Below are 250999 nucleotides of genomic sequence, written 5' to 3' on the forward strand. Positions count from 1 at the left end.
AATATATATTAAAAAATAACCTGACACAATTAGTCTATTCCACCAAGACTGTCTTTGAAAGAAGATACCTTGTTTGTTTAGATATTGGACTTAATTTTTAGAAGAAAAAAATACATATGTCAATGTCAAATGAATCGGGAAGAAAGTCAGTTACATGTGGAATCACAGTGAGAAACGCAAGTAGGTAGCTCAGAACATTATCCTCCAATACTGTTTTTGAGACCTCATAGGTAAATATTTATTTTTTAAATTGCAGTATTATATACCTAAAGTGGGCTTCCCAGATGGTTCAGTGGATAAAGAATCCCTCTGCAATGCAAGAGACACAGGAGATGAGGGTTTGATCCCTGGGTCAGATCCCTTCCTGGAGGAGGGAATGGCAACCCTCTCCAGTCTTCTTGCCTAGAAAATCCCATTGACAGAGGAGCCTGACATGCCACAGTCCATGGGGTCCGGCGTCACAAAGAGATGGACGTGACTGAAGCAGCTGAGTACACACACCTAGAGTACTGTGGAAACTTTTGATTTTTTTGAATGATGTTGATGATGATGATAAAGACTAGGCTTACTGTATGCCAAACATGACATTCTGAGTTGTGTAGATAACTCACTTAATCCTCATAACATCTCTGTAAAGTAGGTATATTCTCATTATTCCCATTTAGCTGAGCAAAAGGAGGCACAAGAAACTTAAGAAGATGTCCTTACCCACCTAGCAACCTACAGAACCAGGATTTAAACCCATACTGCCTGGCTCCTGAGAACACAGCATCCGCCATCTCACTGTACTTCTTCTTAGTGAATAGCAGTCAATTTTTGCAGTCACTGAATCCTTCTAGCTTGCAGACTAAGTAATTCTAGGGATGGAAGCCAAGGATGGTGCTTAGCCATTCAAGGTGCACCCTCCATCCTCTGAAAGAGCTCCAGTTTGATAAGTTGCTGCCTGCTGGAAGCACATTGTACTATATTTCCTTCTCAAATTCTCATTCTCTGATGACTTGTTACTTTCAGGTTGTTCTCTGCCATAGCTCTATTTCATACTTTGGATGGTGACATTTATTCTACTTAGCTCTTAAATCTTCCTAACATAAAAAATATATATATATAATATCTTTGCTTTGCACTTCTTACACAGTTTCTCTCTCAGAATAGGTTTGTTTGGGCTTTGCTGTTCTGTCTTCTGCAGCTGGGATAGAACAGTCTGGAGGACTAGAGGACTAGAATCCATTTGAATTCTGACAACTCGATATACAAGTGTGCCATATGCTTGAATGTGTAATGTCTTGAAGATACACTTTCACCATGGGCCCTGACCAAGACTGCTTATCTTTAGGAACATAACAAGTGAAGACTTTATAGTGGTTTCTCAAAATTATTGAATATATTCCTAGGCCTACCTCAAATCTCCTGGTAAAATTGTAATTATTCACCATGTGTTTATAGCACACAAGTCAGCAAATGTTACCCTTTGGCTATTTACTGCAGGCTGGAGATTTATCCAGGTGCCTCCATGAAAGTGAAAGTGAAGTCGCTCAGTCGTGTCCGACTCTTTGCAACCCCATGGACTGTAGCCTACCAGGCTCCTCCCTCCATGGGATTCTCCAGGCAAGAATACTGGAGTGGGTTGCCATTTCCTTCTCCAGGGGATCTTCCCAACTCAGGGATCGAGCCTGGGTCTCCTGTACTGCAGGCAGATGCTTTAACCTCTGAGACACCAGGGAAGCCCAGGTGCCTCCATACATCGCCCTAAACCAGACATTGGGCTGTTGGAGGAGACTAAGTGGCTTTTTTTATGTCCCAGCTGACCTATCACGAGCAGCAGGACCGTGAGTTACTAAGGGGAGCAGGGGTGTCACAATCATTGGTCTCTATCCAGAATCAGCCAAAAACTTAAAAGAGAATGATGATTTTTCTTTAGGAATTAATCCAACAAATACTTGTTGAGTATAAATTATGCACAAAGTAGTGTGGTAGGCTATCAGTTCAGTTCAGTTGCTCAGCTGTGTCCAACTCTTTGCAACCCCATGGACTGCAGCACACGAGGCTTCCCTGTCCATCACCAACTCCTGGATCTTGGTAGGTTATGGGGCTAAACAGTTATAATAGTAGTATTAGTAGTTGAAGTAGTAATGGTTAATATTTTTAACTTCTTTCTGTGTTAAGCTCTGGGCTAAGCACTAAAAATTTCTTTTCTCAGTTGGTCCTCACATTATGCAGATCTTTTTATCTCATTTTAAAATGGGAAAACTAAGGCACAGTAAAGTAACTTGTTAAAGTTACAGATTCAGTATATGAAGGGGCTAGATTCTAGTTCTGACTTCAGTCTGAATCCAGAAATCTCACTTTGACCACCCCATGCACACACACATTTGTAGGATAGAAATCAAACAGATGTACTGTCTATGCTTATTCTTGCTCCAAGAATTATAAACATCTCTCTGTCTCAGTCCCTCTTCAACTGTATCAGTGTGGGTGAGAGTTTTTTACTATATGATGTCAAGAGTTCAGCCACATTAGTGTGGTAGTTGCACACTAAGCAATATTTCAGACATTCTTCCTAGGTTGTTATAAAGTAGCAGAACTCACAGAAACATCTTGTCCACAACCATGGTACTTTGAATTTTTTATTATAACTCCTGATGGTTAGAGCCACAAAGTAAAAGGAAAAATGGCTGCTGATTTCTTGTTGAACAAGCTGTTACAATGCTTTTTTTCCCATTGCAACTGCTGTAGTCTAGAGTCACATATCACAATATTTCGTCTCCCATGTGTGTTTTATCATGAGAGGTTCACAATAGAATATCATCTTGATTTTTAAATTGCCAACATACTTTGGATCATAGAAAAAGCAAGAGAATTCCAGCAAAACATCTACTCTGCTTCACTGACTATACTAAAACCTTTGAGGTGAGTAGCACAGGAAACTGTGGAAAATTCTCAAGGAGATGGGAATACCAGACAAACTTACCTGTCTTCTGAGAAACCTATATGCAGAACAAAAAGCAGCAGAACTGGACATGGAGCAATGGACTGGTTCAAAATTGGGAAAGAGTTACATCAAGACTGTATATTGTCATCCTACTTATTTAACTTATATGCAGAGTACATCATGTGAAATGCTCGACTGGATGAGTCACAAGCTGGAATCAAGATTGCCAGGAATATCAATAACCTCAGATATGCAGATAACACACCCTAAAGACAGAAAATGAAGAGGAACCAAAGAGCCTCTTGATGAAGGTGAAAGAGGAGAGTGAAAAAACTGGTTTAAAACTCAACATTAAAAAAGCTAAGATCCCAGCATCTGGTCCTATCACTTCATAGTAAATAGATGGAGGAAAAATGGAAACAGTGACAGACTTTATTTTCTTGGGCTCCAAAATCACCATAGATGGTGACTGCAGCCATGAAATTAAAAGATGCTTACTCTTGGAAGAAAAGCTATGAAAAACCTAGACAGTGTATTAAAAAGCAGAGACATCGCTTTGCCAGCAAAATCCATACAGTCAAAGTTATGACTTTTTCAATAGTCATGTATATGGATGTGAGAGATGGACTATGAGGAAGACTGAGTGCCAAAGAATTGATGCTTTCAAACTGTGGTGCTGGAGAAGACTCTTGAGAGTCCCTGGGACAGCAGTGAGATCAAGTCAGTCAATCTTAAGGAAACCGACCCTGCATACTCTTTGGAAGGACTGATGCTGTAGGTGAAGCTCTAATACTTTGGTCACCTAATGTGAAGAGCCAACTCATTGGAAAAGACCCTGATGCTGAGAAAGATTGAGGGAAGGAGGAGAAGGGGGAGACAGAGGATGAGATGGTTGGATGGCATCACCGACTCAATGGGCATGAGTTTGAGCAAGCTCCAAGAGGTGGTGAAGGACAGGAAAGCCTGGCATGCTGCAGTAAACAGGGTCACGAAGAGTTGAACATGACTGAATGACTGAATAGCAACAACTAAGATGCAGGTGTCTAAGAACTACTGGGCAATCAGGTCCTTCACTGGTAATGTTTTATTCCTTTTCAGACATTAGAGCTGTTGGCTAGAAGGTTAAAGCCTGGAATCATGATAAGACAGTAAGCAGACTTGTGTGACATGCTGCAAAAGTTAGACTTTAATTTTATATTATTCTGTCCCAAATGCTCCAACTCCCAATGATTTCTTCCCAAAGTCTAGGCACATTCTTATGCTAATATTTGATAAAGACTTTCTCCTTGACCGAACTTCAGTCAGGCTCCTCTGAGAGGCTCCTCCTCTATGACCTTGTGCTCTGCTTCTGTTGTGCTTTGCCCAGCTTTAGCAAAAATCCTGCTGAGTCAGATTAACAAAAATCCCTTCCTTGATATTTTATCAATCTGGCCTAACTTCAGCAAAAATCTTGTCAAGTCAGGTCAGCCAGAATCACCTTAGCTTTGATATTTACTCAGTTATTTTCTATCCCCCGCCCCACCTTGTTCCCTGGCTGTAAATCTTCACTTGTTCTTAAACTGAATTAAGCACCATCCCTCCTTCCTACTGGAAAACTCTCTCTGCAGTTGTCCCTCTTGAAAGTTCTCCTTACCATCTTTAACACATGTCATGAAAAGCCTTTCATTAACATTTTTAAAATACTCTTGCCCGTCACTAGGGATGATTTTCATGTCTCTTCTCACTTTCTGAAAATACATGTTGGTAGGTTTTTACCATATGGACCAAACCCAGAAAATGGAGACCAGTTGAATCATTCAAATTCCATCTCCCTGACTTAATCTGGTCATTCAGATCATTCCTGTAAGGGTCCTAAATCACACTAACATTCTCCCTGAGGATTATTTCTAACTGGTAATGAAATAAACAAGATGTGTTAGTTATAATTATAAAAGGCTTGCATAACTCAATTAGGGTTTCTGGCAGTTAGTTGATCAAACAATTTTTAGATTATAGCATTTTCCCCCATCTTTCCTTTTGTCCTCTTCTTCCTATTCCTTCTCTTCCCATACTTGTTTTTCTTTTTCTTAAAGAATTTCAAAATCAGGAGCAGATTCATTCTAAATAAACTCTTTCCAAAGTGTACATTTATGCTGGCATAAATTGGACAGGACCCCCAATACAAGGATATTTTCTGGGGGAATCCCAATTTTCACTGTAGAAAGCTGCCTTAATCTGATCATTCAGATTGCTCCTATAAGAATCCTAAACTACACTAAATTCTCCTGCAGGGAGACTTTCCATCAGTAGATTTTCTCCAGGTAAAGAAAGGATAAAATGAAAAATTTCAAAAATTTTGGCATGCAAGTTTTGAAACTATGATTTGATTTTCTATAATTATGAAAAATATCAAGGATCAGATGCAAAAACTAATAAATAATCACCCATTCACTCATAACTCAAATTCATCAAATTTTGGCATTTTCACCATAATTTTTTAAAGTTACTGTTTTAATAGTGTTTCAGATTGTTGAAGCTCACAATGTATGTTTTCTTCAGTTCACTTTCTTTCCTTCCCAAATGTAACGACTATCTTAAATTTGTGACTTACTACATCCATAAATGTACTATCATCACAAATGATATATTCATTGAAACATTCTATCTTTTGTGCATTTTGAAAAAGTTTATTCCATGTATATATATAATTCTTGTACATTAAAAAATACTGTATATATAATTTGGGTTTGTATGTTCTTTAATATTCCGTATTTATATGTCCATTTTCTCCTGCTGATGGACATTTAGGTTGTTCTCAATTTTTTCCTACTATAAATACTTAGAAATTGGTGCTCTCAAGTTAAACAATGACAATTTTATAGAACATCAACAACAAACAAGGCCATTCTGTGACTGTGATAGGACAAAAACCTGGTGTACTATGTAATTATACTGAATATAGACAGAAACATGAACCTGGCTCAAAAAATAAAAATGACCAAGCATCCCTCTTTCCTGGCTAATAAAAATAACTGTTTCTCCTTTTCCAATTACAGTTTCAGATTCATTCTAAACTTCCCTCTTTCTATATAAATTCAGTTCAGTTCACTCCCTCAGTTGTGTCTAACTCTTTGTGACCCCATGGACTGCAACATACCAGGCTTCCCTGTCCATTACTCCCAGAGCTTGCTCAAACTCATGTCCATCGAGTCAGTGATGCCATCCAATCATCGCATCCTCTGTCATCCCCTTCTCCTTCTGCCTTCAATCTTTCCCAGCATCAGGGCCTTTTCAAATGAGTCAGCTCTTTGCATCAGGTGGCCAAAGTATTGGAGTTTCAGCTTCAACATCAGTCCTTCCAATGAATATTCAGGACTGATTTTCAAGATGGACTTGCATTCCAAGGGACTCTCAAGAGTCTTCTCCAATACCACAGTTTAAAAGCATCAATTCTTTGGTGCTCAGCTTTCTTTACAGTCCAACTCTCACATCCATACATGACCACTGGAAAGACCATGGCCTTGATCAGTTGGACCTTTGTTGGCAAAGTAATGCCTCTGCTTTTCAATATGCTGTCTAGGCTGGTCATAACTTTCCTCCCAAGGAGCAAGCGTCTTTTAATTTCATGGCTGCAGTCACCATCTGCAGTGATTTTGGAGCCCAAAAAAATAGTCTGCCCCTGTTTCCACTGTTTCCCCATCTATTTGCCATGAAGTGATGGGACCAGATGCCATGATCTTAGTTTACTGAATGTTGAGCTTTAAGCCAACTTTTTCACTCTCCTCTTTCACTTTCATCAAGAGGCTCTTTAATTCTTCCTCACTTTCTGCCATGAGCATGGTGTCATCTGCTATCTGAAGTTATTGATATTTCCCCCAGCAATCTTGATTCCAGCTTGTGCTTCATCCAGCCCAGCATTTCTCATGATGTATTCTGCATATAAGTTAAATAAGCAGGGTAACAATATACAGCCTTGACATACTCCTTTTCCTATTTGGAACCAGTCTGTTGTTCCATTGGAGAAGGAAATGGCAACCTACTCCAGTATTCTTGCCTGGAGAATCCCAGGGACAGAGGAACCTGGTGGGCTGTTGTCTGTGGGGTCGCACAGAGTTGGATACGACTGAAGCAACTTAGCAGCAGCAGCAACAGCAATTGGTACATCCATACATCCAGTAGTCATGTATGGATGTGAGAGTTGAACCATAAAGATGGCTGAACACTGAAGAACTGATGCTTTCAAACTGTGATGTTGGAGAAGACTCTTGAGATTCCTTTGGACCTCCAGGAGATCAAATTAGTCAACCCTAAACAAAATCAACACTGAAGATCCATTGGAAGGACTGATGCTGAAACTGAAGCTGCAATGATTTGGCCACCTGATGTGAAGAGCCAACTCATTAGAAAAGACCATGACTCTGGGAAAGATTGAAGGCAGGAGGAGAAGGGGACAACAGAGGATGAGATTGTTGGATGGCATCACCGCCTCAATGAACATGAGTTTGAGCAAACTGTGGGAGATGGTGAATGACAGGGTAACCTGGTGTGCTGCAGTCCACAGGGTCGCAAAGAATCGGATATGACTGATCAACAATAAAGACTTTAACAGTACTTGAACCAAGAACTTCCAAATGTACAAGCTAGATTTACAAAAGGGACAGGAACCAGAGATCAAACTGCCAAAATCCATTGGATTATAGAAAAACCAAAGGAATTTTTTTTTAAAAATCTACTTCTGCTTGACAATACCAAACCCTTTGACTGTGTGGATCACACCAAACTGTAGAAATTTCTTAAAGAGGTGGTAATACCAGACCACCTTACCTGTCTCCTGAGAACCTATATGTGGGTCAAAAAACAACAGTTAAAACTGGACATGGAACAATGGACTGGTTCAAAATTTGAAAGGAATACATCAAAGCTGTATATTGTCACCCCTGCTTATTTTACTTCTTTGCAGAGTACATCATGGGAATTGCCCAGCTGGATAAATCACAAGCTGAAAACAAGATTGCTAACAAAAATGTCAACAACCTCAGATATGCAGATGATACCGCTCTAATGGCAGAAGGTAAAGAGGAACTAAAGAGCCCCTTGATAGGGGTAAAAGAGGAGAGTGAGAAAGCTGATTTAAAACTCAACATTCAAAAAGCAAAGACCATGGCATCTGGCCCCCTCAATTCATGACAAAGAGATGGGAAAAAATTGGAAACAGTGACAGATTTTATTTTCTTGGGCTCCAAAATTTCTGTGAACAGTGACTGCAGCCACAAAATTAAAAGATGCTTGCTCCTTGGAAGAAAAGCTATGACAAAACTTTGTTGTTGTTGTTCAGTCACTAAGTTGTGACTGACTCTTTGCAACCCCATGGACTACAGCATGCCAGGCTTCCCTGTCCTTCACCATCTCCCAGAGCTTGCTCAAACTCATGTCCATTGAATCATAGATGCCATCCAACCATTGGATCCTCTGTAGTCCCCTCTCCTCCTGTTTTCAATCTTTCCAAGCATCAGGGTCTTTTCTAATGAGTAAGTATTGGAGCTTCAGTTTCAGCATCAGTCCTTCCAGTGAATATTTAGGATTGATTTCCTTTAGGGTTGACTGATTTGATATCCTTGCAGTCCAACAGACTCTCAAGGGTCTTTTCCAACACCACAGTTCGAAAGCATCAATTCATCAGTATTCAGCCTTCTTTATGGTCCAACTGTCACATCCACACATGACTACTGGACAAACCATGAGTGTGAAGTCACTCAGTCCAGTCTGACTCTTTGTGACCCCATGGACTGTAGCCCACCAGACTCCTCTGACCATGGAATTTTTTAGGCAAGAGTACTGAAGTGGGTTGCCATTTCCTTCTTCAGGGGATCTTCCCAACCCAGGGATTGAACCTGGGTCTCCCGCATTGCAGGCAGACGCTTTACCATCTGAGCCACCATGGAAGCCACCAAAAAACCATAGCTTTGACTAAATGGACCTTTGTAGGCAAAGTAATGTCTCTGATTTTTAATACGCCATCTCATAGTCTATTACCCTCTTATGCCCTCAATCTTTCCCAAGATCAGGGTCTTTTTCAATGAGTCAGCCCTTTGCATCAGATGGCCAAAGTATTGAAACTTCAGCAACCATCCATCCAATGAATACTCAGGGTTGATTTACTTTAGCTTTGATTGGTTTGATCTCCTTTCTGTCCAAGGGACAAACCTAGACAGTGTATTAAAAAGCAGAGACATCTCTTTGCCAACAAACAAACAACTCTTCTTCCTTTTTTCACAATCCATTCCATTCAGTAGCTCAGTCGTGTCTGAGTCTTTGTGACCTCATGGACTGCAGCATGCCAGGCTTCCCTGTCCATCACCAACCCCTGGGGTTTGCTCAAACTCATGTCCATTGAGTTGGTCATGCCATCCACTAGCAATGTCAGTAATAAACACTTACCTAGTAATATGTCCTAGGGTCCAACTGACAAGTATCTTATATTAGCTCATCTAATCCTCACAAATATCCCATGTTGTGTGTGCACTTTATTACAGCTGTTCAAAGATGAGGAAATCGGACAGAGAGTTTAAGCAACTTCCCTAAGGCCATTCAGCTCGTATATGGTTAAAACAGAATTTGAACTCAGGTAATCTTGCTTTCGGAGAAGGCAGTGGCAACCCACTCCAGTACTCTTGCCTGGAAAATCCCATGGACGGAGGAGCCTGGTAGGCTGCAGTCGATGTGGTCTCGAAGAGTCGGACATGACTGCGCAACTTCACTTTCACTTTTCACTTTCATGCATTGGAGAAGGAAATGGCAACCCACTCCAGTGTTCTTGCCTGGAGAATCCCAGGGATGGGGGAGCCTGGTGGGCTGCCGTCTATGGGGTCGCACAGAGTCAGTCACGACTGAAATGACTTAGCAGCAGCAGCAGCAGTCTTGCTTTACGGTTCATGCTTTTGGAGAAGGAGAGAATTTAAATGTTTGTGTTCATAGCTTACTTTATGCAGACATTGTCCAGTCTCTATTTTGAAATATTTTTCTAATCAAACTATTTTTTAGAAAGATAATTTGTTAATTACATAAAGGCAATATTCAGGGATAAGTCTGGTTTCGTTGGCAAAAGCTATGGAGCTGGCCTCTTCAAGTCTGCTTAGTCATGGCTTGAAATCCTAAAGGAAGATTCTCCCTCTTTCAGGATCCACATATTAGAAATGATCATATGCATAGATACACTTTACCTTTTCTTCTCAACTATCTCTGTTTTCTCCAGAGTAGGATGTTTTCCAGTGTTCAGGTGGCAAGCTTCCTTCTGCATAATACACACCTAGAGCTGAGAAGCGGAAGGAATTGAATCAGCAACCACCCCCAGCCCCACTGCCTTCCCCTCACATAGCTTTTAATCTCTTTAAAAAGAATTTTGTTTAGCTTGAACTTACAGTCTTTGTACGCATGAAAGTTGGGGTTGGAATTAGATTGGGTTTGTCTTTAATCACTCCCTGTTTTTTAAGTAGGCAAATCTTTAACAAAATTATAGCTTTCTCATTTTTCCCATGACTGTCTCTCACAGAGCTATTAGAGATTCTATTAGGAAGAGAGTCCCCACTGGTTTTTTCCTCCAGAAAAATTTCACCTTCACACCTGTCTTTCAGTTTGGATTCTCATAGTCTCTGGACTACTGATGGCCCTGTGCTGTTATGGACTTGTTTTATTTAGTATACAATTTCTATAATTTAATGGGGTTGAAGAGGAAGAATCCTCTCTGTCATCTTGAACTGGCAATCAGAATAGAAACAGATTGTGAATTCTTGAAAAAGATTTCAAATTTCCCTAGATACATTGCTTGACTTTTACAGGCACAGAAAAATTAATGATTGAATGACTATTTCAAACAAAACATAGCCATCTTCTATCACACAACTGGAAGTATGCCAATGATCACAAAGCTTGTAGAATTTTGCAGAAGCTTTTCTTGGCTTCTCCGTTGGTGGCAAATATATTTTGCCACTTGCTTTCATTTTCATTTTATTTTAGAATTAATTCTCCAGAGTGCTGTGCTATGCTTAGTCACTCAGTTGTGTTCGACTCTTTTCGACCCCATGGTCTGTAGCCCGCCAGGCTCCTCTATCCATGGGGATTCTCCAAGCAAGAATACTGAAGTGGGCTGCCATGCCCTCCTCCAGGGGATGTTCCTGACCCAGGGATCAAACCCAAGTCTCCCGCCTTGCAGGCAGACTCTTTACCAGCTGAGCCACCAGGGAAGCCTAATTCTCCAGGGTAGGGTGTCTTTTTTTCCAGATAACGTAAAACAAGGAATAAAACTTTTTAAAAAAAATATATAATATAATAATATATATTTTTTAAAAATCTCTCCATAATCTTTATATTTTGACTTATCAACCTCAAGGTTAAATGGGAAATTATTATAATAACTTGTAAAACTAAAATTATAAAAGTCGCTCATGTTCATTATAAAAAATTGGGGAAGACATACAAACATAATAATGAAATAAAACATATCTCCTAATCTTATCATCAAAATGAGGAACTTCTTGAATCTCTACTTGGCCTGTGAGTTCTCAAAGTGTTTAATAATGAGAACCAAGAAATTTATCAAGGACTTCACTCATCTGGTCTTTCTAATGATCAGTCAGTAAGTTGCTTTCCCACGGTCATACAGCAAGCAGCTCTAATGAAGACTTTAGAATTAGTTTTTCTTGACCAAGGCATAACCTAAGCTCTCAAAGATTTGACAAATTGCAATTTTTTTTATACATGTTCTCTTTATTTTTTTATTTTTTGGTCAAAATATAGATTCTTTAGTCATTCTGTACTGACTCTAAAAGTCAGCAATCCCAAACCTGGCTTGCCAGTATTTTTCCTCTTTCTGTTTGTGCAAGTAAGATTTGGAAAATGCATGTGGGTTTTGAAACTCCTGCTGCACCAGCCACGATTTCCCATAAAACTGGGAACATTTATTTGTATATATGAAGACCTGGACAGCAGTACTTGGTCAGACGTGAGACAGATGTATGTGTGCACAGCTGTTTGTGTTTAAGGACAGAATACAGACATAAATAAGGTTAGATATTCTTGGTTTGATGCTAGAATATTTTCATACACCGTATTCAAAGGAATATTTGTCAGAACTGAAAACAAGGGGAAATTTATCAGAAACAGAGCACAGACCCCTTCCCTAGAGCCAGGAAAAACAAAACCAATATGCGCCTATGAAGCTACAGTCTTTTAAAATAAACTTCACTGTACAAAAGAAAACCACCTTATTTATTCATAAGAATATTGTCAGTTAGTACTGTCATTTATGAAATTAAAGACCAGAGGCAGATTTTTCTGGCTTTTCTGTTGCTATCAAAATTGCTATTATGTAGAAAGCTAATAACACTTGAATAGAAAGCTCCATGAAAGAACACTATTGCTGTCTTTGTCATTAAGTTTCCTTCTTTGGCTAAGACATACTAACATCCTTTTTCTTTCTTATTAAAAAGCTTGTAATGAAACAAAAACGAACACTTCTGTAGTATATATCAATGGCCAAATGATTTCCAAAGATGTTTTCTTGTGCTTGATACAAAAAGCATAGAACAAAAAATGACAACTCTGAGACTCAGGGTCACAGAATTTTCTAAAGAATCCTGGAATTTGTTTTATGAGATGATGACCCTGAAGTCTGGGAAGTGTGCCTCAGGAAAAAGACTAACGGAGTTTTTAAAATTCCTTTGTTTTTATTCTCTTTAGCTTAATCCAGTTAAGAAACATTATTTACATTATGTTCTATATTGATAAAGTAAATTAATTTTAAAACAAAATTCACTCAAATAACCTTTTCTAATTAATGGTATAGATAATACTTATTTTCACACTATATCTGCCAAGATTTTCACATTTCAAATGCTCCTTTCCCTCTCCCCAGGTCTTCCCTTCAAGAGCAACTCTTCAAAGTAACTACACATTTTGTTTAGAAAGCACTCTTGTTTTGATGAAAATCCTAAAACAACTCCTTTAAAGGGTTTGTTTAAAAGAATCCAAGATGCAGAGATATCCGTAAGACTGAAATGTTACACTTTATTTACACAAGTTCAGACTTTGAAGAAGTGTTTTGTTTTGTTTTCTTGTCAACTCAATAAATCATATTGAGAATCATGGGTGACTTACAATGTTCAAGACCCAAAGAAGACAACTTAAAGTAGTCTGTCCTTTTAACCTCTACTATGATAACTTGGTCATTATTAGCTTAAGACATGATGAAAACAGAAGACTAAAAGAATTTGCTGTCAGAATTTTTGCCTATGTAATTGAAGTATTTTATACTATGTCTCAAATCAGAAACACTTGCTAAGATTTTACATGTCTTCAAAAATTGTAAAATTTCTCTATATAGCCCTTGTTTATCGCAATTTTGAGAATTATGTATTTTAGGTCATTAAATATAAAGAGAAATATAACCGGAAAACAATGGAAAGAAAGTAAAATTATGAAGCAATGAAAAGTCCTTTTCATTCATCTCATATACTTGAAATTAATACATGAAGCAGTGTTAGAAAGAAGTTCATACTGTAAAATGAAGTATGTTTTGATTTCCATGGATATACAGTAGCATCATAATTTGGAGGGGAAAAAGTAACCTGAAGAGTTATACATTCCCAAGAGGAAGTTTTTAAATTAAATTATTTTTTGTGTAAACTTCTTGAGAGAGTTCAAATTTTGTGACGACTATTTTATTCTCAGTCTATTTTTCGCTTTGAGTACAGCAGTTCCTCTACATGCAAACCTTCAAGCTGTGAACTTTCAAAGATGCAAAAGTGTGTTCCATCAGCTTCAGGCATGAGTGAAAACTGCAGCTTGCCTTCCATCTCCTATTGCTGATGATCCTTCAGCTCTACCGTCTCCCACCACCTCTCCCTCCTCCAGTCAATAACTCTTCTTGCCTGTTCACTTGATGCCAGTCCCTGTGTGCCATCTGTTGTACTGTACTACTGTACTTTTCAAGGCACTGTACTTGGAGATTAATTTTTTATTTTTGGCTTGCTTTTTATGTCTTATTTGTGTGAAAAGTATTATAATAGGTTTATAATTACAGGACAGTACTATATAGTCAATTGTGTTAGTTGGATACATAGGCTAACTTTGTTAGACTTAATGAACAAATTGGACTTTCGAACGCACTCTCAGAACAGAATGTGTTTTTTTGTATATAGGGCACTTTTTACATAGTGTTACGAATAAAGACTGAAGGCTACTAGCAGAGAAATAAAATTTGCAAATTTACAAAGTAAAGTACTGTTGTGAGTCACAAGAAAAATTATGCACTATATGGTGATGCAAAGATTTCCCCCAATACCTGTTTTCCCCAATGCCTGTCAACGTAATACCTACAGCACTGGAGGGCAATGGCTTGTTTTCTTCTTGGTCTTTAACCTTGGACTTCACCAGGAAAAACAGGACCATATTTTAAGTCATTTTTTTATACTACCTACTTGGACAATGTTAGTTTTGTAGAAGAAAGAGCCAGTTTCCCCACATGAAAAATAAGAATAATACATCATAGTCCATCTGATAGTATCACCATTCCCAAGAGCGTTCCGTGTGGAACTTTTAGGCCCAGGCAGTTTTAACTTCTTGGTATCAGAGGAGCATCATCACTTCATCCTGTTCCCATAAACATGTATCCCAAATTCTCTCCTTTGGTTCATTTTCTATGACACCAGCCTAACATACACACACACCATTCAGTTTACTATTTCTGAGCCCGAGCAGAATCACTCTATCAGGTATAGACTTCTCACTGGGCCTGAACAGCCTCTGTGAAGCCCAGGCATTGTGTGTTTGTGTTTGTTTCTAGATCCCATCAGGGGGCTACTCCCCATCATAACTCCTCAGTGGCTCAGCTATAGAGTTCCTGGCCAATGAGATGTGAGTGTAATGGGAAAGAGCTAGAGTTCTGCCCATCTCATTATAAATGAAATGTTCCAAGTGTACAAAAAATTGTACACAATGAATCTCTGTGTATAATCTCTATATATAATAGCCTTACTAAATCTCAGTATTTTGCCATATCTGCTTTAGATCTCTCTTGTTTGAAACAAAGTATCAGTAGAACAGATATGGTTCAGTTCATCATGCCACGCACTTTGAACCCAGTCCCCCCTGCCCATGACATATATGAAGATCAACAGTATTCCATATTTGATGGATATCATTTCCTTGAGTGGCTTTGTACCTTTACTGTATCCTAAATATATCTATAATCCTTGTGTATTATTGACCTGTTTAGTTTACACACAGATATTAGTATCATTTTTGTATTTCATTCTACAACTCTTCTTTCTTTCAACATTATATGGTTGAGATTTTTATCGATTTTGAGTTATTGCTATGTGCATACTCAGAAATATATAATAATTTAGAACCTAAGATATGCTCTTTATAATGTTTATGCATTCTATAAAAAGTACACTCATTGTAAATAACTAAATCCAAAAAATATTTCAAAAGCACTTCAAAAGTATGTTGTTGCAAAACTGCCAAATTAAACTCTATGTTTATGCATTTTGCCAGTAGACAAGCAATTACTCTGTAGGAAATGTCCTCAAAAATGAACAAATTAGTTGACATACGAGACTGCATGGCATGTTCATTCCTTACTTTTAAGATATCAAGAATCTCTCAGGCAACCAACTGAGAGTTGGCAGGAGTCTCTGACCACCAGAAAGGAAAATGTAGATCCACACAAAACTCAGTAGGCTGAAAGAAGGAAGAGAAAAAGAGGAGACTGAGCTGGGACCGGATCTGCACCCAGGGACTGGGGGACCTGAAGCAGGGATGATGTCCCCACATCGGCAATCAGTCGGGACAGAGTAGGCATGTTTGAGGCTGTCAGAGAGTGAAGCAGCTGATCTGTGACTGAATGGAGTGAGGACTACACAGACGTTTTGTGCTGCGGGCCTACATACCCCAGACAGGGACACAAGCCCCCTGGAACGAGCAGCAGCTGGGAGCTGGAGTCTAGAGCCTGGAGAGCAATCCCAGCGCAAGGACTGCTGTTGGCTTCAGGAAGATGGCTGGAGAAGACAGGAGGGAGGAGGTTGCAGCACAGAATGCCTTTGGAGAAAAGCCGAGCAGCCGGGGAGGCAGAGTGCTACTGCTGATTCGTGCACAGAGGGTGAAGCCATCACTGTAACCACTCTCTCCCAACAGGCTGGTGTCAGTAGCTGCCCAATAGAGAAAGACTTCAAGGGTAGACCTTTGAGCTCCTGACACATTGCACAATAGAGAAGGTCCAGCCAAGAAGACCTTTTTGAGCGCCAGCTGATAGAGGCTAGAAAAGGATTCTTATAGTTTATATCTTCTGTGCTCATGGCCGCTGGCTTCACTGCACGCATGCCGCCGCTGAGGTCTCCACAATTCAAGAAGCCCTGGTACCTCCACACTCGGTCCTCACTGCGGAAGAGCTGCCAGAGGCTAGCAAAAGACTTTAGTGGCAGCATATCTCCTGCACTTGTGACTGCCAGCTTCCCTGCATACCTGGCACCACCAGGGTCCCTGTGATCCAAGCAGCCACACCACTGCCACACTCAGTCCTCCCTGGGGAAGCGCTGCCAGAGTCCTAAAAAGGCCACATTTCCTGTGTCTAAGGCCTCCAGCTTCCCTGTCCATCTCTCATCGATGGGGTCAATGCAATCCAAGCAACTGTGCCACCTCCGCACCTGGTCCTCACTGGGGCAGATCCCAGTCCACCAGGGCAGCCTTGGGAGCAGACGCCTGTGGATGACTCACACGCAGAGGTGAGGATAAAACCACAGTTGAGCTCCAGGTGTGGAACGGCTAAGGAAGAAGATTGAAAACCTTTTCACCAGCTGTACAAGCTGCAGATTAAATCCATATGATCAACGAGGTAGATTCTGTCTATGGAATATAGAAAAGGACAATCATTGTTCCCACAAAAGAAAACGCCCTAGCTCTGGCAGCTGTGGACATTGGAGGTAAGAACAAACAGGAGTAGGACCAGATTAGCATCTGAGTTGTCCCCACAGTAGGTCCAGAGACCAGATCCAGAAACCAGTCCTGCTCAGATTTGGAGGGCCTCCTAGGAGGTAAAGGTGGGCTCTGGCTCACAGTGAGGGAAAGGAGGCTGACAGCTGAAACTCAAGAAAAACATTTATTATTCTTATATTCTGATTCATTCCATAGTTGGTTTTAGGGATTCCCAGGTGGTGCTAATGGTAAAGAACCTGACTGCCAGTGGAGGAGACATAAGAGACTTAGGTTCGATCTCTGGGTCGAGAAGATCCCCTGGAGAAGGAAATGGCAACCCACTCCAGTTTCCTTGCCTGGGAAATCCCATGGACAGAGGATCCTGGAGGGCTATAGTCCACAGGGTCTCAAAGAGTCAGACACGACTGAAGCGACTTAGCACATGTAGGTGGCTTGGAATCTTTCTCTTCTTTTTTCTTCTCTGCTGCTGAGGTTGTTGTTTTTTATTGTTGTGATTATCTCCATTTAGGCTGTTGAAAACTTTTCTCTTTTCAATCACAGTTTATTTCCTTTATATACTTCTACTTCTATGTTGGCTTACTGTAGTTCTGTGTTTTTTTCTTTTTTTTTTTCCACCATGTTTCTTAGTCTGTTTATTTTCTTTGTTTTATACTTAAGTTGGCACTCTGCTATGGGCTTGTTTTCTGTTATATTTAATTTTGTTTTGAATTGGTTGGTATCATTTTGATTTTCCTTTGCTCATCGAGTCAGTCTCTTATTCTTTGTTTTCTATGGACTCTTTTGGTTTTGTTTCTCTGTGTATGTTCCTTTGTTTTTGTTTCTTTGTCTGATTTTGCCTTTACCATTTGTCTGAGGTTCTCTTATGTTGCTTTCTTGTCTGTTTGTCATTTGTTTTAATCCGATTTATTGCAATAACAAACAGTTTGTGGGATCTTGGTTCCCTGACTAGAGATCAGGCCTGACCTCTGGAGTGGGAGTGCTGAATAGAGGACACTAGACTGCCAGAGAACTCCTGAACCCAGGGTCTATTAATCAGTGAGAACTCCATGAAGGCCTCCACCTGTATCCAAGATTATCACCACCCAGCTGCCAGCAACACCCAACGCAGGATGCCTCACCCAAATAGCAAGCAAGACAAGAACACAAAGCCAATCATCAGCAGGCAGGATTCCCACAAACACAACAAAACCTGCTTGTCACACAGACTTGCCCATCAGAGGCAAGAAAATCTCCTCCCACCAGAATGCAGTTACAAGTTCTTCCCAAGACAGAGCCTACATAATCCCCTGGACCAGCCTCAGCCACTGAGGGTGGAGAACAAAAGCAAAAGCAACTACAACACTATATCCAGAGGAAAGGAGACCTCAAACAAAGTAAATTAGATAAAATGAAAAGACAGAGAAATATTGTGGAATGAAGGAACAACGTAAAAACCCACAAGATCAAACAAACAAAGAAGAAATAGGCAAACTACCTGAAAAAAAATTCAGAGTAATGATAGCAAAGATGATCCAAAAACCTCAAAAACAGAATGGAGAAAATGCAAGAATCACTCAACACATTTAACAAGGGCTTAGAAAAAATAGAGAATTAACAAAGAATTATGAATAACACAATTACATAAATTAAAAATACTCTGAAGGGAATCAAAACCAGAATAATTGAGACAGAAGAATAGATAGGTGAGTTGGAAGATAGAGTGGTGGAAACATCTGCTAAATAGCAGAATAAAGAAAAAAGAATGAAAAGAATTGAGGATAATGTGAGAGACCTCTGGGACAATATTAAATGTACCAACATTTGAATTGTAGGGGTCCCAGAAGAACAGAAAAATAAAGGGTCTGAGAAAATTTTTGAAGAGATTACAGTCTATAACTTTCCTAACATGGGAAAGGAAATAATCAAGTTCAACAAGTGCAGAGAGTTCCATACAGGATAAACCCAAGGAGAAATATGTCAAGACACATATTAATCAAACTAACAAAAATTAAACACAAATAAAAAATATTAAAAGCAGAAAGGGAAAAGCAACAAGTAACATACAAAGTAAACTCCATAAGGTTTGCAGCTGATATTTCAGCAGGAATTCTGCACACCAGAAGGGAACGGCAGGATATATTTAATGTAATGCAAGGGGAAAATCTATAACCAAGGTTACTCTACCCAGCAAGGATCTCATTCAAAATTTATGGAGAAATAAAAAATTAACATACAAACAAAAGTTAAGAGAATTTGGTCCCATCAAAGCAGCTTTACAACAAATGCACCAAACCCACCACATTTCTTTTTTCATGGGATTCTCCAGGCAAGAACACTTGAGTGGTTTGCCATTTCCTTCTCTGGGATCTTCCCAACCAAGGGATTGAACCCGGGTGTTCTGAATTGCAGGTTTATCCTTTACCATCTGATCCACCAGTTTTGCTAAAAATACTTCTATATAGGCAGGAAAAACCAGAGAAGGAAAAGACCTACAAAAACACAGAACAATTAAGAAAATGCCAGTAGGAGCATTTATATTAATAATTACTTTATTTTATCTTTTATATTAATAATTACTTTAAATGTAAATGGATTAAGTGTTCCAACCAAAAGACACAGACTAGCTGGATGGATACAATAAGAAGACCATACACATGCTGTCTACAAGACCCACTTCAGACCTAGAGACACATATAATGAAAGTGAGAGGATGGAAACAGACATTTCATGCAAATGGAAATAAAAAGAAATCTGGAGTAGCAATTCTCATATTACATAAAATAGACCTTAACACGAAGAATATCATAAGAGGGCACTAGAAGGGCACTAGAAAATGATCAAGGGGTCAATCCAAGAAGAGACATAACAATTGTAAATATTTATATGCCCAACATAGTAGCACCTCAACACATAAGGCAAACACTAACAGACATAAAAGGGAAATTGACAGTAACACAATAATAGTAGCATGCTTTAACACCCCACTTACACCAATGGACAGATTAGCAGAAACCAAAAAATTAATAAGGAACTACAAGTTTTAAATGACACATTAGAACAGATAGACCTAATTGATATCTTTAGACATTCTATCCAAATGCAGAAGAATACACTTTCTTCTCAAGTGCACGTGGAGTTCTCTTCAAGATAGATAACATCTTGGGTCACAAATCAAGCCTTGGTAAATTTAAGAAATTGAAACTATATCAGAAATCTTTTCTGACCACAACACTATGGGACTAGATAAAATTTACAGGAAAAAAAAACTATAAAAACACAAACACATGGAGATGAAACAGTATGCTTCTAAACAACCAACAGGTTACTGAAAAAAATCAAAAAGGAAATAAAAAAATCTGGAAAAAATGACAGTGAAAAACATAATGACTCAAAACCTATGGGATGCAGCAAAAGCAGTTCTGAGAGGGACATTTATAGTAATATATCCTATCTCAAGAAACAAGAGAAAAAATGACTAGACAACCTAAACTTATATCTAAAGCAACTGGAAAAGGGGGAGAAAACCCTGAAATTAGTAGAATGAAAGAAATTATAAAGATCAGAGTAGAAATAAATGAAAAATAAATGAAGAAAATGATAGCAAAGATTGATAAAACTAAAAGCTGGTTCTTTGAGAAAATAAACAAAATTGACAAATCACCAGACTCATCAAGGAAAAAGGGGAGAAGACTCAAATCAACAAAATTAGAAATGAAAAAGGAGAGGTTACAACAAACAATGCAGAAATACAAAGCATCATAAGACTATTAGGAGCAACTATATACCAATAAAATGAACAACCTGGAAAAAAATGGATAGATTCTTAGAAAAGTTCAACTTTCCAAGGCTGATCTAGGAAGAAATAGAAATTATGAACAAGCCCATCGGAAGCATTGAAATCAAAACTGTGATAAAAAAATCTTCCGAGATACAAAAGCCCAAGACCAGATGGCTTCACAGGTGAAATCTATCAAATGGTTAGAGAAGAGCTAACATCTATCCTTCTCAAACTCTCCCAAACAATTGCAGAGGAAGGAACATTTTCAAATTCATTCTGTGAGGCCACTATTACCCTGATACCAAAACCATACAAGGAAAACCCAGAAAAGGAGAATTATAGGCCAATATCACTAATGAACATAGATGCAAAAATCCTCAACAAAATTCTACCAATAGAATCCAACCACACATTAAAAGGATCATACCCCATAATCATCAGGTTTATTCAAAGTATGAAAGAATTTTTCAACATATGCAAATCAATCCATGTGATACACCATATTAACAAGAAAAGATAAAAGCCGTATGATAATCTCAAGAGAGGCAGAAAAAGCTTTTGACAAAATACAGCACCCATTTATGATTAAAAAAGAAAACTCTTCATAAAATTGACATAGAAGGAATCTACCTCATCATAATAAAGGCCATATATGATAAACCCACAGCAAAAATTATTCTCAATGGTGAAAAATTGAAAGCATTTCTTCTAAAACCAGGAACAAAACAAGGGTGCCCACTCTGGCCACTATTATTCAACAAAGCTTTGGAAGTCCTAGTCTCAGCAATCAAAGGAGAAAAAGAAATAAGAGAAATTCAAATTGGAAAAGAAGATGTAAAACTCTCACTGTTTGCAGATGACATGATGCTATACATACAAAACCTTAAAGATACTATCAGAAATTACTAGAGCTAATCAGGGAATTTAGTAAAGTCACAGGATATAAAATCAGTACACAGAAATTCCTTGCATTCCAACACACTAACAATGAAAAATCAGAAAGAAAAATTAGGGAATCAATCCCATTTACCATTTCAGCAGAAAGAATAAAATACCTAGGGAAAAACCTATGTAAGGAGACAAAAGAGCTGTATACAGAAAATTATAATACACCAATGAAAGAAACCAAAAATAACATAAACAGATGCAGAGATACACCATGTCCTTGGATTGGAATAATCTATATTGTGAAAATGACTATACTACCCAAAGCAATTTACAGATTCAATGCAATCCTTATCAAATTACTAATGGTAATTTTCACAGAACAAGAACAAAGTATTTCACAATTTGTATGAAAACACAAAAGATGCTGAATAGCCACAGAAATCTTGAGAAAGCAAAAGGGAGCTGGAGGAATGGGCCTTCCTGACTTCAGACTATACTACAAAGCTACAGTCATCAAGATAGTATGGTATTGGCACAAAAACAGAACTATAGATCAATGGAACAATATAGAAAGTTCAGAGATAAACCCATATAACTATGGAAACTTTATTTTTGACAACAGAAGCAAGAATATACAATGGGAAAAAGACAGTCTTTTCACTAAATGGTGCTGGAAAAACTGGATAGCTATGTGTAAAATAATAAAATTAGAATACTTCTTAATGCCATTCACAATGATAAACTCAAAACAGATTAAAGGCCTAAATGTAAGACCAGAAACTATAAAACTCTTAAAGGAAAATATAGGCAGAACACAATATGACATAAATCATAGTTATATCCTCTATTACCCACCTCCTAGAGTAACGGAAATAAAACCAAAAATAAACAAATGTGACCTAATTAAACTTAAAAGCTCTTGCACAGCAAAGGAAGCCATAAATAAGATGAAAAGACAACCCTCAGAATGGGAGAAAATAATAGCAAATTTTAAAATTGACAAAGGATTAATCTCCAAAATATATAATCAGCTCATGTAGCTCTAACCACAAAAACAAACAATTCAATCAAAAACTGGGCAGAAGACCTAAAAGGACATTTCTTCAAAGAAGACATACAGATGGCCAACAGATACATGAAAATATGTTCAACATTGTTCATTATTAGAGAAATGCAAATTAAAATGAGATCCTCACAAAAGTCAGAAAGGCCATCATCAAAAAATTTACAAACAATAAATGCTGGAGAGGATGTGGAGAAACAGTTGGTGTCAATGTAAATTGATATAGCCACTAGGGAAAACAGTATGGAGAGATCTTTAAAAAACTAGGAATAAAACTACCATATGACCTAGCAATTCCTCTGCTGAGTATGTACTCTGAGGAAACCACAATTCTAACAGACTCATATACCCCAATGTTCGTTGCAGTATTATGTACAATAGCTAGGACATGGAAGCAATCTAGATGTCCATCAACAGATGAATGGATAAAGAAGTTGTGGTACATATACATACAATCAAATATTACTCAGCCATGAAAAGCAACAAATTTGAGTCAGTTCCAGTGAGGTGGATGGACCTAGAGTCTGTTATACAGAGTGAGGAGAGTCAGAAAGATAAAAGCAAATATTAACACACCTATATGGAATCTACCAAAAGTGGTACTGATGAACAGGGCAGCAACAGAGACAAAGACATAGAGAACAGACCTGTGGGCCACAGTGGGGGAAGGAGATAGCTAGATTGAGAGAGTAGCATTGAAAGATATATACTATCATATGTGAAAAATAGCCAGTGGGAATTTGCTATATAATGCAGGGAACGCGCCTCATTCTGTGACAACCTAGAGGGGTGGGATGGGGTAGGAGGTGGGAGGGAGGTTTAAGAGGGAGGGCATATATGTATACCTATGGCTGATTCATGCTGATATATGGCAGGAACCAATACAATATTGTAAAGCAATTATGCTCCAATTAAAAATAAGTATTTTTTAAAAGATTAAATTGTTTTTAAATAAAATAAACAAAATTTTAAAAATAATTTTTAAATTAAAAATAAATTTAAAAATAAATAAAATTTTTAAAATGATACCAAGATTCTATACAACTTTTAATATTCATCTGAATAATTTATAAAAAAGTTATTTCAACAAAAATGATTCTTGAAGTGAACATATGCATACAGATTTATTCTATTAACAGTTGGAATGAAATACAATGACTATTCATTTTAATTATTGAAATGTTGTCTGATACAGAAAAATATAATGAGCTCATCTCAATTTGTGTGAAAAATTACATCAAATATATACATATATTTTTTGAAAAAGGAACAAGCTGCTTAGATTTACTGAATCAATTGTAAAAGTTACAACCACAAGAAGGAGCCTTTGTGAAAAATACAAGTCACATATTTTGTTCCTAAATTACTGATACAATGATGGCAAAGAGCCAAACAAAGAAGGAGGTAGTGAACAGAAAGTGAAATATTAAATCTACTGATTTATGTTTCATTAAGGTGTTATCTAAAAACATATTGTCAATTGTTAACTGACAATATTTGTTAAATAGGCTTAGACCTTCCCTTTTATTTGTATATTATTAAATTATATCAATATATTATTAGCAATGGCAATAACAATAAAAACTACATATTATCAAGCTTAATATTTGTATGAAGTGTCAATAGTGTATAGATGATATACTATACGTAAAATACATACATTATATAACATAGTTTTCTTGACAATCCTTTAAGGTAGGTTTTCAAGGGGGGTTTTTGTTTGGTGTTTTTTTATTTTGTTGTAGTTCTGTTTCATCTTATAATTTAGGAAATCGAAATTTAGAAGGGTTAAGAACATTTTCCAAAGTTACCCAACTAATAATAAATGGCAGATTCAAACCCAGACCTATGATATTCTAAAGTAAGATTGCCAAATTTAACTGATACATGTGTGACAGCCAGTTATTTTGAATTTCAGATAAACAACTAATAATATTTACATACAAGTAAATCCAATATAGAATTTGGGACCTACATGTGCTAATTATTTGTTGCTTATCCAAACCTTACATTTACCTGGGAATCCTGTTTTCATGGGCAACACTACTCTAAAACTAATTCAGAGTCTTAATCTGTTATTTTGATCTCAAAAATTAGGAAGTCTGTCATGGATGAACAGCCATTGTTTTGCTTGTCTAGACAAGTGAAGGTCAGTGATCTGGGTCTAGTTGCCCTTTCACCATCATAGAGTAGTTCATGGTTTCCCAAATTTTAGTGGATGTAAGTACCATCTAATGTGCTTATTGTAAGTACACATTCTCCAACAGCCTTTGGCCTGTATACTCCTAGAAGTAATATTTTAACAAGACCCCAGATGTTTCTGATGTAGGCAGTCCTTGGCCTGTTGCTTGAGAAACAGTGAAATAGCTGGTTTACTCGAGAAAAATATAATGACATTGGTAAATGTGTTAGAAAAAGTAAAAATCATTTTCAAGGACAAGGTGAGACACCCTATGAAGTCTGACTAAAATTATTAGAAATGCAGTTTGAAAACGTATAAGCTGAGAAAAAAATCTAATTGAATGTCACGCTGTCATGACACCCAGAGGTCAATAATATTTCTTAATGGACTAACCAATTAAACTCAATGTTCCTTTGATAGGCTACTAACTCCAGTACTCTTGCCTGGAAAATCCCATGGACAGAGGAGCCTGGTAGTCTGTGGTCCATGGGGTCACTAAGAGTCGGACACGACTGAGCGACTTCACTTTCAATTTTCACTTTCCACTTTCATGCATTGGAGAAGGAAATGGCAACCCACTCCAGTGTTCTTGCCTGGAGAATCCCAGGGACGGGGGAGCCTGGTGGGCTACTATCTATGCGGTCGCACAGAGTCAGACACGACTGACATGACTTAGCAGCAGCAGCAGCAGCAACATTCTTCTGGATCCTGGCCATGGGAATTAAGGTTGATATTCTTGAATGCGCAATATACATCAAAATTTAATGTTTCCTTTTCTTCACTGCAAAATTACTCATTCCCATGACAAAGTCTACTTTAACTATTTAGGTTGGCCATTCAGGGCAGAGATGATTCAATCAATCTGACCTTCTTCCAGATTATTAATTACTTTGTGATCCTGAGAATCTTCATGTAGATTAAGAAATTAAAATCAGAACTAATTTAAATAAATGAGTGAAACTAATTGTTTTTCTGCTAAATGGTATAAAGGAGCCCAAATCCCAAGAAATCTTAGAAAGATATCATTAAATTACCTTGAAGTTTTATCTCTCCATATTCTTTCGAATGCTGCCTGCAGGCATTCTAGCATCTGTGTTTTTAACCCTTTTTGCTCTTTCAGTAAGGTAATGAAAATGAGGGTAAGAACCAGGGGAGATATACTAAACACGGGGATGAAGAGTAAATACTAAAGACATTTTAATGTTAGAATGAATAGGACTTGGAAATTTATTCAGTATGTAGAATGAGAATAATATCAATTTTTCTCTACTGTCATCATAATGATCATTTTATTAGCAATTCTAAGTCATATGATGTCAATTTTGGTGTCTATTGGACTGTGAACAATTCAGTTTCTTTTTTCCTTAATTAGAGGATGGCCTGATGATGGCTATTCTTTTAAAATGTCCACTTTCAGCAACAGTCTCACTTCCCCTGTTTTGCTCTTTTCTCCCTCCTAAGAAGAATTGAAAGCCACCAGTAGGTGACAGTTGATCAAGACATTTACATTAATAATCTTAATTTTCTACATTATCCAAAGAGTTTTCACAAGTTGGGCATACTTAAAGATAATGATGGATAGGTTTTGACTTGCAGTTAATCTCAGAGCCGTGGCTCAGTTAACTAGGTACCATGAGCTTCAGAGAGGTGATGACATGTGAATTATTTCCAGCCATAATAGACACTGAAACCCTTTTTTCTGAGGTTCCTGTCATGGACATGATGTTCCATCAAATACACTTGCACAGACATACTCACTTAAAACTGTATATTTTATTTATGTTAACAAATTTTGGACTTACAGCAGGAGACTTGCATAGGCATTTTATTCCTCCATGAAGATATTTTGTTGTATGTCACTACTCTTTCTGGATAGTTGAGTTGCTGGGTAAATGAGATCGTACCATTCTGTCCTTGCTAGGAATTATATATTCTCATCAGTAGATAACATGTGTAACCCCACAAATCTAAAGAATTCTGGGTTCTCTGCCTTTCCACATGAATTTTTTAGTTGGCTTATCAATTTAAAAAAAAAAACAGTTACTCAGATTTTGAGTAGGATTGCATCAAATCTATAGATTGATTTAGGAAAGATGGCCAGCTTATCAAATTGAATCTTCCAATTCATGAACATGGTCTTGCAATTCATGAAAATATTCCTCTACTTGTTTAAGTCATCTTTATTTCATAAAGTTTATTTTTAAGTTCTAGAGTTTCCATTTGGTTCTTTTTTTTTCTTTTCAGCTGAATTTTCATTTCTCTATTGAGACTTTTATCCACTGAAAACATGTCTTTTCATGTCTTTTGGGTTTTTTTTTTTCTTTCTGTTCGGGGTTTCGTTTTACTTTATTGAGAAGAGTTATAATATTACTTTAAAATCCTTGTTTGATAGTTTCAATATGTAGTTCATCTTAGGTTCAGACTGGATGATTTTTTTTTTCTCTTGAGAATGTTTCTTTTTCTTGGTTTTTCCTATGTTGGGTAATCTTCAGTTGTATCTTGAGCTTGATGAATATTAAGTTGTGAGGATTCCAAATTCTGTTCTTTTGCTGTGATAAGCATTTGCTTTTAGCAAGCAATTTTCTCCACTGAGCTTGAACTACAAACTGCTGAATTTCTTGAATGACTTCTTTCATCTTGGTTCAGGTCTTTTGCCTTTACCTGGGTTGCTTGACTCTGCTTCATGTGTTCAGGTGTCAGTCCAAGTGTAGGCAGATAGAAGTTAAGGATTCATATTTTGGCTCTTACCCTTGTGAGGTTTATCTGCTCTCCTCAGTGGATCACATTTTGGGGATACATGTTTCTAATTTCACTGGCCAGAATGTCTGGATCTTTCCACAGAAGCCCCTACTCTTTCTCTGTTTATTCCCTGGAGTGCACGTAGCCCAGGATAAGAGCTGCTGAGAGGGGAATGTATTTAAAGAGAATGTCCCCTGTTTGCTCCTTCAAGCGAGCATAGACTCCCCATCAGTCGGTCTTCTCCTCACTGTCTAGTACCTTCAGGTAACTGTTTTATGTGTTACTTCCAAGTTTTAAATTATTTTCTGCCGATTTTTCTTCCTAGTAGTGTCTTAATCCATTGATCTAAGAAATGAAACCCTCTACATAAAAATCTGTTCTTCCAAACTACAGAAACACCATTGAATCCATGAATTCATCTTGAAGTTGTTTGAAATACCATCTCTACCCCACTAAAAACAACTCCCTAAAATTCTGTTGAGTCCAACATGACTATATTCTCTCAATTATTTAGTGATGGTCATTCTTTAAAATCTAGTTTCCAGTAATAATTCATGTTACCATGATATTACATTCTTTCTTTCATCAGTATGGTCATCAAATGGCAAAAATTTCATAGCAATAAACTCCTGGTCATTGTTTTCAGAAGACTTTAAAAAAAATAGGAGAGATACTGTATAGTTTTGACTTCTGTGAGATTTAGAAGTTCCATAGGAACTTCACGCTGTCCTTCATGCTTAACTCTGTTTTAGGTGTACTATCGTGTTCTGCCAAGTTTCTTCTTGACACCAGTTTTAATATCTCTTTTTATGCATTGGATTCACCAATTTACTCATTGCATATTTATTTTCTAAACTTTAGCTTACTTCTCCTAATTGCATTTTTTTCTCTACTACTTATCTGTTTCCCCTGTTTTCTTCTCTTTTAATGGGCCACCCACAAAGCCAGTAGCCTACCTTTACTATAATTTTTAACTGAGCAGTTTTTGTATCATTCTTTCATTCTCAAATCTATGCCCATTATGACAGAGACTGGTTACAAAATTCTGCGTTTCTTTCCTTCCTTGACATCGTCCATTTTCCCCCAACAACTGACTTAGAGTTGTTCTTGGAATAGTGTAAATATTTGCTTAGGATTTTATCCTAATATCCCACTCTGTGAGACATCCATGCTGCTAATACAGCAGAGATATGTCACAGAGAATTTTTGACATTCTACAACTTAAACTTAAGGGGATCATTCTTTAATTAAAATTTTTTATCTTATTTCTGCTCATAAACAGCACTGAATTTCTCAGGTCCCTTATTTGCATTTTTCATTTCCTTTAGTTATCATGTCTTGAGGTCTTGACTAGACATCATCAGAAAAGTCATTTTCACTTGAGTATGATTAACAAATGGAATATCTCTCTTAGGCATACTCTAGGTTTCTCAACAGTTTCAGAACAGAGCAGATCACTGTCAGGGCCATTATCTTTGAGTATCCAAAATCACACAGGTCTGGACATGTAATCAGAGAGGTCAGACAAGATATAAATCAGCTATCAATAATTATTTTAAAAGTATCTTTTACCTGTAGGTTAAAAAAAAAAGATAACGTATAGTTCTATATGGATAGAAAATAGTTCTGCAGTACTTACAAAGGAAAACCTAATAGTAAGTTGTAATTAAAAACATTAGCTGTTTTCCGTTGCTATCCTTTGTTCATTTTCCTAATAGGTTGTCTTTGTACTTTATATAAATTAAAGAAATTAACCTTTTGCTTGTTAAAAAAAAAACCACATTAGCTGTTTTAGTAAAGTCTGGGAATTAGTGATGTAGGGCTGGTGAGATGGCAGAATTAAAATATTCTTACAGTTTTGCTCTGTCAACAAACAAGTGTGGGCAAGTAACAATGTGCAAGGTCTTATCTTGGTGAAGAGACATGAAGCTGGGAACAAAAATGACTTCATGTGGTGGGCAGTGGGTGAGTGTCTTATTTCTACAGAAGAGTGGAGAAATATGTATTTGATTACAAGCATCAAAAAAGGAAGGGTGTTTCTGGGAAATTGACCTCCGCTGCAGGCATGTAGCCAGAATCTGCAGAACAGGCTGGTCAGGGAGGGTGGTGGGCGTTCGGGGCTCAACCCTTTACAAATCATCTGGGAGCAGCAAAAAGGAATTTCTCACACCTGGTCGGAGCCTTGCTCTCTGTGGGTGGTATGGTCCACAGCTGTACATAATCTAAATATGCTAGCATCTTTTATGAGCTGCCTGTGGTAGAACACAAGAACATAAAAATATTGTGACCTAAAGAAATTGCCCTGCTTTGAACTCTGGGAAAAGTTGTAAACATTGCCGACATTTCTTGATGTCAATTGGATTGTAGTTTCTAGCATTCTTTCTTAATTGATTTTGACTTGACTGAGACATACTGATAACTACAGTGTCCTTAAGAGTTATATCTACAATTGTTCAAGAGTCTTTAAGAAACTAGAGCACAGTACTAAAATTGCTTGAGATAAAAGTTTAAAAATGACTTTAATAATCATGAACATAAAGAGCCAGAAGAAGAGACTTTTAGGCAAAATCTGAAGATTTTTATTTGTCTCTAATGTCCATTGCCTATTGAACTGGATGCTGTCTGAGCCATCATGCATTCTGTGCTTGCTTGCTGTTTGGAATGCCCTTGGAGAGGGTTGGGGTTTCCTTTCTACTTTTCATACAAAATTAGCACACTTAATAGAGACAGCATGCCTATATTCAACTCCAAGGTCATTGAAAAGGGAAATGAATAGTTCAAAACAAGGAAAAACACTAATTTTAACACATTGTTTGATATGTCTGTTTTAGTATATTATACTAAATCTAGTGAAAAGAAGGGGGGAATGTATTAATAAGCTATTACATTCGAGCAAAGTAAAAAAGACACTTATTTGAATTAGAAGTAGCAGCATGACATGACCTTCTGGGGAAAGGGAGGTAATTGGAATAGGTTGAGCTTGGGACAGGCTATATGTCTATGAGGATGCTTGACAAAGACAAAAAATATAAAGCATGCTAGAGAAAAGTTGTACCTACTGACAGGAGTCAAAGGATCAATGTCCAATGTCTGCTAAAAATTGAGAAGATTTAGAGAACAAGCCATTCTATTAATAACAAGGATCAAATATTTTGATATGTTTAACTGATACATCCTCTTTCCTATAACTCTGATTGGGAAATGGAAAATATTAAGGAAACAAAGAACCAAAGAAATAAAGAAAGAAACATGAAAAGAAAGAAAGAGAAGGAAAGAGCAGTCCTGCTGAGTTGACACAGATGGCAGTTGGGATCCTGGAATGGGGAAATAAGAGCAGTCTTCAGACAAACTGAAGCCTCAGTTCACTGAGGAGTACTCTGGGCTTTAGGAAATTGATATTTGTTTTGCCCAGTATCTCAGTAAACATTCTGGAATGTACTGGAATTATTTATATGAGCCACTTGCTTCTGATGAGTGGGCCAGTCCTCAAAACAGCCAGATGTGAAGGAGATCAAGGAAGAAAGCCCTGTGAGAGTTACAAACAGCTTCTTCTGGCCTGGTAGAATCCTCACTCCTGCAAGTGAGTGATATCACTCACATCCCATAGCTTTTGTCATTGAAAACATTTTGCATCCTAGTCTGCTGGCGTCTGTCAGTAACACCATTACCTCATTGTAACAAAGGATAAATTCTAACTACTAGCAGAGGAGATAGCAGAATTCCCTTCTAAGTTAGCAAGTGGAAATTTTTTTAGGCAGCAAAGTCACATATACAGGAATATAAAGAGAGCAGAAATAAAATCAAATGTATTAATGTATTAATATAACTAAAAGATGCATAAATATTATTTACAAAATTAAAAGTGATCAATATTAATTCCCTTCTTAAATGATTTTTGAGATTAGGTTAAAAAAATTAGAAAATATATTTTAGGTAAAATGTACTAAAAACTAGGTAATAATAAATAGATGAACACAATGGAATGGGCAAAAAGTGAAAAGCAGAATGATAATATTAATAACAGAGAAGGTATAATTTAAGAAAATTACAAAATAGGGTAATGACAATATATACTAACTAAAAGTCATAACTCATATACATCAAATAAAAAGAAGATAAATATACAAACAAAAATAAATACATATAGAACTTGATTAAAAACTTAACCTACAATGTCAGATTTAGTACAACTCCTTCAGAATCAGACATACTTGGTAGAATACATAAAAGAAAGAAATATTTTTTAAAAACCAATCTACTCCATTATTTCTCCACAAACAAGCCTAGATGAAATAAAAAATAGTAGAGCTTTTACATGCTACATTTTTTTCATCATAAATCAAATAAAGTATAAAAAGATAATAGGAAGTCTTATATGGAACTATCTGAAAATTAGGAATTATCTTTCTAAAGAAACTCTAAATAACAAGCTAAAACCAAAAATTATCAAACTATATACAGAAAAAAAAGAAAGCATTATACCAAAATCTCAGATACAGCTAGAACTGGAATGCCTTCAAATATAAGGAAGAAATACAGTGTAAAACCTAAGACCGGCAGAATTAACCAAAAAGATACATGGACAAAAATCAAATACAAAATTTCACAGCTGATTTTTCTCTAGTCTTAAGAACAGGTAATCTCAGGATATGTTGGATCTTTACCTGACTATAGTAAAAGGATATAAATATTCTTAGTTTATTTTATCAAACCAGACTCCTCAATACCAAAACCTGATATGTATGCTCTGTGCTTAGTCATTCAGTCATGTCCAACTTTTTGTGACCCTATGGACTGTAGCCCACCAGGCTTCTCTGTCCTTGGGAATTCTCCAGGCAAGAATACTGAAGTGGGTTGCCATGCCTTCTTCCAAGGGATCTTCCCAACCCAGGGATCAAACTCAAGTCTCCTGCATTGCAGGCAGATTCTTTACCATCTGAGCCACCAGGGAAACCCTGACAGAGTACCAATAAAAGAGGAAGAGAGAGACAGAAACAGTGAAAGAGATATCAATAGAGACATAGAGAAAAAAGCGAGAGAAAAGAGAAAACTATTGGCCAATCTCTAAATACAATATTAGTTTAAAACTCTGATTAGTAACTCAAAAACTGACCATTCTATGACAAGGAACAGTTTATCAAGGAATACAATGTTAGTTCAATACTTTCTTCTGCTTCTGGCATACCCATTCGATGTTTATTAGACTGGTAACATCCTACAGCATTTGAATGTTCTGTTCTATTCTTTCCACTCTTTTTTCTCTTTGTGTTTCAGTTTGGGTAATATTTTTTGACCTCTCTTCATGTTCACTTGTGCTTTCCTTAGCTTGTTGCATCTACCCGTGGGCCCATCAAAGGCATTCTTCTTTTCTGTTAACACACTTTAGATTGTTAGCATTTCCACTTGATTTTGTTTGAATCATGCATCTCTGAAAAAAATGAGATTATGTTCTTGTTGGGGGTTGTGTTCTATGTATGTTAATTACTCCTTCTGCATTTTCCATATTCAGTTGAGAAAGGTGTATTACAGTCTTCACTAAGATAGCAAATTTGTCTCTTCCTTTCTTTTTAAACTGTTATCGGATGCATACAGATTTATGATTGAGATATCTTTCTACTGGAAGAGATCATTATGTAATGTTCTTCCTAATCTTCAATAATGCTCTGCGTTTTAAAGTCTGTATTGTCTTTTGTAAGAATAGTCACATCAGCTTTACTTTGGGGAGTGTTTGCATGCTATAGTTCTTTTTTTCTTCCATTTTCTCTTTTTTAATTTATTTTTTAATTGGAGGAAAATTGCTTTACAATGTTGTGCTGGTTTCTGCCATAAAACAATGTGAACCAGTCATAACTTTATATATGTGTATATATATGTGTGTGTATATATATATAAAATATATATAGCCTCCTTCTTGAGCTTCCCTCCCCTCCTCACAACTCACCTCTCTAGGTCATCACAGAGCACCAAGCTGGGCTCCTTGTGTTACACAGCAGCTTCCCACTAGCGATCTAATTTACACATAATATTGTATATACATCAATGCTACTTTCTCAGTCTGTCCCACCTTCTCTTTCCCCACTGTGTCCACAAGTCAGTTCTCTACATCTGCATCTCCATTACTTTCCTGCAAATATGTTCGTCTGCACATTTTTCTAGATTCCGTATATATGCATTAATATACTATATTTGTTTTTCTCTTTTTGACTAACTTCAGTCTAGATTCATCCACATCACTACAAATGACTCAAATTAGTCTCTTTCTATAGCCAGGTAATATTCCATTGTATACATGTACCACATCTTCTTTATCCATTTATCTGTCAATGGACATCAAGGTTGCTTTGATGTGCTGGCTATTGTAAACAGTGCTGCAATGAACACTGGGGTACATGTGTCTTTTAAAATTATGGTTTTCACAGGGTATATGTCCAATAGTGGGATTACTAGGTCATATGATCACTTCATTCCTAGTTTTTCTTTTTTTTTTTTAATGAACACATATCAAAGATTTTATTCAATTCCCTTAATTGAGGGAACCAGCTATATGCTAAAGCTGGTTCAAATAGCATTTTAAGGACTCTCCATATAATTCTCCACAGTGACTGTATTTCTTTTCAAACTTTCTGTGTACTTATATTTAAGAGGTCTCTAGTAAGCTGCCTGTAATAATCTTTTGACCCTTCATCCATCTGACAATCTTATTCTTATTTCTTTAACTATTTAGTCAATTTACTGATAGACAGGTAGATGTTTTTCCCACATCTTTAAGAAAGAGGCCTGTCACCCTGAGACAGGAAGCATTACCAGAAGAATGACTTTCAGCAACAGCTCCCTCAGGGCCTGCCTCCGTCGCAGGGGAACGTTCACCTCCACATTTCCCTGCTCTGTCTAGGGCTGCAGCATTTAGAGATTGAGCTGGTTGTAAATGCCTGGCCATTTCAACACAACCTAGGACAACTCTGAGGGCAATACCTGCCTCAAGAGCTCCCTGCCAAGTTGGCAAAGAATGTGTTGCACCTGAATTTCATTTTCACCTATTGCTCTGCCCAATTCTCCTCCCTTCGCCATTGTTAAGCACGATTCTCATGATTCTAGTTCTCAGCTAGAAGTTTTCCTTGGCTTTTTGCTGTAATTGAATGTCAAATTTTTATCCCAAGATATTTCTTGTTTTATAATTCCTATTGCTTACGCTTCACTCAAATCAGACTCTTTAGCGCTCCATTAATGTATCCCCTGGAGAAGGAAATGGCAACCCACTCCAGTATTCTTGCCTGGAGAATCCCATGGAGGGAGGAGCCTGGTGGGCTACAGTCCATGGGGTCGCAGAGAGTCAGACACGACTGAGCAACTTCATTTTACTTTACTTTACTTTAATGTATCCCCAAAATCACCACTACTTGCCATTTTCCATGTTATATTCAGTCATTTTCTCTCTAAACATTTGCTTTAGAAATCCTACCTGTTATCAAAGTCACTGTTTAAGTACTACTTCTGTTATGAAAATTTCATTTATGCTCCAGCAAGATCTCATGAGTTTGCTTGCCTCTACATCTTCCTGTTGTGTGTGTGTGTGTATTAGTCGGTCAGTCTTTGAGACACCATGCAGTGGCCTCTGTCTATGGAATTTTCCAGGCAAGAGTACTAGAGTGGGTAGTCATTCCCTTTTCCAGGTGATCTTCCTGACCCAGGGATCAAAACCAGGTCTTCTGCATTGCAGGAAGATTTTTTTTACCAGCTGAGCCACCAGGAAAACCCCATCTTCCTGTTATATAGTTTTAACTTGTCCTTTGGTGCTTACTAAATTCTGTCTAACATTATACTGACATGTATATCTCTACTACCAAAATGTAAAATTTAGAAGTCAGGTAATATCTGGTAAAATATATACATTCATTAATCACATTTTGCTCAACAAAGAATAATAAACATTGGTAAATGAATAAAAGAGTGAGTCACATAAGTATTCAAAAATAAACTGATGTCAAATTGTATAGAGATTTTCTAGTGTGGGAGCCTATTCTCTCCCCCTTAAACTTTGCTTTTCACTATATTTCTGCAATCTTGGGGGTGGGGCTATTCAGACTACCTGTAGCAGTTGCTTGGACCAAGGTCAACCTCTTCCTTGCCTCTTCTGTTTTAGCCTGACCACCTTCAAACCCATCGCACAGACAGAGATGATTTGGAGCAAGTACAAAATATTTCGCAAAGCAAGATAATATGTTTGTTTTAATTTACAGTCAACCTTAAAGTTTAAAAATTCAGTATTTATCCACACAGTGCTTTCAGCACCTCAGAAGGATAACATAATTCAAATCCAAAGTGCCATTATGTTGTTATCTTCAGTTTCTCGGGTTATGAGGTCATGCTTATTACTCATGTAGTTGGATACTTTACATTTAACAAATACTTCCCAGAAACAGTCCCACCCTAAATAAAATTGTTCAAAGTAAAGACTCTTGGTTTTAAAGTATAAATAAATAAATTATGAAACTTGGTAAAATGATCTTTTAAACCGTATTTGGAACAAAAGAAGGTCAATAAAAAGCTTTATAAATGATGCAGAGAAACATTTATTTCTGCATCAGCTAAATTCCTTTCTCTTTCACCTGTGAAGGATCAATTGTCATGTTCTACAAAACTATATGAGTCATGAGTTTCCAACAAGTACTTGTCATTACCCATCATCAGCTTATATGGACTTGGAGTTGAAGAAAACAAGCACAAGAGTCTCAAATTTGAAACATTAATAATACAGTTGAAAGAGATTACAGCAGGAGATCTCTCTCCCATCACTGGATTATCTGATAAAAGCTATTTGGGTTGTATTTACATAAGAAAAATAAAACTATTTAATTCAGCAAATCTGGTTTTTGAAATGGATAAATTAATAGCTAATTGATGATGTGCAGCCTGTATTTAATACATATAAATCATGTAAATAAAACAACATATATGTTGTGATAGGTATAATTTTAAGCACTCCTGTCTCTACATTCCACCAGTAAATTGAAAATTAGCTGAGGATGAACATCAAGGTCAAGAGTGAGAACTCTGAAACCAGACTGCCTAGATTCAAAAGCCAGCTCCCAAATTAACTATGTAGTCTTAGGCAAATTAATTAAAATCAAGGTTCCTATGTATTGCTTACCTTGATTGGAGAGTTGGTTACTGGATGTAAAAATTTATCAAATTCCATTTAACTGAACATTTAAAATGTGTGGATTTTATTTTGTATAAATTATATCTCAATTAAGAAGAACAAAATTGGTTAAAAATCAGCATTCCTGTAAGAAGTGGGGGGGAAAAAATCACAGTAGTTATCACATAGGTTTGTTTCATGGATTAAATAAGATAATGCATTCAAAAATTCCCATCAAATCATAACTGTTATTATTTGAATAAGCCATCAAAATTTTGCAAGGTAAAATTTGTTTTGAACTAATGAGGAAACAGTCTCAGAAATGTGTACTAACTTGCCAGAGATTTGAAACAGAGCATTAAATCGTGGTCTGCTGAAGGCCAGAGTTTTCTGCACTCTAAGAGAAAATTACAGTGTGGATGTTTTAAAGGAAACTTAAAGTTGGATTCAATGAGCAGTTAAGTGGAGATTCTGGTTTTTCTTGCAGTTTCACCATGAGAAAAGAACTCAAAGATTCAAATGTTTTAGTTTAAAATATTCTGCTTGCAATAAATTTTAGTTTAAAAGTTTACGATTGAAAATCTTATAGTAGTAGTAGTGTTAATTGCTCAGTCGTCTCCGACTCTGCGATTCCAGAGACTGTCGCCCGACAGGCTCCTCTGTTCTTGGGATTTTTCAGGCAAGAATACTGGAGTGGGTTGCCGTTCCTTTTTCCAGGGAATCTTCCTAACTCAAGGATCAAATCTAGGTTTCCTGCATTGCAGGCAGATTCTTTACCATCTGAGCCACCAGGGAACGAGATATAATAGAAAGGAATAGTAATATTAGGGAAGATAGGAACTTCATTCTTGCTTTCTGCTAGCTACTAAAGGACTATTTCTTTGTCTCAACTATGTTTAGAACTGGTAATTTTCATACTGGCAGCCTAATGGATGATACTACAGAACAAATAAAGAGACTCTATTTCCTCATCAGGCATATGGAGAGATGTACATAAACATATGAAATTGGCTGCAAACACATTGGTTATATGGTCTGAAAAAAGAAAACCACTATGAAATATATGGTTTGTCTACATAAGCATATTTCCAAATGACACTTTGTAGGTTATGAAATATCTAAAATTACTTATCATTCTTATATTTTAAAAGTTTCCAAATTTTTGCTAAATTACAGATGAAGTTAGCTCCACTGTTTAGCTCATCACCTTTTGCCATGTGATGAGTATGATCTTGGGAATTAAGCAACACTTTAAATACTAAGTTATAAGCTTTGATTCTATGGAAGTATTATGAACTCATTTATATATTATTATTCATTCTAAGCTTTGTAATTCTAACAGTTTTTAAGTTTTTTTATACAGACCATTTTTTAAAGTCTTTATTGAATTTGTTACAATATTGCTTCTGTTTTATATTTTGGTTATTTGGCCAAGAGGCATGTGGGATCTTAGCTCTCGGAAAAGAAATCAGTCTCACCCCCTGCATTGGAAGGTGCAGTGTTAACCAATGGACCACCAGGGAGGTCCCTGAAATTCCAACATTATAAATAACTTATTTAAAAAATTTGACTATTTTTTAGAAACCTTATTTAAAATGCTTTTTATATCGCTTTGTTCAGTTGCTGTCATATTCAACTCTTTTCAACCTCCTGGACTGTAGCACACCAGGCTCCTCTGTCCTCCACTATCTCTTGCAATTTATTCAAATTCATGTCCATCTGAGTCAGTGATGCTATCTAACCATCTCATCCTCTGTCGCCCCCTTCTCCTTTTGCCTTCAGTCTTTCCCAGGGTCTTTCCAATGAGTCAGCTCTTCGCATCAGGTGGCCAAAGTTTTATAGCTTCAGCTTCAGCAACAGTTTTTCCAAAGAATATTCAAGGTTGATTTCCCTTAGGATTGACTGGTTTGATCTTCTTGAGATCCAAGGGATTCAAGAGTCTTCTCCAGCACCACAATTCGAAAGCATTGATTCATTGGCACTTAGCCTTCTTTATGGTCCAACTCTCACATCTGTACAAGACTACTGGAAAAACCATAGCTTTGAGTAGATGGACCTTTCTCAGCAAAGTGATGTCTCTGCTTTTTAATACTCTGTATAGGCTTGTCATAGCTTTACTTCTGATAAGAAAGCATCTTTTAATTTTGTGGCTGCAGTCACCATCCACAGTGATTTTGGAGCCTGAGAAAATAAGTCTGTCACTGCTTCATTCTTTCTCCTTCTATTTTGCCATGAAGAGATGGGACTGATGCCATGATCTTATTTTTCTGAATGTTGAATTTCAAGTCAGCTTTTTCAATTTCCTCTTTGACCCTTGTCAAGAGATTCTTCAGTTCCTCTTCACTTTCTGCCATTAGATTGGCATCATCTGCTTATCTTAGGCTGCTGATATTGCTCCTGGCAATCTTGATTCCAGCTTATGATTCATCCAGCCCAGCATCTTGCATGATATATTCTGCATATAAGTTAAATAAGCAGGGTGACATAATACAGCCTTGTTGTACTCCTTTTTCAATTTATATAGCAGCATCTTAATATAAAAAAATCACTATGTTTCCTTTATTCATCCATTAAATAGCACTAGTAATCACATTCAGAAAGAAAATACCTGTACTGAGTTTGGTATACAAAGGCATCTTCAATGAACTTTCAGTTTAGCGAGGGGAAATCAAATTTATGCTGAAGGGACTATGATGAAAATCAATGACACCATTTAACCCAGGACCCGTGGGAACAAAGCAAGAAGATATTTAGGAAAAGGCAATTTATTCTGAATAGAGGAAGTTTGTATGTGAAAATCTTATCTTTGATACAATAAGAATACAGTAAAGAGTATAACTGAGGATGATCTGAAAAGAGGAATCAAAATAAGCAGGTGACACAAGAACAAAGATTCAAGAGGAGAAAAATAAATAAGAAGATTAATAGCAATTGGTATAACTAAACATTTCGGGTAGTAGAGAAGTGAGAGATAAGTATTTGAAAGGATGGTTGGAATCAGAATTTGAAGGTCTGAGAATGCTAATATAAAGAATTTGCACTTTTATTTTTACTCTCCAGCCTCTGAAATCCTGGCTTTATCTTTAGCCAAAGCAGTGGTTCTTTTTTTTTTCTCCATTTATTTTTATTAAAAGCAGCGGTTCTCAAAGTTTTGTCTAGGAAACATCAGAGCCTCCATGAGGTTTTCAGAATCCATGATACTATCTTCATAATAATAATAAGATATTCATAGCCATTGTCGCTCTCATTGTCCCACAGGTTTACTGTGGAGTTTCCCATGATGTGGGACATCACAAAAGATTAAAGGCACAAGCTGATGTAAGAATCCATGTGTCTTCTCTTAAGACAGACATTAAAGACATTTATAAAGCAAAAACACATGCCATTTTTCTTGATAAGTGTGTTTTGTTTTGGAGAATATAGCTAATTTTTATAAAAATGTATAATTTACATCAACATGTATTGGCTTATTCAAGTTAATTTATAATAAACTAATAAATATTTTTGAAGTTCTGTTTTATTTCATATATATATACATATATATATGAATACTATACATATACCTATATCAATGTAGATGCAATGTAGATGTAACTCAGCTGAACCAAAGCTCTTTGGAGTCTTCACCAGTTTTTAAGAGCTTAAAGAGGTCCTGAAACAGACGGTTAGAGAACTGTTGCTGTAACAGTAACTTGGCCTTGGTACAATTCTATCATGGCTTCTAGAGGACACATCCAGCCATTTTGTAAACATGGGGAAAATTGATTCAGTCACCAAAATAAAAGAACATAATTAAACAATTTTAATAAACTCATATATCTAAAAGTATAATTTTGACATGTAATCAATGTAAAATGAGGTATAATGAATTCAAAAGAACATCATTTAAAATCCCACTTATCAATTCTTCTTGAGACTTCAGTGAAAAAGCTTTTCTACCAGAGGTGCCAAATCCATGTTCAGCTCATTTGGCTCAGACCCAGGTCTCTCGAGGTCTCCCTGCTTCAAATCACCTGAGCAGCTGTCTTCAAAGGAAGATTCCTAGGTCTTACCAGAACTTCCAATCATCTCTTATGGAAAATCCCATATACATTCAATCAAGAGTTGCACATTGAATACTGCCATTTAAAATTCTTGTTTTAGGATATTTGTGGTGTACTTAAAGATTTGACACGTGAAAAAAGCATCACAAAATGGTGGTTAAAACATGCATGGTGTCAGACATTTCACTTAACTGGAATTTCAGTTACCACAGATACAGGTGTTTTTCAACTAGAAGGTATCTCGTTGTCAGGCAACAGTTGAGAACCCTGACCTTTACAGAACTTGTCCAGAGAAAAATAGTTACTCATGGGTCCCTGAAAGTGAAAGTGTTAGTCACTCAGTTCTGTTCAACTCTTTGCAACCCCATGGACTGTAGCCCATCAGGTTCCTCCATCCATAGAATTCTCCAGTAAGAATACTGGAGTGAGTTGCTATTCTCTCCTGCAGGGGATCTTCCTGACCCAGGGATTGAACCCAGTTTTTGCATTGCCAGATTCTTTACCATCTGAGCCACCAGGAAAGCCTATGGGACCCTAGTGAGACATAAATTCATCAGACATCACTCTGCCCTCACGGAAGAAGAAAGTGTGGATAAAACCTGAACTTTGGAGACTTTAAGGTATACAAGAGAATCACCAAAGATTACAAAGCCAATATGTACTATATGATCATTTACAGAAAAAAATTGCTATCTCCTGCTCTAAATGAATACTTCTTAAACATTAACAAATTAATCTTTCAGAACTCTTGTTAAAATGCAGGTTCAGTGGATCTGGAATCAAGATTCTTATTTCTAATCAGCTCCCAGGAGATGCTGCTGGCCCACTGGCCACCTCAGAGCAGGTGTGAAAGGCAAGACTTCAGGTCAACTTCAGTCCTACTGAACTGGAAGCTGTTCTTCACCGGGATCCATGGATAAACCTCATGCCCACTAACAACTAAACCAGAACTGACGTAGATTACAAAAAAGGGTGTGACCCTTGACTTCAGACAAAGCAGAACCAGAATTTCTCCTTATTAGTCAGGGGGTACATGTGTGCATGCAAAGTCACTTTAGTCATGTCCAACTCTGCAACCCTATGAACTTTAACCCACCAGGCTATTCTGTCCATAGGATTCTCCAGGCAAGAATACTGGAGTGGGTTGCTGTGCCCTCCTCCAGGGGCTCTTCCTGACCCAAGGATCTAACCTGCATCTCATGTCTACCTGCATTGGCAAGTGGGTTCTTTACCACTAGCGACACCTGGGGAGCCCAGTCATGGGGGTGTCTGCATGCAGCTCAAATTCTCTAAGCCCCCATTTTTTCCACTTCTAAAGTAAGGACAAGAATATTTTGTTCACCCACCTCATAACTATTGTGAAAATCAAATATGACAATGGAAACAATTTATAAATAACACTAACACATATTGAAGCTTTACTATATCCAAGCTACTATGGAAATTAATTTACAAATAAAGAGATTGAGTATCAGCGAGGCAAAACAACGTGTCAGGATTCACATTGCAAACCAGAGAAGAGTTAAACTGGTATTTAGTCCCAACCAGTGGTTACCTGCTCCCACACTTTTTACGACCATATGATTGTGCAACTTTGAAGTTCTTTCAGCCCTATTCCAGTGTCTGTGTTGATGACTTCTATTTTTTTTTGCAATCGTACTCCAAAATATATCTCCATGAATAAATGAAAGAAATCTACAGTCTGGGGAATAGGGAAAATGCTGCAAACCATATTGCACACATTTGACCTTGCCAAGAAGTCAAAAAACAATGAAATAAATCATAATTGTCTGAACCCATATATTACATCAGAGCAACTTTATTAATTAAGATCAAGCTTCCAGAAATCCAGGAATGGTCAACTGTTAGGCTGACTAAATCGTATATTGAAGGAAATAGCGGTATACACATGCCTCAATTATACAGTCTCCTGATCTTTGAAATCACCTTTGAGCATTACTCTCAGGACAGTTTTTGGCAGCAAAGCCTCCATCTGCTTATAATTTCCCTTGCATTTTCATGGCCTTTTTCAGTCCTTGCTGCTTTACCCAGCAGGAAGTCAAATTGAGTGAATCATTTTCACCAGGCAATCCCCAACTCTGCAACTCACTTTCATTTTCCCTTCATACCCTTAGTAGAGGGTCACAGCCCTGGAAAACTGTCTTTGAAAGAGGAGCAACAGCATCCTCTACTGACTGTGGGTTACAACGTCAAAGGGGCACCAGTTCACTTCAGCATTTCAGTGTGATTTGCATCATTCTTCTCTAGTGCCCTTATCAGTGTTTTTTATGTCTTTATTTTAGGCTGTTTAAGAGTGAAAATAAAACCTTGGTATTTAACTTTTAAAGCCACTTTATTGAGGTATATAGCTGACATGGAAAAAACTGTACATATTTAATATATACAACTTGATGAGCCTGGAGATAAGACTAAACTCATCACCACAATCTATACCATAAACATACAAATCAGATCACAAAGTTGCCTTCTACTCTCTATTATGATTATTATTATTTGTGATAAGAATGTTTAACATAAGATCTGTTCTCCTGAACACTATTGGTGGGAACATAAATTGGTAGAGCCACTGTTGAGAACAGTATGGAGGTTTCTCAAAAAACTAAGAACAGAACTACCATACGGACCAGTAATTCCACTCCTGGAGATATATATATGTGTGTGTGTGTGTGTGTGTGTGTGTGTGTGTGTGTGTGTGTGTGTGTGTGTGTGTGTGTGTGTGTGTGTGTGTGTATAAGCCAAAAACATTAATTCAAAAAGATACCTGCACCCCAATATTCTTAGCAGCATTATTTACAATTACCAAGACATGGAAGCAACCTAAGTGTCAATCAACAGATGAACGGATAAAGAAGATATGGTTTATTTATATGTAATGAACTATTCAGCATAAAAAAGAAAGAAATTTTGCCATTCGTAGTACTATAGAGAGTCTCAGAAGGCATTAGGAGAAGGAAATGGCAACCCACTCCAGTATTCTTGCCTGGAGAATCCTATGGACAGAAGAGCCTGGTGGGCTGCCATCTATGGGGTCTCCAGAGTCGGGCACGACCAAAGAGACTTAGCAGCAGCAGTAGCAGAAGGCATTATGGTAACTGAAATAAGTCAGACAGAAAAAGACAAAAACTATATATCACATGTGGAATCTAAAATATACAACAAAGAAGAAGCAGACTCACAGATATAGAGAACAAAGTAGTGGTTACCAATAGGCAGGTGAGAGGAGCAATATAGAGGTGGGCGAATGGGAAGCACAAGCTATTGGGTGTAAGATGGCTCAAGGATGGATTGTACAACATGGGGAATACAGCTAACATTTTGTAATAACTATAAATGGAAAGTAACTTTTAAAAGTGAGTCCCTGGTAGCTTAGCTGGTAAAGAATCTGCCTGCAGTGCAGGAGACCCTGGTTTGATTCCTGGTTCAGGAAGATCTGCTGGAGAAGGGATAGGTTACCCACTCCAGTATTCTTGGGCTTCCCTGGTGGCTCAGCTGGTAAAGAATCCGCCTGCAATTCGGGAGACCTGGGTTTAATCCCTGGGTTGGGAAGATCCCCTGGAGAAAGGAGCAGCTACCCACTCCAGTATTCTGGCCTGGAGAATTCCATGGACTGTATAGTCCATGGGGTTGCAAAGAGTCAGATATGACTGAATGACTTTCACTTCACTTCACTTCAACTTTTAAAAATTGAATTAATTTTTTTTTCTTTTTCTTAGATTTTAAAGTACACAGTCTCTCAACTATCCCTGAGACTCTAGGTTTCCAAAGAGGTACACACGCAATCTCTCTATACATATAACAGGTTTGTATACTGTGAAACTAGTCCATAAAAGCATTATCCATGGTCCCACAGGTCATGATAAAAGTAGCAATGACAGCTAACACTTAAAAAATTTATTGGAGAGAGAAATCTAGGAAAATGGTGTAGTAAGAATCATCAAGAATCTGTTTTCCCACCTAGAAAACAATTGTACCAGCAGAACCTGTCTGATATAACCATTTTAGATCTCCGGCGCCTACTGAAGCTTTGCAACTTCCAGGGGATGGCGTGGACAGTAAATTGTGATCAATTTTAGTCAATTTGGGGCCTTCCCTGGTGGTTCAGATGGTAAAGAGTCTGCCTAAAATGCAGGAGATCTGAGTTTGATCCATGGATTGGGAAGATCTCCTGGAGAAGAGAATGGTAACCCACTCCAGTATTCTTACCTGGAGAATTTCATGGACAAAGGAGCCTGGTGGGCTATAGTCCATGTGGTCATATAGAGTTGGACACGACTGAGTGACTATCACACGTACTCAATCAATTTCAGATTTAACTCAACAGCATACCCATACACCCTCCCTGTTCCCAAGGAAGACAGTCATGATATGTTCCTGGAGCAGCCTGCACATAGCTTGAGGAATCCAGGGTGAGCAATAAGGACCTGTCCTGAAAATGTGGAGGACACATGTTTTGTTCACTGTGAGCTGCTTCTGATCATGACAATACACATATGAAGACAGGCAGTTGCTATGAAACACATCCCCACATCCACACCCACTGTTGCAATCCCCTCACCCTCAGCCTAAGGAAACTTCCAGGAGATTTAAAGGGTGAGATCTTTTTCCCTCCTTTGCTTTTCTCTTTTGCCCCTATTGGGAGCCAGACATTAATGACCAAGACATTCAAAAGCAATTGTATTTGAATTTAGAAAGTCACTGTGCATAGTTTGGAAAAGAGGCAGACTCAAAAAAGATCTGAGAAGACTTTACACTTACATCCAAGTTGACTGTTGGCTCAGAGACAGCCTATAACAGTCCAAACCAAGAGAGAAACAACAAAAAGCAAATCTTTTTTGAAAAAGAGACTCTGATTGCCAGAATTTCTACATAATTAAATTTAAATGTTCTATTTTCAACAAGATGTCACAAGCGAAGCTGCTCAGTCATGTCTGACTCTTTACGACCCCATGGACTATAACCTATGAGGCTCCTCTGTCCATGGAATTTTCCAGGCAAGAATACTGGAGTGGGTAGACATATCAAAAAAACATGAAAGTACAGACCATTCGTCGGGAAAAAATAAACCAACAAAACAAAAACGCCCCTGAAAAAAGACTAGATGGCAGACCTACTAGATAAAGATTTTAAGAAGATGCTCAAAGAACTGAAGGAAGACTTAGAGAAAGTTAAGAAAATGGAAATAAACAGAAATAGCAGTAAAGGCATAGAAATTTTGTAAAGAAATTTTTAAAAACTATAATTGAAAAGTAAAATACACTAGGGAAATTCAAAGGAAGGTTTGAGTGGCAAGATAACCCGTTAACTTGAAGACAGGATAATTTAAATTATCAAGTCTGAGAAACAGGAAGAAAAACAATTGTAAAAACAAATGTGAATAGAGCCTAAGGGACCTGTGCCACATCCTTAAACAGACCATCATATGAATTGTGGGAATCCCAGGAGAAGAGAGAAAGGGACAGAGAAGTTATTTGAAGAAATAATGACCAGGAACTTTCCAAATCTGATGAAAGACATGAACGAAAGTGTACAGTAAGCTCAGTGAACTCCAAGTAAGATGAACTAAAAGAAACCCAAATTGACACACATTAAAATCAAACTGTCCAAATTCAAAAAGAAGGAGAGTATTGGAAGCAGCAAGAGAGAATCAACCCATCACATTCAAGTGATCCTTAATAAGATTTAGGACAGATTTGTCACTAGAAACTTTGGAGTTCAAAAGGCAGTGAGCTAATACATTCAAAGTGTTAAGAGGAAAAAAAAAAATCAACCAAGAATCCTATATCTGGCAAAACCAGACATAGGTTAAGACATTTCCAGATAAACAAAAGATGAGGGAGCTTATTACTACTAGTCCTGCCCTGCAAAAAATGCTACAAGTAGTCCTGAAATTTGAAATGAAAAACACTAGCTAGTAACTTAGTTATAAGAAGAAATAAAGATGCCAATAAAGGTAAATAAATGACTCATTATAAAAGCTAATATTATTGTAAAATTGGTTTGCAACTCTAATTTTTTTTCTAGATGATTTAAGAGAATAATGCATTATGAAAATCAATTACTGATTTATGTTTTAGATCACATAATGTATAAAGCTATACTTTTGTGACACCAATAACTGAAAAACATGGGAAGGAGCTGTAAAAAAATGCTTGTGTGTTTTTGAGGTTAAGCTGGTATAAATTCAAATTAGAATATTGTAACTTTAGAATATTAAATGTAATCCCCATGGTAACCACAAAGAAAATAGTTATAGAATACCACTAAAGGCAATAAAAGTGGAATTAAAATACTTTACTAAAAGTTATTGACTAAATACAAAAGAAGACAATAATTCAGGAAATGAGGCACAAAAATGAGGTACAAAAAAAAAATTCTGTACACCATAAGGCATACAGAATATAAATAGCAAATAACAGAAGTAAGCCCTTATCAGTATTTACTCTAAATGTAAGAGAATTAAACTCTCTAATTAAAAGATAGAGATTGGAATAATAGATAAAAATATGATATGCTGTTATGTTAATTACATGCTGTTTATAAGAGACTCACTTTAGTTCAAAGACAAAAATAGGTTGGAAGAATGGAAAATAATATTTCATGCAAATACTAAACAAGAGACAGCAGGAGAAGCTATACTAATAGACAAAATGACTTTAAATCAAAAAAAGGTATGAGACAAAGAAAGACATCATATATAAGTAAGAGTTTCAACACAGCAGGAAGATAAAATAATTAGAAGCATTTACACACCTAATAACAGATGACAAACATACATGAAATATAAATGGACAAAATTGAAGAAAGAAATAGACATTTCTGCAATAATAACTGGCGACACCAATGCTCTACTCTCAATAGTGGATAGAGCAATCAGACAGAAGTAAGGAAATAGAGAACTCGTAACACAATAAACCAATTAAATCTAACAGACATATACAGAACACTGTAACAACAACAGAACACACATTCTTCTCAACTGAACAGTGGACATTTTCCAGCAAGGACTATATGTTAGGCCACAAATTAAGTCCTAATAGATTTAATAAGACAGATATCATACAGAGTATTTTTTATTTATATAAATATTATATTTCATTTAACAATGAAGTTAGAAAACAAAATAGAACTAAAACTGGAAAATGCACAAATTTGTAGAAATTAGACAACACACTCTTAAACAACAAATGCATCAATGAAGAAATCACAAGGGAAATTAGAAAATACTTAAGAGATGAATACATTGAAAATTATGTGAGTGCTGTCTCATCCGACTCTTTGAGACCCTATGGACTATAGCCTGCCAGTTTCTCCTGTCCATGGGATTCTCTAAGCAAGAATACTGGAGTAGGTTGCCATGTTCTCCTCCAGGGGATCCCACCCCAGGACTTAACCTGTATTTCTTGCATTGGTAGGTGGGTTATTTACCACTAGCACCATCTGGGAACATAACAAAAACAATGCTAACCAGGCAATTTACTGTTACAAGCACATTAAAAAAGAAGAGCTATCACAAATCAACAAACTAACTTTGTAACTTAAAGAACTAGAAAAGAACCAACTAAAAATAAAACCAGCAGAAGGAAGAAAATAATAAGGATTAGAGTAGAGATAAATGAAACAACAGAAAAATAATAGAGAAAAATCAATAAAACCAAAAGTTGATTCTTCGAAAATATGAACAAAACTGAAAACCTTTATTTGGCCTAAGAAAAGAGACAGTAGAACTGAATAACTAAAATAAAAAATAGAAGTGGAGACATTACAATCAATAATAAATATAGACAACAAAAAGGATTATAAAGAGTAAGATGAGGAATCGGGTGGAGAGGGAGGTGGGAGGGGGGATCGGGATGGGGAATACATGTAACTCTATGGGCTGATTCATGTCAATGTATGACAAAACCCACTGCAATGTTGTGAAGTAACTAGCCTCCAACTAATAAAAATAAATGAAAAAAATAAATAAATAAAATAAAAATATCTGTATAGCAGGTAAATTAAAAAAAAAAAGAGTAAGATGAATAACTTTGTGCCATCACATTGGATAATTTAGATGAAATGGACAAATCTGAGAAACACAAAACCAATCAAGATTGAGTCACAGAGATACAGAAAACATGATTAAACTGATAACTAGTTAGGAGGTTGAATCAGAAATCAAAAGCATTCCAACAAAATTCCTGAACTTAATGGCTTCACTTGTGAATTCCACTGAACATTTAAAGAAAAACTAACACCAATTTTTCTCAAACTTTAAAAAAATAATTTGAAGGTGAGAGAACACTTTCTAACTTCAAATTTCTCATTCTCTGAGGTCAGCATTCCTCTAACACTGAAGCCAAAGACACTAGAAGGAAAGGAAACCACTGACCAACACCCTTATGAACATTGGTGCAAACTATGCAACAGAAAATATATACTTGCATATAAAGGACTAATATCCATAATAAAACCCAACAATAACAGCAAAAATAAACAACCTAATTTAAAAATGGGCAAATAACTTGAATAGACATTTTTCCAAAGAAGATATATGAATGACCAATGAGCACATAAAAATGCTAAATTTATTAATCATTAGGAAAATGTAAATCAAAACCACAATGAGATATTACCTTATATCCATGAGTGTGGCTACTATCGAAAACATGAAAAATAACCACAATCAATGAAGATATGGAGAAATTGGATCTGTCCATGGGATTATAAAATGGAGCAACCATTTTGGAAAACAGCATGAAGCAGTATGGTGGGTCCTCAAAAAAATAAACACAGAACAACCATATTATCAATAATCCCACTTCTGGGTATACACCCAAAAGAAAAGAGATCAGAGTCTCAAAGAAATTCTTGTACGTCCATCTTGACAGAGCATTATTCACAATAGCTAAAACACGAAAGTAACCCAAATGTTCACTGACAGTTGAATGGAAAAGCAATAGATGGTGTGTACAATGGAATATTATTATCCTTAAAAATAGAAGAAAATTCTGACACATGCTACAACATGGATCAACATCAAATAGGGAATTATTGTTTAATGGCACAGTGTTTCAGATTTCCAAAATGAAAAGAGTTCTGAAGATGGATGGTGGCAATGGCTGAACAAATTATGAATGTACTGAATATCCCTAAACTGAATTTTTTTTAATGGGTAAGGTGGTAAATATCATGTAATGCATATCTTACCACAATAAAAATGTTTAAGCAAAAATGATTTTTAACCTAACTTATGAACCTGACCTAGTGCCAAATTTTTATAGATTAATATTCCAGCCACAAAGTGAGAAAGATATTCCTAACAGCTCACATGTATAGTTACAACCATAATGTTCATAAAAAGTTTGTGATTTTCCCAAGGTCATAGAGCTTACATAAGCAGCAGAACTGGAGTGTAGACCTTCAGAACCTGCTGTTTGGTCACCATAGGCCTTTGGGGATTATTTTCTATGTTTAACATTAAAGAATATAGCTAATTTAGCACTTTCTACCATTCAAGGCATATTCACAAACAATAGCCCATTTAATCTCATAATTTATATATTAGGCAGGCAAGCAGTGAAATTTTTCTTCCCACCATTTTACAATTTACAACATTGAGGTTAAAGCTGTGTGTTTATTATGAGACCCAAAAGATAGAAAATGCAAAGCACATCAAAAACTCAGGCAGACTTAACTATGAAACACTGTGAATGAAATCTTTTTGCTTTGTTTGGTAAACTGAACAGGTTTTGTGCATTAAAAGTGCTGATCTACTCCATTCCAGGACTGGAATTAAATACACAATTAAATACTAAATAGTTTTGTTTCTTCTGGTTCAAAATGGCAGAGTAGAAGGACAGGCACTCATCTCCTGCTAGAGGACCAAAATCACAACTAACTGTTGAACAACCATCAACAGGAGGATGCTGGAACCTACTAAAAGAAGATACCCCATGTCCAAAGACAAAGAATAAGCCTCAGCAAGATGGTAGGAGGGGGTAATCATGATAAAATCAAATCCCATACCTGCTGGATGGGTGACCCACAAACTGGAGAACAATAATACTAAAGAAGTTCTCCCACTGTTGTGAAGGTTTGGAACCACATGTCAGGCTTCCTAGCCTGGGGAAGGGACTGACAAAGGGACTGGGAAACCCCAGGGAAGCTGACCTTGAAGGGCAAAGGGATTTGATTACAAAACTTCCACAGGACTGGGGGAAGCAAGGACTCAAGTCTTGGAGGGCACAAACAAAACCTTGTGCACACCAAGACTCAGAGGAACGGAGCAATGACTCCAAAAGAGACTGAACCAAAACTACCAGCTAGTGTTGGAGGGTCTCCTGTGGAAGCCTGGGTCAGCAGGGACCCACCACAGGAACGGAAGGACTGGCAGCAGCTTTCTGAAAGGTCCCCTTTGGCATAAACCCTGTTGGAGGTCACCATTAACCCAACCATACCATTAACCCAACCATTAGATCCAAGAGCTGGGTTGCCTCAGACCAAAAAACTACTAGGGAGGGAGCTCAACTCCACTCATCAGCAGATAACTGGATTAAGTTTTACTTGATTAAGTTTTCATTGTAAGTTTTACTATACAAGGCCCTCTCAACAGTTCAGTTCAGTCTCTCAGTCCTGTGAGACTCTTTGTGACTCCATGGACTGCAGCACTCCCGGAGCTTAATCTAACTCATGTCCATCGAGTCAGTGATGTCATCAAACCATCTCATCCTCTGTCGTCCCCTTCTTCTCCTGCCTTCAATATTTTCCAGCATCGGGGTCTTTTCCATTGAGTCAGTTCTTCCCATCAGGTGGCCAAAGTATTGGAGTTTCAGCTTCAGCATCAGTTCTTCCAATGAATATTCAAGACTGATTTCGTTTAGGATTGATTGGTTTGATCTGCTTACAGTCCAAGGGACTCTCAAGAGTCTTCTCCAACACCACAGTTCAAAAGCATCAGTTCTTCGGCACTCAGCTTTCTTTATGGTCCAATTCTCACATCCATACATGACTACTGGAAAACCTTAGCTTTGACTAGATGAAACTTTGTCAACAAAGTACTGTCTCTGCTTTTCAATGTGCTGTCTGGGTTGGTCATAGCTTTTCTTCCAAGGAGCAAGTGTCTTTTAATTCCATGACTGCAGTCACTATCTGCAGTGATTTTGGAGCCCAAGTAAGTAAAGTCTGTAACTGTTTCCATTGTATACCTGTCTATGTGCCATGAAATGATGGGACCAGATGCCATGATCTGTTTTTTGAATGTTGAATTTTAACACAGCTTTTTCATGCTCCTCTTTCACTTTCATCAAGAGGCTCTTTAGTTCCTCTTCAATTATTGCCATAAAGGCAGTGTCATCTGCATGTCTAATGTTATTGATATTTCTCCCAGCAATCTTGATTTCAGCTTGTGCTTCATCCAGCCCAGCGTTTCTCATGATGTACTCTGCATATAAGTTAAATAAGCAGGGTGACAATATACAGCCTTGACATACTCATTTCCTGATTTGGAACCAGTCTGTTGTTCCTTGTCCGGTTCTAACTGTTGCTTCTTGACTTACATACAGATTTCTCAGGAGGCAGGTAAGGTGGTCTGGTATCCCCATCTCTTGAAGAATTTTCCACAGTTTGTTGTGATCCACATAGTCAAAGGCTTTATTGTAGCCAGTGAAGCAGAAATACATGTTTTTTGAAACTCTCCTGCTTTTTCAATGATCCGATGGATGTTGGCAATTTGATCTCTGGTTCCTCTGCCTTTTCTAAAACCAACTTGAACATCTGGAAGTTCACGGTTCACATGGCGTTGAAGCCTGGCTTGGGGAATTTTGAGCATTACTTTCCTAGTGTGTGAGATGAGTGCAGTTGTGTTAGATAAATATAAATTCAAACGGTTGAATACTGCTTTCTACCCCCATCAGATCAAAAAAAAAAAAAGTTGACATGTCACTGAGTATGTAGATATTCTATTTTTACACAGAGGCAGTGGTAATTTACATTTATTCCACCCCTTTAGAAAGCAGTACTCTGGCAATTTCTGGTAAAGTTGAAGACAGGTGGACATAAAATCTTACTGTTCCCAAGGATCTTCTCCCTCCCTTGGGAGAAGATTGGGAGTCCTCACTCATTCCCATACATCTGGCCATCCGGCCCTGTAGGGGAAGTATATTTCCCTGTCCCATTGCCTAGGATTTGGTCATGTGATTTAATTTGGCCAATTGAATATGAGTATACATGGTACCCCTTCTATAAACAGAAGCTTTTAAAGTCATTGCAAATTTCTGTCAGCCCCATGCCCATATTTCCATAAGGGTGTACAGTAGGCAGGAGCTATTTCCATCGAAAGTGCAACAATTAGAGTAAAATGTTTCAGAATTTCTGAAGTGATTTTTGAGTTATAGACTTTTTTTGGTGAAGAATTCTTTTTTTCTTTTTTTTACATGTAAGGAAAATAAAAGCAAAGTCCCAATGTATCACACAAATATCTTTATTATTCAGATGCTTATAAATTATATGATTTTACTTATGAATAAAAACATTTCTAAAACATGTTATACATTTCATAATAATGTTTGTAACTGGTTTCAGGCACATAGTGCAAAATACTTCTTTTCTGATACAGAGATCCCTAAATGTTTATTTAACCACATTGGTACAAAATTGCTTTAGTACCTTATATGGTACATTACATCCCTAATAGTTTGAAAAAGAAAAACTTTGTGGGTAAAACTACTACACTACTATTTACTGGCAAAAAATTTATTATTAGATTCAGTTTTATTGGTTTATAAAGTAGGTTGTCATAGAAAAATATTATCTATGATTCTTTTAAAATCAAATGGTTGTATAATACACAATTAAATTATTCACCTAAAAAATCTCTTAATACCTGAGCATTTACTCATGAATAGTTAATTTTTATACTATCTTTCATGTTCTGGATTTGAGAGACCTCAGATATAAAATAACTTGAACTCTCTAGTAGAAATTTTGCATATGTAAATATCATTTTATATTTACCAAAATAGGTTCTTCCAAATGTCAATAATTCTTAATTTTCTACTTGATTAATAAAATACAGTACAAAACTTTGAAAAAATAATTTTTTTAAGAGTAGACATATAGGCATATAAGTTATAAAGACATGATACAATATAAACATTTTAAAAACAATGTATTGCTCTTATAAGTACAATCAAATTAGAGGTAGGTGTTTTTAAGTGAAATTCTACTATATCATATCTTATTCTGTATTATACCCACAAAATTTCATGTTTAGTATTTAACCCAACTACATACTTTAATTACAAAACTATACTATATTTTAGGATGATTTTTTGAAGCACCATAATGCAAAATTAAAAATTAAAGGAAACATAAAACAAGGTATCTAAGCTGTATCAGTAGAAAGTATAATGGCTATGTACTTTTTTGTTGTGACTATTGATTTGCTATTCTCCTGACAGATTCAATAATGTTTATGATTTAAGTTCATTTTCCTAATTTTTACTTGCTCCATTTTAACAAGTAGAATAAACATTTCATTGTACAGTAGGATGTGAGCAGAGATTTACATGTGTGCTTACAGGCAGAACATAATTCTGGTCCAGTGTAATCTGTTACCAGCAGTATTATCTTAGCACAATTCAAACATCCCTGTACGCCCAACCATAAATTATTTCATCCTTTTAAGGATCCTGACTAGAACCATGTATCGTTCAGTTTATTTCAAACGCCTTGAAAAACTAAGCAGTGACTGACTCCTCATGAGCATCCTAGAAAAAAGGCACAAATATTTTAGACATAAATCTCAGGAAGGACTAAAGAAACAAGCACCAGCTATTTGCAGGTTCCAGAGAATGTCTCCTCTTTGGGACACACTTTCCTTCTGAATGTTCACACTACTTGAATTGGGAGACCAGTAGTCATGTGAGGAATACACTTTCCACAGAACCCTCCACATCTGCCATAGACTTTGGTTCCATCCTGAAAATAGAACAGGCAGAGATACAGGAGAATCTGTTACATGCTGGCATCTGTGTGTACAAGGCAGAAAAGCAAACACTTTGAACCATGTGGCTGAAATAATCAGCCAAGGTTTCCTATAACAATCACACTTGAGGTCAAAGATCATGACATTTCAGGATTATTTGAAATCTGTGGTCACAGGAATTAGAGAACCCGAGATTCATATTAGCCACTTGATGATTATAAACCACACTCTACGTTAGACAATTCATCTCAATCCACGTATTTTTCATCAAGGTATCTATTCGCTTCAGTGAGTTTATTAAAACCTCTCCCAACTTGTTGTCCAGTGTTTCTCATCGACTGAATGAAAGAAAGGTACTATGGTTTTATATAAGATTCTCATAGACTAAATAAAAGAAGGATTTTATGCAAACTTGACCTTAACTTCAAACATCTCCTGGAAGCATTAGAAACACAGCTTGCAGAAAATACAAAAGGTGATAGAATGGAGGGAAGAAACTGGATTGAAAGTAATAATTATAATTAGACACAGAGGCAGACACAACTTAACGACTAAACAACAACAAAAAGGAGATTCTTCTTTTATTTTTGAAAAGCAGAGCTGCTAACTGAGGAATGGGTGGGCGGAGGCTGGTGAAGGAAGTGATGAGAACAGGACAGATTTTCTCTCCAGACTGTCTTCCACCTTTAGGTCCAAAAGTCAAAAGGCCTTTTGATCGGATGAAACAAAAATAGTTTGAACTCCTATGGTTTCTGAAGAAGATAAGTTTTGCTTTATTTATGTTTTTGTTTTTTTAATCTAAGTAGGGAGGATAGAAAAGGAAACTGGGTTCCTGAAACTTTTGAGGGTAAAGAATGTTTTGAGATCAGGGGCTTTTGAAGTTGCCTCTTCTTTCAGAGGCTTTCTATACTCTAGAGAATCTGAGTAAACAAAGAGGATGGCAGTAAAAATTCCAATTTATATACATTCCTGTTCTCAAATGGATTAAGTAAACCCCTAATCTTGTTTAAATTTACTAGGAAATGAAAATATGTGTTCATTTCCATAAGTACATTTGGGTTTCATAAGTCAGAGTTTCACACCATGTGTCAGATCTTAGGAAATACCTTCATGCGCAAAATCTTTGATTGAAGGAGAAATTCTCAATTAAGTAAACAAATAGTCTTTACAATAAAACTTAAATAGACATGAAAGGAATGGTTGTACTAAATATTCATTTTTACTGCTGCCCTTGGCCAGCTGTCATTTAACCAGAAGATACCTAACAACTAGATAAAGTCAGAATATCTCATTGCACTAAATTTTATACCTGCTCAGAACACATTTTAACTAAGTAATTGATTTATTTCCATTCTTCTACCCAAAAGGATAAGACCTAAATTTGCCAAATAAATCTTTAGAAATAAATAGCCATTTTAAAAGCCTACTGTTTACCCATATGATAGAAATAATAAAAATCGAAATTCTTTAATTATTAAACACAATTTCATAATAGTCAGAAATAAACTATTTTAAGGTCTGCAAATATCAGAAAATTGAATTTCATTTACAAGTAGTATTCATATATAGGAATGAAGTCACTTTTAGCAAAAGAAAGAAAAACTATAAAACCTTGGAGTAGGCAGGGACTGTTGATGGTACTGATTTAAATGGTGCAATATAGATGAGAACACAAATTATAACACAGATCCTGATTTAATGTAGATAGAGTCATGCTATCTAAGGTGTGGTGATTCTAAGTACCAGCAGCCATCTCATAAATTTTATGTGCTAGCACACTACACCAGCACCAAAATTAGGAGGATAATACATTAGATAATACTTTAGATAATACATGTACTATAGGTAAAAATAAAATCCCAGTGCACTGGCCCTGAGCGCCCTGAATCATGCATTGAACGTGGACTGGCGAACTATTTCACACATGGTATTATACATGTTTCAATGCTATTCTCTCAAATCATGACAATGTTTTCTAAATAATGATAGATAAGGAAAATATTCATACAACCATAAAAATATTCCTAATTCTTGAAGAAACTATAAAGGATGTTCATTAAATGACAAATGACTCCATCACTAAATCACTAAATCAAAGCAGTGAGGTAAATAAACCAAAAATTTACCTCTCACTTTGAAGTATTAAAACATAAAAGTCTTCAATAATTAGAGTATAGCTAAAAAGACTACCTCTTTGTGAAGCTCCGTGTTTCAAGCCATTAGCCCCAAACTTGAACTACTTAAATCTATATGCTCTGGCACTTGATTTCATGTACAGATACCTATAGCCTAAACATGAATGTGAATATATATAAAACTTCCATAAGCGCATGAATAAAAATGAACCCCATTCCAAAATTTCATAAGTTAGTTATACCTCGTCATAATGTAACATACCCCATTATATGAAAGAACTCATTAGTCATTAACTTCATATAATTCTGAATTTAAGGTAGAGGAATTTAACAGTACTTCACAGCACAGAAGTATTTCAGACAGGCTTTTTGGTCCAGCAGGACTTACCTGTGATCTGTGAATGATCACAGAGGCATAACTGCCCTGAGCCAGCCACTTTGCTGTACTGGATATCTTCATCCCAGTTCCTGCCAAATTAATGCTGAACTGTCCCTGGATTATAGATAAAAAATAAAAAAAATAAGACCAGATGGAATTAGCATAAAATATTTAAGCATGTACTTGGTTGGAAACACATGAATTGGCATGATGTAAAAAACTTGCTTTCCTAGATTCTTTAGAAAATGAAGGAACATTGATACAAACCATACACTTTCTTACACTAAAGAAATGAACAAGCTAAAGAGTTTTTAAACTGATTACAAATAAATCTTCTCAATTACCAGGGACAACGGAAATAAAGCCAGATAGTGTTATTTGTTGAAAAGTGATTCTGTCCAGTCCTAGGACTCTAGTGATTGACAGTTAGAGCTTATACTCCTGTTGCATCAGCAACAGCACGTCTAGACAGAAGGGGCGTCATAGGGACTGGTACCAGACTAGCACTTATCCAGTTTCAATTTTTGACTCCTCACTGCTAACTTCATGGATAAGTTACACCTATTTCATGTATTTCCTTCTGTTACTGTGCCCTTACATCTATCACACAAAAACTATTGAATATGGTATTGTGGTCCCAGCTATCACATCCTTTTAAGTACCCAAAAGTGTTATGCAGATGTGTGATGCCACATGAATTACAGACATAGAATGTGAGCCCCCTAGTGGCATTATGCGCTAATTATTTTCAAGACACAAGAACCATTTTATGTCAAAATATTCTACACTATCACTGCTAAAAACTACACTTTAAATATCTGTTAAGTAAGAAAGTGCATGACTAAAATGGGTAAAATTTGTGGCATTTATGTATATGATCTCACAGTACAGAATCACACAAGGAAAAGCTGAAGTATTTAATGAATGCTAATTAAGCCCACACCAATGTTCAATATACATATAGATTTAGAGCAATATTAGGACAATCTTAGATCATATCACAATATTCCATGGCCTAGGGCACAGGAATCTTGAGCAAAACTGTGATAAAACATTAAGGGTTATGTTACATGACTGGAAATATTATCTTTCATGAAAGCAAAAGTAAAATGGATTTCACATATATTTGTAATATAAATTACTATAATTGCTAAAAATTATGCATCAATTCAGTTTACTAAGTTAGATTTCTTATCAATCACATACTTATTTAAAATCAAAATAGATTCAAATGCATTTATAATACAATGATAATATATGCAGAATTTTCCCCAAAACAGAAATAATTTGTTCTAGATAAATTCTAAAGAAAGTTTATTATTATATACATCATTTGGTTATGGAATTTAAAATACCTATAAGTTTGCTTCTTTGATGTAATCCTAGAGTCCAAAAGAAGGCCTAGGAACCCAGTGTGTGTGCATTTGGTCATTCAGTCATGTCCAGCTCTTTGCAACCCCATGGACTGTAGCCCTCCAGGCTCCTCTGTCCATGGGGATTCTCCAGGCAAGAATACTGGAATGAGCTGCCATGCCCTCCTCCAGGGTATCTTCCCAACCCAGGGATAGAACCCAGGTGTCCTGCATTGCACGCAGATTCTTTACTGTCTGAGCCAACAGGAAGGCCCATGTAGGTACTCAGTAAGTGTTTTTAAATGGATGAATTAAGTGCAACATTATAAATATTAACTTTGAGAATCATAAATGTTAATATATTAATACATATCTAAACCCTTTATACTTGTGATAATGAATGACATTAACACTAGACACATCAGAAGTTTATATTAGTAAATATTTAAATTAAAACTAATTCTAAGGATATATTCTACTATTTGATACTTACTCATCTGATACAAATTTTGAACTAAATACTTAATCCCACATTAACTCATGTCAGCTTCTTACCAAATAAAAGAAAGGGAAATATATTCTGTGAAGTAGCTTTCCTGTAACTAATCATTTATGGCACTCTTGTTGTGTTATGCAGTATTTTCACATCTTAATATTTATCATTTACCTCCCTGCTCAGTGTTGCTAGGAAGCATTCAAATGTATATGCACTGGAAGTGAAAGGAAAAAAATCCAACTGAGTAAAGAGAGATTCAAGTGGTCATTAACACAATCAGTTGGGTCTAGAAATATCTATTGCTTCATTTTTCCAAATTAATTTTCAAGAGCTTTGTTTATGTCTTTAGTCCTTCTTCAAAAGCTACATAATGATACCAAGAAGTAGAAAAACGGCTCATCTGAAACTGGGGATGATATCAATTGAGGTAAAAATACATTTCACTCATTTGTTCAAACCTGAGTGGCAGACTTGGTGTCAAGTAGTCACAGGAGTGGAAAGGTCATTCCTTATCCCCATTCCCAGGAAGGGCAGTACTAAAGAATGTTCAAACCACCAAACAATTGCACTCATCTCCCATGCTAGTAAGGTTATGCTTAAAATCCTGCATGCTAGGCTTCAGCATTATGAGCACCAAGAACTTCCAGATGTTCAAGCTGGGTTTAGGAAAGGCAGAGGAACCAGAGACCAAATTGCCAACATTTGCTGGATCACAGAGAAAGCAAGGGAATTCTAGAAAAACATCTACCTCTGTTTCACTGACTACACTAAAGCCTTCAACTGTGTGGATAATAGCAAATTGGAAAACTCTTAAAGAGACAGGAATACCAGATCATCTTACCTGTCTCCTGAGAAACCTGTATGCTGGTCAAGAAGCAACAGTTAGAATCTTGTACAGAACAACTGACTGGTTCAAGATTGAGAAAGGAGTGTGGCAAGGCCTGTTTACCGTCACCCTGTTTATTTAACTTATAAGCTGAGCACATGTGAGAAGTGCTGGGCTGGATGAGTTACAAGCTGGAATCAAGATTGCCAGGAGAAATATCAACAACCTCAGATATGCGGATGGCACCACTCTAACGGTAGAAAGTGAAGAGGAACTAAACAATCTCTTGATGAGGGTGAAGGAGAAGAGTGAAAAGGTCGGCTTAAAATGAAATATATAAAAAACTAAGATCATAGCAACCGGCCCATCACTTCATGGCAAACAGAAGGGGAAAAGGTGGAAGCAGTGACTGATTTCCTCTTCTTAGGCTCTAAAATCACTGCAGACGGTGACTACAGCCATGAAATCAGAAGACAGCTGCTTCTTGGCAGGAAAGCTATGATAAACCTAGCCAGTGTATTAAAAAGCATAGACATCACTTTGTCAACAAAGGTTCATACAGTCAAGGCTATGATCTTTCTAGTAGTCATATATGGTTGTGAGAGCTGGACCATAAGGAAGGCAGAGTTTCGAAGAATTGATGTTTTTGAACTGTGGTGCTGGAGAAGACTCGAGAGTATCTTGGACAGCAAGGAGAACAAACCAGTCAATATTAAAGGAAATCAACCCTGAATACTCATCGGAAAAGACCCTGATGCTTGGAAAGATTTAAGGCAGAAGGAGAAGAGGGCGACAGGATGAGATGGTTGGATGGATCACCAATGTGATGGACATGAACTTGGGAAAACTCTGGGAGATGCTGAGGGACAAGAAAGCCTGATGTGCTGCAGTCCATGGGGTCACAAAGAGTCAGACACAACTTGGTGACTGAACAACAACAACTATGGGAGTACAGAGAAAGGTCTTAGTCTTGATCTGAGAAGGGAAGCATAGATTGGTGGTTGCCAGAGGTAGAAGTCAAGGGGAAGGGAAGTGTGTGAGGGTGGACAAAAAAGAAAACCTTCCAGTGACAAGATAAATCACAAGTGGAAGGTAAGGTGATTCAAAAGAACTAAGAATTCAACAAATAGGAATGTCTTCCTTGAATAATTAGCATCATTAAAGGAAAATATACTTATGGATACGAGGGAAAGCATAGAAATAGATGCAAGCTTTAAAGTTCCATTTGGACTGACTGCTTGGTTCATATGTTCCCACTATGTCATTAGGTTTTATAGTTTTAAAGTTTGTTCCACCTATTTTACTATGAAAGGGGTCTATAAATCTAACACAATTTCAAAAAGAGAACTGATTCTAAAATTTATGTAAATTTATATTTCTTTTATAAAGAAATTAAAACAAGTTTGAAAGAAAAGAATAAAGTTAAAGGACCCACACTACTTTGTTTTAACACTTAGTATAAAGCTATCACTGGAGAAGGGCACGCAACCCACTTCAGTATTCTTGCGTGGAGAACCCCATGGACAGAGGGGCCTGGTGGGCTTCAGTCCATACGGATGCAAAGAGCCAGACACAATTGAGCCAGACACAACTTAGCACACATGTGAGCATAAAGCTGTCACAGGTGGTGCTAGTGTTAAAGAACCTGCCTGCCAATGCAGGAGATAGAAGAGATGTGGGTTTAACCCCTGGGCCAGGAAGATCTCCTGGAGTAAGAAACAGCAACACGCTCCAGTATTCTTGCCTGGAAAATTCTATGGACAGAGGAGCCTGGCAGGCTATGGTCCATGGGGTCAAAGAGTCGGATGCAACTGAGCGCACACACACACATCCACACACAAACATAAAGCTGTCATCACCAAGACAGTGCTGTGATGGTGGAGAGACATATGTCGATCAATGGATCAGAACAGACAGAAATAGACTCACACAAATACGTCCAATTGACTTCTTTTGGCCACACCACATGGCAAGTGGAATCTTAATTCCCTGACTAAGATTGAACCTGTATCCACTGCATTGGAAGCATGGATTCTTAACCACTGAACCACCAAGGAAGTCCCCTCCAATTGATTTTTGACAAAGGTGGAAAGGAGAGAAACAACTGCCTTCTCAACAAATGATGTTAGGACAATCAGATGTCTACAGGCAAAACTCTTCCAACTTTATTCAAAACTAGTTCAAAATCAATCATAGGTCTAGATGTAAAACATACAACTATAAACTTTTTTAAGAAAACACAGCAGAAAATCTTTGTAACTTGGACTAAGTCAAAGAGTTCTTAAATAGGACATTAAATGTCATAAAGGGAAAAAAAATGGTAAATTTGAATTCATTAAACTTTAAAACCTCCACTTAGTGTAAGACACATAAGAAAAAGAAGAGATAAGGTCCAGACCATGAGCAAACATTATATACAACAAAAGATTTGTATCCAGACTATACACAGAACTCTCAGGACTTCACTGGTAGTACAGTGGATAAGAATCTGCCTGCCAAAGCAGGGGACACAGATGTAGAAAGATTCTATCCTTGGTGTAGGAAGATTCCACACGTGATGGGGCAACTAAGCCCATGCACTTAGAGCCCATATTCCACAACAAGAGAAACCACTGCAATGAGAGGAACACACACCACAACTAGAGAGGAGCCCCTGTCACCACAGCTAGAGAAAGCTGGTGAGCAGCAACAAAGACCCAGGGAAGCCAAAAATTAATTAACTAATTTTAAATAAGGAACTGTCAAAACCATAAACATTAATGAACAATTAGGAAACAAAAAACTCAATTTTTCAGATGAGAAAAGACTTGAATATACACTTTACCAAAGAGGATACTCAGATGACAAATAAGCACATGAAAGATGCTGAACATTATTAGTGAAATATAAATTAAAACTACAAAAAAGATATCACTGAAGATAGGGAAACAAAAAACTTGAGAATACTAAGTGCTTACAAAGAAGAAAAACAACTAGAAATTTAATCTTTGCTGATGGGAATTAAAAAATGGTACAGTCACTATATCAAACAGTTTGGATGGGGGCAGGTAGAGGGGAGGTCCAAGAGAGCAGGGATATATGTATACTCATGACTGATTCACATGGCTGTACAGGGGAAAACAATACAATATTGTAAAGCAGTTATTCTCCAATTAAAAATAAATTAAAACAACAACAAAAATAGTTTGGCAGTTTCCGATAAAGTTAAACATCCATACAGCATATGACTCTACAATCTCACTCATAGGCATTTCTCCCAGAGAAATAAAAATACATGCTCACACAAAAGCCTGTACACACATGTGCATATCCGCTCTGTCCATAATTTCCAAAATCTATAAACAACCCATTTTCTTCCAACAAATAAACACTGTAGGATAACTGTATGCCATCTGAGTGATGGAATCATGCTTAGCAATGAAAAAGAACAAAGTACTGACACATGCAGCATGCAAAAAGACAGATGGACCTCAAAAGCATTATGGTGACCAATGTAATGAGAAGGAGGCCAATCTCAAGAGGTTACACACCGTGTGACTTCATTTCTATGACAGTTCTATGTCATCCCAGAAAATGCAAAACTAAAGCAATGGAGAAAAGATCAGTGTTTACCAGGAGGTAGGTGTGAGGGAGTTGTTCTATATTCAGATTATGGTGATAACAACATGAATTTGCATACATGTTTAAAACTGTATACTAATAAAGGCAATTTTACTATTATCTTTTTTCAACTTAAAATGTGAATGTGACCCAGCAATCCCACTTCTGGGCATACACACTGAGGAAACCAGATCTGAAAGAGACACGTGCACCCCAATGTTCATCGCAGCACTGTTTATAATAGCCAGGACATGGAAGCAACCTAGATGCCCATCAGCAGATGAATGGATAAGGAAGCTGTGGTACATATACACCATGGAATATTACTCAGCTGTTAGAAAGAATTCATTTGAACCAGTCCTAATGAGATGGATGAAACTGGAGCCCCTTATACAGAGTGAAGTAAGCCAGAAAGATAAAGAACATTACAGCATACTAACACATATATATGGAATTTAGAAAGATGGTAACGATAACCCTATATGCAAAACAGAAAAAGAGACACAGAAATACAGAACAGACTTTTGAACTCTGTGGGAGAATGTGAGGGTGGGATATTTCAAAAGAACAGCATGTATACTATCTATGGTGAAACAGATCACCAGCCCAGGTGGGATGCATGAGACAAGTGCTCGGGCCTGGTGCACTGGGAAGACCCAGAGGAATCGGGTGGAGAGGGAGGTGGGAGGGGGGATCGGGATGGGGAATATGTGTAAATCTATGGCTGATTCATATCAATGTATGACAAAACCCACTGAAATGTTGTGAAGTAATTAGCCTCCAACTAATAAAAAAAAAAAATTAAAAAATAAAAATAAAAAAAAATGTGAATGGGTATAACATCTAAAGAAAAAAAAAATTCCAGTTGACTTGAAAACAAAACCCAACTACATTCTATAGGTAAGAAACACATTTCAAACAAAGTGACTCAGAAAAGCCAAAATTAAAAGTATGTGCGGCAGTGAAGAGATAATTACTGTGTTGACTTACGGTGATCGTCTTTAAAAAAATTAAGACAAATTAATTAATTTTTAAAAAAAGTATGTGCAAGACTATAAGGACTTCCCAGGTGGTGCCAGTGCTAAAGAACCTGCCTGCCAATGCAGGAGACATAAGAGACATGGGTTCAATCCCTGGGTTGAGAAGATACCCTGGAAAAGGGCATGGCAACCCACTCCAGTAGTCTTGCGTGGAAAATCCCATGGACAGAGGAGCCTGTTGGGGTTCCAGTCCATAGGGTTGCAAAGAGTTGCACACGCCTGAGGTGACTTTGCACACACACATGCACGCAAGAGTATACCTGGAAAATGGGCATAAAAAGAGAGCAAGTGTAGCAAATCCTGATAATGTAAAATAGAATTCAAGTCTGAAATCAGGAAAACATGACAAACAAGTGCTAAAAACCATGATCCACAATGAGGATGTAACACACGAATATTATACGTCAAGGAACACAGCTACTTTTATGAAACAAAACTACAGGAGATGAAAGGAGACACAGGCAGAAACACCCTAATAATAGGAAATTGTAATATACCACTTTGAGCAATAAGATAGATCAAGAGGACAAGAATAAGGAGAAAGAGGACCTAAGCAATATAATCAAAAGGGTAAGCAAATATATCTAGCTCGACACATTATAATAAAGAATACACATTCAAAATATTTAAAAACTGGCTCCAAATACTCAAAACGTATGCTGGCCATGATCCTTTGGCACTGGGTATTTCTCCTGCTCTTGTGTAATCAATATTAATTACAAAATAGATAAAGAGATACACATTGGGGATTTCTCTTTTTTGTGGCTCTGTGAAAAGTACTAAACATTTTACTTCACTTCACTTTTGATATGTGTATTCTATAGTCATATCACACTCCTTAACTTCATCTTATATTACAAGATGGCAAAGTTTATTTTCCCTAAAGATTGCCATGTGTGTCCATTCTCTTTTTAACATTTATGTCCTGGGGTGCCCCTATCATATGCAAACACAGAGGATGTGGTTTTGATGAATGCTAAACAACAGAATAAGTTCTTTCTGTGACATGAAACATCTGGAGAGTATTCATGAAAATGTTGTATAAATTAACACAGAATCTGGTTTATATATTTGACAGAATATCTTCAAGAATACTGGGCAGTTTGTATTCTTAGTAACAGTAACTTCAGGCAATTGCACACAGACTGGAAAAAAAAACAATGGGCATATCTTTCTTTGACAGCACATACCTATGCCCAATAACATCTAATTTTGGAAATAAAGATTTGTGTTCCAGAAATGCCTAGAGAACTCTGTGGGGAAGACATCTCACCTTGATGAACAGGAGGAGCATTTTATCACTATAATGATTCTGCCTTTGACTTTCTCTAGGATCTTAGACAGGTTGTTGACACAGAGTGTTTCTTTCTCCAACTGTAAACTGGGGTTACCTAGTTTATAACTACAAAACTTTCTCAAGATATTGTATGGGAAAATGACCATTATGTTACTTATTTGTGTATCAGTCTCCTGTGAATTTTATTGATGTCTCATTGACCAGGGGCTTCCGAGGTGGTGCAGGGGTAAAGAATCTGCAAGAGATGCTAGAGACAAGGGTTCAGTATCTGAGTTGAGAAGATCCCTGGAGAAGGAAATGGCAACTCACTCCAACATTCTTTCCTGGAAAATCCCATGGACAGAGGAGCCTGGCAGGGTATAGTCCATGGGATCACAAAGAGTCGGACACAACTGAGCGACTGAGCACAGCTATAAACGTTGGTCTACAAGTCTCTGTGTGAACATATGTATACATCTTCTCATTTTCCAGACCTTATTCAATTCAACATGTTATAAAAAGGACCAGATTTCCAGAACTTCATGATCTTCCCAAAATGATGGTACCTTGTAGCAGACTCTTAACACCTCCAGGAGGCATCTTCAATTTCCTTCTCTCTGATTATATCAAGTACATGACCGGAAGGAAGAGATTAGAAGGAAAATGGATTATTGGACAAAGCTGAGCAGTCTTGACATGACTTGGTCATTGGAGAATGAATAATCTCCATTTAAAACAGTCAAAATGGAAATGTTATTTAAAAATACATATGTGAGGGAAAAGATTGTTTAGAGTGGTAAAAGTTTTAGACTGCACATCCTTGACCTTAGAACAGTTGTTCAAAGAGATGCAATATAAAACTTCAGAAGGGGGAGTTCATCAGGGGAAACACAGTCCTGGGAAGAGAACTAGATAAAAGGTGTAGGTCAGAGAGTCATCGTCTTGGAGGGAGACCAATTGTTTGGTAGACCAACATGAGTGAAGGAGAGAAAGAGAAGAATGGACATGAATCAAGCTAACCAGGCTCAAAGATTGAGTGAGAACTTGAGATTCCTCTGAAAAGTTATCTACCTTAAAAAATAGACTCAAGAGAGGGAGCACTTTTGGAAAGGCAATTTGAAGAGACCTGTGGACTAAAGAGTGAAACATAGGGAACAATAGGAATAGAGGGGAATTTCCTCAACTCAACTTGATAAAGAGCACATACCAAAAATCTGTAGCCAATAATACAGTTAATGATGGAAGTCTGAATGCTTTCCCCCTAAGATCAGAAGCAATTAAAGCATATTCACTATCGCCACTCTTCAAAACGCTAGAAGTTACAGACATACGTACTAATATAATTCTACCTATATAATAGACCAAAAAAAGACAAAAACTATGGAAAGGAAGACTAGATTAGTGGTTGCTAGGGGATAAGGTGAAGCTGGCGGTGCAAGGGGAGTAGTTGTCATTATAAAAAAGTCCTTGTGATGATGAAAAAGTTCTGTATCTTGATGTGGTGATGTCAATATCCTAGTTGCAATATTATACTATAATCCTATAAGATGTTACCATTTGGCGATACTGGGTACATGGGATCCCTGTATTATTTCTTAGAGCTACATGTCAACAGTTATCTCAAAACAAAATGTTTCATTTCAAGCATTAAAAAATTATAAAATACAACAACCATTTAAATTGTCTTGAAATTGTCCTAAGGTTATGCAACAATTGGAGAAACATTTATTCAAGAAAATCTATGAAATCTAGGTTAGAAGAGTAAGCATCTGTGACATTTGAACCATGACCTGTCTATGACCTGTCCTCTCTTTCCCCCATCTCAGCAAGATGATAGCTCCACTCTTCACGGGTACAGCTAAGAACAGAGGACTTTATTCCCCCCAGCTAGCTGTTAGGGATAAGCTTTCTCCCAGGGCAGCAGGGGGCAGCCGAGACACCAGCACTCCTCACACAGCTCTGCTACAGAAGCTGAATCAGAGGTAAGAACTGCAGAGATCTGAAGCTCCTTTCTGCCACTCAGTCCTTACTCATAGATCAGGAGATCTGCCCCAGGCACGGTCGGCCAAGAACTCAAGGCCGGAATCATTCCCACTTAAAATCACCGGTAGGGCACAGGTTTCATGCTGAGCAGTACAAGCCGAGAAGACCAGGGAATAATGTCAAGATCCAACATTCTGCTTATAGACTAGGGATGTTATTCTGCAAAGTGGGATGTGCCCACTCAACCCACGGAATGGGTGCAAAGGCTCTCCCTCGGGGAAAAATCAAGTTGCAAGAACATAAGGTTTCACAGATTTTCCTAAGTAGCCTGAGTATTTGGGACAGAAAATGGGGACGTTCAAGCCTAAAGGGGCTATCGAAAAAAAAAAAAAAAGGATTTTAGTGGCTTGTAGTTAAGAGCAGCATGGTGGTAACTGGGGAAGAGAGCAACAAGCAAAATAGCAGGCCAGACCTCAGTGTAACAGAGAAAACCAGGGAAAGAGATAGCTAAGAATATTTCTTTTTGAGGTTTTTCTGACCTGACCTCAAAGACTGACCTATAAGCCTATGCTGGCCCTGGGGCTTGAGTTTAACTGGCTCAGACCATAGAGTAATTTATGCCTCCAGGATGTTATTGAAAGAACAGAGCCATCACCTACCAATTAGTAGTGGGTAAGAGTTGAGTGTGATATCAGTAGAGGCAGACCAGCTAGAAACTTCATCAAAGAGAGCCCGGCTAAAAACACTGTTATCCCAGAAGGACTGGGTGACTGTGTGCGTGTCTAGGGCTGAGTCCTCTGACACTGAAGGCTACGTATCACAAGGGAAATAGATGTCACTCAAATAGCCCAGTCAGGAGCTAAACAGATAAACATCTAAGCAAGCAACAAACCCTAAAGGGGAAGGAAAACTTAGCATCCACTGTTGCTAAAATATACTATCTAAAATGATCCGCTTTCAACAAAAAATTGTGACACATGCAAAGAAACTGGAAAGGATGACTCATATAACAGGGGAAAGGCAGCAGAAACTGCCTTTGAGAGGTTTCAGATGTCAGACTGTGCAGATAAAGATTCAAAGCAGCTATTAAAAATGTCCAAAGAACTAAAGAAAACCCATGCTTAAAAAAGTAAGAAAAGTATGATAATAATGTCTCATCAAAAGAGACTATCAATAAAGAGATAAAAATTATATTTATAAAAAGATCTAAAGGATAATTCCGGAGCTGAAAAGTACAATAACCAAAATAAAAATTCACTAGAGGGGATCAATCAGCAGATTGGAGCTGGCAGAAGAAACAGCAAACTTGAAAAGAAACCAATAGTGATGATACAATCTGAAAAAATAGCAAAAAAAAAAAAAAAGAGGAAAAATGAATAGAGCCTCAGAGAAATGAAGGGACACCATTAGTACACCAAACCATGCAGGATGGAAATACCAAAAGGACCAGATAATACATTTGAAGAAATCCTGGCTGAAAATTTTCTAAGTTTGGTGAAACTACATTAATCTACACATCTAAGAAGTCAAAGATTTCAAGTGAGTAGACACAAAGAGATCCACATCCAAATATATCACAAGAAAGATGCTGAAAGTCAAAAACAAAGGAAAAAATATGAGAGCATCTAGAGGAAAATAAGCACATATATGGGAATCTCAGTAAGATAAATCACTGAGTTCTGTTGTTCATCTAGAAGCCAGAGGAGAGGGTGATGGCATATTTAGACTCACAGACTTAGGGAATGAACTTACAGCTGCCATAGAAGTAAAGCATACAAGTAAAGATAATTTTATTAATAGCAACTATAAAAAACATTATAATTGTATGTTTCTTTTTATTTATTCTCAACTTATTTAAAAGTAACTGTATAAACCAGCATGTATGTAATCATACAATTGACAAGCAATATACAGAAATGTGGGCTTCCCAGGTGGTGCTAGTGGTAAAGAACCTACCTGCCAAAGCAGGAGATGTAAGAGACACTGATTTGATCTCTGGGTGGGGAAGATCCCCTGGAGAGAGGCATGGCAACCTACTCCAGTATACTTGCCTAGAGAATGCCACAGACAGACGAGTCTGCTGGCTATGGTCCACAGCCTGCAAAGAGTCAGAGATGACTGAAGCGACTTAGCACACATGCATACAGAAATGCGATATACTTGAGAAGATTGCCACAAATGAAGCAGGTGGAACCAAAGATGTTTGGGAATAATTAAATGAAAGCAGCTGATAACTGCAATCCACAGGAAGAAATGAAGAGAATCAAAAAGTTTCATACCAAAAAAAAACTATGAAATTTAAGTTCTCTCATTTCTTACCTTGAAAAGATATAAAATTATATAGTGAAAGTCACTCAGTCGTGTCTGACTCTCGGCCACCCCATGGACTATACAGTCCATGGAATTCTCTAGGCAAGAATATTGGAGTGGGTAGCCTTTCCCTTCTCCAGGGGATCTTCCCAACCCAGGGATTGAACCCAGGTCTCCTGCATGACAGGTAGATTCTTTACTAGCTGAGCCACAAGGGAAATCAAAAACCCAAAAATTATATAAAGTAATATTATAAAAATGTATTGTGGGTTTGTTATACAGATAGACGGTATATGCATTACAAATACAACAAAAAAGGGAAGGGGAAAAAGTATATGTAGGAGTAACACTTCTATGTCACTGTAATTAGATAATATAAATCTGAGTAAATTCTATTAAGATGTACATTGTAAGCCCTAGAGCAACTATTAAGAAAGCAATTAAAAATATAGTGAGAAAATTATTAAAGATATTAAAATGTTACACTTGAAAACATTCACTGAATTTTTAAAAAACAGTAAAAATGGGACAGAAAACCAGAAATGATATGACATATAAAAAACAAAATGGCAAATGGCAAAGATAAATTCAGATATATCAAACATAACATTAAACAGTCTAGTCAAATGGCAGAGATTCAACAAAATGCTCTCTGTAGGAGACACTCTTAAGAGTCAAAAATATATGAGTCAAAAGTAAATGGGAAAAAAAAGTAAACGGGAGGAAATACATACACCATGTACTATAAAAAAGCTGAGTTGCCACTATAATATCAGATAAATTAGACTTTAAAACAAAAAATGATACTACAGATAAAAGGGAACATTTGATAATGACAAAAGTGTCAATATATCAGGAAATTATGACAATTATAGGCATACAATCATGTGCAATAAAAATCTCAAAGTAAATATATTACATACAAAGTAAATGAAACGAAAAGATTGATGTGAGAAGTAGATAATTCAGCAATAATAGCTGCAGTTTCAATAGATAAAATAACTAGGCAGAAGATCAACAAGGAAATGGAAGAGTTGAACAATACTTTAAACCAACTAGCCCTGACAGACATCCAGAGAACACTTCACCCAACAACAACAGAACACACATTCTTTCCAAGCACACACTGCACATTTTCCAGGATAGCCATATGCTATGCTATAAAACAAACCTCAATAAATTTCAAAAGATTGAATAATACAAAGTGTATTTTCCAACCACAATGGAATGAAAGTAGAAATCAAAAACAGAAGGAAATGTGGGAAATTCACAACAGAGGATGAGAAGGTTAGATAGCATCACTGAGTCAATGGACATGAATTTGAGCAAACTCCAGGAGATAGCGAAGGACAGATAAGCCTGGTATGCTGCAGTCCATGGGGTCGCAAAGAGTCAGACAAGACTCAGCGATGCCAGAACAAAAACACTACACTCTTAGATAACCAGTGAGTCAAATAAGACATCACAAATGATAATAGAAAACACTCAAGATGAATGAAAATGAACGCACAACACCAAAACTTCAGGAATGCTGCAAAAGAAGTGTTTAAAGGGAAATTTATAGTTTTAAATGCCCATACTAAAAGATAAAAAGGCTCTCATACCAATGACCTAAACTTCTACCTTAAGCACTGAAAAAAAGGAGACCATATTAAATCTAAAGCAGGAGAAGGAAAGAAATGATAATGGAGTGGAAACTGAAGAAACAAATGAGAAAAATTACAGAGAAAATCAGCAAAATCAAAAGTTGGTCTTTTGAAAAGAACAAAATTAACAAAATCAAGAAAAGATGGGAAATTCAAATCACTGAAATCAGGAACAACTGTGAATCTTACAGGAATATAAAGGATTATAAGGCAATACTATGAACAATTGTAAGCCAACAATTTAGATAACTTTGATGAAGTGGACAAATTCCTAAGGAAAAAAAACTACCAAAACAGACTTAAGAGCTAGAAAATATGAAAAAATCCGAAAAAATCCACAATAAGTAAAGAGATTGAATTAGTAAATAAAACAACATTCACAAAGAAAAGCCCAAGCTCAGATGGCTTTGCTGGTGAATCCCACCAAACATTACTTTTCCACAAACTTTTCCAAAAAACTAGAAGGGGAGGGGGGTACTTACCAATTTATTCCATGAAGCTAGTACTTCCCTGATATCAAAACCAGACAAGGACATCACAGAAAAAGAAAATGATAGGCCAATATCTTTTCTGTAAACAGACAAAAAATTCTCAACAAAGCATACCCAATCTAGTGACATACAAAATGGATTAGATATCATCAAGGATTTCCCCCAGGAATGCAAAATTGTTTCAACACACAAAAATCAGTGTGATACACCATTTCACTATCACTACAGTAATGAACAGTAACCACAGGATTATCTCAACAGATGTAGAGGAAGCATTTGATAAAATCCAACATTCACGATGAGCCTCACTGGTGGCTCAGTGGTAAAGAATCTGCCTGTCAATGCAGGAGAAGCAAGAGACACAGGAGATGGATTTGATCAGGTCAGGAAGATACCCTGGAGGAGGAAATGGCAAACAACTCCAGTGTTCTTGCCAGGAAAATCCCCAAAACAAAAAAGCCTGGTGGGCTACAGTCGATAGGGGGTCACAAAAGAGTCAGACACGATTGAACATACACACACAACATTTATGATAAAACCACTTAAATTAGGAATAGAAGGGCACTTCCTCAAATTGATCAAAGGCATCTACAAAACACAACTAACACAATAAATGATAAAGGACTTAATGCTTTTCCTCTGCAATCAAGAATAAGACAAGGATGTCCACTGTAGCCACTTCGATTCAACAGTATACTGAAAGTTTTAGACAGTGCAAAGAGGCAAGATAAAGAAATTAAAAAAATATCCAGACTGCAAAGGAAGAAGTAAAACTCTTTGTAGATAACATCCCTCTGTACACAGAAAATGCTAAGAAATCCAACAAAAATTATTACAACTAATAAATGAATTTAGCAGGCTTGCAGAATACAAGATCAATTTACAAAAATATGGACAAAAATTAGTGATTTACTGAGGCCTCAGATTTTGCAGAGTGTCTCCTTACTGGAAAACTCTGATAAAAGTCTTCTTTACCTTAAACTGGAGTCTTCTGTCTCATTAATATCTCCTTGAGTAACACATACTGATGCCACTGCTCTCTCATGGCACTCTCTACATGTTTAATGATAGTTATCACAACCTCTCTCTCTCTTCCTGGCTACCTTCTTCATTTTCTTTACATAACATGACTTAAACCTTCCCCCTTTTCCCCCTGATTCTACTGCTAGATAAATTAAAATTTTATCTTTCTCAGACAGAAAATTTTAAATGAGTATAATATTCCAGTGTCAAGTACAAATAAATCTTCTGGTCTCGACATTGTGTTTTGGTACCTTACAATTATACTGGGCAGTTTAGACATTACTACATGGTCTATATGAGTCATATTGAACTCAGCGTGGTTGAATAAAAAAACCTAAGTCACTTTCATATCACTTTGCTGTGTGCTGTGCTTAGTTGCTCAGTCGTGTCCGACTCTTTGCGACCCCATGGACTGTAGCCAGCCAGGCCTCTCTGACCATGGGATTCTTCAGGCAAGAATACTGGAGTGGGTTGCCATGGCATCCTCCAGGGGATCTTCCCAACCCAGGGATCGAACCCAGGTCTCCCCCACTGCAGGCGGATTCTTTACCTACTGAGCCACCAGGAAAGCCTAAGAATACTGGAGTGTGTAACCTATCCCTTCTTCAGGGGAACTTTTCGACCCAGGAATTAAACCTGGGTCTCCAGCATTGCAGGTGGATTCCTAACCAGCTGAGCTACCAGTTCAGTTCAGTTCAGTCATTCAGTCATGTCCAAGTCTTTGTGACCCCATGGATTGCAGCACATCAGGCTTCTCTGTCAGGCACAAACTCCTGGAGCCTGCTCAAACTCATGTTTCCATCGAGTTGGTGATGCCATCCAACCATCTCATCCTCTGTCATCCCCTTTTCCTCCTGCCTTCAATCTTTCCCACAATCAAGGTCTTTTCCAATGAATCAGCTCTTCACATCAGATGGCCAAAGTATTGGCGCTTCAGCTTCAGCATTAGTCCTTCCAATGAATATTCAGGACTGATTTCCTTTAGGAACCCCCAGGGAATCTGACTTTAGAGGCCAGTGGGATTTGATTACAGAACTTCCACAGGAATGGGGAAACAGACTCTTGGAGGGCACAAACCAAACTTTGTGTGCACCAGGACCCAGGAGAAAGGAGCAATGACCCTACAAGAGCCTGAGCCAGACTTGCCTGTGAGTGTCCTGGAGTAGCCAGTGAAGGTGTGGGTCGACAGTGGCCTGCCATGGGGTCAGGGCACTGAATAAAACAGCCCTGGCAAAGTCCTTTAGAAGGACGTCACCATTATCGCCATTTGGTTTAGTTGCTAAGTTGTGTCTGACTCTTGCAACCCCATGGACTGTAGCCTGACTGGTTCCTGTTAGGACTTTTTACTGACCAAGCTAAGGGAAGCCCATTACGCCATCATAGTTTGGCCTCAGGCCAAACTACAGGCAGGGGACACAGCCCCACCCATCAACCGAAAACTGGATTAAAGATTTACTGAGCATGGCCCCACCTACCAGATCCCCCCACAGTCATTCCCTCCAATCAGGAAGCTTCCACAAGCCTCTTATCCTTATCCATCAGAGGGCAGACAACTAACCAAACTGATCACTTGGATCACAGTGCTGTATAACTCAACGAAACTATGAGCCATGTCACGCAGGGCCACCCAAGACAGATGGGTCATGGTAGACAGTACTGAGGAAACGTGGTCCACTGGAGAAGGGAATGGCAAACCACTTCAGTATTCTTGCCTTGAGAACCCCATGAACAGTGTGAAAAGGCAAAAAGATACGACACTGAAAGATGAACTCCCCAGGCAAGTAGGTATGCAATATGCTACTGGAGAAGAGCAGAGAAATAGCTCCAGAAAGAATGAAGAGGCTGAGCCAAAGTGAAAACAATGCCCAGTTGTGGAGTGACTGGTGATGGAAATAAAGTCCTCTACTATAAAGAACAATATTGCATAGGAACCTGGAATGGAAGGCCCATGAATCAAGGTAAATAGGAAATGGTCAAACAGGAGATGGCAAGAGTAAACATCGATTTTTTAGGAATCAGTGAACTAAAATGGATTCCAGACGAGCTACTTCAAATCCTAAAAGATGATGCTATTAAAGTGCAGCACTCAATATGCCAGCAAATTTGGAAAACTCAGCAGTGGCCACAGGACTGGAAAAGGTCAGTTTTCATTCCAATCCTAAAGAAAGGCAATGCCAAAGAACATTCAACCTACCACACAACTGCACTCATCTCACCTGCAAGCAAAGTAATTCTCAAAATTCTCTAAGCTAGGCTACAATAGTATTTGAACTGAGAACTTCCAGATGTTCAAGCTGGATTTAGAAAAAGCAGAGCAACCAGAGATCAAATTGTCAACATCTGTTGGATCCTAGAAAAAATAAGAGAATTCCAGGAAAACATCTCAGTTCAGTCACTCAATCGTGTCCAACACTTTGTGACCCCATGGACTATAGCATGCCAGGCCTCCCTGTCTATAATCAACTCCCAGAGTTTTCTCAAAACTTGTGATCTGAGCATTTCCTTTGCCTAGATTTGTGCTTGTACAGGACTGAATGCATTTTTATGGGGAAAGAAAATGAACATAGGCCACATCTTCATTAAATACAGTGGAGGATGGATAATTAGTATTACAAAAGATGCTCTTTTCAATCACTTACTCAGTAAAGGAATTTTCCTGCTTGGTATCTGGCATTTGTGTTTCTCTACAAACCATAAAGTTGAAACCTTTATTTGTAATTTTCTTTGTACAGTATGCCAAATTAATATCAGTTCAGTTCAATCGCTTGGTCATTGACTCCTTGTGAACCCATTGACTGCAGCAAGCCAGGCTTCCCTGTCCATCGCGAACTTCTGGAGCTTACTCAAACTCATGTCCATCAAGTCAGTGATGTCATCCAACCATCTCATCCTCTGTCCTCCCCTTCTCCTGCCTTCAATCTTTCCCAGCATCAGGGTCTTTTCTAGTGAGTCAATTCTTTGCATCAGGTGGTCAAAGTATTGGAGTTTCAGCTTCAGCATCAGTCCTTCCAATGAATATTCAGGACTGATTTTCTTTAGGGTAGACTGATTGGATCTCCTTGCAGTCCAAGGGAATCTCAAGAGTCTTCTCCAACACTACAGTTCAAAAGCATCAATTCTTCGGCACTCAGCTTTCTTTATAGCTCAACTCTCACATCCATACATGACTACTGAAAAAACCATAGCTTTGACTAGACAGACCTTTGTTGGCAAAGCAATGTCTCTGCTTTTTAACACGCTGTCTAGGTTGGTGATAATTTTTCTTCCAATGACCAAGAATCTTTTGATTTCATGGCTGCGGTCACCATCTGCAGTGATTTTGGAGCCCCCAAAAATAAAGTCTGTCATGTTTCCACTGTTTCCCCATCTATGTACCATGAAGTGATGGGACCAGATGGCATGAACTTAGTTTTCTGAATGTTGAGTTTCAAGCCAACTTTTTCCCTCTCCTCTTTTCACTTTCATCAAGAGGCTCTTTAGTTCTTCACTTTCTGCCATAAGGGTGGTGTCATCTGTATATCTGAGGTTATTGATATTTCTCCCGGCAATCTTGATTCCAGCTTGTGCTTCATCCAGTTCATCATTTTTCATGATGTACTCTGCACATAAGTTAAATAAGCAGGGTGACTATACAGCCTTGAAATACTCCTTTCCCGATTTGGAACCAGTCTGTTGTTCCAGAAAGGAGTAAAACATGGTTGTATATTGTCACCCTGCTTCATTAATTTATATGCAGAGTACATCGTGGAAAATGCCAAATTGGATGGAACACAAGTTGAAATCAAGATTGCTTGGGGAAATATCAATAACCTCAGATATGCAGATGACACCACCCTTATGGCAGAAAGTGAAGAAGAACTAAGGAGCCTCTTGATGAAAGTGAAAGAGGAGAGTGAAAAAGCTGGCTTAAGGCTCAACCTTCAAAAAACTAAGACCATGGCTTCCAGTCCCATCACTTCATGGCAAATAGATGAAAAAACAATGGAAACAGTGTCAGACTATTTCCTTAGGCTCCAAAATCACTGCAGATGGTGACTGCAGCCATGAAATTAAAAGACACTTGCTCCTTGGAAGAAAATCTATGACCAACCTAGGCAGCATATTAAAAGGCAGAGACATTACTTTGTCGACAAAGGTCTGTTTAATCAAAGCTATGGTTTTTCCAGTAGTCATGTATGGATGTGAGAGTTGGACTATAAAGAAAGCTGAGTGCCAAAGAATTGATGGTTTTGAACTGTAGTGTTGGAGAAGACTCTTGAGAGTCCCTTGGACTGCAAGGAGATCAAACCAGTCTATCCTAAAGGAAATCAGTCTTGAATATTCATTGGAAGGATCGATGCTGAAGATAAAGCTCCAATACTTTGGCCACCTGATTCAAAGAGCTGACTCTTTGGAAAAAGCCTTGATGCTGGGAAAGACCAAAGGCAGGAGGAGAAGGAGATGACAGAGGATGAGATGGTTAGATGGCATCACCAACTTGATGGACTTTAATCTGAGCAAGCTCAGGAAGTTGATGATGGACAGTAGAGCCTGGCACGCTTCATTCCATGGGTCACAAAGAGTCAGACACGACTGAATGACTGAATTGAACTGACTAAAATGTACTGAAATGAGCTACCAGGGTAGCCCTCATATGCCTTTACCAGGTTCTATTTGTATTTCTGAATCTAAAATTTATATATTTATCTCAGTTAACTTTTTTCATATTCATTTGAGCCTATAATTCTAGTGACCTCCTTTAAGTGCACTTCTCTAATACAGAAAAAAATGCTCTTTTTTTTTTTTTAACATTAAGCATATCTTCCATGCCATTTGATGGAAATTGTGAATATGAAATTCCTAGAAGAGACAATACTAGCAAACTATTGACTATTTCTCTTCAAAATGACATCAATATTATAATTAGTCTTCCTGTGCATGATTTTTTAATTTTCTATAAATCTACCCAATGATGCTATATTCATCTAGATTTTATCTCTCCAACTTATTATAAAAATATTGCTCACTCATAACAACTTTATGAAATCCTTTATTAAAAATGAGATAGTAAATTTCTTCCAGGAAACACACTTTGTACTAAAAATCTCAAAGGTGACATAAAAAAATATATGAAGAGAACCCTGGAAAAGAAAGAATAAAACCAAGAAGACATGGAAATGTATTACTTCACAAATAATAGAAAATCATTCTGAGAATGTTACAGGCCCAGGCAGCTAAAATAACTGATGTTAGTAGCAGTGTAATGAAAATCACATGCTTGTGATGCATTTCTTTACCTTGTAATGTATGTCTATTCATTTCTAGGAACTAAGTGGAAAGATTAAAACTAATAAAGCATTGTGGAAGGAGAAACAGGATCTAAACTATTTTAAATTCTAATATTATACCTTTCAAACAAATGCAATATTAGCAAAGATGCTTTTCTTCTAAAGTTTATCTATAAACTTTGCAATAAATTTCATCTAAGAAGTTAGCATTTTCTATTTACTTGTTTTTTGCAGCACTGTGGTCAAGAAAATAAATGAGAAATATTATTAATTTTTTTCAGTGAGAAAATAATAAACAAATATGAAATACCTGTGGGCATCTGGCAGCACTATAACAATCTCCAGCTGTGGCAAATGGAACTGCATTTCCAAATATTGTCTGGGCAAAAAGAAGGTCTGTAGCTAGAAAATAATAAATGAAACTCTTTAGCACTGAGACACTGTATTCAAATCTTCATTGACTACAAAGCACATGGTCTTCACATTATATTCTTAAATACATTCATATAATTAATCCAAAAATTTAAGCAAAAATGTTGCACAATTGTCGTACATAACATAGATCAGGCTCTCAAATTTTTATTTAACATAAAAATGTTCATCTCAAAAACTGCCCTAGAAATGGCAGGGACATCTATAACTAATCCAGATATTTTAAAAGCTAAATATATGCTCTATTGTATTTTATATCACAGTGAACATCTAAAATAGAAAAAGTGGGGTCAAGGAAAAAAATTAGAAGAAGCATTATTTAAAGATAAATAGATGTGGAGACATGGGTTGGCAAGGGCTTACTACAGGGATGGTGGCAGTGGAAGGTCCCCTGGTGTAACCTCCCTTGGAGTTCACCATTAACCCTACCATAGAGTCTGTAGATCCCAGGTTGGGTCACCTCAGGCCAAACAACTACCAGGGAGGGAGCGCAAACCCACCCATCAGCAGATAATTGAATTAAAGCCTTACTGAGCAAGGCCCTGACCACCAGAGCAAGACCCAGTTTTTACCATCACCATTCCCTCCCATCAAGAAGCTTACATAAACCTCTTAGCCTCATCCATCAGAGGGCAAACAGGAAGAAGCAAGAAGAATAATAGTCTCAAAGCAGCTAAAACAAAAACCACATTACATAAAATTAATCATGATGAAAAAGCATAAAATTATGTCCCAGACAAAGGGACAAGATAAAACCCTAGAAAAACAAGTAAATGAAGTGGAGATAGGCAATATTCCAAAAAAAGAATTCAGAATAATGGTAGTGAAGATGATCCAGGATCTTGGGAAAAGAATGGAGGCAAAGGCAGAAGGTGAAAGAAATGCTTAGCAAAGACCTAGAACTAAAGAACAAACAAACAGAGATAAATAGTACACTAGAATCAACAGCAGAATAACTGAGGCAGAAGAACAAATAAACGATCTGGAGGACAGAACGGTAGAAATCTCTGCCACAGAACAGAATACAGAAAAAAAGAATGAACAGAAATGAAGACAGACTAAGAGACCTCGGGACAACATTAAATGCACCAATATTTGCATTATAGGAGTCCCAGAAGGAGAAGAGAGAGCGAAGGACCTGAGAAAATATTTGAAGAGATAATAGCTGAAAACTTCCTGAACATGGGAAAGGAAATAGTCAACCAAGTCCAGGAAGCAAAGAGAGTTCCAGGAAGGATAAACCAAGGGGGAACACACCAAGACACACACTAAAGAGAAATAGGAAATTCCAGTGGTTAGAAGCTTTCACTGCCCAATGGCCCAGGTTCAATCCCTGGTCCAGGAACTAAGATTCCACAAACTGTGTGGTGTGACCAAAAAAACAAAAAAATTTTAAAAAAGATAAATTATGACAAAGCAATACACAAGTGCTTATAGAGAGTACACATATCAATTCATTTAGGGAATTCAAAAATACCCAGCTAAAAAGTGTGCTATTTCTTTGATTTCTTATATTATTGCATTATATCATTATTTCATTCCTTTCTATTTTATTTTTGCTAATGGTTAACAAAATTTCTTGATTGGCAAAAATGCTGGGGATTCTACATAAAGTATCAAAAAAGTAGAGATTTTGGCTCAAAAATAGAAACCCTGAAGATAAGCTGGCCCAATCACTTTTTCATTTTTAAATCACTAAATAATATTCCAACCAATGTTCATTCAGTCAGTGGCTCTCACCTCTGCTAATGTTGTTTGAAATACTTTTCAAGAAGACTGCAAGACCATTGCATGCCCTAGTGATGACGCCAGTCCCCTAGAGGCTATCCCCAAAGGTAGCATTTCTGGAAATATTTATCATATCTCTAAGGGCAGTTTCCAAACCCAGGAGGCCTTCCATGGTATGCCAGGTCAGCTTGTACCCAATCATGAGAACAAGTTGGGTGTGCCTTTTCCTACCTGCATGCAAAATGAGCTCATGTTAGTAGCTTAAAATTGGTCATGGTGGGAATATATATATATGTCAAGAAACTGACAAATACTACAAATCAAACTTTTTTCCTGGTTTTTAAGAGTTGGTTGTTGAACATTTACCCATTGCTTATGCATGGCGCTAGGGTTAGGCTGAGGCAAACAGACACAATTTTCAAATCATCCTTTGCTATGGTCTTCTACACCATTACCTGGATAACCCAAAAATAGCTTTCACTTAAAGGGTCCAAAGAAAGCTGAAAGCTGAAGAATTGATGCTTTTGAACTGTGGTGTTGGAGAAGACTCTTGAGAGTCCCTTGGACTGCAAGGAGATCCAACCAGACCATCCTAAAAGAAATAAATCCTGAACATTCATTGGAGGGACTGATGCTAAGGTTGAATTTCCAATACTTTGGCCACCTGATGCGAAGAACCGGCTCACTGAAAGAGATGCTGATGCTGGGAAACACTGAAGGTAGGAGGAGAAGGGGACAACAGAGGACAAGATGGTTGGATGGTATCAACAACTCAATGAACATGAGCTTGAGCAAATTCCAGGAGAAGGTGAAGGACAGGAAAGTCTGGCATGCTACAGTCCATGGGGTTGCTAAGAGTTGGACACAACTGAGTGACTGAACAATAACAGGTCACAAGCTAAATGCAATTATCCTTTCATGCCACGATTAACATTTCATGCCATAAATCCCCATATTCTGTCTGTTAGAAAATCACAGAGTGTGCCTCTTTAATATTCCTCTCAGGTTCTCAGGCTCTCTGTCTTAAACCTCATCCTTAATAACTTAGACCCTCATCACTTTCTATCTGAACTATTATATTATTAATAATATTAGCTTTCTAATCATCTTCGTGGATAAAATTTGCTTTCCCTCCAACTAAATCTGTTTCCTCCTCTGTTTATACTTTTACCCCAAAAGTCCTCATAACTTATAAGATAAATTCAATTTATAGTTTAGTATACATTGTTCTTCATGATCTTCTTTCTGGGAAATCCTTTAACAAGCTGCTACCAATGTCCATTCAATTTATGCTTAGGCAAAATTGGATGACAATCTATGATGGAACCAAGATGCTTCACCATCCCATACTGTGTTCAAGATGTCTCTGACTCCTGAAACTCAATTTTCTCTCTTTGGTTAATACAAATTTGGCTTCAAGATTTCCTCAAGATAGCTTCTTGAGGAAAGTTGACTCATTCAGCAAATATTTCTTTAGAACATATTATGTATTGGGCATTATTATAAGTACTGAAAGTGAATGAAATAGGGCCTGATGGACCCTGAGAGCTACCAGAGAGAGAGATAAGTAACAGAGTAGACACTATCATATGTTATAGGTGATTATTGCTCTAGGAAAAACAAATAACCAGGAAAAGGACAGGAGGAAAGGAAGTTTAGGCATGAAGAGGGTCTGGGATGCATTCATTGGGAAAGTACATTTAAGCAGAGACCCAAAAAATGTTAAGTGGTAAATCCAACATATAACTGTGGGTCAGTCATTCTAGGCAGATAGAACAGAAAGTGCAAAGGCTTTAAGGAGGGATGGGGTAGATGCTTGATGTATTCAAGGAACAGCAAAGGGACAAGTGTGTCTGAAGCAGTTCATGCACGGGAGGAATGTAGACGGAAAGAGCAGAAAGGTAATGGGTTGGGAAGGCCATGTTGAGTTTTACTGGCCACTGGAAAGGTTTTTATTTTATGAGTTAGATGAGAGATGTTTGGAGAGTTTTGAGCAAAGGTTGGAGGTGTTAATAAGATGAAATGAGATCATGTGTGAGGCATGACATGGCTTATGTTTTATGGATCACTCTGATTCTCTGCTGAGAAGAGAATCTAGGTCAGGAGTAGGAGGAAAGGTGAAAAGGAACTTTAGTGCTACCAGAGTAAACAGGGATGCCACTCCATAGGCATAACAATTCAGGTGGAAGAAATAATATAGACTTCCATCAAGGTGGCAGCTAATGAGGTAATGTCAATGCAGGACTTGGTGTGTGTCTTAGCTCAAGCTGCCTTAACAAATTCATAGATTGGGTGTCTTAACAGAAACTTATTTCTCCCAGTTCTAGAACCTAATGTCAGGTGCCAACATCATCAGGGTCTGATGAAAGGCCCCTACCTGGCTTGTAGAACTTGGTAATGGATGGCATGCAGGTGTGAGAGAAAGGGGGGAGTTAAAGATGCTGCTGTGTTTCAACAAGAGTAACTGGAAGATTATAGTTGCTATTTATTGAAATGATAAAAATTAGGGGTAGAAGGAGTGGTTGTGAAGAAACACTGAAAGTTGAGTCATGGATACATTGTCAGATGCCTATTAGATGTAGGTATGCTGAGAAGGGAGTTGAATCTTGAAATTCAGGGCAGCAGTCCAAATTGGAGCTATAAATTTGGGACTGTCATTTAATAGATGGTGTTTGAAATCTGTAAGTTGAAAGAGACCTCTAAGGAAATGATGGAGTCCTGAATTTCTTCAATACTCATTGTTGTAGAAGATAAAGAACCAAGTTTAGAAACAGTGAGAAAAATGGAAGAAAGAGTGACCAAGACAGGCACCAAATGATGAGTGTGTGGACTCCTGGAAGCCAAATGCTGCTGATGGATCAAGTGAAATGAAAACCAAGAATTTGTCATTAGATTTAGAGAAATGGAGGGAAACCTGGTGAAGTAAGAGAGAAAGGAAAGCTTGCTGAAATAATGTTCTGGAGTTGGTTCAAAGCAAGAAACCCAGAGCACAAGTAGAGAGGGCTGCCTCAGATGGGAGCGGGAACAGTCCATCCACAGTAACCGGGAGAGAAGGCAAAATCTATAGGTCAAGGTTTAGGTGGGTTAGTAGTTGTGATGTTACCAAAAGTGGGATCCAACTGCTTGCCACTCTAAAGCTAATAAAAGAGTCAAGGGTGGTGAAAAGGAAAGGTTGCTTATTTCAGAGGCCACCAACCAGAGGATTGGGCAGGCTCCTATCCACAAACCAATTCCCCCACCACTGACAGTCAGTGGGCAAAAGCTTTTATAGACAGAGGGAGGGGGCGACAGGCAGAAACAGCACAGTCAGCTCTCAGAGTGGAATTAGTTATGCAATAGTCTGATCAGAGTCATCCTGATTGTTTTAAGCACAGTTAGTCTTTAGTTCCAGGCTTTCCAGGTGGTGCTAGTGGTAAAGAACCTGCCTGCCAAGGCAGGAGACATAAGAAACTCAGGATGGATCCCTGGGTCAAGAGGATCCTATGAAGGAGGAAATGGTAACCCACTCCAGTATTCTTGCATGGAAAATTCCATACACAGAGGAGCCTGGAGGTCTAAAGTCCATGGGGTCCAAAGAGTTGCACAGGTCATGCGTGCACACACACACACACACAGTCTTTAGTTCCAGGATCAGCTTCTTCCCATTTCTTTGAGGCCAGTCCTCAAAAATTGTGGCAGCTTATGTGACAGCTACAGTCTGATGATCATCATGTAGTTATCTTCTTCAACCTGGTGGGAGTTTCAGTATCTATAAGACACCTCAAAGGATATGGCTCAGAATATTATCTGTAGCCCTTGGGAAGGAACTGAAGATCCTTGACTTTGCTTAATGACTACTGGTCTCCTTTGACTGTTTTCCTTTGTTTCTGCATTTTCTCACTTCTCTGATTAAACTTACTCTTTGGCTAAAGTTTCTCTACAGACAGAAGGCAGGCTGAGGACATGAAGGGCAAGGACTAGACAGGGTCCTGCTCCATTTCAGTGGTAGTTTGCAGAAATTCCATTCTCGTTGTTCTTAGTTTCTCAGTGAGAGAGGAAAGAAGATCATCAGCAATGACGGACTAGAGTGGAGGTATCAGAAATTTCAGAAGCTTGAAGCTGGAGAAGAGGCTGTGAGTTAAACATTGAGAGGAGTGGGGAAGGAATGGAGTAGAGTCCATGCAAGCTCAGGAGTCAGCATTTAAAGTATATCAGTCAGGAGGCCTGTGTATTATTTGCCATACACAGATTTCATGGTGCAGATGCAGAGCAGGTAAAAGGTTTAATTTAATCAAGCCTGGGGTTCTGGCACACCAGTTTGAGGAAGGACAAAAGAAAGCAAGTGGAAAGTGATTACATTTAATATTGTATCTTCACAGCCCAGCCCAATGCCTGGCAAAATGGCAGGTTTGTTAGATAAATGAATGAAAAATAAAAAGTTAATGAACAGCAAATAAGTTCCTACAGGGAATTTACTAGGTATGTTCCAAGTATTGTCTCTTAATTCTATCCAAAAACAAAAGATAAATAAATAAAAGAAGGAAAGAAAACATAAAAATAAAGAAAAAGCTTGATAGGCATCTTACTTTAGAAAAGAGGGGATTTAGGCTTAGCCAGAGATGCCCAAGGTCACAGACTAGGAAGCGGATGAAGAGAGCTTACACTCAGGAGTCTAACTTCAGTTTATGATCATATCCAAAGCAGCATAATGCTTCCCCACTACAGTAACGGTGGGTGTTTAGTAAATGGTAGCCACTATTACTAACAGGAATAGTTCACCATCATATGACTGCAAGTTAGAGATTACATATTCATGCATTCACTGTCTCAACAAACTTTCTTTGTTTCTTTTTATGATTTAAGCACTATGCTAGGCTTTGATGATTTAATTTTGATTCAGAGTTTCTGCTTCTGAAATGAACTTCTTTGCCTTTTCATGTCACTATGTAATATCCAGGAGGGTAGACTGTCTGCCAGTCAGTGTATGTCAGGGTTCATAAATATACTTAAACTTTACTGTCCTATCAATTGCTTCCTAGAAAGGCAGCAGGTCCATAATCTGGGGTGGGTGGGAGGGACTTTATCTCTGCAATGCCAGTTACTAACTCCAAGAAGTGGGGCAAGTCACTTAATTCTGCAAGTGCACCTTAATTTTATCAGTTGCAACAACATGATGAAATACTGCCTTATCTAGTAAAAGGTTGTTAAAAAAAATCAAAGGAGACAAAGCTTAAGAAAATATTAGACAAATTGTCACCTGAAACTAATGCTAATTATTACTTTAAACCTTTGCAGAAAGCTTATTGGACTACATCTAAAATATTGATTTCCTTATTTTTAATGTAATTTGGAATTTTAGGGTAGAGGGTTATATCTTGGAAGGGTGATATCTTTACTACAACAGTATCTTTATTAATAACAGTGTCACTACCACATTTTTATTAAGAATCCCCAAGGTACATGTTATTGCATTGAAGTATGTAGCTAATAACATTTTTTTTTATTTTAAGTAATTATTGTACAATGCTAGAGCCCAGTTACCACATACACCATATAGTATATTGTTAAACTTGCATTAGCAAATAAATGTTTCTCATTTTACAACTAGAGATTCAGTACTTACTTTTAATTTGCATGGAAGTAAGATCAACTCTTATTTTGCTAAAAACAGTGTGTCCAGCAGCCAGATAGTCATTTTTACATTCACAGTCTTGCCTCCTGCTTCCATTAAAAGGACATTCATATGGATTTTGTAGTCTATAACAACATTAGAATATTTTACTGTTAGGTACAGTTATTAGACCATAATGTAAATAGTAACTTTGGAAGTGGGAGGGAAAAAAGAAACCCTCTTCAATATCTTTTGTGTCAACAAGTTAAATGTGAAAGAAGTAAAAATCACTCAAGGTTAACATACAAAATGATCAATGGGAAAGTCAAGACCAGTTTGTAGAAAAATAATTCAGCTGAGTTCTCCTAGCTTTTGTTACCGGAATCAACTTGATTTCTATGAAAACATACAGAGGTCTTAAATTCTACCCTCCTCTGTCATCCCATTGCTCACCCACAGCATCCTTCTTATTCAGTCTTTCTGTGAGTACATGTGAATATCCAAAGTTTAATTACTGAACAGGCATGGACAACATCTGGCTTACGTTCTAATATGTCCACCTGCTCTTAAATTACTTGTCCCGCTGCGAGCTATTCAACTACCACTCCGAACTCTGGAACTTCTAATTCTCTTGATGGACCATAAAAATGCACAGAGAAGGCAAAATACAGCTCATACCTAAAACCATACACTTCAGAAAAGTTGTCTTCTTCACCTTTGACCAATGATATATATTCCTTAGGGTTCTGCAAGTGCATGCCAGCACAATAGATCTAAAGGGAAAATACAAAGATCTGGAAAAGCTTGTTTCAAAGTCAATGGTCAGTGTTAAAATCAAATAGGAACTGTTTACATAATACCTTTGTTATTCTTCCTTTAATGTTAAGGTAATAGTCACCATCCTTGGTAATGTTGTTTTTCACTTGTATTTCTTTACAGCTGGTAAATGTTTTACCTTCAAGGACAAATACAGCTTATCAACAATGAACATATTACAGACACAACCTGAATTTAACTTAATTACACCAATATTGTTATATTCTGAAAAAAGAAACCTTCATTTTGTGGAGTGTATGACTACTCTAAATATTTTTTTTAATTTGCATTAAAACTTCTTTAGAACACTTAGTTTCTAAATAGATTTTTGAAGTCTTTACTTACAGTCACTGACATAACATTTCTTTTGAGCATCTGGTTTTAAATGCTTTAAACATAAATCACTGGACAGACCATTATCGGTCATGCATTCCACTCTTCTCTCCATCATCCCAACTCCACAAGTCACAGAGCACTGTGAATAGAATAAAATTGGAAGGTAAACTATAAGACGGATAATAAGGCCAGTAAATACACATCTCCTCCTCCCTGACTAGGTCCTTTTGGAACAAACTGATGATCAGTAATGGCCAGGAGGCTGGAGAGTCACAGGGAGTCTAATCCTTAAGAGACTGAATCTATTCTTTCTCAGTTACTGACTTCTTTCCCTTCATTTTGTATAGTTACCTCAGCAGTATGTTGTAAATACTTGATAAATATTATTTAATGATGGTTATTCAAACTCCTGAGTTTTCACTCAGTGATACATGTTAAGTTTGCATAGCAATATTTACCTGCTTTCTATCAATTAAATTGGAAATGGAACAAGGTGCAAATAACCTGTATTACTCATATGCTAAATTTATTTACTTTTTCACTGAACTAAAAAATACTGCTTAAGTATCTGCTCAAAATGCAAGCTACTGTGCCAGGCTCTCTGAGGAACAGACACAAGGATTAGTTATAAAGCAAGTTATAGGAAACATAGAGACTAAATATTTGTACAAATAACTGACATAGTGATTGTTAGAAAACAGGTGGATGAGACAACTCTGATATCTACATAGATGTGCAGATAACCATACACCCCACAACTAGAAAGTCTCATTCATAAGATTTTAAATTCATAATTACATACTGACCTTGCTCCATTTTCCAACTTTCCAAGTGGCCATATGCAAACAGGTCCTAAAATTGCATTTGTAAACCTGAGGGGAAGGCAGCACAGGACACACTCGATAGTCTACAGGCCACAGCTCATGAAGCTTATGTTTCTCAGTAGATTGGACCCCAATGCAATACGTAATCCTTTGTCGATAACTAAATCCACAGTTACCTGCACACTGAAAAATACAGTGTTACAAGGGGTGAAGAAGATGCCTTTAAACTTAACCAGGGTTCACTACTTAGGGTCTCCCCACACAATCCTATTTATTAGCTTCATTTACAGATGGGTAAACAAAGGTTCAGAGACATTAGGCAACTTTCCCAGTAAATGGAAAGGATCCAGATTCAGGACTGACTGTCTATTTGTAGTGCCTATGTTTTTTCCTTGTTTTTTTTTTTTTTCTTTGCTTATTCTTCTTGTTGATATTTAAGAATCGCTTAACTGAATGAAAATTTATCTCCTGATAAGCACAGATTTGGAAAAACAAAACATCAATGGTTCTTAACTGAAATAAAGGACATTTATTAGTCTTAATATACTTGTAACTCTATATAAGCATATATATATATGCTTATATATATATATAGCATACATATATATATAGCATACATATACACATAGCATATATATAGCATACATCTATCTTCATAGACACAATGTGATGTATATTGCCATTGACTAGAATAGGTAAGTGATTTAGATATAAATGAAAGATCCAGAGCAAAAATGGGCAAATAGATTTCTGACTCCAGAAAAAAAGGAATAACAAGGAATAGAGTTACCATCTAACCTAAAACAACAGAAACACCTGGACAAAATATATAAAACAATAGCTCTTAAGACACTGGATATTAGGTAGTAAAGGACAGTGATTGCTGGGAGGTGGAAACAAAGTGACCCTGTAATTCCTCCAGCTTCCTGCCTTGAGAGAGCACCCAGGTTTTGGAACAAGGAAAGGGACGCCAATGGGACAGCAGAGTTCAGACTAGTGTAAACATGTAAGGACACCAACTGAGGCCAAGGGTGGACTGATTAAAAACTCATGAATCACTGTATCTGGCTCTCACACAGGACCAGATATAGTGTCAGTTCCCTTCATTCAGACTGTAAAACCTTATATACATGCAGCAATAGGTACCGTATTCAAAAGGGTCTTGTGGCACAGTAGAGGGGAATAGCTAACCCTAGACTAAGCAATGCACTGTGCAAGCATGCTAAGTCACTTCAGTCATGTCTGACTCTTTGTGACCCCATGGACTTAACCCTCCAGGTTCCTCTGTCCATGGGATTCTCCAGGCAAGAATACTGGAATGGTTTGCCATGCCCTCCTCCAGGGGATCTTCCTGACCCAGGGATCAAACCTTAGGTCTCCTGCATTACAGGCAGATTCTTTACCATCTGAGCCACCAGGGAAGCCCTAAACAATGCCTTGGCTTTGGGATTTTTTTTACGTAAGACCAGTGTCACAAAGTACCTGTCTCACATAAAAAAACTGTAAGAGCTAGACAAGAGCAAACTGCTTACAAACAAAATAACTACATTCTGGAACAAAGTTCAAAATATACATACAGATACAGGAATAAAAACTATCCAGTAGCCAACACAATAAAAATAAAAATTCACAATAAAAAATAACTGGCATGGAAAGAGACAGGAAAATATAAACTATGATGAGAAAAATCCATCTATCAAAGCAGAGCCCGAGGGGTGAGTGACATCAGTGAAAATAGCAGAGCAAGGATGTCTGAAAATATTCTCTTCTATAAAGGCAGTGAGAAAACTGGCAAAACTTGTGAAAATCAACTTTTTCTGAGCTCTGTAAACTAACCAAAGGCTTGTAGCAATCCTGGAAGCATTTATTAAAGAAATAAAGCTAAATCTTGGTAAGAAGAGTTTTGTATGTTTTAGTTTGCCCTATTCCCATTCCCCCTCTTCAGCCCTATCGTGTCCTTGAAAATCAATATCTCAGCAAACATAGCGTGGAACAAAAGCCTGGAAGCCACCAGAGGAACTGAACTGTCTAAGCCTCATTTCCAGAAAACTATCATTATTTGAACTGTTTGGTGGTTTTCTGAAAGACCTCCCTTGCAAGTCTTTCTTTATTTGACTTTACTCAGCACTTGCCCAGTGCTAAAAGCCTTCTCCTTGGGGGTATTCTTGGACACAATTAAAGGCTATGTTTAACTTCGCAACTTCCACAGGAGGTGGGTAAGCAGGCAATCAATGGGCAACCCAAAAAAGCTTAAAGGCAAAAGCTTGGAAAAGAAATGTCCACAGGGCTTTAAAGGCTCCAGCAGAATCATAAACAACTAGGAGGCCACGGACATCCACAAGTTTATCCAGGGCTGTCGCAAACTTAGGAAATAACTGAGAAGTGTCTACACTCGGCCTCCTGACTGATGTCAAGGTTCTGCATAAGCAGGAAGTAAAGTTAAGGAACAGTTGTCTGTTGAAGGTGCTCACACATGTACACAGAGCCCCTTGGCAAAGACTGGAGATTATTGGCTCCAAATAACTCAGAAAATAATTACCCAGTCATATGTTTAAAACTAATCACACAGAGACTTTAGTGACCACATGTGACAAAGAAAACAGACATTACAGCTAGTTCAGAAAAGTCACAAACAACAACAAATAGTAGTAAACAAACTATCGGGAGATGGGAGAACATGTAAAGAAAGCCATGTAGACCCATAAACAAGTAAATAGGTTTAATTAATATCAAAAAATTTCATGCAACCAAAAATCTAGGACTAGAGGCTTCATTGGTGAATTGCCCCAAATGTAGAGAGAAGAATTAACACCAACTCTTCCAAAACACAGAATAGAAAAGAACACTTCCTAATGAGACCAGTATTTCCCTCACGCCAAAACTAGATGAAGATATACCAAGGAAGAAATACTATAGACCAATATCTCTTATGAATATAGATGCAAAAATGCTCAAGAATACACTAACAATCCCAGAAGCAAATAAAAAGGATTGTACATCAAGACAAAGTGAGATTTATCCCAGGAATGTAATATTGTTTCAATATATGAAAATCAATCAATAGACTACATCATAGGAATAGACTCCTATACAAAGATCACAGAAGTATCGCAATAGATGCAGAAAAAGCATTTAACAAAATCTAACACATTTTTATGATATAAACACTAAGAAAACTAGATATATAAGGACATGATAATAGAATCTACAAAAAAATTCATAGCTAACATATTTAATTATGAAAATTGAAACGAAATTTCCCTCATAGAGGAAGGTGTCTGTTTTTACCACGTCTGCTCAACAGATTTGGAGTTTCTAGTCAGGGAAACTAGGCAAGAAAAAGAAGTAAAAAGCATCCATATATAAAGGAAGAAGTAAAACTACCTGAATTTGCAAATGACATACTTCTGCATATAGAAAAGTAATCTACACACAAAAAAACTGGCCTCCATAAATGTGTTTTAACATACAAAAATTAATTATATTTCTGCACATTATACATGGATAAGCAGAAAAGGAAAAGAGTACAATTCCATTTTCAGAAGCATAAAAAATTAATAAAATTCTTAGGAACAAAGTTAATCACAGACATGTAAGGTCTGCACAATGAAAATTATAAACTTTAAAGCATCCTTGAGAGAAACTAATAAGACCTAAATAAATGGAGAGACAGGTCATGTTCATGGATTAGAAGACATAATTAAGATAGCAATATTCCTCAACTTGATCATGATTCAGTGATGCTGAAGTTTACACACAATATGACAAGCTGATCCTAAAATTTACATAGGAATGTAAGGGACACGGCATAAGCAAATAATCTTGAAAAAGAAAAGCAAAATTTGTTCCCTCCAGTTCCTGATTTCAAAACTTACTATAAAACTACCTTACTATAAAACCATGATTATGTGGAACCAATATAGGGATAGACACATAGGTCAGGTAACTGAACTGAGAGTTCAGAAACAACTCTTCAAAGACAGATAATTCAATGCAGAAAGAATAATTTTTCCAAAAATTGTGTTGAAACATCTGGATAGCCACATGCAAAAGGATAAAGTTGGATCCTACTTCACATCATATACAAAAAAAAAATACAAAGTGGATCGCAGACCTAAATATAACAACTAAAGTTATAAAATTCTTAGAAGAAAATATAAGCTTTGTAACCTTATTTTCTTAGATATGATACCTAAATTATAAGTGAAGAAAAATAAATCTGACTTCATCAAATTAAATACATTTGTACGTGAAAAGACACTAAGAAAATGAAAACACAGGATGAAAATTTACAACTGACATCACAGAAATACAAGTATCATAAATGATTACTGCAGACAATCATATACCAACTAATTAAGCAACCTAGAAGACATGGATGGATAAATCGATAAATTTCTAGAAATGTACAGTCTCCCAAAACTGAACCAGGAAAAAAACAAAATATATGAACAGACTGATTACCAGTAATGCAATTTTATCAGTAGTAAAGCTACTCTTAAAAAACAATCCAGGACCAGACTGCTTCACAGGTAAATCCTACCAAACATTTAGAGAAGAGTTAACATCTATCAATTCAAAATATCTATCTATTCAAAATAGCCAAAAAAATTGATAAAGGAACACTTTCCAATTCATTCTACAAGGCCAGCATTACCTTGATACCAAAACTTACAAGAACTAGACAAATATCTCACACACACACACACACACATACATACACACAAATACAGGTCAATATCACTGATGAACATAGATGCAAAAATCCTCAACAAAATATTAGCAAACCAAATTCAAGTGAAGTTCAGTCCAGGGATGCAAGACTGTTTCAATATCCACTAATCAACATGCATGATACACCATATTAAGAAAATGAAGGATAAAAATCATATGACTATCTCAATAGTACAGGCAACATACCTAAATATATTAATAACAAAAATTATATATGATAAACCCATAATTAACATCACACTTAATGATGAAAAGTTGAAAACTTTTCCTCTCAGAACAGGAGCAAGTCAAGAATTCCCACTCATCACTTTTATTCAATATAGTTTTAGAAGTTATAGCCATAGTGGTCAGATAAAAAAAGAGACAAAAGGCATTCAAATTGGAAAGGAAGAAGCAAAATTTTCACTATTTGCAGAGGACAAGATATTATATACAGAAAACTCTAAAGACTCCACCAAAAAACTATTAGAACTAATAAATGAATTCAGTAAAGTTGTGGAATAAAAAATAAATGTACAGAAATCTATTGCATTTCTATATATTAATAATGAACTGTCATAAAGAGAAAAAAATTTTAATTCCATTTATAGCCTCCTTTAAAAGAAAAAATATCTAGGAATATATTTAACCAGTAAAGTGAAAGACTTGTACTTTGCAAACTATAGGACATTGGTGAAACAAACAAAATAAGACACGTAAAAACAGAAAGATATAGCATGCGCATTTGGACTGGAAGAACTAATATGTTAAAATGTCCATACTACACAAAGCCATCTACAGATGTAATGCAATCCCTATCAAAATATCAGTGGAATTTTTCACAGAAGTAGAACAAAGAATCCTAAAATTTGAGTTGAATCATTAAATGCCTGGAATAGCCACAGCAATCGTGAGGGGGAAAAAAAAAGTTGGAGGTACCAAACTCTTTGCTTTCAAACTATACTATAAAGCTACAGTAATCAAAACTCTATGACACTGGCACAAAAACAGACACATACATGAATGGTCCAGAACAGAAAGCCCCCAGATAAATTTACGCTTATGTGGTCAATCAAACAACAAAAAAGCTAAGAATATACAATGGAGAATAGACAGTCTTATCAACAAATGGCATTGGGGAAACTGGACAGCTACATGCAAAAGAATGAAACTGGACAACTTTCTTACAACTTATACAAAAATAAACTTAAAATGACTAGAGATTTAAATATAGTGCCTGAAACCATCAAACTCCCAGAAGAAAACATAGGTAACATATTCTTTCACACCAGGCTTAGCAGTGTTTTTTCTTTTTTTGTATATATCTCTTTAGGCAAGGGTAACAAAAGCAAAAGCAAATAAATGGCTCCTCAGCACGTTAAAAATCTTTTACATAGCTAAGGAAACTATGAACAAAATGAAAAGACAGTCTACTGAATGGGACAATATATTTGCAAATAATGCATCTGATAAGAAAATACCAAAAATAAATAAATCTACACAACTCAGTATCAAAAAACAAACAAACAAACAAACAAACAATCCAGCTACAAAATGCGCAGAGACTCTGAATAGATACGTTCCCAAGGAAGACATACAGATGGCCAACAGACACATGAAAAAATGTTCAGCATTATTAATCATCAAGGAAATTCAAATCAAAACCATGATATCACCTCATACTTGTCAGAATGGCTATAATCAAAAAGATAATAAAAAAAAATACAAGAGTTGGCAAGGATGTGGAAAAAAGGTAACCCCCATGCACTTCTGGTGGAGATATAAATTGATACAGTCACTGTGGAAAATATTATAGAGTTTCCTCAAAAAATTGTAAGTAGAATTACCATATGATTCAGGAGTTTAATTTCTGGATATTTTTCTGAAGCAAATGAAAACACTAACTCAAAAAGATATATGCACCCCAATATTCATAGCACTATTAATTCCAACATCCAAGATATGACAGCAATCTAATTTTCCATAAATAAATAAATAAAGTATATACTTTATATATACACCTTAAACTTGTACAGTGCTGTGGGTCAATTATACCTCAATAAAACTGGAAGAAAAAAAATTTTTAAGCAGCCAACTAGGCAGGGCCAGCTGCCAAACAATTCCGGGTAGTTGATTTCACAGTTATCACCGCTTGACACTTCAGAAATGCACCAGAGTTTAACATGAATGTGACTATTCTGTATTTGCACCATCTAATCTCCCAGCGCTTTTAATCCTTAGGTTAATAAACACACTATTACCTGCTCCCATGTTCAAATTCAGACCCAGTTTCAACTGTATCAAAGTTGAGACTCAATTTTACTTTCCAAGAGTGAAAATCCTCAATTTCCTTTCTTTGCCTTACCTGGGATGAGTCTCCTGTTACCACGATATACTTGCAGGGAGAGTTTCTGCACTTTTTCATCGTGAGAGGTCTGGCTGCAAGGTCACAGAAACTCTCTCTCACTTGAACGTTTTGTGCATCCATGCACTTGACTTGCCGATATGTCTCTCTCTTCTTACACGATATTGAGCACTAGAAATACAATGATGAAGTGAAGAACACTCTCTCACGGAACGGCTGGGTGAACGTTTACTGACAATACTCACATCCAACCACTCTCCGGCCACCCAGCGGTACTGCATGCAGTCCCGATGCCAACACTCTCTCTGAAAATGAGGCCGTGTGGATGGATCACACTTTTCTTCCGTCACTCGACCAACTCCTCTCTGTCTGCAGTACACATCCCTTTGCTGAACTCCGGAGCCGCAGGTCACAGAGCACTGTGAAGAAGCCCAAACGATTTAAATAATCAGCTAACAAATATCAAATTATGTAAAAAAAAAAATCACAAAATAGAGTCATGACCTATTTTCTTGTTTCTTTTAACATAGCCTGACATTATATCACGAATAAGAAAATACATGCAGGAAGTATTTTTAACATTGTCTGGTCTGGAGCAGCTATTCGAATACACAAATAGATGTTCTTTATTTTGCAATACTTATTCAAGTTGTATAGAAAGTTTGACCTGATACTCCATCCGAATTGGTAATTCTCTTCTGACCTAAACATGCTTAACATCTACAAAATTTGCCACAACAATCAAACTATTCTACTATTACATTGCTTTTGAAAATTATTTAAATCCTTACACTGTAGCATAATTTCCCTCAAAGCAACAATAATTTCCAAGTTTGGGTTCTATTCATCTTTATACCTACAGTAGGTACCATAGCTTGGGAGTCCAAATATTTGTTGACTCATGATTATATTTCAGTAGAGAGGTATTTGAGGAAACTGCCTCAGCTTACAGTTTACCTAGGCAACCTTCCCTTAACCTCTCCAGGTCTCATTTGCCTTATCTGCACAAAAAAGATTTTGCGTTGTTTGTAAAATTTCATAGAACTCGTCCCACACATTTATTCCTGACAGTAGATCTCCAAAGAAGTACCAAGACTGAAGTCCTGAGACTCAGAGATGTTAAGTCATTTGCCTGAGCTGCTTCCTGGAGTCACTGGTGAAGCAGATTTAAGCTCACTTCTTTCCAAACTCCAGACTTTGAGCTCTGCTTGTGCTGCCTCCAGGGAATGGAGGACTTGGCAGCATCTCAGGGCTTTTTCAGCTCCACAAGTCCAAGCCATAAAACAACAGAGCTTGACCACAACCAAGAGCTGTGATGCCAACAGTAATAAAGTATGGACAATGCCTAAGGGTATTTATTTAATTTGTGAGCTTGGTTTTTATACTCTTTGTTATTCCAGAAGGGATTGGAGGTCATATTGAATGTTATGTGGGCCCTTATCATTGTTCCCATCTGTGATAGTATAAGGGTAAAAATTCAGGTTTTTCATTAAGGTCTTTATTTCTACAAGATTCCCAGAGTCATTGATCTCTCTTTCCTAACAGTAAATATTTATCTGCAGAATATGGTTTCATCATGAATTTTAAAAAAGATTTAAAGCCCCAAATGCTAAAAAATTTAGTTTACTTGATAGATTCAAATTTCTCTTATAGACTCTTATAGCAGTTTTACTCTAGAGGCCCCTTTAAATTTAGTTTTTTGTTGTGTCTGTAAATAGCAACCACTGACTCAAAAGAGAATTTTTATATTATTTTTTAACTTACGAAGAATATTCTGCATATCTTATACATGCATGCTAAGTTGCTTTAGTTGTGTCTGAATCTTCATGATCCCATGGACAATAGCCTACCAGACTCATCTGTCCGTGAGATTATCCAGGCCCTCCTCCAGGGGATCTTCCTGACCCAGGGATCAAACTCCTGTTTCTTATGTCTTCTGCATTGGCAGGCTGGTTCTTTACCACTAGCACCACCTGGGAAGCCCGTAGGTTACTTATACTAACCCTCAATTAATGCTTTTGCAGTTGAATTTTGCCAACTTATTGAATGTTTTATAAAAAAAAAAAAAAAGACATGACTCCTTTGTATGCAGATAATAATCACATATTACTTCGTGTATTTTGTCCAGTGCACAATTTTAAGCCCACGAAGATGTTGGGATGTGGTTTTGCTTATTTGAACCTCTGGTGAAAATGTTTAGCCTATAAAATAAGACTCCTGTGAACATTTTCCAGCAATAATTACAGATATATAAACTATATTTAGAAAACTTTCTACCTCTAAACCTGAAAAAAAAAATATTCCTGAAAAAGAAATTCACAAAGGGCAGCTTAGTAAAAAGTTTTGTCAGACAAATATAATATTGTGTTATTCAATAATCCAAGTTTCTGATTGATCCTGACTGACCATGGCACAGGTTTAGAAGGCCTCTACTGAGGCCATGAGTAACTACTATTGTGGAGCTCATCCTCAAGGGAAACAAACCAACAAACAAAAAATTGAAAAAACTGGACTATTGGACTACTGCTTGCTTTTCATTTCATTTTTTTTTTAAGAGAGAAGAATATAAAAGAGTAAACTGATGTATTTCAGATTTGAACAGAGAAGAGAATCCATTGCTTAAATGAAATATTTCTTAGCATAGTGTCATCAATAGCCCTAACTGCCAAGTCCAGCAAAAACTTCTCATGTCTTTTCTTAGTTAATCTCACTGACACATTCCGCACCACTAACCATGTTCTGTTGAGCCATTCTGGCTTCAATCCTATCTGGTCCCAGGTACTCTCCTCTTGGAGTCCTTAATTGACTCTATTTTCTTTGTTTAGCCTTTAAATGTTAGTGTTTCCCAGGGTCTATAACTTGCTTCTCTTTATACGTTCTGAGATGTCTCTGAGCAATTTCTTCTATATAGCAATAATTTCTAAGTCCGTTCTCTCCAGCTGGAATGGCAACCCACTCCATAATTCTTGCCTGGAGAATTCAATTGACAGAGGAGCCTGGAGGGCTACAGTCCATGGGAATGCAAAGAGTTGGACACAGCTGAACAACTAACACTACTTTTTACACTTTTTTATGTATTGACAAGATTTTCATGTGTATTCTACATAGATTTGTCAAAGGCACCTCAAATCCAACATTTCCAAAGGAGAAATTATGGCCTTTGCCCATCAGCTCCTCTTCCAGTTGTAAATGCTGTGAAGATATGATAACTCACTCTTAAGTCCAGCAATGTATTGCTATTAGAATGACCTCCCAAAGTATACCCCTAACTCCAAAATAGGCACCTTTATTCAGCAGGTTTATAGAGCCACATATTTATAAGCATGCTAAATTTTGTCTTTCTTTAAAAATCCAAGTAACTCATATGAAGGCAATTTGAGGCTATTATTACAAGTATGACACAAATAACTGATTTAAGGCACTAACTCGCCACCACTGTATAATTTAATTCAGATAGGAAAAGTCTGCCAAATTTCCTACCTATGCATAAACGTGCTACAACACTACAACTGTCCAACACAAGCCGGGACAGTGGAAGTGTAGAAGATAGATTTTAGCCAGTCCACAGGTACAATAGCCACGTTAGCTACTACAGAACAGAGATGAAGAAATGTTAGAACATGCTTTGCCAAAATGGGTTCATTAATGCTAATTCACTCTGTCATTTAATAAACAATCATTTAAAATATAATAGTAAACTCCTTCCTTGATGCATTATTTATAATTTCTTGTTAATGGAATAAGATTTTGATTTTATTATAGTCAGTTATTGGAATTATTATAGTCAGTTATTGAATCAGTATTGGAGCAGTAGTAGAGGATTTTGAATTTAAAAAGACTGTAGAAATATCTAATTCCAATTTCTCTTCAATACTGAAATCTATTTTACAGCAATGGTGAATGAATGAACATCAAATCCATCCAGACTTCCATAGCTTCAATATAGGAACATTCACTATATCCTGAAAGCATTCTGATTTTGGTTTGGCTGACTCTGAAGTTAGCAAATTCTCTCCTATATTGAGCTGAAATATTCTTCCTTAAACTTTTACCCACTGTGTAGAATCTGTCCTCCCTACCAACATAGAACAAATACATACTGACTTCCATGTGAGAAAGTATAAAGATGTGAGGCCTGGAACTGTGGCAGCTATTTTATGACCATTAGCAGTTGATCAACAGAACTACAGAAATCTCAATCCAGCACCTTTGCCATTGTAGAACTCCTGAATCTAACTTAAATCTAGTGACTTTCTGATTTTATTATGTAAAGAATAAAAGTCTTTGAGTTCAAGCCACTAATAATCAGGGCTTTTCCTGCTTGCAACAGAATACAATGGAACTTATACAGAATAGTTACAATTCAATTGTGCTTCTCTGGGGATTTGGTAATTTGCCAAGACTCTTCTTTTAGTGTAGGTCTCAGAATAGGTACTACTCCAAAAATCTGAGCAGAATTTATTAGTGCAAAGATATGAACACTTCATCTATTAATGTAATCTAATATGTTGCTAGTGATTTAACACATGATCAATAGAACCTTCAGTTATTTACCTATGATGTGTGACATCCGTGTATACCCTAAATTGATGCAACAGACTTTATTATATATAAATAAGCCTGTAATGAACTCAACACAAAATAGAAATTACATTTCTCTTGAATGCATTATTATGTGTAGCCCAGTGACATTCTGCAATTGTTGACTTTAGGTTCTTTGTAAGAGGAGCAATAGGTTGCTAAGGGAGTAAAAGACGTTGATAAGAAAATATAAAGACAAGCTAAGGTAACATAAAAATAAAATAATTATGGCAGCAATTACAGTAGGGAAAACTCAGACCAGTATTCAAATGCTTGCCCCCTCCCCATCGCTTCCTGCCAGTGACCTGCACAAGCTACTTAAACCGTTTAAGCCTTGTTTTCTCATATACATAATGAATAATACCTACAATTGTGAGGAATACAGAAGTCTCTCACATAGTGTTAGGAGGTCACTGACCCTTGCTGCTTCCTTCCTATTCCCATTTTTTCACTTTACTTACAGAGATACAATTACCCCTGCCTTGAAATTTTCTCCACACATGCCTCAAACCAAAGAGTATTAGTCATCTCAGCTCACGCAAAGACAGACTGTCTTAAGTATCAAGAAAGATGATAAAGGAAGAGATTTCACAGGCAGCAGACAAATGCAAAAACAGAATTGCTGGCACTATTGAGAAGCATATTCACCCAGTCCCAGAGCAAAGAGACATCCTCCTTCACCATGGGCTCCAAGCTGTCTTCCTGGAAGAAACACTCAACCTGGGTATAAAGATGAGGGGGCCCGTGGGAGCTTAAGGCTTACTATCTTTTTGGATTATAAAAAGACATATATGTATACAGTGGAACTTTTTCAAGTATGACTACATACATAGGTGCATGTGTGTATTTTGGAAATATAGAAAATATGGAATTGCAGAAATACCAAATCACTTAAACATGCCATCATTTAGCAGAGAGTTTCCAAAAAAGTTTTTTCCAGATCAGGGGGTTTGGGAAAGGGGACACTAACCAATAGATCTGTGAGATTTTGGGAACTCATATCACCTTTGGATCCAGCTCTGATCTTAAAATACTAGAAGGAAAATGATGGGTCTCTAAGAAGGGGAACCAAGTAAGTGAATGTAGTCACAAGGCTTTTGATTCAATAGCAAGTCCTGAGATTAGGTCCTTTCTAAGCTGTCCAACAGGTTTCCCTTGTTCAAGGGGAGGGGAGAATTGTGAACAACTTTTTTCTGAGCATGTTAACTATGTTTGTATGGCACTGAACTAAGCATGAGACATGAGGAATCTAACACCAGCCTAGCCTTAAAAACTTGAATTTATAAGTAAACCTGGTACTCTCAAATGGATAAAATTAGGTGAAAACATAAAAAAATGTCTGGTTCCAAAAAGAAGAGGATGAGCCTTTTTTTTTTTTTTCTTTTTAAATGATTCTAGTATTTCTGTTGCATCTAATGGCATACATCTGGACCTAGGAGATAAAGAACTCTATGCAGTAATGTTTTTCCCTGTTTGGTTGCAGTCATTAAAATGCATTACTAATACCTTTCATTAAAAAAAATGATATCAAATACCAAATCAGAGTGTTAACTTCAAAACTCATTGAGCACCTCTGTGGTCACAATTTGCCAAACGAATCTTTCCATTAGAGGTATAATGTAAAATAGTAATAAAATGAAATTATTTTCTAGTGAGTGCTATTAAAGCAATGTTACAATTTATGCAGTCAGAACAAAGTAGCAACCAGTAATTACCTCTTAACTACCTCTGAAATTACGCTTCTGTTAAATATATTATTATATGTAGCACAGTGACAGCCTGTGATTGTTAACTCCATGTGAGTACTTTTTATAGAATAAATCAAAAACCAACGACTTCACAAGTGGTCATTTGTTTCTAGCAGAGTTTTGGGTTCTGTGTGGGTGTATGAAGCTAATTTCTATGACAGGAAAACCAATTCAAAGAGAAGAAGGTCGACTCTGTACAAAAGCATCTGTATTTTTTATAGTCTTTACATATTCATATCTGTATCTTAGAAACCCCTGGAATATGTTCCTTTAGTGAATCTTATATAACTTCAGACTTGGTGGCAAGCCAAGGCCAAGTTGTTAGCACCAGTGATTGATTCGCTATTGCAGGACTGGAGGTCAAGGGTCAGGAAGAGTCCCTCAAGAATAGCAACCACAGCAGCTGCAAGGCGGCGAAAGAGTCCTGGGGATCACCAGGGATACTGGTGGCCAAAAGGGGCGTCTCTCCCACTCCCATCCCCCAGCATCTCCCACCTGACATCAGAATTGAAAGGTTTCTGCCACGTGCTGGGTGCAGTGCCTTTGGAATGTTTATCTCTCCAGTGGAAAGCTGCTTTGTCATTACCCTGCCACATCTTGGTCCAGATACAATAAAGCCTACCCCTGCCTTAAGCAAAACCACAACATGACAAATGTATAGATTAAGAGATGGCAGGTCCTTATTTTTTGCAACTGAAATATAGAATTCAAACTAAGAAGTAGGTAGCTCCATACTAAGCTGGGCACTTAGTGAACAAGATATCCATTGTATCTAAGATTTCGAGGCCTGTGATAAAGAAATAGGCATGGTTAGATAAGTGGTAAAGAATCTGCCTGCCAATGCAGGAGACACAGGAGACACAGGTTCAATCTCTGGATTGGGAAGATCCCCAGGAGGAGGAAATGGCAGCCCAGGTCAGTATTTTTGCCTGAAAACACCCAAGGACAGACGAGCCTGGAGGGCTACAGTCCCTGGGGTTGCAAAGAGTCAGACACAACTGAGCATGCACTCACGAAGACTTTAAACTAAGTCATAGAAGGATTAAGACTTCTTCCAGAGCTCATACTATATGTAAGTAAATAATGGCAAAAATATATGTTAAGAGGTCACCTGGAAACAGATGATGATGAACTAGACTGGGGTGGTTGTCATGGAGACTCAAGAGTGACTCTGATGGAAGAATTGAGAGGAGCTGGGGAGTAACTAACTCTGGGGTCAAGGGAAACAGGATAGACCCAGTGTTTCTTGAACAACTTAGCGGGTAGTAGTGGCATTCACTAAATAGAACAGATTAATATGAAATCTTTTAAATCATGGTCTCTGCTAAACCACGAAAAATAATTTCACTTACTGAATGTGCATGCTCAGTCACTTCAGTCATGTCCAATTCTTTGCGACCCCATGGACTGTAGCCCACCAGACCCCTCTACCCATGGATTTCCAGGCAAGAATACTGAAGTGGGTTGCCATGCCCTCCTCCAGGGCAATCTTCCCAACTCAGGAATCGAACCCATGTCTTTTGAGTCTCCTGCATTGACAGGTGGATTCTTGTCCAGTAGCACCACCTGGGAAGCTCCAATCTCAAGGAGTGAAGGATAAAATTTAGGGGCCCAGGGGAACCCCACTTCCAGCTCCTATCTGAGCCCCTATCTTCCTAATGTAGCTCCTACATCAGACAGAGACAAGGAAGTTCCGTCAACAGAAGATGGGTTTCTTTTTCCCATGGCAGGACTAACTCTTTAAAGAGATGGATACATACCCTGAGATACAGCAGCAAGGAGCCAGGTAGCTTTGCTGAAAGCATAGCCCCACTGAAATCAAGCCTCAGGAAATTATTCTGGTTAACATTTCTGGCCTCATTTATGTTTTTCTCCTCTTTACTATTACCCATGCTGATCTTCGCTGAACAACCACATTCAAATATATGCCTTTCCAAGTTTAGATTTGGAGTTTACCTCTCTGAGTGTGCCAAAGCAGTTATCCATCAGCCTTCTTCTATAACCTGACATTCTTAGCCCTGTTCTCATCTCAGTATAAGCTTTGATTTTGCTGAGTCTTCCCAAGTGTGTCCACTCTGGCCTTAGACCAGCCAGGCTCCCTGGTTCCGTCATGTCCCTAACTCTCAAACCATCTCCAATTACGATCCATCTGGAACTTACCAGTCCCTTTTCCAAGTTGCTACCTCAGCTCAAATCCAAGACTTTAGTGTGGTAACAAGGCAGTTACTAAATACCTCAACATATATATTTTACTGTTAGACCACCTGGAATAATGTTATCATCATTGGTAGCCTCCCTAGTATTTAGTAACAGAATTTCTTGTAAAGTTTATAGCCCCCAAAATAATCAAGACTAATTTTTTTTATTAAACTATGAACTTAGCAAACGTGTTAACACTGTATAGTATCAATTCAGAGCATAGTGTGAAAAAAAATGTGTATTAGAGTAAAACACATTTAGTGGCATAAAAGTTTCAAGGTTATTGAAAGCATGCAGAATGAATTAAGATTTTCTTTTTAAACGCAAAAATACATATATAACCATAAAACACCTTACATACCTCCTTCCATCTGTTGGCTTTCCATGAAGGGCATCGGACAGATCTACAAGCTTTATGTGTTGGAGGTTTCCGTAGATGACTGCAATATTTTTCTTCTAATTTCCCATGGAATTGGTCAATGCAAAGTACCTCACGGTATTTTAAACCTTTACCACAGGAAGCTGAGCACTGGAAGATAAATATGAATGCACTTGATTCATTTTACCTTGACTGATTTATCTATAAGAAGCAGGAAATGAACCAATCAAAACATCATTGCTTTGATATTTTCATCAAATTATACTTTGATATTTCCAAGGAGAGAATTTAAAATTTGCCAGTCTGCCCTAGACCATAAATCGATGTTGGTATCATAAGGTAATCATTTATTTTATAAAAAGTATTGATTATCTACCATACACCAAGCACTCTTCTGGCACATAAATGCTTTAGATCTTTTAATGTTAAAGACTATCTGCAACTACCTACTATTACCACACACATTCCAATAAAAAACTTGCTTTCAATTTTTGTACAGTCATGTCCTACTCTATTTTTAACCCTATATGTCTTGCCACAATGCAAACTATGTTTTGAATGTTAAAAAAAAAAAAACTCTCAATGTAGGAAAATAATGAGAAAGCAGAAATTTTTTTTTCAATGCATTAATTTATTTGGCAGCATTGGGTCTCAATTGTGGCATGTGGGACCTTCCATTGCAGTGCACGGACTCTAGTTACAACACACGACTCTCCAGTTATGGCAAGAGGGGTTAGTTGTATCATAACATGTGGGTCTTAGTTCCATGACCAGGGATTGAACCTGCATCTGCTGCATTGGAAGGCAGATTCTTAACCACTAGACCACTAGGAAAATCCTCCAAATTTATTTTTTTTAAGCATGATTCAGTTGATTTTTTTTCTTTTAATCAATCTGGCAATGGTATCATTCCAACACAAACCCTCCAACTCTCAGGATGTTGATAATTTTCAGCATGACATATGCGCCAGGGAAGAGTTAAGCTAAGAAGACATGGATTCCAGATAACTCCTGTCATTCTTCTGGGATAGCTGGTCACATATGGTTTCATTTAGAAACATATACTGAGTTCTGAGAACATTGGATAATATATTATGCATTTTATGTGTGAGTTCAAAAACTGAATATCTAATATAGACTATAAGTTGCCTAAATATTTTAAATTAAAAAATGAACAGTTTGAGGATAATTTACCTTTGTTAAATTTGCAATGCTATTTCCCATTTGAATAGGCAATTAATTGAACTTGTTGCCTTGATTATTGAGGCTTATTACCATGTCTGAGATGTTCTCTTTCCATTAACACCTACACCCTTATGTGTGACTTAAAACATTCTTAATTCTGTGTGAATTGCTAATGGACCTTCATAAATTGTATTGTGTTCATTCTTTCTTGCTCTTGATCTTCTCTTTCATATCTACCTTTCTTTATGATGTGCTTCTCCTGGCTGTTTATCTTAGCCACTTCCCTGCCTGCTTCTTGACTTCAGTGTTTATTTTTTCAAAGAATATAACATATTTTATACTTTAGTATAAAGTATGCTAAACTTTTAGTATAAAGTATACTAAACTTTTAAAAGTCACATATTGTTGAATACCAGGCATATATTATCAGGGAGTATACATACATGTTCACACATAGAAGATTGCTTTTACCAGCAAGGACCTACCGTATAGTACAGAGAACTATACTCAAAATTCTGTATTAACCTATAAGGGAAAAGAATCTGAAAAATAATAGATATACATGTATGTATAACTGAATCACTGTGCTTTACACCTGAAACAAATACAGCATTGTAAATCAACTATACTTCAATTAAAAATATATTAAGCTGTGTTGTAACACACACACACACACACAAAGAAAGTTTTTCTTCTCAGGTTCATATTATGTTTTCTAACTTTTCAATTGTGACCTTTTGAACAAAAGAGCATTCATGACTCTCCCTGAATGTCCCTTTTAAAAAGAAATCATTTGTGAATAGTCATGATATGAATGCAGCAATACTTATGGAAGATGGGAAAACATTTATTATTTTATTCTTTCTATGAATATTATTGAGTTTCTATCATATACCAAAAGTAGCATATAAATATAGACTCATTAAACAACTCTTGCCTTTGAGTTATCCTCAAAGCACTTATAATCCAGATGACACATATCACCTATTAAATGAATAATGCCAGAGTACATCTTAAATAATATTACTCAGTAAAGATCAGAATAAAAATACAAGACAGTAAAAAACCATTAAAATAATACAATAAAATTTATGATTAAATTAAGACAATCATGAAAAATAGCCATTTCTTTATGGGGTATTTGGTAAGCACTCAGGAAGATGTGACATTTAAACTCAGTCTTGAAGATGTAGGTTTGTTGATGGGCAAAGGAGGATGGTCTTATATATTTGTTTGATGTGTCTTATCTAGACATTGCCCTTGTGTCTCTGTTTTTCAGCCTTCTCATAGTTCTTTTATCAGTGCCAAGAATCCAAGAATCTCACAGTAAACATGCAGTAAATTGTTGATATTTCTTATAAGAATGACCAATTCACTTATGAAACTATGTAACACAAGAGGAGACATTCAGCCAAAGATACTACTTTAGAATGCATTTCCTCTATAAGCAACACCTTTGTATGGAACGTAAACTGTGACACTCTAATTCACTACTAAAGTGAAGACTGGCTTCTCCTCCTCTAACTCAAACTCTCCTTTGATTCTTTCTCTTCTTTGTTATTCTAATCTGTGGCCAAGACTATTGTTAAACATAATTTTAAGCATACTGCTTTTTTTCTTTGCTCAAGAACTGACAATGCATCTTTATTGTCTTTAATAGTAAACCAAACTTACACTCTTTGCCTTCTTGATCCACCAAATTTCAGTCAACATCCAACCTCGTATTCTGTTTATTTTCAACATACAACCTTTGCTCTAAGTGGGCATAATATGATTACCTTCCCTTTAAGGTGACATCACTCACAACAATGCCTGATTGATATTATTTCCTTTTACCTGGACTACTCACTTGCCCTGGTGTTTCTAAATAGTATTTATCTTTAAAGCTTAAAGTCAACTCCATGGACGCATATCATTCACTTCCTTGAACTCTTCTGTCTCACTCTGCTTTGAGCACTTCATCATTTTCTATTGTTGTCACATCCTTTATCTACCCAAAGTTCTACAGGTCAAGGACCTTTTAGATCACCCAGGTGACCCACAACTGGTAGGTACAATAAATATCAGCTGATTAATTGATGTTGATCCTGGGTGCAAGCAGTTCTAATTTGTTTTTATTAAACTCTAAAATGATTTATTAAAACAGCTTATATTTCCATGAAATATATTCATTGGTATTAAACTCAAGGTCTTCTAGGAAAGATAGGCAAAAAATATAAAATCAAAGAATTGCTAACTAAATTATGCTTCAATAACACTTTTAAAGAACTCTTTCCCCAGGATCTGAAAAGTAATACATATATTATTTTGTCATGTCTGATGAATTTCATGTGGGGATTTAAGTAAAGAGAATATGTTATGCAAAGAGTCATGTTTTAGTTGGAATGAGGCAGTCACACTGTAAATAAGTAGTGAAATATTACTTTCCTTCTCTCAAACTGCAATACATTCTGAGTTGTAAAGATTCTAAAAAGATAGCTTATTTGATGGAAAGACTCAACTTGGCCGTTCTTTTCTCTGGGATCCAGTAATTCTTTTCATTGCTTTTCTCTATTTTATGTCCCTGATACAATTTTATCTCCTTGAAGATATATTAACACTGTATAACTCATTTCCAGCATGCTTCTCAGAATTTTTTCTGTAAAAATCACCTCTACACCTTTGACAGACAATCTCCTTCTGAGATTTTTCTGTAAATACTGTACAGGAGTAGTTACAGGAAGTGGTGACATTAAATACAAGTAACCTGAATTGACTATTCTTATAAGTTAGGTGAAGACACGTGCCTATTTAATGAAAACAGAACATTTGAAGCAAATGTAGAATTTGCAAGCCCTAAAAATGCAATGGAATATCCAGAATTGTGCAGGCTGGATGGCACATTCAATCCCAAAATGGACAGTTGGAATTAATGAGTCCATTCTCACAAGATTAACTTTGGAACAAGTCTAGTTTTTCAAGTGAAGTTGTATATAATTACAGAGTAAGATTCCTTCCGATATTATAAATGTGGACTATTGCTCTGTTTGTTTACATATAAGGATACTATAGAAGAATAAATAGACAATTTGTGAGAAAACTTGTTGATTAATTCTACAAACTTAAAGTGAAAGACAAAATAAAATAAGGAAATGAAGTTCATCTAGCTCCAGTTCTAGGAAATGGAAAACCATGGGGTCTGTGTGTGTGTGAGTGTGCACACACATTAGACTTTCATAAATTTTAATGGTGATCTAGGTCTCTATCATCTCTGAAAGTAGTGGGAAACAGACTGATACTGGGTTAATTAGTTTGTATCCTAATTAGAAAAAAAAATAGCCCTGAAAAGTAACTATTACACTGTACATTAGCCATGTGTAAATTGCCTTTTATTGACCACAAACTGGATGACTTTAGGTAATTTTTAAAATCTCATTCAACCTCTATTTTTCATATGTAATATTAGTAAAAGAATAACTATTTCATATAAAAGTCTGGGTAAAGGTAAGGAATGGAGGAGGAAATGGCAACCCACTCCATTATTCTTGCCTGCAAACTTCCACAGACAGAGGAGCCTGGCAGGCTACATACAGCCCATGGGGTCACAGAGAGTCGAACACAACTGAACACATGTCATGACATGACACAAAGGTGAGGAGAAAGGGATTTTTTACACAAGAGAAATGGCCAAACTCAGAAAACTCTAAAGAATTTATAAAGCTACAGCAAAATGCAAAAGTAAATTAAAATTAATAAAGAATCCTGCAAAATATAATGTTGATTACATGAAGGACAACCTTGAAAATGTCTCTCATAATGTAAAAGAGAATGGGAAGATGACATAAAGAATATCATTTCCTGGAAAATGCTTTGCTCATCCCCAGATCAGGACCTTTGTACATGTCATTTCCTCCAATCCTAACACCTTTCTTCCACAGCCTCCCTATAAATTTTTCAGTGCTAAATTTTAAATCACATTCCTTCTCTCCTTTCCTGATATCAGAGCCCAGACTAGATTAGGTGTGGCTGTTACACAGCTTTTATACCTCAATACTCAATTACCTGTTCCATATCTCATTTACCTGCTAGACTATAAATTCTCCTAGGAACAGACCTACTGTAGGAAATCATGAAAACTAGAAAGAACCCAGAATCACTTGTTTTTAACTAAATGTGTTATGAACTATTCTTCTCAAAGGAAGAAGTTAATTCCTGTGTACCATGAACCATAGGTCTTCTAAAATAATAGCTATTTCACTGGTGGTACATGAGCTGATTTAGATGATATGTTTTAAATTTAATGCTTATTTTACATAGCAATGGTCACCTTCAACTTTAACTAAGTAGATTAAAAGATAAGAACGTAAAGTTTGGCCTACTGAATAACAAGCAAAGTCAAAGTTAAGTGTAAGAATTAATTATTAATTATTTTAATTAAGTTTGACTAGAAAGAGCCTGGCGGACTACAGGCCATGGGGTTGCAAAGAGTTGGACAAGGTGGAGTGACTAACATACAATTTATAAATACATTTAGAAAAGTATCTAGACTAGAAATTTGCCTAGAAATGCTTATTTCAATTAGAAATAATTGAAATAAGTACATAGTATTCTCTATGAACGAAGGAATATATTTTGTTTCTATGTATCCTACATAGTATTCTCTATGAACGAAGGAATATATTTTTGTTTCTATGTTCCTTATGTAAACTTTAGCTAAATAACTCTAAGGATAAGTATTAAAACTAACATTTGATTCTTCATATTCAAAAATTATTATTATAAATACCTAATATTAGAAAAGAGCTCTAACATCAACTGCAAGTTCTACATTACATATTTTTAATGACTATCAAGATAAGCAACCAATCAGTGAAAGTACAGATTTTAGAGAAAAACAGCAATTCATATAGATTCTTGGTTTTCAATTTAAAATTTCTAAATTAATTTGATATATAGCCTAAATAATTTCCAGTTTTCTAAATGGACTTCAGCCAGTAAATTTGGTGATGACCCCATTTTTAAAGTGAGCAGAGTTAGTCATTCATGGTCAATTCATCATAACTAGAAGTATCTTGTAACAATAAAAGTACAGCTTCCTTAACACTCTTCTTCAATTGCTGATAAGGAAAATATTGAACTATTATCAAAATTTGACAGTACTATTGTAAACATTTTATTCAATATTGCACTTTTTCACAAACCATTTCAGGGATGGTTTAAGTTATGGCATTTGGTTTTTCAGCTGTCAGAAATACCTTGACTTTAGTTTTGTAATGATGTTATACAAAAAATGATTAACAAGAAAATGTAAAACTGGATATAAATAAGTTGAAAGTGAAAGTGTTAGTCACTTAGTCGTGTCTGACTCTTTGTGACCACATGGACCGTAGCTCGCCAGGCTCCTCTATGACATTCTCCAGGCAAGAATACTAGAGTAGGTAGCCTTTCCCTTCTCTGGGGAATCTCCCCAATCCAGGAATCGAATGTAGGTCTCCCACATTGCAGGCAAATTCTTTACCATCTGAGTCGCAAGGGAAGCCCTATTAATCAATTTATCTTTGCTTTTCAAAATTTTTGGACTTTTCTGATTGTTTTTTGAAACTAATTCTTAAGTCATTAGGCAATCTGATGAAGAAACAATTTTTTACTTTATTTATAGATATTGCATCATCTCTTTGTGTCATATACAGCAAGGTTCACAGTTGTTAGTTGACAAAGTAAAAGCTCACAGCCAGATGACTGGATGTCATGTCTACCTGATTGCTTATGGTGTGGCAGATATTAGCTAATTTCTTCAGACAACCGAGAAAAATCTGCTACCAAGTGACAAAGGGGTTCACACAGAGTCTGTTTTAGGAGAGCTAAACTCACAGATATGCAATCATTCAATACACCTTCTTACTACAAACCCAAAATACTTTCCATCAAGACAAGTGCAACTGAATGAAAAGCATCAATTTACAAGGAATAAAATGGAGTGATGTAGATTTAAACACAAACATATCGTAGTAGCTAAAAACATAATCAGGTATTTGAAGTGTCTTTCTGGAAACAATTTGAGAGGATTAGTTGTGTTTTTCTTAGTCCTTGTGGCAACTCCAAAAATATCAATGGATATCTCACTGTAAGAATATGTATTATTTATCTTTGTTTTGTACTTTTCAAAACTAAATTGTCATATACTTCTGTAGCAAAACTAAATTTAAAAATTTTTTCATGGGATATTTTTGATCATTATTTTTCTAGAGGACTTTTTAGAATGACATTTTGGTGATCATGTTAAATGCCTTTGTAACATTTATGAAACAAAAGATTTGTCTATGAAATGACATATTACAAAGGGAAATAATAGAGCTTCAGGTCAAACAGACCAGAAATTAGATATCCAGCTGAATAAAACACTATATATGTTTCATTTTTTCTTTCTGATTTTTAAGAATAAAGAAGCTAAACAAACAAACAACAACAACAAAAACAGGCCAAACCTAAACTCAGGAGCAGCGTGGTTTTTGAAATTTCAGGAAGCCAATGATAACTATCTACCTAAGAGAAAAGCCCCCCAACAGAAAAATTGAGGGGTTCCCAGGTGGCACTAGTCAAAAAAAAAAAAAAAACAACTCTGCTGCCAATGCAGGAGACACAAGAGACATGGATTTGATCCCTGTGGCAGGAAGATCCCCTGGAGGAAGGCATGGCAGTGCACTCCACCATTCCTCCCTGGAGAATCCCGTGGACAGAGGAGCCTGGGGGGGCCACAGTCCATAGTGTTACACAGAGTGGGACATAACTGAAGCAACTTAGCACTCATGCATGCACAGAAAAATGTTAGATGTGAATCTTGTACAACTACTTTGTAATTAAGAGCATTCCCTACAATGGTAGAATACTATTTAAAATTGAGCACCTAAATTATTAGAGAAGTAAAACATTAACATAGCAAGAAACAGCCAAAGTATAGTAGAGCATCTCTGTGTTTAAACAGAAGCACACACACAAAAAAGTCAAAATATGCATATTAAATGTAGTGTCAACTCTATAAAATAGTACTGCTACTGTTCCTTTAATTCAATGCATATGTGCAGTAAGGAGTAAGATACTAAATCTATCAACAGGGACCCCATTCACAGTATTTCCTGAAAGATTATACTTAGAGTTTTAAAGTTTAATGGAGTCTGAAAATTTCCTTTTAACCTGTTACAGACACCCTTTGACTATGTAGCTTTAACAACCTAAGACAGCATTTGGTTTCCAAAACATGTACTACTGAAATATTTCATTCAGTTGTACTGCATCTGATTATATTTGAAATTTGCAAATTCAGACATCTAAAATATTTCAGGTCAGGTTTATTTGCAAAGATGTTTGAGTTTCAACTTAAAGGACAAAGAAACATATGCTTAATAAGAAACATATCCAATAAATTTTCACTACATTTATATCATCATAAAATTAGAACACTTACATTTCTATTTCATGTTCTAAAATTTTATTTTTGAGTCTATATGTATATATTTATGTACACACACAAAATACATTTACAGTTCAAAGCTAATCAATGCAACATGATTATCTCATGCATAATTCATTTGGCTAATTCAATCGTAAGTAATGTTTAAAGATAATTTACTATATATAGAAAAGTTTTGTGATTATTTGCATTTTTAAATGTAAAACCCAAGGCAAAATTGCGTTAACTCAAGCAAGTACTTTATACAGAAATTTTCACTTATCATACATTATTTTCCACACACAAATATTAGAAAATCAGAATGAAAAATCATCCCAGTAAATGATAACTAAAATATTCAAAATTGGATTCATTTTCTTCAACAGTAAGACTTGACAAACAATCATTACAAACCCAGAAACATAAGTTACTGAACTCAGGTTTATTGCACTAGAAGCAACAGTAAATGTAATTCTAATTCAAAACATAAGCACTAGCAAAAAATTATCAAGAAAAACTGCTATTAATCTAAAGTTTATAGTTTATTGTTTTAACTTTCTAATAGTATGGTTTGTGTGTATTACAAAGGAGTAATGCACACTTCAGACTCCTCTATAAAATCTGCTTAGCAAGTGGAACTCATCTAAAGAGTTCCTGTTCAGAGATCTTATTGACTCTGAGTAACACAAATCCTTACAATTATATGGCCACAGGACTGAAAAATGTCAGTTTTCATTCCAATCCCTAAGAAAGGCAACGCCAAAGAATGCTCAAACTACAGCACAACTGCACTCATCTCACGCTAGTAAAGTAATGCTCAAAATTCTCCAAGCCAGGCTTCAATAGTACGTGAACTGTGAACTTCCACATGTTCAAGCTGTATTTAGAAAAGGCAGAGATCGAATTGCTAAAATCTGTTGGATCATTGAAAAAGTAAGAGAGTTCCAGAAAGACATCTGTTTCTGCTTTATTGACTATGTCAAAGCCTTTGACTGTGTGGATCACAACAAACTGTGGAAAATTCTTCAAGAGATGGGAATACCAGACCACTGGACTTGCCTCATGAGAAATCTGTATGCAGATCAGAAAGCAGCAGTTAGAACTGGACATGGAGCAACAGACTTATTCCAAATCAGAAAAGGAGTGTGTCAAGGCTGTATATTGCCACCATGCTTATTTAACTTACATGCAGAATACAAGAGAAACACTGGGCTGGATGGAGCACAAGCTGGAATCAAGATTGCCGGGAGAAATACCAATAACCTCAGATATGCAGATGACACCACCCTTATGGCAGAAAGCAAAGAACTAAAGAACCTCTTGATGAAAGTGAAAGAGGAGAGTGAAAAAGTTGGCTTAAAACTCAACATTCAGAAAACTAAGATCATGGCATCTGGTCCAATTACGTCATGGCAAATAGATGGGGAACAGTGGAAACAGTGGCAGAGACTTTATTTTTTTGGACTCCAAAATCACTGCAGATGGTGATTGCAGCCATGAAATTAAAAGACACTTACTCTTTGAAAGAAAAGTTATGACCAATCTAGACAGTATATTAAAAAGCAGAGACATTACTTTGCCAACAGAGGTTCATCTGGTTTTTCCAAGAGTCATGTATGGATGTGAGAATTGGACTATAAAGAAAGCTGAGCACCGAAGAATTGATGTTTTTGAACTGTGCTGTTGGAGAAGATTCTTGAGAGTCCATTGGACTGCAAGGAGTTCCAACCTGTCAATCCTGAAGGAAATCAGTCCTGAATATTCATTGGAAGGACTGATGCTGAAACTGAAACTCCAATACTTTGGCCACCTGGTGTGAAGAACTGACTCACTGGAAAAGACCCTGATGCTGGGAAAGATTGAAGGCAGGAAGAGAAGGGGGCGACAGAGGATAAGATGGTTGTATGGCATCACTGAGTCAATGGACATGAGTTTGAGTAAACTCTGGGAGTTGGTGATGGACAGGGAGGCCTGGCATGGTGCAGTCCTTGGGGTCGCAAATAGTCAGACACTACTGAGTGACTACACTGACTGAATTGAGGGAAGAAAAAAAAATGTTATTGTCAATATGAGAATAATATAAATCTTGTCTATTTTTAACAATTTGTTACGGGCCATTATTGTGCATTTACTTTTTCTCGATGTTTTTATACAAATGACAACAATTGGGACATTACTTTTGTTAGATGGTATGGCACATTCCATGATGCAAACCCACTCCTATTTTATCTCCTGTGAGCTTACTTTCAGAACCATGAGCATCTGCTTTCCTGAATGGAACAAAGCAGAAAACTATTCAGTGTGGGTGGACCATAAAAAGTTAAGGAGATCAGAAAAATATCAGAAAAACACTAACTGATACCTTTAAAAATATATTGACTTTCAAGGCATTACTTACTATGGTAACATTTACAAAATTCTTAAAATCAAGTGCTAACAAAATAGCAGGATTTACCATTTCAAGTTTCTTCAAATGTTTTGCACTAGCTGTGGGAATTAACAGAAGTCTGCTTTCCAGTAGGGGTATAAGGGTCTGAAAAGGAATATGTACCAAGAATTCTCCCATGAGAAATAAAAAATGAGCTCTGGGAAGGCTTTGATAAGGGAAACGTCAAAGCTGAAATTAAAGGAAGAATACCCATAGCACCTATTTATGTCTATTTGTGATATGCAATAAAACTTGTGAGAGAGTGTTATAAGGATTAATTCTGAGTGATGTTAAGCTAATTTTAAAATTATCTTAATCAGATAAATGTAAATTATTTATGTTAAAATTTAAAGTTGTGTTTTATAGTTTTTACTATTGTGTGGAAAATGGAATAATAAAAAAGACATGAGGTTAGAATCACAGACCTACACTTGAACCTCAACTCTCAGCTGTTGAACAGCCTTGGGCTAGATGCTTAACCTTGCTGGTCCTCAGTTTTCTCATCATAAAGTGGCAATAACAGCACCTACACCTCAGGGAGGTTGTGAGGTTAAAGGTGATAATGGATGAATGAATCTAAAACAGTGCTTGACACAATACTCTAAAGTCATATTAAATCTCTTTTCCCCTGTCTTTTTTCTTCCTTTCCCAGATCCTCAGGAAATATAAACTAGGTCATGAAAATACAATCTATGGTGTAGGTTTCTTTATTAAACCCTTGAATGGAACAGCTGCATTGTTCAATGCTCTTATATTTTACAACTCATTCATAGGTGAGAGAAGCAGGGTACCACTTCAAGTGAATTTCAGTAAGACCCTATCTTATTTTTCCTGCAAAATAATTCTGTTTACCAAGATACTAAAAAACACATCAGACATACCTCAAGTTATTTCAGAGTGGAGAGAAAGAAGAGAAAGGACAATAGAAAGAGAATAGACATATGGTCAAAAAACCATAATCAATTTCAGTTAAAAATGGTGGAGCGACCATATGTATTCATTTCCCCTCCCTGATCGATTTTCTTTTTCAACCCACAATATCAAAGTAAATAAACTAGATTTGGAAAAGATGCAAGAAGAGAAAAGAAGACCAATGTGAAGCGAGACAACCTAGTACCAGCAGGACCAGTGAGTGGCTCAGTACCTGGATGTAACAAGGAAAGCTACAACTCCTCCACTCCTCTTTAGGCAGGGAGTGAAAATCGCTCTATCCTGTCTGACTCTGCAACCCCATGGACTATACAGTCCATGGTATTCTCCAGGCCAAAATACTGGAGTGGGTAACCTTTCCCTTCTCCAGGAGATCTTCCCAACTCAGGGATTGAACCAGGTCTCCCACACTGCAGGTGGATTCTTTACCAGCTAAGCCACAAGGGAAGCCCAAGAGTACTGGAGTGGGTAGCCTATCCCTTCACCAGCGGATCTTCTGACCCATGATTCAAACCAGGGTCTCCTACACTGCAGGTGGGTTCTTTACCAACTGAGCTATGAGGGTAGATTAGGGGTTTATTCTACAGAGAAGTTAAACATGGGAGCCCCAGGACTGAGGATGCTGGAGGACGAATAAGGGAATTCTGCGCATTGAATTCTAGACCCCTGGTCTCTCGGCGCGTAGTACTCTTGCTCACAGGCAAGGCAGTCCAGGGTCCTTCTTTGAGAAACGGGAGTCTCCAAGAGAAATGATCTAAAATAGTGACTTAAAGAGGGAAAATCACCAGCCACTAAACTCTATCCAAATGCAGTTTTATATCAATTCTCTATTGCCTAACTCTTAAGTAAGAATGAGCTGCAGGGGATTGCCAACTTTAGGGGAAAAAAAAAAACAACTTCCTTAGGAAAACCAGAAAACCACCCCCACTCTTACCCTAAAAAAAAGGGTCCAAAGGATAAAGAGACAATTAAGAAAGACTCTCCCTTCAAAAAACAGTTATTAACGAGAGGTAGACTAGATGTTATATGGACAAAAGAATAGACTAGTATGACCCCAAACAATGAGAAGGCGAGAAAAGATTTTGAATAATTAAACATATCATAACATTAATAATTCAAGAGATGGCTTAGACATTGACAAAGTTTCCGATTAAGTAAACCCCAATGATAGAGATAGAAAATAAGATAATAAAAACTAAAGAACTAGAGGATCAATTCAAAAACTCTAATGTTCAATGAGAAAGAGTTGAAGAAAAGAAAAACAAAATAGTTGCATAGATATTCCCAAAGAAATAATAAAATTGATTTTCTCAGCACAGATCTCCTTAATGAAAAGGACTATAGAATGCCCATGGATTTCCCTGGTGGCTCAGATGATAAAGAATCCACCTGCAATGCGGGAGACCTGGGTTCAATCCCTGGGTGGGGAAGATCCCCAGAGAAAGGATTGGCAACCCACTCCAGTATTCTTGCCTGGAGAAATTCCATGGACAGAGGAGCCTGGTGAGATACAGTCCATGGGGTCGCAGAGAGTCGGACACGACTGCGTGATTAAGCTCAGCACATAGCATAGCACAGAATGCCGAACAAACTGAATTTCATTTATTTATTTTTTGCTCTTACTAGAGAACGATATTTATTTTTTTTTTCATTTATTTATTTTTTCAGTGGGTTTTGTCATACATTGATATGAATTTTAAACACACACACCCTGAGCCACCTCACGCAATATCAGAATAACAAGGACAAGGATACCAAAAGTTTCAGTGGCACAGGCACGGAGTCAAAGGCACTTACAACAAGGATTCAGAATCACCAAATTTCTCAAAAGGCTAAAGAATCAGGTAATGCCTTAAAATTCTGAGGGAAATTATTTTTCTGCTAGAATTCTATAACTGGCCAAGTTATCAAGGAACTATGAGGACTGACTAAAAACATTTTCAGATTTGCACAAAAGGAAACATGCATCTCCCATTTGTCATCTTTCAAGAAGATACAGGGAAAAGTGTTTTCATATAAAAGAGTAAATAAAAGAAAATATGTGAGATGCAAGAAAAAGTCATCAAATAGAAATTGAGTGAAAAGACCTCACAGGATGAGAGAATGATCAACAAGTTTAGTTCATCCTAACCAGATCAGAGGGAGAAGATCAGGGTTTGGGGGTGGGTGGCTCTGGGAGGAGTTTAGGAAAGAGAAACTATCTGAGCATTTAGGAAAAAAAAAATTCATAGAACTTTTATATAACGGTTCAAGCTTGAAAGAAAAAATAATAATTGGAACGTTAAAAAAAAAAACTAAGCAAATTTTTAAAGGAGGCAATTATTAACTCTAGGAAAATCGAAGAGTTATTCAAGAAAGGAGCAGTGCTTCAAAGCACACTACTTGACTTCACAGTGACATGAGAAAAACTAACTATTGACTGAATCAAAACTCATTTGGGGTACTTCCCTGGTGGTCCAGTGGTTAAGAATCTGCTTTACAATGCAGGGGACATGGGTTTGATCCCTGGTCAGGGAACTAAGATCCATGTGCCATGGAGCAACTAAACCCTCATGCCATAACTACTGAGTCTGCATGGAGAACACTATTCATTACTTTATGAAAACATGAAAAGCATGCTTCCCAATTTACTTTTGACATAAAATTAGAAGGATTTATTTAACTGACAAAGGATTATTCTCCAAAATATACAAGCAGTTCATGCAACTCAATATCAAAAAAACAAACAACCCAAGCAAAAAATAGGTGGAAGACCTAAATAGACATTTCTCCAAAGAAGACATACAGATGGCCAACATGAAAAGATGTTCAACATCACTCATTATTAGAAAAATGCAAATCAAAATTACAAAGAGGTATCACCTCACCCAGTCAGAATGGCCATCATCAAAAAATCTACAAACCATAAATGCTGGAGAGGGTATGGAGTAGAGAACTCTCCTACACTATTGGTGGGAATGTAAATTGGCACAGCCACCATGAAGAATAGTATAGATGTTCCTTAAAAAAATACAAATAGTACTACTATATGACCCACTAATTGCACTACTGGGTTCATAAGCTGAGAAAACCATAATTGAAAGAGACACATGTACCCCAATGTTCATTGCAGCACTATTTACAAAAGCCAGGATGTGGAAGCAACCTAAATGCTCATCAATAGATGAATGGATAAAGAAGTTGTGGTACGTATATACAATGGAATATTACTCAGCCATAGAAAGAAATGAATTGGGATCATTGGTAGTGATGTGGATGGACCTAGAGTCCGTCACACAGAATGAAGTATGTCAGAAAGAGAAAAACAAGTATCAGATATTAATGCATACATGTGGAGTCGAGAAAAGAAGTACAGATGAGCGTATTTGCAGGACAGGAATAGAGACGCAGATGTGGAGGAAGGACATGTGGATACAAAGGGAGGGAGAAGGAGAGGGATACACTGGGATAGTAACACTGACAGATACACACTGCCATGTGTAACACAGACAGGTAATGCAAAGTTTCGTATAACACAAGGAGCTCAGACAGCTCTGCGATGATCTAGAGGAACGGCGTGAGGCGGAGGAGGCTCAAGAGGGAGGAGATGCATGTATACTTATAGCTGATTCACAATGCTGTACAGAAAAACTTACACAACATTGCAAAGCAATCATACTCCAATAATAAAATTTTAAAAATAAATAAAATGAATCCTGTCACTGGAAAAAAATCAAAAAATAAAATTCAGATATAAGAATTTAAAAAGATATGTGAATCCAAGATATTACAGAAAAATAGACGTTCTATACTTGTGCTTAAAAATATCTACTGCTATGGATAAATAAAATGATTCATAACCCTATCATATACTATACATATTAGGCTTATACTGATGTAAGACTAGTATAAAAAAGGACTAGGTGACTGCTAGGAACTGAATTTTGATGCAGTATTGATTATATTGGGCACAGTGTTCATTATCAAAGGCAGCAATATTCTTTCTAGCTATATTCTTAACAGTTAGACCATTTTTGCCAATGAATGAAATTCTAGATGTCAGATTTTGCAATTGTGATGATTGAAGAGCTGAACAAAATAGATATATTTAATGAGGAAAACAGAAAAATAGCTGCCTTCAAATATTTGCCCTGTGGAGGAGGAATTTGATGTATTCTTACTTCAGGGTGCAGAATGAGAGTTACAGATGGATATTTCATATATATAAATTTCAGCTCAAAATACAGAACAGAAATCACATAATTTTCCTAGAAAGAAGTGGGTTATGTTGTGTTATGTATAGTCTCCAACCTTTAGAAATGTTCGTCAATCTAGAAACTGTGTATAATTCAGATGAGGAACTTAGTAATGTATGCTTTGTGTAGTAGGGTAGGAAAGAGGAAATTGCAAGTCTTTTCCAATTTTAAAGATATAATACCCCAAAATGTAAGAAAACAGTATTTTTAAAATATTTCAATTATCGCAATGTATCTAACTCTTTAGATATATATACTTAGGGGTTTATTTTAAAAATTGTATTATTTACCAAAATGAGAAAATGCAAATTCGGTACATGTAAATTATAGGACATCCTTTGGTTGGAGAACATGCCATCCTTTAATTCTTAAGAATTTCAAATCAACTTTATAGTTTTATATTGCCTCATTTACTATGACATAGGTATCAAATGAAATCCTGAAGTTATTCCCAGACTTTTAAATTTTAATTTCTGATAAAATAGTTTTTAAAAAATAATCTGCTTTTTATTACAACAGACGTAAAATAAACACATTCCAACTAATTTCTCCTTTAATATATTTTCTAGAAATTTCCTAAGCACTCTATATAGAAACATTTTCCCTATAGATAAGGAAGTGAGTTTTATTTACAAGGTTTCTACATATTTTGACTTTAAAAGTAACTATAAAGAAATCCTCATAGTTTGATAGTGACCCAGTCAAAAAAAACTTGAAAGTGAAAGTCATTCAGTCGTATCTGACTCTTGCGGCCCCATGGACTATCCAGTCCATGGAATTCTCCAGACCAGAATACTGGAGTGGATAGCCTTTCCCTTCTCCAGGGGAATCTTCCCAACCCAGGGATCGAACCCAGGTCTCCCTCATTGCAGGCGGATTCTTAACTTGAAGAAAATATTTAATTTCATAAAATACAAAAAAAAAAAATATCTCCAGAGCTCTTCTCAATATAACCATAATCTTAAATGGCCTATTTAATATATCTAAATAAATACCATATCCTTCTTGGCACATTAGAAATTTAAATATTAGGATGATTTTCATGTTTAAATTATGCAACAACAAAATTAACTAGACTTTCTATCAAAGTATGCATACACATTAAAGGTGCTGAAATAAAGAATAAATGAGAATTCTAAACAATAAGGTCAGAAACCATATCTATAAATGTTTACTGAATAAATGCTATATAGAAAAAATGTATGAGCAAATACACACAAAGATTATTTAAATATGAAGTTTATGCTATCTGAATGAGGTAGAGTTGGATGAACTTTAGTTCTATAAAAATTATACAGAAAGGAAAGCTTCATCTAATTTAGATCTCTTTCCTCAAGATTTTTGATGTTGTCCTGATTCTATGGGGTACCCTGTGGGTCAGCAGAGATGAGAAGAATGCAATCTTCTGGTTGCGTCTAAAATTAAGATCTTGCAGCAAAATGCTGACTTGGAAATACGAGCCCATATGAACTCCTATTGTTCTTTGGAGCTTGGACACTGATGTGGGAGAAGCCAAGCCTGGTTATCTTCCCTATTCCAAGATGTGAAAATGCTCCAAAGGCCTAAGAATAAAGAGTAAAAAAGTTTCCCTTAGATAGAAGGGTGCAAACTTTGGCGGTAGAATATGGAAATATTTTTTATTAGTGTGGCAGTAAAAGTTTCCTTTTATTCTTTCATTCTCCTATAAAGACTATATTCTCATAGAGCACACATCACCATTTATACAGTATAATTTGCACATTTTAATTCTCATACTATATTTAATGATATCCCAAACATAGTGAATAATCTTTAATCACAGAAAACGATTTTTGGTTCTACCTGTCGAATATTATTATATTTCAGTTTGTTTATGATGGGTAAAATCTACAATAAGAAAGAAACTTTTGTGAATACTTGTATTGTTGTTGTTTAGTTGCTAAGTTGCGTTTAACTCTTCTGAGACCCTTTGGACTGTAGCCCACCTGGCTCCTCTGTCCATGGGATTTTCTAGGCAAGAATACCAGAGTGGATTGCCATTTCCTTCTCCACGGGAATCTTCTCAACCCAGGGATCAAATCTGTGTCTCCTAGATTGCAGGTGGATGGTTTACCACTGAGCCACAAAGGAAGCCTGAATATGTCTATACCCTGAAAAGAATTACACCCTATAAACAAAAATAGTTCTACTGTGGATGAGCCTTTTTCCGGCAATCTTAATAACTGGACCAAATTCCCCAGAAATCTGATTACTTGTCACAGTATTTCCAATTATGTTTTTATTTAGATTTTGGAACTAGGTTGAAAACTGGCCTGGAAAAGATCAGTTTTCATTCCAATCCCAAAGAAAGGCAATGCCAAAGAATGCTCAAACTACTGAACAATTGCACTCATCTCACACGCTAGCAAAGTAATGCTCAAAATTCTCCAAGCCAGGCTTCAACAGTACGTGAACCGTGAACTTCCAGATGTTTAAGCTGGTTTCAGAAAAGGCAGAGGAACCAGAGATCAAATTGCCAACATCTGTTGGATTATCAAAAAAGCAAGAGAGTTCCAGAAAAACATCTATTTCTGCTTTACTGACTATGCCAAAGCCTTTGACTATGTGGATCACAACAAACTATGGAAAATTCTTCGAGATGGGAATACCAGACCACCTTACCTGCCTCTTGAGAAATCTGTATGCAGGTCAGGAAGCAGTTAGAACTCGACATGGAACAACAGACTGGTTCCAAATAGAGAAAAGAGTATATCAAGGCTGTATATTGTCACCCTGCTTATTTAACTTATATGCAGAGTACATCATGAGAAACACTGGGCTGGATGAAGCAGAAGCTGGAATCAAGATTGCCAGGAGAAATATCAATAACCTCAGATATGCAGATGACCACCACCCTTATGGCAGAAAGTGAAGAGGAACTAAAGAGCCTCTTGATGAAAGTGAAAGAGGAGAGTGAAAAAGTTGGCTTAAAACTCAACATTCAGAAAACTAAGATCATGCCATCTGCTCCCATCACTTCATGGCAATAGATGGGGAAACAGTGGAAACAGTGTCAGACTTTATTTTTGGGGGCTCCAAAATCACTGCAGATGGTGACTGCAGCCATGAAATTAAGACACTTACTCCTTGGAAGAAAAGTTATGACCAACCTAGACAGCATATTAAAAAGCAGAGACATTACTCTGCCAACAAAGATCCATCTAGTCAAGGTTAGGGCTTTTCCAGTGGTCATGTATGGATGTGAGAGTTGGACCATAAAGAAAGCTGAGCACCGAAGAACTGATGCTTTTGAACTGTGGTGCTGGACAAGACACTTGAGAGTCCATTGGCCTTCAAGGAGATCCAACCAGTCCATCCTAGGGGAAATCAGTCCTGAATATTCATTGGAAGGACTGATGCTGAAGCTGGAACTCCAATACTTTGGCCACCTGATGGGAAGAACTGACTCACTGGAAAAGACCCTTTGGCTGGGAAAGACTGAAGGCAGGAGGAGAAGGGGACAACAGAGGATGAGATGGTTGGATGGCATCAGCAACTCAACGGACATGAGTTTGAGTTAACTCTGGGAGTTTGTGATGGACAGGGAGGCCTGGTGTGCTGCAGTCCATGGGGTTGCACAGAGTCTGACACGACTGAGTGACTGAACTGAACTGAACTGGAACTAGGTTAGAGTTATATTTCTTGCTGTTGATAAATTACACATTAAAAGAAACATTTGTCTCAAAATTATGATAGGCATAATTATATGTATAATTTGTGTTGTTCTAGTCTTTTCTTAACCAGCTGTAATATGTACTATCTTCTATCTCTTGATACTTTTGTATTTTTACCCTCCACATATAGTGCTGCATCACTAACACATTCTAACTGCTACGTAAATATCCAGTACTTCTTAGTAGATCAGTGATAATACAAATCAAAATATATGAAATCTTTAAGTAATGAGCCCTATGTCAACCACTTAACCTATTGTTCCTTTTAATACTAAAAAATGACCTCTTTAGATAGGCACTATTTTATACTTTAAGAAACAAAATCTTAAAAATGTTAAGAAACTTTTCAAAAGTTACTCTGCTAAACATTAGCAATTTCAACCCAAACCTTGGCGGTGCTACCATAACTCTTAATCTCAAGATGTAGGAGAGACTTAATATTTAAAGATTCAGTAGGTTTAAGAATAATAGTATTGCTTGAAAGCTTTTTTGGTAAATGAAAAATTATATTTCTCTTGGTGAAGTCAAGATTATATTCTCTTACATGAAACTAATACCAAGCTATACAGCATCAAATGGGCTCTTCAATCTGCAGTTTGTAATCCTAATACTCAAGTCCTTGACTCATTGCCCCAAATGTTTACTCTCTCCAAACCCAAACTTAATTGATCTGATAATTACCAACCATGACTTTTCTCAGCTTTATTATCTTGACAATAAAGTACTTGACAAGGTTTTCTCTTATACATCTTTTCCTCCCATTTGTGAAGTCCAGTAGTTCCATGAATCTCTCCTCTACCGGCTTCATCTACTCCACTTACAGTTTGAGTGCTCTGAGTCATCTGTAAATATGTGATAATAACTGAATGGTCCCTAAATCATCACCCTAAATTTTTAGAAGAGTCCTGTCCTGGATTGCTCTAGTCTCTCATGTTCTGAACGTTTTCATGATGAGAAATGACTATTATAAATCTTCCTAAAACACCATTGTGATCCTACTCCAAAAAATTCAATGGCATATAAAAAAACTTACAGAATTTTCGACTTTTAAAACTCTCAAGTATAATACTCATTGGTCCTCCTTGTTGCAGCCCAACTCATATTTCTAACTTTATTCCTGCCCCTTTTCTCTCACAAACCAACTGACACCAATCAAATGAAACTACTTTTTTGGCCTCTGGCTTTGCTCAGAGCGGTCTCCAATCTGGTACCTCTTTTCCCATTTAAATCCTCTTTCTCTATCAGGGCTCACGCCTTCTTCAGAAAGTCCTACGTTTCTCCAACTGGATACATAATATTTTCTGACTTTCCATGACATTTACTTCTGCCTTGTTGCAGTTATTTGTGTATTTATTTCTCCCTGAACTGTGAGTCCCTTGAATACAGTATGTCATTCTTATTCATCTCTAGCTTTTTTAGCCCAGTGCCTATTAAGGATGGACTCTTCTTGAATGGATTGATGGGAGATTTTTTTGGCAGCTCAGAAGCCACCATTCCCTTCAATAGTTACTTCCAAAGTCTCAGTTTTCCTGGGTCACAACTGCAAAATGTCAAAAGTTCAAGAAGATTGAAAATAGCTCAGAGTGGTCTTAAAGGGTCACCTTAGAGCACAGTTACAACTAGTATAGAAGAATTTGTTATGTGATCTACCAAAAACTTTGTAGTCCTTCATTGAACTATCACAAATATATGAATATAATATGATATATATAATTATATCACATGATACCAGTTTTAGTACAAAGGTCATATCACAATAGGACATCATAGAGTAACTTCCTACTGGATTTAGTTACATTGGTGTGTTTAAGTACAATCTTAGGGGTGGGGGAGTACAACCAGGAAGCAGATGATAGCGTCTATGAAAACAAATTACGTAATTCCAGTCTTTACTCTGTAGTGTATGAGATTTTAGAGATGTTACTGAACCATTAAGTTTTAAGTGTATCTCAGAGACAATGTGATTCAATGGAGTGTCCAAAACATTTTTAATGATTTCTGTTCACATTTGTTTTTACCTAAAATAAGAAAATAAGCTTTACTATATGGAGTTATATGTCAGCCTGATATGTCAAGCATATAATACATCAGGTATCCTGGAAGGGAGATCATCACTTGCAACTCACCTTCAGGGTACTCACCAGATGTCACACACACCCATTTAGAAAGATGAATGATTATAGTTACACATTTATACATCTGTAACACTCTAATGAGATGAGTGTCATGACACTGCTGCTGCTTTTTTTCTGTTTTAGGCCCAGTGTGCTAAATCACTTCACTCATGTCCAACTCTGTGTGACTCTATGGACTCTAGCCTGTCAGGCTTCTCTGTCCATGGGATTCTCCAGGCAAGAATACTGGAGTGGGTTGCCATGCCCTTCTCCAGAGTTTTACACATTGTATTCAGAGTACCAAATGTGCTCATGAAGATGAATTAATTACTAACTCTATTGCAAAAAGAGGCTTGCCCAAAATTTGCCGAATTTTTTCTATGATAATGATAAAAATGTGATACCTGTCAAACAAATAGACTCATAATCTCTCTTTTAAGTTAAAGGAGACATTTAACACTGGATGAGAAAACAGTGCTTCTGGGGGACTTCCCTGGTGGTCTGGTGGTTAAGAGTGAAATCCCAATGCAGAGGATCTGGGTTCAATCCCTGGTCAGGGAACTAGAGCCCTCATGCCTCAATTAAGAGTTTTCATGAAACAGCTAAGACCTGGTGCAGCAAAAATAATAATAATAACTGCTTCTTTAAAATCCTTCTCCTACGGAGAGAACATTTTGAAATGCTTGGAAGTATTTCTAGTGTTATGGGATTTGTTACCATAAATATACCAACCATAAAAAGTCTCCATTGTATATTTTTAAAACTTTGGAACAAAATTTTCTAATATGTTTAAATTGTTTCCAAATCATTCAAAGTTTCACTGAGTTTTAACACTATTTGTTAAAATACAAAGATATAACTACTTTTAGTATAATACTTTTCAAGAAGTGAATGACAGAATGGAAAATGGAAATTTGTAAAATTTCAATAATTTTTTTTCATTAACTAGAATATTGGATTTAAATTGAATTACTACCTTACAACAGGAACATTCAGTGGTAAAGCTACATGGAGATACGCACTTTTGCAAAAGTAATTTTTTCAGCTATGGAAGCTACTGAAATCACATATTGGAATAAACCAGACTTTTGAACCACTACCTGTGCTGAACAAAGATTTTAAACTAATGAAAATAATGAAACATTCTACCACTTTTTAAAAATGAGATGACTATAACAAAAGCTCACTATTGAAAAAAGAGAAAAATATTATCCATAAAATAAAAAATATATTAAATATTCTTCTTATCCTCTTAAATTATTTGTATCTATTCTATAAATTACATTTATATATTAGTTTATGCTTGTACTGTATAGATATATAATAATATATAAGGGTATATGATCAAACTATTTTACTGAGAAATATACATATAATTAAAAAATTAGAAATTGTCTAGGAATGTCAAATAGACTTTTAAAAATATTAATGTTTGACTTTGTTGTTAATTATATAGGTATTAAATCTTATTCTCAAGCTACTAAAAGTTGATACAAAATTATAACAAAAAATCAGAGTATCTAATAGATATGCTAATAATGCCTATATACCATATATATAGTCTTATATAGCACATAGATATTGTAGAATACTGAGACTATGTTCTTCTGAAACATCTAAAAATCTATTTCCAGAGATTCTTAAATATTCTGAAGCACTATGCCTGGAAAAATAGAATTACAACAGAAACATGATTGTCTATTTTTTAATATTAAGAAAAAGACATATATCATAATTTAATGATATAGTTAACTTTAGTAACTACAAACTATAGTTAACTATAAACTATATAAAATTTTAGTTAACTATAAACTATAATGATAAAGTTAACTTTTTAGTTATTTCAAATTACATTCTAACTTCACTCAACCAAACACACACACAAATGTCTTATTTACATTCTCATCATTAGATTGTCTCCTTCAATTTTGCCTAGATTGCACATGTCAAACCTGCAAGGCCCATTTGTGCCTCCAAAACTGTTTTCAAAGCATCACAGCTAGGGCAAACTATAAATCAGTCCACATCCTCCCTTTTGGTGATTCATGAAATCTATGCATACACAAAAAAGAGAAAAAGATGTTGCAATTACACAAAAACTAAAGTATTCTAGCATAGAGACTTCAACACCACTCATCTCTTGCCAGGTTGTAATGGAATATATCATACTAGTTTAGGCTTTCTAGAAGGATTTGTTGGAAGAATAAGTATGTTGTCAAGTACAATACTTATTATAAATTCTTAAATAATTATAGTCTATTAAGCCCCTAATATTATGAGTCTTCAATATCATAAATCACAAGGTTGTTACTGAAAAGAGATAGGAATCCCATTCTGCTTCTGACCATCTGTTTATTTAGTACATTCACCACTAAACTGCAAATTCCTTGTACACAGAGACTGTGCCCGACCTACTTCTAGTGACTAACACAATGCCTATAAAATGTAGTGAATGCTCAGAATTTAGGGGAGTTACTGAATGTACCATAGAATGGTACGGCAATATAACAAATAGAAACATTATTTCAGTAGATTTCCATGATAAATTGGTAATGAAGTAGATTTCCAGCCCTTTGCTATACTTATATGTGTCTTCTCCAAATTTGAGAAAATAACCAATTACTATGGTTTTACTGAACACTGCCCTTTACAAAGAATTGACAGCTTCTTGAAACCATTTCCCCACACATTACCTTGTTCCCCTGGCTGCTGCTGGACTTAGGAGCAATGGAGGCAGTAACAAGTTCCTTTTTGAGTGCGTTCCACCTTGAGCAGGAGCCCACCCCCTCCACTCAGACCCTCAATGTTCTTTTGTAACACAAAACTATTAAATTGACAAACTGCAAATTTACTAGGTGTGTGCTGCTACCCCATGCTCATTTCTGAAAGTGTTTTTATTTGTCACATTCCATTGTATCTTAATGGAAATTTAGTCATACACACACACACACATGTATACATATATATGTTTTAACACAATACTACAGGAGGGTACTATTTTAAAAAGAAATGCTTTTGGAAAAGCACTAGGATCAAGAGGGTTCAAGTACCAAGGTTTCATCTTTGTAAAAAATATTTTTTCTTAATTTTAGAAGAAAAAACAATCTTAAATGAAAAAATTATTCTCTTTACTTCTGTTGGATCATCATTAACTCCAGAAAACAATGGAATGCACATTATTTTCTTACCAAATATGAACTGATTTTATGTACAGAATGAAAACATTATAGGAAAATGAACCACTTAAATGAGGCCTACAGGGAAATATAGAAAAATTAATATAAATTTATTTAAAGAGCATTTGCTAAAATAGTTTATGTTACATGTAGTGCCCCTCATTTTATAAAAGAAAAATAAAAATTTTACTTACCTTTTAAAGACTATCCTGAGCATGAGTACATCTATTAATTTACTGTTTGCTTACACCATAAATTTTTATTTATTTATAATATATGAATATTAAAATTCCTAGTATTTAAAAATTGATAGCTCAACAATAAATCTTATTTTTAAAAACCAATGTTAGTTTCTAATAGGATTAAATAAAAATAGCAGTAGCTTATATACATACTCAGTAAAATTATATGAAAACATATACTATTCAACAATTAAATGTTTAATAAGAAAAATTAACAATTTGTTATTTAAAAAAACCATCAAAAGAAAAGAGGTATTCTTTACAATACAGAATCGGTTCAGTGACTTAAAACATTTTAGGTATTGGTTCAAGGAATAAAAATACAACATACACGTGAATTAAGAAAAGCACAAGGCCAACAACACATCATTAATAAGCAAGGGTTAAAATACAATCATTTCACATTGACTAGTCACAAAAATGCAGTCATTAACAGATAAGCTTTCTTTCTTTCTTTAATCATGCTTATAAATTGTTACAACACAAAGTTTCCAATATGGAGAAAATTTAAATATATATTTACAACTTTATTCCTAGCTACATTTTAATTATTTAGCAATTGGTATTTTAATTTTCCTTCAAAATGAAAACTGTTTCAAATTTCATGTCATTCATATATGTATACTTATATACATATACACATTTTTCTTAGTTTTCTAACCTAGTAAATAGGATCTTCTGAAATTAAAGTTATGCATTAAAGAATATTAACCTGATATGTTAATAAGAGGTATTCTGAAATCTGGCTAATATGTAGCAACACTGAAAGAGGTAAATTAAAACGTTATAACTGGTTTTAACAATAAAACTTCAGATCCCTAATCCCTTTTAATATAAAAGGCTAATTTAAGGATTAAAATTCTTCATATAATAAGAAATCCAGGAACTTTAATGATATATATTTACTTTATTAAAAGTTAATAAATAAAATTATTGTAATTTTTAAAATTATCTTCAATTTATCAAAAAATTTACAGTTCTTTACTAGTGCAAAGACTGAATTAATCAATGAACTCCTTTGTGGAACAGACATGTAATAAACAATGAAGAATTATATACTTCTATTTTACTATTTTGTAATTTGAAATTATTGTTTTCTTGGTCACTTGTTTTTGTGAGGTTGACAAAGTTATCTCTGCAAAGGGTCTTTAGTGAACATTCGGGTTTTTCACTTATGACATACCAAAAAACATCATGATACAAATTATTGGAGTATAGCATTTGATGCATTCCAACACAATCAAAATTGTGTGAGGTTGTACACCTTAAACTTATACAATATGACTACATATCTCAATAAAGCTGGGGAAAAATTATGTAAATACTATAGTGAATATGTAGAAAAAATTGATAAACCTTAAACTATTTGAAAATATTAAACAAAGGATGAAAAAAATCTAAAACTGACCCCAAATGAATATTTGCAATTCCAACATGCTATAAATTTAGATATGTCAAATTTTTAAAGTTTCATGATGTTTATTAAATAGAACAGGAATCAACAAACTTTCCCCAGAGGGAAAGTCTCTATTGTAGAGGGCCAGTCTCTATTGTAAAAGCCTCTTTTGAGTCTAAGAAAGTCTCAAAAGCAGCCATAGATAATACATAAAAAACGTGCATGACTGTGTTCCAATAAAAGTTATTTATAAAAATAGACAATGGGCCAGGTTTGATAATTTGCTGATCCCTGATATAGAAGATCTGATTCAAACCACTTAATTTTAGGAACTTCAATATATAACACAAAGCAGAAGCATGAGTAAATGTTTAATGCTTTGTGAATGAATGAATTCATGAATGAATAGGGAAAATAAAACCTTTATGTCTGTTGTCCTAATTGAGGCAAATTCCAAGAAGGCAATCTATGGATTAAGTCTTATTAATGACAAGGCTTATAATTAAACCAATAAAACAAAAGAAAATGTAACAGATACAGTACAGAGAAAGTGAATTTCCAACCAAAAACGACTAACAAAAAAAAAATCTATCGTGACTTCTTACAGGACTTCAAATCTATCCAATTAGATTGTAAACTACATAGGGTAACAAATATGTCTTTATATTATCACGACAGTATAGTCCCTAGGATACAGCAGATGGTCAGTGAACATTTTAAGTACGTATGTGAATGCTTTCCATAGCAAAATGCTTTTGTTAGTTCCCAAAAAGTTATGTCTCTCTAATTCTAATGCAGCAATTTAAGATCTTCCCATAAAGTTAAAACGCTCTGCTGTTTTGTATCAGTCATAGTGACTAAAAAGATGAATTTAGTCTGAACTAGAACTTGACCTATTCTTCAAATAGCATGAATTGAAACAGGTTTACATTTCACTGTAAAACTTTGACCTGGGTGAAGCAAAACAAGTGTATACATCAGGTTCGGATATAAAATCAGAGTTAATTATTTTCCAAATAAAGAACTGCTTAACTTTATAATCTTAATTATAAATTAATTTAATTTAATAAATTTATTATAAATTATAGACTCCAATCATTTTATCTCCTGAAAGAAGTATACTTGGTTGTATGTGATTTGAAATATCAAAACTGACCAAAATGCTAGTTTCAATATATCTATATGTTAATTATTCTTCAAAGCCTGGGTAGTTGAAAAATACTAGAAGAAATTAATAATTCATGAATATTTATGCATTTTTGTCTATGGCTTCAAAAAATAAAAAATTAAAACAGCCCAAAACACAGTAACTCCACACAGTGGAAGATATGAACATTCATATAAATTACAATATAAATCATACTTTTTCATGATGTATGTAACAAATTGTAAACAATTAATTTACTTTGTGTAAGTAAATTTCTTTTTTAATACAATATTTTCACATTTCCAAATAAAATATTAAAGTTTAACAATGATAAAAAATGTTATTTGCTTTTAGATCAGTTACTGGACATTGACAGACAAAAGCCACAAACAGTTATACACTCAAACAAGACACAGCCTTAACTTGCCATTGTTACAAGCACAATGTTAACATTATGTACAAATGCAAATAGTAAAACATTTTCAATTAATTTGTGGCAAGCCAAAAGTGTACTGGAGAAACACACTTCCATTAGATTAGTGCTATGGTTCAAAATTCACTTATAAAAAATAAATATCTATAAAACTATTATATATATATATGTATACATTACAGTACTTGAATGAATTCTCTTTCAAACTATCAAATTTAATGACACAAGCCAAGATGTCCAATGGTCTGCTTTTAAAAAAAATTGGAAGATAAAATGTGTGCATCACAATTTATAAAGAGAGAAAATTAAAGTAAAAGGGACAGAATAAAACAAAACAGAAAGATAAAAATAAGAGTACTATCGTACCGATTTCCATGGTCCCCGATGCCATGATACATCATCAGGGCAAGCATGTACCTGACACTGTACCACACTAGGTGGCTTGTTCAACATTTCACAGTTTTGCTCTTGTGACAGTTGGCCATTGGGAAACTGACATATCACAAATCTTGATTTTATTCCTCCTCCACATGTTTGTGTACACTAAAAATAAAAAGGAAGATAAAGACTATGTGGCTTCAAAGAGAATATTATGTTGGTTTATTCAGTGATGAGTACATAATCAGAATGGCTAAAGCTTAAAGTTTATCCTTTCTTCATAACTCTCAACATTTCTTCAAAAATAAATCAAAGTTGCAGTTCCATCCTTTTTTTTAAAAAGACAAAATTTTGAAAATTAATACTGTAATAGGTAATAACTACATAATGTATGGTATCCTATCAAAAGATGACTATGTATCCATGAAGGGAAATCTAAATTTATAAAGATAGAAAGATGTACAGTATATCTATTACATGAGAACAGCAGGTGGCAAAGCAACATTATAATTAATGAACTGATTTCTGAAACCTACACAGAACTAAAGTCTGGCAGGAAATGTATCAAATATTAAAAGTTCATATCTTTTCACAATGTTTCAAATTATTTGAATTTTCACAAGAATTAACTCAGAACTGAAAAAGTTACTTTCATTTTGGAAAATAGTAAAAGTATATTTTAAAGACATACTTTTATATTTATTAACACCTGATCAGAAGTGTATCTTTAAACAATGATTTCCAAATTCCCTATGGAGAGAAAACAGGTACTGAAAATCATTAAACAGGGGACTTCCCTGGTGGTGCAGTGGATAGGAAACCTCCTGTCAACACAGGGGACAAGGGTTTGATCCCTGGTCCGGGAAGATTCCACATACTGCAGGGCAACTAAGTCTGTGCGTCACAATTACTGAGCCTGAACTCTACAGCCTATGAGCTGCAACTACTGAGCTTGCGTATTCCCAACTACTGAAGCCCATGCACCTGGAGCCTGTTCTCTGCAACAAGAGAAGCCACTGCAATGAGAAGTCTGAGCATCGCAATAAAAAGGAACCCCAGTTTGCTGCAACTAAGGAAAGCCCGGGCGCAGCAACAGAGACCCAATGCAATCAAAAATAAACGAGTTAATTTTTAAAAAATCATTAAACACAAATATTTGACTAATTAAATTAGGTGGCTTGTTTTATTTATCCAAAGCCAATGTAAGTCTTTCTTCTTTCTCATGCATAATATAGGTGGAATTAGTATTCATTGCAACCATTTAAAAAATTATCCTCATAATCCCAGTGCCTAAAAGGTCAGGATGTGAAGAAAGTGCTCAATAATTGATAGCTATTTCATTTTAGATTCATCAAATGAATGGTTCCATAATTAGGATATTATCATGGCCTACATATCGCTGTTTTTCTGTCTTTGTATCAGTCTAATTTTCTAAGAAATTAAAACAATAATACATTAGTTTTAGAGAGGTATTAGGAAGTCACCTACTGGCTAGCACATAGGATTCTGAAAAAAATCTGGAGTATGTATTTCCTATCATAAATGAGTGATTTATACCACGACACAATGTTTAGTAAAAGATTATAGTTTTACTGACTCAATTTTTTAAAAATCTGTCTAGTATAGTGAAGTAAGATTATTCAACAGTAAGGGTATGAAGTGCTTAAGTTTCGGTCTTAGGGATGTCATAATTTCCGCAAGTTTAGGAGAGAGTAGGACTTACTTCTCCCCAGCTTCCATAGTTCCACTGTGGACAAGGTCCTGAATCACAGTGCGTTGACTCTGGGGGTTTGGACGCTGCATCGCAGTAGCTGGCACTTTGTCCATTTTCGTCCTGGCAGACCACAACTCTGCGCTGAACACCTCCAGCACAGCTGCTAGAGCACTGGGAAGGATGGAACACGGGAACACACAAACTGAAGATTCCACATCACAAAATTACATCATAAAACACTAAAGCAAAAGAAAAACGCTTCTTTGACTCAACTTCAAGCTCTCTAAATTTTCTCTCTCCCCCCCTTTGGAATTTTCTAATTTTCTCTCTCCCCTCCTTTGGAATCATAATTTGAAAAAAGAATATCTGTCAAAAAAAAACCTGGGTATTACTAGGGGTTTCATTAAAATTTATTGATAGGAAGGTAAAGCTTTAAAGTTTGCCGTAAAAAATTCACCCTTGTCCTAGGCGTTAACTAAAAAAGAATTCAAGTTTTCAGGTCTCACTAGAAAGGAAAAAAAACAAAACAAAAGATAATGTTAAGTTTCTCAACTATCACATTGTTTTTCTTTACTTGGTATCATTAATCTCATACAAGATACGAACCACAATTGTACTTTTTGTACAAAGTAATCATGGTTTTACACCAGCTTACTGCACTGTTACCATGGTAATTTCTGGGTTTGATTTTTTTTCTTCATAGACATTGGTAAGCTTAAGACTTAAAAGATTTCATTTTTACTATAATGTACTCTTAAGATTTTTTTCAAATGGATTCCTCTGTAATCATAATATCACATTAGTGTATAATTCAATTAGAACTCTACAGATTTGCAATCTGCATCAAAAATTGCTTAATCTTTTTAAGATTTAAACTACTGATCTTCAGAAATAATTAGCATTAAAAGCCTCTGATGTCATTATGTACATATCTGTTAAAAAGGCCATATAACATAACAAAATTACAGAATTAGTATAACTCAATAAAGAGGGCTTACTGATCCCCATGGTCCTGTTCTCCACTGGTTTCCTCTGATTGATGGATGGACTCCCTGATTTTGATTATCCTCTGGTTTGTGAGTTAATGGAAAATTCCTGCCTGGAAAATGGCTTGGCTGCTCAGAGGAACTCGGAAAGTGGCTGTACGTGGGAGGGCAGGCTGCCAGATTACATTCTTGTTCTATCACAGGGCGGACTTCAGGGTCACAGTAATTCTCATTAACTGGCTGATGATAGTTGATGCATAAAACTTGTCGAGTCATTTTTCCACGGCCACAGGAAGCTGAACACTGATCACAAATTTAGCCAATAAACTGCATTACCTCCAAGTTCAAATATTATATTTAAATTTCTCATTTCACTTTTTTTTGCATAAAAGTACTTACAGGTGACCAATTCCCTGTTTGCCACTCTCCACAAGGGCTAAAACAGACAGCTATTTCAGCTGGTCGGGGTAAGTGGGCACAAAATGATTCATCTGCTATTCCATCGTGAGCATCACGACAACTTACATAGCGGGCTTGAGCTCCTCTTCCACAAGACACGGAGCACTGAAAAATTGAATCATACCAAAGCATTATATAGGACACTCCCGGATCCCTTACACTTGGTTGTTGTTCAAATTTCTGAACCTCAAGATTCTTGAAAAAACTTAATTTATAAATATTATCATTTCTGAGTCAAAGACAGGGCAGTGAGTATTCCAATGAGTTTAAAAAATAAACTTCACAAATCAGATGTTTGTGATAATAAAACAAAACACTCAACATTTCAGAACAGTGATTAGCTATTTGTCAAAATTAAAGAAACAGAAAAGATTATAGATAAGAGAATCTTAAGATAACATTTAAGACAACTCTGAAAGACCTAGGTAATAGAGAAGATAGGATCTCATAATTAAAATATTCAGAGAATATATGAAACTTAAAAATATTTCTTTCATGTACGACTGAAGCAAGTGTATATTCCAAATCGAATAAAAGTCTAATATCACATCTGCTTCTCATAACAGCCTGTGACATAAATATTATCATCCTCATTTGGTAGGATTAGAAAACAGACCTAGAAAACTTAAATTCTTGCCCATGGAAACAGAGCTCTTGAAAGACAGAACAGGATTTAGTCATTAAATTACCTAATTCTAAACCCTATGCTCTTTCAATACCATCTCCATCAAAATACCTAAGAATGAATGCATATATTAATTTGGCAAATCTGGAGCAACTATTTTGTGGATGCCTGAAAGCCTCCATAGTAGAAATACTGTCTCTTAAAGAAATTCACTTACTGGGGTCCAAGAACCATATCGCCATTGTGCTATCTTTCTCATGGGAACAGCTGGCAAGGAAGTGGCCCCAATTTTAGGGATAACTGGGCAAGGTGTAACAATACAATCCTGTTCAAAAGAAAAATGGACCTCATAAAACATTAGTGAATTAACCACTCTGATTGATACTAAATCCTATACTTCTTTCAATTATGTAACTCAAGAACAGCTACATAGTAAACTACAAATAAGTGATATAAAGGTTTTTATTTTCCAAAAGTACAAAGTACTATCAAGGGCTACAAGTGGATAGTATGACTCTGAAGGCTAAGTTTGGATCATTCTGCCTGATGATTTAAAAAGAAAAGAGTAATAGTCTTTCAAAAATAGCACTAAGCTGAAACCTTCTGAATGAACACAGATCACTACCTTAAGCAACACCACACACTTGAGAAGTTCATTATACTCCTAATAATGCATCATCCTTCTGTAGTTCAAAGGATGGAAACATAAATTATATGAGTTATCCAATATCAGATAAAGAGTAAAAACAAATCCCTCAATAAAGCTGGCAAAACCAAGAACAATAAACTCTCTGATGCCCACATACATTTTTAAGGCATATACGGTGAAGTGGAAAAATACATATGGAAATAATTTTAACACACCAATAATCTTCCTGTATCAAACATTGTTGTTTGTAATCCATGGAGAGGTGTCGTTTACCTGCCTGTCACTTGGTCGACTAGCTCCATGGCACAGTCTGTCATCTAGCATTGCACTATGTAGCTCGTTGACACATTTCACAGCACGCATCTGGTACCCCTGTCCACACGTGGCTGTGCACTGAAGAATATAAGCAGATACCAAACACCATTGCTCAGACATTAAATAAACTTAATTTTCTTAACATGTACACAGTTAAGAATGTATTTTCAGTAGATGTTTTTATTAGTCCTTTATTCCAGATTCTAGATTTAAACTGAGCAAATTTAATCAATATACATCTTTATTCAAATTTATATAGATACTAATAAAATAGGCAATACCAAAGAATGCTCACTACCGCGCAATTGCACTCATCTCACACGCTAGTAAAGTAATGCTCAAAATTCTCCAAGCCAGGCCTCAGCAATACATGAACTGTGAACTTCCAGATGTTCAAGCTGGTTTTAGAAAAGGCAGAGGAACCAGAGATCAAATTGCCAACATCTGTTGGATCATCGAAAAAGCAAGAGAATTCTAGGAAAACATCTATTTCTGCTTTATTGACTATGCCAAAGCCTTTGACTGTGTGGATCACAATAAACTGTGGAAAATTCTGAAAGAGATGGGAATACCAGACCACCTGATCTGCCTCTTGAGAAATCTGTAGGCAGATCAGGAGGCAACAGTTAGAACTGGACATGGACCAACAGACTGGTTCCAAATAGGAAAAAGAGTACGTCAAGGCTGTATATTGTCACCCTGCTTATTCAACTTATATGCAGAGTACATCATGAGAAACGCTGGGCTGGTTGAAGCACAAACTGGAATCAAGATTGCCAGGAGAAACATCAATAACCCCAGATATGCAGATGACACCTCCCTTATGGCAGAAAGCAAAGAAGAACTAAAGAGACTCTTGATGAAAGTGAAAGAGGAGAGTGAAAAAGTTGGCTTAAAACTCAACATTCAGGAAACTAAGATCATGGCATCTGGTCCCATCACTTCATGGCAAATAGATGGGGAAACAGTGGAAACAGTGGCAGACTTTATTTTTGGGGGCTCCAAAATCACTGCAGATGGTGATTGCAGCCATGAAATTAAAGGATGCTTACTCCTTGGAAGGAAAGATATGACCAACCTAGACAGCATATTAAAAAGCGGAGACATTACTTTGCCAACAAAGGTCCATCTAGTCAAAGCTATGGCTTTTCCAGTGGTCATGTATGGATGTGAGAGTTGGACTATAAAGAAACTTGAGTGCAGAAGAATTGATGCTTTTGAACTGTGGTGATGAGAAGACTCTTGAGAGTCCCTTGGACTGCAAGGAGATCCAACCAGTCCATCTTAAAGGAGATCAGTCCTGAGTGTTCATTGGAAGGACTGACGTTGAAGCTGAAACTCCAATACTTTGGCCGCCTGATGAGAAGAGCTGACTCATTTGAAAAGACCCTGATGTTGAGAAAGATTGAGGGCAGGAGGAAAAGGGGACAAGAGAGGATGAGATGGCTGGATGGCATCGTCGACTCAATGGACATGAGTTTGGGTAAACTCCAGGAGTTGGTGATGTGAGGGAGACCTGGTGGGCTGTGGTCCATGGGGTCGCAAAGAGTCAGACATGACTGAGCGACTGAACTAAACTGAAAATAGTGAAATTGAAATGGCAATTATTATTGTATCTTTAAAAAGTTATCATGTAAAATTCTCAATAGAAGCTTCATATTTTGGTGGCAGAGTCAATGCAGTTTAGGAAAACTAACTAGTTTTCAACATTGACCTGGTGTGTGCATGTCACTTAATATACTAAATAAATTTTGAAGAGATAAAGAAAGAAAAGAACAGGACAGTGTTAAAGGGTAGATGAGAGCAGGTTTCCTGGCAAGTATGGCAATCTGCACAGAATACTAAACTGCCCACAACTCATCCATCAGATTATCTCCTAGTCACCTTTTGGCAAAACTTCCCAACAACACCTACTCTAAGTACAGTAGACAGAATAATTTAGGATGTGAAAATGCTTATATTTTACATAAAGTTGATGGAAGCATAAGTTGTTTATTGAAGTATGGTTGATTAACAGTGTTATGTTAATTTCTGGTGTATAGCAAAGTGATTTAGTTATTCATATATATATTCTTTTTTGTATTCTTTTTTATTATGGTTTATGGCAGGATGCTGAATACAGAAATTTTTGGTATCGTGGTTAACAAAAGTGAGTTAAAAGTCAAAGCTAGAATATTTACCACAGCAAAATTAGCAGGACTGAAAAAATTGTATAGGTACGGATTTACATTTCAGGAATCTTTCTCCAAAAGCCACCCGAAAATTAGATGGAGCCACTAAAAGACTGAATATACTATAATTCTGTGCTATTCTGTAATGACGGATCAGAGTGGAAATCCATATACTGTCATATACTCACAGAACCCCAAGGTCCTACTTGCCAGGAAGTACATGCATGAAGCTCACAGGGTCTCTGCGACTCAGGCTTGGTGCTTGGGTCACAGAAGCCGTCACTGAAGCGGTCCTCCTTCAGCTGACACCACACCTGCCGCCGCTTCGCTCCTTTCCCACAGGTAACCGGACACTGGGAAAGACAGCTGACCGTTACTGTCAGCATCAGTCAGCACAAACACCCCCAAAACCGTAACGGTCAATTTGCATATTCAAATACAGTTAAAGATCATTCCTAAGGACATTTTCCCTCCACGCCTCAGAAAAACCAGAGATACTCATGAGGTAAAACCAGCCACCCCAAACTTCTGCTGCCCAAATCCCAGCACAACATCTACTTGTTCCAGAAATAAAGGTACAAAACTGACCTTGGAACAAGTATGTATGTCAGCCTACTGTGCACACCATGAAAAAGTACTTAGTCACTCAGTCATGTCTGACTTTTTGTGACCCCATGGACTGTAGCCTGCCAGGCTCCTCTGTCCATGGGGATTCTCCAGACAAGAATACTGGAGTGGGTTACCATGCCCTTCTCCAGGGAATCTTCCCAACCCAGGGATCGATCCCAGGTCTCCCACATTGCAGGTGGATTCTTTACCATCTGAGCCACTAGGAAAGCCCACTATGAAAATGGTTACAGATTAAATACCAGTTATGTCATTGTTGGTCAGACACTGTAAATAGCTTAAGGACAAAACATTTTGAAATTTTACTACCTTGATAATACAATTATTTACCAAATGATAAAGCAAATTGAAATATTTTTTGAATTACATAGCCTTCCATTACAAAGATCTCCTGTACAACGTGATAATAGTTCTAAGCCTCAAGTGTTTAATGTTACCTCACTCCACTCACTAGTGGCCCAACTGGGACAGGAAAATTCATTGCAATTCTCTATTGTCACTCGGGGAAGTTCCTGGCATTCTCTGTCAGCAAGACGGTGGCCAAAGTTATTTATACAGTAAGATTCTCGAGACCTCTCCCCTCCTCCACAACTTCTGGAACACTGATTAAAAAAAGAAAAGTGGTGAGAAATGGACACAAAATAAAAATTTTAATAAAACGCTACTCTGAAGTGACAAATATTTAATTAGAAGTAAAATGAAGGAGCAGCTTTTCTTAAGCTATACTTTTTTCTTTGTACCTGAGACCATTCTAAATAATGCCACCTTGTTAAGACACAATCACCATGGCAGGGTTCTCGGGTTGGAGGTTTAAGTTGGTCACCACAGTAGTGGTCATCTACTGGAACAGTCTGTCCTTTATGAATGGAATACTTCATACAGTGGACGTCCAATGACTTGTATCCTTGACCGCAAAGGGTTGAACATTCACTTTTGCCAATGATGTGCCACCTATAAAAAATGATGTTATTATGCTTAGGAGGTAGGCTGATGAACACAATTTAAAACATGGATTAAGAAAAATTCACACATATAATTCAATTTTTAAAATTATGTTAGAATTTATGGACAAGCCACAATAAAAAAATATTTGATATATCATTAATTTAGTGATGAAAACTTCTTAGAGATCTTAGAGTCCAAACTTTCATTATATAGATGAGAAAATGAAGCCCAGTGATCCTGTGCATTCAAATGGTATAAATGCTTGGCTTCTGTCAGAAATTTTACTTTTCTCTAAATAAAATTTAACATTTACTCCAAACCCATAAAAATGGAGCTGTCTGATTAAAGCTGGAGGTAGAGAACCAGCACTACACCCAGGCATTTGGAGGAACCCCAAGCCTCACCCTAGAGGAACCCCAAGGAAATATGGGTTCTCTTCCTAGGAATCCCAAGCCTCTCCCTAGACTTTTGAAAACAACTGGCTGAGATTAAGATTGAGATTAAGGTTACTTAGTAGCAGATCTAAAACTATAACCAAATATATCTGACCTATAATCAGGTGGTGTCTCCCTATGCAACATCTTTATTTGACTGAGGATCAGAGAACATCTGGGAACATGACTACATCAAAAGCCTTTAAAAGTTGGTAAACTTGTCTTTATAAAGCATATCACATTTTCTCATTAACTCATATAATCTACTTTTAGACATGTTTTCAGAGAGAACATTTATTTCCCACAAGTAAAATCTGCCAGCGTTAGCCAAATTATCCCAATTACAGTCTAGCAATCTCTCAGACAATATGAGTGCAGCAATACTGCAAAGAAGAGAATTCATGGAGCTTCTTTCCATCTGAAAAGCATCTCAAGGATTTCGTTGCACTTCACTCTACTGCAAGGCAGTGGATGCAACTTGTACATGCCGTCCTGCCACTAGCCTTCTACCATATGTCTCCAAACACCACCACAAATACATAAAAATTCTCACCCTTGCTGAGTAAAGGAGATTCGGGCCATCCCTGAATATTGACTGTCACCTGCTAGATGGGGTTATTGCTCTTAGCTTCACTGTAAGACCCACCACAAGAAAACAAATGACAAGGATTTTAGAAGGAAAAACTTGCCTGCCATGATCTAGGATCTCGTTACTTACAGTTTAATGGACGAAATGCTGATAAGGTAGACAAGTCAATCTATTGATTCTCTAATCCTCAAACTTTAAAAGTTTATTGGTACCTGAGTTCAGTGGGAATTAGAGGATCAAGCTATTAAATGTATTGTTTCAGAGCTTTAAACCATAGGTTTTCAGATTAGAGTTTTTCTGTATTTATTTTACAGACAAATTTGTTTCCATTTCTTACAAAAATATCGAGGTCTCTATACTGAAATTAAGTAAATACTATGAAAAAAAATCTCAAACCCAATTGTTGAGTTTCACAATAAATTAGCAGGTCTAAAGTTTTTTAAGGGAATGGGAAAGGACGGATATTAATTACATGTCCATCTTATACCAGGCAGTAGATTCTTTATATCTTATCTCAGTTATTGATTTTTATCTGGTTACATTATACATTATTTCTCTTTTACTTACCTTAGTTCACAGTCTGTATTGCACCTTTCAGTCACCAGCAATGGAAGTGGTAAGTGGTCACAGCTTTGATCAGACATGACCATATGATCACTCTTACGTATACAAGTAATTTTTCTTCTATGAAGACCTTGGCCAAAGTCAAATGAAAATTAAAAATTAAATGAAAACTCACATAAGGAGATGTTCCATAATAATTTACTTCTGCTAACAGCTTGAAGGATGCAGCTAAGAAAGCAAAAACAATTCCAACATAGGATATAAATAGGCTAGCATATTGAACTAGTCAGGAATGACTTTCTACAATAAGCAAGCTGAATCCTGAAACATTGAGGAGTTTGCTGAGTAAGGAGATGTAAGGAAGGTGGGACAAGTGTGTGAAGTAGGAAGAAATTTATTACAGCTGGATGGAAGGGTTGCTCGTGGAGAACTGAGTGATCAGGGTCCATGCTGATATGATACAGTATGCTACTGCTCCCCATTATTTGCTTGCCTTTTCGCTGTAACAAAATCACACATCTCTACTTGCTACAACATTTCTATAACTTCCTGGAGGAAGAGCAGACTTCCCTGCCCATTGACAGCAGGTTTGTGCCAACCACCTGGAAGGGAATGTGACTATTCCAGTTCCAAGCAGAAGTTCTAAAAGTCTTTTCTTGCTTCTGCAAACTCTTTTCTCTGTTTCCAAAACACCTTCTCCTGATGGGGCTGATCTTTCAGCCTGGAATCATGAATGAAAAGGTAGCATGGTCAGAATTCAGTTGATAATAATGGACCAATTGGAATAAATGTGCCACATGAATGCAAGATGGTAATAATAGGAGAACTGGGGAGGGGTTGTGGAAGAAGAGAGAATATGAGAACTTTTTATAGTTTTTGCTCAACTTTTCTATAAACCTAGTGTGAAAGTGAAAGTCGCTTAGTGGTGTCTGACTATTTGTGACTGACTACAGCCTGCCAGGCTCCTCTGTCCATGGAATTCTCCAGGCAAGGATATTGGTGTGGGTAGCTGTTCCCTTCTCCAGGGGACTTTCCCAACCCAGGGATTGAACCCAAACCTAAAACCTCTCTAAAAAAAATAGTCTATTAATTTGTTTAAAAATGACATGGATGCAGATAACAAGCTGAAGAAGAGTCAGAACCAATTAGCAGCCACCACACAGTATGAGCAAGAAATAAACATTTGTTGCTTTAAGTCATTGAGGTTTAGCAGTTGTTTATACGGTACATAACCACAGTCAAGGAAACTTAGAGAAGTCAGAGAGGCCAGAGTAGACTGAACTTTGCACTTTTTCCAATGAAGAGACAGGAAAAAGTTCAAGCTGTCAGTGGCATGATCAAATTTCTGTTTTCTCCAAGTTCAACTGTATACTTTCAGTTGGCGAAACATGAACATGCATGTTTATCTCTGCATGCATACCATCTGAAATAACTATAAAGAATTTTGAAAAGGCAAAAACCTGAAAGAACAAAAAGAATAAAAGAGGAAACAGTAGGCAGGAAAAGGGAATTTTAAATATGAAAAGAAGATGGAAATTACTATTTTAACAGAGCCAAGGAAGCTGAAACCTGAGCCTGTGGAGGAAGAAAGTAAGAAACAAACTATTCATGCCACAGAATCCAAGCAAAGCCCAGGAATCAAAAACACCTTCAGGTTCCTCTGAAGAGGTGAATGTGTGAGGCAGAGGCCTGAAAAAATGGAGAAGTGATCGAAAAGTAGTCATGAAGAACAGCCAGACTTCCACCTAAGAGTCAACAGTAGCGCCATCTAATAAAAACAATGTGAACCACATGTAATTTTCCATTGTCTTGTAGTGACATGAAAAAGTAAAAAGATACAAATAGCCAAATAGGATCATTTCCACACAGGGTCAACAGAAACACTATCGATGATATATTTCCCATTCTTTTTTCATACTAAGTCATACATACTTCAATGGGTTAGCCACATGTGGCTAGTAACTACCATTCTGGATAGCATAGCTCCAGAGCAGGTGAATTTGGGGGCACAGACACAGCAGCTGAGGGAAGCTGGGGAAACACTGTACTGAAAAGAGAGGGACTCAATAAAAGTCTCCATACTGAAATGATGAGATTCAGGCCCACTGGGCTCACCCTCCATTTCCCTCTGGCTCCAAACCAATTTTTACAGTTTCTCCAGTCCCCTCACTGGCCAGCAGAAGATGGGAGAATTCCTTTCTTAGAAAACTCTTTAGCTCAAGAAAAAAAGATTAAATGACAGCGACATTTGAGCCGTTCCCCCAATGACATAGTAAAGAACTATAAGAAGACTTATTTAACCCACACAGGACTTTCAATTAGCATTTTAGTCTTAAATATGAACAAACATCAAAGGATCAGTAGGCAATTTAGGAAAGACAGTCACACAGAAGAGACCAAAATAAGCAGAAACGGAATTAAGAGGAAACCCATATGTCAGGGAGCAGAAGAAAGTTCCAAAACTACAATTAATACTCTCACAGACACAGGTATTGCATCCATGAAACAAAAGCAAGCTGTTGATGAGAAACACTAAGAAAAAAATGTACATTTGGAGAGAAAATTATGAGATAAGAGATCAGACCAGGAGGCTGTATATCCAGATAATATAAATTTTACAAGATAGAAGAGAAATTTTAATGTAAAGACATTATCAAAGATATCATACATAAAACTTCTCAGATCAAAGAATCTGTGTTTCCAGTTTGGAAGGCGTCCTAATTACCAGGAAAATAGATGAAAGGAAAAGCCAAGCCAACACACATTGTCCTGTCATTTCTCACTCCCAGAATTTAGGAGGGGAGACACAAAATTTCCATACCAGGAAGTATCATATCCAAGCACTGGAAACTGGAAAACAAGATTTTCAGCATTCTCAAGGAAAATAATCTATCTTAGAATTTTATACGAGCCAAGCTATCAATCAAGGGTGAGGACAGAAAAAAATGCCATTTTCAGACAGGAAAGGTCTCAAAAACCTGCCTTGCTTTCTCAGGAGATTTCCGACAGATACGTTATCCTCCGTGGAGGAAATAAAGAGTGGAATTCACAGAATTTGGGCCCAGGGAATCCAACACAGAAGAAAGTTAAAGAGACCTCCCAGGATGATGAAGAAGGGAAAGCGTGTGATAACAGCCGTGTCACAAGCCTGAAAAGCAACATGGCCAGGTTAGAGCGGAGAGAAGAGGGCCAAGGGAGCAACAGACAAGAAAAAGGAAAGGAAAGCTGAAACCAATGCACTGAATACAGAGCTCCAAAACATTAACACAGAATTTACAGCGTTCACAAAACGTTTGGAGCCTGATCATTTTCAGTGACAGGGAAACAAGGAAACAAAACTAAAGAAACTTCACTTTAGAGAAACCCAAAGTGACAGGCATACAAAAGGAACTATGATCATAGTATATACTTTGTGGCAACTGAATTACTAGCTCCTTTCCTTCTATGGGAAAGAGATCTTTCCTGGTCCAGACTCTCAAACTATCTCAAAATGCCTTCTCCAGCCTTTCATTTTGGATCTTGTTGTGTGTTTATTTGGTGTGTCCCCCAAATTTTAGAATGTTCCTTCATTCAACTATGTATTTAGATTTCTTCTAGCTCCCCATATCTACTGCCACAGACCAGTTTACCCAGTTACGCTGGAATGCTAGTCCCAGATGCCCAAACCACTTCTATATGCTCTTCTATAAAGCACATTCAGATTCTTTTTGTCAAAATGAATGCCTCCGTCGTCTGTGTTACCAAAGCTTTGTTCCTACTTGCAGTGTTTGCTCCAGTCAGCCTGGCATCATCTACTTCAGTCTCCCTTCCCGGAGACCCTGTTCAAACAGGAATGCCTGTTTCCACACCAGCATCCGGGCACTGCTGTCCCAGAACCACAGGACCAAGTCTGTGCCTTTTGCTGGGATGGGATACCTCCACTCCTTTGGTACCTTGAGGTCAGTTTGTTAACATGCCCTTCAAGCTCCCATCTGTAATTACTGCCTCTGGCCACCTGCCTTCTCTCAGCTCATTTCTGAACTGTTCTGAGCTGCTTCTCCGCTGACTCACTGCTCCCCTAATTCCCAGACCTTGTCTCTCGTGCCCCTGGGAACTACTTTTCCACTCCACACCAATTTCTATCTTCCCATTTCACCTCCTCAAACTGCTCACTCCATCTTTCCTGGGGTCTCCTCGATGCATACTTGTGGCACGGCTTTTATCATTTAAAATTAAGAAACTTTACTCATTCTTCTGTTTCATCCACTAGACTTTAAAAACTTTAATGCAAAATCAGGGTCCTAATAATCCAAAACAAAATAGTCTGTCAATAAACATTTACTGATTCAAACAAACGTAGCCAAACACAACCAGGTATTCATAATTACAGATTGCCCAAAGACACCCGTCTCTTCATTTGCTTTTCTACTATAACTGCACAGCTTTTTCATCCCCGCTGTACTCCTTTTAGTTATTCATCCATCAGTACAAACACATTTCCCTGTGGTCAGAGAAGGGAAATAAGAGAATGAGAGAATGTTGACCCCACAAGACTAAAAGAAGGAGATGGGTGTCTGGGAAAGTGGACGGAAGGAAAAGGATAAGAAGGTGAGCATTTCACTAGAAAACAGTGTCACGGTAAGGGACCCTTTCTGTAACTGCAAGAAAGAGATTAACGATGTGGTAGGAAAGGAGCTGTGATGGAAAATGTTGAAAAGGGTTGAGATAAGGGAGGCTATTAAGCATAAGAAGCCCAGAATGAGTGGAGAGAAAAGCAGACAGAGAACAAAGACGGGAAATCTTTGTAAGTCTGTGTGGTATAAGTATGTCGGTTCCACAAACAGCCAGACTCAAGAGCACCCCAAATTATACCAGCATGCCACAGCTGAACTTATGTCCTTTTATTTAATTCTAGTGTACCTTGACACATTTTTGTACAGTCTTGCCATGGTCCATATGGGTCCCATGTGAATAGATCACTCTTCTCTTCCACGGGGATATTGAAGGAATAGCGTACGTCAGGGTTGTATAGATTACCCACACACAAAACCTCAATAAAAATACAAAGGGGCACACAATCAATTCATAAAAGATATATTCTTAAAAGACATCACTTTGTGTTTAATAATAAATACAAAGCACTTACTTAAGCATCATATTTTACTAATATGATTAAAACTGTCCTAGTAACAACTACTAAGAATTTACCTGCAAAACAAGTTCTTCTTCCAGTCGATCAGTACTATTAATCCTTTCAATTGAGTTGTTTGAACCACTGTATTCAAAAATAGCTCCTTGTACGTTGATTTCCCTTTTGGACATACTTACAACAAAATTCCCATTCAAAAGAAAATTCCCTTGAGTGTCCGATAATGCTGTAAAAGGATAGTGCTCATGAAACAGCAAAACCAGTCAACGGTCCAGAAACAGTTTTAACTTTTACAATTCACATTCTTTTCTTCTGCAGTTAGAGAATATAAATATAAATTAATATGGAGGAAATAAACTTTATTTTACTATAAAGTGGTATCTAACCCATAAGCAGCAAAACTTCAGCATATTAGTCAAACCCATGAAAATACATTCACTCTATAATTTTTCTTTCTGAGAAGGTCATCGTCCACAAAGCATGCAGCACCAGGAGAGACATACAGGAAGTGGAAAAACAGAGAGAAGTCATGCAGACAGATCAGCTAAATCAATCCTGGTCATCCACGGGGAGGAAAGAAAGGGCAGCCAGGCTGCTGTAGTGTTCTGTTTACCTTGGAAAACATGTACAAAGCTTCGACATCCTAGGGTCAATATTTCAAAAGCCCATCCCACTCCTCCCTCCGTAAACATCTGGACCTTTTTCATGGGAGGCACTCATCACTGCTCACGCCTGTGTGAGTGGCTACTTTTTCAGAACCCTCCCACTGCATCCTCTGTTCTTGCCCCTGGTGATTCTTGCTCTTTCCCATGGATAGGTATTAACATCAGCCTGTCAATTAAGTATATGTATGTCTCTCTATATACTAATATTTACATGTGTATGTGAGTACGGAACAGAGTATGTATTCATAATTTGTTACTTTTGTAAATACAAAATTGCATGCTCTCCACAGTGCTGTGGTAGTAAAAAGACCACAGGACTCAGTACAGTTGATTTAAATTCAAATTGTTCCAATTAATTACTATGTGATCTTGGATAAACTACTTGCTTTTTAATTGCATAATAGGAATAATAAAAATTCCCACCTCACAGGGTTTTAATTTGAATCAAATTTGGAAAATGTTTTTAAAGTGTATAAATTGTAAAGCACTGTGCTGTCAGTTTAAATTTTCGAGAGGGTGTCTAACATTTTAAATTTTACACTTATAAAACCCCCATGTTAATTAAATACATCTTTGCTGATTTACTATACTTCTCAATGGAATAATCTTTTTGGAAAACACTTACTTGGTCTTCCAAGAAATCCTACCCAAAGCACACAAGTTACCATGACTAAGCTTAACAAATACTACACACCTTGAACCAATGCTAAAGGAAATACTACCAAATATGTCTGGTGATTCTGTGTCTGTGTAGACTATTGTGATTGTCTTTATACACTACAGTGAATTCAGTGAAGAACCAACAAAATGAAAATCACTCTGTAAATTTGCACATTATCAGAAGTGGACAGGCCTGTTTAAAGGACTGCCTGTTACACTAAAACTAAGGGAAATAAAACTTTACTGAGAAAAACTACATGTCATCATTTTTAGTTACCAAAGCAAATTACAAGTCCTTTCTAAACACCCCACACATATATTTTGCTCCACTGTTTAGATTTTGATATTTCCATTAGTATTTCTTTTACAAAGTATACTGATATTTTAGTAGTAAACATTTCTAATCTTTAAACTTAAGCAGAACCAAATATCTACATTTGGATCCTAAGAGAGACATAATAAATTATCTATAATACATATGGCATATGTCTATACCATATGATATATATGGCATATATCTATGTATATGCAAAAGAAAAAGAAGTGCAACTAAATGTAAACAGTTAAAACATTTATATTTGATTTTCTTTGGGAATTTTTTTTTGCTTTTTTTTTATAGAGGTAAAATTAACAAAACCAGAATTAACCATTTTAAATTGAACAACTTGATGGCATATAGTGCATTCACAATGCTGTGCAATCTCTACGAGTTTTCTAAATTTTTTCATCACCCTGGAAGGAAAATCTGCATCCATTCAGCAGTTGTTCTTTCTACAATTGACTTTATAAGGCCAAACATAATTTCTGAAATGGGCTGTTCACTATAGATTCAGATTCCCAGTCAATTCAAAGCATTGATTACTTGAGCCAATATTTCACATTTCATTAAAGTGAGGCAAGTGTTTTTTCAGTATCAGCTTTATATCACCAGCTTAGTGAATTACATGTAAGTCAATATTAAGGTAAAGTAATGTAAGTCAATATGTAAGTCAATAATCAGACAGAAACAAAGATTTGTAAAGCATTCTTTTCATCTCTGGACCTAAGTGAAATGCTTTAAACTATAAGTCAATTTCCAAAAAGTAAATAACAACTGAAATGTATACTCTAGAAATAGCTAAAAGACAATATATTAGGACTATGTTCATTAACATCTAAAAATATGAAACTATAGCTCTCTTTCTGTAATATAAGAGCAATAAAAATACAATCACAATAAAAATTGTATTTAAAGACTTGTGCTACATGGTAAAGACATTTAAGAAAACAAATTAAAAACACTTCCCTTCCCTGGTGGCTCAGATGGTAAAGCATCTGCCTACAATGTGGGAGACCCAGGTTCAATCCCTAGGTTAGGAAGATCCTCTGCAGAAGGCAATGGCAACCCACTCCAGTATTCTTGCCTGGAAAATCCCATGGACAGAGGAGTGTGGTAGGCTACAGTCCATGGGTCGCAAAGAGTTGGACACGACTGAGCGACTTCTTTCTTAAAAACATTTAACCCCAATGAGGTTTACAACTAGAGAACTGTATTCTAAATACACACACAACTTTAACTGAATATAACCTCTGGTTATCTAAAACACCCTCATGGGGAAAAAAGCTTAATTTGTCTTCCAGAATTTAATTCAGTATCTTTAAAATGGGATATGGTATGTAATTCAAAAAGAGAACACATATATATGTTCTCAGATGACTTGGCTTAGTCTGAGCCGAAATTGCATGTTTATTCAAGGGACTCTTCTTGCCTTCTAAGAATTTACAACCACAGACCTCCATGAAACTGCACATACTGGCTGCCATTTAACTAAAAATGTTTACCCAGGTAATTGTCATCTTCTGGTTTTCCAGAATAGCTGTGCTGAAGAATATCAATGTTTGTTGCTCCTGGGGGAATCTTTACAACGACATTATAACCTGCAATATAATTTTATACATGTTAACTTTCACAAAAAGCAGATGGCCCAGAGGCTAGTACTGCTGAGTGAAAAATCTGAACAGTATAGTCAGACTTAATTTCATTTTATCTCTGAAAGATGATATGTGCTTATTCTTTTTGAATCACTGTCTTATACAAATTACTAAGGATTAAGAAAAAGTGGTTGTTGTCTAGAAATATACAGTTTGGGATTCTTAAGGTGTACCTCCTAATTTCTCTTACTTTTAAATTCTGAATATAGAATAAAAATGAATCTAGTAATTTAGCTCCTAAACTACTTAACACACACATTAATTTTTAAATGTGACCAATACTTTTACATTTTATACTTCCTAATGGGGAAAAATACAGGATTCCAAATGCTATTCACAAATCCGGGAGATATAAAAATAGTTGACCATTGCTAGATATTTACACAGGCTCAGTGAGCAGCAAAATAGTGAACGTTAAAGAGAAATATTTTTCTTAAGCTTTTATGTTCCAGTGTAAGTAGAAATCTCCATAGCCATTCCCCAAATTTTACATTATTTTTTAAAGTCTACTAACAAATTGTCAAGAGAAAAGTAAAAAGTTTACTCTAGAGAAATGTTTTATGAGGCCAAATTCAATAACACTGGCACTTCTCAAAATATGAGGAAACACTATATCAAATATACATTACATTACATATACAAATATACATTAAACAAGAAACATTTTTCCTGCACTAAAACCACTCATGTCACATCGTTTTCCAAATACTCTCAGGTTTTAAGTCAACAATTAATTCTGCTCTGGCGATATTATTCTAACGTTTTCCTTTCTTTTATTAGGATTTTCCTCTTTCATTTAATATAAAAACAAAAAGAGTTGAAATTTTTCATATACATTAACTTTTATAAATATGAAATTAACTTTAGAAGAGGAAGTTTTAAAAGAGGTTAAGTCTCATATGAGATTATCTTGTGTTTTCAGAGCAGCCTTATTTATTTATATCTCTTTAAGATATCATATTTAAATATAAGGTGATAAATGGTATGATTATTCTGTATACATTAAACGCATACTGGTTGTAAATTATAAGCCGACAAAAATAATTTGACTCATGATTCTTTTTCACTATAAAATGTTCCTACCAGCTCCACTATTTGTCTTTGCTATGCTTTTCAAGCAAGTATTCCAAGGCATTGCCAATGTGACAAGATGAAAGCTATCACTAGGGGGCAGTAATGTGACAAACGCTGTTCAGAACCTGCACCTGAATTTACTCTTTTTCCGTTTGCAAGCTGATTAATTCATAGCACAATTTTAGCAAGGTCAAATTCTCATTTGGTGCAATTGGCCTTATATAGCAAAAATACGTTTCAGTGAATACAGACCAGACTTTGATAAATGTGTGCCACTGGTGATAAAAAGGGACCAAATATATATGGGTCCCAAGAAATAAAGAATCATAACAACTAGAAAAATAATGTCAAATCACAACAACTAGAAAAATAATGTCAAATAATCTACAACCAGTATGCGTTTAATGTATAAGAATAGTCATACCATTTATCACCTTATATTTAAATGTGATATCTTAAAGAGATATAAATAAATAAGGCTGCTCTGAAAACACAAGATAATCTCATATGAGACTTAACCTCTTTTAAAATCAAATAATGTCAAATAATGCCAAGTAACTTAGATGCATAAGCATGACCAGAGTAGTAAATGTTCTATACTTTTCATATAAATATAGTGTTCTAAATGACACTGCTTTAATTGAAGCAATTCTTACTAACTTAAACAACTCTGTTCAAAAACATGTGAATACAATTTGAAGCCTAACAATAAAACTGTAAAACATACATCATTTATTTTGCAAAGAAAGTTTTAAAGGGTTGTTTTTATTACCATAAAAATAAAAAACGTTTCTCAGAAAATTTAGTGGAAAATATCTGATATATTCTCATAAAAATTTTCAAGAAAAATGAAGCCATGGCCAAATAGCAATTATATCTGTAATCCAAACTTCCTGAAAAATCAAATGTAATGATAATTTCAAATTAACATTTAAGTTAATGGCTTCATCCTTCACCTTCAATCAGTTTCAATATATCATCAATAAAAAACAACAGATAGGCCAGGTCACACAAAAAACAGGTGGTTCAGATGATTAAAAATAATTGAAAGCAAATTTCCTGGAAAGATTATAAACATATACAATATAGATTACAGAAGCAGCAGTAAAAACACTTCATTAACTGGTACGACAGGGGGACTATTTACACATCATTGTCAAATTGTACTGGATTTATTCTAATAAATGCACCTAATTTTTTTTTAAGAATTAAACTTGTCTTAAGCAGGTAAATTCATTAATTCAACCATACAACTTGTACAAGATTTAATTAATCATTTTGAACTAAAATACAGAATAAACAATAACAAACCAACACTATTATTCCTTAATGATATAGTCCCATTATTATACCCAAAGAGAAAATTGGGAAAAAAATGCAAAGCTCACCATAATGTGCGCTGTTGAAGACACCTGCCATTGTCCTGCAGGAGGAGTTATCCCCACCACACACGCCACATTTGTCTCTCCTGGCCTTGGAGTTTAACACATGATCACAGCCAGCTTGCTTCAAGATACAATAATTACAGTCAAGATTATTAAAATGACCAGCAAAGCACTAATGGGGCTTTACAAAGTTCTTTCCAAAAATATTCTTTCAATTAACAGGAAATTCAATACAACAGGATTTTTTCAGGATAGCTAATGATCTTGTTACATGTACACCAGTATTTTCACACAGCTGTTCACATAATTGAAAAAGCACTGTTTTTTAAAGGGTCATCTACATACTTCCTGCATCAAAATCCCCGGGTGTGGGATTTAAAGATAGATTCTCAGATGTTTTTCAAAATCCCTGGAGGTAAAAAACTAAGAATCCACATGGTAACAAATATTGACAGTGATTCCTATTTCCATTATTTGAGAGTAATTCTTTAAGGACACGTGATTCAAATGGGACAAAAAGTAACACACTATAGTAACTTCAAAAAGAGGTCGTTCATGATTTACATTTTTTTTTAACTTATGACCTTAGAACTCTGGGGATAAATAGCATATCTGAAAGAAATAACTTATTTCTTTAAAATTAATATCCAGCATAATAAAGTGTTTAAGAAAAAAATGAGTAAATAAATAAAGGTGAGAGTAGAGTGTGACCCAAGGCTTGGAAAGAACAAATGCAGCTCTTTTCCACACAGACGGTGCCCTCTGCATGCACTGCAGGAACATTTAGTTCTTTGGGACACTCCTTTAAGTTTAGTGATCAGGAGAGTAAGAAAAATTCATAAGCCTCATGACTTTGTATTTACAAGGTAAATATTTCCAAAATGAAAATTTCATCCAGATATTTTCTGAAAGTAATATGCATCTTTATGTTCAAGCACATGTCATATTTTCTCATTATATCTGACTTTCTGGGGTTAACTTAGATAAAACAAGTTTTCAGGCACCAAGTGCCCTTTTTCTCACATTTAAAAGTCAGATGAAGTGAAGTGAAATTCACTCAGTCGTGTCCAACTCTTTGCAACCCCATGGACTAGCCCATGGAATTCTCCAGGCCAGAATACTAGAGTGGGTTGCCTTTCCCTTCTCCAGGGGATCTTCCCAACCCAGGGATCGAACCCAGGTCTCCCACATTGTAGGTGGATTCTTTACCAGCTGAGCCACAACAGAAGCCCAAGAATACTGGGGTGGGTAGCCTATCCCTCTCCAGGGAATCTTCCTGACCCAGGAATATAACCTGGGTCTTCTGCATTGCAGGCAGATCATTTACCAATTGAACTACTAGGGAAGTCCAAAGCTATTTCCAATCTGTAAGTTATTTTCAGTTTCTCTAAACATCTCATTAGCCCTTTGAGTGCAAGGCCTTTATCACCTAGGTAATAGATGTTTGGTTATAGGGAGAAGAATTGGTTGTATTAAGTTCCACTTAAGGAATGAGTTCACAAGATGATACTTATATTCTTTAGACAACATTCACTATCCTAGTTCTCAAACTCACCATCCATGTTTAGGATTGCCTTCTGCAATTTGCATGCTTTAATTCAGGGACTCATCTGCTCTCACCTAGAATCCTGCCTGCGTGCATGTGTGCTAAGTCGCTTCAGTCATGCCCAACTCTGTGCAATCCTTTGGACCACAGCCTGCCAAACTCCTCTGTCCATGGAATTCTCCAGGAAAGAATACTGGAGTGGGTTGCCATGCTCTCCTCTAGGGGATCTTCTCGACCCAGGGATCCAACCTGTGTCTCTTACATCTCCTGCATTGGCAGGCCAGCTTTTTACCACTAGCACCACCTGGGAAGCCCCGCTAAATGACCTACCTAACTCCAGTTTTCCAGCAACCCAGTACATTCTGAATATTTTAACATGCAAATCAAATCACATCTCTTGCTTAACTCCAAATCCTTGGATCTTCAAGGACTTCAGGAAAACACTTTCATATAACATCAGCTGGTGGCCCTCCAACCTGGGTCCCTTACTTCTTCACCTTTCTAAAACTTTCTTATCCTAATAATTAGATCCAGACTCACACCCTGCATGAGCCTTCCCCAAATCCTTTACCCACTTCCCCATAGAATAAGACACTCCATCAACAACGTCCGCAGGCCACCCTACAGATAAGCCCACAGCCCTGTGTGTGCCCATAGCCCCCACAGATCTGCCACCGTGTCAGAGGCAGGAGTTCTTGTCTATCCTTTCATCTCAGTGAATGGAACAGTATGTTGCATTCAGAGTGTGTGCGTGTGTGCGTGTGTGTGTGTGTGTGTGTGTGTGTGTGTGTGTGCTCAGTCATGTCTGACTCTTTTCAACCCTGAGGACTGTAGCCCTCCAGGCTCCTCTGTCCATGGAATTCTTCAGGCAAGAATACTGGAGTGTCCATGGGATTCTTCAGGCAAGAATACTGGAGTGAGTTGCGATTTCCTCCTCCCAGGGATATTCCTGACCCAGGGATCAAACCTGTGTCTCTGTGTCTCCTGCATTGGCAGGTAGATTCTTTACCACTAGGGTCACCTGGGAAGCCCACATAGAAATTTGGTAAAAGTGTGTCGAATGCATACAAGAAGTAGGAGAATGGACAGAGGGTGGGAGGATATCACTGCTTCCAACACAGAGGGAAAAAGTGTCACCACAGAAGGTCATGTTCAAAGTAGCAAAAGGACTTTGCATTCCTTGGGTCCTGAGACATCTTAGGAAGTTGACTTCATCCCTCATCTTGATTTTGAGCACCATAGGCAAAACAAAATCAGCAAATTCATCTTACTGCTTCGTGAGTCACTCCTGATGACAAAGAATAGCTCCTAACCATGTTCCTATAGACAGCAGGGTAGTAACAAAGGATGCTGCACTGAAATTCATAAGAATGTACATCAAGTTGCAGAAGTAATAGCTGGCTAGAAAAATAGAAGGAAAACAGTATTCGGAAAGTCATTTTAAATGAAGTAATTTTACTTACCCGACACAGACCTTGAACACAGATGTCATTTGTTTCAGTTCCACAAGGAGTACCATCGGCAACCCTGTCCTTCAATTGGTAGAAGTTAGTGGTTCCTGCCACCCGACAATAGAGTTTGCAACGATCTTTTATGGCAACTGTAAGAAAAAGTCAAATTTGGGTGGACAAGAACACAAGCTGTGTGTTCCTTTGTCTCAAAACTGTTTACAGCAAAAAAATATTCTAATTACTTACTCCCACTGTACTTTGGAAGCCACCTCACGTTAGGGGAGAGACCATTGATGTTGAAATGTTTACCATCAAAATCAGAGCACTGCTTCTCACGGAAGTCTTGCTTGCCTTTTGGACATGAATCAGTGTTACATGATCGAAATTTCATCCTGCGGCCCACACAGTATTTGCCTCCGTTTCTTGGCCTAGTCAAATTCATTACAGTTTAAAGCACATTAGTACAAGGTTATTTCTGCCATTTCATTCTAAAACTGTTCCATCCCTTTCCAGGATCCGGAAAGCCACTGATGTCCCACTAACACTTTTTGTTTTTAACAGAAGTGTGTAACATGGTTGGGAAGCAACTCTGAGGTTAATGAACTATAGAAAATCCATTTTAACATGGACATTGTGGCCCAGAGGGCAGAAATGATGTCTTATTCACAACTAGATTAACCAACAAGGAACTAATGGTGGGGATTTGTTTACTCATTTTGGAGGCAGGGAGACATATAGAGTGAGCCAAAGATGATAACAAAGGAAGATGACACCATGTTAAAACTAAAAAGAAGTATATATGACTCTTTGTTGTGTATATCGTACGTATCACTCAGTTCAAAGAATTTCATGGTATCAATCTATAGACATCCAACTCCATTTCAATTTATGTTGGAAGATTAAAAACTTATATGAAGACTTTCAGCATAATTCAACTATTTTAAAATTCAAATAAATTAAGTCGTATTCTATTCATAGTATGGCATATTTCTGTATTAAAAATTCTTTACTTATATCTATAATAAGAGAGCCATTTTTTAAAATTCTTATGAAATCCCTAAATTCTTTTAAGTATTTTGGTGAGCAGGATCTGTGCTTCAGTACTTATTCAAGCTAAAGACACTGAAGCAACTATAAGATGAAAATAAGAAAAAGAAAATATGACATGACAAATTATACCAAACAGTAAGAAACGGTAACAAAACTACCTATTTTACCCAGGAAAACCAAAGCACAGTTGAAAGGGGCCAGGCTCTTTCAACAAAAGCACAGTAAAAGCAAAAATGCCATTATATTACTGTCATTATTTGCAACTATTTCTCAAATTTACACTAAGTCAAAAAAAAAAAAAAAGAAAATGGCTGTCTTAACTCAAATTCTTAAAAGCATTTTACTTTTTTTCTTTTTTAAGGTCTGAATCTACCAAGATAGAAAGTAATATGGCTTAAAGTATTCCAGAAGTTTTCTGAATCTCAGAAACTTACAGACTGACCTCCAGTTTTAGAAGTGAATGAAACTGATGTTTACTTTCTGGTGCCTTGAGATAATCTTAATTTACAGTGACATAAAAAAGACATACTCGGGGCGATTACAGAGCCTGCTTGTGCTTTTGATTCCACCTCCACATGTTCTTGAACAAGAACTGTAAGGTCCCCATGGTCCCCAATCGCCATCTACAGGACGTGTTTCCATCTCTTTATTTACACATAGCCCATGGTGGCAATGCTATAAAGTGACACAAAGAGAAATGATTCATGTGTTATCTAGTTAGGACATCACAGTAACAAGAACAACAGCAGAAAGACCAGTCAAAGAAAATGCATGCAACTTTAAGCAGAATGTTATCAATTCAGAAATGAAATTACATTTGATACCATTTTGTGACTATTTCCTGAGTATACACTGAGTAACTGTAAACAGAGCAATAGAATGCAAAAAAGAACAAGAAATTTACTGTGCTTATGAGAGCTAGAGTCTCACTGGAGAGGGAAGACCTATACCTATGGGGAAACCTTAATAATGAAAAGTATTTTTGAAAAAGAAGCAAACAAATATTTGATTAATATGGTATATAACCATGCTTCTACCTTTTATGCAAAGGTATCTATATAACCATGCTTCTACCTTTTATGCAAAGGTATCTATCACGCTCCTACTCTTTTAGCTAACTTTCTACTCTATCTTATTCAAAGTCTCAAAGATCACTTTGTTTCTTGTTTTCATCAAGAAAGTGGAAATCTACAAAAGAATGTGTCCAAAATCTCCCACAACCTCTTCTACCCACCCAACACCCAGAATCTACCACCATCCCTTCTGCCCAGTATTCAGCCTTCCTGCCCATTTGTAGACACGAAAAATCCAAAACCAGTCCCTCCATCGTGCAACTAATCTCATCTCTTCTCACCACTCCAGCAATTCTCCCATCTCTCCTACATCATCACTGTTCCAGTCGCCACTGTATGAAAGCTAACCAAAACTGTAGTCCATGCACAGATGCTGGTCTTTGAACTAGTCACTGTCAACTGGGAGAAAATGAGTTACAAAAGATGAAAGTAAGCATTTAGAAACTTTCAGAAGACTTAGAAGATTTTGACAGATTAATTTTGTTTATTAAAGCTAATAATTATAAAATCAGCTTATATTTGCTTTATTTTTTAATATTTATTTATTCATTTATTTTTGGCTGTGCTGGGTCTTTGCTGCTGGTCATGGCCACTCTCTAGTTGTGGCAAGCAGAGTCTACTCTTTGTTGCAGTGTGTGGGCTTCTCATCGCAGTGACTTTCTTGTTGTAGAGCACAGACTCCAGGCAAGCAGGCTCAGTTGCCCTAAGGCATGTGGATTCTTTCCTGACCAGGGATCGAAACTATGTCCCTGTGTTGGCAGGCGGATTCTTAACCACTGGACCACCAGAGAAGCCCTGTTCTATTTTTAATTGTGGTAAAATTCACACAACTAAATGCACTCTCTTAGCCATTTGTAAGCGTAGAGTTCAGTGGCATTAAGAACATTCACACTGCTGTGCAGCCATCACATAGAACTCTTTGTCTTCCCAAATGGAAACTCTGCACCCATTAAACCTGACAACCACCATTCTACTGTTTCTATGAATTCAACTGCTCTGTATATTTCATATAACTGAAATCATACAGTATTTGTCTTTCTGCACACGTGCTAAGTCTTTTCAGTCATGTCCCACTCTGTGCGACCCTATAGACTGTAGCCCGCCAGGCTCCTCTATCCATGGGATTCTCCAGGCAAGAATACTGGAGTGGGTTGCCATGCCCTTCTCCAGGGGATTTTTCCCAAACCAGGGATCAAACCCTGTCTCTTAAGTCTCCTGCATTAGCAGGCAGATTCTTTACCACTAGCGCCACCTGGGAAGCCCATTTGTTTTTCTAGGAATGGCTTATTTCACTTAGCAATATGTCCTCAAAATTAATCCATGTTCCAGCATGTGTGAGAATTTCATTCCTCTAACAACTGAAAAATATTCCATTGTATGTATATATCACATTTTCTTTATCCATATATCCGCTGATGGACACGGGTTGCTTCCACTTCTTAGCTATTGTGAATAATGCAATTCTTTGGGATATATACCAAGAAATTTTTGTGTTAGGTTACATGTTTCCATTTTTAATCTTTTTGAGGAACCACCATTTTGTTTTCCTTTTGTTTTGGCTTACACTTGGAATATCTTTTTTCATTTTATTTTTACCATTTTGTACAATAGCATGTTTAAAAATGACCAGAAATATTTAAAAAAGAATCCTAGTCCTTTACAAGAGACAGTTTGAGAAGTACTCCACTCATTCTTTTTAAACAAAAATATTAGATCTCATTTCCTTCACCAGTTATTGTCCTATTTTTCCTTGAAGGAGTTGTCTTTGTTCATGGTCTAACTCTCTCCACCTCTTCTCTCTCAATACCCAGAGGCTTTCACATCCCACTTTCCACGAATCTGCTCATGTGTGCATCACCAATGGCCTCCAGGACACCATGACCAGTGGCTAGCTCTGTCTTTGCCTTCTTTGACTTCTATGACATAGTGTGTGACATAGCTAATCATTCTGCCTCTTTGATACACTTTTTCTTCTCTTAGTTTCCAGGACCCCACACACTCTTGGTTTTCTTTTCTCTTTAACGATTTCTCTTTTGCAGTTTCTTCTTCCTTCTAACCTCTAAATGTCTCTGGGCTCAGATCATAGTCCTTTAGTCATCTGTTTCATCAATCACTCCCAGTCCAGATCTCTTTCCTGAACTCCAAACTCTATGGACAGCTGCTTCCTCGTTTTCATTTCAATGTCTAAGAGCCACTTCAAGGATAGCCTATCCAAAGTGGAACCTGCCCCCTCAAAATCTGCCAAGTGGATCTCAGTTATCAGCCAAATACATAGTCATCCTATCTCTTCCTCCTCTAATATTCCATAGCTAATACATTAGCAAATGCTCTAGTTCCTTCAAAAACATATAAAGTTGACTTTTAATCATCACCTGACTTGAGCCACCAACATCTATTTTACTCCAACAGCTCCCTGAGTACATCTCCTCCTCGTCTACTCTTGGCCCTTAGAGTTTAGCCTCAAAAACTGTCAGAACAGCCATGATCCTTTTTTAACCTAGTTTAAAAATTAAATCAAATTAGGTGACTCCTCTGTCAAGTCTTTCAATTATCTCACTTTGAGTAACACAAAATTCTCATAACACCTGAAAGTTTTTCTAGTAATTCCCATGCACCTCTCTCTCTCTCTTCATTCCACTCCAGTCAAAATGTCATCTTTGCTCTTCCCTGAACACTCTAGGAAAATTCCAGATTTAGAAGTCTGGCTGTTCCCTTTGCCTGGAGCCCAACTCCCCTGCAATGTCCTCATAGCAAACTCCCTCACTTCCTTTAAAACAGCTCATTAGGCAATTTCCAATAAGATCATCCTTGACCGTCATATTTTAAATTGCAATCTGTCCTCTCCTACGACACAACATCTAATCCCTTTTCTACTCTATTTCTCTTATTTATGGTGCCATTATATTGTTTGTAATACTGCAGTATCCAACTAGAATATAAGCTACAGGACGGGGGCAGGGATCTTTCCTCTTTTGTTCACTGATATATTCTAAGTACCTAGAATAGTATCTGACATGTAGGAGGCCCTTGACAAATTTTTGTTGAATGAATTAATCCTATAACCAATATTATTAGCAGAAAAAAAAATGCCTTGTGCCCTCCATTAGAACAAGTCATTTAATATGAGAAAGCCATACTAGAAGTGAACAAAAACAAATCTCAAAATAGAATATACTGTGTGCATGTAAATTTTGTGGGCATCTTCCAGAAATGTTTAAATAATCCTGGCACATTCCCTTTTTATTTATTTATTTCTGAGGGAATAGAGCATGAAAAAGAATGTTATGTTGTTCATTGTGTAGTAAAATTAACTCATTGTCAGATGGGTTCAGCATGTCTACATGCAAACAGATTTACTACAAAAAGCGTTTAACAGACATCACCCATGTAAGATAGTCACAAGATAAAAGAACTAAAGGAAAAATTATAGGATATTTGTTTAAACTTTCCTTGAATAACAGGACCTCTTAATACTTAATATGGCTAATGCATAGGGGCTTACTATTTTCAGTTAATTTTTTTAAAGGGAGTTTATACCTAGCATGATTCACATTTTATGCCAAATGTCACCTCTACTTTTAATCTACATGGGTTTTAAAGTAGGTCTCAGTATCTCACCATATTTATCTGGATTTCAACAAACCCATGCTCCATACTGTCTCACTGGGGAAATAGTTAAGTGAGCTAATAAAAAAAAGCTCAAAATTGATAATAATTAGGATAATACAAGTCAAAATAAGAATTAAATTCTATTTTGCACCCCCTAGAATGGCTAAAAGCTTGTTAAGGCTAACAAAATAAAAAATTGGCAGAGAATGCAGAACAATTCAAACTTTCTTATATTGGTTGGTGAGTCTAAAATGGTTCACATCCTTTGGAAAATAGTTTGGTACTTTCTTATGAAGTTAAACACACACCTACCCTATAACCTAACAATTTACTCAAGAGAAATACAAACATATGGCCACAAGAAGATTTATATAAGGATGCTCACAGTGGCTTTATACATAAAAGCCCCAAACTTGAAATGACCCAAATACCTATCAACAGAAGAATGGTAAACAAATTATAGCACAGCTGAATTAAACTGTAACATAAAAGAAGAAGTACAGATGCACACAATGATATGAATAAAATTCAGAAACATCATGTTGAACAAAAGAAGCTTGACCCACTAGCTCCTAGCCAAGAGACAGTATACTAGATAGCTTCATTTACTTTAAAATAAAGAACAGACAGGTGATGGGGCAAAGATAGCAGACCTTGAGTTCACCTCCTCCTAAGGACACACAAAAATTACAACTATTTATAGAGCCACTATCAATGAGAGTGACCTGAAGACCCGAAGAAAAGACTATAATTAAAGATATAAAGAAGGGATCACAACAAGATGGGTAGGAGGGAACATTGTATAGTTAAGACCCACACTCCTGGGTAGGCAACCTACAATCAAAAGAATAATTAGAATTGCAGAGGTTCTCCCCAAGGACCCAGAGGTCTAAACCTCACAGCAGGCTCCTCAGGCTGGGAGTCCTGCACCAGGAACACGAGCCTCACAGTGTCTGGCTTTGAATGCCAGCAAGGTTTACTTTCAGGAAAGTCAGAAAAATGTAGGAAACAGAGACTCCACTCTTAAAAGGGACACACACACACACACAAAAAAATATCACATGCTTCAAGACCCAGAGAAGATGCAGAAATTTGAAAGAAGCCTGGATCAGACCCATTTGCTGATCTTGGAGAGCTTCGCTAAAAGAAAGAAAGCATCTGGGACTCACCCTGGTAACACAGAAGCTGACAGAAGGCATTCTAGGGAGCTCATCCCACCACGAGGACACGGCTACTGGCAAGCACCACTTTCACTCCTCCTGCTAGCTTACTAGCATCAGGACCTGGCCGCACTCACTAGTGTGCTGACACACATCTTGGGTCACCCCATGCCAAGCAGTTACCTGGGAGTGAACACAGACCCATCTTCCAGCCAGCCAGTTGCCATAGAACCCACTGAGACCCCAGCCACTCCAAAAGCTGGTCTTGCCCATGAGAAGGCCCAGGACCCAGCCCCAACCACCAGTGGATCATCACTAACCCCAAGGTTCCAAGGGATTTGCAGCCAGCCATCAGAGAAGATTCCACCCAGCAGGGGACAGGTACAAGCCCTTGTAACCCCTGGGCTCTGGCCATACCACCTGCTGGTCCACACTGACTCTGGGACCAGCAGGGCCCTGAAGCCAGGAACCCAGACCAGATCAGCCACCAGTGGACCAGCATCAGTCTTAGGGCTTCCTGGGCCTTAGCCTACCCACCAGGAAACTAACACCAGCTCCAAGACATCCCAGGTACCCAGGGACCCCAGAACCCAGCTCCATTCACCATGGGCAACTACTAGCCAGATTCAACCACTAGTGGGCAGGGACAAGCGCCTAGACTCCCTGGACCCCACAGACACCATCTCTGGGAGTACCAGGGCTCCAGAGCCAGCTGTGTAAAGACCTGGCCCACCCATCAGGAGGCCAGCACAGTCTGGGACACCCTTGGCCATCAGCGGGCTGGCATTAGCTCTGGGACCTCTTGGGAACCTCAGCCAACTGCCCCGGAATCGAGGTCCAACCACCACTGAGCCGGCACCAAGACCAAGCCTCCACTGACCATGCAGACAGCCACATCAGGACCCATCCAACCTGCAAGGGGCCAGCTGTCTCCACACAAGAATCTGGCAGCCAATAAGACCAAGAAGGCTGAAATCATATCAAGCATCTTTTCTGACCACAACTGAAATCAACTACAAGAAAAATTTTGCAAAGAAAAAAATAAAACAGTGTGAAAGCTAAACACTGTGCTACTAAACAACCAATAGGTCATGAAAGTAATAAAAAAAATACCTAGAGACAAATAAAAACACAACAATCTAAAATCTATGTAATGAAAGCAAATGCAGTTCTATGAGGAACATTTGTAGCAACACACACCTACCTCAGGGAACAAGAAAAATCTCAAGTAAACCTTATACCTAAACCTTATTCCTAAAGAAACTAGAATTAAAAGAACAAACGAAACTCGGTGTTGGTAGAAGGAAAGAAATTATAAAGATCAGCAAGAGAAAAAATTAATAAAATAGATACCAAAAAGAGCAGAAAAGAAACTAAGATCAAAGAAACTAAGAGCTGATATTTGAAAAGATAAACAAAATTGATTATTTAGACCCATCAAGAAAATAAGGGAAGGCTAAAATCTGGTGACTCAGTGGTAATGAATCTGCCTGCAGTAGAGGAGATCTGGTTCAATCCCGGGGTCAGGAAGATCCCCTGAAGGATGGCATGGCAACCTGCTCCAGTATTCTTGCCTAGGAAATCCCATGAACAGAGGAGACTGGCAGACTGCAGTCAATAGGGTCTCACAGAGTTGGACACGACTGAAGTGCCTAAGCAGCAGCAAATCAATGAAATAAAAAATGGAAAAGAAGTTACAACTGCCACCACAGAAACACAAAGGATCCTAGGAGATTACGATGAACAATTACATGCCAATAAAATGGACAACCTGGAAGAAATGGATGAATTCCTAGAAATGTACAATTGTACCTGATTGAATCAGGAAGAAAATATAAAAATACCAGTTTATGAAGTTCACTAGTAATGAAATTGAATCAATAATTTTAAAACCTCCCAACTCTTGAAAGTCCAGAACCAGATGGTTTCCCAAGTGAATTCTAACAAACATTTAGAGAAGAGTAACACTTACTTTTCTGAAAGTTGTGAAAGTCGCTCGGTCATGTCTGACTCTTTGCGACCCCATGGACTATGTAAGTCCTTGGAATTCTCCAGGCCAGAATACTGGAGTGGATAGCCTTTCCCTTCCCCAGGGGATTTCCCAACCCAGGGATCAAACCCAGGTCTCCCGCATTGCAGGCAGACTCTTTACCAGCTGAGCCACCAGGGAAGCCCATTCTTCTCAAACTATTCCAAAAAATTACAGAGGAAGGAATGCTCTGGAATTCATTCTACAAAGCCAGCATCACCCCGATAATGAAACCAGACAAAGGCATCACAAGAAGGAAAATTACAGACCAGTGTCACTGATGAACATAGATGCAAAAATCTTCAACAAAATATTAGCAAACTGAATTCAACAATACATTAAGAGGATCATACACTATGATTAAGTGGGATGTACTGTTCAATATCTGCAAATTAATATATGCAATAGATCACATTTCATTATCATGGTGAACCCAGTCACTTCACATCATGTTGGCAGATTTACATAAGTTTATCATTGATGCTAGAATGGATAAGATACAGTATGATTGACGGTTTGTATTAGAGATACAATGTATTCAAAAACACTAAAACCAATAAAGTTCTGAAGAAACCACTTAATACTTTCATTTATATTTCTCTGAATTTTTTAGGAGAAATGTATACAATGGTAAATCCTTAAATTTGGGAGTATTTCAGATATTTACTGACCTACTTATGGCTAGACACATTTTTAATAACAAGACTATAATATGCTTAGATAAGTAAATGTCCACATAATTATGTAACTATAATATCCATCTGCTTTATCTTGAAAACAGGATAAAATTTAAATTCTAATTCACTTGAAAACATACATCAAACAAATACAGCAAAAACATTAATTCAACTAGCAGAAGAAAATATGATGGTGAATAATGAAGCGTGCTGCAACACAGAGCAATCACATCCGTGGATAATCTCTTGATACAAAACTCACCCTTGGAGAAAACCTACCATCCCAGGACCACAGTTCGTTCCATCTGCGAGTGGCATGTGTTGAGTGCGACAGCCTTTGTGGACTCCTTCCGCACTGGTGCACCAGAGACGCCTGCATTGTTTCTGCAGAGTAAGAAAAGGCAGGCGAGCAAGAGTAAAAATAACACTACGACCCCCAGATCAGGTCAGTATCATGCATTGATTTATAAGCTGATCCTAGATACTTCCTGGTTTCATGGTCAGATAAGGAAACAATCAGTAATAATCTTTAACTAGGGCTTCACTGGTGGCTCAGACAGTAAAGAATCTGGCTGCAATGTGGGAGACCTGGATTTGATCCCTGGGTTAGAAAGATCCCCTAGAGAAGGGAATGGCTACCCACTCCAGTATTACTGCCTGGCAAATTCCATGGACTGAGGAACCTGGTGGGCCACAGTCCATGGAGCTGCAAAGAATCAGAGACAACTGAACAACTAACACAGATACACATAATAATCTTTACTAAGTCAGTCTTGGTCATCGATTTTCCTCTAAACACATAAAAGGGCAACATTTAGTTCTTAAAAAACTGGATTATCATCAAACACTGAACAATGGAAGAGATGACTTGGAGCGGAAGCATTCAAAATTACTGAGACACTTTACTCTTTTTGCAAGACATTTTTCTAAAGGATTTTTTGTTGTTAAATGTTATTCACAAGGAGTTTCCAAAAGTCCCTTTTGATCCAACAGTGGAATGTATGAATAATGTGCATAGAAAAACTGTATAATGTATACTGGTTTCCTATTTTGTAAATATAATGCATACTTTCAATTCTTGAACAAAGGGTTCTGAAGTTTTCACAATATATGAAAATCCACAGAGGCTCACAGGAGCTATGTCCAAGATAATCCCTTTCTTTGAATTTAAATTCAAAGTTCATTCAGTGTCCAAGTCAGTAGGAAAAAATGCATTTTTTTTATAAAAAATAATTGAGGTAAATCTTCCCCTCTTCATAGTGGATATTTAAAGACATAAAAATTTGTTATTTTAAATTTAAGATTTTAGGAATAATATTCATTATATTCATTATGCTTTGTATGTCCCTACGCTCGCTGTTAAGTACCTTTCATTTATTCATCCATCCATTCATTCATTCATACATCATTCATGTATTCACTCATTCAACATTCAGTAAACATTTATATTTTTGGCTCCTATTATATGGCAGATCTGAACTAAACCCTGGGAATATATCTTTATTTATAATGAATGAACAAGGCGAGATTCCTGGTTCAATGATCTTCACAATCTAGTAGTATAGTAAGCAATTTGGCAAAGGTCTGCACAGGATTGAAGAAAATGAAATGCATATTCTGCTTGGAAAAGTAAGGCATGGAGTCACCAAAGTACTGACATTTATTCGAACTAAATCCTAAATTCACCCCCAAAAGAAGACAAAATCTTGGCTACAGATTCAATAAAAATGTCAACTCAACTTTTCCAGTGGAATTTTAAAGAATCTAACCTATGAAAAATCCTTGAAACCAATTATAAAGTAATGATTAAAGAAAACTAAACAATAGGCTCCAAATTTCATTCCTTTGGATTCAAATCTGTATAAAGGAAAATATAGTCTATGAAATTCTTGGGGTCTTTAATACAATTCCTTATCAAAGCATTCGCATTATCTCTCCCACCCACAAAACAACATCATTTGAAAATAACCATTTGAATGCTTTTAATTTTCATTAACCTGTATGTGACTCTGTTTTCTGACTGAGGATATTTCATAGGATTTTGTGAGAGTTAAAGATAATTTTTAAGTATCTAACAAAGTAAAAGTGAAAGTTAATCACTCATTTGTGACTAACAAAGAGTGACTCTTTGCGACCCCATAGACTATAGTCCACCAGGCTCCTCTGTCCATGGGATTCTCCAGGCAAGAACACTGGAGTGGGTAGGCATTCCCTTCTCTTGGGGATCTTCCCAACCCAGGAATCAAACCTGGGTCTCCCACATTGCAGGCAGATTCTTTACCATCTGAGCCACCAGGAAAGCCCACCTAAAACAGTACCTGGTGTAAATAAGTATTCAATAAATTATAGTTTCCCTTTTTTAAAAACCTCTTTCTGACAAACACCAAATTTTTCTAATATTTAAAAATCAAGATAAATTCAGCACACTACCTGTCCAAGAGAATAAAGTACATTTTGAAATATATCTTAACTACAACTTTACAGTAGTTTTCAAACAAAAGAACACAATTTTCCTTACTAAATAGGGACACACTTGTGATCCAGGACCAAACATAAGTTCACATTGCTTGTTTACATCATACATTAATCCAGGAAGCTGTGAAGATAGATCGTATATTCTTCCATTTGGTTTGTCAAGGAGACATTCCCCATGACCAGTACTGCAACGACAGGGAACAAAATATTGTGAATACACATGGATGTACTTCAGTGGAAGATTCTTTACCACATTTTTCTGTAGCTGTGCACTTTCAAAGAGAACAGCAGTATTTTTTCATAATTTAAAAACCAACTCACATCAAAGTCAATAAGAAAACCTCACAGTTTATAAAGGACTTATTCTATGTGTTTGTTCTCATTTAATCCCCACAACTGCCTTAAAGATAAAAAAAATTTTTTAAAGAATGATGAAAAATAAACAAAAATTCATCGAATATAACATTTAAAACATGCATTCCTATGTTGATCACACTACACTTTTGGTCTGCTTTACTATCCAACAGGAATGCCCTATATCTAATGTCCAATCTGTCAAAATGTAAAAAGTAACATTTTCAGATCATCTGAGAAAGTTCGTTTATAGTTGACAACAAAATAAAGGAATTTCAGAAAGTGCTATGCTGTCTCTGTCTCAAAGAGATTTCCTTAGGAAAAGAATGTAATGCAGAGTAAAGAATGCCAGCTCTGGGACTTTGCATTTGGGTGTCACCACTTTCTGAATTGCATGGTGTGGACAAGTTAGTTAGTCTCCCCTGAGTCTAAGACTTCTCAACTGCAAACTGAGAGTAGAAATGGCTGCCTTGCAAGTTTCTATTAAAGTGCATGATTTAATATCTTTAAAGCAGTTTGCAAAATAGTAGATAGTGGCAAAAATGTGTATTTGCTACTCCTAGTTTGTCAAGTAATATATAGTTTATGGAAAACTGAAAATGTTCAACCATTCCAACTCAGTTAAAAGCAACCATTTGTTCAACTTGAAATAATTAGAAGAAATATTTTAGGGGGAATTTTTTACTGGCTAGAGGGCAGAATAAATTTTGCCCAAAAATATGAACATGTAACTTTTAAAATACCCATTGGCAAGAATCATACCACCCCCTTCCAAAAATAAGCATATCTACTGGTATTTTTAATCAGCGCTTCAGTCAGCAATTGAACAAAGCTATATGCCACCATGTACAGATCAGCAACTATGTGCTATGCTTTTAAATCAAGTTCCCATACAAGGATAAATAACCACTGTTAATCATAATTAATATATTCCAAAAGATGGTTTCATTCATTCCCATAGTTCTCATAGAGATAGGTAAGTGAAACTGTATAAATTGGTGATTAGAATCTGTAGTAGAAAAAAATCAAACAATATTGTGTTTATACCAAAAGATTACCTGGAAAGAGTATGGCCTTGCTTTTAGAATGAGTTTCAATAACTAGGATAGAAACACCATTTGGATAAGCTGGGAAGCAGAGAAATGTAGCAGATGAAGAGGCAAGGCCAGATCAATCTGAATCTGAGCTAGCAGTAGCCTCCAAAGGACAGGTAAACCCAGAGACTCCACATCTCTTTAGGGAACTATTTGAAACATTCATAATTTGACTTCAGCTATTCTCTGTCCTTCAAGGACACCTCAAACTTGAGCCACTAAAACTCCTCTCAGAATATTACTTAGCAGCTTCTGAAGAAATACACAAGGAAATACACAAGGAAGCTTTGATTCCCATTAAGCATCCCCCTAAGAAGGAGTTTTTATCATAATAGGAGCCCAAATTTTTTTTAAAAATGATAGCTCTTAATTAAATCCCCCACCAAAAAAATATAGTTAAGAATGAAATAATAAAACTCTTTTTCTTTAAACACCCATTTGTACAGTGGAAGCAAACTTAAATTTAAGTAATAAAAAACTCAACAGAGATTGAACTATTCTAAAAGAATACATGTTTCAAACTTTATAATCTAATAAATGTTCAATTATGTAACTAAAGTAACATGAAATCACTTACTCTAGGAATTCAGTGATATATTTCTGACTACATTTTGACCAGGTCCAAGGACTTGTGTGGTAATTTAAAGTTGGAGCCATGACATGATACTGATGTTTAATTCCAGTTTCCTTACACTTAAAACTATCATCGTGTGGAACATTAAATCTAAAAATAAAAATAAACACTTAAAAAAGAATAATAAAATGTATACAACATTAGAAACAGATCTCTTATTTTATAATATAATCTAAAATGCAGATCAATCTGATTATATCAGGATTTGTACTCTTGATCTCTTCATAAAGTACTGAAATGCTAAGGTTACCTTCATGTCTAGAAGTACATGATGTTTAAGAAATAGTAGATTTTAACTCTGATCAATAGCACAGTCTGTTGCTTTGGTATGTCAATTTCAACAATCAAACTATTTGGATTCTGACTCATCTCATCACAATATTAACAAAGCATTCACATAAAAACAATTATAATTTCCAACATGCATACCCGAGGCAATGTGTGTGGGAAGATAAGGTAAAGGTTCTACCACAGTAACTTCCAGACTACTGACTATCACTACAGAATTAAACAACAAAAAAGCTTCTTTAATTCTTAATCCCATATCACTTTATGCTTCCCACCTATTTCACATGAAACAGCTTAACTGTTCTTTCTGGTTTATAATCATAAAGCGATGACTGATAGAACTGGAATAATAAAAATATTCCCAAATGGCAACCAAATCTTTACAAGGGCAATGACATTATATGATCAGCTGGCCAGCAACAGATTCTACATATTTTTTGAGGACCCCAGTAAAAATTACATTTAGAAGGAATATTGAAACCACTTGATTCAGTCCTTACCTGTCAAAATTTGTACTTAATATCAGTGTTTTAATTAAACTACTTACTGATATTCTAAACACACCTAAAGAGTTTCTCAGGAAGAAAATAAAAGGTAGTATCCTTTGCAAGAACACTGTACTAGTTAAGACCCTTGGTAACCAGCAAACACTGCCTTCAGGATGTTACCGCAATGCATGGTATACCTCGGGCATGCTGCCAAACCTGCTCTACTTCAGCAAACAACGTAAAAATCTGAGTGTGCATTTGATGGGTGGTCATGAGATAGAACTATGTTACAGGAAACTGAGGAGGAACTAGCTTAATAAAAATTATATCTGCCTGAAATTATTCCAGTTAAATACACTAAGGATGTCAAGGCATGACCAGGAAAAGACAATGCAGTTCAAGAGAAGCATCTCCAGCTTCAATTCCTTATTAGCAAATAACAAAAAAATCAAAGGAGTACTGTGGGTACATAGGGAATCATTTTTCAGAGGATGAATTTCTAGGGGTTTCTGACTTTCTATGGGAGCTTCACGGGTATCATGGGAAATCATGGCCTCCACATTCTTAGAGCATAAAACCCCAGGAGAATTTTTAATAATACAGGAACAGTTAGGAGTATTCCAAATGTTTACCAAAAAAAAAAAAAACAACAACTATGGATCTGGGAGAAAAAGTTTTAAGAGAATATTTCAGTGATTAAGAAATTCCCACAGACCACATACTCTGCTGGGGCTCTGAGCAATAAAAGCAAGAAATGAATTGATACTACAAATATTTGGGGGAGTTCCCTAGAACCAGGGGACCCTACAGGCCCTCCCATAAGACGGTAGAGCACAGTACCTGGTCATGCATAGGATAACAAGGGATAGAGGCCAGAAGTGCTTGTCATATAATCCAATACAGTAAATGAAAGAAAAGAGTTCCAAAGTCCTAGTTCTTTGCTTAGTCTGTTGATCTGTGTAGCCTGTCTGACCTAACATAGATCACAAAAGAGCCAGAGTTAGCATTTCAGGGGTTAAAATTGCACCACTAATATTTTGTAAAGATATAAAGATGCCAATTACTCAGTTAAAGACAAAACTGTAGACATCACGCAATGCTATGTCGAAGGCTCACTGCTGAGGCGACACAAGGTACTTACACATGGCCAAGCTCATGGGCTATGGTGAAGGCAGCACTGAGTCCATTTTCTTCACTAATAGAGCAGCTCCGTAAAGGGTCACACAGGGTACCTAGTTCTGCTAAACCTGGAAAATTTCATATTTGTATTTCAACAAAATGGGGAACAGCAGAATCACAAAGAAAGCACTAAAGCATTTACCACTTAGCATTACCACTTAGAAATAAATGCAGAGTTGACTGTTGATACTGCACAGATGTTTTATAAGGAAAAGAAAAAAAAAAGAACAGAATGATTTATTTGTAGCTGAAACCATATACTTTTACTGAAGAAGATAATCCAAAATGTGGGATAAGCAAACAATTTTTTAAAAGACAGGAAAAACAAAAGGCCACATGAAGAATGAAATTTTAGGCCACATTAATGTTATTAGTAGGAAAGGTAATGAATGTCTAAACTGGTAACAGTACTAATAAAGAAAACAGTCCAGAACAATATAAATTATAAATTTTATTTAGTTTTTAAAGCTTTGAAGCAGCATACACTTATTCAATTGCCATATAATAATTAAATGACTAAAAATATGTTAAATACTTAGAATAGTGCCTGGAGTTAATAGATGTTAAATAAGGCATGATAATGACATAATCATTGGAAGCACTTGATTTTGTAACCATTTCAGCAGTGGAAAACGTATCACACATCAAGATCTAGCCACTCATTTAAATAGCAACTTGCAACTGGAATTGCTGCTGAAAGATGATGACAATATGAACTGGCTGGACACCAAAGACAATAGTTAAAACTGATATAGTCTTTTAATCTGGGATAAGAAATATAAAATAAATGCTCATAACAATATTCCATATTTCATCATCAAGTTAGCATTCCATTTTACTTTTTAAAATAACACCATGGCTTTTACTATTGTTATCCTTCAACATTTGCTTAAAATTTATCTTCTCCCCTATGATGATTCCTTTGATTAAAAAAAGATTTTCATATATACAATAACCAGTTTCTTACTGTAAAAATTTTGCCTTTAGAAATTTCTTAATATAAAATAAACAGACATATTAGCTGCTGTGTTTTAGGTCTTTCCTATTACATGTGCCTAAAAAAAGAAATAGAAGTTAACTAAAGAATCTAAAAATACAGGAAAAAAGTCAGACTGAGTTCACTCACCAATACATTCTTAACAAAAATAAAAGATGTCCTCTTTCTGACTCTAATGCCAAAAAGCCTTGCTTGGGCAAAGTCCCCCCAAAAAGAACTTTTCCTTAGTTAGAATCAAGACCAAAGCAAGAAAGAAAAAAAAGAAAGATATTCTTTCTTTAATAGTCCTCTGAGAAAGAATGAGAGAATTATTATTTTCTTTAAGATTTTAAAATTCATACTGTATGGGCAATTTTTAGTCAATTTCGTATTTCTCCTTTGACAAAATAAGTTAAACTGTACACATTGCTTTTTAAGAATATGTGCTGTTCCCTTGCTCTCACTAGCATTTTCAATTTGCCTAGTGGCTCAGTCCCAATTGTACTATTCACTTACAGTGCTGGGTATTTGAAATACAATATTGACTCCATGGGTTTCCATGGTGGCTCACACCATAAAGAATCTGCCTGCAACGTAGGAGACACGGGTGCAATCCCTGCATTGGGAAGATCCCCTGGAGAAGGGAATATACCCACTCTAGTATTCTTCCTGGAGAATTCCATGAATAGAGAAGCCTGGCAGGCCATTCATTGCCCATGGAGTAGCAGAGAGACATGACTGAGTGACTAACACTTTCACTTTTCACTTTTTTCATTGACTCCATTACCACCCAAACTTTGCTTCATGCTTAAAGATGGATGGGACTTCCCCATAGCTCAGATGGTAAAGAATCTGCCTGCAATGTAAAAGACCCAGGTTTAACTCCTAGGTCAGGAAGATCCCCTAGAGGAAGAAATGGCAACTCCTTCCAGCTTAAAGATGGATATATTCTAAGTTGAAAATCTTAGTCACATGACATATCTGTAAAAATTAGCATTGCATATGATTAAAGATTAAGCTCAAGCATCTCCATTAGATAAACAAGACTAACAAAAATCAAAGTGAATGTATAGCCTCACAGTACCAAGCAGTTAGCTGAGAATTTATGCCTAGATTCACTCATTCTGATTCAGGGCTCTCTAAAACTTGGCAGAGATATTAATAGAATAAACTAGCACAGCTCAAATTTGACACAGATTCCCTGTATTTGAAAGTGCAAGAAGCTGCACAGAGTCACCAATCTATCATCTTGAAGACTAACAACAATTTTTAACTTACTTTGTAAAATATGCCCAGAGACTTAGACAACAATACTTGCAAAAGGAGATATAAGCAGGAAACCTAGTAATTATTGCCAGTATCTTGTATTTGTTATTAAGAACTATTCTTGGTTATTTTTTCCACATATTTTAGAAGGGAAACTAAAATACTAAAACTTGGGTTAATACAAGTTGTGTAGCCTTGGGCAAATTATTTATCCTCATTTGTAAAATTGGAATAATATGTCTTCATAAGTTTGTTGTAAAGATTAAATGAGTAGTGTAGTGTTTGATACATAGGCACTCAAATATATCAGCTATCATTATAGTCACTGCTACTCTTGATTTCAAGGATAATAGGACTACTTTGATTTGCATAGTCTATGTTTCTAGACATCAGTATGATTTATGTGCACAGGAGTAGCTGAAAACTGCAAAAAATGAATGGGGAGTGAATAACCCAAAATGTCTAGCATTAAATCATTTTTAAAAATAGAAAAATATAGCAAATATATTCATATTAACTTTTAGTATAAATATGTGAAAACAAGGCAAAGATAATCTAAGAAATATAGAACATATATGAGTACCAAGTCACTTCAGTTGTGTTCAACTCTTTGTGACCATATGGACTATAGCCCGCCAGGCTCCTCTGTCCATGGGGTTCTCCAGGCAATAATACTGGAGTGGATTGCAGTACCCTCCTCCAGGGGATCTTCCTGACTCAGGCATCAACGCACGTCTCTTAACATCTCCTGCATGGCAGGCGGGCTCTTTACCACAAGCACCACCTGGGAAGCCTAGATATATAGAATAATACATCTAGATATATAAATATATCTAATTATATAGAATATATCTACAAAGTTAGAGAATAGCTTGCAAGGAGAAGAGAATGAGGTCTGTTGTAAAAATTAGAGTGGCAGATGCCTACTTTCACATTTGTGGAAGATTAACTTCTAGACAGTCCTTCAACCACAAAGAAACACATCCAGTAATAAAAACTACTTTTTAAATGAATACTGAGCTCATGATGTATGAGAACTATCAAAGCCCCACACCTCCAAAACCTAAGATATATTCTCTCCCTGCCCATCTCATACCTAATAATGCATGCATACATACATATAAACAATTATATCATGTGAATGAAAGTCGCTCAGTTGTGTCCAACTCTTTGTGACCCATGGACTACACAGTCCATGGAATTCTCCAGGCCAGAATACTGGAGTGGGTAGCCTTTCCCTTCTCATGGGGATCTTCCCAACCCAGGGATCAAACCCAGGTATCCCGCAATGCAGGCAGATTCTTTACCAGTTGAGCCACAAGGGAAGCCCCACATGATTTATATCATGTGCAAAATCCTAAACGGCAAGCAAGGAATAGTAAGGATAGGAGTTACTCTGACAGCAAATACTGATAAAAGCAATATGATGCAGAGACTAAGAGCTTGCTAGAGGAAGCTTCAAAGTAGAGGATCTGATTCTGAAGTCTCTGCCTTAAGTCAGGGACCTTGGTTATTAACACCCTTCAGATTATAGCAAAAACAACTGAAAATCTCTCTAGAGGAAAGAACACTTTCTAAGCAGTCCACCACTAACCTTATGGATGATTTTTATAAAAATATGAACTTACACTTAGAGATCATGAAACATACAAACAAGTAAACACAGGAGAAAACGAGCAGACACCACACATTTGGCTATCAGATGTTTAGAATACGGTAACTGCCAAAGATGGAATATAAAATTACTCCAAATACAATGTTTCAGTAAATATGAAAGGCAACAATAAATATGAGCAAATATAAAAAGAGTATAAACAAAATAAATAGGCAGATTTTGAATAACAACTAAGTAGAATATTTGAAATTGCAAAACATGTCGAAATGGAAAATTCAGAGGATGAATGAAATACCAAATTAGATACAGACAAAGGAAAAAACAATAAAATACACATTAGAGATGCTGGAATAAAGCATGAAGGTAAAAAGAAATAAAAGGGTGGAAAACAATTATAATAAATGGAAATGGATTAACTTTGGTAGTAACAAAGATTATTATGGATATAATTTTTAAAATCCAATTATATGATGGATGTATCTAAAGAAATGAGACTCTGAAAAATTGAAACAAAAGATATATCCAGCAAATATTAAACAAGAAAGAGTTGGACTGGTTGTAGTATTGCTAGACATAGTATTATAAAAATAAAATTATAATGACTATATTTTCTTTAAAAAGCATTATTAGAGATAAAAAGTCACGATACAACTGCAAACAGTTCAAATCAAACTTATATGCGCCTAATAAGTTAGCCCAAAAATAGATGAAACAAAGTATCTGAATACTGTAATTGAAGAAATTTTAATGTCAAATTAAAAATAAACAGTAACAAAGATATATTCATGTTTCAGGTTAGTGTCCTAGTAAGCAAAAAAAAAATAGTAAATACATAGTTGATTTGAACAGCATAAATTGATTTGACAGACATAGTTAAGAATACACATTCTGTGTGAACATACACAAACATTTTTTAATTGACCACATAATAGATGATACAGTTGAAGTCTAGCATGGAGGATTTTGAGCATGACCTTGGCTAGCATGTGAAATGAGAGCAGTTGTGCGGTAGTTTGAACCTTCCTTGGCATTGCCCTTCTTTGGGATTGGAATGACAACTGACCTTTTCCAGTCGTGTGGCCACTGCTGAGTTATCCAATTTGCTGGCATATTTAGTGCAGCACTTTGACAGCATCACCTTTTAGGATTTGAAACAGCTCAGCTGGCATTTCATCACCTCCACTAGCTTTGTTGCTAGTGATGCTTCCTAAGGTTCACTTGACTTTGCATTCCAGGATGTCTGGCTCGAGGTGAGTGAGCACACCATTGTAGTTATCTGGATCATTAAGACCTTTTTTGTATAGTTCTTATGTGTATTCTTGCCACCTCTTCTTAATATCTTCTGCTTCTGTTAGGTTCATACCATTTCTGTCCTTTATTGTGTCTGACTTTGCATTAAACGTTCCCGTGGTATCTCTAATTTTCTTGAAAAGAACTCTAGTCTTTCCCATTCTATTGTTTTCCTCAATTTTTTTTTTTTTTTGCATTGCTCACTTAGGAAGGCTTTCTTATCCCTCCTTGCTATTCTCTGGAACTCTGCATTCAGATGGGTATATCTTTCCTTTTCTCCTTTGCCTCTCTTCTCTTCTTTTCTCAGATATTTGTAAGGCCTTCTTAGACAACCATTAGCTTTTTTGCATTTCTTTTTCTTGGGGATGGTCTTGATCACTGCCTCCTGTACAATGCTATGAACCTCTGTCCATAGTTCTTCAGGCACTCTATCAGATCTAGTCCCTTGAATCTTATTTGTCACTTCCACTATATAATCAAAAGATATTTGATTTAGGTCATACCTGAATGGCTTAGTGGTTTTCCCTACTTTCTTCAATTTAAGTCTGAATTTTGCAATAAGGAGTCCGTGATCTGAGCCACAGTCAGCTTCTGGTCCTGTTTTTGCTGACTATATAGAGCTTCTCCATCTTATATACACATAGAGAGAGCTTATATAGAAAACTTCCAGATGTACAAGCTGGATTTAGAAAAGGCAGAGGGAAAAAAAAAAAAAAAGAAAGAAAAGGCAGAGGAACCAAAGATCAAATTGGCAACATCTGCTGGCTCACAGAAAAAGCAAGAGAATTCCAGAAAAACATTCGCTTCTGCTTTATTGAATACACTAAAGCCTTTGACTGTGTGGATCACAACAAACTGTGGAAAATTCTTAAAGAGACGGAAAGGAGACTACCTTACCTGTCTCTTGAGAAACCTGTATGCAAGTAAAGCGGAAACAGGTAGAACTGGATATGGAATAACAGACTGATTCAAAATTGAGAAAAGAGTACATCAAGGCTGTGTATTGTCACCCTGCTTATTTAACTTTTATGCAGAGTACATCGTGCGAAGTGCCAGGCTGGATGAAGCACAAGCTGGAATCAAGATTGCTGGGAGAAATATCAATAACCTCACGTATGCAGATGACACCACCCTTATGGCAGAAAGTAAAGAAGAAATAAAGAGCCTCTTGATGAAAGTGAAAGAAGAGAGTGAAAAAGCTGGCTTAAAACTCAACATTCAAAATGCTAAGAACATGGCATCTGGTCCCATCACTTCATGGCAAATAGATGGAGAAACAATGGAAACAGTGACAGACTTTATTCTCTTGGACTCCAAAATCACTGCAGATGGTGACTGCAGCCTTGAAATTAAAAGATACTTGCTCCTTGAAAGAAAAAATGACAAACCTAGACAGCATTTCAAAAAGCAGAGACATTATTTTACTGACAAAGGTCCATCTACACCAAACTATGGTTTTTCCAACAGTCATGTATGGATGTGACAGTTGTACCATAAAGAAAGCTGGGCACCTAAGAACTGATGTTTTTGAACTGTGGTGTTGGAGAAGACTCTTGGGAGACCCTTGGACTGCAAGATCAAACTAGTCAATCCTAAAGGAAATCAGTCCTGAGTATTCATTGGAAGGGCTGATGCTGAAGCTGAAGTTCCAATACTTTGGCTACCTGATGCGAAAAGCCAACTTACTGGAAAAGACCCTAGTGCTTGGAAATACAGAGGCAAGAGGAGAAGTGGATGACAGAGGATGAGATGGTTGTATGGCATCACCAACTCAATGGACATGAATTTGAGCAAGCTCTGGGAGATGGTGAAGGACAGGGAAGCCTGTTGTGCTGCAGTCCATGGGGTCGCACAGAGTCGGGCATGACTGAGTGGCTGAACAGTAGACCAACAGGTGACATCAAAAGACTTCAAAGAATGGGCATCACATAGATCATGTTCTGCAACTACAATGCAATTCAATAAAAAACAGTAAATCTCGACACATTCATAAAATTTTAAATGCATTTCTAAATTAATAAGTATAGTTAATAAGTGAAGAAATCATGATGGATTTATACATACTTAGAATTTTTTAATTTTAAATGTCATTGAAAATATCTATAAAAACATGTAGGACATAGCACAATGATACCTTGAAGTAAATAGGTAGTCTTAAATAACAAAATTAGAAAAGAAAAACTTGGGGGGGGGTGGTTTAAGCTAAGCAAGCATAAGCAAATTGGGGAAATATGAGAGAGAGAAAGCAGAAATTAAAGAAATAAAAATGAGATTAAAAGAAAGAGTTGATCCTCCAAAAAAATACAAATGTAATAGACAATTTTTCAGTGAAATTTATCCATTTAAAGAAGTTCAAAAAATATCAGAAATAAAATGAGGCTTGTAGACAGCTATAGACGAGAGTTTAAAAGAAAAATGCTATGAGAATAAGTTATAAATTTTACTACTGAACGAAACGGTGTAATATCTAGAAAAAAACGTTTTTAAAGCACATTCAAAAAGATTTTTTTTAAGTCTGATTATCCTTGGAGAAATTAAATGGTAAAGTATATCTCCACACAGGAAAGATAAAACCCAGATGGTTTTCTAGGTGTGATCTTCCAAGCTTTCAAGGTACAGATCACTCCAACACTACATAAAATCTTCCAGAAAATGGGAAAAGAAACAATATACTCCCAACAAATTTGGCATGGTGAATAAAACTTTGGTATCTGTGTCGCTGTTTCTACACTCATGACACCAACCGTCTCACTGTTTACACTGTCCGCACTTTTTGCTGAACCCAGGCTAGACAAGGCGTGAGCTAAGAGGCTGGAAGGAGCTGTAGGAATGACAGACACGTTTATTCTCTCCTGGCTGACACAGTAGTCATAACACTGCCACTCTCCTGACTCACGCAGCAGTCGGAGCAGCAGCCACAACATAACCATGATGCAGCAGTAACATAGCCATGACATAACCTCATATAACATAACCATGATGCCACTCCAACGTAGCCCCAATGCCATAGCAGCTAGGGCTTTTATGGTGAAGCTCTGATGGGCGTAAGGCATAAGGCAGCTTGTGACCAAGTGATGCCCATGTGCAGTGCTATAAGTGATCTCAGCTGTTACATAGTTATTATTTACAAAACCTGCAGTGAGACAGCCTGACCAGGCCATCTTAGCTAATTTGCTCTCTCCTCACAGTATCAAAATCAGACAAATACAATCAAAGGAAGGTCATTTCACTCCTGAAAATATATGCATGGAATGAAATCTAGTGGTGTGTTTAGAAACAAAAAAAAGAAAGAAAAAAACCTAAATCAAGATTGGTTTAGTGTTACAAAACTCATAAAAGGAATTCATAAGATTAAAATAATCATATCATCATTTCTAGGTCTGCAAAAAATTTTTAATAAAAAGTATACATTTTATAAGTTTCAGAAAACTATGATAAGTTTATCAGCCAAGAAGAACCTGTGGCAAATATTGTTCCTAATGGTGAAACTTTACAAATATTCCCTTTAAAATCCAGGAAAAAAAGGCTATCATCATCATTTCTATTCAACATTGAACAAGGTTTTTCCTCTTACTAAAAGACAAGGAAAAAAAAAACAAGGAAAAGAAAAAGATTTTTAAAAAAGGAAAGAATATTATAAGGATTGAAGAAGGGGAAGAATAACAGCCATAATTCACAATGACATAAATGCCCACAGGTAAATTATGAGATTAACTAATGAATCAGTTGTCTATATTTAAAATCAATAATGCAAATAATTTGTCATATTTCTATCAATCAACATCATACACCAATACACTAATAGAAGAATTAAATGAAAGTTGGGCACGATAAACTCTGAAAGAAAATAATACATACTACTAAAAAATATTTTAAAAGACCTTCCTAAATAGATAATTGTTTCATAATGACTTAACATACTGGTCTAAAATTTTTATAGGAGATCATAGGCCCAAGAATAGCCACAAACTCTTGAAGAAAATTAGATGACGTTATATACTCTATGAATTATGATGATTTATTATAGAGCTATATAATTTGAATTTATGGAATTGGTAGATGAACTAAATAAAAAGTATTGATTAATGAAATAGCAGGATGTTTGCACATGCCAGTACAAATAGAAATTTCATATGTGGCACTGCAGATTCTAAGGAAAAGCATTGCAAATTCTAGGAAACTAATAAAAACAATGAACTCAGGAAACTGGATATCCACACAGAAAAGAACTTTACAAAACTGGAGGCTTATTTGATACCATATCAAAAGAAACTCAAATAGTATAGAGATTTAAATGTGAAAGGACAAATTTTTAAATCCTTATGAGAAAACAGAATAATACATTCAGATTTTGCACTACAGAAGACTTAGAAGGCTATAATTTCATTAATAAGACATAAAATTTCTAACTGTAAAATTATAAATTCAGCTACAGTATACATTTTCATACAAACACAACAATAATCACTAAGGAACTAATCATTAAGAGATATTTACAATACATATAATCCAAAAAGGGTTTGGTATCAAGAAGTTATAAAGAACACTAAAAGGCATAAGAAAATGAAAAGTACTACAGCAGAAAAACAGGCAATTTTTTTTCATTTATTTCATTCCTCTCAGAAAAGATACATAAATGGCTAGTAAATATATAAAAAGATGTCCAGACTCATTAGTGACCAGAGAACTGAAAATTACTACTATAATGAAATACATTAAATTTAGATTGGCAAAAATGAGAAATTTGAAGATTCTTGTATTGATAAGAATATAATCAAAAGGAATGCTTATACACTATTGATAAAAAATGTAAATTGGTACCACTTTAGAAAATAATTTGGTATATCTTATAAAGTTGAACATGAGCACACTTAATGACATGAAATTCTAATCTTAGGAAAATGTCTTATAATAAAGTTCCTAATAGAAAAAAGCTGGAATCAGCCCAAATATTCACTGACAGAGTAAAGACATGTGAACTGTGGTTGAAATATTGTGTAATAGTGAAAATGCATGAACTAGAGCTCAAAAATAAGCATACTCAAGCAATTTCTTTTAAGAATATATACAAGTGCTATAAAACTATTTTTCCAAAAAATGGAAGGAACAGGCACATACAAAATTTATGCAACTGGTTATCTCTTGGGGAAATGCAAGGGCTAGAATAAGGACTTAGAACAGGCCATAGAACAGTACTGCTAAATTTCTAATTCTTAAACCTAATTCATAAATCTGATAGTGGATTCATGGCTATTCATTTTCTTTTTCTTGCTTTAAATTTGCATATAAGTTGTTATGTACTATTTTGTATGGATCAAATGATACACAATAAAATACTTTAATTTAAATATGTCAAGCTTTGCACAGCACTTGATATTTAGTCATTGTTATATAAATAGTAGTTCCTAATATTCTTTAAAACTTATAGAGCAAAAATCAAATAATAGTGACACTATAATCATTAATCAAGACAACTAAACAAAATGTTTAATATAAATTAAAAGAAAGATAATCTAAACATCATACTAAATAATTCAGTAAACAATTATATAAGCTATATTTACAAAATAACTTACCTAAAGTGTCGCATTTCTCTCTAGCTCCACAAATGTCTTCCCTTAAAACAAAAGATTTTGAAACATTTTCAGAAAATATTTTTGCAACAAGCCAAAGCAAAGATAAAAAAGCTTTAATTTTGACATGTCTGTTGCCCTAAAGTGACTTATAAGATCTAGTTCTCTCAAGTTCTCAATAAGTTTAAATCTAGAGTAATGCACCATTTTTGCACCAATAAGCAAATAGGTACAGTATAAAAGTGACTGCTATAAACAGCTGAAGCTTAATCAATTTCAATGAAAAGCTTTCTTAATGTATTTTTCACCTCTCTGCCTTTACCTTTGCAGTAGTATATGTAATACTCTTTTCTTGATGTTTCAACATCATTACGAACTTCAGCTATTATTCTCTGCTGCAAAATAATGATGTTCTCAAATGTTACCAAGTTGCTTAAACTTTTTGCTTCTGCATTACTCAGTCTCTAACCATTCAATATGACAGTTCTCTAGTCTCTTTCCCCATGGTCTCCTCATTTTAGTCTGTTATCTCTGGCCATAACCTAGGGCATTCGAATACAGTGTATAAATGTGAGTCAATTCTGCTTTAGTTTGGAAAACAGATAAAGCACATGGACTGTGTCAGTTGTTTTACATTGACCGAAGGTTTTCATTTCAGGGTTCTAGAAAGTCAAAATTTCTCTGAGTCTGACCTTCAAGCAAAAGATTTTTTTCCCCTTTGGCCAACCAACCAAGCAAAACAAACTACAAACCTGGGATTCTTATACCATGACGGTTGCTAAAACAACAGTGTGAATTAACAATGTACTTGTAAAATAATCATTTTATAATAATAGCAGCTCTTTCATATAAATAAACAGGGTTGAGAAAAAGCCTAGCAAAAGCAGCCCTGTAATTAGATACACACTAAGCAGATAGATTTTTTTCTTAAAGTATAAGGAGTCCAAAATAAACTCAGAGGCTTTCTTTACCAAGGGACTGGAAGGTCAAATAGGGAAGAAACAAAATGCATTCTCAGTTCCATAACTATGTTAATTTTCAAATAATTTTCCTAATTCTGTTATTCTGTCACTAACATAATAAGGAAATCATTTTGTTTAGGTCAAGCCATTACTTAGCAACCTACTGCTGCTAATTTCCTAAGGAAATCAGGCCAGTGCTCTGGTCTGAAAGAAACAGAAGAATGCTTTCATTCAAGGGTATCTTTCATAATACAAGTTCTCTCTCAAGAACACTACTATGTACTACTGAGCGAGAATTAAGGTAACAAGAAGCACTAGTGACCATGCAGGAGAGAAAGGGTAAGCGATTTCATTGGAAGGGTTATTTCTAGAACTGTACCTTGTAATAAGAACAGCAGTATCATGGTGGGATGGGTGGGCATCATCAAGAACATTCTGAGTTTGTTGCCATAAACAGAAGTTGCGTAACGTGGTCGCTGCATTAAAACTGATGACTGGTCCTTCCTACGCACAAAAAAAATCAGCAATTCAATATCACATCAAAACATTAATGCCCTCTCCCTTCCAAACTTGTCAGTGTTTATGCAATTCATTAAATAGCATTTTTATAGGCAAATGAAGAAGTCACTTCATTGCTCCCTCATACCTCAAGCATATTTTAGCAATCCTTAAAATGTTGCGATCAAAACAGAATTGAATTAGATGCTTCTCAGTGTAAGCATCCAATATTTTGGATCAAAAAATAACTTCTAAAAATTACCATATTTTAAAACTAACAGTAGAATTATAAAAAGTGAATACCTGATTGTTATCAACCTTAACTTTTTAAATTGTTTATTACTTTCTGTGACTTCCTCTGTTGTTATTTCATTTCCATCATGATGGAAAAAGTCAACCTCATTCCCTTCTGAATCAAGATTTTTGACATGTATTTTTCAATTATCCCATTTCATGATCGACATACATATATTCCTGCTAAGAGCCTACTACAACTAGAAATATTACTTTTAGAACTGTTTCTTACCTGCTCATCATGAATTATAACTAATTTTACAATTACTATGTTTATAAGATTTCCAATACTTGAGTCCTTGTAGATTGCTGCAACCTGCAAGGAAAAAGTATAAGATTTGATGCCTAAAATCAATACTTTTTTCTCAAAAGGAAATTAAAAGCAATCTCCAGCATCAATTCTCCAATTCAGTTGCACACTGGAATCTCCTAGGGAGCTTTTCATAAACCTTAAAGTTCAGGCCACATCCCCCCTTATCAACTAAATCAGAATCTCTAGGGTTGAGACCCAGGCATCAGTATCTTTTAAAACTCCCTGGCATTTTTCTGATTCCAGCGTGAAGCTAAGTTTGAGAAACAGTATCCTAAATCTTGTTACTGAGATTAATCCATTGATCAGCAGCATCCATATCACCTAGAACTGATTAGAAATACAAACTCTCAGGCCCCACCTGGACAAGTGAGTCAGAATCTTTAGTTTAATAAGATCTTCAAGGCATCTGAATATGCACTGGGGCTTGGAAATACTGTTCTAGATGATTCGGCAAAAAATTCACTCTATTCTATGTCACAATTCACAATTTATGTGTTCAAAATACTCCATAAAAATAAACACATAAATTTTACCTATTCTTTGGTAGTTTTACCTAATCTTTCTTGCCATGGTTGGATATTTTCAATTCTGAATATGCTCATGGTTTTTAATTGCTTAGCACCATTAGAATCCATGGAGACAAATTCAAGAATCACAGAGTCATCAGTTCAGTTCAAGCACTCAGTTGTGTCCAACTCTTTGTGACCCCATGGACTATGGCACACCAGGCTTCCCTGTATATCACCAACTCCTGGAGCTTGCTCAGACTCATGTCCATCGAGTCAGCAAAGAGCCACAGAAGAAGTCACAATCTGGTCTTCCACTCTCAAAAACTGGAGAGTGCAATTCTACAAGGGACTCTGCATGGGCTCAGTTTGTGGCTCATAGTGAAAGTGTTGTACAATTCACCAATTAATATCCTCCTCTTACAGCCACCATGGAGGCTGTCAGACAGCAAGAGTATATTCCATGACCAACACCTCTGCCTAGGATTTCTGTAGAGATACACCTTTCCGGAGCTGGGCCACCCATGCCATGAAAATTGCTTCTGAATGTGGATCACCATCTCCTGGACCACTGCCCAAACGAAGACAGCAATTCCTTCAGGTGGTGCTACTTCTTTCATTTATTTAATTAATATTCAGCAACTATTCCTTCCTTTGTTGGCTACAGACCCAAAGACAGGGAAGAGAAGATGGTCCCTGACCTTGTGGAGCTTAGTTTCCTAGAAGTACCAGTAGTGGAGCCCTGATCCGATCAGACAAAGTTGCTTCAACATAATGAATAACATGAGAACCATCAGAACCAGACCCCAAAGCATCTCTGGAAATGCTGACCCTGTAGGTCAGCATGAACTTAAATAAATTTTCTAGCATTTTTCCTATTGTTTTAGCTGTACAACCACAAATACAGATTAACCATTTTACCTGCAGTGATGTCTTTTGTTCTAGCATTTTTTTGGTAAGAGTGATGGTCACCCCAGTGGAGTTAAGAGTTCAGTTAAACAGAGACAGGCAGATGACTGGCAATTTCAAACTGGTGGGCTAGTATTGCAGTATTGCTCACTTTAAAATGGCAGCTGTGGAAAAATCTATGGCTGAACTAATATAGAGAGAGTTACATGCAAAATGATCATCTATTGTAAAAAACAAAGTATATCCATATGTGTGCCTCTGAGTTATCCTCTGATCATGTGAGGTTAAAAGTAGATGCTTCCCTAAGTCAAACTAGAAGGTAAACAAAGCACCTCAAATGTAGGCACAAAGGCTCTTTTAATGAAAGCCAATTGCAAAGACTTGTCACTGGCCAGCATGCATTCCTGGTCCTCCAGAGAAAAAAGCTTAGGCACTGTGAAGTATCTAAATGAGTAATTTATGTATGCATTGCCTGGAATGTGCTGCCTACAAATGACAATCTGATATATAATATAAACTATAAAATAACCACAAAAATGTTTTCAGTTTCAGAAGGAAACAGATGCGGCTCCTTGATTGAAAAGTGACCAACCAACCAGCTAGAATCTAGAAACACATTCCCAGTGTTCTGACACTACGTTTTTAAATATATTACTTCAGCAAAATTTCTTTTAAATTTTAACTTTAGGAAAAAAGATAATTCAAGTAATTATGCAAGATGGGCAATGTTATGAGGCAGAGTCCTTTTAATTCAAATTTTAACTGCCACTTGTTGATAACACCTAATGACCAGGCTGCTATAAAGATTAAATGAGATGGTGTACAAAAAGCATTTAGGTCACTAGCAAAATAGCACTGATGAGCCTATTTTCAGGGCAGGAATAGAGACACAGACATAGAGAAGGGGCCTGTGGATATGGGTGGGTGGGGAATGGAGAGGAGAGGGTGAGACAAATTAACAGAGCAGCACGGACATGCAATCACTACGTTAAAACACACAGCTGGCGGCAAGCTGCTGTCTAGCGCTAGGAGCTCAGCTCCCTGCTCTGTGATGACCTCATGCACAGGAGGGAGCGGTGGGAGGAGGCTCAAGAGGGAGGGGATATATGCATACATACAGCCCATTCACCTCACTGTACAGCAGAAACTAACAAAACCTCGGAAAGCAACTATACTCCAATTAAAAACAAACAAAAGCAACAATACCAAAAAATAAAGAACACTACTTATTTTAAAGAAAAGCATTTAGATCAGGGTTAACCTCAGATATGCAGATGACACCACCCTTATGGCAGAAAGTGAAGAGGAACTAAAGAGCCTCTTGATGAAAGTGAAAGAGCAGAGTGAAAAAGTTGGCTTAAAGCTCAACATTCAGAAAACTAAGATCATGGCATCTGGTCCCATCACTTCAGGGGAAATAGATGGGGAAACAGTGTTAGACTTTATTTTGGGGGGCTCCAAAATCATTGCAGATGGTGACTGCAGCCACAAAATTAAAAGACGCTTACTCCTTGGAAGGAAAGTTATGCCCAACCTAGATAGCATATTAAAAAGCAGAGACATTACTTTGACAACAGAGGTCTGTCTAGTCAAGGCTATGGTTTTTCCAGTGGTCATGTATGGATGTGAGAGTTGGACTGTGAAGAAAGTTGAGCGCTGAAGAATTGATGCTTTTGAACTGTGGTGTTGGAGAAGACTCTTGAGAGTCCCTTGGACTGCAAGGAGATCCAACCAGTCCATCCTAAAGGAGATCAGTCCTGGGTATTCATTGGAAGGACTGATGCTAAAGCTGAAACTCCAATACTTTGGCCACCTCATGCGAAGAGCTGACTCATTGGAAAAGACTCTGATGCTGGGAGGGATTGGGGGCAGGAGGAGAAGGGGACGACAGAGGATGAGATGGTTGGATGGCATCACTGACACAATGGACATGGGTTTGGGTGGACTCCGGGAGTTGGTGATGGACAGGGAGGCCTGGCGTGCTGTGGTTCATGGGGTCGCAGAGTCAGGCATGACTGAGTGACTGAACTGAACTGAATTGGGTCACAGTGATCAATGACAGCTATTTTTACTACATTCAGAAGAAAAGGCATATGCTATGTATAGTGTTTATCCTAGTTCATGTGTTTCAAATTAGTTATCATAGAATGGCAAATTGAAAGCAAAGGATCCAAAAGCTTCACAGTTTTATCTCTTTCAATATTTATTAAATATCTACTGGCTTACCTAATACCATTAAAAATTCGGTCTTCCAGGAGTAAAAGACACAGATGGTTCAATTTAAATAATTATTCATATATACCCCCAAACAAATCCTCAGGATGGTATTTTGTTTTAACACTAAAATGCCATGTTTCTATATACACTACCATGTGTAAAACAGATAAGCTAGTGGGAAGAGGCTTTGTAGCATAGAGTTCAGCTCAGTGCTCTGTGACAACCTAGAGGAGTGGGAGGTTGATATACATATACAGGGGATTACATATACAGATAGCTGGTTCGCATTGTTGCATAACAGAAACTTACCCAACAGTGTAAAGCAAGTACACTCCAATAAAAATTAATTAATTAAAATTAAATGGCATATCTCTTCAAGGTCATTTTGCTTATTTAATTGTAGACACTTACTTCTTGCTGTTTTATGCACTGACGTTTATAATCTATGTGCTCACACTCCATACATATATATATTTTACAGTATTTGGATATTTAGAGGTGCTTTTATTGAATAACTGTTCAATTAAACTGAATGGTGAATCAGGCAGGTAAATGATCAGAAGGCCTACTTGTTATTTCAGAAGTCTTTCTAATTACCATGACAACATGCTTCTCTTATCCCTAAAACTGCCATCCCATAATAGGCCACCGTAATGATAGGGTATCATGTTTGCAATTTCCTCATAAATACATAACTAGAAATAATATTTATTGAATATTTACTGTGTATCAGATGTGATCTAAGTTTTAAATGTATTAATTCATTTAATAATTCTCACAAAAAATTTCATGAGCTGGAAACTATTGTGTCCATTTTACGTATAAGAAAATTAAGGTACAGAGAAATTCATAACACACTCAAGGTTAGGTAGCTGGAAGCAACAGAGTAATTTCCACCCAAGGCAGTCTAGCTTCAGCTCTGACTACTTTTGTCTGATCTTATGAAATTTCAGCACTCTATCCTAAGTACTTCCTAAATAGCTCTTGGCACAAAAGTTATTGCAGACCCTGATGTGATTCATGCCCTACCCCGAGACACTGTCCTGCTACAGTCACTTGACCACGGCCTCAGAAGTCCTACACAGACAGGCGACCTAGAATTCAGTTCTGGCTCTTACTAGTTACAAGCCAGTTGGCCAGCTCTGGAAATAGATTTATCTACTTTTTGTCTCAATACCCCCCACCACACTGAACACCAAGCACCCTTGGTCACAATGCCCTTGGTGTATTGGATTAGTGTTCACCAGAAGCTGTTGGGAAGAGGGTGTGAGAACATTTGTTTTAAAGAAAAAAATTATTCCACAGTTGGAGAAAAGTTGAGTAAAAAGATATCTTCATGGAGTCTTGACTAGGCTAATATACATGCATAAATATTAAATCTACAAGAGAGGTTTTTATTATATGCAGCATCTCACTCAACTGCCTGGCCAAATTCTCTTTTTCCCTCCATGAACAAGCCACAGGACTAGTATCCCACCCCACAGACTATACTGTAGAACACACCAGATCAGATTTCTAAGGTATCTTTTCTGTTCTATAAAACCATGTAATATTATTATATATAACTGTAATCACTCCATTTTAGAGTGTTATGTATTAGAACTTTTATTGATCCAATTAAAATGTGTTCAATCTTTTATTCTGTGTTTTTTTCCCCTGGCATATAGAATTCATATTGCTTTGCAGGCCTCATAAAATGGTAAACATTGCTTCATAGATAATTAGCAAAAGGAAAAGAAATGCTATAAATTGTTTAAATATTTTAAGAAAATCTCAGGCAACATACTGTTCATGCAAAGCATGAAGCAAATTATATCTCTATTAACTGACCAACTATTTTGAAACAGAGCTTCAGCAAATGTTCATATATGGCATGTTTACAGACCATCTTTTTTTGAAAGCCATTTAAAAAAATTAAGACAATTGACATATATCAGTGTATTAGTTTTAGGTATACAATGATTTGATGTGTGTGTGTGTGTGTGTGTGTGTGTGTGTGTATGTATGTGTATGTATTGCAAATGACCACTAAAATAAGTTTAGTTAACATCCATCACCATATATAGTTGTAATTTTTTTTCTAATAAGGACTTTTTACATCAATCTCTTAGCAACTTTCAAATACAAAATACAGTATTGCTAACTACAGTCACCACGCTGTACATTACATCCCCAGGAGTAATTTATCTTATAACTGGATATTTGTACCTTCTGACAACCTTCACCTTTGAAGTTATCTATAAAAAAATCTGATTTTAACAAAGTGAACAGATTTTTTTACAAAGATCCTTGCTCATCAGAAAGATGTTATTGTTTTTAAGTTAGAAAATGACATTCCACATATGTCCAAAGAAAATATATGCAAAGAATGAAGAACTGGTAGAGCACTGAGTTGAAGGAAAAGGTAACATAAAATGGTTGAAGGTGATGTACAAAAGCAAATCATTAGTTTTTATTCTAATGTGGTTGAAAATTTTCCCCATCCTAAATAACATCAGTAAAGACAACTCAAAGAATTGAAAGCAATGATATTAAGTCAATGTAATGTAGGTGAAATTTTCTAGTTGATAAATGCCTCTAATAGCAACTGTGTTTTTAAAAATAGGGCTAATGCCTGACAAATGATGCTCTTGAAATTTACGTTATTAAATCTGTAACAAGGTAAATATTTTCACATCAAACTTTGTAAACAAAAGGAGTGTGGAGGCTTCTGACAATATTTCCAAGGTTTATTAAACAGTAAGTCATTGCATATCAAAATAAATCTGTTGAGAAAAGTAATTTTCCTAATTTAAATACATCTTAATAGTTTAATAATGAATTTAAAATGACATTTTAACCTGATAATGTCACCCAAATTCTCTAAGGAAAAATTTTAGAGTAGTGAAAAACTGAACATCTCTGCTCATTTAACACACACTTATTTCATTAGGTACACTATACACCACAAATGTGCTTTTCCCAGCTAATTTTAATGTTATTTCTAGAAACTCTTTGAATGGAGATCACTAAGCTATTTTTACAACATGAGTAAAGATCTCTAAAAGGTGAATTAAATCACACATTATCTCTATATCCACTGCACTCAGATATTGTTAAACTGTTGAAAGAAAAGGAAAAGTTTGAGAAGACAGCAGAATTGTTTACTTTGTATGGGATGAGTAAAGCTAGATAATCCCCTCTCTAACATATGTATACAATCCATCTGCTCAACGCTGAAAGCATTCGGCAATCTCCCCCAATATATCTGGAGCTCAACACAAAATCTCTTTCGTCACTTTGAACTTTTCTTTAAATGACTCTCAATCATATTCCAGGTCTAAATCACATGTTCTCGTCTTTTTCCTAAATTACTATGACCAAAAAATATTAGCAATACACCAAGTGTGTCTGAATAAATACAGTTAATGTCTCTTTAAAAATTAGGACACACACAAAACCTGAATGGCTTCTTCTTCAACTGGCAACATTTGGGGACAGTTTTGGGGAGACAGCATTCCTCCTACTTCTTTAGAGCAATCTGGAAATGGACTTCACAAGTGCAGATAAAACAAGCTGGATTATATTTGATGAGTCTCCATGTAGTGTGACCAACTGTCCCTGTCTGCTCAGAACTGAGGGATTCCCAGGGATATAAGACTTTTGATACTAAAACTAAGAAACTCCCAAGCAAAACAAGTCTGTTGACTCACCAAGTTTCTTTTTACCTTTAATATGGTTTACATCTACAAACATAGCTATAGCCACTATTGTTATCTAATAAAATAACAATGCATGTCCAAAATCATAAAGTCTGCGGACTTTCCTATATCCTTATTTAAACATTTGATGAAAGAAAAAAGGAATAGAGAAAACAAAAACCCAGGTAATCTTAAGACATCTGAAATCAGACCTCTGAAGAGGGAAAAAAGCATGTATAAAACCAAAACTACCTCAAAAGGGAGATTTATCCACCTAAATTTTTCCTCCTATAGTCCATGGGGTTGCAAAAGAGTCGGACATGACTTCGTAACTAAACAACAACATCTATATTTGGAATATCCCCCCCATTCCTCAACTGTGGCAGTATTTCCCTGTGAAAGAAAGCTAAACACAAGCTAACAGACAGAATCTACGAACATTTCATCTTAACTGAAACAGGCTCTCCTAATGGGATTAAACACCAAGGGAATGGTACGTGCATGCATTCGTCTTCAGTTTCAAGCAATCTCAGAACCAGATTTACTTTCCATGATGTCAGAAGGTTGACTTTGTCACTGATGAATTCTGATTTTAAAACCCCCATGGACAACTTCACAAGGTACATCACAATATCTTTTAATTGATACTGTGATTATAATGATTTTTATCATAAAATACATATGACAAAACTTTTCTGAGGATGGCATCATCACCAAAACTGTATGAAGCTATTCAAAAATTACTCTTGTGTTCCTTTACCTCTTAGAGTCAGTATTTCCAAAGCACTGATATGGGAGTGGTCACTTAACATCAAAACTTGTTGTACTTATAAAATCTAATATTTTTCTTCAGTATCTCTATCACCTTTCCAGTTTTCTTAATGAATATCTTCTTCAACCATATAAAATTTCCAAGTTTAACCCACACTATTCCATATAAATGATATAGTTCCTTATAAATCAATCAGCATCCTTCATGTCAATGTTCTCACTAGAATCCCTTCACAATGAGCATGCGACACCAGTATCTAAATAATTACACATCTAGATAATTATACAGCTAGATAGTTACTTCAGATTCAGAGGTTAAAAGGTAATCAACATAAATCTGTATGTAGAGCTGTGTTGTCACTTTAAAAATTCAATCCAAGTAAATAAAACACACACAAATTTCAAAAAAGCATTTTAGATGATATCTGTTTGTTGCCCATCATAATGTCACTTATTCTGAAAAAAGGATTACCTTAATCATTTATTTACTCATTCTTTTACTAACTACTGAGTGCTCATTTCATATCAGATACTTTGTTTAGGCAACAGAAGCACTTATAAGAGTTTAAGATAAAATGCTATATGTAAGGAAAATAACAAGGTCTTAGGGTCTTTCCAGTCACAATGAAGTTGATGGGAGAGTTCTTGCTAAGTGAAATTTATAATAGATGTGTCCTGGTCCATCTTTTCAGCCAAGCAGACCTGAATTCCCTCCCTGTGAATATGAGATATGATCCAATGCCCTGAATGTGAATAAACAGAGGAAACTATAAATTTCATCAGCTAAACCAAGATACTCCTGAGCATGAAAGAGCTGCTTTTAGCAATTACTTCCAAAGAACAGGACTTAATCCAGGAATGTCGCAGACAGTAGGTACATGTGTGTATATATTTGTGTGTGTGTGTGTTAGTCCCTCAGTTGTGTCCGACTCTTTGTGACCCCATGGACTGAAGCCCACCAGGCTCCTCTGTCCATGGAATTCTCCAGGCAAGAATACTGGAGTGGGTAGCCATTCCCTTCTCCAGGGGATCTTCTCCAAGGAATCCTTCCCACCCAGAAGTCAAACCTGGGTCTCCTGCATGGAGGCAGATTCTTCACCATCTGAGCCACCAGGGAAGCCCATACATGTGTACATGTGTGCCTATGTACGTTTATGTATACAGAGAGCTACCACTAACACGAAACTGATACTCTTCACTGACACTGGAAATCTGTTCATATGCTCACCACCACCACTGCTCAACAGAGACGTTAACATCAGATCAAAAGTGCTTATAGCTACTGTGATCTGATTGTTCGCTGTTGTTGTTCAGTCACTAAGTGACTGACTGACTCTTGTGTCTGACTCTAAGACCCCACAGAGTCGAGCACGCCAGGCTTCCCTGTCCTTCACTATCTCCCTGAGTTTGCTCAAACTCATGACCATTGAGTCCATGATGCCATCCAACCAACTCATCTTCTGTCACCCCCTTTTCCTCTGGCCCTCAATCTTTCTCAGCATCAGGGTCTTTTCTAACAAGTTGGCTCCTCACATCAGGTGGCCAAAGTATTGGAGCTTCAGCTTCAGCATCAGTCCTTCCAATGAATATTCAGGGTTAATTTCCTTTAGGATGGACTGGTTTCATCCCCTTGCTATCCAAGGGACTCTCAAGAGTCTTCTCCAGCACCAGTTTGAAAGCATCAGTTCTTCAGCACTCAGCCTACTTTACAGTCCAACTCTCACATCCATACATGAATACTGAAAAACCATAGCTATGACTTTATGGACTTTTGTTAGCAAACTGATGTCTCTGCTTTTTAATACACTGTCTAAATCTGTCATCATTTTTCCTCTAAGAAGCAAATGTCTTTTAATTTCAAGGCTGCAGTCACCGTCCAGTGATTTTGAAGTTCAAGAAAATAAAATCTGCCACTGTTTCCATTTTCCCCTAGTATTTGCCATGAAGTGATGGGATCGAATGCCATGATCTCAAGATTCTGTGGTCTTACATCCCAAGTTTGGTAAAGCAGCTCTATTAATAATAAAGTTCCTTTTATTACCATAAATACTTCTATAACTTAAAAGATGTGTCCCAATTTGATTTGGTGAATGCAGTAGTAGTAAAATTAGTATCCCCTCCATCTGTACAGAAACAAGATTAAAAATTCAGATTGAAAGGGCAAAAGATCAGTTCTGTCACTAGGGGGCAGAAGTCATTCACGTGATGAAGTGAAGATTGAAGCACTTTCTCTAAGTGGTTTGTTTAAAAGGTTTTTAGATTTTTTAAAAAGTTGCAGAATGGAATACTTACTATAAATATCTATTTAAATTTCATTAAGATATTTTGGCTTAAATATAAACAATTTGCTTACATCTAAAGTTTGGGGAAATTTTTAATATATGTGAAAAAATATTATGTAAAACATTTTAGAAAATACAAAGGACCTGTTAAGTTTACTTACAATTGACATCAGAGTTAGTACGTAGTGCTGCAAGTTCTGTCCATGATGGTGAACCATTTTAGAGTCAGCTGTAACCATAACTTCCACGTATCTTGGATATGATAAAAAACGTTTTTTCCTGGAATGGAACTGACTTCTTTCATCTTCCAAAGATATATTTTTTGAAGTGTATCCTAAAACTCTTTCCTCCTTTATATTGAGATTTTCATTCATGTCGCTGTAGTTATGAAAGGGTAAAGTGGTTTTCTTTATTTCACTTTCTGGTGGGGAAAGAATATAATAATGTAGAGTCATTAAATTAGATGTGACTCAAAATACTGCACAGAATAGAAGGGCCAAAAATATTTAATACTTTTACATCTGCTTCCAATGTGAAATATAAGGACAAAAAACTTATTTTAAAGTCTTATACTGCATTATCATAAGCATTACTATTACTCATAGTAATATAATCCTCACATTTTCATAGATTGCATTAACGAAACCATATATAAGTCTTACTTTAACAGCCATGACTATTCAAAATGTGTATTAACCCCTGGGGAGAAAATAAAAACAAATCAAGGAGAAATTAGGCTTTTTTCAGTAGGTAAATTGGGTCCTCAAGCCACTGACTGCATCTAATCTCATTACAGAGAAATTATATTTTATAGGATAAAGCTTCATAAAGTACAGAAAACAAATATATTTTTTGTTATGCAATATCTAAAGAGCACCAAAAGAAAATGAATCCATACAACAATAGATGGCATTCAAACCCAGAAGTTCAAATGTTGAAGTAAATTTTGTAATACTTGATTATATGAAATACCTGATTACTTTGACTATGTTTGTTTATATATAAATACAGCATTAAAATTGCTAAAACATTAGGGATTATTACGGCAACCACTTTAAGTCCGTCTATAAAAGTCACTTCTAAATTCACGATATTTGTGCTAACGGAAAAATCTTCATAGGCAGCTTGAGTGTTTGTTTTATTTCCTTCTCCTTCAATTTATTCCTCTACTCTCTTTCTTATTTTTCTCTGCTAATTTTTCTGATAATTGTTTGGTGAAAGTATTTAGAACAGGAAAGTGGATCAAAGAAAACAGGTAAGAAGAAATAAAAGGTTCTGGATAGTTCATAAGTCAAATCATCAATACTACAACAATCAAGATTTAGTTGTATTACAAGGGTTAGACAGAATATAAACCTGTAGTACAAAAATAATTCATTTCCTTTAAAATTAGTAGCAACTCTATGGTTGTGAAAAATGAAACTAAAGTCCTTGAACAATGTTTCTACAGATGAACTGCTTTTTCTAATTTCTAAAACTATCCTGCCTTTTAATGTTACTACGCTGTTAAGTTTTAAAATATAGTTCAGTGGGAGACTATGGGCGTCTAGAAAACTGAATATAGATTCCTGACACTTTGTCCTGCCGTATTTTTCCTAAGGTGAGTCAGCCACCAAAATGTGCTGCGCTGCGCCAAGTCGCTTCAGTCATGTCTGCAAGGCTCCTTTGTCTACGGGATTCTCCAGGCAAGAATACTACAGTGGATTGCCATGCCCTTCTCCAGGAGATCCTCCCAACCCAGGGGTTGAAACTGCATCACTTACGCCTCCTGCATTGGCAGGCAGCTTCTTTGCCACTGGTGCCACCTGAGAAGCCCACCCACCAAAATATTCATGACTAATTATTTGACTCTGGAGAAGATCCTAGATATATCTGACGTACACAAATTCCAGAGTTATCAGGAAAAAGGTAAATATGCATGTTTTAACTATTTGTTCACTCATTTCATTCATTCAAATAAAATTTCATTGAGTACCTGCTCAATGTCAGCAAACATCAGAAATCAAGCAGCAAATAGCATCTAATAAAGTTTATACTCTAGTGGGAAGAGTAAAAAAAAATGAACACATATCGAAGGACTTAAAGTTATCTCAAATTAATCCTTAAATAACAATTCAATCAAAAGATTTTAAAAAGTGACTCTACCTTAACAAAATGGCTAAAACTTAAAAGACTGATAATACCAAGTATTGTTTCAGCCACTTCAGAATACTATCTGGCAATTTTTAAATTACACATATACCTATCCCATGACCCTGCAATTACAATCCTGATACCTAAAAGAAGGAAAACATATGTCCAGAAAACACTTGCATAAGAATGTCCATAGCATGACCTGCATAAATAGCAATGGAATAAAGAACCAAGAAAGAAACCCTTACTTATATGGTCAAATGATGTTTGACAAGTGTGCTAAGGACAGCCCATGAAGAATGAATAGGTTCTTCAACAAATGGTGTTGGGACAACTAGATATGTCCATGCAAAAGAGTGAAATTGGACTTCATCTTACACCATATGTAAAAGTTAACTCAAAATGGATTAAGATCTAAAACTTTAAGATTAAGATTAGATTAAGGTCTAAAAATTAAGATCTAAAACAAAGATCTAAAACTTTGAAACTCCTAAAACAGAGGAAAAGCTCCATGACAGAGGGTTTGACAGTGATTATTTGGATATGACACCAAAGTACAGGCAATAAATGCAAAAAAACAAGACAAATGTGACTGCAAACTTAAAAATGTATGTGCATTAAAGAGTGAAATGCAATGGGAGAAAATACTTGCAAATCATATCTGATGAGGAGCTAAGAAGGTAATACCCACTACATATACATATGTACACATATACAAATATATATATATATACATATATATATATATTCTTATAACTCAATAAGGGCTTCCCTGATAGCTCAATTGGTAAAAAATCCACCTGTACTGCAGGAGACCCCAGTTTGATTCCTGGGCTAGAAAGATCCCCTGGAGAAGGAATAGGCTACCCACTCCAGTATTCTTGGGCTTCCCTTGTGATTCAGCTGATAAAGAATCCACCTGCAATTTCAGGAGACCTGAGTTTGATCCCTGGCTTGGGAAGATCCCCTGGAGAAGAAATGACTACCCATTCCAGTATTCTGGTCTGAGAATGCCATGGACTATATAGTCCATGGGGTCACAAAGAGTCAGACAGGACTAAATGACTTTCACTTTCATGACAATAAAAATAACCTGATTTTTTAAGTGGGAAAAGGACTTGAATAGACCTTTTACCAAAGGTAAAAAAAAATGGAAACAGCATATAAACAGATGGTCAATGTTACTTATCATTAGAGATATGCAAATCAAAACTACAATGAGATATCTTTTCAAATCCATTAGGATGGCTAGTATTAAAAAGAACAGAAAATAATGTGTTGATGAGGATATGGAGAAATTGGACCCTTCATGAACTGATGGTAGGATTATAAAACGGGGTGCAACCACTATGGGAAATAGTATAAAAGTACCTCAAAAGTTACATACAGAACTACCATATGATCCAGCAATTCTATGTCTCAGTATATATCCAAAAGAATTAAAAGCAGAGTCTTGAAGTAATATTTGCCCACTCATGTTCACTGCAGCATTATTTACAATAACCAAAAGGTGGAAGCAACTCAAATATCTGTTGATAGATAAACAGATAAATGAAATGTGGTATATGTAGAAAATGGATTATTCATCTTTAAAAAAAGAAATTGTTACATGCTCTGATATGGATGAATCTTGATGATAGTTTGATAACTAAATATGAGCCAGCCACAAAAGTATAAATCCTGTTTGATTCTATTTATTAGCTATCTAAAACCATCAAAAATAGTAGAAACAAAATTGAATGGTTGGTTACCAGGGCTTGTCAATATCTCCACCTGAGATAGCTCCAAAGTTCTGTCTAGCCTGGGTGCTACAAAATTAAACATCTCACTGGTTAATAGTAAGCTAAATAAGAACACAATCAAGGAAGTACTGTGGCTTGAAGGAGTCAGATTGACAGTAAGTTAGAATAGGTGACTCTGTGTAGGCTGAAATAATGAAAGAAAGAAAGAAGAATTCCAAACTGGAATGAAAACATTGGATAAACAATATACACAGTAAAAAAAAAAAAAGAATCCCTAGAACAATATACAAATTCAAATTTAAAGTTCAATTCTGGAGTAATTGTTTAAAAAATGGAAAAAATAACATTAAGAAGATATTATAAACAACTTGATGCAAACAAATTAAGAAATGTTTTCTAGGACATTTCTGAAGAAAACACAACTTACCAAAACTGACCCATGAAGAATTAGAAAATCTAACAGCCACAAAACTTAAAAAAATTGAACTCTAATCAATTCTTCCCCAAAAACCCAGACTCAAAGTACTTCAACAGCAAACATGACTAAGCTTTTAAAGAAGAAATAGCACTACTTTCTCAAAATTTTTCTAAGAACTTTAAAAAAGGAAAAGATCTCAAACATGTTTCATCTGTCTTTTAAATGATGATATATCAGAATATATTCATAGTCTTGGTTTTTGTTTGAGAAAGGACTTTAGGACACAAAAAATACTAACCAAAAAGACTATTCATCTGAGTAAACTAAGACTTTGAACTGTGTTCACCAAACAACATTATTATGGGAAAAGGAAGAGGTATCTGGAATAAATATAAACAAAGGACTTAGATACAGATTACATCATTAACCACTGCAAATAAGAAATAAGATAATAATAAAAATAAGGGAGACTTGAATACTTCACAAAAGGCAAAATTCAAAGGCACAAACACAGGAAACAGTACCAGAAATTACCAATAATCCGGGAAACGCACATTAAAACACAATGAAATTTAACTGTATGTCCTCCCAAATGTCTAAAATGAAACAGAACAGACTTTGGAACTCTGTGGGAGAAGGTGAGGGTGGGAGGTTTCGAAAGAACAGCATGTATATTTTCTATGGTGAAACAGATCACCAGCCCAGGTGGGATGCATGAGACAAGTGCTCGGGCCTGGTGCACTGGGAAGACCCAGAGGAATCGGGTGGAGAGGGAGGTGGGAGAGGGGATCGGGATGGGGAATACATGTAAATCTATGGCTGATTCATATCAATGTATGACAAAACCCACTGAAATGTTGTGAAGTAATTAGCCTCCAACTAATAAAAAAATAAATAAATAAATAACTAGGCATGGTAATATAATGCGGAGCTCCTGAACCTCTCATATACTGCTGGAGACAGCGAAAAGTGGAATAATCACTTTGGAAAATTTCAGTGGGCTAAGAAGGAACTGGGATATGTCACATAGCTTAGTGCCAAAAAGGATATAGTTATTATATTCCTTTAAAATCCGTTAAGTATAGGTATGCGTATACACTGCTGTTAAAATAAGCACATTATCAAAGGAAAAATATACTCAGTACAAAGTGTTGTGGGATGACTTAAGAACAGAAAAATCAGCAAAAGTAAGGAAATAGAAAAAAAAAAAGAAAGAATAAAATTAATATGAAATACAAACAACACAACATATATTGTCTATTATAAATCAAGTAGAGATAATCCTTGAACAACATGGGTTTCAACTGTGTAGGTCAACTTATACATAGATGTTTTTCAATAAATATGTACTATAGGACTATGATCTGCAGATCTGAAGAACCACAGATATGGAGAGCAAGCTGTAAAGGTACATTTTACACTGAACGGGGGGTCAGCACCTCAAACTCCTTCCTTGTTTATGGGTCAACTTTTCATTTCTAACAAATTTGTTTATTTATATCAACTCATTTAATTTTTGTTTAATCACTAAGTATATCCCACTCTTTTGTGACCCCATGGACTATAGTCCACCAGGTTCCTCTGTTCATGGGATCTTCCACACAAAAAGGCTGGAGTGGGTTGCCATTTCCTTTTCCAGGGGATCTTCCAAATGACTCATGAATGGAAACCACAGCTCCTGCACTGGCAGGCAGGTTCTTTACCGCTGAGCCACCAGGGCAGCCCAACTTATTTAACAGTGGCATATAAAGTAAGTGCTATTATTAATCCCACTTTATAGATGAGTATCCACAATAGACAGAGACTAAGGAGTTCACATACACAGTTAATTAAATCTGTATACAGGTCAGGAAGCAACAGTTAGAACTGGACATGGAACAACAGACTGGTTCCAAATAGGAAAAGGAGTACATCTAGGCTGTATATTGTCACCCTGCTTATTTAACTTATATGCAGAGTACATCATGAGAAATGCTGAGCTGGATGAAGCATAAACTGGAATCAAGATTGCTGGGAGAAATATCAATAACCTCAGATACACAGATGACACCGCCCTTATGGCAGAAAGTGAAGAACTAAAGAGCCTCTTGATAAAGTGAAAGAGGAGAGTGAAAAAGTTGGCTTGAAACGCAACATTCAGAAAACTAAGATCATGGCATCCGGTCCCATCACTTCATGGAAAATAGATGGGGAAACAGGGGAAACAGTGACAGACTTTATTTTCTTGGGCTCCAAAATCACTGCAGATGGTAACTGCAGCCATGAAATTAAGACACTTACTCCTTGAAGGAAAAGTTATGACCAACCAAGACAGCATATTAAAAAGCAGAGACATTACTTTGACAACAAAGGTCCATCTAGTCAAAGCTATGGTTTTTCCAGTAGCCATGTATGGATGTGAGAGTTGGACTATAAAGAAAGCTGAGCACCGAAGAACTGATGCTTTTGAACTGTGGTGTTGGAGAAGACTCTTGAGAGTCCCTTGGACTGCAAGGAGATCCAACCAGTCCATCCTCAAGGAAATCAATCCTCAATATTCATTGGAAGGACTGATGCTGAAGCTGAAACTCCAATACTTTGGCCACCTGACATGAAGAACTGACTCATTTGAAAAGACCCTGATGCTGGGAAAGATTGAAGGCGGGAGGAAAAGGGGACAACAGAGGATGAGATGGTTGGACGGCATCACCAACTCAATGGACATGAGTTTGTGAGTAAACTCTGGGAGTTGGTGATGGACAGGGAGGCCTGGCATGCTGCAGTCCATGGGGCCAAAAAGTTGGACAGGACTGAGCAACTGAACTGACTGAGCTGAAAATGAAAACAAATAACTGGTTCATTTCAAAACCCAGAAAAAAAAGTAACTGGTTCATACACAAATAAAGGTAGCTTAAATTTGTCTATCAAAAAGCAAAAGTTTCACAGAATTAGATTACTAAAATCCAGCCACATTTAAGTAATAAGTAGCACATCTGAGATTGAAATCCTAGATATCTGGCTCCAAAGTCAGCGATTTTAACCACTAAACATATTGCTTGACAATGAAGGTTAAAAGAAAAATAGAAAGAAAACAGTAATTTAACAATAAACACACTGTTACCAATACAGATATCAAGACTTTAATCTCTATAGAAAATGAAATAATGATAAGAATATTGTACAGACTTTGTCAAAAGTCTGTTTGAATGATTTGGAAGAAATCTGATTTTATGCTTTAACACACAATGATATGAGTGAATTTTGTTAACTACAAGTGACAAAAATGAAAAAAATTAAATCCAACACATTTTTATGTAGCTTAAAAAACAAAATAAAGATTTAAGACATATGTATGGATGCAGTAACACTACATAAAAAGCAGGGAGATGACATTTAGAATGATCAGGTGAGGGGAGGTAGGTGGACTAAAGGGGAGGGTGGGTGCAAGCAAAATTGTGTGGCCATATATGGGCTGTTGTCCAAATGCTGTATTTCATATTGGTTTATATATTCATGACTTTCATTATTAACAAGTTCTTAGCAAACAGTAGTTTACAAAACCAACTACTATTAAAATAACAGGACAGCTCTGATCACTATCATATAGTAGTTTTGGAAATGCTAAACGTTAGGGAAGAAATGCTGAATATTAGAGAGAAAGTTTTTTTGCTAATGTTTTGATTCTGCAAATCTAATTTTGCAAAGACAAATGGCTTTGGTAACTGAAATAACCAAGAGGCCACATTTAAAACTTTTAAAACAAACAATCCTCAGCAAAGGAGTAATTCAACAATGGAATGTTATGCAGATATGGAAAAAAATGAATGAGGTCTATGTGTTTTCATAAGGAAGGATGTTCATGATGCATTTTTAAGTAAAAAGTGTAAGTGGCAAAATAATATGAATGATAGTATGATCTCATTTTTGTGAAAACAAACTTTTACAAAATATACAGATTCATAAAAACTTATATGACGAGCCAAAAATACATGGGAGTATATACTTCAGACTTTTAGCACTGGTCAGAAGGAGAGGTGTGACTAGACAACTACTAAATTATTTCATTAATATCTCAGTCTCCTTTAAATCATTACAGTGAATTTCTTTACTGGTTTCTAAATTATAGTATTATTTTTGAAAACATATCTGTAACTATCTTACAGGCTAAACATTTTATCTCATTACCTTTGTCTGATATTTATGCTTAGGCACTATAATAAATGATCATAAAAATGACCTTTCCAAATACCCTAAATAAATGAGCATTATGCAAAGCTCTTTGCCAATTCAATTACATCATTTCTATGCAATGCTCGTCTTTCAATGTTCCATTAACGCAAATGTTTAAACAATGTCTTGTCCTTTATTAATAACAAGTGTATTATGACCCAAAACTAATTTAGACCAAAGCACTACATCTCAAACATCATGCAACAATGATAATCTGCTTACTAGAACATTAAAATACTTAAAATTACAAAAGCAAAACTAACTCTTGCAACAGCATACTGTATTCTAGAATGCAAGGTGATTAAATAATCTATGCAAATATAAACTACTAAAAAGTTTGTCAAACAATAATGCAATTATCTGTAATTTGACTTGAATGTTCTACTGACATCTCATATTCAAAGCATATAAAAATGAGTTAATTTTCCTTTGCCATCCTGAGTTTCCCTTTTTCTATTAATGTGGGCAATAACTTCCAAATACTATATTGAAACTAAACTGTATACCACAATTGGGCTCTTCCTATCTTTCCTTCACCCTTTGTATCTGATCACCAGTTTTGCCACTTCTTCACATCTTTCCTGGTATTGCTCCTGTTGTCAATAATATTATTGCTCTAAATTCATTCAGAGCTTTCTCACTTAAGAGCAACATTGTTGGAATCAGTTCAGTTCAGTTGCTCAGTCATGTCCGGCTCTTTGCAACCCCATGGACTGCAGCACCCCAGGCCTCCCTACCCATCACCAACTCCCAGAGTTTACTCAAAATCATGTCTATTGAGTTAGTGATGCCATCCAACCATCTCATCCTTTGCCGTCCCTTTCTCCTTCTGCCTCCAATCTTCCCAGCATCAGGGTCTTTCAAATGAGTCAGTTCTTCACATCAGGAGGCCAAAGTATTGGAGTTTCAAGTTCAGCATCAGTCCTTCCGATGAACATTCAGGATTGATTTCCTTTAGGATGGACTGGTTGGATCTCCTTGCAGTCCAAGGGACTCTCAAGAGTCTTCTCCAACACCACAGTTCAAAAGCATCAATTCTTCGGCACTCAGTTTTCTTTATAGTCCAACTCTCACATGTATACATGGCTACTGGAAAAACCATAGCTTTGACTAGATGGACCTTTGTTGTCAAAGTAATGTCTCTGCTTTATAATATGCTGTCTTGGTTGGTTGTAACTTTTCTTCCAAGGAGCAAGCATCTTTTAATTTCATGGCTGCAATCACCATCTGCAGTGATTTTGGAGCCCAAAAAATAAAGTTTCTCACTGTTTCCATTGCTTCCCCATCTATTCACCATGAAGTGATGGGACCAGATGCCATGATCTTAGTTTTCTGAATGTTGAGCTTTAAGCCAACGTTTTTCACTCTCTTCTTTCACTTTCATCAAGAGGCTCTTTAGTTCTTCACTTTCTGCCATAAGGGTGGTGTCATCTGCATATCTGAGGTTACTGATATTTCTCCTGGCAACCCTGATTCCAGCTTGTGCTTCATCCAGCCTGGCATTTTGCATGATGTACTCTGCATGTAAGTTAAATAAGCAGAATAACAATATACAGCCTTGACGTACTCCTTTTCTGATTTGGAATCAGTCCTTTGTTCCATGTCCAGTTCTAACTGTTGCTTTTTGACCTGCACACGGATTTCTCAGAAGGAAGGTCTGGTGGTCTGGTATTCCCATCTCTTGAAGAATTTTCCACAGTTTGTTGTGATCCACACAGTCAAGGGCTCTGGCATAGTCAGTAAAGGAAAAGTAGATGTTTTTATGGAACTCTTGCTTTTTTGATGATCCAATGGACGTTGGCAATTTGATCTCTGGTTCCTCTGCCTTTTCTAAGTCCAGCTTGAACATCTGGAAGTTCATGGTTCATGTACTGTTGAAGCATGGCTTGGAGAATTTTGAGCATTACTTTACTAGCGTGTGAGATGAGTGCAACTGTGCAGTAGTTTGAGCATTCTTTGGCATTGCCTTTCTTTGGGTTGGAATGAAAACCGACCTTTTCCTGTCCTGTGGCCACTGCTGAGTTTTCCAAATTTGCTGGCATATTGAGTGCAGCACTTTCACAGCATCAACTGTTAGGATTTGTAATAGCTCAACTATTCCCATCACGTCCACTAGCTTTGTTCAAAGTGATGCTTCTTAAGGCCCACTTGAATAGTAAATTAAAATAAGACACAAACTATCTCTTGAATGCTCCCACTATCATCAGTCTCTTTTCCCTCCCATTCACCCTTCATTTGTATCCAAAATGATTCATTTTTAGGACTATCCCTTTCATCCTTTCATCTCATCCTTATTCAAGAAATTACAATGGATCCTCATTGCTGATAAGATGAAGTCCCAGCCCCTCCCCATCAATCTAAACATAGTCATCCCCACTGCCATTGAGCAACACGCTCTGTAAGGCCTGAGAACACTGCTGGGCAATATGTTCTGCCCTTTGGATATGCTTAATAAATGTTCATGGAAAGAAAGGAAAAGGAGAAGGATGAAGAAAGAAAGTGAGGATGACAAAGTTGGAAGTGAGACAGAAAAAAGGAAGATAGAAGGAGGGAGATGGAAGAGAGGAATATAATGAGGAACAAGATAATAAATTTATCAGAGAAGCACATCAGAGCAGGGGTCATACAATCAGCTGTCAGCTGCTTCATGTGCAAATGGTTTCACCCATTCTGAGGGCTGTCTTTTTGTCTTGTTTATGGTTTCCTTTGCTGTAAAAAAGCTTTTAAGTTTAATTAGGTCCCATTTGTTTATTTTTGTTTTTATGTTTATTACTCTAGGAGGTGGGTCAAAAAGAATCTTGCTGTGATTTCTGTCAAAGAGTATGTAAAACAGTAACTAGAGAGAGCCTGCTGGGACCAGGGAGCCCAGCTTGGTCCTCTCTGATGACCTAAGGGAGTGGGTGGGAGGGAGGCTCAAGAAGGGGGAATAAATATATACAGAAAGCTGATCCACTTTACTGTAAGGCAGAAACTCACTCAACATTGTAAGGCAATTATACCTGAATTAAAAAAAAAAACCTATCAAGTACAGCATTCATTCTGGTCTCTGGGCTGAGGCTGAGGCTGGAATTGATACTCCTGCTCTGTATTTAACCAGATGAGTTAACAAACTTTACATTCTCCAACAGCACGTAATCATCCATTTTAAAAACTAGCATGAAATCACACGAAGCTCATTCTAGACCTTCAATATTTCAAACTACTTCTTAAATACCCAATAGGACTCTCAGCTCAAAGAACTGAGTGTGCCTTGAAATAAAGGACAATCATATCAGATAGACTGAAATCTCAATTATATTTTCTCATGATTTAAAATTGCTTTCTGGATCTAGTATATGTCCTATATTGCAACCCTATTGAGTTTTCTTATTAATACTACTAGCAACAATAATGGCAAACATAATATTCAATGAATGCTTACTATGTATCAGGTACTTATAAATTAGCTCATTATTAACAACTTTATAAGGTAGGTATTTTGATTATATTTGAAGAAAGCAAGGAACAGGAGGGTCAAGTAAACTGTACATGCTAACATAGCTTATAACTATAATTCCAGAACATATTTTTTCAAACAGTAGTATTCCATAACATAAAAATTCATAAAAATCTGTAGTTCTCTGATTTGTCACTATTAGAAATATCAACCACTGTTAAAGAATTTGCTTAAAAAAAAGAATTTGCTTATAAAGGATTTGCTTTATAATTCTTTATTTCAAAGAGGTTCACAAGTTAATAATTAGAACCCCATCGATTAGTGATAAATGTGCAGAACATCATGGACTTGCCTGTGGCCAGCTGAAACATGAAATATAAAAGCATTATTACATCATTAGTCCTCATTACATCCCTGAATCAGCTACTATTATGGTGTACTTTTTAAAACAGAGACATGTGACACCAGTTACATAAAATTTCAACAGCCACCAAAAATAAGTGGCATAACAAAGAGATGAATTCATATTTTCTCAGTATCAATTATTACATCTGAATTCCACATCACATGACCCTTTTAAAGGTCATGTGTGGGTAATACATGCAGAATGTTAAGAATTTAGTAATTAGGGTTATAATGGAAAATCCTGTCTCCTACAAAATTAAAAGAGGAGTTAGTCATGTGCATGAAAATATGGGGTCTTGTCTTCTTTGCATTACAGAACCACAGAGTTGAGCTAAAATTCTGACATAAAGGGGTTTAGCTTGACCTTTTACTTTACTTTTTAGTGGCCCTCAGGGAGAAAAAAAAGGGGGGCACTGGAAACCCCCAAATTACTCCCATTAATCCTACATACAGCAAGAAATTCTAGTTCCTTCTGCTGTATGTTCTGACAGGGCAAAGGGTACATTGGTAAATATTACAGAGTAAATACCTTTCTTCTACATTCTCAAAAGTCAACCCTTGGAGCTAGCTCTGAAGATGTACAAGACAATTTCTCTAATAAGCTGAATCAAGGATTCTTGCATAAATCAAGAGTTAAAAACAAGCATACATTCATTCATAAATTCAAAACCTTTAAGATTTTTTAAATGGAGAGGAATACACATCCATTGTCTCCTATCAGCTTTTGGCACCCCAACCTCCATAGAATAGGAACACTTGCATTGCCCTTCGCATTTTAGGAAGTGCCTTTTCAGGTCTTAAAATCCTATCTCTTTTCAGAAATTCTAAGAAAAGTGAGACTAAGACAAACTAACCAAATGATACAAATGTAAGAAGAGTTTGGATGTACAATTACATATATTGATACAACAATGTTATATTGTATATTAATAACAACTGCTTGAAAAGATGCTGAAAATCTTATCAATGAGTTAAATTTATATCCTTAGCAACTAAACATGTAAATGAAATGTGACATTTCATTCTTTAAAGAAAAGTCAGTTTAGAATTCATGCTGAACACTACATATCTCATTAATATGTAGTGAGCTTATTTTGCAAGAGTGCATGACTACTGAAATTAGAACATAGCATAACACTATTAAAATAGATACCAATTGAGAATTCTACCTCATTAATCTTCTCTTCCTATTTTCAGATGAGCTTTCATGGCAAGCCACTCCTGAACCATAGCCACTTACTATTACTTAATAGTAGATAAAATAACTCCCTCTGCTTTTCAAACTTTCCATGACTTGCTCCTAGAACTCCATTTCCCCATATTATCTGACAATCTGCCTCATATGGAATCATTCCAGAACTGCCTTGAGATAATTTTTAGTACTAAGCATCCTAAAACACCTCCCAAAGTACAAAGTTAGTTCTAAGTAGGCATTTATAAGCATTACACGCTACTTGGGTCTTCCCTGATGGCTCAGCAGTAAAGAATCCGCCCTCAATGCAGGAGATGCCCGTTTGGTCCCTGGGTCTGGGAAGATCCCCTGGAGAAGGAAATGGCAACCCACTGCAGTATTCTTGCCTAGAAAATCCCATGGACAGAGGAGCCAGGCAAGCTACGGTCCAAGGGTTGCAAAGAGTCGGACACGACTGAGCATGCACATGCATCCTATTTTCTCTATCCCTGAACTGATATACTATTTTTCCACACTATTACTAAGTAACTCTTTAAAATCTTAGACTTCCTGTAGTGTTATTAACTATGATTTATGTCTTGGATTTTTTGGAAAATAAAGTTATAACTCATAAAAATATAATATGTAATGCAAAGATATACTTTAACTTATTCTTTATTCCAATGTTACTGTAGTCATTACAATTTATTTCTTAAACTATATATGTACTCTTCCTGACTCTAAAATTCCTGAAACAGCTTTGGCTGAAAATAGACTTCTTATATGAAATATTCTTTGAAACTTGAATATTTGCTTAAAAAAATTTTTTTAAAGAAATATTAAAGGTATTTCCCAAAGTAAATATAACAGTGAAAAACAGAGATCTAATTAAAAGACAGTCATTAAATGAACATAAAATGTTAAAAATTAAAACTTTATGCAATATCTTAACAGTAATTAACATCTTTATTATAGACTAAATTTTTATTTACACCACTTTTGTAAAGGCTTTTATTAAGTCCCGTTATTTTAGTTGCTGACAAAAGTGGGGGAAAAAATCAAACTCTGAAATCACTGATAGATAGAATTCTTATTTGCAAGCAGGTATTTTGTTTATTTTATGCTACACTTCAGAATTTAACAAATTACCACTGTCTAAAAGAATATTTTTGTCAACCGTACACCAGGAAGTTATTTTATATCTAGAAACATTTGTATTTAGGCAAAAGAAGTTGCAAACTGCAGATCAGATTAGAGTGGGAAGGGAGTTTTCCTCTTCAGTTTTCTGGCTCTCTTCCAAGGAAGAAAAGCCCAAGGAAGAAGCCTCCTTAGGGAGGTCCAGAGATCTGGATGCTCTCCACATGAAACAGATGTCTGTCGCTGACCTGACCACTGGCCCAGCTCTCACTCTACCAGTAATGATCCTCACAAAGAATGGAACACCAGCTGGGACTAGCCAAGAACCTGGCCCATCCTTGTGCAATTTTCTCCAACGTTTGTACTCATTGTAAAAGTAGACAGTCTCATGTCTTGATGTCTTTAAACAGAGCTGCTTTTGAATGCTGCAATTCTGAATTAGACTTCAATTGCAAATAATTAGAATCTTGCATCTTCTTCATGAGGAAAGCATCACGCAACTCAATACTGGCGATCAAAGATTAAAATTTACTTCACTAGCATTTGCAGTTAAGTCATGTGTTGGAAGACCAAAAGAAAACTGTAAAATGAACAATCTGGCTGATTAGTAAACTAATACTTTACATAGAAAATTTTACATGTATTGCTCTCCAAAAATCTATTGAATTATTTACTTCTTTACTTTTTGAGTAATTCTAAAAGAATATCAAGTGTATAAAACAAAAATGACTATATAGCTTATATTTCATAGTCCATCATTTTAATCATTCTTTTCTATAGTCCTTCATCTTCCTTGATCTTTCTATGCAATAAGGGAAAAATTACAAATCAAATCCATTCATAAACATAGACGTAGAAACTCTAATGAAAATATCACCAAAACTAGTCTGATAAGAACTCAAGCCAGATTTGCCATTTGAGAATCAAATAACTGAACAAAGGGTGAAGGTACATGAAGGTACATGAAGGAAAAAATGTTTCGATAAAATTCAATATCCATTCATAATAAAAGTTCTTTATGAAGCAGGAGTTTAGGGGAACTTTCTTAATCAGATAAAAATAGATTTTTCTTCCTAAGAAAGACCTGCAACATTTTGTTGTAGACATTTTGCACATCAGAAAACATCAAAAGCTTTCATTCCAAAACTGGTAATGAGGCAAGAATTTTCATCACTGCAATTTCCATTCAACGTTGTTCTAGAAACCCTAGTCAGTGCAATAAGGCAAGAAAAGAAATAAAATATGGAAATAATCTTTCAAAGAAAGAAATAAAACTGTCTTATATTTTCATATACAAAACCCAACAGTACCCTGAGAATCCATCTCTGGCTGACGTAGCCCAGGATTTCTTTTCAAAGCCCCTGGCACAGATGAGTCCAAGACGTTGGGCTCTTTGAGGGTCAAATACAACTGTCCCTGAGGCGAGATCACATTCAAGTTTGGGACAAGGAGTCTTGCCCCTTCATTTTTTCAGCTTCTTTCTGTGGAACCAAAACCCTCAGGTTACAGTTTGTATGTGAAACCACTGTTCCAAGTTCAACTTAGAAAAGACTGTTGACACACAAGTTGGAATGGTTCCAATAGCCTACTTTGCAAAACGCTTTGGATTCACAGAACTTCCGTTGTAAAAGCAATAAGAGAAGTGTCAGTTTTCCATTTAGATCAACAACTTCAAATTCTCAGCATGGAGAACTCAGGGAAGACAGAAGTAGTTCTTTTTGCTTGTGGGTCCTTTAATCCTATCACCAACATGCACCTCAGGCTGTTTGAGCTGGCCAAGGCCAACATGAATGGAACAGGAAAATATAAAGTTATCAAAGGCATAATTTCTCCAGTCGGCGATGCATATAAGAAGAAAGGACTCATCTCTGCCTATCACTGAGTTATCATGGCAGAACTTGCCACCAAGAACTCAAAATGGGTAGAAGTTGATACATGGGAAAGTCTTCAGAAAGAGTGGACAGAGACAGCCAAGGTGCTAAGACACCATCAAGAGAAGCTGGAGGCCAGTATCTGTGATCTCCAGCAGAACTCACCTGTGCTGGAAAAGCCTGGATGGAAGAGAAAGTGGGCTGAACAAAAACAAGATTTCAGTGAAAAGAAATCCCTAGAGCAAACAAAAACGAAAGGTGTGCCAAAGGTGAAGCTGCTGTGCGGAGCAGATTTTTTGGAGTCCTTTGGTGCGCCCAATCTATGGAAGAGTGAGGATATCACCAAAATCCTGGGAGACTATGGGCTCATTTGTATTACTCGGGCTGGGAATGATGCTCAGAAGTTCATCTAGGAATCCGATGTGCTATGGAAACACCAGAACAACATTCACCTGGTGAACGAATGGATCACCAATGAAATCTCCTCCACGAAGATCCGGCGAGCCCTTAGAAGGGGCCAGAGCATTCACTACTTGGTACCTGATCTTGTCCAAGAATATATTGAAAAGCATAATCTGTATAGCTCTGAGAGTGAGGAGAGGAATGTTGGAGTGGTCCTGGCTCCTTTGCAGAGAAACACTATAGAAGTTAAGGCATAAGAAATTCTACAGCATGGTATTTTAGACTTCTTTTTTGGGAATTTGAAACCATGTGAGTGTTAGTAACTAGGGGAAGAAATTGTTATCCTATTTAATAAAGTTTAACAGTTTGGTAAAATCAGTAGTAAATTAAAGTTAGGTTTATCTTTTAAAAAAAAAGAAAACCAGTATAAACAGATAAACAGAATACATAAGCAGAACAAGATCAATATAAAAATTTGCCTGCATTTTTATGTATAATAATTAGAAAATGAAATTGTTATATATAAATTTATACATTTTATGTATAATAATTAGAAGATAAAATTTAACTATATCATTTACAATAGTGTCAAAGCTGGCTGAATACCCAGGAAGAATCCAAATATACAAGACCTCTACAAAGAAATCTAGAAGACATTAAATGAGAAATTAAGCAGGACTTTATGGATATGTCATATGGATAGATTAGAAGATAATACTGGAAAGATATCAATGCTTCAAATTGATCTATTAATCCATTTAAATCCAATAAAAATCCCTTTTATTCTTTTGTGGAAATCAACAATATGTATATCAAGAATAGTCAAAACAATCTTGAACAAATTTTGAATAAAATCAAGGATATGTTGTACCACATTTCAAGACTTATAACAGACCTATAATATTTTTAGGACTGCTTTTAGCTTTTCTTGTCTTGGCACAATATCATAAACAGGCCAATGGAAGAAAAAAATTATATCTAAAACAGATCCACATATATGCACACTTTTCAAAATAAATGTTATGCTAAATGTTTTAAATTCCTATGAAATATCTCAATTGATTTACATGAAATAAACTTATTTACACTGCTTTCAAAAGCTTTATTAAGTTCACTATTCCTGGATTTTGACAAAAGGAATAAATCAAAGTTTGAAATGGATAAATTGAGCTCTTAATTTCAAAGATATAGTTTATTTTATGCTGCATTCCAAAGCTTAATGTATCACCTTTTCTCCAAAAGGTTTCACCATTGACAGGATTCGTCTTCTCAAAGCCTAAAGATAGTTAATCTAAGTCTCCTTCATAATACCTTAATTTTATGAATTTTATTCTTGAAAATATTCTGGAACCCATTCTAATTAGCACAATACTTAGGGTCACCAATCATCTCTACTTTGCAAAATCCAATAATCAGTTCTAAATCTTCATGTTCTTTGAATTCTCAGCACCATTTAGCCAACTAGTCTTACCTTTGAAAAATCTTTTATCACTTAGATTGGGACACTAATTCCTCAGCTTTTTTATTATCTCCCTACTTTTCAGTCTTAGTTTTCTCTTCATCTCCACAACTGCTAAAAATCAACATGCCTCATTGTTCAGTCCTTGGACTTTTTCTCTTCTGCATCTAATCCATTCCGTATGCAATATTATACAAACTTATCTTAAAACATCATTTATGGTCTGACTCCAAAATTATTATCCCAAGCTGAGACTCCTTACTGATCTTCCAACTCATATATTCCATTGCCTACCTGACTATTCTCCTTTTGGATATCTAATTAGCACCTTAAATACAAAATATCTAAAGGCTAATTTCTTGATATTCTCTTTTAATCCATGGTTTCCACAGACTTCCCCATCTTGGTAAATGACAATTCTATCCTTCCATTTGTTCAGAAAAAACAAACAATATAAAACTTATAAATAATATGTGACAATTTTTACTCTCAACCCCCACCTTCACTTCACCTATTAGCTTGACAATTAAGATGTACACAGTATCTGTGTACATGGCTAGCTTCATGGCTATTGCCCCAATTCAAGACATCATTTATCAACATGATTACTGCAATATCCTCTTAACTTTCCTTGCTTCTGCTCTCCTGCTAGCTTTGCAGCATTCCTTACAACAATCCGAGTGATATCTTTAAAAAACAGGCTGATCAGGTCACTCCTACATTCAAAATCCTACAGTGGCTGCCAGTGTTGAAGTTATAGCCAAAGCCATTATTGTGTCTTACAATGTCCTACATGTTGAGGCGGGTTCACCATGAATCTAAAATAGCTTAACTTTCAGTCTCTCACTTACAAAGTCCCTTTCAAAGACCTTGAGGGAAACCTAGAAGCTTTTGTACTCATAATTTATTTATTGTTTTTCTTAAAGAAGCTCCCCCTTGTATAATCTCCAGGTCCCACAACCTGGATTCACCTACATCTAGGATCTAGTCTCCCACCACCACGTTTACTTAATCTCCTTCTACCCTCTCACCCTGCTCCCAGCAACTGTACTTGTACAGGCTGGTCATGGGATGGGTTATACAGCCCCAGGACCACCGTAGCATCAGTGAAGGAGGTGATCAAATATATATATTATGAATGAATGAACAAATGAATAAACAAATCCATGTTAGGGTCAAATTGAGCCCTCATCCTCCAGAGTTACTGATGTAGAACAAGAACCAGAGTCTCCTCTGATCAGTCAGCTCTTTTCTCCACTTATTCAATTCAAGCTCATCCCAGAACACGGGGCAGGGGAAACTGCACACACATTTCACCACTGGACTCCTCTTGCGTCCCTTCTTCACTCTTCTAGCACACCACAAGACGGACAGGTTTTTTATTTATTGACCCTACATCATATATTTTCTCCTTCATGCTGAATGCCATAAATGGAGTCCCCTAGGGCTAGTAGTGAATGTACTACTATAGTAAAGGAGAAAGAATTCAGAAATCTCTCCCATTTTCTTGTGGCACAAATTTAAAAGTCATACCCTGAATATCATCTTGGTATTTCTATCTGCATTCTCTCCATCACCAAAATAAAAAACTGAAAGGTGGTTATGAAATCCAAATTTGCTAGCATGTATGCAAAAGTACTGAATACCAAGACAGCAGAGAAAAAATGAATTGACTGAAAATTCTGGACAGTGTTACACTAAGAACAAAATTACTAGTTCTCTTACTTTTACCATAGCTTGTATTTTAGTTATTAATGTCTCAGTCCTCCACTCACTCTGTATATTTCAACACAAAGTTCAGCTACTAATCTTTTAATGTCAGAAATATTATCTTCATTCTATATTTATCAGTTGTTGGCATTTTCTTTTGCCAGTGCTCAATTTTTATAACACCAATATTATAACTGCCCGTCTTGTGTTTCTGCACAGTTTCCCCTCTCCAGCATTTATTCACTTAACTTCTCACAACAGTCCTCAGTTTCTCTTTGGATATCTATCCCCATCTATTCACTTAGTCAATAGTTCCAGTTACACTCACCTGACCCTACCAGCAGAGTGATGTGGCTGATTACATCTCTGTCTCCCAATAACAGCAATTAATTCAGACCAAGTCAGGCCAAACAACATAATCAGATCCCATATCAGGATCTTTGTTTGACCTACTTGAGGAGATGACTTTCAATATCTATGGGATCAGTGTTGAGGTAAAGCCCAAACTCCTAATCCAGTTATACTGACCTTCATGAGCTTTCCCTTGTTTATCTCCCCAGTATTAGGTCATCCTGTTTCTGTATGGAATACTTCTCACCCTCTCCCTGTCTAATCCCTACTCTTCTTCTGGGTTTCAGATAATGAGTTATTTTCTCAAGTAAGCTTCTACAACTTTCATATCTGAGTTAGACTCTCTTTGTATGATGCCCCAAATTATCTTCTAAATGAACCTCATCTTCCATACCTACCTGTAAGCAGTACAGTTATTTTAGTACTAACAATTTCTCAACTATTTACACAGCATGTATTATAAGCATAACATAGTATTAGTTGCTGTGAAGAATATAAAAAATGAAATAAAATATACTCTTTTGGTTTAAGGAGCAGAAACAAAGAATCTTAAAACTGAGATATAGGATAACAGAGCACATAAGAAATTTTAAAACAAGATAGTGTTAACTATGTGCAGAATAAACAGAGCAACCCCTAAATCGTGAGATGTTACAGAGCCAGAAATTCAAAAGTCCATGATCTTAATCTGACAAAATCATGAGCAGGTACATTAACCATAGGAGAATAAGTAAGATGCTAATTACAATTAAAATGAATAGTAACTTTTAGTAGAGTAAGAAACTATACTAAGATACAGTTAGTAAAAGAGCTAAAAACTAATAATCCCATTCACATTTTTATCTCTATAAGTGAAGAGCATCTTAAATATCTAAATAAACTTACATTTAGAGCAAAGGGATTTTATAAAAATTTGAGGAGACACCGCTCACTGCAGAGAAAACATTAAGGAGAAATTTCTTTAAAGAACAAGTAGCTAAGAGTATGAAAGAAGCCAAAGGAAATATATGGTGGAGACAGGGCACTGAAGAACAAGTACTGCTACAATAAAGGGTAAATGGAGATGTATTCAATTCTAACGGTGAGGCTTATATTACCGTCAAGTTAAAACACATAGAAACTTAACCAAGTTGCAAAGTGACTAAGAACACTACAAAAGAAATTTCAAAACAGGAAGTGTACCAATCTAAAACAAAGACAGAAAGTTCTTAATGGAGGTGGAAGAGAAACACAGATGTACAGTGCATTTCAAAGAAGGATTAAGAATTTCAGTCTCACCTCAACAGAGATTTGATGAACACATGAACCAGAACAAGTTGACATCAGAATGCCTAGCAACAAAAAAAGCTGCAATTTTACAGCAAGAGATAAGCAAATATTCAACAGAAACATAAGAAGTGGTTTGGCACTATTATATTTAAGACACAGGTGTAGTTTACTCTTCAATTAGGGGTTATAATTATGATCGTTTCTTCTATACCTCGAGAAGCACAATTCTCCCCATCAATTCCCAAGTTAGTACAAAGACAACATCAAGAAAAAGACTATGCTTCAAAACTAGAAGAATGGATCATTATTCCTACCAGCGAAACATTCTCCAGTTTAAAGACAGAGTATGAAATATATCATCCCAATACAGAGGAAGGAAGATTTTTAAAAACTGCTAAATTTTGAAGAGTGGGTAGTCTTCAGGTAGTCCTTCCTGAAAAGAACTTGTTACTACAGTTAAAATATGAAGAATCACAGTGACGTTTCATGATACATATTTTCAAAATGCACCTGTCAGACTGGATAAACATATCCTCTGGTTCCCAGCATGTGGGTTCCCTTCTTCATATCCCATTTAATACACAATTCACCCAACGGGAATCATTAACTTCATTACAAGTAAAACTAGATAATACAAGACTTTGAAAATAAAATAGGACTTCAAAGTTCTGGGAACTGCCACAGGCATAATAACGACACCACAGAGTAAGTATCAAAAATGGCAGACTGATCCTTCTCTTTGGAATGGATTATTTAATACATACACATTTCACTATTATAGCAAGCAGAACACACAATTGGTAAAATAGGTCAGCTAATAAAATAATGCTATATGCATAGAACAAATAATTGTCACAGCAACACTAGGTCTTCCCCTCCCAGAAAACACGCATGAGCCAAAGATGACTACAGCTCAGAATTACTCTAAGGAACAGTGACACACAACTATAAGGAGTGCTTTGAAAAGTATAGATCCATATATATATATATACATGGGCTTCCCTGGGGGCTCAGCAGTAAAGAATCCGCCTGCCAATGTAGAAAACGCAGGTTTGATCCCCGGGTTGGGAAGATCCCCTGGAGAAGGAAATAGCAACCCACTCCAGTATTCTTGCCTGGGAAATCCTATGGACACAGGAGCCTGGCGGGCTACAGTCCGTAAGGTCACAAAAAGTCAGACATGACTGAGTGACTAAACAACAACAAGATAGATATATATTTATTCCATGGCATTCACAGTCTCAAAATCTTAATAGGTTGGTCAAATTTCACAGTTTGGGATTTTTCTTTTCTTGGGATGAAATTGAACATAAGAACATTGCTAGTACAATAAGATGAAGAATAGCCGCTTAAGCAAATAAACTACTTTTATGAACTTTAGAATGCTGATTAACGAATCAAAAAAGAAAACCTGAAGACTGAGGCAAATAATCTGTTACTCAAATAAAAATCAATCTTTTCTAGTTAACTGAACAGGACTTTAAAAAGTAATACTTGTTAAGTTTGCATCATATAGCATATGCTTAATTTCAACAGAAATTTGAACACCAAAAACATGCCGGCTTCTTTTTGGGAGTGCAGGTAAAAAGGGAGATGGGAAAGAGAGTAACTTTGGATTCAGATGTATTGAATTTAAGATGCCCTGGGACATCCAAGAAAACACTGGCATGCAGCAGTTGTAACCCTGAGATTTCTTCTTAGGACCAGCTGAAGATGAACACATTTTAAGTTCTGTATCACTTAAATTAGTAGCTAAAAATTGGAGAAATACAAAGAAAATCACATAGACTATATAAGAAGTGGCATAAAGTGGTGGCCAAGAAGTGAACTTTTAAAAAATGTTTAACTTAGAAGACGGGAAAGCAATAACAACCAAGAAGAGAAATGGGAAGAAAGGTAAGAAAGAAAAGGACAGAGCAGGATGGCAGAATGGGAATAAGGCTCACCCAGCCTCCCAAGGAACACAGACCAGCTCTGATCTGCCTTGAAGAGTAAGTAATGGCAGAACCACACTTAACAGAATCCAGAGGGTTGTTTTCAATCCTATCAATCTTTTCAGGGTTTCCCTTCCCCTTGGGTTTTAATTTTGTTACTGCGTGGTTATTTGTTCTGTTCATCTCATGGGTTTTATGAGCTTATTTTGCCATTTCCACTGGATTTTACTCCTAATATGTCTGATATCTACCTGGAACCTGGCATCCACAATGGCTAAGGTTCAGCTACCAAACATAACTCATATGGCCACATGATGAAATCTGATGTAAAAAACAATTTAATCCATCAAGACTGAAGCGACTATGAATTATAGCATTTTAGAATTTTAAATAAACTTAAATCAATAGAAATATGGGAAAAAATGACTTTTTCTTTTCCAATTAATTCTTTTAGTTCATAAGTTAAAGCTTTAGGCCTACCTACCTGAAGAACTCCCCTCAATGAGGGTTCACCTTTAGAATATATAAGATTCTGCAAGTATTACAGAACAGCAGTGTGTGAACTGGGGACGAAGAAAAAAACCTTTGATAACATTTTACTAATGACATTTACAACTCTCCATTTTACTAACAGGATGATGATTAGCAGCTAATTCTTTAGGCCATTAATTGATTGCCTTTTTAGTGATTAAAAATATGTATGTTAATTATACCTAAAAATGTAGGTAATTTAAGAATTGAGAAGAATGATACTACTTTAACATTTTAGTAGATAAATGTTTTGGGAAAATATATCGTGATTAAAAGAAAACTAAAACTCATAGCTTTCTATTTGCTTGTTATTTGTAGTTTTTATAATAAATCTAATTTAGTACAAGTTTTTTTTTTTTTAATTTTTTAAACAAAAGGGCCTGGCTTTTATTGAACCATTCTCTTTCTGATAATGAACAGATTGTGAATGCAAAACCCTGCATATCATTATGTGAAACATTTATGCATTCAGAGTGTCTACTTGGTGGCTTTCTTCTTAAGAAGCTAAACAATTCATTAAACAAGCTGCTCGTGAATGGTGGATCAGAACAAGCATAAGCTGCCTTCCGTAGAATTCTATTGTGGAGCTGTACCCATTTGTGTTTTCTTTGAAGCCATAAAAATGAAACCCTTATGCTCATATTAAAAGCATAAGAAAGGCATCTATTATGTCAATAGATTTAAAACACGGCCTTAGACACAGTGAGAACCACTCCAAAATGGCACTCATATAATAGCAAAGGTTAAGAAGTGCATTCCCAGGGAAAACCTTCAAAGGCCTACATATCATTATATCCCAAAACAGATGGCATTGCAGTGTTTGGAACCATAGTTCACGGACACCTACAATCTCAAATAAATCCCTTCTAATCCCACTCTTGTCTAGATTTTATACTTTGATGGTAAGTGCAGGTGCTTTTCACCATTCTTCATAGAGTGACATAAAATGATATGAGTAAGAGCCATGTATATTATAAGGACACAGCTCTTAATACAACTTCTGTGCAATATACAAGTATTCTACTAGCAACAGACAACATTTTCTAGAAACCATCAATTCCTAAATTCTAAACCATGAATAATCTTCATTAGTTTGAATTTTACAGGAAAAAAAGAGGAATATACTTCTCTCATATATTGTTGGAAATAAAAATTGATTAAAAAAAACACTTTGCAAAATAATGTGGAATTCTCTAGTATCAATGTGTATACTCTGGATGGACTCAAACACAGGAGATGAGGATGAGAATTTTCACAGCAGCATTTTTTTATAGCAGCAAAAAACTGCAAATAATCCATAAGCTCATTGACAAGAAGATGGATATGTGAACATACCCTGCAATGAAAACGAACAGCTGCTACATGTACCAACATGGATAACCCTTAGAAACAATGCTGAGCAAAAAAGTCCCAGAAAACTATCTGAAATATTTCCTTTATACAAATTTAAAAGTATGTAAAGTTGAGCAACATGTTATTGTTAATAAGGTTCAGATTTTTCAATCATTTAAATTCTGCTGAGAAAAATCATACTACTGTCACTAACAGATTAAAGTAAAAAATTTCTGATTCTTTGTTACAAATCTCAAATACAGTGGACTCTGAACACAGGTTAGAATTGCACAGGTCAACTTTTATGTGAGTTTTTCTCACTAAATACATACTACAGTACTATGCAATTTATGATTGGTTGAATCCATGGATGTGGAGCTGCATATAAGGAGCATTAACTGCAAAGTTATACATGAATTTTCAACTGGGCAAGGGATCAGTAACCCTCATGTTTTTCAATGACCAACTCTACTGAATACTTTTTTGAATGTAAACTTAATGTACAACAAAATTGCCTATAGATAATTTCTAATGGATCCCTCAGGTCAAGAAAATTTGTTTAAAATATCACATACATCAAAATTTAAAGAAAATACATAAATTCTAAACTAAAAAAGATAAAAATAATATTGCAATTTTACCATAAAGAGTTTTACTTCACAGTTTACCTGAAACATCACAAGGCTTGTGAGACTGCAGAAAATAGTTCCTCTTTAATTCCTGTCTGTATATAAGATGTGGCTTGTTATAATCATCTTCATGTTCACTCCCATCTGCCTTCATTATAGGTTCTAAGAAATATTCACCATCATGTGCTTTAAATGTTCCCATCTGGAAATAAAGAAAATAAAAATGAATTTTCTTCTGTCACTAAGTAGAAAAAGTGTGCTGTCCCACAGGTTAAAATGAGGACACAGAACAAGATAGCCAGGAGTTCATTCGCTAAAGTCATCAACTGAACATAATGTTTCCTTTCCTGGCTCACGTCTTCTTCTTATGTATAAGTCACAGAGAATGAATAACATTCCAATAAACAGAGTTGAAATGACAGGCATTCCAACTATAAAGAATAGCATAGGCAACAGCATCAAAATGGCCAAAAGCTTAGCACATTCTATAAGTGAGAAAGCCTGTTTGGCTTGGTCTATGTAAGGTAATAGTGTGAGACAAGACTTAAAAGGAAGGCTAGGGTCAGATAAAAGATCTTGAGTGTGATGCTAGCAATTTAAAATTTGTGAGAAGCTGAGAGCCATTGAAGAGTTTTCACAAAGACCTGTCTCCTGAACTCCAGAATGCAATATCCAACTTGCTTTTTGACATCTCCACTTAGATCAACAGTAGCATTCTCAACCTCAGCATGTCCAAAGCCAAACTTTATTTTCTGTCCAAACCTGCTATTCTTCAATGCTCCCTCTTTCAGCAAACAGCAACAGTATTATTCAGATTGCTTCAGACAAAAGTCCTTAAAGAAAAATGAAGGATGGCTCTCTCTCAAATCTCACATTCAATTCATCTGCAAATACAAATGGCTCAACCTTCAAGATATAATTGAAATCCAACCACTTCTCCCAAATTTTACCACTATATCCATGAACTAACCTAACTTTCTCTCCTTCCTGAACTAAATCAATAGCCCTCTATCATCTCTACAGAGGAGCCACAATAATTTGACTTTAGTAGAGATCATGTTGCTTTCAAAAAAGAATAAAAACAAAAAAAAGTATTATAACTTTTCAAACCACTCAGTAAAATCCAAATTCCTTATCATGGTCCACAACGTCCTGCACGATCTGCCCACTCCTTCCCACCACCCTCCAAACACACAGACAACCAAGAGCTCTGACTTCATCTTCTGCTCTTCCACCTTGGCTCACTCTCGAGCTCCATTCCTGACGTCTTTGCTATTCTTTAAACATGACAAGTATTCTCCTAGCTCAGGACCTATGACTTACTAAACCTGCCTCAAGCACTTTTCCCAGCTGGCTCCCTCTATGACTTATTTCAGGTCCCTGCTCAACACTCACGACCCTGTATATTAAAATGTTACCCAGCCTCCTATGTCTATCCCCACTATCCAGTTTTATTTTTCTTCATAATGCTTATTACCACCCAATAGATTATTATTTATAGGTGTTACTTGTCTGACACCATCCACCAAAATATAAGTCCATGAGAGTAGAGCTTTGTCTATCTTCTCTGCATGCCTGACATGCCTGCCACATAGCATTTTGGATAATATATATTAAAGGAATGAATAATACTGTAGGCAATAAAAGTTAGTCTAGTGACACTGTGTGTTAAAATACTAGAATTTATAAGGTAGAAGCTATAGCCCAGAAGGGAGGTAACAAAACCTAAATTACGGTGAAGTGACGGTACAGCAGCTGGAAGAGAAAGATTACATGACGTCAGTGCCTAAGGAAAGCAGAAAAACAGACAGTGAGAGGGAGAATTTAAGACAGAGATGATTTTCTGGGAAAATATTATTTACCAAAATGACTTCAGAAATGGTAAAAATCCAACAAACCTCTTTACTACCAAACAATAGAAAAAGGTATCAGAGTTACATCATAGAAATTCCTGGCCTTGATAATTTCATAGAGGAATCCCACCAAACCTAGCAAGAGCAGATAATTCCACTGTTATTTTCACCGTTTCAAAATATGAAAAAAAACACTAGTTATTTTTATGAATAGTGCAAACACATGGTAAAACCTAGTAAGATAGCACAAAATCAAAACAACTACAAAAAAAGCCAAAACAAATATAGGACAAGCTCACATATGACTATCAAGCTAAAAATCCTAAATTATATAAGCAAACAAAAGTCAGTAACATGGGAAAATGACCAGATGGAGTTTATCATAAGAATATAACTATGGTTCAACATTGGAAATCTTAATTCATCATAGCCACTTACACAAATGTGAAAAAAAATCACAAGCTTTTTGAAAAAAGTCAACATTCTTGATTTTAAAAATGTCAATAAAATATAAATAGACAGATGCTCCCTAAACAAGATAAATTCTATCAAAGCCCACAGACAGTATCATGAATAACAAAGATATACTTAAGGCACTCCCACTTAGCTCAGGAATACAAGAATGCCCAGTATCACCTGTTCTAGATAACAGAATTAGATAAAAGATTAGAAACAAAAAATTGTAAGAGTTAGAACTGTCATCTTCATCAATGTACACCTTAACAACTAAAAACTGAAAAACTACTATAAAAACTAAATGAATTTAGTGACAGAATATACAGATTAAATAGTATTCACATACATAAAAAACAATGAGAAGGTATTATGGAAGAAGCAATCCAAATTACAAATGAAATATGATCCAGAAACACCACCACTGAGCATATAACCTGAAAAAAAACATAATCAGAAAAGACACATGTACCCCAGTGTTCATAGCAGCACTATCTACAATGGTCAAGACATGGAAACAACCTAAAAGGCCATCAACAGATGAATGGATAAAAAAGATGTGGTACGTATGTATAATGGCATATTATTCAGCCATAAAAAGAAGTGAATTTGAGTCAGTTCTAGTGAGGTGGATTAACGTAGAGCCTGGTATGCACAGTAAAGAAGTCAGAAAGAGAAAAACAAATACAGTGTATTAACACATATGTACAGAAGCTAGAAAAATGGTCTTGATGAAGCCATTTGCAGGGAAGGAATGGACATACAGATGTAGAGAATGGTCTTGTAGATGTAGTGGGGGAGGGAAACAGATCTCTTTCTCTAGTTTGGTGAGGCTAAATCATAGAGAACAGGCATTTATTATAGTCTCAGTAGCTAATTCTGAAATATACAGCAGATATCATTCATATACATTCATCATTTATTTCTACCTACCAATAACTCTGAGGCAAGTTATTATTATCCCTACTTAACAGGTGAGACAAAGGAAGAACAGTGAGGTTAAACACCTTGTCCAGGTCTTACACCTAATAAGGAACAGGATCAAGGTGTGAACCCAGGTAACCCGGCTCCATAGTTTGTGCCTTAATACAGTGTACTGTGTTCGTGATCGGACACCAATTCTGATAAACCCGCAAAACAGCTGACAAATATTTAAAGAGCAGGCAGAGGTCAAGAGACTAAACATATCGAGGTCAATGTGACAAAATCTCTTTCAAAGAATTCATACTTATGTGGGAAAATCCAGATTAAAAAATGCAGTATGCCTGGTGGTAATAAGTGCAATAAAGAAAATAAAATCAGGCAGGGAGACAGAATCCCAGAGGGTGTGGGGATGGAGGCACTCTGGGCTGAGGCTGGAATAATGAGGAGGCAGCCAAGGAAAGCTCTGGGAGAACACTGAACACAGAAGAACAGTGACTGAAAGGCCCAGCGACGGGGAAAAGCTTGGCAGGTTCAAGGGGCAGAGAAGAGCGAGGCTGAAGATTTGCAAACAAGGGGATACACAGCAGAAGCTCAACAGGCAGGAGCCAGCTGTACTCGTTACATTTGACGGTGAAAAGCACTCGGCGCGCCTCCAAAGACACAAATATACGTTTACCTACATGTAAAACTTGGCAAATTTCCACTTAGAAAAGCATATTTCTGGGAAGAGCCAATTCAGAAATGAATCACGGAATTATGGATGCTACGACAACTACCGTTTTAGTGAATGAGGCTTCATTTCCATTTCTTAATTAGAATATCCTTAAATTATTTAGGGATAGTAACTTTGAAATTGTTGCTTTAAATTTCATTGTTAATAACATTTTTAAATCACTATTTTAACCGAATAGTCACTCAAAGCTATTTAAATGATTCAGGCAATTACAGTCATAAATTCTTCTCTACATTCATAATTATTACCACACAAAAGTAACCAAGTCTTTACTATTTCTACAGTTCCAAATCTAAACCATTGCCTGAGACATAGTAGGCACTCAACACATATCTATAGAAATAAACATTTTTGTAACATGATAATGTACCTGATTTCCCCACACCATATATACACATTACTGATCTTTTATTTTTTTTTCTCTAATATTTTTAAGTTACAATAGTTTAGGGACTTGGCTGAGATATAGCATGATTTCTTTCAATGTTAAAAATTTAAATGTTCAGGCATTCTCGGTAACATAATGTGCAAATATATTAGGAATACACATTTTAAAGGCTTAATATAAATGAAATTTCATCAGATATATGGACATTCTATAAAGTAGAAAAGATACATAGGTATATATATAACAAATTCATCTATTTCTTAGTATATTATATTCTAGCATATTTCGTTCATTCTACCAGTGCTTTTTTTCAAACACAACTACAAATCACTTATTTTCAACACATATCAGAATTCTAGCATTCTTTGCCTTCTCAGAAAAATAATTAACTATACTTAGAAGTAACAGACTATTTCTGAAACATGAGTAAATGGACCCATAATGAAAAATCACTTTCTGCCTATTTTAAAAAGCATGCTGAGGAGGGAAAATGTGATAGCATCCTGGTAAAAGATACAAATAGACATGAGGCGGCTTGTTACTCATCCCAGAAATGTTTTGAATAATGTCACATTTTTCTCAAGCAATGCTGAAAATATCTATATCTTGGAAACTATTTTATATTCCTTTTGGATCAAAATTTTAGTGTGGGGTACTTTAGTGGTAATGTTCAAATAAACCCACACACAGGTCCAACTTTCGTTCTCATGTGAAAGGTGAATATGGTTGTATCAAGTCCATTAGTACCTCCTGGAGTCATGCTAGAACACTCTAAAAGTAGAAGTGTTAGTTGCTCAGTCATGTCTGACTCTTTGCAACCCCATGGACTATAGCCCACCAGCGTCCTCTATCCATGAATTATCCAGGCAAGAATACTGGAGTGGGTAGCCATTCCCTTCTCCAGGGAATCCTCCCAATCCAGGGATGGAACCCTGTCTTCTGCATTCCAGGCTGTTTCCTTACCAACTGAGCCACTAGGAAAGCCCCTAGAACACTACCCTGCTAATAATAATACTGACTTTACAACTCAAACGTCTTTTCTTCAACAAAGTTTCATGTTTTAAAAGTATTAGTTCAAGAAAAAAATAATTGTCCTCAAAGGGGTTTACCCGTATTTATCAGTGAAGGAAGTATTTTGCTTCCAACAATTTTCCTATAAACCACTCCACTGCAGAGGACTTTCTGCACAAATAATAAAAATATCAGAGCTTTGCCTAAAGGCTCCTAACGAAGCACTTAATTTTTTTTTTTTTAAACTTGGAAAGGAACCTGGTAAGGCATTGGAAGACTTAATAAAACAGGTGGCTCATAGAATTATATTTAGAGCATGCCGTATTTTTAGCAACTGCCTATGTACAGAGTCATTGCAACTTGGTTCATGAGAAATACCAATCAAATTCCAAACTCTTCCTTTTGATGACCATTAAAAGCAGAATAACTAGCTTTCACTTGAGCAAGGGGGGTCCAAATTTCTTGAAGCAATAATCTGCTACTTGCCACACTGTTTTGAAAGGCAGTAAGTAATTATACAATAAGTTCTAATTTGCTCTCACAGGCCAAAATTTTTATGTTTAGAGGATTATCATACAATTGTTTTTCCAAAATGTTTCTATTTCACTATTTTCACATTCATTCATACATATTTTTTTCTAATAACATGGCAAGCACATGTACTGCGGCCACAAACAATAACGTACTGTCAGATTTTATTAAAGGGTAAAAACAACAAGCACAAAATATAAACCATTTGGACTCTTTTCCCAAAAACTTACAGCTAATCACATTAACATTGGCAACTATAGAACTAGTTCAAAATGAAGTACTATTGAACAAGACAATTAGAGCCAATATTGAGAATAAATTTTAGTGACAAATTGCTCCCAACTATTAAAAAAAAATTGGATTTTTATTTAAGGATGGAATCACTGGTAATTAATACCATGAAGTCAAAATGTTTAGTTTCTCAATCTTTAATCATCAAGTCATATGAAAATCACTTTGACCCTATTTGTAATAAGGAAGTCTGAATCCTCGCTTTGCACTCATGGAATCTTGGGCAAGCCACTTCATATCTCAAACCTCAGTTCCACAACTTATAAAACAAACAAATAATTCTATCTATCTAACTTCCTTAGAAAGGCAATGTGTGTTAAAATGATGTCACTGGGCTTTCCAGGTGGCACTAGAGGTAAAGAACCACCTGTCAATGCAAGAGACATAAGAGACGTGGGTTTGATCCCTGGGTCTCAGGAAGATCCCCTGGAGGAGGGCATGACAACCCACTCCAGTATTGCTCCCTGGAGAACCCCTTGGACAGAAGTGCCTGGAGGGCTAAGGCCATAGGGTTGCAAAGAGGCAGACACGACTAAAGAAACTTACATGGCCCGGCACCTAACTTCCTTAGAAAGGCAGTATGTGTTAAAATAATGTCAGTAACTGTTTTGAAAGTGAGTCAATTTGATACAGGATGGAAAAGTCTCCACTAAAACCACAAATGTTACAGCCACTCTTTTTTACTCTAAATGAAGTATAAGTATTATATAATAAAAGATGATAAAGATTAACTCTGAGATTTATCTTTATTTTAGGGTGCTCTGTTCAATGCAAAAGAATTTTTCCCCTGACAGCTCCTCACTATTACACCACTAATCACGCCTAGGAAATGGTGTATTATACACAAGCACACACTGAATGAATGAACAGATGACAGGAAGAACATGTAACTGGCCCCAGGAGCCTATAGCAGAAAATTCATTGCAAAGTTTTTGAAAAGATGGGTCTTCTCTCGTCTGGTTCAGTTCAGTTCAGTTCAGTCACTCAGTTGTGTCCGACTCTTTGCGACCCCATGAACTACAGCATGCCATGGCTCCCTGTCCATCACCAACTCCCAGAGCCCACCCAAACTCACGTCCATTGAGTGGGAGATGCCATCCAACTATCTCATCCTCTGTCGTCCCCTTCTCCTCCTGCCCTCAATCCCTCCCAGCATGAGGGTCTTCTCCAATGAGTCAACTCTTCGCATGAGGTGGCCAAAGTATTGGAGTTTCAGCTTCAGCATCAGTCCTTCCAATGAACACCCAGGACTAATCTCCTTTAGGATGGACTGGTTGGATCTCCTTGCAGTCAGAGGGACTCTCAGAGTCTTCTGCAACACCATAGTACAAAAGCATCAATTCTTCAGTGATCAGCTTTCTTTATAGTCCAACTCTCACATCCATACATGACTACTGGAAAAACCATACCCTTGACTAGACAGACCTTTGCTGGCAAAGTAATGTCTCTGATTTTTAAATGCTGTCTAGGTTGGTCATACCTTTCCTTCCAAGGAGTAAGCGTCTTTTCATTTTATGGCTGCAGTCACCATCTGCAGTGATTTTGGAGCCCAAAAAAATAAAGTCTGACACAGTTTCCCCTGTTTCCCCATCTATTTGCCATGAAGTGATGGGACCAGATGCCATGATCTTAGTTTCCTGAATGTTGAGTTTTAAGCCAACTTTTTCACTCTCCTCTTTCACTTTCATCAAGAGGCTTTTTAGTTCTTCTTCACTTTCTGCCATAAGGGTGGTGTCATTTGCATATCTGAGGTTATTGATATTTCTCCCGGCAATCTAAATTCCAGCTTGTGCTTCTTCCAGCCCAGTGTTTCTCATGATGTACTCTGCATATAAGTTAAATAAGCAGGGTGACAATATACAGCCTCACGTACTCCTTTACCTATTTGGAACCAGTCTGTTGTTCCATGTCCAGTTCTAACTGTTGTCTCCTGACCTGCATACAGGTTTCTCAAGAGGCAGGTCAGGTGGTCTGGTTCTCCCATCTCTTAAAGAATTTTCCACAGTTTATTGTGATCCACACAGTCAAAGGCTTTGGCATAGACAATAAAGCAGAAATAGATGCTTTTCTGGAACTCTCTTGCTTTTTTGATGATCCAGCAGATGTTGGCAATTTGATGTCTGGTTCCTCTGCCTTTTTTAAAACTAGCTTGAACATCTGGAAGTTCACGATTCATGTATTGCTGAAGCCTGGTTTGGAGAATTTTGAGCATTACTTTACTAGTGTGTGAGATGAGAGCAATTGTGCGATAGTTTGAGCATTCTTTGAGATTGCCTTTCTTTGGGATTGGAATGAAAACTGACCTTTTCCAGTCCTGTGGCCACTGCTGAGTTTTCCAAATTTGTTGACATATTGAGTGCAGCACTTTCACAACATATCATTTAGGATTTGAAATAGCTCAACCTGAATTCCATCACCTCCACTAGCTTTGTTCGTAGTGATGCTTCCTAAGGCCCACTTGACTTCACTTTCCAGGATGTCTGGCTCTAGGTGAGTGAGCACACCATCGCGATTAACTGGGTCATGAATATCTTTTTTGTACAGTTCTTCTGTGTACTCTTGCCACCTCTTAATATCTTCTGTTTCTGTTAGGTCCATATCATTTCTGTCCTTTATTGAGCCCATTTTGCATGAAATGTTCCCTTGGTATCTCTAATTTTCTTGAAGAGATCTCTACTCTTTCCCATTCTATTGTTTTCCTCCATTTCTTTGCATTGATTGCTGAAGAAGGCTTTCTTATCTTTCCTTGCTATTCTTTGGAACTCTGCATTCAAATGGGTATATCTTTCCTTTTCCCCTTTGCTTTTCACTTATCTTCTTTTCATAGCTATTTGTAAGGCCTCCTCAGACAGCCATTTTGCTTTTTGGCAATTCTTTTTCTTGGGGATGGTCTTGATTCCTGTCTCCTGTACAATGTCAGGAACCTCTGTCCATAGTTCATCAGGCACTCTGTCTATCAGATCTAGTCCCTTAAATCTATTTCTCACATCCACTGTATAGTCATAAGGGATTTGATTTAGGTCATACCTGAATGGTTTAATGGTTTTCCCTACTTTCTTCAATTTAAGTCTGAATTTGGCAATAAGGAGATCATGATCTGAGTCACAGTCTTGTTTTTGCTGACTGTACAGAGCTTCTCCATCTTTGGCTGCAAAGAATGTAATCAATCTGATTTTGGTGTTGACCATCTCGTGATGTCCATGTGTAGAGTCTTCTCTTGTGTTGCTGGAAGAGGGTGTTTGCTATGACCAGTGCGTTCTCTTGGAAAAACTCTATTAGCCTTTGCCCTGCTTCATTCCGTACTCCAAGGCCAAATTTGCCTGTTACTCCAGGTGTTTCTTGACTTCCTACTTTTGCATTCCAGTCCCCTATAATGAAAAGGACATCTTTTTTGGGTATTAGTTCTAAAAGGTCTTGTAGGTCTTCATAGAACTGTTCAACCTCAGCTTCTTCAGCATTACTGGTTGGGGCATAGACTTAGATTACTGTGATACTGAATGGTTTGCCTTGAAAACGAACAGAATTCATTCTGTCGTTTTTGAGACTGCATCCAAGTACTACATTTTGGACTCTTGTTGACCATGATGGCTACTCCATTTCTTCTAAGGGATTCCTGCCCACAGTAGTAGATATAATGGTCATCTGAGTTAAATTCACCCATTCCAGTCCATTTTAGTTTGGTGATTCCTAGAATGTCAACATTCACTCTTGCCATCTCCTATTTGACCACTTCCAATTTGCCTTGATTCACGGACCTAACATTTCAGGTTCCTATGCAATACTGCTCTTCACAGCATGGACCTTGCTTCTATGACCAGTCACATCCACAACTGGGTGTTGTTTTTGCTTTGACTCCATCCTTTCATTCTTTTTGAAGTTATTTCTCCACTGATCTCTAGTAGCATATTGGGCACCTACCGACCTGGGGAGTTCATCTTTCAGTGTCCTATCATTTTGCCTTTTCATACTGTTCATGGTGTTCTCAAGGCAAGAATACTGAAGTGGTTTGCCATTCCCTTCTCCAGTGGACCACATTCTGTCAGACCTCTCCACCATGACCCGTCCGTCCTGGGTGGCCCCACATGGCATGGCCTAGTTTCATTGAGTTAGATGAGTCTGTGGTCCATGTGATCAGATTGGCTAGTTTTCTGGTGGCATTCTTTATTCCCCACTCGACAGGACAATTACAGATCTCCAGTGTGAACATGAGAGGAAACACTGCTGATACTCACCGAAAAAGACAATGCTCTCACCACATCCTGACCCATGAGGATTAAGAATATCAGACAGACTCTGGTTCCATCTACCCAAGATTCATGCAGTCAAATGACTCAGCTATATAAACAGTGTCCCAGTGACATCACTAACAAGGAGGAAATTCTGCAACATTTCTCTTTCCTGGAGGCACTAAGATGTGTTTGAAGTCACGTGGACTCACTAGAAGTGGAGAGAACTGTCAAAGAAATGGCCATACTCTTGCGGGGTCTGGGTAGTGATCCTCAGAAAAGTCTCTCCTAACCTCTTACTAAAATATCTGTGAAGACATAAGGCCTAAAGTCATTATAACAAATTACAAATTACAACAATAAGAAATGATTAAGAACTACTCCATAGATGTATAATGGAAAGATGTTCATGATCTACCATCAAAACATTATAAAGTAGTATTACTTAACAAAGATTTATATGTATTATACATATAATAGCTAGAAGGACACATATCATATACCTGCCAGACCATCTGTCATATTTACAGCATATATTTTCCTAGTTTCACTTTAAATTTTCAATTTCTTTACAATTATTCTGACATATGGTACTCTTCCATTATTAAGCAAATATCATCTTTATCACTCGTTATGTCTCCCTTTACATTTTTCTCTAACAATTATAATATACAGTAAGTTTATTCTACCAATACTTCTTTAATACAGGTGGAATTTGGTTTACCAGTAAGATGAGAATTCAGTATTTTGCTTCTCTTCATAGAAGAGTCTTGGAATTCACAGATTTAATGTAAATGCCTTTTAGGTTTTGGTAACTGTCATAGGAAACTAATTTGAAGCAATTATCAAAACTTGACTTCCCATCAGAAGTCAACCTGGTTTTTGAGATTACATTGTCCAAGATACATGGGCCTAGACTAAAGAAGACCTGGACACTTTCATTGTAGAATAATCTACAGACCCTCAGAATTACCCCAACATTCTGCAGGAAGTTAAAATTTGAATTACAGTCATGCTGTATATTGTGTTGGGGGTAGTGCAGATAATTTACCTTTTAATTCAGTAATTGCTAAACCACAAGAAGCCACATCTGAACTTTACGGCCAAGACCGTGCATTACCCAGAGATCCTACATATGAGCAGAAACAGTGCCCCTGAAGGCTTGTCTCCTTATATACAATATAAACACATTTGAAGTGTAAGAAGAGAAAAGCAAAGATATACTTGGTATACAGAAAAACAGCCTACAGTGAAAAGTGTTGGTGATCACAAGAATCTACTCTCCTCTCTTCCTCGTGGGCACAGCACCATCCCCTATTTTCTAGCCCCTGACATCTAGGCAGAGCCAAGCAACAAGTTTTCATCAACAAAATGTACATAGAAGTGGTGTGTGTCACGTTTGGACTGAGGGAGTCAAGAGGTTAGGTATGCCTTTCCAATTCTGTTACTATGGTAAAAAAGCACTTATGTAACTCATGAATATTTTTAATTAATAGACTTACTGCTGTTGTAATAAGGACATGACTGTATGTCTTATATAACAGTGGCTGGTACATTAGAAAGGGCTGATAAGGATCGTTTGAAAAGAATGATCTATTTCTTCCTCTAAATATTAGTATGAAATGGACAGCTTAATTAACATTATATTATGGGAAACAGCAGTTACAAGATAAACAGAAATAAAGCCACAAGTAACAAAGGTGCAGTGTAAGCCCATATAAGTGTTAGTCTTTCAGTCAAGCCCGACTCTTTGTGACCCCATGGACTGCAGCCCATCAGGCTCCTCTGTCCATGGGATTTTCCAGGCAAGGATACTAGAGTGGTTTGCCATTTCCTTCTCCAAGCCATATAAATGAAGTAATAAATGGAACACCACTGACTTGGATATCTGAAAAAGATTCAATCTATACAAAAAAATTTTTAAATATGTCCAAGTATTTCAACTAAAATTGATAAAATAATTTTCTTGCACTGAATTCCAGAAAAGAATTAACCAAATTACCTGGAACATATAAATAAAAGTTGCATTAGATCATTCATTCAAGTACTGAACATTTATATATGCTATACTGGATGCTAAAGTAAACAGGACTATCATTCTCTTACTTAAAATCTATAAATGACAGAAATGTGGACAGATAACCACAATTCCATATATGATGATTATAAAGTCTGGTGGTGGAATGAAGGTAGGCCTGGTCAGCTCTTCCAAGAGAAGATCAGGGCAAAGAAAGGAAGGCTCGGGATGGCTCTAGTAAAATGAGTAGGAGTTTTAGGAAAAGGACATGCTAGACAAAGAGAAGAGTAAATATGAACTCAAATCCTTCTGAAGATTAAACCCATGGTAAAATTAAACATGTTTCTAGAATAAGTATCTCTTTCTTGCCACCTCCTCCTGGTATTGACTTTCTTGGTTAATGGCTATAGGATCACTCAGTCATTTAAGTCATGAGTCACTAGAACCATATTTTTTGACTGCTCTTCTGGTCCAAAATTCTAATAGGTCTCCTACAAGGTTGCATAACTTCAGCACCATTGACATTTTGGTATGCTTCATTGTTCTGGGCATCGTGGGATGTTTGGCAACATATCCGGCCTCTATGCACTGGATGCCACTAGCTTCCCCTGCCCCCTGCCCAGCTGTGACACCAGCTGTTTCCCCAGACACTGCCAATGTTCCCTAGGGGACAGAACTGCCCCAGCTAAGAAACACTGGTCTCCAAGTGCACTGCCCACAGGGACCCACGCTTCTCGCCACTGCACCCACATTACTTCCAGCGGCTCCCCTCCCCTGCCCACACAGGGGTCGTCCTTACACAACGGAGGTCTTCTCAGGGCCTCTGCTCCCTGCACAATGCGCATAAGGGGAGACCACTCCTAACACACTGGACTAACATACCACCCACAGTTCAAGCCCTCACTCTCTCATAATACATTCCAAGCCTTAATCTGAACTTAACCTTAATTTTCTCCCTTACTCCACAAGCCACTCTGTGCTTCAGCAGCTGAGACCCACAAGCAGCCCTTGAATTTTCACATCCCCAAGTGTTTAGTCATCCCTCCAAATCCAGCTGAGAAGCCTCCTACAGCCTAGGTCTCATAACACTCTGACTTGCGCCTTTCTCAAAGTTCACCCAGCACTTCTTGTACGCCTCTGTTAACAGCATTTAACAGACTATTTCATTGAGTGGAGGGGTGTGTGTGTGTGCCTGACGTCACTATGTGGTGGCCGAGAAGGCTGAGCATAATTAGCTAAGGACTCCCACGGTAGGCTTTGAAATCCATCATGCTTGTGCCCCAGCAATATCTCCCATGCACCCATTCAGTCAGTAACCAAATGTGGCCTGGCTATGGCGAGGAAACTTTCTCTTAGGAGGCAAGGGATTCCTCTGCCGGACAAAGAGTCTTGAGGGGGAGCTTTGCTGAACCTTGCTTAGACTTCCCTGCAACCTGGGGTACTTCTACCCAACACTGTCATCCTCTCTTCACCGGTTTCAGACTCCACTCCTCTCTCCCTGTCTCTAACACAGACACTTCCCCAGTTAACCCCACCTTGCCATCTGAGGACCTAGGCTAACACTACAATGTTAAAGGCAGAGCCATAAGAAATTCTCCCTAGTGTTGTTTATTTAACTGAGTATGGGGATAAATAAAAGGGGTCCTTGTGAATTTTACCAACAAAAAAATACAGAATAGCATGTGTAATGATCTAAGGCTATATGACTTCTGAGCAAATAGAAACTTTAGAAAATAAAAGTTTTACAAGAAGACAGAACACAGTAAAGACACTATTGAGAGTTTCCATGCAGCTATTTCCTGTCTGAACAAGGAGTTACTAGAGCACCTCAATAATCAGTCATCAGAGGGCATTAGTGTCTGACATGCTGCAGAATGGTTCACATGAGAAACTTCAAAAAAGTACACACAGACACTGCAAGCTACTCCGTGAGAATACTGTAAAAGCCAGATGCAACGTCTGGTTTTATGACATCTGGAAACTGTTTCTTTCAACCAAAAAGACTGCATTGCTTCAAATCCCACCAAGAAACAGTGAAGTTAATTGTCTAGGCAGTCGGGTTAGTCCCTGAGGGCCTCTGGAAGAAGGGGACCCACCAGGTAATGTAAGAGAGGGGTTGTCAGGAACGTCTCTGTACAATTTACAGATGCCATCCTGACAAGGATATGCCCCAAATATTATATCTTATGGAATACTGACCTCTACTTTGGTAACTGTGTATCAACATTATGAGAAGATAGATAATATGACCATGAAAAAAAAGTCTGTAGTTGAATCTAGGGGTATTAAGGCCTGATAACTATATAGCCTGTGACCTTATCAATGAACTAAAAACAGAGTTTGATTAGCCATTATATTGCTTATAGATAACTTTATGATTTGTCTCTATTTTCATATCTACTATAGATTTTAGAAACATCAAAATAATCAGAGATGTTTGAGTATGTGATAAATCCTTATACTTATGAGAAAAAAAGATTACAGGGAAGGTAAGGTTAGAAAAGCAAAAGTTATACCCACATGAAACAAAGAAAATTTCTGGCAGACTCATAGCCCCTTCTGGTTCTTGGGCCCAAAACACTTAAGAAAACTAAACAATACAAGTTATGGTTCAGCAGTTTAGTGAAAGAGAAAAACATGTAAAACCTAAGACTTCCAGAAGTAGGGGAAATATAGCTATATAGAAATTAAAAGAAAGCTTTAGTTCATATATCTGAGTTGCAACACTAGCAACTAAAAGGAATCAATAATTATGTTGTGGTGTCAATTTTTTTAAAGGTTGTATGTTCGGAGGTGTTTGGAAAATAGTAATTTGTTTTTTATTCCCTTCCTCGAAAAGTCAAGTTCCTCAGCAGCCACCAGAGAAAGGAAGAGCAGATGCTACTTCAAGTGAGAAGATGGAAGGGGAACAAATCAAGTGAATGAGACATGAAAGGGGAACTTAGGGCATTCCAGGAAGAAAAGAAGGATGGGTGCAAAGGGAACAGTTGGAAGGAGGCATGTGCGCTAACTCTTCTACTGGGGGGTTAAGGTCTGGAGGCAGAAGGTGAGTTAGATAGTCCAGGGGGACTGCCAAGATAAGTGCTTCAGCGTGCTACACAGGATTCGGGGAGGGATTTCTCTCTGCAAGGCCCTCTCACATACACACTGAACTAAGAGGCATGGCAGAGTCTGGCAAGGGAAGGAATCAAGTCCCCATGTCCTGGAGGGTCTCAGAGCCTTAGTGGGGTCTGGAAGATTACCGATGACATCACCAAACCACCTTACATGGGGACAGCACTGCACAGGAGTTAGGTGACCCTGTGTTGAGGGCTGCACATTGCATCAGGCAGACAAGAAATCAAACAGGTGTTGCAGCCAGAACTCAGAGGGATACACAGCACTAGAGAGAACCCAGGAGGGAATGAGTCAGTGAAACCCAACTGAACAAAGAAAAGCCATAAGTTCTCAGGCTCAGAATATAGCTGCTGGTGCCAGAAAAATGCAGAGAGACCAAGGCACAAAGGACATTGGATGCCAGAGGAACTAGAGGACAATATGATTTCCCCACGCTCCTCTCAAGCAATACAAAGGCCTCAGAGCACTTTATGGCCCTGTATGAGGTCATTTTCATCAATGGTCAACATTTGCCTGAATCCAGCAATGTTCAAGATAATGAACATTAGTGGGGGAAAAAAAATGAGGAAGTCTCACTCATTCAAGATATTTAGGAAAAGCATTTGATTGAGTACAACATCAATTCTTGATTAAAAGCAAAACTAAAAGCAAAGAGCAACCACAAAAAGAGAACCTCAGTAAGACTCGCTCTAAATATCCTTCAGTAAATCTCAACTTTAGCCATTAACGGACTGACAGAGATCAAAGCCAGATCATTACAGCAGCACACATACAAAGTTAGAGATGAGTTGGGAAGCGAGCAGGAGCAGGGCTGTAGGTGAGCATTACTGACAACCTGGGCATTGCCTCAAGGTGGATCTGCAGAAACTCAGCTGGTTCAGGTTGTGGGTAATGCAACTTTATCTGGATCTAAAGACTAATCTGAGATTAAAAAAAGAAATCTGGTGTTATAACAAACGGACTCTAAAGCCTATAGATTTACTACCACAAACCTGCCATGGTCAATATGTTTTCTTGATTTAGTATTTAAGGCATGGAAAAAAGTCCAGATGGGAAACGTTATTAGGAATGATGTTTCTGCTCATGTTGATTCATAATGTTGGAGTAGTTCAAATTATTTTTCAGCATCTCCTTTTTGAAAATGTTTTTAAGTCTTAACAGAAGTTCACCCTTTTCTATCATTTCATCAATTTGGACATAGTTGTCTAGTTATCCTGTATTATTAATTTATGTATGTACTTTGCTTTTGATAGACTTATTGATATTATCAGAGTTTAATTTGATTTAACATTTAAAAACATATTTTTCATACCTACATAACTCAGCTTTATCTCACTTTCTTTTTCTGTGTTGAAGACATCAGTCATGCAGAGATAGAAAATTTCCAGTAACACAGCAAATAACTAGCGGTACCAGGATCTAAAAATCTTTTAGAAGTGTGATGAGGACCAGTTATAAGTCTGAATCACTAATGAGATTAGTGACATTTCTTTGATTTTTTTCACTTATGATATTAGTACTATAGCAGATATTAGCTATTATTTTGGGCTTCCCTTGTGGCTCAGCTGGTAAAGAATCCACCTGCAATGTGAGAGACCGGGGTTCGATCCCTGAGTTGGGAAGATCCCCGGAGAATAGAAATTTATCTATTTATATAGGTAAATTTACATTTATCTATAGAAAGAAAAGGAAAGAAAATTGTTGAAGGCATTCCTTGTATGTATAAATCAAAATAATAATTTTATATACATATATAAAATATCTTGAGATATATATATGTAATATCATATATATATACACACACTAAGATAATAGCAGGGAAAAGAACAAACAGACATTCCAAATCTACTTAGTAATAACCAATACTCACACCCAGAAAGACATCTTACATCAATTAACCTGAAAGGAAGTATTACATTTGGCCTAGAGGGAACTGTTATCAATTTTCTACTTCATCAAAAAGTAAATAATGTTGATGTTCTGAAATTCTTCTAAATTTTGACGAACAAAAGCCAGAATACTTGGAGAGAATCCTGTAGCCAAATTATTAGTGTCTTCTTGAACACAAACTTACATGAAGTAAGTTCATGTATGTTTTAACATTAAGTGTTCACAACTAAAGGTTCTGTGAACTTGGGTAGAAAAGTGTTACATCTTTATTTCCCCTAAACTCTGATACTTAGCCTTTCCTTCAATTATGACTGCAGGTAAAACTACAGACATTGTGACTCTGTTAGCAACAAAATAATAGTTGCGCATTCACGCTCAGTTGCTTCAGATGTGTCTGACCCTTTGTAACCCCATGGATGATAGTTCTCCAGACTCCTCTGTCCATGGGTTCTCCAGGCAAGAATACTGGAGTGGGTTGCCATGCCCTTCTCCAGGGAATCTTTCCAACCCAAGGATCGAACCCTCATCCTCTGTGTCTCTTGTATTGGAGGTGGCATCTTTACCACTGAGCCACCAGGGAAGCCCCAAAATAATAGCTACTTCAACACTAACATACTGCAATATGAAACGATCTGGATAATTTATTCTCCTTACCGCCACAAAAGTATAGAAGTAGGTAATCTTCTCCCCAATAGATATTACTTAATGCATTAATAAAGAAGAAAGTATTACGATATCACAAATGCTAATACTTATAACATTTTGCTTATTGTTAGTATTTAAAAGGAAGCCAATTAAAGAACATGTATGCTACTTTACAGTAAAATTATGCTGACAGGAGGTTCTGGGTTTCCTCTAGAATGCTGAAAAAGTTGATGGGGGGAACAAAAGAAGGTTTAGAATCTCTGTTTTAGACGGAGAAAAGCAAATAAAACACAGAATCCAATATTTCATTTTATTTCCTCTCTCTGCAATGAGAGTTTTACAAAATCCACATCTTTTACTCTTGTCATTCTAATAATCATTTCTCATTTGCTGGCACCAGATCTTTGTAGATGCTCTACATTTTTAAGTATACATTTTAAACAGACAGATTCAACCTTTTCCCTATCCTGTAATTCACAAATTAATGATTATCCCCACACTAGCGGGGGGTCGGGGGGGGTGGGGAACAACTCTTTTCAAACCCTATATTCATTCTTTTTCTCCTATCATTCTTCATTCAAAGAACATACTTAAGTAAATTCAGGGGAGTTGGCCTCAACAGAGAGTCCAGCATGGATGTGTAAGTGAAAGAGCCTGCCCTCCTGCTGGAAACCGCACTTCAAGTCAGGGCAGAGAGCCCTGCCTGCCTCCCCGACTAGCTCAGCATCTGACACTTTTTCTCACAGCTTTGCAAAAAAGGGTCAGTTGTGCCCAGCAGGGAGGGACAGGCTGATCCTCCATATCCTTCTCCCCCTGCAGGAAGGAGTGGCCTCTGGCTTGGGTTCATCTAGGTGTTAACCCCTCTGGTGGCGCACTCTGATAGCTTGGGTCCACCAACCGCGCACTCGGGAAAAGCCAATGCCCGGCTTACTGAACTGGATCCCAGGAAAACGCTAAGGGACCCCGGGGCGCTTACCAAGCCACCACAGAGGCTGAAGACGGCTGTGTGGTCCTCGCGAGCATTGACCTGGCCGCGATAGAAGCAGTGGCGCAGGTCTGGGGGCGCCGCGCTGCGCTCCTCCGTCCGGTGCGCAGGGGTGCCCAAGTGCACCTCGGTGTATCCCGCAGCCAGGAAGGCCGCGTCGGCGCTCAGGTTCAGCTGGAAGAGCTGCCCGTAGGCGCGGATTCGGTAGTGGGTTCTGAACGGTGTGGGCTCCAGACTCTCCGAGCTGCGCTTCCTCCGGCTGAAGTGGTGGCTCTGCGGGAACACTTCGCCGAACTCATTGACCCGCGCGGGGGTCACCACTTCGTAGGAGGCCAGTGTCCTCACTAAGGCTTCTGCAATCACAGCGATACGGCCATTGAGCCCCCAACCGTTTCCAACTTCCCAGCCTCGAACTTCTTCAACCAGACTTCCTTTCCAAAGAGCCGAGGCCCCAGGTCCCCATATCCCCGGCCGGGCGCGACAAATGGACACACGCTGGCCAGCGCGCGCGGGCACACACACGTGCGCTCTGTGAGTGTGCCTGCCTGCTTTCCCACACCCCCGATTCTCTCCACCCTCCCCAAGCAGGGACTCTGACATTCAGGGTCCTCAGCAGCCACCTCCTTCCCGCGTCCCTCTTCTCCTCCCTGTGGCCGCCAACTCGTGCCCCGCTGGCGCGCTCGCCATCCTGCCCCACGCGCCCCCGCCGCGTGGTCCCCGAAGGGAGACGTGGTCCCTGCGCGCGCGATTCCTAGGAACTCCGCATAGCCGCAACCTCCGGGGATGCTTCGGGCTGACGGATCCCGGAGTCCCGAGAGCCCCGGCAGGGCTACGGTCCCCCAGAGGACAGAGTCGCTCCCCCCGCCTCCGTCCTCCCGCCCCCTCTGGCCCGCGCCCCACCTCGCTGCTGAAGGCGCCCCGCGGTGACCTTACCCTGCCTGGGGTGGAAGTGAACTTCCCAAGACCTGGTGATGAACAGCGAGAGCTGGTAGAGCAGCCCCGTCAGCCACTTGACCACCCGCATGGTTCCACCGGGGGGATCCCGACCGGGGAGGCCAACGCGAGCCGCCCGCCGTCCCGCCGGCTTCTCAGCGCTCCGCTGCCTCTCCTCCCTCTCGCCCGTCGCTCTCCGCGCCGGCCGCCGCGGCGTCTCAGCAGCCTGCGGAGCAGCAGCCTCGGCCCCGGGCCGGCCCGTCGCGCCACACTGCCAGTCTTCGCTCCCTGAGCCGCTGCTTCATCTCACTGCAGCCCCGCAGCCCCTGGCTCGCTCTCCGCAGCCTCGCTTCGCTTCCTGCGCCCGCACCGCCCTCAGAAGCCCTCCACACCAGTCCAGCCCAGCGCGAGGAAGCCAGCCGACCTAGCAGGAACGGTGCCAAGATAGCCACCCCGGGCCGGGCTAGCGCGGGGGAGAGCCCGCCCCCAGGGGCCGCGCCGGGCCAATCAGCGGGAGGCGCGGCCCGGGCTCGCCCTCCAGCGAGCGGCCCGCCCCCAGCTCCCAGCCGCACGCGGAGTGCGGTCCCTGCGGGCTCCCGCTGTGGGCGCGCAGCTTGGTGGAGTCGCCCGAGGCCCAGTTGGACGCCATCCAGTACCCGTAAAGCCTAGGACTCAAGTTGCGCGGCCGAGGTCCAGATAGGGGATAAGTGTGTGAGGTTTTAGTTCTTACAATGAAATGGCAAGCATCAGATGAAAAGTTTCTGTTACTTATGTATCATGGTAATGTTAGGTTTCTCAAACAAGATAAAGTAAACTACAGCGGGAAAATCTCGTAGGCAGAGGATGCTACCAATGAAGCTTAATGGCCAGGCCTCATTTGCAAGGCCTCTTGTGCACCCGAGGAGTTATTGAGAGTTTAGAGTGGAAAGCAAAGGTGCAATCTACAAACACTTCTGGGGGAGAATTTCTGACAATCACCTAAAGAAATTCAACAACAAAAAAAAGGATCGCAGTCTCCAAAGTTAGGGTAGTCATCGTCATTTTTTTTTTTTCATTTCAGTATTCATTTTTGTACCTAATTTTCATAAAGGGCCTCACCAAATTATGTAAATATCAGCCACCACAAAATTTGGATCTACCCCTTTCTGTGGGCCATTGTTTTTATGAGACTTTCTGCGGGTAGTTTCACAGTATTCATATGCCCTTTGTTTATAAATACCCAAATAGCCCCATGTATTCACAGTTATCTTCCTCAGCATTTATTGTAGCTCTGAATCCAGCTGTGTCATCGTGTGGCTTGTTAAGTTGGATAAAGCTCAGTGGCAGCAAAAAGTGTCATCATTTCAGAACTCCTTTCTCATTACCCAAATCCACCTGTTTAATTTGCAGGTTCCATATTGCTCCTCTCAATAACCAATATGAAAAAAAAAAAAGAAAAAGAAGAGGAAGCGGTCAGATATTCTCCAAATCCAACCAAGGGAGAGAAAAAGTATGAATATAAAAAATAAAGGAATTAGATGAATAAATCTTCACAAACATAAAGAAATACACTGTCAATTGAGTCCCTGGCTGTCCTTTCTCCTCTGAGCTCTCAACAATGAAAATACTGTTCACTCTGAGTTGACCTCTCATGACAAACCTCTGTTTCATGCCCTTGGTCCATCTGCTCACCACAAATGTGGAAGTCTTGTCCAAGGAAGATTTTCTTACTTTTGCCAAGGAAATTATCCAGCTTGATGATGGTAATTCTTCCACAATCCATCCCCTTCTCATCTACCCCTTGCTCACAAGTGTCATTTTTATTCATCACAGAATTACAGACTTCTCATGGTGTTTTTCTAAATTAATCCTACTGTTACTCTAAACAAAGCAAAAATGGACTTGACCCACGACTATTTGGTGGTTACCTTTAGTATACTGTAATTTAGAGTCATTCCAATTGCCTTGCAGCTCTGAATGCATCTTTACCTTAGGAGTCATGCCTGTGTGTGCATGCTAAACCACTTCAGTCATATGACTCTGTGCAATCCTATGGACTGTAGCCCACCAGGTTCCTCTGTCCATGGGATTCTCCAAGAAAGAATACTGGAGTGGATTGTCAGGCCCTCTGCCAGGGGGTCTTTCCAACCCTGGGATTGAACCTGCATCTCTTATATCTCCTGCATTGGCAGGCAGGTTCTTTACCACTAGCGCCACCTAGGAAGCCCAGGTGCCATGCCTACCTTCATACAAATAACAGAAAATAGAACGGCACCAGTTTAACTGACTATCTGACTGCCTACTGCAGGCAAAATAGATATTTCATTTTCATCACAGAATGTTTGTCATTCAAAGTAGTATTTGCAGTGGAGCATTTGATTTTTTTCGATCTGCTTTAAGTTTTTGGAAACAATGTCCTAGGAACAGGATTGTTTTTTCTGGTTTTAAAGAAGCAGAAAGATGTATGGGATATGTATTTTATGTCATTATAATCTGCACAGTGTTAAGTAAAGAGCATTATTTCTTTCCTTTTTTAAAAGATAAATGTTACACAGTATCTAAGTAACTAACTGGATTTCTACAAACCCTGACACCAGAGTTTTTTCATTATTCCAGACTAGAACTGTTGTGATGAATATCACAACATTTATTTATCTCTCTTCTTATCTCACATTGTTTGTCTCTCTTCCTTTCTCCTTTCCTACTGGTGAATATGTCATGAATAAACTAATCTATGCCATCTAAATCAGGCATTTCTGCACGTGGACAATTATAGCTACCACTTATGGAATTCCTTTGACATACCAAACACTATACAAGGGACTTTAGAAAGGTTACCTTATTTATTTATGCATTTTCCCCCATAAGACTTAGAAAAATTAGGTAATTCAACCCAGATCACATATCAAGTTAGACTCAAATCTCTTTGGTTTCAAATTCCATACTTTTTAAAAGAAGACAGTTATAGAGTTGCTGCCCTGTACATTTTAGAATGTTCATCAGTATCCTTGCCCTCTATGCATTTAATGCCAGGAGTCTCTCAACCCTGTTGTGACAACCCCAAATATTTCTAGACATTGTCAAATGTGCCCCCAGAGAAACAAATTGGCTCCAGTTGAGAACTGACCTAACAGGGAGAAAAAGTTGGAAAATGGTAAATGCTCAGAAAATGGGTTTGCCGAGAGACCCCCATAGTTGCTGTTTAATTTTTAATTAAAAATGACCAATTGTTTAGTAGAAACTCTTTCTATGTTGTAGCAGATGAGGAAATTTTTCATTATTGTAGTTAAAATGGTACAAGCTGTGGCCATTGAATTAATGACTTTTAAACCATTGTTATTTCCAGTATTCATATACAAGTATACAGAAAAAACCAAGCTCCACTTCCCAAGGATTTATTAAGCTATGTTCTAATTGTCTATTTACTTGTCTGCAAACAAAACTAGATTATAAGCATCACGGTGAAGAAGAACTATAAACAGACTGTTTGAGGAAGTATCCCCCATCACCAAATGCTGTGTAAGTACTAGTATTAAAATTTCTATAACCTAGGACAATTAGTGGAGAAGGCAATGGCACTCCACTCCAGTACTCTTGCCTGGAAAATCCCATGGAAGGAAGAGCCTGGTAGGCTGCAGCCCATGGGGTCGCTAGGAATTGGACATGACTGAGCGACTTCACTTTCACTTTTCACTTTCATGCATTGGAGAAGGAAATGGCAACCCACTCCAGTGTTCTTGCCTGGAGAATCCCAGGGACAGTGGAGCCTGGTGGGCTGCCGTCTATGGGATCGCACAGAGTTGGACACGACTGAAGCGACTTAGCAGTAGCAGCAGCAGGACAATTAGGGAAAATTACCAGTCAATCTTACAACAGACTGGTTCCAAATAGGGAAAGGAGTACGTCAAGGCTGTATACTGTCACCTTGCTTATTTAACTTATATGCAGAGTATATCATGAGAAACACTGGGCTGGATGAAGCACAAGCTGGAATCAAGATTGCCAGGAGAAATATCAATAACCTCAGATATGCAGATGACACCATCCTTATGACAGAAGGCAAAAAACTATAGAGCCTCTTGATGAAAGTGAAAGAGGAGAGTGAAAAAGTTGGCTTGAAGCTCAGCATTCAGAAAACTAAGATCATGGCATCCAGTCCCATCACTTCATGGCAAATAGATGGGGAAACAATGGACACAGTGACAGATTTATTTTGGGGGGCTCCAAAATCACTGCAGATGGTGACTGCTGCCATGAAATTAAAAGACGCTTACTCCTTGGAAGGAAAGTTATGACCAACCAAGACAGCATATTAAAAAGCAGAGACACTACTTTGCCAACAAAGGTCTGTCTAGTCAAAGCTATGGTCTTTCCAGTAGTAAGGTATGGATGTGAGAGTTGGACTATAAAGAAAGCTGAGGGCTGAAGAATTGATGCTTTTGCACTGTGGTGTTGGAGAAGACTCTTGAGAGTCCCTTGGACTGCAAGGAGATCAAACCAGTCCATCCTAAAGGAAATCAGTCCTGAGTGTTCATTGGAAGGACTGATGCTGAGGCTGAAACAACTGACTCATTTGAAAAGATCCTGTTGCTGGGAAAGAATGAAGGTGGGAGGAGAAGGGGATGACAGAGGATGAGATGGTTGGATGGCATCACCAACTCAATGGACATGAGTTTGAGTAAACTCCAGGAGTTGGTGATGGACAAGGAGGCCTGGGGTGCTGCCGTCAATGGGGGCACAAACAGTCAGACACAACTAAGTGAGTAAACTGAACTGATCAGCCAATCTTATCTCTCTTTTAATTATGATATTTATGCCATTTATACTTAATATAATTATATGTTTACATTCAAGTCTATTATCCTGCTATTTGTTCCCTATTCCCTTCTCTCAGTTGAGGTTTTTTTTTTTCTCTTTCATAATTTAAAGATTTTGATCTATTGTCTTATTCCTTGAGTGTTTTGCCAATAAAGATATGTCATCCTTATCTTCTATATATGGGGTATTTTTGGAATGACTGTTTTTATGCTTTTCTCTCTCGATCACTATTGTTGTGTGAATTGTTTATGGTGTACCCTGAGGTGATTTTTTTCTGTGTCTTGTTTTTGGAGTTCATTGAATTTTGGGGACTGCAAGTTTATCATTTTCATCAAATGTGCTAACTTGGGAGCCATTATTTTTTCAAATGTATTTTTTTATTTTTCCTTCTTCTCCTTTAAGGGTTCTAATTATACGTATATGAAATTGAATGAAATTGTCTTACAGCTGCCTAAGGCTCAGTTCTTTAAATACTGTTTCTTCCTTTCTGTGTTTCATTTTGGGGTTTTGTTTTGTTTTGTTTTTTGCTGTCTTCAAATTCACTTGTCTTTTCTTCTGCAATGTCTAATTTTACAGTAATCCTATTCAATGTATCTTTTGTCTCACAAGCTATAGTTTAGAACTTTAGCTTGGGTCTTTTTTTGTAATTTGCATGCCTCTGCTCAACTTCTTGAACATATGGAATGCAGTTGCAATCATTCTTTTGATGTCTGTTTTTAACATCTGAGCAAAATTCTTAGTCAAGTTTTGACAAATTGATTTTTTCCCCTCAGTATTGGTCATACTATTCTGCACCTTTGAGTGCTTGATAATTTTTGACTGGATGTGAATATTACATTTGTGAATATTGTGAATATTACCTTTTGGGGTGCTACATATGTTTGTATTCCTATAAATCTTCTTGAGCTTTGTTCTGGGATGCAGTTAGATCCTTTCTGATTCTACTTTTAAAATGCATTAAGCAACAGTGAAGCAGTGCTCAATATAGGGATAATTATTCCCCTTATTTATTATTATTATTATTACTGATAACTATTTAGAGGCAAGACCTGCCTGTGTACATCAATGCTTATGAATGGGAAGGTTTTCCTGTCTGTTTAGTGGGAACAGACACAATTTCTAATCATGTAAGTGTGAAGGGCGCTATTACTTCTGATTCTTTTGGGTGGTTCTTTCCTTATTCTTGTAGAATTTCTCACATGCATATGCACTATTTTTAAAGACTGGCATAGTTCATATTGTTCATTTATGGTGGAAAAGTCAACTGAAAAGATGAACTTTGCTGCATAAATTTGGATAGTTCGCCTTCTTCTGGAAATTCCTTTAAAAAACAAAGGATAGGGGGGAGGAGCCAAGATGGCGGAGGAGTAGGACGGGGAGACCACTTTCTCTCCTACAAATTCATCAAAAGAATAACTGAATGCAGAGCAAACTTCACAAAACAACTTCTGATCGCTAGATGAGGTCATCAGGCGCCCAGAAAAGCAGACCATTGTTTTCTAAAGGAGGTAGGACAAAATATAAAAGATAAAAAGGGAGACAAAAGAGCTAAGGACGGAGACCCGTCCCGGGAAGGGAGTCTTAGGCGGCCTTGCTTGGGCTAGGGTCCGGGCCTGAGTGCCCTGAGGACAATCGGAGGGAGCTTCTGTGAGGTGCCAACTTGAACTGTGGGAGACCAAAGAGAGAAAATTAACCGGCCGGAACACACTGCCGGCCGTTCGCAGAACAAAGGGACGGAGAAAGTCCCAAGAAGAGGTCGCAGGCTGCGGACCCGCCCAGCCCCGCCGGAGGCAGGAGGCAGGAGGGAGGGGAAGGTCGCTGGAGGGAGGGGAAGGTCGCTGCGAGACACAGGGCGCAGGCACCCGACCGGCGCGGGCGGGGACTGGGGCTGGGGACGCAGAGGGCGGAAAGCGCGCGCACCCGACTGGCGCCAGCGGAAACTGAGACTGGGTCCGCGGAAGGGAGTGAGTGCGCCACACCTGGGGATAGTGCGCCCATCAAGCCCCTCGCTGCCTGGACCGCTCTGACGGGGAAGGCACAGAGAGCAGGCGCAGCTTTTCCTTCCCCGCTTTTGTGTAACACCCGAGGGCTGGAACCTAGCGCAGCGCGGGGCGCGCTCCATATAGAACAGCCGGGAGCCTGAGCAGCGCAGACGGAGAAAGCAGCGTCAGCCCCTCCCGGCAGCGCCAGCCCGCCCCCGCAGGGCCAGCCCCCCCCCGCAGCGTCAGCCCCGCCCCGCAGCGCCAGCCCCTCCCCGCAGCGTCAGTCCCGCGCCGCAGCGCAACGGAACTAGCTACCTGAATAAGAGTCCACCTCCGCCCGCCTGTGTCAGGGCGGAAATGAGGCTCTGAAGAGACCGGCAAACAGAAGCCAAATAAACAAAGGGAACCGCTTCAGAAGGGACTGGTGCAACAGATTAAAATCCCTGTAGAAAACACCGACTTCACCGGAAGGGCCCTGTAGATATCGAGAAGTGTAAGCTGGAACGAGGAGCTATCTGAAACTGAGCCGAACCCACACTGACCGCAACAGCTCCAGAGAAACTCCTAGATATATTTTTACTTTTTTTTTTTCTAAGTAAGGAAAAAAAAAAAATTTTTTTTTTCTTTTTATATTTTTTCTTTTTTATTTTTTTCTCTTTTATTTTCCTTTAAAATTCCCTATTACTCCCCCATTACTCCTTAACTTTCATTTTCATAGATTTTTACGATTTTTTTAATTAGGGGAAAAAAAAAATTTTTTTTTCTTCCTTTTTTTTTGTTTTTTTTCTTTTTCTTTTTTTTTCTTTTTTCTTCTTTTTCTTTCTTTCCGTTTTCTCTTTTATTTTCTATTTTTCTATTTTTCTTTTTCTCTTATTTCTTTTAAAGTCCTCTAGTACTCCTCTACTACTCTTCATTTTCATTTTCACTACACTATAACCTTACAAAAAAAAAAGAGAAGCCCTATCTTTAAACCGAAGATTATTCTCTCCCAATCTTGACTCTCTGTTTTCTACCTCAGAACACCTCTATTTCCTCCTTTCCCCTTCTCTTCCAATCCAATTCTGTGAATCTTTGTAGGTGTCTGAGATACGGAGAACACTCTGGGAACAGACAGCTGCGTAGATCTGTCTCTCCCCTCTTGAGTCCCCCTTTTTCTCCTCCTGCTCATCTCTATCTCCCTCCTCCCTTTTCTCCTGTTCATGTAACTCTGTGAACCTCTCTGGGTGTCCCTAACAGGGGAGAATCTTTTCGCCATTAACCTAGAAATTTTATTATCAGTGCTGTATAGTTGGAGAAGTCCTGAGACTACAGGAAGAATAAAACTGAAATCCAGAGGCAGGAAACTTAAGCCCAAAACCTGAGAACACCAGAAAACTCCTGACTACATGGAACTTTAAGCAATAAGTGACCATCCAAAAGCTCCATACCTACACTGAAACCAACCACCACCCAAGAGCCAGTAAGTTTTAGAGCAAGACATACCACGCAAATTCTCCAGCAACACAGGAACATAGCCCCGAATGTCAACATACAGGCTGCCCAAGGTCACACCTAACACATAGACCCATCTCAAAACTCATTACTGGACACTCCATTGCTCTCCAAAAAGAAGAAATCAAGTTCCACGCACCAGTACACTGACACAAGCTTCCCTAACCGGGAAACCTTGACAAGCCAATCGTCTAACCCCACCCACTGGGTAAATCCTCCACAATAAAAAGGAACCACAGACCTCCAGAATACAGAAAGTCCACTCCAGACACAGCAATCTAAACAAGATGAAAAGGCAAAGAAATACCCAACAGGTAAAGGAACATGAAAAATGCCCACCAAGTCAAACAAAAGAGGA

The 250999-nt window shown here is 36.9% G+C and overlaps 1 protein-coding gene and 1 pseudogene across 3 annotated transcripts; one reads left to right on the forward strand and one right to left on the reverse strand.

Moving 5' to 3' along the window:
• Positions 1-53204: 53204 nt before the first annotated feature.
• ADAMTS20 (ADAM metallopeptidase with thrombospondin type 1 motif 20) lies at positions 53205-242770 on the reverse strand. Of its 3 annotated transcripts, XM_043447168.1 has the most exons (39): positions 242372-242770; positions 241430-241791; positions 222414-222576; positions 196397-196656; positions 185790-185873; positions 185145-185269; positions 183807-183847; positions 173046-173151; positions 171072-171218; positions 169090-169231; positions 166851-166955; positions 158553-158698; positions 157220-157401; positions 156986-157122; positions 153980-154097; positions 151368-151463; positions 148281-148447; positions 147993-148122; positions 143097-143223; positions 141302-141512; positions 140999-141163; positions 140123-140287; positions 137722-137841; positions 137017-137124; positions 136115-136279; positions 135728-136018; positions 134739-134900; positions 133004-133180; positions 104216-104383; positions 95572-95745; positions 95327-95497; positions 88231-88431; positions 87434-87563; positions 87133-87227; positions 86951-87045; positions 86285-86418; positions 78833-78924; positions 57222-57326; positions 53205-54691 (listed from the first exon to the last, which is right to left on the reverse strand). In XM_043447168.1, the coding sequence occupies exons 1-39, from the start codon at positions 242460-242462 to the stop codon at positions 54602-54604; spliced, it is 5748 nt and encodes a 1915-aa protein (XP_043303103.1). In that variant the 5' UTR covers positions 242463-242770; the 3' UTR covers positions 53205-54601. The 3 variants fall into 3 exon arrangements, with proteins under 3 accessions (XP_043303103.1, XP_043303104.1, XP_043303105.1); XM_043447169.1 differs by lacking the exon at positions 137017-137124; XM_043447170.1 differs by lacking the exons at positions 185145-185269; positions 185790-185873; positions 196397-196656; ... (1 more) ...; positions 241430-241791; positions 242372-242770 and adding an exon at positions 172745-172877 and having other exon boundaries at positions 183807-183850.
• LOC122427592 lies at positions 212571-213459 on the forward strand (annotated as a pseudogene).
• Positions 242771-250999: the final 8229 nt, after the last annotated feature.

Source organism: Cervus canadensis, chromosome 25 (assembly GCF_019320065.1).
Source record: "Cervus canadensis isolate Bull #8, Minnesota chromosome 25, ASM1932006v1, whole genome shotgun sequence".
NCBI lineage: Eukaryota > Metazoa > Chordata > Mammalia > Artiodactyla > Cervidae > Cervus > Cervus canadensis.

Excerpts from the sequence above, each read along its gene's own strand:
- ADAMTS20 (XM_043447168.1), bottom strand. The coding sequence starts at position 242,462 with ATGCGGGTGGTCAAGTGGCTGACGGGGCTGCTCTACCAGCTCTCGCTG. Across the intron at positions 151,464-153,979 it reads CTTCAACAGCGCACATTATG|GTTATAATGTCGTTGTAAAG; the intron begins GTGAGCTTTGCA and ends ATTATATTGCAG. Across the intron at positions 137,842-140,122 it reads AAGTAGGACCTTGGGGTTCT|TGCACAGCCACGTGTGGACA; the intron begins GTGAGTATATGA and ends TATATTCTTCAG.